Here is a 254,757-nt window from a genome sequence, read left to right on the forward strand (position 1 = left end):
TTCTCGTTCTTAATGATTCTTTCGGAGTAGCATAGTCGACACACAATGGCTTTTTCTTTGGTGAGTATTCGAACAAAACGAGAAATGTCAATTCTACATGGCTCCCGACTGTCTTCATTACGTTATTTTGGGAGCTTTGGTGTCACCAAAACCTTTGTCTTCTATCCGCCTGGTAAAAAGTGTGTCATTCTAGAAAATGTTCGAAGGCGCCTAGTTTGACTGCCTAGCCTAGCGTGTGATTTGAAAGGTTTGGTTTGTGTTCGGCACAGAGAAACGATCCCGCCAGCCCCGAGTCGGACTCGCCGGCCTTGTCGACGTGTAGCAACGCGGACATCTTCCGCAGGATGAACACCATGCTGGGCAACGCTCTGGATCTGACTGGCGTGTGCACCACTCCGAACAGCACCAAGGGCAAGGCCGACTTGCTGTGCGGTAAAGTCAGACACAACGGCACATACAGTGCGGCCATTTAGCTCTGGTGGTTGATAAACGTTTCCTTAATAAATCTTTTACACTTGTCAATTGGTCCCATTCGGGTGGGTTTCTTTAAATATATATTTTTGCTAGCTCAGTTTAGTAAATACTGTCCCAGGCAGTTAAAAGTACATGGCAACACATTTTGGATTTTTTTGTCAACTGTTTAGGACGTTCTGAAATTTTAATTCTCATTTGTAGCACTCTAGCTGAGATGGGTAGACTACCTAAAACTTGGTAAGAATACTGTGACTTTAGAATGGCTCAAGCAAAAAATAAAACTCTTTGCTCAAAAGTACTTGAGCATGAATAAACAAATTAGTGGAAAAGTAACTAGATAGTTGCTTGTAATATTTTCCTCAAAGCAAAAAAGTGTACTGATTCAGCTATCAAATGACTGAAACAAAAAATAAAACAGTGGACCGTTTTTCTTTTTTCATAGGAGGTTCCTCGTCTGAGAACTGCATTCTGTTCAGTTTAACAGAAAAAGTACCAATCAGGCTACAAGCACACAGATATAGTGGAATATTCCGTGACCTTCAAACTAATGTCAACACTGTCTAACAGAAGTAGTTTTTATTCACCAAAATGACTGAAGTCTCCTATGTACATTTTTGATACAGTATAGGCTACTAGTAGCTTTAAAAAAAAAAAAAAAAAAAAAAAATCCGCATTCTGTGTTCAGGTTTTTGACAGAAAAAGTATCAGAGGCTACAGGCACACTAATAGTGGCATAATCTGTGACCTTCAAACTGTCAATGCTGTCTAACAGAAGAAAGTTATTTTATTCGTCAAATTCACTGAAGTCTCCTATCCAGTTTTGTGATGCAGTATAGGCATTTAGTTGCTATTTATAAATTTTGCCTCGTGTGCCCCCAAAGTATTGTCGTACAAGGACTCCCCTGTGGTTCATACACAATGATCTTCTAAATGGAGAAAGTAACACCACTGTTAATTTTAGTTAATTTTTTTAATAAATACTTGAGCTGAACCATGACAGTACTATTCTGCTGCACAAGTTTGGTGGAAACAGCATTTAGGACAGCACCCAAGTAGGAAGACTCAAACCCCTATTCCCCTCTTAAAAAAACTTGAAAGTAAATGTAGATATTTTTTTTGGGCTAAATCTCGATTTGCTTTGACTACATTAATCTAACGGTTGAGGCTAACATTACAACCATTTTAAGCAAAGTCTCAAACGTTCGATTATAAAACAATTCAAGGTAAATAAGATGTGATGTATTCTCTACCCATTTTATGTGACAATTTAATTTGGTGTTCTGAGAGTCTTTGTAAAATGCGTATGTACCTTGGAACAAATGCTGGGGAACTTTAAGCTTTTGGTCATCACGGCAATAGTGATCATGACTGAATAGCTGATTCATGCTGCATCACACTGGTTTACAGCATTGCAGCACTTTTTGGGTGTACCGATTATAAGATTTGCCAAGTTTTACATCAGCACAATTTCTTGCTAGTCTGGAGTGTCGTTTCAATGAACAGTTTACTTTTGAGGCTAAGTAAAAACTTTGCGTTGTGTAACTTGTTCAAACTATTAAACATCCATATACAAAAGTATAGCAACTCTCGAGCCAAAGCCCAGTTAGGCAGTTGCTGAATCAGGGCTGTAGCTGGTGTTTGGATTCTCTCCAGGGAGAGAAAAGGGAGGAGCTGGTGGACATTGCTCTGCTTTTTTTTTTTTTTTAAACGTCTGATCTGTCAGATGCTCCTTTCGAGCGAGGCACTGTCACCCGCTAATTTTTTCTTTTTCTAATGTGAAAGCTAGATTGTACCAATGGTTATCAACTTGAAACTTGTCAGCATTTTTTTGAGCACCCTTCAAGTCTAAATACTTTTAAGTCTGCTGAGTCATGATGCCTGTGTGCTCGAGCTCCCTCCCCCTCCCTTGCTGCCTTGGTCAGCTGGCTCAGAAAACAGGCTAGTAAGTGGTAGCTGCAGTGTCGGTGGTCCTCTGCCGCCTGATACCTCCTGTACCGCCAGTGAAGGGGGTACCCACTCGCCGGTACTGCCAGCAATTTTTTTTCCCCCCTTAAGAAGCAGGGAGGGAAGGCTGATGTCATTAAGAGACCGTGAGTGCATGAGCAGTCATGTCACATGCTGCTAGGTGGGTCAGCTATGCAGATGGAGATGCATGGCACACGCACGGGGCGCAGAGGCAGCAGGTTAGCTCCCCCGTCATCCAGGGTAGGGCAGAAAACAGACGGTCTCTGCTGTGGCTGTGAGGGCATTTTTGTGGCTGTCTAACACTCTCCTTTTTCTTCCTCTCACCTGGACCTTCACCTGTAAAGAGACTGGCTTGGCTTCAGCAGGCACCAGGAGGATGCTCTTTGAAGGCGTGCCTGAGATGCAGTCGTCCCGGGTAACGCAGAGTGTGTCAGACTTGGGCTTGGGCCTCCAGTCTCTCCGTTTGTCTGGCTGGGACAGACCTTGGAGCAGTCAGGAGACTGAGTCACTCTCCTCTCCCTCCCAGGTTCAGACCAGTTCACCTTCAAGTAAGTACTTTCCAAGCAATGTTTCCCAGCCATGATAGACTCTCAGACACTCGGTCAAATTGGTCTTTGCTGAAATGTGATAGGAAGAGGAGTGTCGCTACAAACTGTCGCATCACGGGATGATTTGGCACTTCAGCTTTGCCTCGGCAGTCCACAAACAATTGTCTCCTTATTCCCTAAAAAGCGTAGCAGTGTAAAGTTGTGAAAACAATGGCTAGTGCATTTCAGTCCGTGTACAAGTGAATTACAGTAGTTTGAACCATTAAATGTCTTCCAGTGAATTGCTGTTACAATTGACAGATCTGTTTCGACCCGCTTGTAGTGCTGAAATGGCATCACGGCTTGTTCCGGCATGACTAGGTTTAGAGGTTAACTGGGGCCACAGAAAAGTGAGGCAGAGCTTTGAATGTCTATAGCTGAATATTTGCCCCCTCCCCTTACTTTCACTATCTTATTGCGCTACATGGTGGTGGTATGTTTTATAAGTACCTAAATTTGGATAAAGTACTTTAAACAAACCTTCATAGCAGTAATAGTATAATTTTTTTAGTAAAAATGTTTTATTTGATTGACAATGCATTAGTATGAGAGTGGAATGGCCTGTTTCTCATTGATGGAACCCTGTGAATCTGTCAATGGGTGATGATAACTTTGACATCATTCATTTTTGCCGGAGTCTGTTTTAATTGATTTCTATTCACTTGATGGCTCATTTCTTAAAGACGATTGGTAAAATGATGAATCCTGTGCCCAAACTCTGCACAGATGACATTCCTGTGTCTGCTGTAAATGGTTCTGCTTCTCTGTCTACTTCTCCAGTGCTGGGCATCCTGAACAGTCCCTATAGCAGCATACTTGGAAAGCCTCCATCTTACCCGCCCTCTGAGTCTGTAAACATGACCGCTGACTTCCTGGAGAAGTTTCCTGGCATGGCTCGCATGGTGACCCGTTTGGACTCCAGCTGCTTTTTGGATTCGCGCTCTAGCAGCCCTGAAGACTCAGAGACGAGTGGCTTCAGCTCTGGTTCTGACCACCTCTGTGATGTGCTGGTATGTGGAAGCTACTCTTTCTCAGTTCTTTAAGTTAGACCAGGACCAACCCAACCAGGATATTTAATTAGGGAAGGGACGACACAAGATGTCTCAAGAGTGAGTCCTCAAGAACGAGATGAGATTTTCTTGAAATATCTAACATAAAATAACGTCTAGTTTTTTCAGGTTTTTGTTTTGCAGACCACAAGAAAATGATCTAGCTCTAAAGTACATGTGTGATAGTCACGAGAGTTACAGCCTAATTTTTCAAATCTATCTAGCTTACTGAATAATTTAACATTCTTTTTAAAGTGCTAATTTTCAAATGCTGCTTCAATAACTGTTTTAATCAACATTTTCCATGTTAGTGAATGGAATAGAAAAGACATTCTTTAGAGTTACAAACATTAAACAAATGGTCAGCAAACAGTTCCTCGCAAATTTTGAGCGTTTGCCGCATGCACACAAGTGGACGTTCATCACTCAGTGATGTTAGCCTAACGTTACTCTTAACTCGATCGCCTACTGATAACTTCCCTCTTTGACAACTTGCTGACTCAATTGAGTCCCCAAATAGAAGACAAAAAACAGACAACACAGTGAAAAAGATTGACAGCAACTGCCTGAAAAGTATTACTGTTTGACCAGAGTGAAAGAGAAGAGGCAGAGCTCAAGCAAAGCTTGCTGGGGAAAAACAAAAGCGGCGGTTGTTTTATTGGTGTTCAGCAACATTTCTGTCACTGCCATGTATAACCTTTGATCCAGCCTTCCTGTTCTGATACCCCACCCCAAAAATATCAACAGCCTGATTTTTCTTTGGATAAACTTGTAGACAACTTTGGACATTTTAGACTGAGCGTCTTGCTGACTTGGCCCTTTTGGCTTTTAAAATTAGTAGGTTCAAACCGATTGAAATTAAATTAAGCAAAAGATAATTTCATTTGAATGGTACATCTCTGATCTCTTTTCCTTCAGTCCTCTCTGCGGATTTCGCCTCCCCTGCCTTACGTATCAAACATTCAAAAGGATCTGCTGCGACTGGGCTCCCGTTTGGACCCCCAGGACACCAGCTCTCCTCTTACGCCGCCATCCATCGCCAGCCCGGCCGCCTCTGCTCTATCTCGCCGCTGGCGCACTGGATCTCCGTGGCCCGGTGTGGACATACTGGACCAGCCGGATGAAACATTTAGCATTGAGAGGGAGGCGCGCCTGCATAGACAGGCTGCAGGTAATTGCACGAAAAACGGGTTGTGTAAACTATGAGTGGCATCAACTTAAAACATGCCTTTGCGCCAAGCTGTGAATGAAGCAACCTTCACCTGGAGCGGTCAGCTGCCTCCCAGAAACAACAAGGATCCTCTCTACTCCTGCAAGGTCTTTCTTGGTGGTGTACCTTGGGACATCACAGAAGGTAATTGTTCATTTGCATGCATGTATACATTACTCTTCCAAACAGGCAGGAGTGGAGGGCAGAAGAAATCTGAGATAACTGCAAATATCTGCCTCAGAACTAATCATTTAAAAAAAATATATACTTGCGATTTCTGGAACCATGTTTGACTAGTTTTGTTTACCACTGAACTGTTAGACAGACACATTCAGTCAATGGGGACTTTCACTTTTGCCTTAAACCATAAGGACAAAAGTTTTCTGTAATTATTGCAGAGCTTGGAGATGGGAACATTACTCCGTAGCTAAATTAGGATCAAGTTTAGAGGTCCTACAGAGAGGATGAGTCAAAGCACAGGAAGAAAAGATTGTAATAGTAAGATATGTGAACTTGAAGAGTTGCGTATGTTGACAGCGTGCATCCCACAATGCCCTAGGCCAAATGTTAGTTTCTTTGGCAGTATAGAAAATATATTGTTCCTTTTGAGTATATACAAAAGCCACACTTGGTAGTAGACATTCAGGGTGGGCCGAAAGTGATGAGCACATAACAGACTACCAAAACAAGAACTAACACGTTGAAAATGGATAATGGGCATAAAAATAGGAACAAGACGTCCAGCTGGGATTTTTCTCAAAGTAGGAGTTACCGCCTGTGAAGCGATCACTTGGTATCTGGTGAGTCAATTACTCTGTTAAATCGTGGAGATGTAACCTCATTGTGTAGTTCACTATTAAATGTTGAAAGATGTGATCCCGGTGTTTACCCGCAACCGGAGGATGCGAGCACGTCACTGCTTGCCCCGCCGGCTTTTTTATTTATTTATTTTTTTAAATTGTTACTATTGTTAAAGGGGACTGCTTGCCGCCTGACATTTGTCACAAGTGTACTAAACCCCCCCCCATGTTTCAGCTGGACTCATCAACACATTCAGTGGCTACGGTCCTCTGACTGTGGAGTGGCCTGGTAAGGACGGAAAGCACCCTCGCTGTCCTCCCAAAGGTAATGTGGCAAAAGGTAATCACAAATCGGTAGGCCTGTTTTTTTTTTAGTAAACTGGTTTTAGGGTGGCACCATGGTGGGCACATTGGCATGGCATAAAGTTGCTGAGTAAGTGGAGCAGCCCTAGCACAACATTCTTTCTCCTGACAACCTCATTTAGGACTTATCAGCAAAAGGTTCTGGCATTCTGTACTTGAGTAGAAATACAACTACATTTGTAAAAAGGAAAAAGTACACATACCAATGTTATTCCAGTCAAATACCGTTGCATTTTAAATGCTAGGAGGTACCCTAAGTGCTCAATGCAAATTATATTTAGGCTTTACTGAGTAGTGAGAGAACAGTCCAGTATACATTTTTGTGTAGTGTCTTGTCCCAGAGTTGAAAAGGTAAGCTACAATATACTTTGTTTCCGTGTGAAGATGATAGGCCAGCACGCCATAACAGGTCACATGGCCAGCAAAGGCAATGCATGGCCATAGAGATGAAGTCCTAGCTTTGGTCTTTTCTCAATCAATTTTAATGGTTTTTTCATTTGTTGAAGGCAAAAGCGTGTGTTTAAACAGAACCCTGAGACTATCAAAGAGCAGGTACATTTATACGGAGACTTGATTACACACACTCTATTTATCAGCAGTCATTTAGGACAACATTGGATCATTCAAAGATCCTCACCGAACTTCTGGAGTGAGTTTGCTGCACTGAAAGTAAAGGGGCCGAATAATATTGCACGCCCCACTTTTCAGTTTTTTTATTTATTAAAAAGGTTTAAATTATCCAATCAATTTCGTTCCACTTCACGATTGTGTCCCACTTGTTGATTCTTGACAAAAAATTAAAATTGTATATCTTTGTTTGAAGCCTGAAATGTTGAAAGGTTCAAGGGGGCCGAATACTTTCGCAAGGCACTGTAACTTGGAACAAAGGCAAACTTTATGTATAAAGTGACTCAATAGCATTGTATGCATCACAGGACACTGGCATCCATGGTCTGTCCCCCCCACCCTCCACACAAATTACTGTACTGGCCACTTAAATGACCTAGCTTAGAATTGCACTAGGCACACCTACTGTTGGGTAGTCCTTCATGCATCTGTTATAGCAAATTGAATGTTATGTGCAGCTTGACATGGATCCAATGACAAGCTTTCTGTGATGTAGACTAAATTGGTAATTGTCATGCATTAGACTCTGAAGTAATGACCCTATTTTGTGTGTGGAAGTGTTGGAAACTACTCAAGTATAGTAATGAAGTATTCGTCACTTATGTTATACAGTACACTGGTGATCTAGCAAATAGACTAAGGTTCATGGTGTCCCTCTCCCACTTTGCACAACAAACCTGTATCTCTCACTTAATGTTAGATAATTAAATAAAAATCCACAAGTAAGTTGTTAAAGTTTGAATCTGTTGCCCTGCTGATGTGTAGCTTCCACATGCTAAATGATTTCAGACTAAAGGTTTGCTGTCCTTGTAGGCTATGTGTACCTGGTTTTTGAGAACGAGAAATCTGTGCGGGCTTTGCTCCATGCCTGCTCACAGGACCCGTTTCACCCAGAGGATAACAGGGAGTACTACTTCAAAATGTCCAGTCGACGAATGCGTTGCAAGGATGTGAGTAGAAAGTTGTCATACTGTATGCATTTTTTCAAATCTCCCATAGCTTGGATGGAGATGAATAATACAAGATCCAGTTACTAGTTTGCATCCAAAAATGTACAAAGTAAAAGGAAATGTTTGTGTTGAATCAAAAAACAGTTGCAAAATGAATTCTTACTTAAAGGACTAAGAAAGAATTAATAGAAATATAGAAATGAACTGTTTGCTGTTGAGGCTGAAATTCCATTAGGTTGATATGGATTAGTTGTGCATTTATTATTGCAGTACTAGATAATACAAAACGGCTGCATTGAAACACTGAAAGCAATTTAGTCAGTAGAAAAGGATAACAAAACTTGAAACAAATGTCAGTTAATTGCAGAGCGAGGAACATTGATAAATGTGACAGTGTTTGAAACATTTGAAAATTTTCATTTGTTTGCCCAGTGTCCCTAATTATGTGGCGAGTGAGTGCTGTACTGAAAACAGCTGGGGAATAGTGTGTCGTGTTGTGTTCCTCCAGGTGCAGGTTATTCCCTGGGTCATTTCTGACAGCAACTACGTGCGCTCCCCTGCTCAGCGTTTGGACCCCAGCAAGACTGTGTTTGTGGGCGCACTGCATGGCATGCTGAATGCAGAAGCGCTGGCTAGCATCATGAACGATCTGTTTGGAGGAGTCATGTATGCAGGAATTGACACAGACAAACACAAATATCCGATAGGTAAGATCATACGCTCGTATCGCACCAAGCTTGTATTGCACCAAGCTTGTATTGCCAACTTAAGTCTCAAGTGGGAGGAAGAAGTGTGGTTTTGGACTGAATATTCTCCATAAATGCTCAAATGAGGTCTTATCATCAAAATCACAGATTGAAATCTTTTTAAGTTCAAAAGGTAAAGAAAAACATTAACAGTAGCTACAGTTAGCAAAAGTGCTACTCAAATGCTCCGCAGCTATTATTGGGGCCTTGTGCCCTTCTGGAGCCTCCTTTTGTGTGATGTCCACATGCTGCTCCTGCTGCCACTGTTGTGTTCTCTCATTGACAGTAAACATTTTCACAACTCTTATTGCTACTATGTGACAATTGACTAATTAATGGTTATCTTGTCTGCAGGGTCTGGACGTGTAACGTTTAACAATCAGCGAAGTTACCTGAAGGCAGTCTGCGCAGCATTTGTGGAAATCAAAAGCTCCAAGTTTACCAAAAAGGTGCCACAAAAACAGTCTGGGTGCAAGTCAAATCCAAACTTTTGTCTATCTTTCTCTTCAGGTCCAGATTGACCCTTACCTGGAAGACTCGATGTGCCAGGTTTGCCTCCGCCAAGCCGGGCCGTTCTTCTGCAGAGACCAGGTTAGCATCCCGGCAAAATAAAAACCATTTGTTTGGTGGTCTTTGAACCCATATTGAAATGTGTGAAAATGTCTTGTGTGCAGGGTTGCTTCAAGTACTACTGCCGCACATGCTGGCATTGGCAGCATTCTATGGACATCCTGAGCAACCACCGGCCTCTTATGCGCAACCAGAAGAATAAGGACTCCAGCTAGGAGGGCCAGGAGTCAGTCCCCCTAGGGGCCAGGCCGTAGAGCACAAGCCGTCCGGACGGCTGTCGGCGTGTCGCGCGGGGAACTCCACCAGGCACGGGGGTTATCACTGTTGGAATGTTCACTTTTTGCACTTGCTCTATTTTTGCTGTTCACAGTTGGCACTATGCACCGTGACCTTGTTGGGAGAGACAAGGGACCGTTCACTTTCCAGCATCAAACGCCAGAGTTCGTTGAAGGGTAGGAAGTGAAGGAAAATGCCCCCCCCTTTTTTTTTTTTTTTTTTTTTTTTTTTTTTTTAGTTTACATGTTGCATAGTGAAGAGCAGTCACGCAAGTCTCATTGCCGTTCATTGGCAAACACCATAGTGCCTTTAAAGTTTTAGTTTCCCCCCCCCCTCCCCTTCCCCCAGTTGGTGTTTTTTCCAGTGCGAGCCAACTGGTGTTTCTTACTTTGGGAGTTGAATGTTGGGCTTCATTTAACCAGTCGCATTTCAGACTTTTACGCAGTTTTTTACTAATTTGTACACACAGCGGTTTTAAGTCATGACATGAGAAATTTGAACAGAATTCTACCCGGTGGCTGTTTTGGAGAAAACCTTTTATTTCCCCCCCCAAATCCCAGTCCATTTTTGTTTTTCTGACTGCATTTTATTTGCCCTGCCAGATTTCAACATGAAGGGCACAGTTTGGAAGTCCCACCTAACTTGCTTTGTTGCGGTTATGTCAAATGTGGGTTCCAGTAGTGTCGGATACTGCTTCAACTGATCATCCTTTGTTTCAATCGAATAGACCTTGAGTGAATGTTTTTTGTTTCAACTTTTTTTAATTTGCACTTGTGGAGAGGTGGCAGTAGTTTTAATCACATTATTACATTGTAAGGAGGATGTGGCTGTGATGGAGCCGCTGGCCTCCTGTTGAATGTAAGAACTTCCACTTTGTTGACCGAATTGTCCACCCAGACCTTGAGTAGACTCCAAATGCACACTTTGTAAGCCTTGTCTGCCTTCCTCTTGCAGATGGATGTGATTGCATAAGCGGTGTGCCAAAGTCTGATTTCTCTTGCTCTCAAGTTCTCTTCACCCAGCTGCTTTTTACAGTTTGCAAAGTCTACCTCATTGTGGTCTGCCAAGTTTGCTGCTTACAGTTGTGGAGTATGTTCAGATTGGGCACATTAAAGGTGTTTAAGCATTAAACTACACTGTCTGGACCATTAATGGAAGGCCATGCAAATGAGCAAACGCTCTCCTTGACTGCCCACTTGCTGGCTTCAAAACAAAATCAAGTGGTTATTTCAAAGTCTGCCTATTTTAAATAAAGGCTTGGGATGAGTTCAGTTTATCACCACCAACATTTAACCATGTCTTCACTGAATGAGTTGTGGATATTACTGTAGAGATGGGAATATGACTGATCTGTTGGGTTGCATTGAGAAAAAAATGAGATGGTGAAAAATGCACTACTTCAATGAGTGACTAAAACTTAAAATCAGAATGAATCCTAGCGCTATTGCACTTTTTCCATGAGTCAATCATCTACTGATATGATTTCTAATCCAATGCAATTCAGAAACCACGTTCGACTTGTCTAATTTTTATTTGAATACAAGTATTCATGATACATTTCTTATAGTTGCAAGTCAATGGTTTAAAGCTAGTATATTTCTTAAGAAATTTAATTCAATACAATCTGTTCAAAACCATCATGGACCTCAATTTCAGATCACACCATTGCTCCAGTGCATGTACAAGTGAATGGATAGGTTTGACTGTATGTGTAGGAGTATATCAGTGTATGTGTGTAGCACGTCTGAGTGTATGTACGAGTTTAAGTATGATTGTGTACATATAAATGTAATATACACAAAGCACAGCCTTCAAATAAACTCTGAATCACCCCCACCTTCTGATTGGCTGGTTGATCTTGGACACTCCATTAGGTACACTGCCATTTTCAAGTGTACCTAATAACAGGCCACTTTATTAGGGAAATATCATGGTCAAAGGTCACAGGTGTCAAGCTCTAGTCCTCAGGGCTGCATTCCAAGATGATTTCCAAGATTCCCTCATTAAGTGCACCTGCGTGAAAAGTTTTAGCTTCTGCGGAACGTGAAAGGAGCTAAAACTTTTCTCGCAGGTGTGTTTAACGAGGGTAACTTGGAAAACATTGGAACGCGGCCCTTCGAGGACTGGAGGTCGACACCCCCACTTTCTGATTGGCTGGTTGATCTGTGACGTCACTCGGACACTCCATTAGGTACGCCGCCATTTTCAAGTGTACCTAATAACAGGCCACTTTATTAGGGAAATATCATGGTCAAAGGTCACAGGTGTCAAGCTCTAGTCCTCAGGGCCGCATTCCAACATGATTTCCAGATTCCCTCATTAAGTGCACCTGCGTGAAAAGTTTTAGCTTCTGCGGAACGTGAAAGGAGCTAAAACTTTTCTCGCAGGTGTGTTTAACGAGGGTAACTTGGAAAACATTGGAACGCGGCCCTTCGAGGACTGGAGGTCGACACCCCCACTTTCTGATTGGCTGGTTGATCTGTGACGTCACTCGGACACTCCATTAGGTACGCCGCCATTTTCAAGTGTACCTAATAACAGGCCACTTTATTAGGGAAATATCATGGTCAAAGGTCACAGGTGTCAAGCTCTAGTCCTCAGGGCCGCATTCCAACATGATTTCCAAGATTCCCTCATTAAGTGCACCTGCGTGAAAAGTTTTAGCTTCTGCGGAACGTGAAAGGAGCTAAAACTTTTCTCGCAGGTGTGTTTAACGAGGGTAACTTGGAAAACATATTGGAACGCGGCCCCTCGAGGACTGGAGGTCGACACCCCCACTTTCTGATTGGCTGGTTGATCTGTGACGTCACACAGACACTCCATTAGGTACGCCGCCATTTTCAAGTGTACCTAATAACAGGCCACTTTATTAGGGAAATATCATGGTCAAAGGTCACAGGTGTCAAGCTCTAGTCCTCAGGGCCGCATTCCAACATGATTTCCAAGATTCCCTCATTAAGTGCACCTGCGTGAAAAGTTTTAGCTTCTGCGGAACGTGAAAGGAGCTAAAACTTTTCTCGCAGGTGTGTTTAACGAGGGTAACTTGGAAAACATATTGGAACGCGGCCCCTCGAGGACTGGAGGTCGACACCCCCACTTTCTGATTGGCTGGTTGATCTGTGACGTCACACAGACACTCCATTAGGTACACCACCATTTTCAGGTGTACCTAATAACTTTATGCATTTTTTGTACGTGTCAAGAATGTGTATTTGACTACTTGCTCTTTATTTTGGGGGACACCAACACATATTACACAACGTATAACACATATACATATTGTCATATAAAGCAGTTAACCAAATGTCAGTTTTTGTTTTCATGCCCCCAAAAAATAAAAAGGAATAAGACACCAGACAAGTTTTAACAGGTTTTTATGTTTATTAAAATAATAAAAGTAAATTTCAAACCAGCAATCTAATGTGAAATTGCATTGGATATATGTTTGCGTGCGTGCGTGCGTGCGTGCGTGCATGCGTGCGTGCGTGCATGCGTGCGTGCATGCGTGCGTGCGTGCGTGCATGCGTGCGTGCATGCGTGCGTTCATGAGGAGGATGTAGGAGAGTGGTTGCCAGCGAGTGGAGACAATGCCGAAACGAAAATGCATCTTTACGGAGGTATTTAAAAAAATAATTGTGTCCTTTCGCCAGGGTAGTGATGCATATGAAGTTGAGTGCCTAAGTTACGTGTCCGTCGCAAATACAGGTTCTGTATTATTCACCAATAAATGCAATTGGTGTCAAATTTGCTGGATAAAATGCCTACAGCAGATGTAAGAAATGCTGCTCACTTGAGAATGAGTCTACTAGAAGTTGTGGTGACATTTTGATTTCACCTCTGCTGAAGAAATTGGTGGTAGGCTTGCAGAGTGTGGTCTTTGTGCTTCAAAAAGAACACCCTTCGAAGTCATTGCATTCTGTCAGTTGTCCACTAGATGGCAGTGAGACATCGAAGATTTCTACGCAACGCCTCTGTTAATGAAATCGCTAACCAAAAGTACATTTGAGGAGTCATTCTTGATATTTACATTTGATTGATGTTCTTATTTATCTTATGTTGGTAAACTATGCAAAAAGAAAGAATTTGAGAAGTGGCGAAGACTTGCATGGCACTATACGCATAGTTAAGAGACAAAAATGTTGCATTTTTAGAATTTCATATACTTACAATTAAGTATATATATTCGTTATTTTCTCTATCAACTTTCTCCCACTTCGGATCACGAGGTCAGCAACCTAAGTAAAGAAGCCTGAGTGCCCCTCTTCCTTTGCATACAGTTTCATTTCAGCAGGCGTTGGTCAAGGTCTTCCCAGAACGTAATACCGCAGTTGAACAGGAGATGGCAACAGTGATCTTCACTACAACATCGGAGCTGTCATTTGCCTTCATGGTTGCTTTTACAGCTGAATTAACATCCTTATCTACTCGGCCAGTAAGTCCGCGTTGAAACGTATAACCAAGTTAGGTTAAAAGCTTTTTAATGTGTTTTTTTGTGTTCAAATTTTGAAATAAGTGCATTTCCTACATACTTTTGAGCATATACTATTAGTTCACAATAGGAAAAAAAGTCTCCTCTAAAGCAATTAGATGTTTGTTTACAGATCACACACATTAAGACATTACTTTAATCTGATATTTTTGCTCTCATAAGATTAAACATGCTGAAGTCAGGCTGGAGAGGGAAAAGAAAAGAGCAAGAAAATAGTCTGCTTTCCAGTCACACATCTTGGCAGTACGTATTGATTTCATGTCAATCCAGATCAGTGTGAAAGTAGAATTAAATGAACCACATCACTTTAGATTTCCACAAAGGGCAGAAGAAAGGGCATTTCTTGGGTAAATATGCTGTCCATAGGAATTGACTGCAGTTTTGTTTTCAACCCTTTTCAATTAAACTAGATCTCACAGCAAGGTCTTTGGTTTAATCCAGGTCCTGTGTGAGTTTTGTTGCAGTAAGCTTCCTTTCCTACCAACATGCTGACTTTGGCTCACCAAAGAACGGATGTTCTTGTCTATCACACCTTTGATTTCCTGGTGATCAGTCCAGTTTGGATGATCTCAAATCAAATAGGACAGCCTGATCTGGATAAGGCTGATCATGATCACTGATGACAAGTATATGTACACCCATCTATAACCTTGAACAGTGCAAATGTTTATAGCTGGGCAGTATAATTAGGCCGCCGCCACACTGAGAACAATCCCTGGAGCCATTATGGTTGGTTGAGCAGAACGTCTTACCAGCTTAGGAGGTCAACCCCACACACGGGGCAGAAAGACACTAATGCATTGGTGCATTAACAAATGAATTCATTATTGATACAAACATCTGCTGACCATACAGTGTAGTAAACTGTATGCATTTGCAATCTTCCAAGTGGCTTGTCAGAAATAAGGGATCACCAAAGAAATGCATTCACTTCTTTTATTCATAAGATGGGTATTTTTGTTTACATCTTATGCACAGCAGATACAGAGACAAACATGTTTCTAAACCACAAACTAAATTCGTCCTCTTCCAATCCTGCTTCGCTTTTTCAAAACAGCCCCCCTCAAAAGTTTGTAGTCCAGTTTCACATTCTGAAAGATCATTTCACAGCAATCTCATTTTAGCAGAAGGGCACATGCCATGTTCAGAATACTTGCATTTATTTTTGGACAAACACCCCCACTTCCCAGTCAACAAATTGCACTTTTCTTCCTCTAAAACTATTCCAACAGGATTACAGGAACAAAAATTACCACCAAAAACAAAAGACAACTAAACATTCAACGTATACGTGTTCATTTAGTTGCACAAAAACGCATATACACACACATTACACAAAAAGTACAAAAATACTTGTACTTTATTCTGGCCAAATAATGACAATGATATGATCACGGGAACGGGATTGTCAGAACGAGAAGACGCCTTCACAAGGTCCATGCGAGACAAGCCACTGAACAAAAAGCCAAGCTTTGACAGAGCTAAGGCCAAGGAGCTACAGGAACACAAGGTTTTGCTGCTCAGACCAAAGGAAAGAGGCAACACTAAGAAAATTAGGATACACAGAACTGTTCTAAATTCATGCCAAAAAGACTTGAACATGCAACGTCTTCACACTTCTGAGGGTAGTTGTAAGCCACATTGTGACTCCTACAACTTTGCGGTGTTTTTTTTTTCCCCCCCCTCAGCAACGATGAGCCATGGAGCTTTGACTAGCTTGCAAAAGGTTCTATCAAGTGCTAAGATGTACCGCAAAAAAAGGGGGCACAAGAGATTGTCAACAGCAAGATGTTTTTTTCTACTCTGACTCCCCCCTCAAAAAGACAATTGGCAAGGATATAAATACTGATTCTAATGCACATTTGTCCATTAAATAAACCTGATTAAATTAATGAGCTAGGCAAACCTCACTTCAACTGGACAAAGGTGTGGTTTCCGGGTGCCTGCAGAAAACAAAAACATGTTAGCCCAAAGTAACACTTTGCATGTTCACTACACACACGTCTACAGTTTAGCACTGATACATTTGCCCTGGGTAGTCTTTAAGACATAATTTGTTTTGTAATAAAAAAACTTAAATGTGGAAAAAAAATCTAGCAACATGAATAAAAAAATATTGAAAACTAAAGGCCCAAACTGGTTTGTATTTCTATTAGACTTTCTATTCTTTTAACACCAGCCTGTTTTAGCTCTTGTTCTAATATGAATTGACATTTTGCGATCAATTTCTTTGTTACCGTCGACAAGCTTGTACGTGATTATTAGTCACAGAGAGGCGGATCGTGAAATCTGAACAGGGTTTAACAAAAGGTCACTCACCAAGTATCTAACAAAACTGGCGGGACTTCCATCCAGGCTGGGAAGTGTCTGAGGGAGTTGGGTACCAGCGCATCTAAAGGAACAGTCATGACAAAAATGAGGTGATTCAAAACTTGGATCTAAGGGTTTATTTTTCTTTGAAAGTCAAGTAATTGGCTTATCAGAAATGTCTTGTTTGGTTACAACATAAGCACAATTCTGAAAAATCAGATTGCAGTTAGACGGCACCCTTCCCCTCTTAACTTTTTCGAATGCACTCATTTTGGCTACATTAAGTCAGGAGTATTTGACCAAGTAAATAGCAAGCATTCCTCGGCCTCAAGTGGCCAGCACAAGGGACCAAGTCATTGTGCTTTGTGATGTAGCATTCCCTCCCTTGTGCTCAAATAATTAAATGGAATCGGCAAACAATGAATTTGAAATGACTCAGATGGCTTAAAAAAAATCTTGTACCATTTGAGTCATTTCAAATTCATTGTTTTTTTAAGCCTTCTTAGACACTGCCAGCAAAGCAGGGAGCTTAGAATTTTTAGGAAAATGTTAGACTTAAATTAAAGCACCTATGACTGAGACAGGTGAAACAAGCTCAGTACTACGTACTTCAACACTAAAGCAGATCCCTTTGATTTAACAGAGCAATGTCAGAAAGGTCCTCATTGATACTGGGAAATACGTAACGAAAGTGAACATTTTACATCAGGAAGTGTGCAAGATAGAAGAGAGACACACACCGGTTGGTCCCTCACCTGGGCGTGGAGGGCTGCGGCAGCGGCGGCCGCCGCGGGATAAGTGAAGGCCGCATGAGGGAGGCCAGGGGTCAGTTCTGCTGTGTACAGTGGGTAAGGGGTCCACGCGTCCGGAGAGGCTGGGATCAGTGCTGCGCCTGTCAGGTCATCTGAGGGTGTAAACGGCACACGTTAAAATGTCAATGCAGCAGGCCTGGAAAATTGACATTGTTTTTACAACCACTCTAAGTGGCCTGTCACCCATCTTACGAGTGAAAAACCCCGTTTCACCAAATGCAAAAGAAACACGTTTGTTCACTACCATGTCTAAAACCATTTAGATGACTGTTGAGAACGTTAATTCATCGGAAAAGCAAAGCGGCTAAAGAATTGAGATGCATGCATGTGCAGGGTGTGTTAGATTTGTTAAACACTCTTTAATATCAGTACTGCCATGACAACACTGGCCAAGTGAGAGGGAACGGGAGCCTAGAGGGTGCAGCCGTACGTACAACTTACATGGGTCCCGTGCAATGAAGTGTGCTCCTAGAGCAGGGTGGATATTTGTGGGGTTCGGTGTGGCCATCAGCTTACTCTTTGCCATCTTCGTGTTGGCTTTAGCAAACTCTAAGCGCAGGGTCTGAGGGCTTTCGGGGTCAAAACGGATACCCTGAAGGAGAAACGGAGGGGGGGACATTGGATCGTAAGGGAGGTGGGCTGAGATTGCGGGGCTTTAGTTGACTCTCGCGCCATCTCCTTTCCTACAACCATGTTTCAATACTTCGGATGCATCCTTCCGATATCCCGTGAGCCCGGCCGGCACTGTTCTGCTCTCACATGGAGAATGCAGCCAATATTCTTCCTGACTGCACCCAGTTAAGCAGAACAGTTGAGGACGTCAGGACATGCTGAAGGATACAACCTAAAAGTATTTGCAAACTCTTTCATCTCTCTTTCCTCAGAATGAAACCATGAACTCGCGTGACTGGACAAAATCCAGCCACAGGAAGTCAGGAGGAGAAGGAGAGATGAGGAAAGGGCCGACGACAAGACCAAGTGGCATCGTAGGGGTGGTTTTACCTTGCTTGTGTTTTTGTGCCCTAAGCGCTGTGCCCACATGCAAGTGAGAAGTCTTTTGAGTGTGTTTGTGTGTGCGCCATCTGCTGTGTCTAGGAGGTGATGCTCATAAGGAAGGCTAGGCTATGACTGTGTATGTGTGTTAGACACTGCCGTCGTGGCCTATGAGTGACAAAAATAAAGTTACTCTACTGAAGATGTGTTCAAATAACACTAAACGTGGCTAAAGAACAAGTATAGTAAAGCAGTGATATGCAAAATTAGGAAAAGCTACACCAGACTAAAAATGGATGTGTATCAAGGTCAAAGTAAACTACCGTAATGCTACAGGATTCTCCCATCTTTCCAAAAAAGTCCCTGCCATTGAATTATGAAAAGACAGAGAGAGTTGACTTGTTGGAAAACGGATGGGAAAGGACCTTCAAAACACTCCCGTCTCGTCTTACATTTGTTTAAACAACAAAAATCAATCATTGAAAAGAGACCGTAATAAATCAGAATACTTGCATTTAGAGCATTTTTTGCAGCTTCGGCTCCAGAGCGACTGTCAAATGTTACAAACCCGACAGGCTGGAAGACAAAAAAATACTGAGGGCGTCAAGCACATTTATTTGACAGAACTAAATCAAATAGGAAAGGGAATTGACACAGACCTGACAAATGACTAATCCTCCACTAACATTACCAAAAGAGTCGGAGCGCTTTTTTTTTTTAACCATCATCAGATGGAGACTCACCTGTTTTGATGTTAACTTAATCAGTGACCCTTCATAACCCTGCAGAGAAGAAAGACAGCCAATTATCCATCGTGGAGTCACATGCAAGGAATTCAGGCATGAAGGAAGAGACCTGCTTCTGTCAGCTGGAGATCAGTTTGCAGCCAGCATGGCTCCCGTTGCATTTCTTATGCAAACATTAAGACTACTTATTTGAAAAATGTAAGCCTTGACTGGCGTTCCTATGGGGGGAATTTTTTTAATTTGTTGCAGAAAATTCTTGACAGAGCATAGTTGTACCGGATATTTTTGGAAAGCAAAAAGTTGTCCGAAACCTCATAAGAAAAGCATACAAGGAGCCTGCAGCCAGTCGACAGGCACACGGCAACAATGTCAGAGGAGCTACTGTAACAAAACTTAAGCCATTTTGCAATTCGGTTGAGGAAACTATTTCCCTTTCCAGTGAGCAAGTTGGGTCACACACAGGGTTGGTCGGTCGGTCAGTGACGAGGATTACTCATTTACACATTCCGCAGGATCATCCATGTGCGAGGGATACCACTTCCAATTTGGTTAGTTAGGACACAAGTGGGAGGGCTGTTTTGGAACCGGCTGAACACAGCCGTGGATGAACAATGATGCGGCCTCATTTCCATATATGCAAATATTTGGACTCATTACTAGGGAGATCGTTTGATTCCAGCCTGAACAAATCGTGTTAGAGTGCACATCTAGATCAGTGTTTCCCAACCTTTGGACCAAGGCATTCATTTTACGTTATTAAAAAACGCAAACAATACAAAAATAATAGGGCAATTGCTACTGAATATTTTTTATTTATACGGTCCTTTATTTGGTATTGCTTAGTGATAAAAATGATGAACAATTAAATAGCACACAAAAAGGATTAACATAGAATATTTGAACCACTCAAAGGTAAAAAGTGAATCTATACAATTACTTTATGTTTAAATCGATTCAATTTAACAGATTGCTGAAATATTTGCAGCAACTTATTGTGTTGGATGAATTAACAAAGATAGCGTCACTTCTGATCTCACCATGCAGGTCAGGAATCATTGATCTAGAATGATGAAACTAAAAGATGTAACTAACTAACCAACTAACTTAATTGGTTAAGACAAATCACCATTTTCTTTATTTAGCTGAATCTTATTTCACAGGTTTACTACTACAAACATTCGACATACCTTGAATGGCCTGAAGAGAAGGTACAGTTCCCGTGGTTTGATATCAACTGGTAGGCCGCTGACAAACAGTGTTCGTACCTGAAATTTGGAGTCAGTTAAAAAGCAAGATGAGACTTCACGTACGGATTAAACCTGAAAAATTCGCACGAGAATACCTTCAGACAACTTGGAACTTTATATTTCCTCTTAAGAACGTTTGTCACTTAATGAGCCAAAATCAAATCTGTTAACCTCTCATAGTAGCATGTCAATACATCTATAGCTGCTAAAAACGGCAATTGTACCGCTCCAGTTTCAAAGAGGCCCTTACTGAAAAAAGGGTTTTTTACAGCATGTTTACACACATCTCTTGACAATATTGGAAGTTACTTTTGGATTACCATTCCTCTAACCGGACAATCAGAAACTTAAATACAAAGTGCTGTTCACTTCAACAAGCAGGTCACCCATGACTCAACCCTTAGAGAAAGAACACTCATTGTGATGTCCCTAAATGAGCAAAAACCAAACAAGGCTCCCATCCTGCTGGGCGTGCACAGCTCATTGAAGGCCGATGCCAAGTGAAGCCCAGAGTGGCTGTGGAAACAAACAGTGCGCGGGGCCCATTAGTTCTCAGCTGGTGGGGAGGTTTCTGCTACAATGGGGCCGCCAGAGGAACAGCGCTGGACAACAGTTCGCAGCGTGACACCATTTCCTTCCTCTGACCCCTACCCTGCCACTGCTCGGCCATTTTTCAGGTGCCGCAGCACCAATTTCCTCCTAGGAAACAACTAAAAACATGCCTGAGCAGCTGGCATTACAACTCAGGATGAATTAAGACAGTGAAACAGCCATTGCTTTAGAATATTTAGGTAAACCAGAATGCATCCTCATCTTACATTTGTTTAACAAATAAAAAAATTCAACACAATATTTGTGAAAGCTACCTCCTTTTTCCCTTGATCTATGGGAGTCACAATTAAGCACACAAACTGGTAGATGAACAAAAAAAAAAAAGGGGGGGGGGGGGTCGCGAACAAAAGGGCCGATGCAGCGCTCCCCTTCTGCTCGTCTTCATTAGTCCAAACTATGAATCAATTGTTGCTGGCAGCAGGAACAAATCTTCCTATAGTCACAGTAGTCGCGACAGTTTTGAATTTTTTTTTTTCTAAATCCTTAATACTGATAAGGATTGAGACGCCGTTTACCCATTAAAAGTCACTATAAGAGCTGCTCTAAAACGCACGCTTATAAATTATGTTTCAATTTTTAAGTTATGTCAAATACGGATTTAAAGTTAATCGTTTCGATTTCATACAATTTTGAAAAGCAGCGCTCAGTTCAAGAAAAGAAAACCTTAAAATTCCGGAGATATCTATCGACTTGGTTTAATGAACAGACAAAGTGAGGGGAAAAGGTGAACCTGACCTCCTCCTCCATGGAGACATTGTTGTTGGGCTCTGGGTCCGTCTTGAGGCTCATGTTGAAGATGCTGCCGCGGCGCCGAGTGCGTTCTGGCCGGGTGAGAGTGGCCCAAAGTGGGTTGCGGCTCCTTTTGACAGTCCGGTGAAGCTCGCACAACTCGAAGTGGCGTGGTGCGGGGGTGAAGGAGTTGACCGTTAGTTTTCTTCTTCAGAACAGCTTCGATTCGAAATGGACGAATGTTTGTTCCCCTCCCTAAAATAAGTTAAGGGAAGGGGGAGAAAAAAAGGGAGTGACGGAAAAGTAAGCAGTCGCGCTAAACTAAAGGTGAGACGGTGGATTTGTGCTCCGTGTGTGAGGGTGAAAGACGGGGAAAAGAAGTGCAAGTAAAACGCTGAAAGCCTCTCCGGTCACATCAATGCCCTCAGTTGTGGGACTACATTTGAACAGGAGGAACAAGTCAACTTTTCTCCTCCTCCCGCTCCTCAATTAGGTCATCAATTATGTGTGTGTGCGGGGACGCAATCAGACTGTAGACGCGCCTCAGCTGTGCCATCAGCCCCCACTGCCTCGCCTCGCCCCGCCCTCGTCGGCGTTCCCTCACCCGCTCAGCCAATAGGCTGGCAGCGTTGACACTGCCACTTTATTAGGGACACAAACAATTTCTTGGGGATTTTTTAAGATCTCTTTTGACAATAACAAAGTCTTACCTCAGAATAATAGAACAAGCGCACCCGTAGATTGAATAAAAAACAGTGTAAAATATTATTTTTATTGCATGACTTCATTTTAGTTAAAGTGCACGCAGTGGTGAATTTAAAGGTAGCATTTTTGTGTGTGTAAAAGTTAACATGGCATTTTAGTGTCCTGTACATGGAGGAAAAATACAACATTGGTCACAACTGGCTTATATATTCATCTGGCTCTTAGTTTGTCCAATTATTAATGTATCCTAATTGTGATTTCAAGACGTATTGTTCTTTTTGTTATTCTATTATTTTGGACTATTTATGATTCATAGCAATGAAAATATAGAGGAATATATTGATATTATACGTTTAGATAATACACAATACAGTATGGTGTGCACTTTTTTTTTTATTATCTGCGCTGTTTCAGAATACAGGACGTGTGCTTCATACGTATGTGAATTCCAAATTGAAACGCCTGATAATACAAATGTTATGCACAGTGCCTTTCCGAGCAGCTATATTAAAAATAATAAAATTACCCTGTATTCCATGAATAGATATTTGTGTCTTACTTAATAAATATAGAGAATGCTCTCTGTACATTCGTCCAAATATTTTCCCAAATGTATTTTATGCGTTCTCGTTCACATGTTCGTTCTCTGACTCATAAAACACAACACGCCGATTGAGCTGTCATTCTTTTAGTTCCTGAAGGATAACAACAATGCTGTTTTACACGAGGAGAAAAGGGCCTGTTTGTGAAGTGACGCGCGCGGCCGTGGACTTGGACCTGGACATGTGCCCGACCGGCATGCAGTGTGTTTCCTCCCAACGATCAGCTCGAAAAGGCCAGACAGCTTCCGGACTTTGTGTAGAAACAATCAGACCTGCAGGACGAGGAGGGGCCGTTGAAGGGACGCATAGTGTTGCTGGCCTTCTGCAAGCATCTCGTCTAAAAATAGGCAAAAGTCCTCATGGATTTAATGTTGTCGATGTGGACGAGTGCGTGCGTGTCTACGTGAGGCAGCTCAAATGAGAAGCCATTCATCACACGTTTTGCAACAAAACCTCGGTGAAAGATATGCTGTATGTCTAAAATAATTTTGGGGCGCTTTTTATGTCGTGTTTAACATTTGTTCATCCGATGCAATATTTGTATAAGATGGTGCAAATCATGCTCCTTCTTTGGTATGCCGTCTGTGCAACTGCATTCTAACATACTGAAGGGTGTTTCTAATGTTTTTTTTCTTTTCTTATTTAACTGGGTTGACGTTCCCAGACATACAACACTTTGAGATTATGTCACTACTTACCATTTTTTACATTGTTAATTATTATGAGAAATCATTATTAACAGGATCTTAATCAACTACCAGCCAAAATAATGCCCCCTCTCAAAAAACAGTCACAACATGGGGGGGGGGGGGGGGGGGGGTGAGTTTGGCCAAATGATTTCTCATTATTATTGCATTAATAATAATTAATATTTAAGGAAATTGAAGAAAGGCAGGTCAGGTCACGAGTTGGAGACAAGACCAAACAAAAACTCCAAAAGGTGATCTTGAGTGTTACAATATTACTTTCTATTGCTATTGAATGAGAGACTGTGTGCAAACCTTTAAATGGCAGTGTAGCTGAGTATCATTCATTGCTTTGAAGAAATGTGTTATTTCAAAAGTGTGTAATCTACATGCATCTAGCTCGACTCTTTCATTTTAACATTACTTACGTTTACATTTACGTTTAAGCCTTTAAAGTCATTGCAATGTAGGGCTTCACTCAGTTTCATTATAATAATTTACATTTTAATTCTGACCTCATATTCTTTGTTTGGTTGTCTAAAAAGAAACTGAATCCAAGGTATGTGTACAGAAGAAAACTCAGAGAAATGGTCTGCAGCTGGCAGCTGTATTGTTTAAAAATGGGAGGGAACGACATCTATTACGCTCTGTTTGTCATTGCAGCAACACTCGCAGCGTATGAAAAATTCAATCTGCTGCAGCACGATCATTAATTTATTCAGCAAGTACAACTTTTACATGGTGGAAGTTTTAACGTGAACCAAGGCCACCAAGGCAAGTAAGACGAATAAAAAGTTGAAGCCGACTGGTGCGTTTTACATAATAAAATGATCTCATTTTATAAATTTGACAGTAAAATCACAACACGACTCTTTTGAACATTGGCAATTCGATATGACTATATTGTATGAATGTGCGTGTGCGCGTGTGTGTCTTTTAGCACCTTTAATGATAAAGACTTCAAATGCTACTCAATCGAGTTGGCTTGTCCGTGGCAGTGGACAAAAAACAGCATGGCGGCTGGCCAGTATGCAGCCATGGCTCCTGGATTTTTTTTTTCTCTCCCAGGGCTAAAGGGGACCTGCGCCGATACATAGAGGAGCTGAGGAAATTAATTACTTAATTAATAACTATATTTGAGAATATCAAATAAAATGCTAGAGGGGTTGAACCGTGTCTAGATAGATTTCTGACCGTGGGTTAGCACCCCCTCGCCCTGGTGTTGCACCGTATCAGCCAGTATGTGGAAACATGTTCTCATTTGCAAAGACAAACTTTTAAATACCTTTTAAACGTTCACTGTTTCTCCAACCATGATATTTTCATATGACGCAACAATGGCAATGGTCCGTAATACATGTGAATACTATTTTTTTTTTTTTAATACATCACATATTACACACATATTCTCTAAATTTTGTGTTGGATGAAATTTTCCACTGTCTTCTTTCTGCTAGTCTATTGAGATAATGTACACTATTAAGAAAAATGAATCAGTGCTATCTTTATCTCATGTACAGAGTGTTTAGGACGAGTGTTTAAAAGGCATCAGTAAAGTGCTGAAACTTTTTTTTTGTCAGCGACCTTGGGTAAATGTTGTTTTATGTTTGTGCACTCGGTGCACTTACTATATGTTTTATTTATGCGCCTTTTCACTCACATTTTGATGAGCCAGTTGACGTCATTGAGGGCAAAAGTCTGTGGTTTGTTGGCTCTAGCGCTTTGCACGCTCAAGACCTCCACAATAGAAACCATAGGAACATTTTAGAGATGGCATTATGTACATAATAATTGCAGTACATTGTTGTTGTTTTTTAAGTACATGACAGCATTAGGTCTATCTCTGAGATAAGATCTATATAAAAATGTTGTATTTACAAAAGTAATAAATCTCATTTTTGTTTGATACTATCGGAGGAGTATTCATTTCACAATATTGTTTATTACTTCCTAGTAAGTTACAATAAAATTGTGGCTGGTAAGCAATACATGTCATACTTTTTAAACAAGATCTGGTGTACATTTTGGATGAATATTTCAATGCTTATTGAGGAAGATGCCCTACTACTTAAAGGGAAATTACTTAAATTACCACCCAGGCTAAGATACGTAAATTTCCATTGGTCAAACGTAAAAGCAAATCATGAAAGCGTCTCAAAACTTACTATAAAAGAGGGAAGATTCAGTGTCAAAAATACATTTAGAGGAATAAATAACTTTTGATTAATAGTTGCCTGTCTAGTGTAGTTAGCACATTGCCTTTTGAAGAAAACCCAACAAAAACAAAGTGAAATCATGTAACATAAATGCCCTCCATTGTATCCGCTGGCTTATCAAATGACTGCAGGAGCATTAAATCACGTTGTTGCCCCCCCCCCCCCCCCTCCACACACACACCCATCCTCCCCACACCACCACTATCACCTCCTCTCGAGCCAAACACGTAAGAGAAGCCAACAGTGAACATTTTGAGAAGCTCGGTATAGGGCTCATGTTTTATTTGTGAGAAGCGGGTCCATTGTCCCATAAGTCACCTCACACAGCACTCTTCCTCTTCACGCCACACTGAGCTTGTCGCACTGAGTTAGAGTCACACGCTGCTAAAGCACTTAGCTTGTGTTCCCCGCGTCCTCTGTGGTAGGGCCAAACATCCATTTGGAGGCCCTGGGAAACTTTGAAGCTTTTCACCCCAACATGGAGCGAGGGAGGCCTGGGACACATTAATGACATTGGGCCAATAGCTGTGCTGATAAGTCTCCTTCCTCGTGAATACATTAAAGCTGAACAGGAGACACATGTAAGGCTCTGAGATGAAACAATCTGATCGCTCAGATTCCTTCCTCTGACTGCTGATTCGAAGAAAGGCTTTTGGGTGCCACGTTTTATCAGGCTGCCATCGAGGCATAACTTGTCACACCTCTAGCAAGCAGCAAGGACAGAAGAAGGGTGACTTTTGCCTGAAATCAATGAACCTCACACTCCATTAATGACTTGTGCACCAAAATTCCGAGGTGGTTATTTCTGTGTGTAAAATGCAAGACAGTGATGTCTGTAAAAATACTTCGTTTGGCTGGTAACCTGTTTAGGGTGATTCAGGGTTCCTCTCGCCATATGTCAGCTGGGTTAGTCCCCAGCTCACCTGTGAAACGAAGAAGGACAGACGCTATAAAAAATGGAGGGAGGTTATCATCACATTCGACAAAGTGAAGTTAATGCAATGCATTACACTTTGCTACATGACACATACGCCTATGACAAACTAGCATCAGATAAGTTCCACTTTAGTGTGACACTTTTGGTAAAGAATGGCGACCAAGTGTGCAATGTTGACTAAGACTTGCCTCCTCTTAATAATACTTAATATGCCGTATCTTATATCAGTCTGGAAACACAACAACAAACTTGAAGTGAAGTCGAGGATGTGAGTTGTAGAGTGCCAGAAAGGAGTTCGAGAAATATTAAACGGCCTTACTACAGGTGAGATTGCACATCACGGATGATGTAAACCAGCAAATATGAGCAAGCTGTGCTTGCGTTCAGCACGTTAGGATGAATCATTCGGGGAGAAAACAAGCAACTCACACATATATTCCATTTATCATTGACTAGCGAGACCTTTCAGACACACACTGACAACAAAAGGGTAAGAATACAATTTTTTTTTTTTTACTGAGGCAAGAAAACAACAAAACGTGGATCACTAACATGATTGTATGTTTCAAACTTTTTGCAAACTTGCCATAAAAGCACTTTCCCAAACACATTTTCTTGGCTTTGGAGAAATTAAAATGAGGAATGCGCTTGTCCTTGATCTTGTAACTTGTGGAACATAATAAACATTCAAGCATTTCCTTTGTTTGGAAACATTCCCACCACTCAGAGCTATTTAAGAGGAAATGCTGCAGATAGGATCCACTGGGACCATCTATTTCTCGAGTGGAAATTTGTAGCTCCGCTGAGATTTACCACAACATGGGAAAAATGTACATATAAATGTCACCTGTTTTAAAAGACCGAAATCAATCCTCACAACAAAAATGTGAGCTGTGCCATCTCTTTATCTCATAAAATGACTGTGAACTTGGTGAAAATAAACCCACTCACTACATCCTTCCGAGGCAAAACAGCCTCCACTTCCTGTTTATTTATGTAATATAGGACACAGGGGGTTGTTCCGTTTCAAGCAAAGGGCAGCAGATTCCCAGCTAGCAGACACTGGAGGGATGTGAGACTGCTGTAGACTTCTCTAGGGGACGTTCGGTGGGTGGGAAAACACAAAATGAGAGAAAACAACATAATGATGCAGAGGAGGAGGGAAGGAGCATAATTACCCCGGGAAATGCTCATGTAACTGTGGGCCAGATTAGATGCCACAGTAATCTGATACATTAGCAATTTGGAGACCAAAGAATATTTTTGCATTTGTATTTGAGTTTAAATTCATTTGTCCGTAGATTGCTTGATAGACACATTTGCATTTCTCTCCTTGTTTTACTAGCCCTCTGTACATTAAAAAAATATATATATATATATATTGTTCTTTGTATAATGACTGTACAGTTTTTGTGAATTTGGTTTGTTTTGACCAAATTGGATCTAAAAATTGAACAAAAATGTTGAAATATGTTTCTCTAATCAATGGATCTAATCAAAATAACTCTACTCTCTTCCCTGAATGAAGCAAATATCTGATCCAGAGACGGATCATCCACAGGGATGGCCAATGTTCTACCAGGAAATCTCAGGTGCAGGAAGTGCGGCACCACTGACAAATTAACGTTGGACTGGGTCTGCAGGCCCTCAAGACTCAAGCAAATCTCACTGATGTTTGGACACTTGGGCTCAGCGGACGGGATGTGCACACGTTCAGTTGTTTGCGCAGAAGCTGTGGAATGTAAACACACCCGCCACCCACTTGTAAACACAACGCTTCATAACAACTGTGTTAAAAAAGGTTTGTTGCCTAATCAACATCAGCCGAATACTTTGAAAGGCTAATGTTAAATTCCACAACTTCACATAGCCAAACTTGACGTAATGACTTGGATGCAAATCAAAAATAGCGTCATCAGCCAGCTGCTCTTTTTACATGACGGATTTAGTAAATGAAGCCTATTTAAGTTTTGTCAACACAAACTGGGCCCTTGTGTGGTGCTCGCCTAACATGAAGATATATGCGTACGCACATCGACAGCACAGAATTCATTCTCAGCAGAGATAAATGATTGATCCTGACAGAGCGTGATTAATTTAACAGTTTGTTTATATTTTCTCATCAGTACAAGTCTCGGCCACGCTGTTACACAATGAACACAATTTACCTGTCTTGTTCAACCAAGAATTGCATTTCCCTTTGTATTTAGTGTCCAATCCTATGTCTTCTGTGTATATATATATATAAAAAAATCCCCAGTGGTAGCACCCCACAATCTTCCTTGCGTTTTACCAGCTCAAGATGAGACTGAAGGGAGATGATCTCATGGGTTTTTAGTCCAAAGCAAAAATAGTAATTGAGCTAACACTATGTATATTTTTGGAAGCAATAGATTGATATAGATAGATAGACAGAGTCCACACTAACATTTACATTGCACCTCAGTAAATCTTTGCAAGGTAAATCTCCTAATGGCACAGAGTATCAATCATAGGACTCCAAACTAAACATGTTAATCGCACATTCTTCTCTTCCATTTGGAGCAGCACAGAGCGAAGGCATGGTTCTCATCCAATGTACAATAACAAGGCACTTAATAGCAGCGAGACGTTAGGTAGGCCATTCAGAGACACTAAATCAGTACGCGCCATGTAAACACCGGGATTTTGCTCCACTCGCTCATCCAAAAAGTTGACTTTGTGGCATTTGTAATTGATTACAGTATAGTGAGGAGCATAGAGAATGATCTACTTGGATTATAAAACCATTTTGCCTGTTTAATAGTAAAGTAAAATAGCCTTTCTCTTACTTTTGCAGTCTTTGGTCCATCTCAAGTAGCATTGTTCTTTCAAATGTCCTGTTTCGAGAATTAATCTTTACGTACAAAATGTTAATGTTTAATCCGTATGGACTTTTCCCACGAGATGATTCTCGTTGAAAACTGCTCCACACGAGTCTTATTAGATATTAAATGACAGAGCAATATGTTCGCCGTGAAAATTGTATGTTCTTTTCAACTAGATTTAAACTGACATTGAATGCAAACAAATTGTTTATGAAAAGGTGGGAAAATATGTGGTTGGATTTGCAAGACAGAAGTAGGAGAGCAGAAGCAGTGAGCAGAACTAATTTCATCAAATATTAACCTTGGTTAGAGACCGGCTTGAAAATCTTAGAGGTCCAGTGGGATTTCCCTGCAGTGAGACTTCTCCAAGAAAGCTTCACAATGATGGATGACATCATTTTCAAATGTAAAGATGTAATTAATTGTATTTTTTTCACCACAAGCCCTAAATGAAAAAAGAAGAACCTGAGAAGAGAAGAATGGCTGAGATTAGTTAGCAGTAGTCACTTGTAATACAAGTTGAATGAACAGGTTTGTGACAATTAAAAAAGGAGACGTTAGAGGATCCCTCATCAAAATTAGGGTGTGCTTGAAGAGTTTTTCACATTTTACTGCTGATTGCTATTGACTTATTTCCGCCTGTACTTGAATGTTGTACTTGAATGACAGCTGTTACTGTTGCCTTAAAATGTTTCTTGCCTGTAAAGTAAAAGGACTGTGCAAGGAATTATTCCACATTGGGAAATGTTTAGAAAAATTCAAAGTTTGAATTTGACCTGCAGCATGGCAGAAATTGCAGTCAACCTTAAAGATACCACTGGACATAAACGATTTCCTTGAAACGTCAAAGGCCCTTTTATATTTTGGGGGAAATCTGGATAAATATAAATACATCAATAAACCTGGAAAAAAAAAAAGCTTGATAACTAACAAGGGACGAACGAGAACATAAATCGTCTTCGCTCCTCGTTATAATTTTCTGTGTTTCAAATGAGTTGGTCACAAGTCCACAGACTTCCGTTCCACAAGCCAAGTCCCGGGAGCCAAGTCCTAAAAGCTTGAGACAATGCTGCCCTCCATATTGGAACTCTCTGCTGGGGAACCCCCACTCACCCATCCTGTGCGACAGCTGGAGATGCAGGCCACGATAAAGCATGTGCACGTGACCATATATGGTTTAAAATATGTTACAGGTCTGGGGGTGAAAATGGACTGTCCATGTTACTAAGGTTAGCCCCAAAAAGTTTCTAAGAGAAACTTTTGGTCACCGCCCACATCCATTGTCTCAACTGGAGCATCCTCTTCTACTCCATTTGGATAAAACTCCCCCCTCAAAGCCAATCTGCTGCAATTTTGATAAAACATGAACTTTGAAAACAGCGGGTGGCATTTAAATTATGCAACCGTTGACATCCTCTTAGGAGCTAAAGTAGAGTTTGGCTGACTTGTCAGAGGGAACGGACCATGACAGGCCTGAGCGAGGGGGAGGGGGTGGAGTGGTGATCATGCATTATGAATGGTGCTAAGTTGGCCTCAGATGCTGCAGCGGAGTGAAAGTGATGGAAAGCGATAGAGTAGTGCCAGCCTATTGGCTGCCTGCAGGTAATGCAATTCACCCTTCTCCGTCAAAAAATAAAAAAAATGTTGTCTCTCCATATACGCTCCACCCATTACCGGCCTCGTTTCGCACCCCGGGACCTGTTGTCAGCCTAAAACATTCACTCTCCCAAATAAAACCTGTGCAGTTGTTTGCAACACCAAAGGAGTATACCGAGGATGACTAAAATATTTTAAAAGACTGCACTTTGGCATTTCAATTTGGGTAGGGTTTGTCCGACACTTTAAAATTTTTATTTCAACATATGTATCGTTTTTTTTACAATCGCCTTGCACAAATATAGAACCACATAGTTGTCTTAAGGAGGGCAGAGTATCAATCCAAATGTAGAGCATGAAGAAGCGTACTGTAGAAAAAAAACTGTGAAAAGGAAGTCTGCTAGTTTTTATGGTTATAGTAGATAAGGAAGCAGCCTGGAAGCAGTGGAGACCAAATTAGTGTGTTGTAACAGATTAGGTATGCTGAAAAAAATCATGCCGTTTCATATTATTGGTCCAAAAAATGTGTTACTGTATCTTATCAAGCACTTTATAATTTTGTCATGACACCATTCTTTAGACATCCTTGCTTCTGTAATGGTTTCACCCTTTCTATAAAGTCAAACCAGTTTGACACTACTTAGAACTCACTTCAGCTTTTTTCTTTCTATTGTTGGTTAGAATTTTTGATTAACCTCAAATGCATGTTTTTGGAATGTGGAAGAAAGCCACACAACATGGAAAGTCCAAACAGGGAGGCCTGAGCCGAGATTTGAACCCAAAACCTCTTGACTGTGAGGCAGAGGTTTATCTCCATGCAAGTTTCTGATGCATCTTTCTTCACCTTGTGAACTCATTCGCCTTGACCGGCTGTCCACATCGACTGCTTTAAGTATTCCTATCAACTTATGTCAATGGGCTTTTGTCTTTGTTATCAGTGAGTTGTGCAAGCACGCTGCAGTCATGCAACTCAAAGTGATTCATATTTTTTCTCTGCTCTGAAAAGTCACACAAGATTTGATGAAATGATGAAACCACCTAGTCTTGCTTCACTTGGCACCTTAGTTTTACTGTATAAGTATATAGACTTTTTGAATGATCTCATGCACTTCATCAAGCGAATATACTGATAAAGGTGCTCCATTTTGTTATAGTACTTGGAATTTCATATAATTATGTACTGTATCTGCGCATCTATTCATTTTCTGTAGCATTTTCATGGGTGGGCTACCTGCCACGACCGGGATTTGAACAATAATTTCTGTGTCCAATGTCAGCAGTGCTACTTATTGAGCCATTAGGGTTTAGGCCATCACCAGCACGTTACATTAAATTTACTTAACTTCGGCTTATGAGCCCAAAATGGCATCTATCTTCAGCCCAATTGTCACCCCAATCTGCTTGGTCAAAATAATTATCCCTTCTTGAGGGTTGATTGACGAAGACAAAAAATGTGGTGCAGAGGTCAGGGTAAATAGATTTTGGGGGGAGAGGAGTGGAAGTCAATTGAGAAGAGTAGGCGTTTGATGACGGAGATGTTCCATGGGTTGCCAGTCACTGTTTTTGAATGTGTGTGGAAAAAAGCTACTTTATGTTCAAACCTAGTCATGGTTGGCCTCCACAATTTGAAGGTAAATCAGGTTGGTGGGTGAGTGAGTGAGGCTAGGTTATGAGAAAGGAAAGCCAGTCCCCAATGGTGACTCCAAGCCAGTGAGGGATGAAAAATCCCTCTACTAATTCAATGTCAGAAACTGAAGATACTGTTTTATATTATCTTGTCGGACATGGTGCCTTATAATTTACAAGACCGTTTGTTTTGAAACAATAAGGGTCATGATATTGCGAGTATAATGTAATATAACCATGATGTAATGAATAGAGGGCTCTATAATTGCAACATTAAAACCACAGAACATTAAGATCCCTGCACGATTGCAGTTTGAATGAATGTCACTATGTCGTGCTATTTTGTATCCAAAGAAATATTAAATCTAGATAAAAAAAACGTTAATTACACCAACACGGAGTAAGTACCACCAAAGCCTGCCAACACAAAGACAAGCCTCATATACTGTCCTTAACAGGCCATATGAGCACGGCTTGGTAAGTACTGTTTACAAAAATTCAGCTCCATTTATGGTGAAGTCAGCCAGTGATGTCTTTCAAGCAATTGCAGGCTGCTCGCAAAACGACTGTCATGGATGAGAAGACTGCATAAGGGCTCGTTCCCCTGTAAGGTCAGTCAGTTCTTTACAATCCACTGAGTGAATAGAATTGTACAACGGTGGGAAGTGTGCAGTAAAGTGCACGCCGAGAGGGAGCAACACGCAAATTCTTTAAGTTTGACTGACCTCAAATAAATACAACTTATATGGAATCTATTTGGACTGTCCACTTTTTGCACATAATGTCTGTATGTATATAGATAGCAGCAGTTCATGGTTTGTAAAAACAATCCAAGTGGTCCAACGACTTTGAGAGTGACTCTCCAATGTTTATAAGTCAAGTTTGCTTGTTGACCTTAAAATGTTCCATGGATGAGATGAGTGAGTCACAGGAAAAGTTAACTCTGTAATTTAAAGACACAGCTTTGTTTTGTTTACTGTTACAGTTATTGATAATAGTTTCTCAGTCACCATTATCTATTGCTATGACAACATTTTTTTTTTTTTTTTTTTTTACTTTCTTTGCAAAGTTTCTTTAGTATTTGTAAAAATGATGATGTCCCAATGAGGCAGTTAGTACAACCGAATTATTTCAGTGTAAAATTGCGGTGCATACTCATTTAATACTTAAAAAAAGACATCACCATTACACCTCATTAAGTGCAACTATTGAGATAAAAACCATGCTTTGACTGGTTTGTCCTTGCTTTCAATTCATACTGTGCGCTAGTGTGTTCGCATTGGCGCCACGCGATCAAATAGAGAACAAAGGTGTATAAGCTCATCCGCAACTTAAACGAAGATGGAAATGGCTGGCTGTTGTGTCGTAAAATTCCTGCTTGCACTGTGCTCTCTCAGGATAAATGTCATCCCTAAACTATTTATATCTACGAATGAATCAAGATAGGAGGGAAAAACAACAATTGTCATTTTTAGCCTTGTTTTCTAAGTGTCTTTCTCCTGCGAGTCTAAATAGGAGATGGCCAGATGATCGTGTTGCATTGAGGGGGCACTCCCACTCGTTCCTGTCTGCCTTGTCCCCATTCCTCCCCCTTCGCTTTCATTTTGCTTCCTCGCAGTTCCAGTGAGACAACATACTGCCTGCCGCTTGTTTGGATAAGTTAATGCTGAGATGTCAGCCTTGATTCTGATGTATACCACCTGTCTTGGCCTCTGTCTGACCTCGCTCTCCAGCTCCCCCCCCCCGCAGACATTCCAACACTTTTTTGGAGGGCTCTGTGTTTACAATACAACAGGCAGCCCCGTGTTTCAAATCTGCATGTACAGTGGCCGGTCTTCCTGAAGAAGAGGAGCCTGTAAAAGAGCAAGCGTTCCCAAAAATGAAAGTCAGCGTGAGTGTTATGTTTTTACACAATCTGTCTGAAATAGCAAAGGACGGGGTGGTCTGTACCGAGGGGGTCACTCACTACATGCCAAGATCCTCCCACTCAAGCTCATGTGAACACCATGACCTCACTGCCTGCGGGCTTTTAATGAATTAGTGATGTTGATTTACAGGCCGTGAAAGACCTCAAAGCAAAGATTGGCGTCAAATAAAGGCAAGTTTTCAACTAAAGTCGTCACCTCAGAGTTATGCCAGGTGTTAATGGCTTTACTACATCAAATTAGAGTTTACACTCACTGAAATGTTCATTTCATCACATGACAGGCCGATGTGAGTGAAACTTGCACATACCATGTGTATAACAACAATGAGAACTTGGTTTGGTTTTAATACATTTGAATATGGAAACTTCATTCTACAGGCAAGAAAGTTGGTCAACTATCCAGTTCATCGTTTTCATCTTTTAAAATTTGCTGAACTTTGAACACTGAAAATAAGCAATATTGTTTTGATTACAAATGACTAATGATTTTACATGAGGCACGTTAATATTCCTAAATGCACTATATAAGCATTAATTATTAAAAAGGGTCTTTCTCCATTGTCTATTTACATGCAGAAAGATATTTCAGAAATGACATGACAACAACGTGGACCTGATCCTTTTCAACATAATGACTAAACACTATCGCCATCATGTGGTAACTAGAGTCCACGACACATTAGAAAGAAATTATTCGACCTGTGTTCTGAAAAGCGTTAACCAGTGACGTTCACTGAAAAGATTTGAACGAATCGTTCACTCACTTGCCAACACTAATATACACCAGTTTAACTACGGAAATTAATTAATATAGCCATAGTTTTTGAACACTTAAACAGCGACATAGAGACAGAGAGCAGTTCAGTCTAACTGCATAGCCTGTCAACATAGGCAGCCGTGTGATTACGTAATCCTCAGAGGAGGCTCGACAGGACGTTGGCTCCTCCGAGCGAATCGTCTTCGGCTTTAAAATAACTATAAAAATTCAGCGGCTTTGGTTCGGAATGATACAAAATTATTGAAATGAAAAGGACTTTATAATAAAAACAATTGAATTTGGTTTTTCCCTTTTCATGATGGCAGCGCAGGCGTAGCCTCCTCTGACCGCACGTCCCTGCTTGTATTTCAAGTCAACTATATTTTATTTTCTTCTTCTATTTTGCTTTGAGCAACATGGAGATTAGGAACATTTTCCACTAAAGCTACATTGTCCTCCTGTATTGAAACAGGTGCTTTTTCGGACATTTATCAAGTAAAGAATACATGACCGCAATTTCCAAACTTTTAATGTAAAAGACAAAACAATACAAGGTTCTCTGACATGATGGAATGTCATATGGTTCATTTATCCTTTTCCTTCTGCTCCTTTTCCTTTTTATCTTTCTCAGCCTTGGCCTCCTCAGCCTCGTGTTTTTTGATCAGCTCCTCTACCTCTTTCTGTTTCAGCACCTTGATCTTTGTTTTGCCGTCCTCCCGTGTTAGGGTGGCGATCTCCACTGAAATAGGAGCGCAATCACACCAAATGTGAAATGTTTGCGGGGAAACCTTAAATGGTGTATATTTTAGGTGTGGGTGGTTTGCGCTCACCTTTCTCTGCAGAAAGCTTGCTGACATCCATAGTTTTGTTTAGAACTTTGACGGCTAGTGCCAAAGCTGAGGAGAGGGTCATTTCTCCTTCTTTGTAGTCTTGCTTCAACATGGAAACTGCAGCCTGAGTGATATAAATGCAGAAAGATGTGTACAAAATCTCAAAAAGGACTCTTCTGTTCTGAGACAGATGGCAGTTGAAAATTTTGCAGTAATTACAGCGCTGTTGTTGCCGATGCATGTTGCCTTCCAGCCGCCATAGTTGCCACTGGGGTCACTTTGGTACAACTGGAAGCCGTAGTGTTTGTCCCAGCCTATGTACAAGAGCGACACTCCAAACGGCCTCTTGCCTGTAAATGGAAACCAAAATAAATCTATTCATAAAGACACTGCTATCTGAGCATACTGTGTACATGCCAGGTACATGTACAAAAATTGTTAGTCATTTTCCCTCCTTATGTGTGGGGTCACTCGCATGTTAAAAATCAGAAACTGTGTACAATAATCTGCAAGTATTGGTGTGAGGTAAGGAAAGAAGGAGTAAGTGACACCCCATACCCTTAAAGATGTTCACAATTCCCTGTTATAATAGCTCAAACTTTGAAAATATCACAAACTATGACCCCCTAAAAATAATTAAATACCATTTCATAATCCAACATTACATTTAAAACTAAATGCAAATCGACTCTCTGACATGAATCCTTATTTATTTATATTTGATGTAATTCAAGGACATTTTATATAGACTGTAAGCAAAGAGTAAATTCCACAGGAAAAAAGGTGAATTTCTGATAATTGCACCACTATTATGTGAGGGATTACAGTTGTCCCACTAAGATTTACATGGGTTCATTTGCAGATGTATTAACAAGTTGTGCGATTACAGACCCTCCAATCAAACCCAATGCAGTCTTCATAAAGATCTGACCATAGTTCCTACCTCCAAACTGGGTGTAAGCCTGCTTGATGTCACACAGTGCTGTCACCAACTGCTCACAAGGGATTGGCTCCTGGTACTGCAATAAATACCTGAAGAGAGAGAAAAAAGGCCTGAAAACAATGTCGAAGACTTAAGAGATGGAACGTTTGCGACCATCAACATAAGCCTAACCTCTGTGCAATTAGACGCAGTTCATTTGTCAGCACATTAGCATCTGATGTGATACCAGCGACACTACAAGCCATGTCTCTGGAAAAAGCACACACACAAATGGGAATAACGATGCCGACACTTTATCCGTGAACTTTCACAGTGGTGAGCAACTCATGCACTCACTCATTGAGCTTGTAGATCTTCTCAGAGAAAAAGACCTCATCCAACAGTTTGTGGATGTTGCGTCTCTCTGCTGCTAGCAGCACCCCATCGTTTGCCAGAATGCCGAGACACGTTCCGGCATGGCCGATTGCTTCCATTGCATATTCCACCTGATACAGGCGGCCTTGAATGCGGAAATTTAATTGAAAAATAAATCATACAGATTCAACACCGCAGCTTTGCAAAAATCCAAGGGATGAACTTACTACCCACCACAATGCACCAAAACTATTATTAACAAACACAAAGAAATGACACTTGCCTTCAGGAGAAAATATGGTTGTACGGGAATCATATCTGCGAGACTAAACATCATGCAGTAACAGAAATTATTAGACAAACATACAAAACAACTAATATAAACCATAATGATGTAACTTACCATTTCTTCGTCAGCTAATAACTACCCTGCGGATAAGAAATTGAAGGTTAGAACAAGTCAGGTTAGAAACGGTCAGAGTCACGAGAAGTGATGAATACAAATAGTAACAAATAAAATGGTAAGAGAACGTGATCAGTAATAACATTATACAAATTGCTGTAGCAATTTATTAACTGTTTTGAATCCCGCCACATTTGTTATTTACCTAAGTAAGGACTTCACTGATCTTTTGACACGCATTTATATAGCGCAATGATGAACTACCGTGTCTCCGTGTGACAACCAGCTAACAGAATGAATCTGCAATATCGAAGCTAAGCTAACTGGCATGCTACTTCATAATAAAAGAGTACGAAGAAGACAGTCAAACATTCAGACTCTAGACACACAGTCGAAAGCAAAGTTATTAACGCTACTGACAACGTATGTTTGTAGTACCTTCGATGGAAAAGCGTAAGTTGTTGTAGTACCCAACGAAGAGAATTCTTGTACTTTCTGTTTGGGGTTCTTCTTCGCGTGGAGCACCGGTGTCGGAGTTGCCGCTACGTTGGAACAGTGGCCTAAACAGCGCCACCTACCTGTGGGGGGACATCCAGAGGTCCTTGGTTAACGATGGAGTTCCAACGAATTCGTACGGACGTCGAAACGCGCCATAGTCGATATATTTAAACGTTATTTTACTCAGTCACCTATGTGCATAACAACATAGGAATGACAAAGAAATGTTGCTGGAATTAATTTATTAAATTACTGCCATTTTTTTTTTTATCATGAACGATCATAACATGAACGAAGGATCTCCGAGTCAATCAAGACAGCGCTATACTGTATAACGACGCACAAATTTCAAGTTAAGAAAAGAAGAAAAAGAAGAACGCGTGTCCTGATTGGTTGTGACGTCACCACTGTTTTGAATGGAAGCCGGAAGTTGAGATCAGATCGGAGGTCGCCAAGCCACCACTTTGTCAAGCTGTGATCTTTTCATCTGGTCAATGACGTTACACTCAGCACATTTTGGTGTGTCGTTTCAAGTCTTTCAGTGCATGGATTCAATGTAAACTCATGTTAAAAGGGGTAAGACGGGATTTCTGACGGCTATGCTAACGTATTGCTAACACAATGAAAATGCTGTGTAGTAGTACGGTTCTGTATTTGGGGTTGTATTTCGATGGTCACCTTGGTTCGAGCATCACAGTACGGTATCTATCTGCTGTGATGCTTAAACTGTGCTTTTGACAACACATGATTAGCGTGAATAAACACCAAAGAATACACAGTAACAACAGTCTTTGTTTACTTTGCCATATTCTTAATTTTTACTTATTTTTAGTGGGCTAGTTGGAATGTAACTTGAACTTTCTCACTGCTCTATTCAAAGCTATTTGGACATCAGCCAATGTTTGAGTAAAGAATCCATACCACAATCCTTGATTATTATATTTATGACATTCATTTTCCTCTCTTCATTAGTGTTGAAGCGGGGTACACCTTGACGCTGCAAACAGGGCTTCCCACCTACTGTGCCTGGGATACCATCAAATGCTCCGAATACGTTGCCACTAGATGTCAGACATGAGTCATTCCAATGAGGATGCTCCTCCAGCCAACACCATGCAGCAAAAGAGGAACATCCAGATCATCGAGTGGGAGGACTTGGACAAAAAGAAATTCTACTCTTTTGGCATGTTCATCACCTTGAGCATTAGGGTCACAGTCTACCCGGCCACCCTGATCCGGACTCGGCTGCAGGTGCAGCGTGGCAAATCGCTTTACGCTGGCACCTTTGATGCCTTTGTTAAGATCTTGCGGGTGGATGGCGTTCGGGGCCTGTACCGTGGCTTCATGGTCAACAGCTTCACCCTCATCTCTGGCCAGGCGTACATAACCACCTATGAGCTGGTGAGGAAGTACGTCTCCAAGTATAGCAATGACAACACGGTCAAGTCGGTGGTGGCGGGCGGCCTGGCTTCCATGGTGGCTCAGAGCATCACTGTCCCCATAGATGTGGTGTCACAGCAGCTGATGATGCAGGGCCAAGGGGCGCACCTCAGCCGCTTTCACCTTAATGCCTGCATGGAGGCCGGCAAGCCCAAAACAGTGTTCGGCCAAACCAGGAGCATAGTGGCCCAAATATTTGCTGCGGATGGTTTTCCGGGTTTCTACAGGGGAGCCCTTGCTTCTTTACTCACCTACATCCCAAACAGTGCTGTATGGTGGCCTTTCTATCATTTTTATGCAGGTAAACATAAATTCACAATCAAGAATACACTGCTCACAGAAAGTTAGGAATATTTGGCATCAGGTTGAGATTTCAGGAGGAATTATAATGAGCTGCAGTATACCCTTCACAATGAACTCAATTTGACCTCCTCAAAAGTTAATGCACCTTATTTTCATCTATTCAGTGGTTCCGTACTTTTTGCCACCCACTCAAGTGGTTGAAATGCAAAAAGGGTGTTTGATCCATAAATCAGAAGTCCACTTTCATAAAATATTTTGGCCCAAAAATTTGAGACCGTGAATTCATTGGTAATATGAATGCGAATGGGAGAAATGAAATATTTCTCCCATCCGCATTCATATTACCAATGAATTTGCTGTGGTTTTTTCCCCAAATTATTTTTTGTTGCTGACAAACCTCTGCTCTACACTTTAGCCTATTTGTCAGTAAAATGGTTAAAATAAGTAGAAATATAAATATCAAGTTTTAGACATTTTTCCCAAAAGCCAAATATCCCCAAAGTTTTGTGAGTAATGTATGTCTAGTTCTGCATTAAATGAATTGGTCTTCTTCCCAACAGAACAACTGTCAAATCTGGCCCCCTCTGGCTGTCCTCATCTGGTCCTACAGGCCATGGCAGGTCCACTTGCCGCGGCCACTGCTTCCACAGTCACCAACCCCATGGATGTCATCAGAGCTAGAGTGCAGGCAAGTCCACAGATAACACATGGCTGCACACATTCCAAATGATACAATTAATGCGTTTGTGGTCTGTCCAGGTTGAAGGTCGCAATTCAATCACAGAGACCTTCAGACAGCTTATCAAGGAGGAGGGCTTCTGGGGAATGACCAAAGGGCTGTCGGCGCGAATCATTTCATCCACCCCCACCGCCATCGTCATGGTGGTGGGCTATGAGAGCCTCAAAAAACTAAGTTTGCGGCCGGAGCTTGTGGACTCCAGACACTGGTAGAAACAAGCCATCGCATGCATCATGTCAGTGCTGAGCCAACGAGGACATGAACTGCTTCAGAAGGACTGTAGTAACCATTGGGACACACTCCTGTGCTGGTGAAGAGTAAAGAAGAATTTTAAGATTGGACCTAAAAATAAGAATACTTAGCTTTTTTTTTTTTTTTTTTTTAAATAATAGAACACTTAGGAAATGATTGCAACTTGATTTTATTTTCTGCTTCTGAGCATGAACTACATTTACGAGGAGAGTTGTTCTTTGCTGTAAACGTACAGCAAATTGTGGGCCTACATTCAAACCTGACGAGATGGCAAATTCCATACAACTGACAAACATAATATGTCATTTAAAATATTTTATGGCTTTAAGCACAAAGTAATGGTGCATTTATTGTTGGTCTTAAAAGAATCTATCATGCATAATTAATTTCTATTGTATTTTGGTGTTGCTGTTTTTTGAAAATGGGTTGTTAACAACTCACAACTTGTCATTTATATTTGTGATTTTTGTGCACAATTGTCTAAAATGTTTTTTGGGGACAGTGGCAATTTTAACACTCTACTGTATATTGATGAGGTGTATGTAATTGTGTCACTTTGTGAATTGAGCAAGTTAATTAATGAAATTTCCTATAATGAATTTATCAAGAAATGTGAAATTATCAAGAAAAAATGAAAAAACATTTTGAGGATTATTTGACATTTTCTTGCATTATGAAAAATGTACATTTGAATTCCGAACACTGCATTAGAAACATTGCAATGTGGTCTCTGATATATTATCTACAGATTCTCTGCACGCTCGCACTTCGACAACAATTCACTTTTGTCCGGACTACTGAATATGGTACAGTCCTCATGTTGAATCGTGCCTCAGAAGCCATTAATCATTAAATCATGAAATCAGTTTTCTTTTGAGTGTCTATGCATCAATTTCTGCGTCAAAGGTACCCTTTGCTAAACTTGAAGTTTTCATTGAGTTACCAAATCTCAAATAAAAACTACTGTAAACTATTTTATTAACCATTTGGGTAAATAAGGTTTTTTGAAGGGTTAGGTAACAAGTGTATGAAACGTAACCAGCTAATTACCCACAGATTTAACAGAAGTCATTTTTTTCATGTTTCTGTCATGTCAATACAACATTATGTAGATTGTGCATTTATAATTATTGCATCGGGAAATGTTCAAATTGAGAAATATACTGAAGCACATTACTTCCTAATGCTTCTTCGAATGTCAAATTGTAAAATGCATTGACTCATTCCTGTTGAATTCTGACTTCTCCTCGCCCCACTGAGACAGTTCAAATTTGTATGTGAAAGGTGATTTTATTTTCAGTTCTCATTCCTCTCCAATACGATCATGAGCTTACTAATGAGTGAGTAATTCATGATGCCGAATGGTCTGTCACAAATTGAAGGTGGTGGTCCAACAAGTTTGTTAAGCACTGTTTATGTCTATGTTTTGGGAACACATATTTCAATAAGTTTGGCTCCTCTAGAGCAAGTACATTTGAATGGTGTCTTGTACTATAAAGGTCTGGGAAACTACAGTCAAAAATGCCCTGTGTTGAAGTGCGAAGCACTAATACAAATTTTGGCTCACAACACAAAGCAGATAATAAATAAATAAAAATGTGAAAGTGCCACTATACTTCATTGTGCATTGTTTGTAACCTCGAAACATCTTATATCATATATATGACCAACCTCCTGTAATTTGTTTTCCTACCTGACCATGACCCAACTAACTCACTGCAGTACTCTACGACAAGACCAAGGAGATTGTTGTGGACTTCCGGAAGGGTCACACCCAACACCTGCCGCTGACCATCGACGGTGCTGTGGTGGAGAGAGTGAGCAGCGCCAAGTTCCTGGGGGTGCACATCAGTGAGGATCTCTCCTGGTCCACCAACACCGCATCACTGGCAAAGAAAGCCCAGCGCCGCCTGTACTTCCTGCGGAAACTCAGGCGAGCGAGCGCTCCTCCGGCCGTCATGACTGCATTTTACCGCGGCACCATTGAGAGCGTCCTCTCCAGCTGTATTGCTGTTTGGGGTGGCGGCTGCACTGACTACAACTTGAAGGCCCTGCAGCGCATAGTGAACACGGCTGGTAAGATTGCTGGTGCTTCGCTCCCCTCCTTGAAGGACATTTACACCTCCCATCTCACCCGCAAGGCGACCACGATTGTGAGTGATGTGAGTCACCCCGCTCACTATTTGTTCGAGCTTCTGCCCTCTGGGAAGAGGTACAGGAGCCTGCGCCCCCGCACCACCAGACTCTCAAACAGCTTCGTACTCCAGGCTGTTAGGATCCTGAACTCGCTCCCCCGTTCTGCGTAGCGTCTTGTACTTTTACTGTCTGTACTGTCTGTATGCACACTGGCTCTTATTTGTTGTGTTATCTGTTTATTTATTATTTATTATTACTCTTATTATTTATTGTTTGTGCCTTTTTGTTTATGTTTTTTACTTTTGCGCTATGCTTGCTGGCTCCGTTTTGCTCCTCTTATTTATTGTGTTATCTGTTTATTTATTATTTATTCATCACTCTTACTATTGATTGTTTGAATTTTTGCCTTCTTGTTTTTATATTGTGTCGCGTACTTGTATGTCTATCGTGTTATGTGTCTCGTCACCGTGGGATAGAGAAAAACGTAATTTCGGTCTCTTTGTGTGTTGTGACGTGGAGAGATTGACAATAAAGCTGACTTTGACTTTGACTAAAACAAAAAGTCCCTCAATGCCCGCCAAACCCCGAGCCTTCCATGCATCTCATGGAGGTGACCTTCATGACACCTAAGCTCACAGCTCATTATGTCAGATAAAAGTCCACACCAAAATCAGGTTCCTGGATGAGTGTCGGCACATCCACTAAAAAAACGTTCAATATCTATTGATGTCCATCTTTACACCACAAATTATTTTGCTCCTTGAAATAAGACCAACACAGAGAGACAAGGGAGGACGTCTTTGAGTTGACACTTCCTGCTGGGAAGACAGAGTGCTCAACGCTCGACTCCACGGGTTATTTATCAAAGCCTGTCTGGAGGAGCGCTTTGTGGAAAAAGATGGATGTTTTTGATGTGTAACGTGGCCGCAGTCTCGAAGAGGAGGAACCATGAGAGCTATTCTCAAGGGGCGGGGGTGATGGGTTCAGGAGGAGGGCCACATTAATGAAGATTGTGAAATGATGGGAGTGTACTGATGGGATAGAAAATCGGACATCTCGTCTGTTTTTATGTCAGTGTTAGTCATCAAATTACCAGCACATTTGGATGAGACATTCAAATCAAAGCCTTGTTTCAAGGGACAAACACATTGATACTTTAATGACACAATTAATAGTGAAGTATGTGGCTGGCTGAATGGGTGTGTGCGTGCGTGATACAAGGGAGGAGGTGCAGGGGGTTTGGCTCTTCGCCTGGGATCATTAAGCACAAAAGAGGAGCGCCAGAGGGAGGAGGACGCTTTGGAAGGAGAAGAAACAGTCGAGACAAATACTGACAAAGTCGGACACACGTACAGAGGAGAAGAAATGCCCAATTTCGCAGGCACCTGGAAGATGAAAAGCAGTGAGAATTTCGACGAGTTACTAAAGGCGCTGGGTGAGAATGTTTTTCTGAGTGACCTCAGGTTGGAGCTTTGTCAGTGGGAAAGCGGGCTCTTGTCTAATGCTGATGAGGATACCTGCAATGTTAGAATTAGACTGAGACTAATTCAACAGTTCACAGTATTATAATAATGTGTAGTGTTTGAATTTGTTGCAGGAAGTTAAAAGTATCAGCTTTTACAATATATTCACTTATTTGCTTTAGATGTCCATTTGTTCAAGTTTTACCGCTCATTTGCAGGATGAAATACATCATTATGGACAGTAGAGTTAAACAGGGAAAAGAGGGCCAATGTTCCTCTTGTTTTTTTTTTTTCTCACGGCATTCAACATTTGCTGAGCGCAAACTCTGCGCTTCTTTACAACATAGTTTGTCTCAAAAATGAATTTGTTTCAAATTTGGCACCCTTCTGATGCTCTATACCTCAAGTATCAAATTTGAGACCATAACAAAAGGGAGTGAGGTGATGAAGTTTTGGGATGAACCCCTGTTGTAGCGAAGTTGGGACAATGTTACTAAAACAGAATACAATGATTTGCAAATACTATTCAACCAATATTTATTAAAAAAAAAACTAAATAGACGAGAGATCTGATTTTCAAACTGTTAAATTTATGGGGATGTTTTTGAAAATATCGACTCCTTTAGAATTTGCGCCTGCAATGCATTTCAATTTTTTTTCCTTAATTTTAACCTAAAATCAATAAGCATTAGTTTGAACATTAAATATTTTGATTTGCAAATCATTGAGGATAAGTGATTCGGATAATGTATTTGGGTGTTCTTATGCAACTTCACTGGAATTGGGGTTGCAAATTCACCTGACTTGGGTGAAGGCAACGTTGGTTCAGTTCCCACTAGGTGACAGAGTGATGCGTAGTATGGAGTTTGCCCAACGCCATCTGGGATAGGCTGCAGTTCACCTGCAACCCTGAACATGGAAAATTGTCAAATGAATTAATGGCTAGATGGAATAGATAATAATAATAATCAATAAGTGTAATACATTACAGTTCCTTAAAAACAAATGACATTTGCAACGAACTAGATAATTACTAACAACTTATACTTTACAGTTTGTAACCGGTAAAGTAACGATACCATGGCATCCATCCATTTTCAATCCTGTTTATCCTGTTATGGGTTGCAAGGGGTTGGAACGTCAGAATACTACTTGTCGCCAGTCAGTCACAGGGAACAAATAGAGCAGTGGTCCCCAACCGTTTTAGCACCACGGACCGGATTATTCTCAGACAATATTTTCACTGGCTCACTTTTACGTGGATAAATACAAAATAAAGTACGACCGGCATAAAAACAATAGTATTGTGGTGCCGAAGAAAAGGACATGCAGGTGGTGTGTTGCAAAATACTTTAGGAATAGAAAGAACGGAAGTGCGCTACCACATGAATACTCAGATAAAACGGAAATAATAAAGATATTTATTCTTTTTTGTGCGGCCCAGTACTAAATGATACACAGACCGGTCGATACTGGTCTGCGGCCCACTGGTAGAATACTCCCACTCACAGCATCACTGAGTGGGAGCTGAACCCACAAATGCACTACTACACCATCAGTGACCTTTGCTTCTTTGGATTGATTAAGGACAAATTCACACGAGGCAACTCGTAAGGTGCTTCTGGACCGTTAGCGCATAAAGCTGGTCTGTATTCTCAGGTGTGAACTCAATGCTGAGGAGAGTGGCCGGGGCGGCCGCTTCCAAGCCTCACGTGGAAATCCGTCAGAATGGCGACCAATTCTACATCAAGACTTCCACCACGGTCCGCACCACAGAGATCAACTTCCTCATTGGCGAGGAGTTCAATGAGGAGACTGTGGATGGAAGAAAGTGTAAGGTAATTTCATAAAGAGTTCAACGAGGAGACTGTGGATGGAAGAAAGTGTAAGGTCATTTCATAAAGACCACGTAAGAGCCATCATGTGAACAAGAAATAAATCGAACTGTCATGGGGAAAAAAAATAGCTAGAGACAATCTGCTGTACTGAGTGTAAATCATAAAATTGTATTTTTTCCCCCTTAATTCCTTACACTGACATTTCGGACACAATGCAAACTGCCCTAGATTCAAATCAGTGAGTTTCATCAGTAGTTCACTTGAGGACAGAGTTGAATGATGGCCAAAAACATAATGTGAGACATGACTCATTCTTACCTTTACAGAGTTTGGTCACTTGGGAGACGGAAAACAAAATGTATTGCAAACAGACTCTATTGAGTGGCAATGGACCAAAAACCTTCTGGACCAGAGAGCTCAGAGGGGATGAACTCATTCTGGTTGGTATTTGATTTTTCTTTTTCGGTCGGTATTATTCTTTTCTTCAGATGCACACGAAAGAAGTGCATCAGTCCAAGATGATAATGCAAAGTTTTGACTATGTCAAAAAAGGTAATAATTTTACAAACACATTACAATGGAGCCAATTCTAGTTGATTTTGAGCCAGATGCAGGGTACACCCTGGGCAAGTCACCAGGCAATCACAAGAAACATACAGTATCGATAAAGCATTCAGGCTTAAATTCACACCTACGGAGAATAGAGTCCCTAAAACATGAACACAGCATGCATACTTTTGGAATGTGGGACAAAGCCAGATTACAGAATAAAAGGAGAGCGCATGGAAATACACTGCAGGAAAGCAGGAACTGAGATTGGGACCGTAAATCGCAGTACTGTGAGGCAACCAATTATCTATTGTGCTGACTCAAAGTTCAACATAATTTCAATTTGGACATCAGTGGTTGTCACTGGACCCAAATGCAAGGAATAAGGTTTGCTCTCAATATATAAATTCATAAGAAAAAGGCAAAAAAAAATCCTACCGGGAGGAATCAAAGACTAAATTAGCAAAGTCCAAAAATGAGATGAAAGTAACAAACCAAAAACTAGGCATAAACTAAAAAAGGCTTATTCGTCTACAGAAGGGGCGAGGCTGATGAGAACAGGAAGAAACAAAACCTAATGAGCAAGACATGCAAACGACAAAAAAAAAAGACAATGTGAAAAACTCAATGTAATATAAAATAATAAAAATATCGTAACAGTGGTCACCTGAAATTATTGACAAAAAGGAAATAAATTCATCAGAAACAGTTCTGTCCACCAATTTGTTGCAGTTTAAGAGAAGGAAAACTCAGCATGTGCTTTCCGAGTAAACATCAGGGCCCAGTGGACATGATGGACCAGATGGGCTACAAAATCCAGATGACAAGCTCCTCTGTACTGACTGTGACTAAGCATCAATCACGTAAATATTTGTGAAGAGATGTAATTTGGATCCATGATGTGTTTTCAGCAGGACAAAATCTGTTTTTATTCAAGATAAGGGTGTGGGTGTCCATGTGGAGTATTGGACTGTAAAACGATAGGCACATGGGGATGGATCATTGGGAAAAAAACAAGATTGTTTTAAATTCTCAGTGTGAGTTCTACTGAGCAGGAGATGGATGATGTGAAGTTAAGTCTAGTATCACAATGTATAATAAAAAGAACACTAACACCATTTCTAATAGTAGTCATAATATTTCGGAGCATAGTATAGCAGTTTACACATCAGCCTCACAAATGGATGGATTGCTAATCACACTAGATCAATAATGGTTTAATAAACGGTAAAGGGAAAATATATTAATACTTCTAAATGCAAATTAATTCATCAATGATTCTAAAATTAGTCAATAGTGACAGCTCAAGTTTTCACTTTTACACCAGTCCCCTAAGATGATGATGATGATGTCCAGTGATGAAACCCAGTTTGACACCCAATGCAACAAAATGGGGATTGCAGTTGTTAGATGAAAGCAAATATAGCCCGGAATCTTCACAATACTGCGCAATATAGTTTAGCATCAGGTCAAGAGTTTCCAGGATAGCAAGCTAAAAACAGAGTTCGTAAGTCATCTTTTTATTGTGCCAGGGTGCTCCCTCTTCTTCCAGTTCTACAGCAGACATGGTGGATTACAACCGCCCTCAGTGTGATTGAGGACGGCCAGACTTAATGACCACTTTGAGCCAACCCTTAAAATGATAAGTGGCGGTGTAGAAAAAAATATCGTTATTCTTCATGACGGGAAACTCCTTCTTGCTTTAGAGAGGAAGAGTGCAGGCCTCTAATGGGCAGTTGGAGTTGAGAAAAGAGTCAGGTGAAAATGTGTGCCTTTGATAATCCTTCGCTCTCCTTCGCCGTCTAATTGGCCTCATTGATCACGCTGTGGAGAAATGCAAATGAACCCTGACATTAGCTTTACTTAATGCGTCCCAGAGCAACTGGCCATGTGCCAGATGGACTCGTCGGGCCAATTTGTCACTAACTCGGGCATCCGCTTGGACGCTCTGCACTGCAGCGTGGCCTGAGATAATGATGTGTGCTGCTGCAGTCGGCCATAAATATTTTCCTCTCTGACTTCCATAAATCTTAAGGAGCTAAACACGGGTGCCTGGACCGCTAATTCTGTATTCCGAACAGTCAGACTGGGAAGTTTTCTTGGAATCAAGACTGGAAATTGGGAAATGCGGTGCAGAGAAAAGGACTTTATCTTGGCTCAGTGATGTTGCATATTTTATCCTCAAACCTGTTGAAGTACCTTTGAGCAAGAAACTTACATTCTTTCCATGATAACGGCCAGTATCATCATCTATCTTAGGCCAAGAGTTCTACATTTTTCTAGGATCCTATGGGACCTCTTAGAGGGGAGACATTCTTTTTCCAAGAATCCTCCCATAAACCTGATGCCAAATTCAACATAAACACCACCTGTACCCATAAATAAACATATTAAAAATAAAATTAAGAAAAACAGTAAGGTCCTATTCTTCCAAATTGTATTCATTAAAAGTAAAATAAACAATTGTGACCGTATAACTGTGTTCACAGCAAACACATTCCATTCCATTCAAACTCAAGTCAGAAGACAGCTGACTTTTAAACTGCCTCTGATTAATCCTCCTCAAAAACTGATCTGTTCTAGTAGACTGTTCCTGATATTTGTGTATTCAAGACTTACAGCACCAAGCATGATCCACACATCATCAGAGATAGCATTTTTTCAAAGGTATCAGTCAGGAGATGAGTAATAAAGAAATTCCAAGGAATCAAACATACCATGGATACAGTTATGTAATTAGTAGTTACACAATAAAGATGGAAAAGATTCAAATTTTTCTTGCTTTTTTTTTTTTAAATCAGAAAAACTCAGAAGTATTGATTTTTCATAACCTACTGTATTTTTGTGAATTATACATAATTGTGAATTATATATAATATATTTATTATATTGTTTGTTTCAGACTTTTGGAGCGGACGATGTGGTGTGCACTAGGATCTACATGCGAGCATAGCAGCAAACTGACAAACATTCAACAACCTGTCAATCAACAATCTGATCATACCGTTTCACAACTTCTTAAAACACTTGATGATCTGGATGTATCGGCAATATCTTTTAGCAGCATTGTGCATTAAATTTCACCGCGTAGTTGTGTTTTCTAATAAATTGGTGAATACTAAAGTAATAAAATGAGGCTTCAATTCAACTTTGCATTGTGTGCACAGGCTGTTTTTTAAGTGAAGGATGCAGTGAATGCATGAAACAAAGGATGAACAGAAAATGTAAGTATTTCTGTCTATAAAGGATTGTTTAATAACAAACACCTGACTACCATGTACACCGAGAGAAGAGAACAAACACAGTAAAAGATACAATGAATTTGTTTACAATCAGCTCATCTGAACTGTGCGGCGTTTTAACCAAAATACGCACAGTAAATACATACAAAACTAAAACCCAACTGCAAGATAGCTAGTTCGGTATTCATCACTTTAAAATGGTGGTATATCTTTTTTCCCCTCTCAATCTTTCCTTCAATGTCAAACTGTGTTGGTGTTGTAATTCATTCTTAATGGAAAATGTATGAAACCAGAAGTTTACATACGCTATATCAAAAGACAAATGCTTTTTTGTCCTCATTGTCTGACATGAAGTCAGACTGAATCTTTCCTGTTTTGGGGCCATTACAAATAACTTATTACATACAGTCAGGGGTGGCAAATCGACATCCGGGGAGAAAAGAGAAAAAAAAGCCCCACACCATTTTGGCTTTGGCCACATTTGTTTCTACAGGTAAGGTAAATGAGCTTATTTACCTGCCGGTTGAGTAGAAGCAGCTGTGGCCAAAATCAAATCGTGCTAGTATATTTCTTTTCCAAATCTCGATTTCTCATCTCTGCATACAATCAAGCTCAAAATTATTCAGATGTACCTGAGGAATACGAAGAATTTCAGGCTTGACTGGACATGTGGCACATTGAAGTTGGAGTGACAGGCTGAAATTCCACTGTTCCACGTCCCCCGAAATTATTAATAAAAACCTACTTCTTTCATTTTATCGTACAATAACTACAATCTGAACATCAATGTTAGCACTTTCGGATGAGTTTTAGGGTGGGCGGGCGGTCAATAAGAATTAACATTCACAGTGGGGTATAAGTATTGCTGACTGGATTACCAAATACTGGACATGGCTGACATTCACGGATAGAACTACTATATACAACTGAGAGGCGGTATCGACACTAAACATGGGGAGAATTCATCCATCCATTCATTCGTAAGCAGGTTTCACCAATCTGTCACACAGATACGGATCGTTTTGACAAACGTAAATACAAAGAGTTGATGAGCCGTTGATGGTTCATTTCAGTCTTGAAAACTGTACTTTCCAAAACAGATGAATGAACACTATGCGCACCAGCACAAAATGCTGCTTGGGAACGGTCAATCGTTTTAAAATCACAATGTAGCCATGCCAGACAGTGTAAAGGTGTAGACAGTTCAGTCTTGAAGGGCATATAAATTAATTGCGTAAATCAAGGCTTGACGTTCACCAGACCACTAACAACAAAAGTCCCTAACCCGACACCCCCCAACTGTAGTGATTTAAAAGAAATTATATTTTGCATTTAGTTGCAACTAGCTAAATAATGCCACTGTGTCATACAGGGCATCAGACATCAAGAATGACATTTAATGGACATCATTTACAAAAAAAACGGTTGGCTTGTCCTATTTGAAAAGTTGATTCCAGAGTTATCAGCAACGGGAACATTCAAAACCTGTTCACTTTTAGAACTGGAAGCAACAGTTTTCTCATTACCCAAAGAGCTTCTGTCGTTCACTCAAAAGATTTTCCCATGGAAAAGAAAACTTTCTCAACAGAATGACCTGAAAATCTGGATTTTCTAAGATTGAAAAGTACTAAATTGACCTAAATTGAGTGATGAAAAAAGCAGACCAAAGTTGGCAAAAGAATAGGCAGGGTGAAGAACAAAGTTCCATCCGTTGTCCTTGGACAGTCCTACTTGTGTGGTCGCTGACAGGATCATTGGCTACTATGTTTTGTACTTGACTCGGTACTTGTTAACAGTGAGATAATGCAGCACCTCTGGGTTGCACGTTGTAGTACAGGGCAACAGGCCTTCTCGTCCGTCTCCCGACAGCCAACTCCGGCAGTCGTTAGCCATGTCGCTTGTCACATGCTCTTTGGCCCAGGTGTCCAAGCGGGCCTGAAAGCGTCTATGCAGGCGTCTGTGGACCCGTTTATGGGACTGCAAGACACATCCATTTAAAAAGAAATGATGGACTTTGAGTTAGAGCTGTCAAAATGAAATCGATTAATCAACAAGTAATCGATGATCAAATGAATCGATGAATATTTTAATAATCAAGTAATCGTTTAGAGCCACGGTTTAACTTAAAATCTTCTTATTCCACCCTCTCAATAGTAAATATTTTCTGATTTCTGTAACTGAACCGGTTTCAAAAAGGTTGGTGAGTAGAGTACATCAGTCACTCTCATGTAATATTGCTTAATTGTGAGTTGTTTTTTAAAACCACTAAATAAATAAGAATTGGTTGTAGTGTTATGATATCAGAATTTCAGTAGTCGGTACCAATACCTGTGATTCACCACGATTCTCGATACTAATTTGGTACCACGGTACAAAAACAACAGAATCCACTTACTTCTAAAATCCCTAATTTATTTAAAACTGCTAACCCGAATAGTAAACTTTACACATTAAAAAAGAGCAGCAGTGGCATGGAGCCTTCAAGTCACACATCTATAAAAACAAGCAAGACTGATAATAAATAACAATATTCAACTATATACATTAAAAAAAGAGCAGCAGCGGCATGCAGCCTCTCAAACCTCTCAAACATAATTTGCATGTTGGCTTCTTCGAATCTATAAATGCTCTGGTTGAATCCGCCTTGAATGCAAAATATTTCCACACACGACTCTTTGAGCGACCTGGCTTCTCAACAAGCCGGCGTGTTGGACTTCCACTCCCACTTGTTGAAGTCATTGTTATGAAAGACCGAAAGTTTTCTTCTTCAGCGCTGCTGACTGCTGCTCCGTGCTGCTCGCATGTGTATACTGCCCCCTTCAGTTTCGGCACGAATCGACACAGCTCGCAGAGTGAAAAGTAAAATATTCGGAGGTCGGTACCACAAAAAGCCGGTATTGACGTATTTTTTGCGTGTTGGTACCTAATTGGTACCGAAAATATCGCTTCGTTTCACTAATTGGTTGATAGCGTAATTAGGGGCAACGGTATTGTAATACATTTTAATGTAAAGTGAAATCATCAAACGAATAATGAATGATAGATCCTTCAGAGGACAAACAGTAAAAAAAAAAAGTGTTATATTTACACGTGTCAAATCAATGTTTAGACTCGTTTTGTGTTCCAAGGCTGCAGCTGACCCAATATCCAAATGAGAACAAGTGGGACAAAAATAAAATGATAAAGAAGAAAAAACTGCGCGTGGCTCTTACCTGATGAGCGCGTGTAAGTGCAGTGTGCCTGTACATGAAGTCCTCCGATTTGCAGACATACACCATCTTGTAGGAGTTGAGCTTGAACATGCACTCCATCTTCAGTTTGCTCTTGTCACCTTGCAACTCGTCCGAGGGGCCTGTGGTCATCCTCTCCTGTTGCAGCTGTTCCCATCCTCTCTGGCACTTCCTGATTCTCCTCAGATTCCTGAAAGCCAAACAACGGTTGACAGGAGTAAGACGCGATGACTCAAAACAGTCAAACAACATTTGAATAGTTCACATATCAAAAGTGCATCCTGTTTACGGGTTAGGTTCAAAGACTATTTTTTATTGAGTTCAGCATGTCACATGCTATTTCACAGCCTTATCTATACACACTGAAAAGTGCTGTCTATTCAAATTTGAGAAGACTGTCCCTTTCAAGAACAATGATTACACCCATGCATTGCAACTCACCAAGGAACAGAATTAGATAGGAGGTCAAATCATTCGGGATATGGGGGATCTATAAGAGCAGCAGAGGCAGCAGTCGTAATATTTCCAATACAGTGACATTGACCGTAGCACAGTGACAGTGAAACTTTGCACGGAATAAAGGAGAACAAGTCATTTTAGTGAGCCCGACACTTTGCAGATACGAAAATAATCACCCCACCGCAATGAAAGTTTGAAATGTGTACTTACCGCAGAGAGTATGGGTGAGCGCAGACTGAGCGCATGAGGCTTATTTTTGCATTCGGGGCTCCACTTAAAAAGACAAGACACAGTCTTTCCCGGCCAATTTCGGGTCAAACTGTTAGAAACAAACACTACAGAATTGCTGCCTTGTTGAATACCAATCCCAAATATGAGCGGAGATCACTTAAGATGTTCACATACTGCCACCAACAATGCAGTGTTATGATTATGAGATGAGAACCAACCGAACAAAGTCTGAGAAGAAATTGGATCTGTGCGGCCACTGAGGTGATATTTTTTTTCTTTTGGTGAAGCGGGGCAGAGTTTTGGCTGTGCTGCTGACATCTCATAGATTTAGTGGGGAGGCAGGGCAGGGGATAAAATGATGTAGGTGAGCCCAATGATGAATCATAAATCAGAGAAAGCAATTTGTGCAATGGGTTGAAATAAGGAAAGACAAAGCAAAGCACAGAAACTGGTCAGGTCGTTTGAAGGCCTTTTGAAATGTATATGGTTATGGACAGCCATCTCAAAAGACAAAACTGAGTGCTCGACTTGACAAGACAGGCTTCACATGTGGAACATGAAGACAAACCAGACATTGGCAAGCCCTCGTGCACAGCTCAAAAGTGTCAAGAAAGAAATAGACCAACATATGAGCATACAATTTAGAGGATCATTTTTATTGACAAAGCCTATTCCTCTTTACAAGTGATGCAGAAAATGTGCTTCACCAGAGTTCAAAAAACAAACTTGAGCACAAATCTCTCAAATGGTGGTAAAACCTCACCCACAACAACAACAGGGTCAGGGAGTGCACGTTCCCAGTCCTTACAAACACTGAATTGAAACAAAGGGACGTGTTAGGTTGTGTTAGGACAATTGATTTTGCAAACAGAGATGAAGTCACGTACAAGACTCTTGCTTTGAATACAGTTTCAAAGATGGCATGATAAGTTCAAGATATTTTTCACAAAGTCCTGATACAATAGCTTTCGTTATTCAATAGTCAAAGTCGTGCCGAAGAAATTGTAAAAAAACAAAACAATGCGACATGGAGTCTGCCCCATTTGTTTTACTCTGCTTGCGATTTTCCAGACTGTCGTGACGCCGCACACTGATAATCGTTTCAACTCAACACAAGCAAACTCGTAGTCAAACCAAAAGTCTGCACAAGTTGGAATCCCAAGCCATGACAAAGCCAAACCTTTCTTAAAAATCTTTTAACTCATAAATAAAAACCCATTTAAAAAAGGAACTCAATAGTTGAATACATAATTCCCTTTTGTTAAAAGAATGACTGTAAAGTGCAATCTTCCAAGAGAGGCAGAGGTCTGAAACTGAACAAGCTTCCGTTGCAACTGTGGCGTCACTTCTTAACTCTGCCTAACCGTGTTGTCAGTCCATTACCACGCACCAAAACCATAAGAGAGACTTTTTGTTTCCCGATGTGCTATTGCTCTTGTTTGTGAGGAGTTGTTTGGCACATCAACAGCTGAGGATCAGGACGGAAGTTGAACGAGAGCAGACAAGAGGGAGACATGGCTGGGGCCTCACCTGGGCAGGAACACTGGTTTCTGGGCCAAATGCTCACGCAGCTCTGCGGAAGTCGAATCTGAGTTCAGGTATCTGCCCACATAGTCCGACCACCTCTGTCGAGTACATGGCAGACGAACATTACGACCTCATCTAACTATTAGTGACTATAAATACTAAATGCTTGAATTCACATACTAAAATGATCGTGCTTGATTATTTGAGTACTTGCCTCTGCAGGCTCATCAGAGTTCTCCTCTTCTGTGTCTAGCAGCTCCATTCCCATACAAACAGAGTCTTGGTTCTTCATAAACATCAGCTGCACCAAACAATAAAAGATGAGAGTTTTGTGTGCATCAGAGAGTATGGACAAGCTTGGGTTTACAGTACCTTGAAGCAGTTCTCTTCAGACATGAGCTGCTCTGATTTGCGCTGGTAGGTGCCCTCTGCTGTGGCCCGGGACGCCTGAGTGAGCAGGGAACCACCCGTGGCTTTATTGGCAACCTCACTCAGGTACAAGTCCATCACCCGCGCACATGCGTCATCAGTGACGAGGTGTTGGAGCTGTAAACGACAATGACTTTGCAGTAAGAAAACGCAATTCACCATATTGCCTCGATCGACTATGGGGGAGATTGAGAATAGAATCAGTTGTGCGGCTGCACAGAGCATGTAGCTCAACTTTCCTTAGCTGACCATATTGTTCCACGTGAGACTATCAGCAGCGCTTTTTCTTGCATCATCACCTCATCTTGTTTTGTTTCAGATGGGTTGTTTTGGTGATAAGTCTTTTGCTCTAAATCTAAACATTTATTTGTGGGTCATTTTTTATGGTTGAGATTGTTTGTTTACTTAACTGACATTATGAATCCATTTTTTTTTTGTATCTATTCTTGAGCTACAAGACAATAAAAAAGGACTATGCCGACCTGCCGGACGATGCTCTGGATGAGTTTGTCCATTGTGAAGGCAATGTAGGCATTGATGGTAAACATTTCCCTCAAGGAATCCTCATACTGAGCTGGTTCCATGTTACCATCCAAAAGGTTCCGCACCATTTCCAGAAAGACAGAATAATAATCCTCTACTTCAACATCCACTGGAAAAGGAACAAAAAGTAAGTGGTGGAGATTTTCTTTCATCACAATATAGTAAAATTGAGTGCGGTTTCCGTACGACAAACTTACTTGGCTCCCTCATCTTAAGTTGGAAGGCTGTATTGTCATTCTTTTCTTTTTGGAGGCCAAACATTTCTTTTTCCCATTCCCTCTCGCGAGCATCTTCATCAATCTGCTTCTCAGCGTACCCGTAGATTCGCAGCAAACGAGAGCAGAGGATGTGATGAAGGCGCAAGAAGATGTACCAGTAGTTGTTCACAAAGAACAAGTTATAGGCCTCATCGGTGGCACGCAACTTCTGAGCTGCCATGTTGCTGAAGAGGAGCTTGGACTTTGACGGGTTGCTGCCGGGCAGGCCATTATGTTTCTTGCTGCCATCTGGATCTGCATCCATATCCTCCACTTCCTCGTCGTCGTCCTCCACATCAGAGAGCTCGCCTCGCCGGGCGAAAAGGAGATCGGGGATGAAGTGGCGTATGATCTGTTTGATCTTGTACTTGTCATCTTTCTGGATGCCAACTTGTCTCTTGACATGGTGAATAATAAGGGCCGCGGCGTCTTCTAGGATTTGACTGTCTTCGTAGGCCAGGTTCATGTGTGGGCCGCTAGGAGGAGGAATGGCAGGATCCTCTGAGGCACGCTCCTGACGCTGCCACACAGCCACAAGTTTATTTCTTCGTCTGTCACGTAAATGTTGGACTCATTTTGTGTTAGTATCAATCTCTTACCTCATCATACAGCATTTCTATTTCACTGACCAAGGTCTTTGAGCGAAACACTTTGGTGTCGTTCTGTTTGAAGTTGATGCCTTGATGGTCGAGTGACTTCAGATAATACTTTTCATTCTGTTCCCGCCAAATTTTGTTGAAGCCTCTCTGGGCTTCTCTCCACTCTTCTTCTTTGACCTTTAACCTGAAGCCATGAATGAAAAAGGCTCAGTTCCAGCACAAAACAAATGTACCAATTTAAATAATTTGAAAAATAATACATGCTATTAACCTTTTTATCACTATGGGGACACACACAGTTGGGTTCTTCTTAAGACCATCAATGATGTCGTTGGCTCGGTCTCCGTATATCCTCTGAATCGCTTTGCGGTGAATGACCTCTGAAGAGCTGCCCAACGTGTTGTCCAGCTTAAAGCGCAGCTGCTCCTCCGCAGACATTCGCGAAAGCCTCTGTTGGACTGACTCGAGAGCTCGAATCGTGGCTAGATTGGTCTCCAGCACAACGTCAAGCTGAGGGGATGCAATTATAAAAAAAAAACTGAATGCAGACCCCAAATGCTGAGAAAATGGGCGGCCATTACAAGTTGCGTCAAAACTGTTGAATCAGGCCATTACAAGTTGCGTCAAAACTGTTGAATCATTAAAATAATGACTGAAATTAATAATAGAAAAATAACATTATTCCTGGCTGTAGCACATTGTTATATTTTGTCTCAGTTCTTTATCTTTATTGCTCGCTATGTTAATAATAATGACCAGGAGGTTGCCTTCTCAGTTTAACTATTTAATGTATGCCAGAAAGGTTGAGAAACAGCTATGGAGCTTCCTCTGTGAGATTCCAGAAGAAGGCCTAACACCCACCTCCAGGATCACTACTCTAATACTCTCACCCTCCTGCAAGGAGGAAACTCTGCCTAGCCTGTGTGATAATGTGTGAACTTGCAGTCTTCAGTGTGATCAACTCATATGTGTGTGCAAAGACGTCAGGGACAGCCAGTGAAAGCAAGCCAAGTTTAACAACACGATAACAGTTCAGCTCAAGCTACCAAGATAATCACATGTGCCAAAGAGGCCAATTCTAACGGCACCAAACTTGTACAGTCTTGCAATACAGCATCACGAAAAGTCTGACAAACATTTGGCACATGGCACATTTGTCTTGTATTTTAGAAGAAATGAAAATATGATCATGTGTACAATGGATGGAAAACTCCCAAGAAGGCAATTGGAAATAAATCCATCTTGCAGAGTGAGAAAACTGGGCCTCTCACCTCAAAACGCTCATCTTCACATCTGTAAATGTGCTCTTCATACTGTGTCTTCTTGGAGCTTACAAAAGTCGAATCTTCAGACCATGATGGAAATGACACCCATGTGTCATTCAGAACCTGAAGTAGGACAATGATTGATTGATTTCTTTAAACCTTCACTCTAAAAAGATCAAAATCCAAAAGGAGCTGATGGTCAGAAACAACAACTTTTGACTAACCTCTCTACATAGTGGCGTCCTTCCGGTACATTTAGGCTGCTGATAGCTCTTAGGGAGAGCTCTGTAGCTGGAGCCCAGCCTCTTGCAGGATGCATAGTCAATCTCCATGGCGATGCCCTCCGTTGCCCGCTCCTTGGGTAAACTCTCCGCATGGCTCGACTCACCTTGACTGGATTCTCGGTAGCCCAGGAAGTTTTTAAACCATGTAAACAGTTCTGGGAATTTTCTGTCAATTGTGACATAATACACGTGGAATACACCGTTAATACAAATAATATACTGTAACTCCATATATTGTTTGAAGAATTAACATCTAATTTAAGTGTGCAGCATCATTGAATTCAATTTAAGTGTTTTCAAAGTTACCAATTAATGAAATCAATCAGAAAGGTAAAATGAACTTACCCAAGAAATGGGATGACTAACTGAACCAATTCAGCACGGGAAATCACCTCCTGGTTGAAGATGTGTAAACAACGCAGGAAGCTTTCATATGCCTCAGAGCTCCTCAGAGCTTTCTTGACCTGTTTGCGATGACAGTCAAAAGTACTTTTCATTTTATGCTCACATGAAAAGAAAATACTTAATGAGGACAACCATACTGTTTGTAACAATTTTACCTTGTCAAAGAACATGCTTTCAGTGCTGTTGCTGTGCTTTCCAACTTCGCCAAAGCCATGATGGTCCTTGCCGACTATTTTGGGTTTCTTCTGCAAAACATCAAATAAATACAACTATTTTAGGTCGATATTATTGTAATGATAGTCTTGTTGATAGCACATAGAACAAAGCTATGTCATCTTAAAAAACTGGGATTATATGAAGAGTACATTTACCTTGAGAAGGGGTGAGACTCCAGCAGCTCCGGGTCTTTTGACAGTCAGCCCATTGTGGCTTAATTTCTGTTTATTGTTTGGTACTGGTCTCTTTACTGTCCCGCCATGATCATTACGCACAGAGTCTGCCCTGTCAGGTGCAGTTTTCCCAAGCAGCTGGGCAGAGGACAGAGCATAAATATCTCATTATACAAATGCTGTAATCATTTTACAGGACACATCTGGCTTGGAGAACAAAAAGAAATCCCTGCTATTTGTGTATGCTGCACCCCAAAATTAGTCTGAATTGGAGTCAAAAACAGCTACTGTTAAAGCTACAGACGCCAATGTAGTTTGCTCAATTTAGGAGCTGATAAACTACTCACCATTGAGCTGTTAGCATCAGGCAGGAACTGTCCAAATTCTGACAGCAGGTCTTCCTGATTCTTGAAGAGTCGCGCCACTTGAGTATAAACCTCCTGCTCAGTCAGGGCTGGAGTGTAATTGCCTCCTGCCTCTTTGGCATTTCGCTGCTCTTTCTGCAGTCAATGGGCATTTATTAACTAATTTGACAAAATATACAATAGTGTTCATACAAAAGGTTGGAGTGCTTCCTGACCTGGTATGTATGCAGGATTTCCAGGAAGGCTTTGTAGATATCTGGCTGACCCTGGAAGCGATTCTTGATCTTGTTGACGTAGTTTATCGCGTGGTTGAATTCCACTGGCTGATTGTTCTGTGGAGGCGGCCCCCCAGACGGCGTGTTGCTTACTGGTGTGTGAGACTGAACTGAAGGTGAGCGCGGTGAGGTGCAAGATGGGATGGATGGGTTCGGCTGGCTGGTGGGCGTGTGGGCTGGAGACTGCATGGCCTGTTGGAACAAAAGCACATGTTGAACAGACAACTATTAGAAAAACCGAGGACATATTTTGTCCAAGTCATGAATCTAATGGAACTAACCTTGTTGACTTTATTTGCCGCAGGCTGGGTGGGGACAGGTGGGGTGGCAGTAGCAGTGTGTAAGCCAGCCTGTGGCACAGTCTGGTGCTGATGCTGGTTTAGAGGCTGGCTGGGTGGCGCACTTACGGGGATGTTTTGAACAGATATACCGTGAGGCGTGATGTAGTGAATCTGGCCTGGCGTGGTCACGTTGACCAGATCGTTAGTTTGAACCTCAATTTTATATCCAGGTGGCAAGAAAGTATTGAAGCCCATAATGAGGTCGGGATGGCCCTTGAAGAGTTGCGACACGCGACTGATAACACCTGGAGTGTCTATGCTGTGATTGAGAAAAACATTTTTTCTTGATTTAAAAAGAATTACATTGGTGCAATTTTTCAACATATTGTGTAGATTACTAGAGCTTACCTCTGCGATTTGAACTCTTTCATAATATCCAGGAAATCATTATACACTTGAGGCTGATTTCCAAACTGAAGCTTTACTTGGTCAAGATATGACAAAGCATCTTCAACCTAAAACGGAAATTAGTGCACCAACGTTATTGACTTGTATTTATAGGTTGAAATGATCATTTCGCCATCATTGCCAGTAAATCATAATGTCTCATCACTGGTGAGCTACTTTTAGAACAAGCCCAGGGGGGGTTTACTTATGTGGTCCTTGGACGTTACCATAGGCACCAGGTTGCTGACGCCTGGTCTCGTGTATCACGCAACCAAATGCACACACATTTAGCCATTTTCAAATTCGGTCCTCTTTTCTTACCTTCAGACGCTGAAACTGCTGCTGTCCTTGTGCTGAAGTCATGGGCGCAGTTGGATGCACATGACCTTGGACCACTGCAGGGGCCTGGGATTGGACTGCTATGCTGTGTGCATGGGCTCCAACATGTTGTCCAGAACTGTTAAGTCCGTGCCCACTTGTGCTCTGGGGCATTGTCGGCACCTTTCGGGGAAAAACAGTTTAGACCTGTCTCTAAACGGGAAACTCTGTCAGCAAGCAAGAACTTTAGCTTGAAGACATCTGAGACTCAGATTGACTGGGACTGATTGGGTGGTACTGCAAGAAGGTCTCTGGTTTGAATCAGAGTTGGCTTCGTGCTCTCAATGTTGTTTGACAGCTCTCCGTGGACTTGTGTCAATACTGGCTTTGTCACATAGTCTATTTTAAAACATATCTGTTAGGGCCAAACAAGTTGTACAATGTTGCTTTCCTTTGTAATAATCAACAGCAATTTCAAGTTTCTCTTGTTATCTGGTTGATTACTAGGGACTCTAAAACAATATGTAACATTACAATACTGTGTCGTAAATGTAGTCGACCTGGGATAAAGTGTTTGTTTTCAATGCAAACGGACAGGGACATTATTTGTAAATTTTATTTTGAGTGTCCACCTTGACCCAGAATTGTCTCTATCAAACAAAGATACGATTCAAACAAAGGATTGTTAGGATTGCTCCACTGGTGGTAATGTTACAATATGTGAATGAGTGACATATTAACAAAAAATTCCATCTCCATCGCACCTCCCTTCCATGAATCTACTCATTCGAATGAGCTTGTCATTGGTAAAAGTGATCTATGGAAATACTTTAACATAGACAATTGTTCCATGGGATTACAAAGCAACTGCTAGTAGCCCTCAAAATATGAGTGCTTGCCATAACTTTGTCCTTGTACACCATTCAAATACAAAGAAGAGGAGGGGTTGCCCACAGACATAAAGTGTAGGAAATGGTCTTAGCGGAGCCTGCTGTAGCACCATACCTGGTAACCCTGGGGTAGAGAATACTGGATGCCAGATGATGGCTGCATATTGTTTGTAGCTGCCTCTATCACAGTGGTAGTTGGGGCTAGAGCCCTCTGTTGGAAGCTTTCTGCAATGCCCTGCACTGGGGTATGTGGTTGCTGGGGCGCAAATATGGGTTCCTGGTCCTCCACATGCCTCTTCATTGTTGAAACATACTCAAAGGGGCTACAGGAAAACAAATACAAAAAAAAAAAAAAAGATGAAAGGCAGTGTTTAACTTAATATTTGTTACTAAACTTGTGGAGACTAGAGAGTGGTAAAAATAATAATAAAAAAACTAATAAAAAATGATTAGGTGTAAAAAAGATGAGGCAGTGTTTAACTTATATTTATTAAAAACTAATCTTGTTTTGTGGAGACTAGAGCGTACTATAAAAAACAAAAAACAAATGCTGATTAGGTGTATTCGCAAAACAATAGACAAGTTATCCTAATAAAGGATGAGGTTATAACCAGAAGAGAATGGATGAAAAGACAGTTGGATAGTAACCAACCATACTCTCTCATCTGTGCTTTTAGTTTAGTTAAAATGTTCTCTTGAGTATGTGTTCTAACTGAAAATATTATCTGCCGTGTTTGCACACAATACAATTACAATTCTTGATCACATAACATAAAATGTTTTATAATTCAACAATGGAACATTTTTGCGAATCATCAACGACTGCAAGATAGCTTTCAATTTGGACTGTAACTAAACCACTAAATCAATCCGTTGTCACTATTCATTGGTTACACTGGTGTAGAGAGACAGAGCATCCCACAGAGGCATTTTAAATATTTTACATCCCTCTAACAAAAGAATCTAACCAAAATGTTGTCAACACAGCATTGTACAATGTGGTCTACTTCAGTGTTTGCCAAACTTTATTGACCCAAGGAACATACATTAGAAAACTCTCACGGAATACCATTAAAATAAAACATCACAAAAGGTGAATCATCTAAAACTTGTTTACATTACCCTTATGAGCCCTCTTTTTTTTTTTTTACCTTAAAAGCCCCTTCGGCACCAGCTTGTGGCATCTTCTTTCAGAAAGAGCACAAAACAGCAAATTGGTATGTTTTTCAGTGATCAACAGACGTCAGGTCCTAAAAAAAAAAAAAATCCATGTGAAGGTGAACATGAATAACAAACTTTATGGTAAATACTGTCAATTGAAATAATGGCGATTTTGTCTAATTGACTCACAAATGAGAAATATGGGCATGTTTGAACACAACACCATTTGTATGGATGGCAACAAATTCCATGTAACTGAAGAACATTTGATTTCTGTGGCTATCATTATTTGTCGGAGATCGAGTGACAATGAATCATGGCAGATAGGTGGTTGGGAAAAAAGTTCTCTTTATGTATTCTTTTGAATAAACGCAGAGTTAAACGCCGCTCACATGCATTTCATATGATGATTGCAAACACTAGGATTTCGAACAAGTTTCATTTGTTGACGCTCCCTGAGCAGGCAGACGTCACAGCTTTGGGTCGGTTCGGGAGGGAGAGGATGCGAGGCGAGCACAGTGCCGCCTTGTCGACTCGCTGCTCTGCACCAAATTGGGACAACACGCAAGCGGAGCGCGCGGTGTTGAGGAGCAGGGATCGTGTCAGATTCATATCCAGTCGCTAGTATCGTCGCCCAAAAGGCTCAAGGAATTCGCTGATGAGTTAAATACAACGAAGGTGGCCGTGTAACGATTCCAAAAGCTCCGATTTGCTGCCGTGTCGCTCTTGTTGTTTCGCTGCTGCCGTGAGGCCGATCCTTTTCCCCTCCCCCTCCCAGTAAACGCCGACTTTAACTCATCCGTTGTCGTCGAGCCGAACGCTTTCGCTTGTGTGATGGCTGACGTTTGCATTCGCCCGAAATGAAGTTAGGTGGCGAGCAAACGAGTCTTTGCCACTCTTAAGAGTTGGCGATTTAAGCGATGACACTCGACAGAAGGGACAGATGTCGGTGTGTCTTATGGCAAGTTATCGCCTCCATAGATGACAAACTCAAAAAGACGAAGTGAATGTGCTGGGCTAACGTTACCCTTGCGCTAGCTTCCACGTTACGACGAGTACAGCGTTAAGTTTGGTCGGGAATTCACAGTGCTGTCAAGTAAAAGACTTTCACGTTGATATAAACGCTTGGCTCACAAAACTTTGCAGCGCACGCTGTGAACTAGACTGAATCAAAACGTCTTGTCAAGTCCTTTTTGGTGTTAGCCTGACAGCTAAATCAAGCTCAGAAGAACAGTCTTCCCTCGTTAGCCTTACTCAAAGTAACTTAATAGTAAAAGTAACTCCCCTATACAAACTTCACATTTCAAACAACCGGAAGACAACAATACATGAAAACACTGCCATCAAATAATCGTCAAGCGCTCAAACGCTTTCCTATTTGACAAGGTTATGTAGCCGCTAATGTGCTATGTTAGCACAACAAGCACCCTCACCAACGCAAGCTATGGTCAGCTAACTAGCTACTTAGCTTACCTCGCTGGGCTGCCTCCAGCAACAACGCTGCCACATCAGTGACAAAAAATCCCCCCAGCAAACCTCCCAGGCGCATTAAGATGGCAGTGAAAAGATGTGCGCTTTTGACTGCTTGTCCACGAAAATCGACAAAAATGAAATAGTCCGCGCCATTAACAACAGGGTATGTATGAAGCGGCGTTCGTTGAACATAAGGGGCGTGACTGTCATGGAGGAAGTTTCCTCCCAGTCTTTACTCTCATTGGTTACTTGAAAAGATGAAAACAAATACATACACTGAAGCGAGAGCCTGGTCAACTTGGAGGGTGGAGATACAAGTGTTGAACTGTTTTTACTGTACTGTTATATGGTGTAGAATTAATTAAAAAAAAACATTAAAAAAATTAAAATGATTCATTTCAATCCCTCTATTTAGCCAAATATGGTAGAATCTGCTCACAGTATGATCCAGAGCAAGCAATGCTGCACTGCAAAGAACAATAATAAAGGCATGGCTTGTATCACCTAACATTATATAGAGTCAACTCCAATAAGGGATTTATGACATAATGCTACTGATATTTACTAATACGAAGCTATTTACTAATGTGAAATGTGGAGATACATTTTGATATATCAAACCTGAATAAAATGGAAAGAACAATAATAAACACATGGCTTGTATCACTTAATATTATATAGAGTCAACTCCAATAAGGGATTTATGACATAATGCTACTGATATTTACTAATGTAAAATGTGGAGATACATTTTGATATATCAAACTTGGATAAAATGGGTTCACTCAGACTAACACGTCACTACAAATCTCTGCCTTTCTAGAAATAGAATTAACTTCTGTCTCACAATAAATGCTAATATTTTATGGATCCTTAATGATTGATGAGTTATTTTCACTACAGCAATTGCCATATAAAGCTGTTTCTATAATCATATTTGGGTCTACTATGAAGAGTTTAGATATTTAATAACAATAATAATAGTAAAATATATTAAAAATAAGTATTTTAAATTGTTTTATGTTGTAAATAAGCTGGTTAATTAACTAGAAACAGATCAACATACACCAAAAAAGACTTAGAATGAGAATCTTTATTGCCATTGCTTAATTATTTTATTACACCTGTCAGTTAATAATAGTTAAAGTCTAAAACAAAGGGTAAATCAATGAAAAAAAAAAATTTCCCAACAAAAGGTCCAAAGTAGTATCTGACTAGGCAAAATACTTTACTGACTTAGTGGCTTTTGTCATAATCAGCTTCATCATCTATTATTCTTGTACAGACAGAGACTATGCTAAATTTCCCATCAAAATTTAGTGAATCAAGGTGTATTGAAGATATATGCAGAAGATATTCAGGATCAATCCCACTGCCATGAAATAGACTTGCCCTGGAGCTGCAACACAAGAGAGGAAATACTGATGTTGGACACTGGTCACATTCAAGAACATTTTAATTCATACTTTCATTCCAGATGACAGGTAACATGAAGCCTATTGCAGTTGAATTGGGATTAGAGGGAATGTACACAAAGTCGAGGTACACACGCCTGACTTGTGTGCGTTCAGCATGGGGTTGAGTCTCACTCTGGCAGTGTGCATGTGGGTGTGCCTGGTTGTTTGTCTCTATATGTGCCCTGCGACTGGCTGGCGACCAGTTCAGGGTGTAGTCTGCGTTTTGCTGAATGGATGGATGGATGGATGGATGGATGGATGGATGGATGGATGGATGGATGGATGGATGGATGGATGGATGGATGGATGGGAATGTACACCTTGAACGGGTCTACCAATTGTAGGGCACAAATAGACATTTAATGTCATCATTCACAGATGTGCTAGACACAATTTCACCATGCTGCGTAGATTTTCATGCTCTACAAAAGATTACAAACGTTTTGTCTCATAAAACTAATAGGTCCCCAATTCCCTCATCTTATGCTGAAAACAGGTTAAATGAGGTGCGTATTCAAGATGCATCTTACCACTTGAGGTGCTGGTGACTTCAGCTGCAGCACTTGTGCCAGTGGCAACACTTAAAGATGGAGCTGGTGTGGTTACTACAAGGCTCACAGGTCCTGACTTGACGGTGAAGTTCTTGCTCAGAATTTCCACAGATGCTCTATTTAACAACCCCTGGTTGCACTGTCTTGCGCACTTTTGAGAGGGAAGGGAGCTAATGCACAAGTCCAACTCACACTTCACGTACAGCTGTGTGACAAGAGAAAAAAGGAAAGGTTTTTATTTCCCCCCCCCACACACAAAATTACCTTATTGCTTACTTGTAAAGCACACATTTCTAAACAAACATTAATCAAATATGTTTCCAAATAATGATACAGCAGAATTTAAACTCAAATGTATGTTTAGTTTGGAAGTAAGATGACAGTGCTAATAAACAGCTTGATACTGAAAAAAAAATTGTCTGGTATTGAGGGAAATCGGGTCACTCGTATGTCAAGGCATCACTGGAATGCTTAAAGAATAGACAGAAAAGGTGCAACTATAAAACAAAATGACTGACCATATTTTGTACTGCAACCAGGTCGGACAAATCAAGGCGAAAGATTCTTGCATGGCTTGTTGCTCGAATCTCTTTTGTTGTGCTGGAAGCTTTGCACCTATAAAGAGATGTGATGGACTTAAAAAAAAGTTTCTGTATGCGATTCAGGTATTGTTCATTGAAGTCACATGTCACTGACCCATTCTCTAAAATAATGCTACTTTCAGCAAAGTCGTCAGTCCCAGACTGCACACAGCGTTTGATATTAAGCTCAGCTCGCTCCAGAGTCGTGTTGGAGAGCAAATGGAGGTCCAGCTCTTTAATCCTGGACCCAAGTTGCGCTTGGAAAGCACGGATATGACGCACTGGTGCTGAATCCCGCCGCATTTGTCCTGGCAAAAGACCAAGATGTTTGAATTGTGGATGGTTTGTGTATATAGCCAAGGGCCCTTCTCCTGGCAAGTGAAATTCTAGCCGAACATCAGCGTCATCAAAGACTGTTGTGGAAACAGCGATGTTGAAATTTGGGCCTCTGGCTTGGACTGCAGGGATGCGGCAAGCCAGTGGGAGAATGAGGGAGGGCCGACGGCTGATGATGGAGGAAGGACGGACACTTTTCAAGGTGTTGGTGTAGACCAGCTCTGTACCAGCATGCTGGAAAACAGGAGAGGATGTGTACGTTTCTGGATTGGAACTCCAGAGAATAGAGTGGGATAGAATAAGAAAGTAAAATGATCACGTCAGGCTTTTACCACGGTTTTGGTGCCACAGCCATCCAAAGCAATGCGAGCAGTGAGATGAGTGTCGTTGAAGATGACGGGACAAGCGGGGCTGTTGAGCTGAAGCTCGGTCAGGTTGATGTTGCTCAGTGAGGCAACAGGAAGCACCAGTGTCATCTCGGTCTTATTACAAATCAGCTCTGGAGGCAGACAAGATCACGTTTTAAGGCTAACCCATAATCAAGTGACAGCATTGAAACAATTCTATCAGAAAAATAAATAGGTGGAGGTGAGGGGGGGGGATCCTAACCTGTCCCATCAGGAAGTGTCCTCATTTCTCCTGCAGTCAACAAGAGCAACAGCTTGAAATATACATTGCTACACTGAAAACAGTAATAATGATAACAATCATAGCCTTACTTTGGTACAACCACACACAGTGAGGCTCTGACTGTAAACTAGAAAGACAAGAAGTGAAGATGAGACCTTTTAACAATCATCCGATGAACTAACCAACTACTTTGATGTGTCATCTTTCTTTTTTCTGTGTGACTGTGAACATTATTAATATTTGTTTCACCCAACTATATTTGTACTTCGGTGTTGATTTATTTTAGTGTATCTGATTTACAAAACGTGGCATCAGTTCAGTTTACATACCTCATGGAATTGGCAACAAAGCAGATAGGAAGAAGATGAGAGAGACTGTTTTCCCCACGGACCCAGGACATGAAAATTTGTGACATGGCACCAATTGAAGTGAAGCCATACACAATGAGTCCGGGTTGGCCTACGACTGCTATTTCTGAGACACTGCAAAGCACAATGAGTATCGTTAAAATGTAATTGCTGCTCACAAAACACCAACAATGTGGAAATCAAGAAGATTTATCATCAATGACACTAAACAGATTAAGTGCATTGTCATCATGCCAGTTACTTTTGTCTCACTCCACTCTAATGAGGGTGAGGCCCTTTAATATTTGAGAAGTGTAACCTTTGGGTATTCTTTTGAATGAGGAATCCTGCCAATAACTTTGGAAGAGCTCATATGCAAACAACCCAAGATGGCTGACCTTTGAGCTATAATTGGTTCACAAACCATGAGAGTGTCACTACTTTTGGAGTTCAATGCATTCCATCAGTGTTTCATGAAACAAGTGTCAAGACATCACAAATGTACTCTTCACTGTTAAATCTGGGAATTGGAACAAAAGGTGGATTTACAGGTCAATTGGATCTTCTGTGATCTAACTGAAGGGCAGTTAATTAATCTGCCTGCCAACCTAAAAACTGAGTGATGGGCTCAACGATGCAGACCAATTTAGTCTTCAGAAATAATGTTCGGGCCAATGAAGTGAAAATCGATAAGTTTCCTTAGCATACCCAACGCGCATTAATCACTGCATGACACGACACAATATATATTAATAAATAAATATATTAGTAAATTTAAACTGAGAAAAAAGTAAAGTAAGGTTTCTTCCCGGTGTCATCAGCTACCAGGAGGGCAGCTGATTTTTAATAATAATTTATTAAGATATTAAATTAAAAGTCTAAGTAATATATGAATGAAGCAGCATTCAAAAATACTTCTCCATTCAGTTTTTGATGCAAGAATAAAATCCACCCAAGGATTGTGACAGAAACACCTTTCTCGTTGGGACATGAATTCGGCCGCAAACTTCACATCCTCGAATGGCAGGACATTAAATGTTGCATCCTTTCTTGGGGTCTTTCCTGTTGCCACATGGTCATGTGTACAGCTGGAGGAAGACGGTTCCACTGTAGATAAATAAAAGTACATCAGTCACAGTAAATAATATGGAACAAGTCTAAAGACAACATAGTTTTAGTCTTACTACATGTTCCAATGTAATAAAATAGGACACTATTAAAGTCTAATCCAATAGTGACAACCAGCTGCGTGTTCAAACACACCGGTGAGGGACAGGTGCACCGGAACAGAGCTTAGTGGATGCCTCTCACTGGTTTGGCTGACTTTGGGGGTCGGAATGAAGTCCTCTGCCATCATGTAGATGGAATACTGGCCAACTGGTGCGTTTTCAGCGAACGTCAAAGCACATGCATCCTAGACAAATTCAATGTCAAATGTGCGATGAATTTCCGTTGACCAAGACTGAAATGATTCATTTCATTTTTGCCTTTTGAATGCCCATTAAAAATGACAGACAGCGAATAATATAAAATAATAATTATGATGATGAACTGGCGTGGCTTGTTTGTATGTTATTTTCTCAGTAATTAAAAAATGCCATAGTGATTCAAATTGTGAATACTAACTGCACGCACACCAAAATGTACTACCCTCTTGATCCATTTACTAATCCTATACAAAGTTTTGTTTGTAAATTTTGGTGAAAAATAATCTGTGTGGCTATTTTGATCAACAAATATCCACTAAAATAAGGTCGTAACGTGTACGTACATTCCTTTTTTCATGTAGAAAAATCATGCACGGAGTTTAATTTTCAAGTCGCACTGACCTCGTTTAGCTCGATAAAAGCGTGTGGAGTACAGTTGAGACACTCTCCTTGTTCTTCCACAGCAAACCGGCATCGTACCCTGTCACCATCCGGATCTTTCACTGACAGTTGGATGTGGTGAGGGCAGTTCTCACGGGTCCTGCTCCCAGAAATTAAAAGGCATAATCTTTAGAAATCTTACGTAAAGTAGAAAAGATTCCTTTTTATTAATTAAACTGGTACTTGTAGCGTTTTTCCTGATGAATATTTGTGTGATTGTGTACATTACCTTATTGGAGGAGGCAATGCAACAAAAGCAGGTTGATTGAGTTTCCCAGAGTTTGCACGTATATGTGGTTCTGCCTTCACTGATACATAAAAGGTGGTGCTGGAACTAAAAACGAAAAGGCCAGATTCTAAGAGCTGAATATGTAAATAACAATAATTAAAAAATAGGAACATAGAAGCTGGCAGTGGTGTTGAGTCTATTATTTTTACACTACAAAAAAAAGACAGTGGTGTATCAATAAGTTGAAAACGAGGTCTCATACCTCAAACTGATTGTGCTGTTGTAGTTACTGGGGACCACTTGCTCCCATTGGCGAACGCACCATCCTGAATTGGGTTTGGCGCCACTGAAGGGGGAGGAGGCTTTGTGAAGGATGCAGTTGTCCCCTTCAGTACACAGTCCAGTTAACGGAGGGCATGGATTGGATGCAATCACGGTAAAATGAGCTCTCACCTGCAAAAATCCAAGAGAAACAATGTCAGCTTTTTACAAATGCTGCGTGTCAATGTAGCTTGATGCCAGTACTAAAACCAATACAAATGGCAAATTGAGAAAATGTCACCTACCGATTGCCCTCCATCACTTTGCAAGGGCACAACGTGGACAGTGAGGCCAAGGGAGGAGGCTTCACAGGGCGGCGCTAGCCAGAGGAGAGCCAGCCTCTGCACCACGATTGTCAATGTCAGGCTGTCAAGCATCTCAGCTCTTCATTCATACAGCATTGTTACAGCTTTAAAAAACAGACAGATGTTTTATCAGTTTGAGTCCATCACAGCAAGATATAAGTGGTACTTTGCAATGTGCAGAAAACATGCTGACAATCTAAAATTCACATTAAAAAAAGAAGCCAACTGCAAAGCGGTGTTACAAATGCTACAGAATGTGACAATTCTTCTCGTGAAGAAAATGACTGTGTTGATGAATGACAAGAATGTAGGGGACAGGTGCAAGTATTTCTTTCTTTTCATGGGAATGCAAATTGATATGCCACCAATGTCCACCGTAACGAGAGTTTTTTTTAAATATTAGATATCAACTCATTAAAAATATACATACATTTATATATATTTTCACAAAGAGTAACTTTTGTTGAATGAAAGCAAGTAGCATCAAAATATAGCAAACAGAGTTCGGGGCTCCTCGACAGGTTGCAAGTGCTTGCTGACAGTATTGGAACTACAAAATCAGACTGATATTTAAATTGATCAGAAAGCCAGTGAGATTAGACCGTGTATAGTGTGACCAGTCTGGCCTGAATGACTCCTGATGCCGAAAATGCCAAAAGAAATACCAATAAAAAGGACATTGTTTTCTATACAAGTTATCTTTATTATGCCCATCTGTTAAATGTAGCATATTCCAGCATATGTAACTAATGAAATGAATGATTACCTGTCATCAGCTCCAACGTTGCACCTAATAAAGTCTCACCTGGGTTAAGCGAAGAAGTAAAAACTCACACATCTTCACGAAAGGTGGAGTTAAGGGAAAATTGAGGCCGATAGAGAATGAAGTTAAACTGGCTGGACCATAGGCAAAAAAAGATTCACAAACACTGCATGACAGGAGGAGGCCTTACGTAATTGTTTTTCTTTGTTTCCTCACAGTTGTTTGTCTGACGTTAAGTTGTAACCCGACATGTACAAAGTTGAGAGCGCCTTGAAGAAAAACTATGCTCGGTGAAAGAATTCAAACTGGAACCCTTGACTAAATATTAACTAGAAAAAACAACCATATCGCTTTAATTATGTGATCCAAAACAATTTTATGAGTCATGATTTGTTGCGGCTGAGATCAGAATTTCAGGCACTGGTTAGCACATTTCTCTTCAGAATAGACTCTTGAGATTTCATTGTACCCTGTGTAGATAAAATGACTCACTGTGCCAATTTTTGGCAAAGAAGCCCCAAGACACACACAACCTGTAACAAGGACATTATCCCAGCATTGTGCCTAGTAAAAGATGTGCAACGTGGAGGGCATTTTGTTCTGGGACAATGAGAATGATTGGTACAATGTAATATTGAGTAACTCTGGGGAAAGTGCACTGCCAAATGTTATGCAGGGTTGTTTCAAAGCCAAAGAAGCTGATTGCTCATGGCCCATGAGCTAGAAAGCCTGTTTAGAGGTAGACAAGTCTTACTTAGCTTTGTTGAGGAACAAAATGTTCATTTTGCTACAGGCCAATTTTATCCCCCCCCACATAGTACAGTAACTCATTTGGACCACACAAATAAAGCAAAACAGGATTTTCATAAAAGTTTTATTGCGGTACGTTTGACAGTTGAAAGTTGTTTGAATTACTTTTTTTTATTTTTATAAAAGGATGACTACCAACAATTATAATAAGGTATATTCGACAGTTGCAAGTTGTTTGAATGATCCTTCTTTTTTTTTTTTTTTTTTAAAAGGATGGCTACCAACAATATAGCCACATACGTACAGTATTTAATTGGAACACAAGAGAGCACCAATTAAACTGCTTAGAATTCATATTTATTATATTTCTTGGCAAGAAAAACTGAAATTTAAGGATGGGCGGTACACAATTGCTTCATTCATTGATCGTTAATTCAAACACTGGTTCTTCCGGTTAAATGTGTTTGTGATCTAGAACTACTCGTCTCATGATGTAACTCTGGAACGATTTATCCCCATCTTGTTATGATTCCATAACAGAAGCATTTTTCTAATTGTCTGGTCGCATAAAACTTGGCTCCATCCAAAGATTGGATTCTTTCATGAGGGAGTTTCCTGATTTTGGTCAGATGGATTGGGAATGTTTTTTTAGTGCTTTCAAATGAAAGCTAGCAAACATGGCAGAGTCCTGACTCTTAAAAACTTGCATCAATGCAGCAGGATATTGCCCATGTGTTTTACTGACCATTCTTAACATGGAGCATTTTCTCCTGAAATGACAAATTAAGACTTGTGAGCAAACGGTGCAATAAGCAAAGTATTTTAAGTAAAGACTTACTTTGATCATTGTTTCCAGTTTAACGGCGTCCGCAGCGAACTTGCGGATGCCGTCAGACAGTTTTTCAACTGCCATGCGATCCTCATTGTGCTGCCAGCGGAAGTCCTTCTCATCAAAGTGGACCTTTGGTAGATTGCAATTCTTTGCTGTTGATGCAAAAGTAAGTCAATGTGGAAATTGTGAAATGCACAACAGGCCAGGCTATTGCTAATACTAACTCAAAATCCAAAAATCAACTGAAGGGCTTTGTTCTTTTGTTTCACTTTTTGATGCACAGTGTATAATAGCCTAAGTAAATTGTTTTTCTTTTTTCCAAAGGGAATGGTCTGGACTTTTCCACAAGCACAATGAAAGATACTTGCTCTATAATATAGCTTTAGCAACTTTTACACCCGCCCCAAAAAACTAAATACGTCACACACAGGTCTGCCACCACCAAAGTGGAACATTGGTGGAATTTGAAGCTGCATTTTTTGTTTGATGTAGGCGAGCACTGCAACGAAAAACACAGCAGTACCTGCGTCCATGGAAAGCGTCTCTGCGACAACGCTGTGGTCCTGGCTGAGCTCTCCTAGCAGCCCAGGAGAGATAGTGAGCAGGTCGCATCCAGCCAGGGCTTTCACTTGTCCCGTGTTTCGGAAAGAAGCACCCATGACCACAGTGCTGTAACCAAATTTCTTGTAGTAGTTGTATATCTTTGTCACACTCTGAACACCTGGGCGGGGGAAACAAAATATCAGGAGAATGAGGAAGTTAGAGAAAAGAAAAATTGACATTGTTTGGCTATCATGTCATCATCAGAAAAGCAGCCAGACCAGATTGGCCATTAACTGCCGCTGTAATTTCAACAAATCTATATCCAAAGCCGTTTCCTAATGTGTTGATGGCAGAAAACGAGTTCCGGTTGTAATCAAAACTTACTCTCCTAGCTACAGAGAAAAACATATTTTGTGTTTAAAATGTCTTATTTTAACTAGAATCCTCCATCACATTTTGCACAAAGGTAAAATTATTTTCGTGTGATAAAACAAAAAAAAAAATCCAAAAAAAAAAATCAAAAAAAGATGCTGCATGCCAAACTAGCAATGTGACAGGAATTTTTAGATTCAAATCATATAATCAATGAATATTGTTGCACAAATTCCATTTCAGAAGTTGGCGGTAATGCGCTAGTCATGCCAACTAATGTCATCTCTCATTTTTGTGGAATAGCTGATGCAGCCCAGACACAGCTAGATCCCATCTCCAGCAGGCGCCATATAAATTAAGTTTGAGAGCCTGTCCGCAGCAACCAACATGGGTTCCGAACATCACAAGTATGGTTTTGAAATATTAATTTTACTGTCGATAGGAAAAACATCAGTACCTGGATCTTCATGGGGCTCGTAGGTTTTGCGGTCTGTGTTTTCCTTGTACCAGTCGAAGATGCGCCCAACAAAAGGCGAGATGAGCGTTACCTTTGCTTCTGCACAGGCTACTGCTTGTGCAAAAGAGAACAGCAGCGTCATGTTGCAGTGGATGCCATGCTTGGCTTCAAGCTCCCTGAAACAGAGCATATTTGCAAAACACTTGTGACTATCAACATTAGTACTCTTCCACTAAACCAAAATACAGTCTTATTCAATTTTGGCTCATCCTGTAGCGAGTGTGACAGAAATTAAGATGATGCAAACATCTCACACTCACTTGCCAGCTTGGATTCCCTCCCATGTGGATGACAGCTTGATGAGCACCCGCTCCTTGCTGATCCCAGCTTCCTCGTAGAGTGCGATAAGCCTCAAAGCCTTGGCCACCATTTCATCTTTGTCAAAAGACAGTCTGTGAAATACAATTGTACTTACTATAATAATTATTACTCCTGGTATATGGGGGTAATTATACGTCGATTGATAATGACTTCAATGTCAAAGCAAAACCAGTTTGCAAAAGTTGCTATGTAGTGTACAGAAGGGAAGCTTGACCTCTCACTCAGACATCTTGACCTTACATGTTCAACACAATTACATTCAAACAGTTATGTCTAATGTACTGCATGTTCGCTATAATTCCTTAAGAGGAAGTGGCAAAAAAAAAAAGCAAGCTACAGAAAGCAAGGGAATGTGATTTTCAAGTATTAGCTTCTAGGTTATCATTTCATAGAAAAATCAGTGCATTTCTTTTTTCAAGGTTTCAAAAGACACCACTTTTGATTGTATGTGCATATACCTGGCGTCCACCTCAGTTGAGACCCTGCCTGGGACCTTCTTGAGGATCTCAAGACCAAAACTCACAAACAGCTTGTCCATGGTGTTGGCAATCTGCTCGTTCTCAGTTCTGGCCAGCAAGGAAATAGGCAGGAATTATTTTTTTTTTTTTTATTAACCGGTTTACAACTACAATCCTAAACATGCGCTATAAGATGTGCAGATTACACAATTACCCACCCGCCCTTTGCAATCCCGTATTTGATAGCCTGATCCAACAGGTTCTGATAGGCTGGCATTTTGGCAGCGGCGAGTATCAGAGAAGGGTTGGTGGTTGCATCCTGAGGCTTGTACTCATCAATGGCTGCAAGATAATGAATTGGAAGAACATTAGAATGGGGAAAAGTTCTTTTTTTCCCAGTTCAAATGAGTTGACAAAGAAAACAGCACCATCTTAAGTATAAATTTGTCACAGCACTCTTTAAGACCTGTTCGGTTGGTTGAAGGAGACTGACAAACTGTTTTCATGAGAGTACAACTGTACAATACTTATCTGATTTTTTTTTTTTATGTATGGTTCAGTATCTAAATGTTTAATTCATGTTTATGTGAATCAAAGGAACAAATGTAGTCTATTATGGTGTTTTCATAGTTATGTTATATATATATATATAGTTTTCCAACAATGAAATGTACAAAACAGCAGTTTTGAATGCTGTGTGCCTTTCTCAAAATTCATACAAGTGATGAGCCTTTTCATTCAGCTTGTTGTTTGTCAGCTTTACATTTTGGCAGCCTAGTCAGAGGTGCCAACTCTCCAGAGAACAAACACATCCCTGTTCTGGCAAGTGTACTAACATGTTTATTCTTCCAATAATAAGGAAGTATCCACAACATTTTTCAACTGTGACATCATAAGACATTGGCACAGATAACACATCTATCTGATTGCGGGATGCTGTGTACCAACCACCTTGTGAAAGCATACACACTTGCAAATTTTCACTTAGTTAGCTTCCGGGTAACAAGCTCAAGTGCATAAATGCTCTTATGGCGGATCTATGCATAAAAATGTTTTCCAGTCATTCCATATATTATAAACTAAATAGGCCAAGCCAAAGAACATGCTAAACACACACAAATATATACATAGGCGGAAACACTAATGACATTTCAAACACTAACTTGTCTGTACAATGTCATAAAATAATCATTTTAGTGGACTGGAACTGTACACCACCTAACAGCTATGAGCACTAATAATTTGGGATAATTGTACAATACATGAGTCTATTTTTTTTTTTAAAGTGAGATGATGTCAAATTAATAAAAAAAAAAAGATGTTGCGCAGTTTGAAGACTGCAACATTTCCTACAAGCCTGCCTTACACCATAAACACAAGTTAAGAAAGCCCCTGGGGTTTCCACATAAGTAGCCATATACTGACATTTGTCCTACAAAAGAAAACTGACATATGATCAGTCTTGAAGAGCCCACTGCTATTCATAATTGTGTATCGTTTTATTGTGTCATTGTTCAGTGAAATTTCAGGTTAAAAAAAGTTCACAAGGAGAAAAGTGTTGGTAATTCAGGTTTTGCATAATTGTTATAGAATATTTTATATGTCACTTGGTGATCAATTCTTTATTTAAATAAAAATGAGGAAGAAGCTGATTGATTCCTAACTACTGTGTCCACCTAAGAGTTACCAACTTGACATTGTGATTCCCAACCACTTTACACGTTAGTGAGCCCTGAGAGCTCACGTGCACCACAGACACTGCTCTGGAATATCACATGAAAACTAATTTATTTTATTCAAATTACATATCTTTGTTCAGCAATTTATGCCAGGGGAAACAATCAACCTACTTGCTGCCATTCATATGACAATACAGTTAAACATGTCTGGCTTCCAATCTGAATGAAAACATTTATGGGTAAAAAAAAAAAAAAACATCATCGTTGATTCAGTATAAATACTTGTGAAATTTTAGTGCAACGGTTTGCATGAGCCATTTCCAATGCAAACAATGGGTTTGAGCTCAGTGAAGGATGTATGATCGGTGTATTTTAAAGAAAAGTAGTTTGAAACAACTCTTGTGCACTGTAGTCTGGCGCTGACATTTTGCGTAATAAACTTAATTCAACTACGGTTCTCTTATGACACAAAAACACTGGTTTTGTTTCCCAAATGCAGTTTTAGTTGGCAAACTGTTATGTCATCCTGACTGTGCAAGCCTTTCTGCGTTTGCATCACAAGCCAATTGAATTACTTGTTTCCTCATCAAGAGCTTTCACGCCTAGGGCAAGGCAAATCAGGAAGTATAAACTATATAAATCTTTTTTCGCAAATTATATGGCATTCATTATCCACATATACTGTTAAGTTACATTATAATGTCAGAATTATTGAAATACATTTTCTTTAACCAAGCGAAAACAGTTTCTTTTTTAAAGTCGCACGGAACTAGTTCACTTTCAATTCGGTAACCTGACAAGTTTAGCAGGGTACTCGGATTAGTCAAATTTGAACAACAAGTAGATACAAACTTCCAACAAATATTAGAGTTGGCTGGTGTAACTGCACGGGCCTTGTTCGCGCGATACTAGCATGCCTAGCAGTCCCGCTCGGGTTGATTATTGACACGGCGGTCATTCGCATTATCGATGCAGCCCTCCTGCCTACTTAATCCAGCACGCTAAGCGGCTAGCATTAGCCGCTGGTGGAAGCGTGCATTTTACCGTTAAAGTCTCCTGTGTCGGCCACCACTACGGTGTACTTCTTCAACTGGTTGAGTGCCGACTCCATCTTTCGCCGCTTGTCCGGAGACACACTGAGCATGCTGAGCAGCGACTGTGAGCTTTTTATACACAGAAAACACGTGAGCGCAAACGGAATGCAAGCGTTACGGGAGCGCGCAGAACAGCCAGGAAGAAGGAAGCAGCCATCGGGTGCGCGCACGCTGCGCAGTCATTAACAAACGGACAAAGAAAACAACAGCAGCAACAAAGAGGCTTGTTGCACAATACAAAACAATTTCTGGGTCAGTCCAATTTTTAACCCAAATTGGGGTCTTTTTAACCCAGAAAATACATGACAGGAATGAGCCACCTGTATCACTTGGCTTGATTTGCTGAAAAATAAAAAAGGTGACTTACCTGTTGCTCTACTGTAAAGGAGGCCCCGCACTGGGTAGACAACCCACATGAAAGACACCTCTGGAAAAGCTCAGTGAGGGGGCACCCAGATTTGAACTGGGGACCTCTTGATCTGCAGTCAAATGCTCTACCACTGAGCTATACCCCCTGCATTTTGACCTCTGATTTTTTGAAAAATAAATTGATGACTAGGACCCAGAGCCAGTTGAAATGGGTACCTGTTGCTCTACTGTAAAAGAGGCCCCTGGGTAGACCACACTGGGTAGACAACCCACATAAAAGACACATCTGGAATAGCTCAGCCAGGGGGCACCCAGATTTGAACTGAGGACCTCTTGATCTGCAGTCAAATGCTCTACCACTGAGCTATACCCCCTGACTTAATACATTTGATTTCCTGAAAAATAAAAAAATACTTAGAATCAGAACCGCTTTGAATGGGGCAAAATGGGGGGGGGGGGGGGGGGGGCAAAAGGCTTGTGTCTAGAATGAGCCAGTAAGTGAGGGGGCACCCAGCGTTGAACTGGGGAGCCCTCGATCTGTAGTCAAATGCTCTACTACTGAGCTACACCACTTGGCCGAGCAGCTTTGATATACTAAAAAATAAACAAGTAAGGACAACAGAATTGTTACCTCAGGATCTGCTGTAAGAGACACCCGATAATGTACATAGAGCCTGCAAGGGGGCACCCAGAATTGAACCAGGGACCTCTTGATCTGCAGTCAAATGCTCTACCACTGAGCTATACCCCCTGTATTTTGACCTCTGATTATCTAAAAATAAATTGATGACTAGGACCCAGAGCCAGTTGAAATGGGTACCTGTTGCTCTACTGTAAAAGAGGCCCCGCACTGGGTAGACTACCCACATAAATGAAACGTCTGGAATAGCTCAGCGAGGGGGCACCCAGATTTGAACTGAGGACCTCTTGATCTGCAGTCAAATGCTCTACCACTGAGCTATACCCCCTGATTTAATAGACTTTATTTCCTGAAAAGTAAAAAAAATACTTAGAATCAGAGCCGCTTCGAATGGGGCAAAATGGGGGGCAAAAGACAGCCCACATGAAAGACACGTCTGGAATAGCTCAGCGAGGGGGCACCCAGAGTTGAACTGGGGACCTCTTGATCTGCAGTCAAATGCTCTACCACTGAGCTATACCCCCTGACTTAAAACATATGATTTCCTAAAAAACAAAAAAAATACTTAGAATCAGAGCCGCTTCGAATGGGGCAAAATGGGGGGGGGGGGCAAAAGGCTTGTCTCTAGAATGAGCCAGTAAGTGAGGGGGCACCCAGCGTTGAACTGGGGAGCCCTCGATCTGTAGTCAAATGCTCTACTACTGAGCTACACCACTTGGCCGAGTAGCTCTGATATACTACAAAATAAACAACTAAGAACAACCGAGTTGGTACCTCAGGGTCTGCTGTAAGAGACACCCGATAATATACAAAGAGCCTGCAAGGGGGCACCCAGAATTGAACTGGGGACCTCTTGATCTGCAGTCAAATGCTCTACCACTGAGCTATACCCCCTGCATTTTGACTTCTGATTATTTGAAAAATAAATTTATGACTAGGACCCAGAGCCAGTTGAAATGGGTACCTGTTGCTCTACTGTAAAAGAGGCCCCACACTGGGTAGACAACCCACATAAAAGACACGTCTGGAATAGCTCAGCGAGGGGGTACCCAGATTTGAACTGAGGACCTCTTGATCTGCAGTCAAATGCTCTACCACTGAGCTATACCCCCTGACTTAACGCATTTGATTTCCTGAAAAGTAAAAAAAATACTTAGAATCAGAGCCGCTTCGAATGGGGCAAAATGGGGGGCAAAAGACGGCCCACATGAAAGACACGCCTGGAGTAGCTCAGCGAGGGGGCACCCAGATTTGAACTGGGGACCTCTTGAGCTGCAGTCAAATGCTCTACCAATGAGCTATAACCCCTGACTTAATACATTTGATTTCCTGAAAGATAAAAAAATACTTAGAATCAGAGCCGCTTTGAATGGGGCAAAATGGGGGGGGGGCAAAAGGCTTGTGTCTAGAATGAGCCAGTAAGTGAGGGGGCACCCAGCGTTGAACTGGGGAGCCCTCGATCTGTAGTCAAATGCTCTACTACTGAGCTACACCACTTGGCCGAGCAGCTTTGATATACTAAAAAATAAACAAGTAAGAACAACAGAATTGGTACCTCAGGATCTGCTGTAAGAGACACCCGATAATGTACAAGGAGCCTGCAAGGGGGCACCCAGAATTGAACCAGGGACCTCTTGATCTGCAGTCAAATGCTCTACCACTGAGCTATAACCCCTGCATTTTGAACTCTGATTATTTGAAAAATAAATTTATGACTAGGACCCAGAGCCAGTTGAAATGGGTACCTGTTGCTCTACTGTAAAAGAGGCCCCGCACTGGGTAGACAACCCACATAAAAGACACATCTGGAATAGCTCAGCGAGGGGGCACCCAGATTTGAACTGAGGACCTCTTGATCTGCAGTCAAATGTTCTACCACTGAGCTATACCCCCTGACTTACTAGATTTTATTTCCTGAAAAGTAAAAAAAAATACTTATAATCAGAGCCGCTTCGAATGGGGCAAAATGGGGGGCAAAAGACAACCCACATGAAAGACACGTCTGGAATAGCTCAGCGAGGGGGCACCCAGAGTTGAACTGCGGACCTCTTGATCTGCAGTCAAATGCTCTACCACTGAGCTATACCCCCTGACTTAAAACGTATGATTTCCTAAAAAATAAAAAAAATACTTAGAATCAGAGCCGCTTCGAATGGAGCAAAATGGGGGGCAAAAGGCCTGTGTCGAGAATGAGCCAGTAAGTGAGGGGGTACCCAGCGTTGAACTGGGGAGCCCTCGATATGTAGTCAAATGCTCTGCTACTGAGCTACACCACTTGGTACCTCAGGATCTGCTGTAAGAGACACCCAATAATGTACAAAGAGCCTGCAAGGGGGCACCCAGATTTGAACTGGGGACCTCTTGATCTGCAGTCAAATGCTCTACCACTGAGCTATACCCCCTGACTTTACACATTTGATTTCCTGAAAAATAAAGGAATACTTAGAATCAGAGCCGCTTCGAATGGGGCAAAATGGGGGGCAAAACACAACCCACATGAAAGACACGTCTGGAATAGCTCAGCGAGGGGGCACCCAGAGTTGAACTGGGGACCTCTTGATCTGCAGTCAAATGCTCTACCACTGAGCTATACCCCCTGCATTCTGACCTCTGATTGTTTGAAAAATAAATTTATGACTAGGACCCAGAGCCAGTTGAAATGGGTACCTGTTGCTCTACTGTAAAAGAGGCCCCGCACTGGGTAGACAACCCACATAAAAGACCATCTGGAATAGCTCAGCGAGGGGGCACCCAGATTTGTACTGAGGACCTCTTGATCTGCAGTCAAATGCTCTACCACTGAGCTATACCCCCTGACTTAATACATTTGATTTCCTGAAAAATAAAAAAAATACTTAGAATCAGAGCCGCTTCGAATGGGGCAAAATGGGGGGCAAAAGACGACCCACATGAAAGACACGTCTGGAATAGCTCAGCAAGGGGGCACCCAGAGTTGAACTGGGGACCTCTTGATCTGCAGTCAAATGCTCTACCACTGAGCTATACCCCCTGACTTAAATCATTTGATTTCTTGAAAAATAAAAAGAATACTTAGAATCAGAGCCGCTTCGAATGGGGCAAAATGGGGGGGGACAAAACCTGTGTCTAGAATGAGCCAGTAAGTGAGGGGGCACCCAGCGTTGAACTGGGGAGCCCTCGATATGTAGTCAAATGCTCTACTACTGAGCTACACCACTTGGTACCTCAGGGTCTGCTGTAAGAGACACCCAAAAAGGTACAAAGAGCCTGCAAGGGGGCACCCAGATTTGAACTGGGGACCTCTTGATCTGCAGTCAAATGCTCTACCACTGAGCTATACCCCCTGACTTAAATCATTTGATTTCCTGAAAAATAAAAAAATACTTAGAATCAGAGCCGCTTCGAATGGGGCAAAATGGGGGGGCAAAAGGCCTGTGTCTAGAATGAGCCAGTAAGTGAGGGGGCACCCATGCTCTACTACTGAGCTACACCACTTGGCCGAGCAGCTTTGATATACTAAAAAATAAACAACTAAGAACAACAGAGTTGGTACCTCAGGATCTGCTGTAAGAGACACCCGATAATGTACATACAGCCTGCAAGGGGGCACCCAGAATTGAACCGGGGACCTCTTGATCTGCAGTCAAATGCTCTACCACTGAGCTATACCCCCTGCATTTTGACCTCTGATTATTTGAAAAATAAATTGATGACTAGGAGCCAGAGCCAGTTGAAATGGGTACCTGTTGCTCTACTGTAAAAGAGGCCCCACACTGGGTAGACAACCCACATAAAAGACACGTCTGGAATAGCTCAGCGAGGGGGCACCCAGATTTGAACTGAGGACCTCTTGATCTGCAGTCAAATGCTCTACCACTGAGCTATACCCCCTGACTTAACACTTTTGATTTCCTGAAAAGTAAAAAAAATACTTAGAATCAGAGCCGCTTCGAATGGGGCAAAATGGGGGGCAAAAGACGGCCCACATGAAACACACGCCTGGAGTAGCTCAGCGAGGGGGCACCCAGATTTGAACTGGGGACCTCTTGATCTGCAGTCAAATGCTCTACCACTGAGCTATACCCCCTGACTTAATACATTTGATTTCCTGAAAGATAAAAAAATACTTAGAATCAGAGCCGCTTTGAATGGGGCAAAATGGGGGGGGGGGGGCAAAAGGCTTGTGTCTAGAATGAGCCAGTAAGTGAGGGGGCACCCAGCGTTGAACTGGGGAGCCCTCGATCTGTAGTCAAATGCTCTACTACTGAGCTACACCACTTGGCCGAGCAGCTTTGATATACTAAAAAATAAACAAGTAAGAACAACAGAATTGGTACCTCAGGATCTGCTGTAAGAGACACCCGATAATGTACAAGGAGCCTGCAAGGGGGCACCCAGAATTGAACCAGGGACCTCTTGATCTGCAGTCAAATGCTCTACCACTGAGCTATAACCCCTGCATTTTGAACTCTGATTATTTGAAAAATAAATTTATGACTAGGACCCAGAGCCAGTTGAAATGGGTACCTGTTGCTCTACTGTAAAAGAGGCCCCGCACTGGGTAGACAACCCACATAAAAGACACATCTGGAATAGCTCAGCGAGGGGGCACCCAGATTTGAACTGAGGACCTCTTGATCTGCAGTCAAATGCTCTACCACTGAGCTATACCCCCTGACTTACTAGATTTTATTTCCTGAAAAGTAAAAAAAAATACTTATAATCAGAGCCGCTTCGAATGGGGCAAAATGGGGGGCAAAAGACAACCCACATGAAAGACACGTCTGGAATAGCTCAGCGAGGGGGCACCCAGAGTTGAACTGGGGACCTCTTGATCTGCAGTCAAATGCTCTACCACTGAGCTATACCCCCTGACTTAAAACGTATGATTTCCTAAAAAATAAAAAAAATACTTAGAATCAGAGCCGCTTCGAATGGAGCAAAATGGGGGGCAAAAGGCCTGTGTCGAGAATGAGCCAGTAAGTGAGGGGGTACCCAGCGTTGAACTGGGGAGCCCTCGATATGTAGTCAAATGCTCTGCTACTGAGCTACACCACTTGGTACCTCAGGATCTGCTGTAAGAGACACCCAATAATGTACAAAGAGCCTGCAAGGGGGCACCCAGATTTGAACTGGGGACCTCTTGATCTGCAGTCAAATGCTCTACCACTGAGCTATACCCCCTGACTTTATACATTTGATTTCCTGAAAAATAAAGGAATACTTAGAATCAGAGCCGCTTCGAATGGGGCAAAATGGGGGGCAAAACACAACCCACATGAAAGACACGTCTGGAATAGCTCAGCGAGGGGGCACCCAGAGTTGAACTGGGGACCTCTTGATCTGCAGTCAAATGCTCTACCACTGAGCTATACCCCCTGCATTCTGACCTCTGATTGTTTGAAAAATAAATTTATGACTAGGACCCAGAGCCAGTTGAAATGGGTACCTGTTGCTCTACTGTAAAAGAGGCCCCGCACTGGGTAGACAACCCACATAAAAGACCATCTGGAATAGCTCAGCGAGGGGGCACCCAGATTTGTACTGAGGACCTCTTGATCTGCAGTCAAATGCTCTACCACTGAGCTATACCCCCTGACTTAATACATTTGATTTCCTGAAAAATAAAAAAAATACTTAGAATCAGAGCCGCTTCGAATGGGGCAAAATGGGGGGCAAAAGACGACCCACATGAAAGACACGTCTGGAATAGCTCAGCAAGGGGGCACCCAGAGTTGAACTGGGGACCTCTTGATCTGCAGTCAAATGCTCTACCACTGAGCTATACCCCCTGACTTAATACATTTGATTTCCTGAATAATAAAAAAAATACTTAGAATCAGAGCCGCTTCGAATGGGGCAAAATGGGGGGCAAAACCTGTGTCTAGAATGAGCCAGTAAGTGAGGGGGCACTCAGCGTTGAACTGGGGAGCCCTCGATATGTAGTCAAATGCTCCACTACTGAGCTACACCACTTGGTACCTCAGGATCTGCTATAAGAGACACCCAAAAAGGTACAAAGAGCCTGCAAGGGGGCACCCAGATTTGAACTGGGGACCTCTTGATCTGCAGTCAAATGCTCTAGCACTGAGCTATACCCCCTGACTTAATACAGTTGATTTCCTGAAAAATAAAAAAATACTTAGAATCAGAGCCGCTTCGAATGGGGCAAAATTGGGGGGCAAAAGGCCTGTGTCTAGAATGAGCCAGTAAGTGAGGGGGCACCCATGCTCTACTACTGAGCTACACCACTTGGCCGAGCAGCTTTGATATACTAAAAAATAAACAACTAAGAACAACAGAGTTGGTACCTCAGGATCTGCTGTAAGAGAGACCCGATAATTTACAAAGAGCCTGCAAGGGGGCACCCAGAATTGAACCAGGGACCGCTTGATCTGCAGTCAAATGCTCTACCACTGAGCTTTACCCCCTGACTTTTGAATTCTGATTATTTGAAAAATAAATTTATGACTAGGACCCAGAGCCAGTTTAAATGGGTACCTGTTGCTCTACTGTAAAAGAGGCCCCGCACTGGGTAGACAACCCACATAAAAGACCATCTGGAATAGCTCAGCGAGGGGGAACCTAGATTTGAACTGAGGTCCTCTTGATCTGCAGTCAAATGCTCTACCACTGAGCTATACCCCCTGACTTAATACATTTGGTTTCCTGAAAAATAAAAAAAATACTTAGAATCAGAGCCGCTTCGAATGGGGCAAAATGGGGGGCAAAACACGACCCACATGAAAGACACGTCTGGAATAGCTCAGCGAGGGGGCACCCAGATTTGAACTGGGGACCTCTTGATCTGCAGTCAAATGCTCTACCACTGAGCTATACCCCCTGACTTAAATCATTTTATTTTAATTGACTTCATAGAATTGATTTCCTGAAAAATAAGAATACTTAGAATCAGAGCCGCTTCGAATGGGGCAAAATAGGGGGCAAAAGGCTTGTCTCTGGAATGAGCCAGTAAGTGAGGGGGCACCCAGCGTTGAACTGGGGAGCCCTCGATCTGTAGTCAAATGCTCTACTACTGAGCTACACCACTTTGCCGAGCAGCTTTGATATACTAAAGAATAAACAACTAAGAACAACAGACCTGGTACCTCAGGATCTGCTGTAAGAGAGACCCGACAATGTACAATGAGTCTGCTAGGGGGCACCCATAATTGAACTGGGGACCTGTTGATCTGCAGTCAAATGCTCTATCACTGAGTCATTCCCCCTGCATTTTACTTCTGATTATTTGACAAATAAATTGATGACTAGGAACCAGAGCCAGTTGAAATGGGTACCTGTTGCTCTACTGTAAAAGAGTAGTCAAATGCTCTACCACTGAGCTACACCCCCTGGTGTAATAGCTTGTATTTCCTGCAAAATGAAAAGTTACTTAGAACCAGAGACCCGGAACTATGGCTCTGCTGTAAAATAGCCCTGTGGGGGGCAAAAGACCTGGCTTTACAAAGAGCTAGAAAGGGGGTACACTGATTTGAAATGGGCGACTTCTTGCTCTGCAGTCAAATGCTCTACCACTGTACCAGGACCCTCATATCACAGAAGCTACAAGCAGTGGACTTCACCTATCTAGGCAGTGCCTTCACGAGCGGTGGACATCGACGTTGAGGTCAACAACAGGATTGCTCAGGCCAGCGCTGCTTTCGGGAGACTCTGTGAGAACGTATGGGAGTGAAAGGAACTCAGTCTGTCAACCAAGCTGAGGGTCTACCACGCGGTAAGTGGTTATAAGTGGTTCTTTACGCTAGCGAGACCTGGATGGCAGACATATCCGACAGCTCAAGCATCTCCACTTGAGTTGTCTCCGCAGACTTCTGCATTAGGTGGCAGGACAAACCAAAGAGCGTGCAAATTTAGCTCATTAAAAGTTTGTCTTTGAATCTTGGTTCAGATCCTTTCTGTTTTCCATGTGTTTGATATTTGCCTTCCCTTTAGTTCACAGTCCAAAAACATTTCAACTGAGGATTGGAAAGGAACCTTTCATGCATGGTCTCTGTGTCAGCCCTGTGAGTGATGGCAAATAAGTGTCATAATATTTCACCATGAACAAAATAAGTAGAACATGGATGAGGGCAAATAATGGGAATTTTTGGCACCATATTATGGTGTCACAGTCAAGCTGTCCATTGACCTTTCTGAAATGAGGAATGTTTTTTATATATATTCTGCAGAGGGGAAATGCAGCTAGTAAAACTATTGTTTAAATGATTGTGATGAGTAATCGATTTCTGGTAGTCGTATCCTAAGAGAAACAAATAAGTAGGAACAAGACAAATCTAGTGCAAAAACACTCACACAGAATCGGGTTTATTACAAAATGGTAATGTTATTCATTTCAACACTCAGGAAGCATTTAATTCCAAATGGTAAACAAAAATAATTGTAAGATATAAGTCAGACTTTTCTTATGGCAATTCAAACTCTGAGACAATTATGTTCCTTGTTCATTCAGACATTAATGGTTCACCATTGTATTCCAGGTCTTGTCAATTACAACTAAAGATATAATGCAATGCCATCACATTATGGCAGTCGCGATAGTAATGTGAAATCTTTCTAATTTTCAGTGTATGGCCAAAAACATATTTTGTTACGCTGAAGGTAACCTGTAATTCTGACCACCAAAACGTTATCTGTGAATCTGCAGTCCAAGTGGCTGTTTGGGCCAGATATAACGATTCCCTCCAAGCATTCCCGGTGCCAATATATTGTGTTTGTGAGATTGAGGCGACCTCAAAATAACCCCGAGATGGATGAGCAATTGAAAATTATGATGCCTCTGTCCACTGTGTAACTGGTTTGGGGGCTTGAAAAACAACAAAATCCCTGAACAATGCACGAAAATACCACCCACGCAAGACTGTCAATCACTGCTAGGTAAAAAAAAAAATTGTTGTTAATAAGTATATAACATACTGTAATAATGTACATTGAACCTGATGACCCCAACTGAATGTAAAACCCAAATGTATTGTATGCTAAATTGCTGGTGTGCCTGCTTAGGTTGAGAGGTTCTGGGTCCAAATGCACTTTTTGTTTTGCTATTGTTGGGGATGATTGTATGAAAGTGACTGATTTAATAAAACTGTAATATACCCAATATACCCTTGGTATTGATGCATATTATATTCAAAGGCGGTAACGTTTAAAATTATACCATCCACCATAAACAAATCCTCAATACAAGCTAATTGTACCATCTATGATTGCAAATTTCATATTTCAACCTCATTAATATATTAAAAGTAATTTGAATATAAATAAATTATCACTGTACATAGATGGTATTATAATATTACTAATATTGGGGGAAAATGCAAGTAACTCATAATATAATATGAAATATACAGAATTACAATTTGGAAGAAAAAACCTTGCCCAATATTACGCCCCCCCGTCCTTCCTTACTTTTATATTTCTCACTTTCAGTGAATTTCATTTTCCAAACCATCATCGCAAAGGACGATTTTTATAGCGCATTAAAATGCTACTGATTTCTTTTGCCACTAGATGTCAGCATTTGTTTTTACAGGTCGAATGTCAGTCACATGTGCCCCCGTGTGGCAGGAGGGAGAGAGAGGCTCTTTGGAAAGGAAAAAGCTTGGGAAGTTTTGTCACACTGCAGGAAAGAGAGAGCAGCCGGTATAGAGAAAAAGAGCCATAAATAAGGGTAAGTTGTTTTTTTTTGGTTACTATTCAAAATTATTACTATTTATTGGAAACGCGCATTTATTCTATAATTTAGATTGCACCGGTTTTTGATTTTCTCTTTTGGTCAAGTTTTACCATGTGGTTGCTTTGGTGTCAGACAACTTGTCTAACTGTTTGGTGAAGGGAATTGCTGGTGTGCTAAAGTATTTTAGTGAGGATGCGTATCTGCACCATTTCACTATTCATCTTGAATGAATGTTGCTGCTTTACATAATGGATCACACTGAAGTTTAATGTTCACAGTCGCAATGTTTTTTTTAGAAGCAACGATGCTTTCACTAGCCACGTTTTCCCGTCTCTTTTTGTAAACATGTTATGATGGTGGACATTGTGAGCTCTTGATTGTCTAGACCACGATGTAAGGCAGAAATAAACTTCTGGATAAGTCCATCATTTCAAAATACCAACCATTCCGGGGAGTATTCCCTCCCTTCTCTTTCTCTTTTCAGAATGGCTCAAAGAAACTTTGCTTGTCCCAGGACTTCTAAAATATGTATTTCAGTAAAATTCACCACCTCACAATGCGTCTTTATGTTGGTGCAGTGAAGGCAATAAGTCACGTTTAAAAGTAAGTTCTAAGATCTGGCACTTATTAAGGCAAATACATTTACACTTACATTTTAACTTCCATTGATTTCTTTGTTTATACAATATGTATTTCTAATGATTATTATGAAGATCACATTAACTGAATTTCATTCATTTCATTGCATCCTAGTCACGTTAACTTTAGGTAAACACTTCAGTCCATCAGGTGCGCACGCACGCACGCACGCACGCACGCACGCACGCACGCACGCACGCACGCACGCACGCACACGCCCCCCCCCCCACGCGCGCGCACACAGCAAAAAAAATCTGTCGTTGTCAAAGGCCAACAATTTTGTCACCGTTCTATATTAAATATAATTTACCTTGGATATGCAAAGAAAGGAAAACTGCACCATCAGCTGAATCCGGTGGGGCACGGCCTTGCTGGCATGAGCCCAAAAAGAGCCTAATATATTTGTACCAGTCACTTACACTTTAAGGCTTCTGGTAGTTTGAAAATTTAATCAATGCTTTTAGTTTGTCACACTGGTTTATTCCTTCAATAGTAATTTTTTTTTGGGGGGCTTGAAACAGCTTTGACTCTGGTCGTCATGGCAATATAAAGAATAACGGTGAGCTGTAGCTCATTTGCATAAGCTGATACAATGGTTTGATTTTAAAAGAGCGGTTCATAGTAACGCATGTTGCAATTCTAGATTCTTGCAGTATTTTGGCCAAAGCAGGGTTGGAACTGCTTTAAAATGAGGGGCAAAAAAAAACCCCAAGACATCTCTGAAGCATGCACATTTACAAGTGAAGTCATCACACTTAAAATGACAAAAAACCTTTGTTGGTTATTTTGGTAGGTACCATTAGGAGAAGATTTAGCACCTAATAATTAAATTCCATCAATGGAATGGCAGCGAATATGGTAGTTACCTTAAATAAGTGGGTGAGGCTGTTATAGAGATAACTCTAAGCATTTACATAATTCTTCATACTATGTACAGTATTTTTTTTCTTTTGTGTTCTTGTTTTGTATGGGGCTATCAATAAAGGATTACTACATTGAAGCATATACAAAAGTATATGCACGTTACTGTATCACAAGGCCCATTATTTCTGTCCCGAACTTTGTACGCTACTTCATATGAGAACTTGCTTTCTATATCATTGACTTTATTTTCTTTTTTATGAGGCATAATACGTGTAAAGTGTTATTGGCATTATTTTTTTATGTTTTGGACACACTGCAGAACGTTTAGCTTTCAGCTCGAACCAAATGATTGCTTCATTTCCTATGAGAGCTACTTAACTTGTGCTCTTTATGGAACCAAACGACCACTCATAAAATCACTAGCTCACTTATAGCTCGGCTTGACACTTTCCAGGATGTGCAGCGAGACAGTTACGAAAAAGGAGGCAGCTTCCTTTTCCCGTGTCCTCCCATAGTTATCAACTTCAGTGTGGCTGAAGTGATGGCTCATGGCAGTTGGCCATCTTAACCCGCTGTTGTTTACAATCAGTCTGTACACTGTAGTCAAGAATAATACTATTACAACATTCTTTACATGTGTTGTCTGTGGGTAACATTCCGTAAGGCCTCATGGTATTCACAAGGACACGGTGGAAAATATAGTTCAGTAGAGAGGTGTGGGGTGTTTTCTTGAAGAGTCACAGCTAGTTGGTGGTGTTTGTCCAAGTGCACTTCTGTGGTTCACTTGTGGGCTTCTCTGGGTGTGGTACCACTCCACGTATGTGCCCTAAACACTAGCTCTACTGTGAATGGTTTCAACAGGGGTGAAGTATACTGCTCCCTAACGGTGTATTTGTGTTGTGCATGCACTAGTGGGTTGATTGAATTTAACTGTGTACTTTTGTGTTAAGTTTCCAGTTTCTTTTTGATTCCAAAATTGAATTAATTTTTGAAATACATTATGCCCACCAATCAACAGTCATGGAAAGGAAAGAGATAGTGTTGTTTTGGATTTAAGTAAAAATGCAAATGGTATTATTGTTTCCTGGTTTTTTTTTTTTTATCATTGCAGTAGTATTAGCACGAGAATAGGGTCGAGTTCTGGAACGGCAATAGACCAAGAGAATTAAATATCATTATGGATTTGTAATTTCTTTTAAATTGTATTAGTTTCCACACATATACAAATACACAATTTACAAATACATCATAAGTTGTATTTGCTAAACCTACTACCTTAAAATATATTTTTTTGATTACATTAATAGGAACGTATAGTAGGCATTCCATCCACAGTGACTTTTGCAAGAACCACATTTTTATTGAAACTCGTATAATGTTTTCAAGTACAAACCGCAAAATATTTTTCCAATTTATGTTATTCTGAACCACAGCAAATATAGCAGTACAGTCATTAGCCATTATCCAGGCAGAGCAGATGGTTTCAATTGGCAAAAACAAAATCTTACGTGTTTTATGATGTTGCAAAAAAAATTGAAAGTTGCACAAAGGATTTATTTTTGAGCTACCCTGACAAACAAGGACAAATAATATTATTGTTTCATGTTTTATTGTTCGACTAGACCTTTTAAGATGTAAAGCACTAGCTTGGCCTTGTATATTTTGAAAGGTCTATTTTGTCTCCTCGATGAGAACTGCTTAGAATGAAAACCACGGTATGTAACCACAGTCTTTCAAAGCCACTGACTCCCACTATCACACCCAGTTTAAAAATGACACAAAAGAAGCATGTTTTTCCCCTTCTTTGCTTGATGTTCACTACCCTCCTCACATTCTCATATATTTTCAGATCATCACAGCTATCAAAAAGCTTTCCTAAATGAAGCCCTCAATTATATGGTCTATTGAAATATTTGTCAGAATGTTTTCTCTGTATGTAGTGAAAGTAGCAACAGTGATTTTACACAGCTTGTTATTTTTAGTTCTCTTGGGTGATGCAGGAGCTGTCTAATCTACACATAACCTTCAATTTCCATTTAAGATAAAAGGAGCATACTGTTCTCTCTAATTTGTTTGCAAAGCTCCAGAAATCCAAGCATCTTGTGTACATTTGTGTTTTACTATGTATTTGTGATATTTGATAATTAGGGTTGTTCCCTGAATATGTATATATATATATATATATATATATATATATATACGTATACATATATATATATACATATATATATATATATATATATATATATATATATATACTTGGAGATTTACAGCAGATTTATAACTGCATTCGAATGTGTATATTTACATACACACACGTTCAAGTGCAGCTATGAATACTGCAAACCTCTATGTTGTGTTTTATGCTGAGGAATTTGTGGATGAAATAACATCTTGCTTGCAGATGCGTGTGTGGTTGTTGATCTAATTTTGATTCAATTGTTTAATCTTCACTGTTTCTCTGATCTGATTAAATTGGATTAATTCAGGATTGATTTTTTTGGCCTGTGCCTCACTTATTTATACATTCGGTGCAGCTCTGTTTTGTACTATGATGGATTCTGATATTGTCTGCAAGCTGAAAAGGTCTGTGGCACTTTTAGTTTAATTTTGTACGTAATCTCACTGTTTAGACATATGAAATATAAATTATGCTCTACTGAGTAACATAACATAGATTAACATAGATTGCTGGAATTAAGAGCCTACATTCACAACCAAACACACTGGAATGTTTTGAAAGGCAATCTTAGAAAATCACACTAACAAGAATGAAAACATTTGCATTTAAAAAATATTGTCAATTTCTGTACTAGTTTTATTCTTGTGGCACTCTAAGGGCAAATAAGAAAATGGAAATGTGCCCTGCAGTGCACCGGCAACCAGGCCAGGTTGTACTTTGCTGAACGCCGTGGAGACTGTTGAACTTAAGCTCTTACCGCTACCATATTTTCTGGAGTTCTGGCGGTGCGAGATCGGCCGGTTGATTTTCGTTTCAATGCTGATCCACTGGCTCTGAAGTTAGTAACCCATAACAAGATTGTGTTTCAAGCAGGTACGGGATCATGTCTCCCAAGTCTGAAGTGCAAACGGAACGCTCGTTGTGTTGCAGTTACAGATTCGTCCTTGATAAACGTTAATTTATTTGCATTTTATTAAACCTGTGTCAGATCATTTTGCCGGACCCTGTGTGTGTGTGTGTATATATATATCTATATATATATATATATCTATATCTATACAATTGTCATATCAATCGTGAAGTTAACAAGGCACCTTTTTTCCATCATAGCCTTCAGATTAGTTGCCATGGAGACAAAAATGTTGGAAGTCACGAGCAATTTCTCTACAGATGCCTATTTTCTCCTTGTGTGGTGTAGATTTAGCAAAGAAACTTTAAGTGTATTGCTGATAGCACCACTTTTGCTTTCTGACAGAAGAGCGTCTGTAAAAACTCAATATTTTTTTTCCCCCTTTAACTGCTTCCCCATATGTTTGTTGACTTTCTGACTTCCACCAAAAATGTGTAATGTCAAAACAAGATAATCCATTTAGAATAATGGTTATTCTGTGATACATAACCAGCTAACTTCATAATGAAATATTCATCAAGATGAGCTGCAGTGCTTATTATTGCAGGCTACAGTGATTGCTGCCCCACTGCCTCCTCCAAAATATTCTACTCCATCAGCTCATCAATCAGTATATTGTTCTCAGCGCCGTCTCCACATTTTGACCCAATATCCCAACTGCTCTAGGCAGAATCTGGACTCATCAGTGAACATAATATTTCTCCGCATTTTCAGACACCAGAAGCGCAACAATCGTCAATGGCAACAACAAAGTAAGCTGTCTACCATTGACAGAGATCATTTTGCTTCTTTTATTTTCATGGGCCAACTCACATATTCGGCTCTGCTGGTCATCCCTCAAATGCAGATTATTTACAAAGGTAGCACCATTTACAAGAAACACAAACAGGTGTTCCAACAGTGTAACATTTATTAGCAGGAGGCATTATTACAAAAAGAGAATAATCAACCAAACATTAATTTTGTCTAGGTTCCGTTTATGAGGAGTATCCAACAACAGATATAAGAGACGAACAGCAGATTGCGATGTAGTTATATTATTTTGGAACGTGGGTATTGTGGTTGTTGGAGTGAAATTCTCCTTGTTTGAGAGGGTTGTAGGAAAATGAATGCAGCCTCCAGGTGTCCAAGAGATGAGGAGAACAGGGCAGGGTAGCGGGCCGTGCATTTCACATCAAGGGCTTCATTAGTGCTCCGGCTGAATCAATCCAACCCTCACTAACTATCGCAATGAAAGGAAGCAGGACAGACCATTTGGAATTATTTCATACATATTAAATACATTTTAAATAAATTTTGTCCATGAATATGTATTAAATTTATTCATGGACAAAATATAATTAACATCAGTCTGTGATTCAGATATTTTTAGGACAGCAGAGAAGGCCTTGCAGGCCCTGACGGCCCACCACTGGTAAATACAAACTAGAACTTTCTTAATGCCTGGATGCAACTAGTAACTTAACAAAGAGTGCTGACGATCTGGTAGTGCGGTTCAAGATAGGTTAAACAGGCATGTTTTAGTAATTCTTTTTGAATGAGATACAGATGCCAGTTGGCTCCAAAACACCTGTTGAATCTGTAATTACACACACATTTAGGGTGTCCCGCGCCTACTGCTCACAGTCAGCAGGGATAGGCTCCAGGATAAGGATAAGCTGTTCAGATAATGGATGGATGGATGCAATGCACACGCAGGCACGCACGCAGGCACGCAGGCACGCAGGCACGCAGGCACGCAGGCACGCAGGCACGCAGGCACGCAGGCACGCAGGCACGCAGGCACGCAGGCACGCAGGCACGCAGGCACGCAGGCACGCACTTTTTTAAAACCTTTTGTCATTTATTAGATTCTAAACTGCTCCAGATGCTCAACATAGCACAGTTGTGTGGTTTTATAATTGATGGTTTCTATAATCATGGCCTAATAGTGGTGTTACTTAAAGGTGGATTATGTCGATAAGTCCCTTCGAAGGTAAGGTTAAAAAAAAAAGCCCACGAGTTAACCTTGACAAACCTCATGATAAACACATGCTGCAGATGTTCAGTGACATGCTTGTCGAATACTCCAATATTCTCAAAATGAGGTGCAAAGCAGGTCGTGCCGAATTATTTTGATCATCTATGGTATCTGATGAAAACAATAATTAGTTTTTGAGTGTAAATAAATATAATCATTCAATGATCACCATCATCATCTCCGTTCACAGTCACTAAGATATACCCATCTTTTCGTCAAAACCGAGCAGCCTTCTACAGATGTCACAGTCACAAAAAATATATATTTTTTTTATCAACAAATAACAAATGTTCAACCGACAGTGTTGTGAATAATTGGACCGAGACACATGCTGTGCATTTCAAAGAACAACATCCATTTTTCTACTTTCTATAACATGGTGATGGCTGTTGACTGCCTCTAGTTACTTGTGACAGCACAATACAATAGGCTGGAGATAGGAATTCCAAATATTTATGTTCAATTGCTGAACGTGATGTAATACGTTTGGGAAAAACATCCCGGTGAGCACATTATGCATGTGTGGTGTAAAATATTCTGATATTACAGAGAAAACCAAATTAAACTTAGTCAGTTTTCATTTTCCAATTAATTTACCTCATAAAATATCTTATTTGTATCTTAATTGCATTTGCACAAAGTACCAGAGTGGGCTTTTGGCAGGGCGTACTCAATTTTAACTTTGCAAGAAAGTGTAGCGGCCCTCACACTTTCAGCATCACAAAGCGCAATATTTTCTGTGCAATTGACACAAAGCGTACGTAAATGTACATCCTTGCTGCTGCTTCAGCTAATGCTCCAGGGATTGTTTCCTCCTTCTCATGTGCTTTATTTGATAATGCTTCTTTTTCATTATATTGTTTGCCTTTTGAATCTCCTTCACTATCTTTTGCTGCTCCAACCAGTAAAAAAATTCCACTTACAGTTTGCTATGGTACAAATCAAATTGGAAGGAGAAGGCTTTCATACCAGCACAATAGCTTCTAATTTTGGAATTGATCAAACAATTATGAGAAACTTGGTACAGTAGTCCATTGATTTATCCATCAATAAGATGCGCAAATGGCGTAAAGTTTTGACATTTAATTTAAAGATAGATGTGACTGTTCTCAATCAACCAGAGCATTGTAATTAGCGGAGTCGAAACAAAACACACCATAATATCGGAGTAACGTACCGTATGGAACTGAAATGGAGAGATGGAACGAAACATAAATGCCCGCAATACAGTAATGGCGTATGGGATGTCATGGTAGTGGTCTAGTCATGTGACTTTATTGTACCATATTTCAAGCAGGTTTGTAGCTTTGATTTGGAGTTATTTGGTGGATCTCACCATGTTTCCATAGCTTCTTGTTATAGGCAGGTTCATCATGTAAGAGCCGACCGTATTCATGTTGTGGGTCAGTGCCTTGTTACAAACGTATTTGGCATGACTCCACAATGGAGGCAGATTTGTTCTCTGTTGATTGTCACCAAATCTGATACTGATCTCTAAACATTCAGGGATTACACGCTTTGGTGAAGCAACAATTTACAGAATTCAAATGATATACACTTTATCTTGATAATAGTTTTCAAACCTATTATTTTCTTTCAGAACAAAAACCCTTTTGATATTCGAAAAAATATTCTGGTGCTTATAATTCACATTTTTACATTTCACAACAGCTTTTTTTCCCCCATCATTGAACCTCAAACCACCTGACACAAAGTCACAAAGTTTGGGAGCTTAAGATCAGGGGATGCTTTGAGAATAATTGTCAATTTCTGTCTATGTGAAGCCCTTTGAGACTGCTTGTGATTTAGGGCTATACAAATAAACTTGACTTGACTTGACTTGACACCCACGTTTTCATTTGAATCTTTTCAAGTTTAAGAGAGGTCACACACGTATGTGCTAAAATGGGGCGTAAGGGGCCAACGTTCCATCTGTCTTGAAATGATGATGACAATGTCAGCTCCAGTTTAATATGATGCCAGAACACTGTCATGAATTCAGGTGGATCTCATTTATCATATTTTCTTTGTGTGGTCTTAGGTATTACTGAAACATTTGAACACTATATGATCTTAAACTATGAAAACAGTTAACACAGTTAAATTAATTTGATCAAATGTTACATTTTTTTGGGAAAGCAATTAAACTAGTACTTTCTAGTTTTGCTGCTATTTTGTTACTGTTACATTTACAAAGTAATCTTCCAACACTGTTGGTATCATAAATTGAATCATCTGACTTGGCGTAAAGTAAGTCATTTCATGTGCTCCTCAGAGATGTGCTGTTTGTTATACCCAGTGCTCTGTCTTCTACTGTAGATAAATCCCACACACAGGACCTTACAGTATGAGAACACTCCACTGAATATATTAGTTCCTCTGGGATTCCACTAATAGCTTTACATTGTGTTGATGGGACTGGTCAAAGCTGACAGCAATAACTATTTACTATCTCTTAATTTGAAGAAAAACACTGGGAATCTTATATGATAGAACTTATCTCATGCACTGTGATTTCCCACCCTTTAAAGTCAGAGATGAAAGTTTAGTTGAATTTAATTGTGTTCCAAAACACTAAGCATATGCTGTTTTATTTTATTTTCCTCAACTGTGAATTTGATTTATAGTGAATAAACAGTTATATTGGCTTAAAGATTTTACTTAACAAAATGATCAGGATGACAACAATATTTCTTTTGCATAATTTGTGAATTTCACCGGGAAAGAAAACCAGAAAACGTTCATTTTTTTCCCCTTAAGACCTATATGCGTTAAATTTCAAACAAAATACAGACTAAATTTTACATAACAGTGTGACTTAATTGGCAGTCAGAGTTTACTTAAGTTCTGTTGCAAACATTTCATACTTTGCAGTCTGGAACCACATGGAAATTGATTTTCACAAATCACATTTAAGACATTCATTTGATATGTGTCTGACTTTGGCTGCGTAAATCAAATTTCCAACTGTTCTGCGTGGCAGGGAATGAATTTCAATGTGGCAATCCAATTTGTTTTTCACTCAACTCTCCTAGATATATCATCTCCACAAACACTTGTATTCTCTCACAACACACCAGTCGGTGTCATCGAGGAAACTGTATTGGTTGGATCATTTCAGTAAATGTGGATTGAGTTAAAATCATCTGCAATGAGAGTTCTGTGTCTGACCTGTCAAATAGTCATCTCCTTTATAAACCAGTCGGAGTTGTCCATCATGCATATGAGTCCCTATCACTGTCTTTACGTGCACGCAATGCACGTTTGTTCTGTTATTGCATATACTGTACTGCATCACCCTGCTTTTTAGCTATAGGGGAGTATTATTCCTTTCATATCTATAAATACATACATAGACGGAGAAGATATTTGTGTTTTCTTGCGCAGAGTTTGACTGGCACCCACCTGCCCCTTCTAGCAGGGATAATACAGAATGATAATAGATGGCCCACAAATGCATCTGCATTGTCAGGTGCTCATACAACAGATATGGAGCACAGATCATCAGTCTGTCATCGAGCTACTCGCACCTCATCGAGAGGAGCCATGTGAGTGGAAAGATAAACTGATGAAAGATATTCATAGCTGTAGATCACTGGAACAGACTTCCCCTGACACAGTTGCAATCTTCTTATCAGTTTATAAGGAGGGTAAAAATACCACATGATAAGGTTGGATTGTTAGATTCCTGGCATCTGCGCGATCGTCTATGTTTCATAATTAGCTCTCACGAAGACGACTAATGAGGAAGCCACTCCAGAGTGAAAGTAATGGTTTTATCGTTTGAACAGCTTGGATGTCTTGACGCTACCATAATTCACATAGATGGGCCCAATTCAAATGATCTATAGGTTGAAAGCACGACAGCCATGCGCCCTAGTGAACAAAGCGTCGTCAATAGCAGCACGGTTGGATCAGTTTGGCGTGGGAAAATTCGAGAGCCCATTAAAAACACTGTTGCGGAACTGGTCCTTTTCATCTAACATCTTCTGGAAAGTCTTCTTTAATAGGGGATTCGTATTTCAACCCTCTGTTAGGTGTAAAGGCCATTGCATTTATTGTTGTACATTGACAATCGAGAAACTAGGCAGAAAATCAGGTGCATGTCACCAAATAAATGTAGCACAATGAACAGAAGCTTGTCTTGAAAGACACACCAAAATTCTCCCCCCAAATAGTGTTGCATTGAATGTGAAAACTGAATAATTGATTGACAAATAAATTATGAATATCCAGAATGTTCAAATATCTTAATGGTACCATCATCAGCACTTCTACTGGATGTCAGCAATCTGTAGAAATGCCCCCAACATCATAAAAATGATGGATAGCTAAATGGGGAGGTTTTTGTAAAAACTGTCCCAGTTGAGTAGACTATTTACTGTACGTAGTATATGTTTTTTAAAGATCGGCCCAGGAAAGGGTTTAAATGAAGAATCATTTTCACTTGTCACAAGATATTAATTAGCCAGTTTAACAGATGTCACAAGCGCTCCCTTACATTGATGGACTAGAAAGATGTCTGACATGTTTAATAATTGAATGCATCCTTCTGTACGCCATGGTTAATGCCATCAAAGGTGTTTTTTTTTTCTTGACAGACAGTTTTGGAGATGGTTTTAAAAGAAATCTTTTCTCACTTTGGTCAAAAGAATGCACAAAGAATAATATTCACGTGTCTGATGTCTCTAATTATGGTGCTATTTTTTTTACCTAATGGGTTTCTGAAATATCTGAAAGCAAAAGTCAAACCAAACAAATGATCATGCTGTCATATTTTGATTAGTGCATTTTAGCTTTGGAAAACAACTGAAGTGCGAACTTGCTGAGAGCTCAGAAATTATCTCAGAAAATTAAAATATACGTATTTTTATCTCAAGTGCTGGAACAAGCTGCATCTGAATGAAACACCAAAAGAACCAATTTATGTTTGTGTGATTCAAATCAGTGATGAACTCTTGAGGTTACCAAGTAATATTGTGAGTTCTTATGTAAATATACCCAGTTTGATTATCTCAGTTTCCACATTTCAACAAAATCTAATCAGCTGCTATGGTGGAGAGTGAAATTTACTTTTTTAAGAGAAGCCTGCAGTGAAACAACACAATTAACTAGAAAGGTCAGTTACAGAAATCAGCCATCCATCCATTTTCTGTACCACTTATGCTGTGCAGGGTTGTTAGGAGTTGGAGTCCATCTCCGGTGACTTTGTGCAAAAGATAATTTGCACCCTGGACTGCATGCCAGTCACTCACAGTCATACAATATTGCTCACATTCACACTGTTGCTGTGTGGGAAGTGATCCCCGCTGCCAGAACAGAAATTGGGGGAGTGAATAACTACATTCTCTGTGACTTAAAGAAACATGTGTATGCATTTCAATATATTCTTGGACAATCTTTGAGTACAGTGAAAAATGAGGCTGAATAATAAAAAAATAATAATTACTATGAGCCGACTTGTTATAAGAGAATCAAACCCTTTCTCGTCAAATGAAGCTCATGCACAAAACTGAAAACGTGGCATAACAACAACCAACGTATATCTAGAGATCTTGCTTAAATAGCATCATCTTGCAATTATTTTGTAGTAGCATGTGATGAAAAGTATCAGGCAAATATCTGTGAATGATTCAAAGTAGCACTCTTACATCTGCAATTTTTATTTATAGAGATAAAAAAAAGCACATCTTCAAGCTCATTCTGTATGCTTAACGTTAGTGTGGTGTAATGCATATACAGTTTTCTGCCTGGCCTGTTTTGTCATTTAAATGAGATATTCTCAAGAGCCCCGTCTTCTATCTTTAAACAAGGAAAAGCGAGGTAGCCTCATAGCCCTTTACAACTGCACAGAGGCCACAGAGCAACACGGTGCACTTTGTTTAGCTTTCTGAGCGTTGGCCATTTGCCTCTTGTTCCGACACAGGCATTCACTAGTACGTTAATAGGTTCTTTTATTTGGGAAAGATCAGAGTGATGAATTTCATTATGCAATGTGTTGACACACACACACGCACACACACAGCGAAAGAGAGCGAGAGAGAGAGAGAGCGAGAGAGAGAGAGAGAGAGAAAGCGAGCTTATCGAAGGCAGAGAGCTCATCGGAGGTGGCGTGCTCGGCAATTTGGCAATAACATGAATGACAACATAGTCAGAAAAGTATGATCCAGTTTCATTCTTAATGAGTTTAGTATCTTAATCAACATATAAGTCCGTCACATTTCTTTCATAGAGTCTCAACTACAAATACAGATTGGGAATGAATATTTTAAGTATGGCTGCATCTTTGTATTATGTGTAAGATTATTCCAGTTAATGAAAACAAATCTTTTTTGTTTTTTATGTATGTATTTTTGGGAATGCACCATTGCGTTTTTTGAATCCAAATATGACGGGATTTGTGTGCATAGTGAATGTTGTTTTTTTCATCAGGGTCACAAATGGTTGTTTGGCAACAATTTTAATGGTCTCATGCGCTTTTCCTTGTTCTATGGCAACAAGAAAAACTGTTTGTTATCATTAAAACTGTTTGGGAATGTCTTTGCAGTTTACAAGTGTTTACAGCTGTTTGCAACTGAGCTCTGGACATTTTACCATTTTGAAAGGGGGCTCATTAATTCTTTGTATAAAAAGAGGCACTGAGAGCCTGCCCATCCATCAAATGTACAATTAAATAATAGATTCAATATTTTTTCCCTTCCTTATTTCCCAAAAGTGTATCTGTAAATGATCACAGTATCTTGCAATATTTCCTGATTCCATTACTGAGTGAAGTCCATGGTAGAAAAAGAAGAAAAAAAAGCACCAAAATATGGAACACCTAATTTTATCTTTAGATTATGAAACTGAAAACAGACAAAGTCCACACAGACAGTTTTGGAGTAAATATTATGTTAATATAAATCAGATGACTGCCCCAATGCCACAAGCTTTTTTAAAAACATCACCTCGATGCCCCTCAATGCTTGTTAAAAATAACTTTAATAGGAAATGCTACCTAATGGCCATGAAACATAAATGTCAAAAAAAAAAAAAATAGTATCAAGTTCATCTATGTAATAATGTCCTCTGCTTCCATCAATATTCCTCATGCGGTAAAAAGGCCAGTCCATTTAATTGCTAATTACCATTTTATCACTGACGTCTGTCTACGCGGAGCTCAGGAATGTTTCATGAGAAAACAAAACACTATTAGTTCAAATGTCACACGTGCAAGTCGCATTCAATCGACAGATGAGGCATGACAGAAAACCATTACATTTTTAATGAAGTCATGAGTTAATTCTGAAGCTTTGAAACATCCCTTTAGACCCGTAACGCAATGGACACAGATGTGTAGAGCAAATGTTTATTTTAGTGTGAATGCGAGCTGCAGTGGCCACTTTATATTTATGTCGACATAATCGCGCTTTGTGGTGCAAATCTGTGTCGGTTGCAGCTCGCCGGATGCTGCATGAGCTCGGGCCATGGGGAGAAGGGAACATGATTGAAGCCGAGCATGCACAGAATGGTGGGGCTTGTGTGCAACAACAGCGTCTGCATGTGGAATGAGTTTTAGACAGGAAGTAGAGCGCAGAAGAAGATGAAGCATTAGTGCAAGAGCAGCAGCTTTCTCAAGGGTGCTATATCAACAACACACGCACCAGTTTCTGGGTGTGCGTGAATGTATACTTGGAATGCACGTGTATAATTGAGTAGAGATGGCCAGCCAGGTATGATTGGCGTGTGCTCCAGGGAGGTTGGTGCTGCAAGACAGCGATTGGCTGTGCTTGATAGTAAGGAGTGGCTGGAATACGAACGTCTGCTCCTGCCTTTTGCTCGGGCAGGTTTTCGGGACAGCTATCGAGGAGACGTGGTGTTTAAGTGATTGCGCATGCCGAGCGCAGAGCATCTCAGCTTGTGAGAGAGGGGACAAGAGAAAAGGTTGGAGGGAGGGGGGGAGCAAGAGAGAAAGAGAACAGAAGCTCGTGAAAAGAGAGGGCGGGAGCTTAAGGCAGAGAGACCGGACCGGCGTTCAAACACTGCAGTCTTTCTTTTGCTTCTGAGAAGAAACTGTCCCTCTTTCAACTGGCTGTCTGTCTCGCTGCTCAGCCATGACCCCACTGGACGTCTTGTTCTCCATGCCCACCTAGAGAGGACGAGACAAACGCTCTCTGGCGCGGGAGGGAGGCACCAAAGGACGGGACACTTACTAATTTGGGTCTGGAAATTAATTAAGCATCGTCAGGACTGAGGGAGAATATGAGGGAGTTGAAGAAGACGACTTGATACGCCGTTTGCGTGGGCAGAGAAGAGAGGAGGAGTTACCGCGAGAGACTTTTCGGGTAGAATTGGCAAGTTAGGGCAGAGGTAAAAACAGAGGAGAGGAGATTAGGGATTTCAATCTACAACGATTAGTTTGCTCATGTACATCATCCATCCATGTGTGCTTGTTAATGTCCCATTCACACTCCCACCCGCAACCTTCTCTTCGCATTGCATGTCAGCAAAATCACGTCTCACACATGCACGCTGCTGAGCTCTGTGTCACAGCGTGAGCGCATGTTGAAGAAGTTGCAGCGGGAGCCCGATCAGCAACTTCTCATGAGACCCGGCAGGACATTTCTGGACCATTTTGACAGCCCAAAGCAGCTGGGCATGACGGAACGGGAGGTGTCAAAGCTCTCCAATCATCTGGCTGATTAAAGTGATTCGAGATGAACCTGCTAACCATTTTATCTGCCAGGGCACGACACCTGCGTTTGAAGGATTAGAGCGGTGGGAATCAGGGATGGTCAGATGTGTATGCTTGGATTAGGCTCTAAACACACAAGAATTACACAGGTGTTGCGGCAGGATTATGCAAACTCTCCTGCTGCATGCAGTGACATTATAGGATTTAGGAATCAGGTGAATGACAGGGTATTATCTCCAGCAGATTAATTCTTATCAACCGATGACTCTTTGGATATAATTGTATCAGTTGCTCCAGGATTTAAAAGGTAACCCGAGGAGAGGTGAAAGCACTTTCAACATCACCCCTCAATGACTTTGGCTCCCTCATTGTGAACTTTGCACAGTGCTGAGTTAGGCAGTTGCTGCTTAAAACTTGTATCATGAGACGCTCGAGCACGGATGAGACGCCGTACCGGCGAAGTCCGTCTCTGGACAGCAAGCCTGACACACCGCCGTTCACCTCTGGCTTCCATCGATTCAGCGGAGAGTTTGAATACAAGCGGCCGCCGTTTGCGTTCGGCTTCACCACCACAAAGGGCCCACAGACAACCAAAGGCCGCTGTGCTCCAGGAAAGAAGTATGTGGTGTTTTACCTGGACCTCTCCTTCATATTCCTTCTAGAACTACGACGCTGCAGGATGGCTGAAGGTTGTATGATGGCACTGCGTTATGGGATGGTCTTCTTCAACCTCCTGTTCTGGGTAAGACAACATTTTGTTTACTCTGTCTGACTTACCAACTATTTTTCAGCTTGTTTGCTTTCAATTTCTTGCTTCTGTTTACTCTCATACAGCTTTGCTTGTTTGTGATGTGGTAATGATGTGAGAGGAGAGGGCGAAGGTGGTCCAGATTATGGATTTCGATATGCGCTATCCTCACTGTGTGGGTGATTCAAGCGTATTCTTCTTACTATAGCATACTTAAAGTGTAGGTGTACGCTGATTTGTTCGCCGTATTAAGCTTTGGCTTCCTTGCAGCGTGTTTTATATGCACTTAATCATAGTGTTATTATTATTCAGTAAATCTTTCCCTGGCTGTGCTTTGCCTGCCTGCGTGTGCACCTCCACATTTAAACATCTAAGTGAGTGTCAGTCTGCGGTAGCTCGCTGATCATATCAGTTACCCATGAAGTTGTTTTTTCTGCTGGTGTCACTGGCACTCTGATAACACAACAACAGGTCACTTTCACTCACACTGTTAAAAATGTCAGGTTCCTCCCAAGTGGATCCGACTTGACTATTGTGTGTATTGGCCACAAACTCCCTTGGGAAATTCCTTTTAACTCGTCACATAGTTTGCAAAGGATTCTGGTCCCCATGGCTACCTTGCTGGTACTTTCTTTGATTTGCCGTATTGTTCTGTTCTTAGTGGTAAGGGAATGAGCTGAATGTCGAAATACAATCTAGTTGCCCAGATGCAATCTCCCTTAGGCATCGAGCAACCTCTTCACTCCCATATCTTGTGTCTGCTATAAAACTCAGTGGAAGAGTGGTCACAATTTGTTATTTGCACAGATGTGTGTGTGCGTGCGTGTGTGCGTGCGCGCGTGTGTGTGTGTTGGCGCCATGAGAAAAATATTGACCACTTGACCACACTGAGCAATTGGCCCTCTCCTCTGCAGTGAAGCCAATCATGTTACAAACCTCCAGGTAAGAATTGGCAATATGGCAATATGGCACCTGTCTTTTTATCTGAGTCACACAGATTCATCCAAATCAAACCTCATTTAACATTGGGATTATGTTAATTACTGCAATTCAAAAGTGAATACATTTGGACTGCAATTTAATATATGCATAAGTGTAATATACAACCATTTAATTTATAATTCACGCAGGAATTACAGAGTCCACTGATGCCTAATGATGTGTTTTGAATTTTTTCCAATATTTTAACAATGCAATACAAATACTACACTAGATACATACATACGACATCTATACATAGAAAGGCAGAAAGGACAACCAAGCTCTAGATTTCATAAATATAGATGTATGAAAGGCGATATATAATAGGAGGGAGGGAACTGGTGTATTAATCAAAGCTTAATCAAGACCGTTACAAAATGAATAATATTTTGGTTAATAAATTATCATTTCGCAAAGAGAAATCACGTTAACGGTTCATTTATTTTTAAGCAAAATGGTTGATTCGTGCTTTTCTCCACTGTCTAATATGTAAATATTTCCTGCTTTACTCCTTCCTAGTTGAACATTCAATTCAAGCAAGAAAAACATTTCGAAGGTCTATAATTACCGTTTAAAAAAATTAATATTGGCAACCTACCAACACCAATAGTGCAGGCATAAATCATAAATAATTGACCCAACAGAATTTCTAAGATGAGCCACAATATATCATGGTGTCTGGATTCAGGCTCAGTTTTAGGTTAATGTTAACAATGTTTTTATGCACTTTGTATCATCTTCCTAAAATGCTGTTGACTGTCCAGTGAAGCCTAAAATGTGATGAGTAAGCGAATGGTTTTAAGATAAAATAATAACAGGTGTCTTTGCACAAGCTGTCTGTTGACGACAGTTCTTCAGTATATCAACACAAAGAGCAAAGAGTTGACATTTTCAGTTGATAAGCATCACGGACATTGAGAAATGGGAAGCTCAGAGGAGGACAAAGACAATCTTACAAAGTCAGACTATTATTTTCTATATTCATGTGCTAGACCTCTGCTCACTAGTGCATGCTAACTGAGCTCAGCCTATCTGTTGTCATATAACACCGGTGTTAAATTTTTAAAACAAATGCTAGAACTGGTACATTGCGTCAAACTACAATTGAATGTTATGACGACGTGGGGTCGGACTTGCTGCGCTGAGGGCAAGAACGAAAAGAACATGCGCATGGTTATGTTGACTGGAGAAGGCTGACAGCTCATTTGCACCCACACACCAGTTGCCACTTTGCTTAGGTTTTGCTGCAGTAGAAAAAAAAAACGAGTGACAGGACGATGCACTACATCAGAACTTTGAAGCGGCACAGGGGATGAATGGTTAGCATTGCTGTTTCAAATCCCGTTCAAGGTTTATCTCCGTTTGAATCAGCATTGGGGAGCTTTCGCTGGGTACGACACACTGTCCAACAAACATTAATTAAATTGGTAGTCCTGCAATTAAGGCCATGGTGTTTAGTTCAGTCTCTCACATCATAAGTAAACATTAATATACAACATCCACTTAAACTCTCCAAACCCTGATAAATCAAAGTGTTGCTTCAGGAATGTCATTCAGTGTATTGATCAGTCTCGATAAGCAAGGGGCAATTAAAAAGGCACACAGAGTAGTTGAATGTATACTACTTTTATAGAAACTGTCAAAAATAAATAAATAAATAGACAAATAAATAAATAGATAAATAAATAAACTAAAATGATTAAATGCAGCTAGCTGTTGGACACTACAGTGAAATACCCTCCGTCCTGGGATTTAGCAAATTTGGCATTTTTGATGCAAAGTTTTTTCCTTCATTCATTAATTCTGATCTTTATAAATGTATTATATGTTCAAATGTGCTTGTATTGTTTTGAACGTGTGTTTGAATGTTTTTTCCAAGCACCATAAATTATACAATAACACGCCTGCGGTGTATTTTTATGCCACGGATTCCTCAGTGTTGTGAAATATAACCCCTGTGATACTTATCTAAACGGAATTTTGTTCCATTTAAATATATTTACATTGAATTATCTAAAAACGGTCCTATTTGGACTCCTACAATCAGAGTGGAAGGCAGTGTCAGAGTGTCCACTTCCACTTCTGTGATTTCTCTGGCCAACATTGCATCATCGACCCAAGGGGCTCTGCTTGCAGTTGCTTATAACCATACTTAACACACCTCAACCTGCCACAGGACCTAACCTAATTATTGTCTTCTCCCTCAATGCCAAGGAATATCAGTACTTCTCTTGTGCACAGCATATAAAGGGGATGAGAGGAGCAGCTTTTATTGACAGTCTCTTGTGATCACACCCACAATGACGCAAATTACCCTGCACCTTGGTTAATAAGGTGGTCCTGTTTTTGTTTGCTTTTAGTTTAGATCGTTTAGATCGTTTAGATCGTTTACGCCATCATAATTTCTTTAGGAGGTACTACTTTGTCAAAATGATTAAATAGATTGTAAATTTTTACTAAACAATTAATTATTAATATTGATTATAAAAAAATGTCTGTAAAACTAGACTGAAACTTTTATGGGGAGTTTTCGTTGATAGAAAATGGACTAAAATTATTTAATATCAAGATGATAAAATAAATAATAATAAATATTTTCATCCAAAAGGCTGAGACTAACACTAAAAATAATTAGTGTGTATATGAATGACATATTGGTTCGAGCCTAATTGGGTTTGAAGCTAAGTTACATTTTTGCAGTTGTCATTGTCGCTAATAAGAAAAAAACAAAACAAGATTTTCACAGCCCAGTGTGGATCTTATAAAACAAACATTGGAAGAAGACAAAATAATGATGTGGTTAAATGCACCAGTGAATTCTTTTAGTAGACAACTATGAATTTTAGCAGTCTTTCCCAACCTTTAATTGAGCCAAGGCAGAGCACCAAACAAAAATGTCACAGAAAATATGAATGCTGAAATAATGATGAGCTCATCTCATTCTACTCACAAATTGACTCCTATTATTCTGTATGTCGTTAGCTTAGATGCACAAAGGTATACATGTAATTAATAAATCCTCTTTGGACCAGTTAAATGAAACTGGATAATTTCTTACTTACTGGGGTAACCTCTGATTTCGGTGGAAATGTATGACAATAAAATTCCTTGAATTACTGCATGCTTGAATAATATCTCACAGTGCATTAGTGCCACAGCACCCTGGCTGGCAATCACCGTCTCACCTGGATGCACTGAATGTTTATCAACAGAGATTCATGGACCAAAACAGCGCATGGGTGAAACGCATTAAGACATCCTAAAATGTTTTAATCATAAATGAATGGAACAACATGGACACCTACACCAATTGCAACCAATTTGGTTGCAGCCTCGAGCTCTGACTCCATAAAGTAACACAGTAATGACTAAGCATGTGCTAGTATTTTAAAAAACTAAAACCGTGATTTTAGCGTCTTTTATGTTATTTTCAAGTAAACTATCCCTGGTATCACGAATCCTTGCTTAGCACCCAGTTCCAAATATGGTCAGGCTTTCGTGGCGTGCAGTGGAATCAGGGCTTTATTACAAGCAGGATTTCCGAAATAAAAATCCCAACACTATTAACACTAAATTAAGTCAATATAAATATAAGTAAATTTCTCTCCTTTGAAAGTAGAATGGGAAGCGAGGTGAAAATAATCTGGAGATGGTTGAATTTTGTTATTACATTCCGAGTGGTATTGGTGCAAACTTTGGGATGTATTTTATATTTTGGTAATGAAAAGACATTGCCATAGAAACACATTCAATCGGAGCTCTGCTTTGTGTTGCTGTGTGCGGACGTCATACCTTTGAAAAGAAAGCCAAACAAGGACAACATTCACTGAAACAGGAGTACCAATGTGTGAAGTGTTAAATAAGTTTAAACCTTGGCTACGAGTGTTAGAGGGGGAAAATATTGCGTCTTCCCAAGCAAACAAAAAAGCTAATGAGCAAAGACTGTAACCCAACACAAATGTTGATTATCCCCTGAATGTAGTCGTGATGACTTTTGCAGAAAATTGCAACAGTACGATGCTAAAAAATATGCCAGCGCTTATAGTTGCAAATCACTACAGGGGCTGGTAAATGGCTCAGCGCGGAAAAGAAAGACCAAAACAAATTTTAATTAATTTGGCCAGCACAAAAGGGCTTTTCCTCACTTTTAGAAGAGTGTTGAGTAGGTGGGTGATACCCTTTTCAACAGTGGCTGATTCTGGGACAGAGATGCAAGAGATATGATTGCAGGCTGTAGGAAGAGCCTGGAGACATGTTCTCTGAAGTTGTGTTTACTTGTCGTCATAATGTAGGTCAGAACCCAGTGGAAAATCCAGAGATTGCCAGAGTTGTGAATGGATTGCATCCGTCTCCAACAATTTTAACAGATCAATAGAAATTGCCCTTCTACTGATCTGAGTTGTGTCTGACCTGCCCTGCTCAGCCCCTGCCGCCACACAATCCATTGATTCAAAGCAGCATACGGGAACGTGCGTGGCATGAGAAGCTCATTTATTAGGGCTGCACTTTGCATTTGTCGAGTGAGACATGTTTGTGCACATAAAGTCAAAGGCAACAATAGCACGCTGCGTCTGGCTTTTGGTGAAACCTGGAAACGGAGCCGCGGCACAAGGGATCTTTGCATTGTTTATTTTCATGATTACTGCGAGGTGAGAGCAGCTACAGTGTTTGTATTTCTTTTCACGATCAGTAATCAAATCAGGTTGACATCATAGGCCTCAGCGGGACACTCAACTGGACGTTTAAAGCCAAATAAATCTAAATATTCACACTCGCACAATGCACCAATACTACCACTTGAATATTCACCTCAGGTTTTCCCTGGCTTCAGAGAGATCATTAAGGCTGACCACTGGACTATGAAATACAGATATGGCCTGAAGTCTTCAGATGCACCTCTTTTAATCAGTTTATTAATCAATCATGTGTTGGACTAGATGCCCCCTAAATCTTAAATCTTCAGCCGTCCCAAACTTTCAACTTTGTGGAACCTGTTTGGAAAAGGTAATTTACGGTTCCATCTTAATGCATATTGCATGGCTGAGACATGTTTGAAGTGCAAATTACATACAGGATGTCACTGGAACTTCACTGGAGATACACCGAAAAGTCCGAACAAGAGATGTCGGCTTATATCGGCGCACGTTGTATTGAGTAGAGTATTGCTCCTTCGCAACGTACGTCCAAGTGGATGTCACTGAGCTTTCAGTAGCTGACCGCAAATACCTTCAGACAGAATCGACAGTGCCTCTGCTGGTTGCAGCCATGAAGGGCTCTCCTTCTTGCATCAATTGTTTTTGACATTTAAAATCAATACCAACACCTCCTTCTTGCATCAATTGACATTTAAAACCAATACCAGCACAATCGATCAAATTCTTCACAATCAATTACTTTTCAAGTCCTATGAGCACATCTAACCAATCCATTCTCACTGGCACTTTAATTTTAAATATAAACATTTAAATGACATAAAATGGGGATATAAACTGGAAATAAAAGTTTACAACACCGAGCCAAAGCAAAACCAACAATTCATTCGGCGCACACCACTAAAAAATACATTGAGCTGCCAATAAACTAATTGCTCTCCTAAGTTTTTTTTTAGCTTCACTTTCATTGGACTGAGACAACACAAATTAAACTAACCCTCAAATGATTTAATCACAATGAAACCCAGTGTGCCCGTCACCTTTAATCACACTTGCAAAAATACGGAGCCTCCGAGGCTTTGACAGGTTTGTGTGAGGGGACCTGTTACAGGCGCTCTTAAAAACCCACTACCACTAATGTCTGCATACATAACAAACTAACAAGTCACTTAGAAAAAGATGACTGGTCCTTGGTTGTCTATACTAAATATAGATCGATTCAAGATAGATCCAAGGGTTTGAAAGATAAGTGCCATGGAGGTCAAAAAAACATTTGGAAGAAGATGGTAAAGAAAAAGTATGGGCTTTTTTTCACACCACACTTGTTGTCGAAAAACTGAAGTTGCCTGCTTGCCCACTCGAATTGCCGTTACAGTAGCCACTCAGACCAATTCAGCCAGTTACCAGGCATCCACAGTGACAAGGGTCAAAAACACCCCCAAGGTGCCTCAGTCACACACGTCAGTGAGTTCATTTTGAGTAGGTTTTCATTTTAGAAATCATTGTTGTACTCCCCCTCTCCCCCTAATAATTGTCAATCAAAAATGATACTGTAAGTGAAACCCTTATCTTCCTCTAGCTGTTAATACTGAGTGAGTCAGCCTCCACCAAAGACTCCATCAACTTTCCAAATTAGCCTGGGGCATGAGTGCATGGAGTAGAAATAATCAGTGAGCAATGTGCTGACTCTTAGTATGTCAGTGTTGGTGTGAGAACATACAGTACAGTATTTCTTTCACCGCATCAGCCTATCAACACTTCCTTATTATTGTACAGTTCTTCTCAAAATGCATTTAAAAGGATTTGTCATCAAGTCAAGCATCGACACAGTATGTAATATAATATATCCAAACAATGTCTAATTACTGGGAATGTGTTGAACTCTTTGTTTGTCAATGTCTTGTTTTTTATTCAACATTAGGAGTTATGCTGTATTAGGATCAAATAAATAAGTGAGATGTGAGGTGTTTGGCCAATTCCTGTTGTTCACTTCATCCATAATTTTTTTTCACGGGCCGCATTGTAGTCATAGCTTCTTTCTGAGGGCCATTATGACTGTCAACCCAAATAAATGTATGAGCGCCTCATATTATATACAGTAAAAGCTACAAAACAAACTGACAAATAACCCGTTTTCAAATCAGATGAGTAAAAACTGGTCAAATATTTAAAAAAAAAGTTATTAAAAGTGAAGACAATTTGCAATTCTAGTAATGACACACAAATTTGATGCGCAATTTGTCTTCGCGGGCCACATAACAATGATGTGGCGGGCCGTATCTGGCCCCCGGGCCGTGAGTTTGACACCTGTGACTTAATCACTTACTAAAATGCGCTAAGATTTATCGGCTAAATCAATTGCACGGAGGAGAACGCATTTCAACATCATAATGCAAACACGCCTTTATTGATTCCTAATTTGCAAAACATTGTTCAACATTAATATTTAACAAAAAGCAAATGCCTGTTTGTTAATCCAAGAAAATTAACATCTATTTAAATTGGGGTTTTCTTGCCCGCATTATTGATGAAATACTGATTGACAACTGGGTTGCCCGCATTATTGATGAAATACTGATTGACAACTGGGTCTTGCAGGAGCAAGATAAGAAACGAGTTGGTTTCCAGCAGCATATTGCACTGAGTCAGCCAAACAACACAGAATAATGTCGTCTGCGTAAAGACTGGCATGACAGTCTTTTAGAGAGGAGCCTCTTACAGTGCTATAAATTATAAATAAGACAGGTCTTAAAAATGCTCCGTGTTGAATATAATTTTCGAGTGGATAAAATATGTCTCTCCTTGACACACTGCGATATTTCAGAAAGGTCAATCAAAATCACATCATATATCCTCGACACACCAAAAGAAGTTGTCATGGCAGTCATTATGCTGCTTCAATAAAGGTCAGGGATCAAATTCAAACACCAAAGTTTAGTGGGCGTAGAACATTCTGGTTTATGAAACTTTACTTTGTCAATGTGTCTCACAGCATTCGTGTAGGTTGTTGTATTAAGTACACTGGAACCTAAATGGACCTTAAATTTGAATGGGAGTAGGCTGTTCAAATCAGCATTTGCGCTTTTAACTTGGGTTTTGTGGGGCTCAACAAATGTACACTCGGCATATGCACAAAATGTGTTTTTGTGTGAATAATAGAAAATACAGTGGCATACGCCATGTATTGTATAAAAACAAGAGCATGCAGCAAACTGACTTTTATCAAAACGTTACTCATCAGTCAGAGGAGTGGCAATGCATGGATACAACTAGCGAGCTGTACTGTAAGGAGCAATGTTTCTGCTCTGTTGTTGTCTTTAGAACGCTTTTCTAAAGTTTTGCTTGTGAACTTAGATTTGATGTCATTAATATCTGAAAAGAACGACTTGTTGACCCCAATTAAAGCAGTTTGGTGAAAATCTTGGTAATTGTTTGGTCCTATCAAACTTCAGAAATGCTTCCGGGATGTTACCTGTGCATCTGTTCTCAATCACATCGGGGTCAATGTCGAAAAGTTCAACAATCTATTCTGACAACTCATTGATGTCCACATCAAGAATGGGGTTAGCAATAAAGGTCACGCAGGCTTCCGATTTCCTCTAAGTCACAGAATCTGTCTGAAAAATTCCCGACCTCTCATAGACAACAACAGCCAATCAGCCGTATTCTCTCTACTCATATCAATGAAATGCTAAATGCTAATGTATTTGCTTAGCCACCTGAGCTGTGACTGAGGGTACCTCCAGAATCTAACACAACATTCCTCCGGAAAATCTCTGATTGGACTTGATGATTTTAACAACCCGGCTCTTGCACAAGTGCCTGTCATTGGATGATACAGTAATAGTTCACAAATCAAAGTAGTTACTGATCCACTTTACAGTCTGCAATAAATTCTGAGTGTGGTGCTGTCATCGCAGGTGTGAAATCATTCCTTACTAAAATCAGTTTTTTTAGTGGGATACTTCTCCTTCCCTCAACAATTTGTTACAACATTATTGTAAAACTCCCTGGATGGTGGTTCTCCGTGGAAGCGATGTTAAGAACTGCTCTTTTGTACAAGTCAACGAACACTATCCTTGCAAAAACAACAATCCGGGTTCCAGCACTAGAGACCACAGGCTCGTCACACTGTCAAAACAACTGAGCAACTATTCACGTCCATCTCCAGCGGCTTCATTGCATCAGCAGACAGCGCACACCACAGTGTTCACACCTGGCTCGACATTGGCAATAATGAACAAAATCCTGAAATCATAATTCTGCCATTAAGGAGATTATGATTGTGCCTCATTAGTTATCCAATTATCGGTAACGTTTTTTTTCCTGCATATTCAGGATGTTTTGTCTTCTACTGGTGTGACTGCTGCTGTTTTTGATAGCCAAGCTCAAAAGATCTTGGGAGGGGGCAGGGTACCTTTTATTTTGATTGAGTGGGAATTTAGACCAGTCCAGTGATCATTTTTAGTGACCGTTCAAATATTTGCTATTGTTTTTTTGAGTTCTTTGTAAGCGACTGGAAAGGGGCTGGCATGCTACAGTTAGCTGTTGTTGGTGTGTTGGAGATAATTGATTTAGTGAGCTTGGACCCATAGAAATAAACTTATTCACTGTAGGATCATATGGTTCAAAGATCTATGGCCTCACTTTACAAAACACTCTTTTACACCATACCAGAAAGCTGAGAGTAAAATTAATGGTCATTGAGTAATCCATGCTGACAGACCTGAATTGTGAAAATCTTAAAATATTCATAGAGGACACTTGAGGGCTGAATGTGTCAAAGTGATGTGCGATATAGTGGAAAAACAGCAAGTGGGTGTTGAAATCAGCACTTCACTACAGACATCCCCCCTCAATTTTGTCAATGGATCATTGAGTCACATTCCGTACTTCGTGAACCGCAGCTCACTTCAGGACGTTAACGGATTGTTTGAATGAAAATTGATTTACTGAGTCATGCGGTTTTAAAATCAGCACAAACAGGTTCTTCTGACATGAATAAATTCCCAAAGACAGCTGTGATGTGTTCACGATACATGCAAACAAGACTGAACATCCTGGCAGCCTGTCTTATTACAGATGGTGACCAGATGGAACCTATCAGCTCCCTCACCAGACCAACTCTGTTTTAATAGGAAGAGAAAAAAAAAAACGCTTCTTGACACATCTATTTGACAGAGTGGTTTCATGCCAGACACTTCCTTAGGTTTAGGGTGCGGCGCACTCTCCACTGGAATGCATCCAATGTAAGATTCTGTCTGGATTTTGATTATCCCGTGTTCCTTCCACATTCCAAAATGTGTAGCCTACAACATGTTCATCTGACCATTGGTGTGATTTTGTGTGAATTTGTTAATATGTGACTTGTAATTGACAAGTGATCAGACAGACATATTTGGACAAGAAAGTCAAAGCTGCTTAAACTTTTTAAAAAAAGATCACATATATGAGTATTGTGAAAAGATACTTTTAAATTCTTAGTATTCTTTTGTAGTGCCTAGGACATTTCTGAAACATATTGTACCTTGCCACAAAAAACACTGTACAGCAAAATGTAGTTGAATTCAATTGATAGGGGAATTGTATTCTTTGGAAACTGTTTTTCTACATTAACAGAGAGATTCTGTTTGCTGTGTAATTCTCCTATGTAATCCTCTTAGTCAACTGGGATAGGCATCATTTGTTGCCATAACAGTGAAAAGAAAATGCTTCATAAGAAAGGCGTCTTAGGGATTTTCAGAGCGGGATGAAGGAAGCGCGTATAGGTCCTTCGGTGTTTAGAGCCAAGAAATGGGCAACGTTATCGAGAATATAACCACAGTTTTGACACTCAATGGTGCTGTGGGAGTCGGAGATTGTCATTTGTCAGTCGTTTACAATTGGCATCCACACAGTGGGATGCATGGTTGTGAAAGTTTCATTCTCTCATAGCGTCTCTCTTTCTAAGATTTCTTATTTTCATTTTTAAGTTGCTATCACCCTAGGTGAAGCCGAGCATTACCTTTTATCATTCAAAATGTTTTTTGTGCTAGTTTACCTAATTGAGTTCAGGGCACGTCTCAAGACACGCCACGGTGATCTTACGGAAAGCTCTGAACTGAAAAAATAATCAGAACGGCTCTGTCCACGGCGGGAAGTTAAAGATTTCATGTGGTTTATTCATTATAATATCTGTAGACCTTCACCAAAAGCCACTGGAAAAAGAAAAGTCATTTTTACTGTTAGAGTATAGTGATTTGCAATTGTCTTTGGTGTGATTGGTTGTTTTGGATAACGTACTACTGATTATTTTACTTTTTTATTTTAAAAGCAACATATTTCTAATAATGCTGAATAATACAAAATATACAACATGTTTGCAAAAGACAACCAGTCCCACCATAGCAATCTGATAGAGGCACCAGTTAGTAAGCATGAGTGTGTGATTTTGATCTATGGTCCAGCTTTAGCACTTGCTATGAAATCGAGACATCGTAAACAAATCAAATAAAACAAATCTGTGTCAAGAGTCGTTTACATTTATTATTCTCATGTGCATCGTGCAATTTAGATAACTTAATTCAAAATTCCGCCATTCCTGTGCCCGCCTAATATTTGTAAGCAAATATATTATTCCCTCCACACTGATAGCTGTTTCTTTTCTACCATTTCTGAATAAGATCAACAGAGTGAATCCACAGGCACTGTGATTTATATGAAAATGAGCTAAATAGATGTGCGTGAAATACCAGTAAGAATTAGTAGAGGCAGTGACAGTTCACAGTTTTTGCTTTTGATAAAACAAAGCCTTACATATGCTCTGCTTTTTAAGACTGATAAAAAAGCAATTAGGAATATTTCTGCTTTTCAGTCCATGCTCGCTTACACTTGAACACACAAATATTGTAATGCTGCACTGTTCCATTCGTCCCTGGCCAGTAACATGGCCCAAAGCCCAACTAACCTGATGAGATTGGATTATTTTGACACATCTCCGAAACCAAAAACCACACAACTGCACCTGGGACTCGTAAACAGACCTAGCGCGTTTAAACAATCAATTCACAAGGATATTCAAAGCAGACTCTATTTTTGGGGATAAACATTCTATCGTCTCAATATTCCTTCTGAAGGATTTGTGTGAATGTCAGCAATGAGTCAGAGTCGACGTCTTATGCAATCTAAGTGTGGCTCAGACATACGTAGCACACACTCAGCCACACATCAACTGAGAAATATGGAAAAATGCCACATATGCTGCTTGGAACAACATCATCACACATAACGCATTGGGTGTTTGAGAGGACAGGTACCGTATTTTCCGAACTATAAGGCGCACCTAAAAACCTCCAATTTTCCTCCAAGTTTTATTATTATTATTTTTTAAAAGTTTTAAAACCTCCAAGTTTTAAAATGGGCCATTCATTGAAGGTGCACCTTATAATCCGGTGCGCCTTATAGTGTGGAAAATACGGTACTCAATTTCTATTGAGTTGTTACACAGTGGAGAACTTTTCGACTTTGTAACTTTACCCATCTGGAAGTGTGAAGGTGGAGCTACTTAGGTACAAATCTTAGCTGCTCCCTTATGCTTATAGTAATGCTTGTTTTATAGTCCAGCGACTCAGAAAAGGTAAGTCTTTAATTTAGAGACCACATGAATAACTTATAGGATTTTACTATCTCTGGGCCTGGTCAGCCTGCACCACATTTACATAAACAAAACTTTGCATCTCTTCTTTACAGTTGTGAGTTCTGGACACACACCGTTCCCCTCACACACAGACACACGCACACATGCACGCACACGCACAATCAAAAGCAATTGACTGTGACTAGATACTAGGGAAATGCATCTTTCCAATAAAAGATGATTTGATGTACGTATCACTTTGAGGATGTTACATTTTAAAGTGGAACGACTTGATTCGATAAAGCAAAGGTCAGTTTGAGAGGGTATGAACAGGTTGTCATTGTAAATGAGAAAGGGTTCTCAATTTACCTGGTAAAGCATTGAAGAAATAGAAAAAAGTGAAATGTGATTCTTGTTGAAAGTAACAATCATTCATTAACTTGTCACAACAGTATACAAATATTGTCACTTTCATAAAAGAATGGCCTATGTTGTTTTTTCCCCAATTATTAAAAAATTAACCATATGCTGGAATTTTTTGCAGTCAAAATTTGACTTTGGTCATCATTTTACAAGCGTGACAATATGTGGTATCTCTTTAAAAGGAATTCCTCAGACTTCTGAAGAAATGTATTTTTAACTTACGTATATTTATTAATATGAGCCATCGATTGGTTCACATTACATTGAGACTTATTAATAAGTCCATGTTTGTATCTTTTAAAGCTAAATCGATTTTTCCGATTCAAAACAATTATTCAATACATCTCTATGAGATAAAAAGATGATAGCCTGCTATTTTAGTAGACTCCAAAAGTAGTCTTTTTTATTAATTTTTTTTTTTTTTTAACCAACAAACATAAAGAAAATCCATCTGCTTACTAAGAGCAAAAAATAACGGGTGGGAGGATTTTTTTGGAGCACCTCATGGAATACAGCATAGAAAGAAAGAAAGCAAAGAAGCTATGTAGGGGGTATATTTAAATAACCCAGCAAAATGAAACAGCCAGATGGCTTGGGGAAAAAAGACTGGGCATAGAGTGATGGGGAATGGGGAATGGACACTAACTGCCAGAGAGGATTTGGGATGCTGAGAGAACAGACAGATGGGGGGGAATGAAAGAAGATGAGGGGTCGTGGGTACTGTTATCTTCATTACCCTTCTTTGTGTAATTGAGGTCCAATTGCAGTAGTGTGGACTCCATAGTGGTGCAGCTGAGAGTCCAAACAGGGTAGGTTCAGAAAACAGAGGATGCCTGTGTACCTTGGGACCTGTGCTGAATGCACGTAGAGTGGTGCAGAGCCAGAAGAGCTGGCGGTGAAGGGGAAGCGGAGCGGCGATGCGGAGGTTACACGAACAGGTGGGGTAACAGCAGGTGGCAAAAGGAAAAAATATCTCATGGCTCAAGCCCAAGCATTCTTAAGCGTGCTGTGAGAACCTATTTGTAGTCAAATCATCCAGATTTTGAAATTTAACACTTCAGTCATTGTGATGTAGCCGGATGTTGTCCAAAACGCGGGTTTTTTGGATCCACTTGCAATTTGCACTTTATAGACCGTCACTGTTGTGATGAGATTTGGTTGCTCTGATCACTGTCAACAGTGGGAGAATGAGAGAAACAGCTGGGATGACTGTTTACATCATTAATGTAGAAACAATCATGATTTTCAAGAACGTTAACACTGACTTTGGGGGATTCCAGGCTGCAAAACAATGTTACTAAACACATTAAAAAAAGGTGTTGAATTGTTGGTTAGTATTTGGACAGATGATTGATTGGCAATACCCAAACTGGACTTCTTCTGCTCCAATTTCGAATTTTAAACGTGACGATGATTTTGGCGGCTACGAATAAATGAACTTGATCACAGCATTTACGTTTAAAAAGTGGGCTTTGGTACATACGCATATCTAATCGACACTTTAACAACCCGTACTCAGCCAACCACCAAAGGGCGAAAGCATGATTGAGGCGTCATTAAGCTTACTAAATAACAAGCGAGTGCAGGCTGCAAGAGCAGTAAACAGCACAGCGCCATATTTATTTGTGATTTTTTTACATGAGACATTTCTACCAGTCTGCACTTTTTCAGGGCTACAGTTAAATTCTCAAATCTGCCTTGATCTGCCATAATCAAACTCTTTTCCATTGGACTAACATTGTTATTGCTCTTTTATCATGTCGAAACCATAGCAAGGGTACAAATGAGAGCTGAGAGGCCTTTAAGGCAACTTTGTCAATTGTTAACAAGGTAAAACATGCAGGCCAAACACAAATGTTCTCATGAAATTTGCATTTTTGTAAAGAGACGCAGGCTATGTTTAAAAGCCTGCATGTGCAGCAAGAACCGAAACATGGCCCGCTTTGAAAACTCTCTGGAGTGCAAAGGAAGTGTATGGGGCGTTCAAGCCAATCTTCATCTGACGCTGTTACGGAGCCTCTTTTCAGATTTTCTGTACATTTCCTATAGATAATTGACCTCAAAATGGGGACAGCAAGATAAATCAACACATTCCTCAAGGTTAGTGTTATGCAAGTGCCGTACGCCGAGTGACATGACAAAATAAATGTATCAGTCATTATCATTGTGCTCTGCTACTTACTGAGGCATGATAATCAGTCATCAATCTTTTCGCAATTATAGACACTCTTCATCACTAGACCTCCAGGAATGATTTTCTGCTTTGTTTTGGAATGGTCATTGTTGTTGATGAATTGAATGAAAATAACCTTTTGTTTTGGAATACGACAGCGTGAGAATGTGGGCTGACTGACAGAAAGAAATCCAAATTGCAAAAATTGAAGATAAATCTTTTCAGCCTTTTAAGATATGTCTTCATGTGAGTTGAGGTGGTATGAGTCAAGACAAGGTAATTTCCAACCGGCCTACAAAGCCACTAGTGGAAATGCTGGCCAGTGGTGCAGATGTGGTGGATTATGAGTGGGATTTTGATTCGAATCGTCTGTTGTATTTCAAACGTCCCCCCTCATGGATCCCAACCGCTTTCACGTTTCTCAACATATATTGATGTCATCTTGTTCCCCATTGTCTCTCGTATTGAAGCAGTACTCACCAAGTACTAAAGCCTCATGCAGCTTCTTATTGGTGGGTGTGTGCGAAAGCATCAATACTGGATGAACTGTAAGTGTTGGCCTTTGAAGGTATAGCACGAGAATGTGAGGCAAGTCTTACAACCTCTTTACACACCACTTAATGTCAAACTGATGAACTGATTGTTCGTTGAGCTGGATGTTCTAATTACTCAGAGCTCAGACTCCTTTTCTCCTGTCTTTTTCTTGAACCAGTTCTTATTAGAAGGATCTTTTTCCACAGGCATTTGCTTACAAATCTATAATCCATGTCACAGTTTCTTGGATATCTTCTCAGAATAAAATTACATTGTCACAGGCTGTTCTGCCAGGAAGACTGTAGAAATACATTCGTGGTCAAAGTAGACATAAAATAAACATCGGCTGCACCTGAATTCCAGGGAGTAACGGCACATATTGGTTGTAGCCCAAGCACACACGCTCCCCCCCGTCTTGACGGTGGCTTTGTTTGATCTACGCACTCGTTCTTCCCATGTACAATTTTGATTCCAAAGCCATTTCATTTCTCTAAAGCACAGTTCATAGCAACCAGGTTTTGCCCCCCTCGTTTTCTGGCCCACTTCCCTGCATTTTATGCACAGGGATTTTGAAATATTCAGTGCACAACCTTCATTTTGCATTGGTGCTTCAGACCGGGTGGTGGGTGAGCAGAAAATAGTATGGAATCCTCCTTTTTGTTGTCAATACCCACTTCTAACAGCAAAATTGGTTTGGTTAAGCCTGCTTTATGTTTTCGTCCACCCCCTTAACCACACAGCAACTGAGAGGATTGCCCACATTGAGGAAGCTGTTTGACATGGTAGTCATGATGAAGAAGTGGTTGCGGGTCTTGTTGTTGCTCAAGGATTGCAAAAGACTCTGGCAGCCACTCAGTCCCCTACTACTTAGATCTGTACCGACTGCAATTCTCCATCGTCAGGTCAGAAATACATTTAACCATTTCCACAAGACTGCTTTCCATTTCCGATGTCAGCGTAGTAAAGGACAGGTCAAATCACAGTTTGAGTAATTCTATAAAGGTTAATTGGCAACAGAACTACCAGAAAATCAATTATGAAGGGTGTGACTTTTTTTAGGTGGGTTAAGATTAACTATAGTACTTTGATTCCAAGTGTGCTATAAATTATGACATTTCTGGCCTGACGGTGGGGGTTTCAGGTCTGCAGAGACGTGGTGTGGAGGCTTAGAAGGGAGAACTTCCCCACTCATACGTAAGGCGGAGAGCTTAGTGGAAGGAGGATAGATGACATTGAGGATGTGATTGTGAGTCTTGACAAGGGAGTAAGGAGAGGGAGGATGGTAGAGACACAGAGGTGATGTGTTAAAAAAAAGAAAAGCAACACAATCAACAAATTACAATGTCAGAGAAGTCAACTGGGAGAATGAGAGACCAACCTGAAAGACAATTAATGCTCTTATGTAGTTGTGGCATGAAAGAAATAAGCACACAAGGGAGTTTGGGACTATCACATTTGTTTGGAAAAAGTGGAGACATGTTTGGCCATATTGTAGACTACTGATCTTTAGTGTTTAAGCTTAAACAAGCAAGTTTGTGTTTCCCAACAATGACTTTATAAGCAAACTGCACTGACTGTGCCAAGCACAGAAAAAAAAGATTTTCTCACTCGGAGTGGGAAAAATGCTAGCTTCTAATTAGATTGAATTGTAATAGCACAAAATAATCTTAACAAAGCAGCTCAATCAAGGTGCTATTTTCTACAAATGCTCTACACTCACCCCCAGGAGGGTAGGTCAAATGGAATTAAAAAAAGTATTTAGTTAAATTGAAAACAATAATGTCAATATTATGTTGATGCTACAATGTCCTGTGAAAAGGATAGCGTCACTGTCATTAACCATGCATGGTGTCTCGCTTTTTGAATGGACTTATTGCCCCCTCTTTTCACTTAATAGTACCTATTGACATTGGACTACTCTCTACTGCCTCTTTGCTTTTGGGAAAACCAAGTGCTATGAGGCACAAGTGAGTTTCCAACTATCAGATACCGTGCGGGTTATTTGAAGCAGTGCTTTGATGTTGCCTTTTATGGATAAAGTGGAAAAGCAAAAATGAAGAAAAATGCTTCCATTAGCTGACCTTGCTGCCGTGTCTCATGTGTGAACATGACAGTATTTTATTGTTACACTTTCCACTGATTGTGTTGTTTCTTGGAACCCTTAGTCTTCCCTTGAATGAATTTGCCCTCCAATCTGTAGCTTGTTGTTGAAAAGTAAGGAAGGTTTCCATTTTCAATCATCTATTTGTGCGTTTTATTACGAATATGGTGTGATTTTCACACATTCCTGCTCCACTATTTACAAGTGAAATGCCATCTGCTTCAAAATGAGTAGAGCAAGGTAGAACAGAGGCAAGCTGGCGCTGTGCAATGTAAAAGACCCTAATACTAATGGACCCGCCTGTTGGGTTTTTAGTGCATATGTCTGTCCTAACATTTGTGTCATTTACTGCTAATTTATAAGACAAAAACATAGATGAACTGCCAGGTTAAGTCACTTTGTGAAAGCCCCGCACCAATGCCTTCAAGTCTAGGGATGGATACATGTGCATTGCAACCAGAGCTGTCCTGCAGAGACAAATGGCAATAATCAATCAATTGTATCAAAATTGAGTCTCTAGTCTATACACCTGAGACATCCAACAACCATGTATCAACGTAGTTGTTTAAAAGATAATTAATAATGAAACATGGCTGCTCATCCATGGAATGAAATGAAGAAATGGCATCATGGAAGCCCAGTTTGTATCAAATATCGAGCAGCTCATAGCCGGCACATGGAATTACCTGCCCCAGGGCCGACACAGGCAAAAAACTAAGGCCAAGTCCTGTCCGCCCTCAGGGTCAGCACTGCATCTTCGGTAGCCCATCACGACGCCCATGAAGAAACACTGGAATATAAAATCAAAATAAAAAAAACAGCTAAACTTAATAAAAACCAAAACATTGAAGGCTAACAACAGTTGACTCTCTGTGTGCAATGTAATGTGCATAACAGCAGCCTCCTGATGGCCATTAGTCACTATTACGTCCATGTCTTTATGTTTTTGACACTGATTATTTTTGTCATGCTTCTTGCTCTCCCTCTTTCACACTGGCCTTACCGCTCTGTCCCCTTTTTGCTCCTTTAACCCCCATCTTCTCCCCTTGACAATCATAATTTGTCATGCCACAGTGGTTCTTCTTGGTCTCCTTCTCTGTCTCCTCCACTTCTGATTTGTTATGCCAATGACATTCCCTTGTATAAGTCTCATTGGTCACTGTCCGCTGAGTTTTCTATTAGGCTCTCTCACTAAGCCCTCCTGTTCACTTCCCTCCCCATGTGTTTGATCTCATGCAGTCAGAAATTTGTTTTCTCGACAGCATGCTGCTGAGGTGTTCTTTTCCCCCCCTCTGCAACATCTTTATCAGCAGAGAACACAAAGAGTGCACATCATCGAGGAGCTTCATATACGGTTCGCAGCTTTGTCCAGGTTTTAATTCAAGAGAATTTATTTTTTCTGCGTGCACCTTTCATTGCCTGTATGGAGCCTTGAGCTGAAGCCAATATTAGGCTATTCGCAGAAAACATAGCCACTTTTTCCTCTGTGCAATACTCATGTTCGTTGCCAAAGGCAACAGTGTGTAATGTGTCATTCACACAGAGCAGTGAAGAGACAAAACAATAGAACTGGCAGATCAAGACAGACAAATTGCATATCGTAGTCAACAAATGCCTTCAAGTTCTTCATCTCAGCACAAACGGGAGTAAGTGCTGTTGATACATGTCAAGTATATTATCCTGGTGTTGCTGTAGTCGGTAACCTGCAGTGCATATAGTATGTTTTTTCAACTCACTTTATACTGCAGACTTCATCTCGTTAATGTAGTGTCGTCACATCCTGCTATATATTAAGAGCGAAAACCTTTTGATACAAAACTGGTAAGTCACAGGTAGCCATGTAATAGAAATGTTGCATTGCTAAAATAAAATGCTAGTTCGTTAAAAAAAAAAAAAAAAAAAAAAAAAAAAGCATCCGGGCCAGCAAAGCGTTCTCTGCTGGCTTAAACACTTAAAACACTGATCAAATTTTACTACTTAAAAGTTTGGTTTTCTCTTCATTTTGTAATGTTCGATGGATTTTCTTTTGTCCAATCAAATGCCATGCGTTGCCATGTCACTCATGGAATCTGGTTAAAGGACTGCTTTTTTTTTTTTTAAAGCAACTCTGATAGCAAATCTGTGAATCTCTTGTGATCTCCACACATCAATACGTACATTAAATAATCGAAGGGAATTATCTCTGAACAGTATGATAGTATTTATTTTTTGGGTTTTGTCGAGTTGTGGATACAAGTATATAGATAATAGACAAATATTGATTGTGAACCCAAATCCTACTGGGTGGGCATACGTGCATAATGTTGCTTTTTTGTGCTGTATGAATGCTTTCTTTGATTGTGACAGTATTGTGGGAGTGGTGAATGAAGTCACGTTAGTTCCAACTGGAGGACCAAAATGCACCATCCGCCACTGGTAAAAAAGCTGGAGTCTCAGGTTCAATTCCCCTGCAGTGCTGAAAAATGCAGCAGAGCGGGTTTCCTGTTGCTCAGTGATGGCTTTGTAGCGCGTACTTAGGCTCTCTATATCAGAACTCTGTGGGTCATAAACTACGAGCTCTCGTGGCTCTACGTCAAGGTGATGCTTCATGCTCCTCGACTCCACATGTGGCAAACAACAAATCAAAAATATCCCTTAAGGCACGCTTCATACTATATACGTACTTTGTAGAATGACAGACAGCATTGTCGGAAAAATCCAGTTTTTTTATTGTTCTGCAAAACTCACGCATTTCATCAAGCCAGCAATATCACAGTGAGACATCCTAAGGATTTATAAATTGCAGTTTCTAAATTATGCAAACTTATCTGACCCTCTGTGAAAATGTAATGGCCCCCCTGAAGCTAATAGTGAGTTGTGCCGCCTTCTGCAACAAAAACTGAAATCAAACGTTCACGATATTTGGGGAAGAGTCCTTCACACCGTAGTGGAGGGATTTCAGACCACTCTTTGCAGAATTGCTTCAACTCTGCCATATTGGAGAGTTTTTTTGCACATATTGCCATTGTTAAGGTCACACCACAGCATCTCAATTGGATTTGAATCCGGACTTTGACTTGACTACAAATGTCGTTTTATGGTGGACGTGCTGGTGTGTGATGGATTCTTGTCCTGGTGCATGATCCACGAGCGTTCGAGTTTGAGGACACAAACTGATGGCCGGACATTCTCCCTCAGAGTCTTCTTCTCATACTGCCACCACCATGCTTTACTGTTAGAATTCTGTTGATTCAAATGGTTAAAAATAGGGATTGTTGTGCTAGAGTGAATGTCAATTGTCATTTGGTTTGATGATTACTCTCTACAGTCGAATCGAGACATCACTGCGCAAGAGCAGTTTATACCACCAGCTGTATCTCGAAGTGCTTCCCATCGGGGCTCTCATAATCTGTAGAAGATTTGGATTACAATTTAATTATTCCACATTGAAATTCAAGGGCACTTTCTTGAACACTTAAGGGAAGATTTACTCAAAGGCTTGCAGATGAACAGGTGTAAACTTGATTGAGTATGTAAATAGTTGAAGAAGCTGATCTACTAGCCGCGCGTAGTCTGCAAAACATGCAAATTTGACACGCTATTCATTTTGCGTATTTTGATAACCCTGCAAATAGATTAAATTAGCACACGCTTGTTTTGCGAAACCTTAGGCGAAGGGTAACGGCTGCATTTGAAAAAAGTCCAAAAGGCAGGTGCGAAGCAGAAAACAAAGCGGTGTCATCATACGTGAGCTTGCATTTACTAGTGCATCAATTTGTTTTGGAGCGATGAATCAATAACTACTTTCAGATTGATTCATACGTGAATTCTTCATAGTATTAACCTGAACTAAGCAAACAGAAATAATGTGAATGCTGGTCTCTCAGTATTCAGATAATAAAATCAATAATGTGCTTCTGTCGTGAGTTGATGCCAAGGTGTGTGCATATATCTACTACCTTAGGAATGTTTACAGTGTGATTTATGGACATTTCCCCACAGTTGACATAGGGGAAATAAGCTAAAGCATATTATGTGTTTGTAAACTAGTCCCTCCACTCTGACTTTGCGGTGGAAGTGGAGGACTGCTGTCACCATGTCTGACAAACCAGGCGCCGCGGCAACAAATCAGTCTCCACCCAATCCCAGTCGATATAATGAGACCAGACCTGTAGGCAGCTGGAGGCATGCATGTGTGTGCATGCGCGCCTTTCAAGGTTTATATATGTGTGTGTTCCCAGCTGCACAGAGAGCTGAAGTAGGGAATACTCGTGAGATTAGAGATTTATTGATTACCCTTCTTAGCCCCTCCTTCCCTTATTTCCCTCTCTTTTCCCCTTTCCATCTTCCATGGGCCTTCTATTCTTTACTAGTTAATTTATAGTGGAATGTGGAAGGCTATGTTGAGGGCTCTGCAGGTTCTTAGCACAAGTGACTTGTCTCCTTGTTAGACATAGTTTCAGGGACATATTGAGTGGCTAAAATGTGAATATGAAGTCAACAACCACTTTAAGCAAGAAGGGAGGTTTCTCCTTCAGTTTAAATGCTTCATGACACGCTCCTGTTTACACACCATTAAAATGTAAATGCAGATTCTCCACTGGCTGCCGCTGTTCCAGTAATTATGTTCTGATGGGCATAAAAAAAGCAAGACATATAAATGATAAAGCAGATTATGGCAGTGTGGTGAAAGTGAATACCGAGGAAAGCAAGAGGTGACCACGTAGGTATTGGCTTGACAGTTTCTCCTCAAGTCTGCTGCAGGCACCATGTGTTTCTCTGGTGATTTCCCACAGAGTCTTACCTGCATTGTATTTTGGCTTCTAGCTGTTGTGATGAGCAGCAAGTCTTTAGCACTGCCAACTTTTCAACTGACTGGCACCCATATCTATATCTCACACACACACACACCCACACGACTAGAACCTCTGCTACGGTGCAAAAAGTCCAACTTTAGATCAGCACCAAATCATCTCTTCACCGATGCCACTGATTTATTCATTCATTCCAATTTGCACCAATCTGTCGACCTGCATTAAAATACTTAATGGATTCAAAAGTGTACTTTAATGTCACATTTATAATGATTAGCATTCTGGAATAGTCTTGACCACGCATGGCGTGCCATGAAAAACATTACTGTCCAAGATTTACATTAGCAAAGCATTAACATGAGTTTCTCTCTTGCGTAATGGCAATTGTTTAAGTCGTACATAAGGGAATATCTCCAGCTTCTTTGGGAATTGTGTGTTGTGATCTCCATATCCAGTATTTGTCTTTGAGGCCAAACACTGTTCTAGGATGAGCAAACTGCCATGCCATGGATCTACATTCAAATATCTGGTGGAGGCTAGGGTAGCTATATTTATTAATCCACCTGCACCTTTTCGCTAGATTAAAAGATATTCATAACTATAAAGCATATCTGAGCCTGCTTCTGAGCAGAACACCTGCAGTATGTAATTTACATTCATGAATTATCTATGTGCATCAGTCCCATCATAGAATTCAAGGGGAAAAAGTCTATGTACATAATTTAATAGACCATTAATATACATCATATATTCTCCTTTATTGATGTCAAAGCCCCAGCACACATCTGCATGATTATCCAGGCCTGTGTGTATTTAGTAATTGCTGCATTCATGTTTTTCAGGCTGAGATTAAACTTGACAGATAAGAAAATTGTAACATCCATTAAATAGCGACCACCTTGAGAGTCAACTACTCCCTGTGCAGTTTGACTTCCTAGGTTAATACCCAATTCACACGGAGGAGGAAATTTAAGGATTATAAGATCATCTTGATCCTTTTTGTTTTTCTTTTGTTTTTAATGCCGCAAAGCTCAAACCCTAGCGATTTAGTAAAAAAAAATCATAGTCACTTGTAAAGTCCGATGTCATTTGAGATCTTTCGGCATTCATTGCACGGTGTCAAGAAAGTGAATTGGACTGAGATGTAAAAGCTTATTGGAGGTCAGGGGATCATGGCAAAAGTCTGACTGCCGTTTTATATTGAAATATTACTCGTTGGAGCTTTCTGCTGTCATCTCCCAACCCATGAAATCTGTCTGGCGACAAGAAAGGCGACGTAAAGAGACTTTTAATATGTTTCTCTCCAGTTATGGGGGAACAGTAATTTCCAGAATGAACAGACATTGTTAGAATTTTATGACTGAATGTAGGTCAAGTGTGTCATTTTCCCCCAAACAAATGAACAATAAGTGGCAATGCAATTGACTGTCTACTGGCTTTGCAGACTCGAGATGGATGGTCATGAGGAACTTAACGTGTTTCAGTCAGAGTCCAGTATTGCTCCCTGAGATGGGGAACCTCAGGCCTGCTAGCCAAGGTTCAGTGAGCGCAACATATGAGATTAAATGCTACATCATATAGTCAGAGTCAGAGTCACCTAATTGTCAATTCCTTCATGCCAAGACACACAAAGAAATCGAAATTACGTTTCCTCCATCCCACGGTGACGAGACACAGTACACGAGTAACATACAAGTAAACAACGGGTGAGAGAGTTCAGGACCCCAACAGCCTGGAGATCACAAACTTCGCCAGAGCGTGAGTACGAGTGACAGCATGTTCATGCTGCAAAAATGGCCCATTATAATTTTTTTACCTATATATTAGACATATCTTCTTTTCGAACTGCTCATATCAGACCAAGGCTACTTTCCTTTGCTTACTTTTATGGACTTCTACATATTATATGTGTCCTTCCCTATGAGTTCACCTTGTTGGTAGCCATACTGTGAAGGAAAGTTTGCTGTGAGGCTTGCTAGTGAAAGAATTCAGGAAAGAGTATTTCAAACATTCTCGTTATTGGCACATTTAAAAAAAAAATCTATTTGATAGTGCAGGGAATATTAAACGTACATAGAGTGTGTGAATTGTGAGGGCTACAGGTCATGCTCAAGAGACAGTGACCGTGAGGGAATAACTACATCACAATAAAGTTATGACAAGGCACCTGAATGACTTGATCTTCAGAAGTGATCTCAATGGCGTCTTGGCTTTGTTCTCCAGCTGTGAAAATAGCATTTCCAGCCCACAATTACACAGTCAATGACAATACTCTGAATCCTGTTTAAAAATGGAGCTTTAGTTGCCTTTAACTGGCCATATTTTGTGATGTTGATCTCTGACCCTCAGAGATATGTGGAGAATGCCAATATGATGGCCTGTTATACCGAGCTGTTGCAGCTGGTGTTTTAGTGAAATAGCACATTTCATATAACTCAATGTGCAGAGCTCACAACACACAAACAGGTGTGTCCTTTAAGGCCTGCAGTGTGAACAGAGCCCATATGTCATGTTGTCATTTTTACAAATATTTATTTGTCCACTTATGTCAAGGTAAAAGCAGTGTGGTCGGCTTGCCGAGGCGATGGCGGTGATGAAAAAGTCCAATCTCGAGTCTCATTACAGTTTGAAACACTGAAGTGGATGGGCTGTAAGGACAAATACGAAGCAGTTAAAGCAGCACTCTATGTCTAAGTGTGGGTGTCCGACTGTCAGCTTCTATTAGACCACAGAATGACAACGTTGCAAGGGCAAGTTCTGTGGTAAACAAATTGATAGCTTACAAGCCAGAAGTTTGCGGAGGAGCGCCTTGTTATTGCCGTGGAGATGTTCACCCACAACAAGCCTGACTGGGAAATTGTTTTACGAATTAGCTGCAAGTAGAGCGTCATCATTATCTCTGATATCTGATGTCTGGCCAAGAAGAAGCACTTCATCCTTTCACTTACAAGGAACGATAAGCAACGTAGTGATTACAGACTCTTTTTTTTTTAGCTCTGAAATTTAATAATAACAGTTATATTTTCTGGCGTAGTTGGTTGAATGTGTTAATAACGCAAGGAATTGATTGGCAATAGTTAGTGTTACTTGTAATAGGACAAGAACAAACAACGACAACAACAACTAAACCTACATTTAATATAGATACACAAAAGAAATGAAAATGCAGTTGCGCTGTAATATTGATCAAAAACTGAAGAATGTTGCTATGTAATAATAACACAACATAGATGTGCAAATAAAACATGGCAAAGTGTTTATGCTACAGGCCAATTGTAGTAGTAACTTTCTTGATTTTGAACTCTCACTTCAGGTCCTGAGAGATTGTACTTTTCAGGAAGCTCAACAGTTGCCACAGGGCATTTAGGAAAGGGGAAGGTGTTGTGAAAGATTTCCCTTGAAGTCCACAACCTGTACCACAGCATGGGCCTATCCTATCGCCTGTCGATATGCAAACCCGTACCATCGTCAATGAGGCCGAGGAGTGTGTATTCTCGTGCGCAGATTTCAGGAGCTTAACAGCTGGATATCTTGAGGACCAGTTGTTTGTAGAAAGGAGGAAATGGAGTGGACAGAGGAGACATCCTTGGGGAGGACTCAACAATGATTTTATCAAGTTATGCAAGCTTTTGTTAGAATTTATTGTATTCTTTCTACAACAACTTTCACCTTGTACCTGGTGACACAGACCTATTCAGAAAAGAAGTGAGGTAAATATATCAGGACATCAGGAAAAGTACATTGTCCAGTGAATTGGTTAGTTGGGTCCATGTGACATTGTAAGCACTATATAATGCTCCAGATGTACTCATGGACTTTATTCATTGCCATAATGCCTCAAAGGTTTTTCTCGGATCAGTACTCAAAGTGACTTTTATTGACTACCACCATAATCTACATTTCAAGAATAAAATGGGTGATAAAATCACATTTGTGAGAAGACAACCACAGCACCTTGATTTTGCTGCAAGAAAGACACTAGTTATATATTTCTTTTTTTTATCTAAGGGTTTAGATCAGAAAGCCTTTTTGTCAGTCTGGGTTGTTGTTCAGGTGGCAGATAAATAATGAGGATGGCTTTGAAAGCCTGCAAGTGGTAGCTTTGATTTGTCTGGCCCTTTGACATCCCTTAAGTGCTTATTGGTACAAATTATGAATGTGCTTTGATACGCAAAGCAACAAAATATGACACTTTTACATCCCAATCAGGCAGGCAATCACAAATAATTCACATTCTTCTTCTTATTATTTTTATTATTATTATTGTTATTGAGGAACCACTGCGGCATCCTGCTGATGAGGAACAAGGGCAGTGGTTTGTCCCAAAAGTATTGTGTGGGCAACAACTGTGTGATAATGGTTATTTGCTGTATTTTTCAAATCACAACAAACATCTTTATGACACTGTGTCAAAAGATTTTTCACAGTACGATATATGCTGCAAACACATGGAAATATTCAACCAAAAATAACACGGGAGCACGGACGCTTGCAAAATATGCAAAGCTATCTTCACATACAAAACATTACAAGAAAAATTCTCAATTCTTTTAACCTGACTATGATGTCCCGCCTTACACACGGAACGCAAAGGAAAAAAAAAAACGCTGACTCCTTTAAGGGAAAAAAACATGTGCATGGATACCACTAGTTATAACTACATTCAGCATAAAGGTGAGTATTTTTCATCATTTGTTTTTATTTGCTCATCTTGGTCCGGAAAAACAATTCTTATGTGAAACCAGTGCGTGCTCTAAATTGTGCTAAAAAATCTGTAATATTATATCTTTCCAAGGCCCTTTCCAGCTGAATACCTACTTAAGAACCTGGATCATCACCAAAAAAAGTTGTTTTATGAAAATCACAACACAACCTTATGAAAGTTGTGAAGTTGATTTTTAAAGCAGTGAGCTAATGCGGTATATAACTTGTATATATATTCCTTGTGCAAAATTATTTTGTAGGTAATTTTTGGTACCCTTTCATTTATTGACTGTACATATTTTTCTTGTCAAAAACAGTGAAGCATAGTGTCTCTAGTCTTTTTAATGATATAACTGTTACACTAATCCGTTAAATGTTATGTAATTTGGGCTGAAGTATAAATCTTTACACAATTCAACAAGAAGATTGTGAGGGAAACGCTTATTTGTGTGTCATAATAAGCCGCTTAAGTGAACACATTTGGACAATGGGTTGTGGTATGGCATCTTGGGCTGACACCACACAGTGAGTGGTTGCTCTCCCATTTAGCTTCATTGTCTTGTTTGAATGAAGCTTTGCTATAATGAAAGGCATTAAGTTGCCTAATTTCCACGTCCATGTTACAGGCACTATCCTGCCCAACATTTAAACATTTGGATGCAACTCAAAAGGCTGGATCCACATGAACACCGCAAACCCGTGTACATGTAAATACTGTATTCAAAGGAAACGGCTGTTTAGATGCTTATTTGGATTGCTTGAAATGAAGGTGAATGTGCATTGTTAACCATGCACAATGTATCAGCACGTGACTCCTCTATTCTCCGTAATGTCAATGCCAGTTTATGACCTATTTAACGTATCCTCAATTACATATTCCACCCTTCTTTTATTCAAGGAATCATTACAATCGCAAATAAACAAAGAGGAATTTAAACCCCTTGACACTTGAATGCCCAGGATTTATCTGTCTTTTGATGCCAGAACAGTGTCAAAAGACACCGACATTCTTAACAACAAAAGAAAAATTGCCAATGAGCTAGTACACAAGCAAAAGCTATGGGAGCTGAATATCTTTTGCTTTGCCTTTCCCTGCATGTGAGTTGCCCTTAAGAGATACCCAAAAATAGAGAAATTGATGCGAACTCTTTGGGAAATGATAATGCTTTCCTTTCTCATCGTGGTTTGATGGACTGGCAATAGTGTCACATCTTTCTAGAAAAAATCACCCATGAATCAGTGGTCTTTCCATTGTCCCGTCATATCCGTCCGTCCGTCCACCATCCATCCATTTTCTGAACGGCTCATGATGTACATATGTAATAATTACTCTGTAACCTTTATGTACTTTTAGTACAGTCTTTGTGAATTCAAAAAATGGTGGTACATTTGATTTGGAGAATTTTTTTTACTTGAATAAAAATGCTCTGCACGTTTGCAGAATATGAGTACCACCCATGTTATTATACCTTCTCTGATGAGCACATGACCTCGAAATGTTCCCCGTCATCTCGTCCCATCAATCCCTTTCATCCTTTACCCATCACTCGGTAGCCAATCTTCATTAGACAACACACTCTGTGCTGTAATAAGCCTTTGTTGTGAGTCACACTAACCCCAAGACCCTTAATTTGCTGTCTGCTGAAATCTCCAAACTTTGGCGGATTGTGAGTAAAATCAACCACAGCGGCTACTTTAATTTTCACCTTGCTCGACTTCCAGTGAAAGAACTCATTAGAAAACATGTATTAAAGCTATGAATAAAAGAAATAGTGGGAAATAGTAATCATGCCTTCAGTTCTGTAAATCTTACAGCCTTCTAAATCCTATGCACATCAAAAACACACAGCTCCCCCCAAGATCTTCTGTGTCCCTTACAAAATAGTGTGACTAATATAAATATATAGTAGAGGTTAGAAAGATAATCAGCTCCAAGAAGTGAATTACACTCTGAGCAGCTGGAGTGTCCACATACTGCTTTTAAATTATAAAAACAATTTACTCGTTAGTCACATTTTTGGTGGGAAACTCATTCATCTTTAATCTGAAATTAAAACCCCATCAGGAAAGTCGGAAGGGTCCAAAGCATGTTTGAATGTAAACGTGAGAAAAACAAAAGTCAAGTAAACGTGACTATATTATAAAGAATGCTCTTGCTCAGCTGATTCAACTTCTTCTGCTTGTTAGTAGTAGCACAACAAGCTCCCAAGGCATCCAAGACATTTGTCAAAGCAATGAGGGCTAATGATCGCTTAGAAAAAGGGATGTTGAAACCGTTCAAATACACCACTCCGTGAATTGAAATTCATTAAAACCAATGGAGCCATTTTACTGGAAGTCTTACCATAAGTTCCTCCCACATTCGTCCCCACAGGACAGAAATAAAGTGTATATATATATGTATATAATATAAAGTAACGTTATGTTTATCCTTGAGCCTTCAAAATCCTTGTGATGGAACAATCCCTTGTAATGAAGAGAATATTCTCTCTGCCATTGCCATGATTTTTTTACAATCGTGCTTGATTAAATAAAAAAAGAAATACAATAACTTTATTTACTTTTACATTCATACACATTCGTCTTCTAGTGCCAAGCAGTTTGAGAGTTCTGTGCCTTTCTTAAGAGCCCCTCCATAGTGAATGTTGACCCAATGTCCATACTTTGGATTCTCTTGCCGCAACTGGATGGCAATCAATGCAGGGTGTAGCCGACCTGTCACACAAAGTCAGCGAGTATATGCTACAGCTCCCTTATGACCCTAATGAGGATAACGCTACAGAAATTTGAAGGATGGATGGATAGATGGGTCATTTTCTGAGCGACTCATCTTACATGGGTCTGACAGGTGAAGGTAAACGTCATAGATGTTGGGTCTCTTACCTTCGAGTTGCAAACTCAATGACTTGTCAAATCATGGATATCAAGTCACAGTCAAGTCTTTCAGAATCGTTTGCCAAGTAAGTCGAAAGTCGTAAATTCAGCAACTTGAATTGGTATGAGTTCAAGTCATATGATTCGTGTCCCTCAACTCTGCTCTGGTCATTATTGCCTATGGTGTGTGATGCACTTAAGATGTCGGTCTGTGCGAGGCAGCAGCATGCTACCACAAGTAGTACAGAGTGATGAGAATTATAAAAAAAAAATGCAAGAGAGGTACTAGAACACATCAACAAATACAATAAATACAATTGCACCTCAATGTTTTTGGGCTGCTGTTTTTTTTCCATATGATGATCAATATATTTGAATGACAAAGGGATTCTGAGTCTAATATGCTAGCCTGACTGTTAAGTTATTTGGTAACGATAATTGGGTTGCAAACGTCTTTTTTTTGTGGTGAAAGACTGAAGTGAAGTGCAAGTGATGTTTTATTCTAATACATCCAAATGATTGATTGATGATTACTGTCTGGCAACAATGCGAGCATCAGATCGCTTCCGAATTGGTTATAGTCTGGTTTCATATCTCAATCAAGAAGTTTGTATCTCGGCCGAAGTCACGCAAGGATTCACGGTCATAAATTGGAGCAGTTTTAACATTTACGGTTGTAGGTTCTGATTATTGACTGTCCCTATTCACACAAACCCACACCGGGCTAATCGGTTGGATTAATCTTTTGCTGACTTTGATCGTATATGCCATATATATGCCAGGGGTGTCAAACTCATTTTTTTCGTGGGCCGCATTGTAGTCATAGCTTCTTTCCGAGGGCCATTATGACTGTCAACCCAACTAAATGTATGAGCACCTCATTATATACAGCAAAAGCTACAAAACAAACTGACAACCTGTTTTCAAATCAGACGAGTAAAAACTGGTCAAATATTAAAAAAAAAAAGATATTATTAAAAGTGAAGACAATTTGCAATTCTAGTAATGACACAAATTTGATGCACAATTTGTCTTCGCAGCCCACATAAAATGATGTGACGGGCCATATCTGGCCCCTGGGCCTTGAGTTTGACACATGTGGTATATGGGGTGGGGGGAATGCTCAAATTTTGCCCGAAGGTTGATATGTGTGTATTTGATGTGTTGTGACAAATTGTTTCTACAGTCAGCTCATTGAAACGTTGTTTTTGACTTTTCATGAAGGTCATCACAGACAATGCACCTTTTTAACCTGTCGCTGTTATTATTTTTTCTTTTCAAACCACCAGCTGTGAACTTTTCTCTTTGTTGCTCTGCTGACAGTGTCATGTCTCTTGTGGTCCCTGTACAGCTGGGCGGATGTGGCATACTGGGAGTTGGCGTTTGGCTCTCAGTGACCCAGGGCAACTTTGCCACCCTGTCGGCATCTCTTCCCTCCTTGTCGGCAGCCAACCTTCTCATCGCGCTGGGAACCATCATTATGGTGATTGGTTGCCTTGGCTGTGTGGGGGCCGTCAAAGAAAGCCGTCCTCTTCTCCTTGCAGTAAGTTATTTGTCCTCATGGCACCTGCTGCACAGTTGACACATTGGTACGCTTTGCAAAGAGATGGCGATTCAATGGATCATAACACTCATGACGTGTTTCAAAAGGTCTCACATTCCGTCTAAAGTGGCCGTTCTCTGGGTGACAGCATGCTTGTCAGAAAAATGACCTTGTGCTTGGATAAATCTATTTTAAAAGTGTCAGATGGATAATCCAACCTAAATAGAACAAAGCTTTTATCACATAATTCGACACTCAGATGCTGTGTGAAGTTAAAAATGCTGCCATTTTGCTCTGCATATATTCATTCACACAAGTATGAAAAAGACAATACCGGTGATCTTCAGAGTCTCTCTCTCTCTCTCTATATATATATACGTACATATATATGGCAAATATCAGCGCTAAAAAGTCAATAGATAAAGCCACATAACTCTAAACAACATAGTGTAATCCCTCAAGGAACCTGGTCCGTCATAAAATGCAAATTCCCATCCTAGAACTACTAATAGCAGGCCAATATTAAATAAAGTTCCAAATGCCGTTTTAGCACCATTTAATATAAATGTAAAGACTCTTATTCTGTTTATGATCATCTTTAAACTGTAGCGTATTTCAGCCAGGTTTGGGCAAGAGAAAGAGTTCAAACGGGTCCTTGCGGGTTTGTAAAGCTCAAAACCATTTCGTCAAAGTACTTTACCTCACTAACGCTGTCTTGGCAGCCCCCTTGCAGGAGTGGGTTTGCCAAGTCCATGTGGCAATGTGTGACCCGATGGTCCCAACGGGATTTAACAAGATGTGTTTCACAGAGTCCCATACATAAAAAAGATACGCAAGAGAGCAATCTCAACAATACAATGGCCTCATGTCTATTTAATTATCCGTGCCGAAGAGGCAGAATCTAACATTGCCTTTTCTAAGACTGGAGGAACTGAAACACTATCATATACTCTCATCCAGAGCATCCCAAACATGCTCAATGAGTGATGAGTATTCTGTCCATGGGAAGGACTGGGATGTTTTCAACTACCAGGAATTGTGTACAGCTCTTAGCGACATGTTATTATCATGCTTCGACGTGAGGTGATTGTGAATAAAAGGCACACCATTGAGTCTTACCATCTGAGCGTCCAGCATCTTCATCTCCAAAGATCAAATCTCAGGAAAGCTCAATTGCATGCCCGTTTCCCTTATTAAAGTCTTGAAATGTGTGAGAACTTGCTTACATTTGATTTTTTATGACAGTCTGGAGAGATGTTTCTTTAAAGAATCAATTTTTTCACTGTATATAGGTCAGATGGCAGATGGCTGACATTATGTATTGTGTGGTTGAGTGGTTTGCTGATATGACCAACTGCTCCAGGGTGGCGGTTAGGTGATAGTATGGGGCGCCATTTGTAATGGACATTGAGCACAGCACATTTATTGATGGCATTTCAAATGTGCAGAGATACGGTGATGAGATTCAGGGGCCCATCACTGTGGCATTCATCCACAACTATCAGCTTATGAAGCAGCATGCTCATGTCATATGAATCTGGACACAATTCCTGGAAGCTGAAACCATCCCAGTCATTGCATACTGAGCAGACATGTCCCCTGCTGAGCATGTTTGTGATGGGCCAATATGAGTGTTCCAGTTCCTGCCAACATTCTGCAACTTTGCACAGTTATTGATGAGGATTGGACTAACATTCTTCAGGTTGCTATCAACAATCTAATCAATCCTTTTAATGATAGGTGGCCTGATATTTTGAATGCACTTTATGTCCATCCATGTTTTATGTTACGTCGTGTTATGTATGATTACTGGTTTACGGAATAAATTTGACCCGTAAGTCAAGGCAGTCATAAGTGACACTTATCACAATGTTATCACTAATTTGTGCATCGGATAAAATTCAATGCAGCTATGCTTAATTTTTGGGTGTTAGTACCTTTGCATGACAGTGTTTTCAGACACAGTACATGGTGGGAACCTTTGACCTCAAGAACAGACACGTACAAGACAGAAATAGGAGGTTTCGATGCTTTTCAAGGATTTAAATGTAAATCAGCAGTCTGAATGTACAATTTCATTTCAAGTCATTGGCTCGGATGACTTAATCAAGCTGATGTTAAGGGTTCAGATTTGTATTCAAAATACAGTGGGCTTGTTACCCTCCAGGTAACAAACTGATGAAAAAAATCTAATTACCAACCCAGTGAACAGGTCAGTGATAAATGTGTTCTCATGAGACAATAGTGAGAGATGAGACACAAATCAAGGCTCGGGCTACAGAAATCCCCACAGCAACAGAAATGACAAATTGCTCATTTCAAAGCATCCACCAAATATAGGAAGTCTTGCCGCAACATTAACTACATTAAACTGCCATGTTTTTTTGGTCTCATTGATAAAATTGCAAAGCCTTGTTAGTAGGGTGACCAGGTGTAATATTTTTTAACCTAAAAATCCACAAGGATTTTATCACCTCAGTCTGAATGCCTGCAAATATTTTTGTTGATTGGGGTCATTATATTCTCAGAGAATTAAACTGGAGTGTTTGGATTATTTTAGAAGATTTTTCACCATTCAGTAGGCTACATACTGAGCTCTAACTTCCCGGATGTATGGAAGCACACAAGCCAGCCAATAGTGGCTTCGCTTGTTAATATTGGTGAGTGGCCTCTGCCAGCCAACATTGTTTGGTTGGAATTGCCCTTGTTAAAAATCTGGTTCCCACCATGTACTGTGTCTGAAAACACTGTCATGCACCCATGGCAAAAGGGTCCCAGGAGAGGGGCCAGACAATGCATGGCTCACAAAACCCCTTATGATGAGTAATACAAATGGACTTGCTGGAGAGACTAAGTCTCTCGGCTGGCCTGGGAACGCCTTGGGATTCCCCGGGATGAGCTGGACAAAGTGACTGGGGAGATGGAAGTCTGGGCGTCCCTCCTAAGGCTGCTGCCCCCGCGACCCGACCCCTGATGATGAAAACACCTTGTGCAAAAAAGAACAAACCTAGAAAACATTTTCAATATATAGTTGTTCTGTAGGGCTGAGTAGGTGTGGGGAAGGCAGAGAATGATTGATAAAAAATGGGACAGCAGGAATAAACAATTATAAACAGTATGGGATTAAGATTGAGTGTGATTCATGACATTTGCTCTACTAGTGGCCAGAGCATTTTCTCTGTTGTCAATATAATGAGAGCAAATACGAGTTGACTTTAATGAGTGGCAGAGCAGTTCTCAGGAATGACAGTTCCCTTCTCGTTCACCATACATATTAGGGTAATTAGCATGGAGATGGTTGATGAGGGACACCCACTGTCGATGCGACAAATGCTTGTTGGCTTTGTTTGCTTTGTTGGTTGGAAAGTAACTAATTTAAAACTTTCAACATTAGCGTTTTTGCTCTACAGTTTAGTAAATCAGCATTTTAGTTCTGCAGCTCAAAAGCTACAATAATTGATTATTAATAGCAGTAATAAATTCAAACTCACAAATCTGCTTAAGGTCACTGTGTCGACTTAAAGGTAATTGCTCAATGGTGTAAGGTCCCAATCAAGTAGTGATTATGTTTAGACTCATTTCAATGATGAAAAGAAAATGCGTTAATACATATTTTAAGCAGTTCTGCAATATAAATCAAAGTAAAACATTGGAATGATATTATTGCCTTTTAGAATCGCAACGCTTGTCTCTTTTCAACCAGTGGCCTGGTTTTCCCTCTCGGTTTTAAAGAATCAATCATTATTTCTGTCGTAGGCTACAGAGTGGTGCTTATGTCGAACAGCCACTATTTGTGATGGAACGATTTCAGTGTTCGGCATATGTTGATCAATGCCTTTCATGGCATCACAAAAAACAATAACCTGCAGCCAACTGGAGACCAGCCTGTGTGCAGTGGAGCTCAGCACGTTACAGACCAAACCAGTAACTGTCACGGATAGGAATGGAGCAGGGCAACCAAATGCAGCTTGAAGCAGGGTTGATGGAAAAAGGGAGTTGGAATGGAGGATGAAGGGGAACAGACGGACAAACTAACATAACGACCTAACACAACCAACAACTTAACTGGACTGACCGACAGACTGGATAACTGAACAAGAACTGACCGACAGCGACATGAGACATCAATGATTTGACAGGAGTGAGGGGCAGACAGGACTTAAATACAAAACAGGTAACAAGAGGCAGGTGACTTTGGTTACATTGATTGAGGTAACGCAGGAGGGGAGGGGCAACGCGAACAGAAACCATGGTAACATAAAGACACAACCGGGGACGAGTCGTGACAGTTACTGAATCAAGTTTGTGCATTTTCTCCAGTCAATTTGAAACATTGTCCTGTTTTTGTAGACAGTAATGAAGGGATGGAAGTTTGGAAGTTTTTTTTTCAGATTTATCAATTAAAAAAGTAATTCACAGATGACTCGATTAATTCAACGGTAATTCATGAGCAGCTCTAAAATTGAAAAATGTGTGGCGATCAGTATTTCCTGGTTTGGAGTGACATGTTTTGCTAAAAAAATAATCAGATTTGTCCTTGGGTTCAAACTAAAGCAAAACACCCTTTTTTTTTTCAAATCTGTTGACGAGGTATATTTAGCTATGACCTTGTTGCATAAAACGTGACCTAAATGAATCATTTCCCTTGAGGCATACAAAAGCTCATGAGAAAATCGGTGGGTTTGCACGCCGCCTCACAGTTCAGAGGGTGCGGGTCCAATTTCACTATTGAGTTTGCATGTTCTCCCCGTGCCTGCGTGGGTTTTCTCCGGGCACTCCGGTTTCCTCCCACATAGGCCGATTGAGCAATCCAAATTGCCCATAGGTGTAGGTGCGAGTGCGGATAGTTGTTCGTCTCTGTGTGCTCTGCGATTGGCTGGCGACCAGTTCAAGGTGTCCCCCGCCTACTGCCCTATGACAGCTTGGATAGGCTCCAGCACGCCTGCAACCCCCGTGGGGACAAGCGGTACAGTTAATGGATGGATGGATTTTGTTTTGCGTGGGGATACGTTATGAGCCCCTCTACTCTAATCTATGGTATTTATATATATCCATATCCATCCGTCCGCCCGTCCGTCCATCCGCCTGTCCGCCCGTCCATCCATCTATCCAGCCATCCATCCATTTTTTTATCTGCTGTTTAGGGTTGCAGGGACTTGCAGCATTAACACTGACATTCACTCTGTCACTGAGTAGGAACTGATTGCATGTCAAGCAATCAATAATGCATCTAATCTAACGAGATCCAATACCAATTTGAAATATATCAGTTTTCATCATAATAAAAACATTTATTTGGGCGTAGTTTATAGTGTACATTGCTCTGAATCATCATGCCTCACTAATACACATTTGTTAACCACAGCTCTCCCTGTGATGCAACCCAGTTTGGACACCACTACAAACTATTATCATAATAGACATATTGTTCAATGAATACCTTAATGTTAAATGTCACACAAAACTGAGGGCTGTTATTTTTGCAAAGGCGGAACTTTTGATGCAGCCCTTGTATTAATTGTAGATCTCATTCAACTGCAGATTTTCACAATATCATAGGTGGATGGATTTATTTCCCTCGGGGATATAGTAACCAACAGGAATTCAATTTTATATATGTGATATGAAGGAATGTTTTCACACCACTAAATTCAAACCGTCAATATGAAAGCCAGTTAAAAAGGGCATGAAAGAGCTGCGGCGTGTCTGTGATGGAATTTGGTCCTACATCAATCTTAAGGAATGCACACTCTATTGGATGACACTTGAAACGAGGAGGCAAGGAACCTCGACTGTCTGTCAGACTTCATCTGGGACCTTCCATATGGTTTCTGTTCGTTATCAAGCCAGCCAGCTGTCAGCTTGTTGCCAACACTAGCTACTCCTTTGCGCCTTAGAAGGAAGACGAGCGTTTAGGGTGGTATCTTCCGGCAAGAACACAAAAATACATGGATAGGTGTGAATAGGTGATTTTCTTTCCAGCAAATACTTATCATTAGATTCTACAAAAATGTTTGTTAGCAATTAAGTTTGTAATTGATTATTTGTGAATCACTGCACTTAATTAATCTGTATCTGGAATCCTGGAGTATTTTATAGTATACCTCATAGTATAGCCCAGTGCTTCTCAATTATTTTCTGTTACGCCCCCCCCCCTAGCAAGAAGAAAACTATTCGCGCCCCCCCTCCCCACGTGACTATCCTAACTTGTCTTGTAAGTCGTAAAATGTTGCACTGTCGCAAACGTGACAGAAGTAACAATGAGAGCGCCACTGCCCCCTGCTGTAGTAAACGCGCAATTACACTTTATTCTAGTACTGCCAAAAAAAAAGCCTGTTCCCCAGGGTCACACGCGCCCCCCCAGGAATAGCACCGCGCCCCCCAAGGGGGGCGCGCCCCACTATTTGAGAAGCACTGGTATAGCCCAAGAAGAGTTGGCACTATGTTGAAACATAGAAACAATGCTCTCAAACAGCAAGATTCTACTGTATTGTATTTCTTTGAGACTTCACGATCATTGTAAACTGCAGTAGGCAGTACCTCAAATGGGTTTATGTGCATTTTCTTGTAGCCAATTTCAGGAATATCAAACAACTAAAAGCCCATTTGGAGCTCAAAGTGATGTGGTGTGAAACCAAGGCTGTTTTCTTTTCTACTTTGACAACACTGAGCCTTAAAAGCAGTCAATTATTTTTTTTTCATAATCCAAAACACTTTGCAGACAATAACATTAATAACATGTCTGTGCCATCATCAAAATAGTCCATGAATTTATAATTCTGCGCATTTACCACATTATTTTAGGGGTGGATCAGTCTCATGCATTGCGCCAGCCTAGATCCCACCTTAATATTGTTGGGCAAATTATGAGCCCGGCTTCCGTTGGATTGATAATTGAATGGATTTAATATTTTTTAGCTTTTTCCTCTTGTGTTCATGGTGCAACGGGATGCCTGCTTCTGCTCGTCAAAGCAGAGCCCGCAGAGTATTCCAAGGATGCGATTGAAGTCGTGTGTATGTGGCACTTGGACAAGCCGCCCCTGCACTGGCAACACTGACAGCATTAACTGATAGTCCGTGCATACATTTCATCAGCAAGGCCCAGAAATACATTTGTCAGTATTTGTAGTAGTGTGGCACATGACATCGTCAAACACACGTGGCACATGACATTGTCAAACACAAACATATTATGACTTTAATTTCTCAGCGCTAATGTTGGTAACACTGTTAGTTAATGCTAATCTGTACCATCACTGCAGCTCTTCCGGCTTTGGCATGGTTTCACATAGTGATTCATTTGGTCAGCCAAGACGATAAATCATTGTCACAAAAACTTGTTTTGGCATTGGTTATTATATTAATTAGGGTGGAAGTGAAGACTGGCTTACTCACATTTCCAAAAATGGGCAAAATAACAGAAGAGTTTATTTGGTGGTTTATTTCATACTTACTCTGTGAGCAAGCACGCCACAGAAACAACTATTTGTGTACAGAATATTAAATAGTTAAAAAGTACAGCATATTAAAAAGGAACTTTTCCATAATAGGTCCCCTTGATGCCACACTAGTAGAACATAAATTTGTCAACATAGACAACAAGGTTAACTCACTAAAAAAAGCCATAAGCATTTGGTACAAGATGTTAAATGATCGTACCATATTTAATTCTGGGCTGGGGGAAATGCTTTGTAATTGTTGAAAATGCAGAAACAGAAAATGAACTTAGTTACTTTCAGGTCAAATAAATAATGCAGTTTTATCCCACACATTACTGGGTCAAAAGTTGCATTTCCTGTTGACATTTATTAAGATTTCAAAATGGAAACAATTATTCAATTCCCATGCAAATGGCTAAATCGGCAGACTGTTTTTCATTTTATTACACCCTTTCTACCGAGATCCAAAATGGATTTCGGTAATTTTCAGTTAATTTCAGCAATCTAATCCAGTTTGATATGAGTAACCGGCAGTTTACGATACCTTGAGGTACAACCAGTAATTTGATAGCCATCTTGTGATATATACAGCAATAACAGTGGGCTGCTATCAAATCATCCCACTTACTGGGGCAAGGACCCGTGGTCTAAAGATGAGTTACGTTTCTTATAAAGACCAAATTAATGAGTGAAATATCCATAGAAACACAGGGGAGTATGATGTTTGTTTTTCAAAAGGGTAGCTAGAGACAGACATGGTAAAAATATTTCTTTTTGTGTAATTGTTCCTTTTATCTAAGGCAATCATCAGAAGATGCGAGGGTGTAAGCTCTCATGTTCAGTGTTCAGACAGAAAAGTCAAACAATAGTTTGTCCTCGTGTAATTGACTGTTTTTCAGGTAAATCTATTCTGTAGGGATCAATAAAATTTTACTCAAGCAAATATTTTGCAAGATTTCATTTACGCCAGTCTTAATATGCCCACATCACAGGGGAGCATATTTTCATTCCCAAATAAACACCTGGATATTCAGAAATGATTTTTTTTTTTTTTTGCCAACTATATCAATGTAGAAAAATGGTAAATACAGTCTTAGAAAAAACACATCTTTTATTCATAGGGCCTTACATTGTGCACAATGTGGGCTGCAATCAGTGTGTCGACCAGTCAATTTCTCATCCGTCAGTGTTGTTGCCACGGGCATCTTTGGCATTTACACACAGCAACCCCCATTTCCACAAAGCGAGACAATTTTACATTGTACAGTATGGTTTCCATTGTTAGAACATCAATTTTCTGTACTCCCCTGTGATTAGCGTTGCCAAAAATGGCCCAGTTGGATCCATTGTAGCGTGTTGAGATTTAGCATTTTTGTGTGACAACAATAGACTGGGAGGAACACAATAGACATTTGAGACATTTTCCTCATGGGAAGCTTGTCTTCTTCTAATCAGCGTAGGGGTGGGGGGGTGACAGAAAGAAGACTCACTCTACGTTTTCACACAATGATGGTGTACATTGCTAGGTAATCTAATCTAACTGTTCATTTAAACAATGAATGAAGACACGGCACCAGATGTAAATGGCATTCAGTGCCTTGAACAAATTGTTGAACTGTTTGCGCTGTTGAAAGTACCTGGAGGAGATTCACATCACATTTAAATGTCAAACTTCATTAACTGCACAACTGAGTCGATGTATGCATCTATCTATCTATCTATCTATCTATCTATCTATCTATCTATCTATCTATCTATCTATCTATCTATCTATCTATCTATCTATCTATCTATCTATCTATCTATCTATCTATCTATCTATCTATCTATCTATCTATCTATCTATCTATCTATCTATCTATCTATCTATCTATCTATCTATCTATCTATCTATCTATCTATCTATCTATCTATCTATCTATCTATCTATCTATCTATCTATCTATCTATCTATCTATCTATCTATCTATCTATCTATCTATCTATCTATCTATCTATCTATCTATCTATCTATCTATCTGTCTGTCTGTCTGTCTGTCTGTCTGTCTGTCTGTCTGTCTGTCTGTCTGTCTGTCTGTCTGTCTGTCTGTCTGTCTGTCTGTCTGTCTGTCTGTCTGTCTGTCTGTCTGTCTGTCTGTCTGTCTGTCTGTCTGTCTGTCTGTCTGTCTGTCTGTCTGTCTGTCTGTCTGTCTGTCTGTCTGTCTGTCTGTCTATCTATCTGTCTATCTATCTATCTGTCTATCTGTCTATCTGTCTATCTGTCTATCTGTCTATCTGTCTATCTATTTGTCCTGTCCGCCAATCCATCCACCCATCCATACATCCAGCCAACCCCAACCACCCGTACATCATCTACATCTGTCAGCCAGCCTACATCAAATTTGAACCGCTCCAGCTGTCTCAGGTGCCTTTTCCAAACTGCCTGTTTCAGCTCCTTCCTCAGATTTCTTAATGCGATTCAGATCATTATCATATAAAAGGCCACTTCAGAGTAGTTCAATGTTTCGCACTTAGTCATTCTGGGGTGTTTGTAGCTGTGTGTTTTGGGTCATTATCCTGTCGAAGAACCAATGATCCTTGGCTGAGACCAAGCTTTTCGACAGTGGACAGCAGATTTTGCTTCGGAATGCCTCCGTAGTCTTGAGATTTAAGTGTTTTGCACATTTTAAGGCCCCAAAGCTTTTGGAACAAATTGGAACATTTTTTTTATATTATGATAAAACATTATCCATAAACCTATCTGTCTCCCGGCAGTAGACTTAAATAAATAAAGCACTCTGCTCCTACAGATGCCTCATGAGCAAGAGCAACCCATCCTTCACATCTATAATCTGATAATCACATCTTTCTGTGACCGTCAAGAACTTTTTATCGTTTCGGAAATGTTGAACCCCTCCCGGCGTTGCTCAGAACCCCATCTTGAGTAAGTGGTTGATGGATGAGCTCAGAAATGTTTCAAGAAGTCACATGCACCCACAGGAAGAAGATGTATCACCCATCAAGCAACTCATCTTCACTGTAATATGAATTAACGCTGCAGGCGGGGACCGGTGTCGAAAAGTAAAACGTTTGAATTCCCACGCTGGAATATTTGTTTATTCTTCAGTCGCTCATACTTTGCTAACTACTTGACACTATTTATCTTTCTCTTTTTTTTTCCTTTTGCGGTTCAAGACTCCATTATGCTGCTGCTAGGCTTCTTCATAAATGTAAAATTTTGTTCGCTCGTCAAACAGATGCCTGTAATCCCTACTGGTGATGCCTTCCCTTCCATTGTAACGTGACACACTTTTCTTTGTGTGCCCTCAGTTTTTCATCCTTCTTCTGGTCATCTTCTTCCTGGAGATCCTGTCCATCATGCTCTTCTTCATCTACCAAGACAAGGTAATCCTGTTTCCTTTGAGTTTTCTTTGCCCTAAAGTAGCGGGAAGAAATGTTTCTGTGCAGAACTGCATATTAGCCTTGACAAAAGTCCATTTACAGGCAATTTGTTCACTACAAAATACCTTATTTTTATCTATTTGAATCTTTTTCAAAGCATCAGCCTTTAAGTTATGTGACTATATTTCGCCAATGAAGGAATTGTCAATGTCAAATGTGTAATGTGGCAAATATCCAATGTTCTATCTTGACTAATGTGCAGGGAAGTGACAAAGACACAGCACATTATTTATACATAACATCACATACTAAACATTTTAACAACACAGCATTCATGTTTTACGGCACGACTATCAATTAACATAGCCGAATAATTTCAGTGTGCAATAAATGTTGATTTATCTTGGATAGTTTAACTGTGACCAACTTGAAATATAAACATCACTACTGCTTGAGGGAACATGATTAGATTAACTACTCATGAGTTGAAGTGTAATTTATAATTGATACACTGGAGGCTGAAATGTGCTACTCCTGCAGAACTTCTGCGAGACCAAAATCTTTTCAGGCCGCATTGCCTCTGTCACACCTGACAATGAATGTGTCATCTGTTCAGTCTGTCACGCAGAGTCTTGGCAATCCAATTGACTGTGTGAGATTACTAGGTGCTGGGGGGATGCCAATGCACGTAACATGTCTGGGTTGATGGATCCTAGTCACTTCTGTCACTGGTGAATCATGCCTCGAAGTTCAATGCCAAAGCATAATTATGTGATATTGTGATGCTGAATTGATTGAACCCCATTCAGAGGGCACATCAAATCACAAGCACCACAATCTTGATAAACGTGATGCTGACTATGAGAAATAATAAAATTAACTTGGTATCTTGAATCCCAGATAACACACAAAGCAGCAGTTATCATATCCGCTTCTTCTCAGTATTTAGCTATAAAGTACAATATGAGTTGTGTGTGTGAGCACTGATAAGTTTCCTTTCTTGGTAGACTAATTGGTCTTAGACCTCCAGTGACTAATTTTATTCTGTCAGATATTACAATGAAATATTTAAGCATCAGTGCATGTACAGCGTGACTCAGCAAACTGGGAAATTTTGTCCAATATCCTTTAAAAACAAGACAACAATCATCTGTGTAAAGTAGCATATTATTAGGAGAATTGTTTCAGAAAAGTCTGAAAGTCATTAAAACTCTTCTGGTGTTGTAATCACACGAAAGCACCAGTAGTTACACTGGATATGGAATAGCAATGGTCCTCCAGAGGCAAGTAATGACCACAACTTTTGAATTATGGGGGCTGTTCATAAATCACAAGCAATTCTAAACCACCGGTGTTGCATTATTTATGTGTTGAGGCAAAACATGTTGTCTCCAAAGACAGTCGCCAAGGCCATGCCTGTGTGAGATGCCTTAATGTAGTATTTAGGTAAATAACAATGCACTCTTGTACTTTGATCATCTACCACCATAGACTCTAGTTCCCTATAAGGTTGCTCCTGGCTTCTCTGGCTCAAAAGGTCAATATGTTGTTTTCTTCTTGCATTGGTGACTCCCAAATAAGTTGTTGTGAACTGGCAAGTGTATTCCTCGGATTCTAGAATTTCGTTGTTTACAGTTAAAGATTAAAGTCCCAATGATTGTCACACACACATCTGGGTGTGGTGATATTTGTCCTCTGTATTTAACCCATCCCCGTGTGATTTTAATCCATCCCCTGGGGGAGAGGGGAGCAGTGAGCAGCAGCGGTGCCGCGTTCGGGAGTCATTTGGTGATCTAACCCCCCAATTCCAACCCTTAATGCTGAGTGCCAAGCAGGGAGGCGATGGGTCCCATTTTTATAGTTTTTGGTATGACCCGGCCGGGGTTTGAACCCACAACCTTCCAGTGCAACGTCACATGCAAGAGGCACTCTACTGACTTGAACAATTCTGTGTACAGCTTCAGGATGGCGATTGTGGTTTGAGTGTCTGTGCCATCTTATTAGCCACTGGGTTACTATGACACTGTACAGTCCAAAGTCCTTTCATACGAATGCGGCCAAAGACGTCGTTAACCACTGCGTGTGTACAGAGCTTAGCGGCAATTTGCAGCGACATTTATGGAAAATCCAACCCCCCCCCCCCCCCCTCCACTGGCTGAGCATGAATAAATTCAGAGGATTTACTCAATTGACAATGCGCTGATGAATCGATACATTTACCCACCCCTACTGTATATTATTCTGTTGCGGGAAAACAGCTCAACGACTCCCAAGGATAATACAGCTACCACCACACTACCAATGTTTTTGTGTTGAACAAGTACATGCCAAAAATGTCATTAATCTGATATTTTCCCAGGCATACACATTACCTCATGCATAACAATATGTCTTTTTGTCATATAAGCTAGATTTGATCTTCACAGCCCTTACACTAAGGTATTCCCTGCTCCATCCCCACGGTAACTCCTGACAAGCAGCGCAGCCATTTGAAGCCATGTGCGCAGCTTTACAGATGTCATGACCTAAAAAAGGAGTCTTGCAGTAGAGTCCATTCAAAGAATTGGTGATAGACACACTCAACGACCTGCTTTTGTACGCCTGCTTTTGTACGCCTGCTTTAGGTCTAATGAAAGGCACCGTGACACAGCTGGAAGCCACATCAAATGGCTCCTAGATCTTCCTCACAACTCTTTGTTTCATTTCGCTGGCTCCTGGCTGGCTGATGGCAAGTCTTGTGAGGTTAACGCTAGAAGACTCAGTTGTGTCAAAGCAAACAGAAGAAGGCTGACTCAGTGGTTCACGATTGAAAGTTGATGGATGTGTTTTATTCCAATCGGTAGTTTTAGTAGCCTTTGAATTTACTCTGCATGTTTTCACCACCGCCGACTGTAAGAGTTTATCAACAACCTGCCTCTTTAAGTAACTGACACATCCATCAACTGGATCTCCTGGGTTAATATTGACTTCAAATTGACAAAATTGATATAATCAACAAGACGGAAAATAGAATCTTACCACAAGAGTTCAATGATATACACTTTATGCCAATTGTATTGTAAAAGTGAGGCAATTTTCTCTCTTTTTTTTCTTGTTCACTTAAAATAATTGGGTTTGTCATACAATATAACGATAATTATGTTGTATCGCAAGTCATTGGTTCCTTTTAAAAAAGTGCAATCAAGCAACAATTTTTCCCTCAGGACATTGTGGGTGAAACTTGCAGGCGTCTAATGGCTCACTGTAAATTATTGTAAAAATAAATAAATTGGTTCCATTTTTTTATGTGAACTATGAACTGAAGTTCATTTAAAAAATTCTGAACTGAAACTTGTTCATGTAGAAAATTAACTCTCCCAACACTGTGAGACAAGAGATAAACATTTCTGATTTTATTTCCAGATTTTTACATGTACATTAAATACCCAGTTTTGAAGATAGCCGTTTTAGTAAAGAAACCATGCTTTTTAGCTAAGCATATATGATGACAGATTTCTTGAAGGTCAAGGTCACCTAAATAATAATACCTATTGATTTTTTTTGTACTTCCGTGCATACTGAGTTCACGACCTTTTCAATGTTGTAAAATTACATGTAGTCAAAAAGCCAATAATTCCTCCAATGATCCTTATGGGTTATACAGTTATTCTATCTTAGCTGGCACAGGGTGAGGGTTCAGCAGCTAAACGCCAGGGTAACATATAGACACGGGCAACAAATCACATGCTGTTTAGAGTCTCCAATTAACCTTACCTCGATGCTGTTGGTCTGTTGGAGGAAACTGTCACCCACAGAGAAGCCTCACAAGATCAGTGCAAAAAATAGCATCCAAACAACGCAAGCCCATCCACTACTGAAAAACAATTTCCACAAATACCACTAAAAACATTTTGCTAACATCATTCTTGGTGACTAATGTCTTTTTATTGCTGGCAGTGTTAAATATTGTAGTGATGGTCATTTCACATTTGAGGTAGTTCACTCATGAAAATGCCTGCAGGGATTGTAAAGGTTCCTAACAAAGTACAATGACTGAAGATGGAAACCGAATGAAAGCGCTGACGGCGAACAGATCAATACAAGATCACAATTCCGACATGTTCCTGCGTCAGAGAAGTTACCCCGAGGTCCTCTCTCAGGTCATTATATAACAATATTGATGCATTTAAAGGCAGTTAGAGTACAGTAATGGTGTAAAACTAAAGCTCTATGGAAACAAACAATATTTCCACATTTTCTCTCAGAATGCCAGTAAGATACGGGAGAAGGCAAGTCTGAGAAATCAATATTAAAGGGTCTCCTGTGCTTCTGCTGCTGGCACAGTTTGTGTCCTCACCTCCACATGACATTAGCCATGAGGTCAGTGCTGCATGAGCTGTTTCCTCTACCAGGAAGTGTCTGTCATAGTGAGGCTGTAGGGTTTGATTTGCTGTCTGTGTGCTTTGGGACAAGTCAAGGTGAGGTCATGTTCCGGTAAAACACAAGCGGTCAGGAGTTAGACCTGTGTAGGTTACTATGAATGAAATCTTAGTTTCTTGGGCTCCTTTTTGTACATATTCATATAAATTGAATGAAGAAAGCCACTCAGTCCAGCTGAGCAAAAGGAAAAGTTTTGAAATGTGTGTCATTATGTGCATTTCTTAAGATCTTATTGCACTGAGCGGAAAGAAGCGAATGTTCAGTTTTTGTCAGGGTACGCACAAGGTCACACATTTCTAAATGTTTCAAATTTGCTTACGACGAGACAAAAATTGCGGATGTTAAAACGGCTGTTACAAAGCGCTTTACAGAACATAATACAGAATGACAATACAACAAAACACATCACATAAAACATTGGCAATAATACAAACGTAATTATTTCTACATATGCCTTGTTTGATAATTATAGAATTATCAACAGTACTAATGATGATGATTACAAGATACACATGGATTTCAAAAGGGCTGTAGGTATAGATGTGTCATGGTCCAAACACTCACTGACGCCAATACACTAATGTACATACCAGTCTTGATGGTAAATGGAAAATCTCTACAAATACCTTTTAAGAGCAGCAACCATTCTGTAAGTGATGTCACAATTACATGGTATGAAGTCATGTTAAACATGTTTGGTGAAGAGAGGATAAGCGACACACATTTATTAGTGGACTGTGTGCTCATACTAGGCGCTGCATATCTGTAAAGCTGCAAACAGCCCACCCGTGAGACTAGCTAGGTTCCATTTCAAGTGTGATAGCTCCCTCTTTCCACATCGTTACTGTTGCAGCAACAGACGTCCGACCACTGGGGCTTGTAAAGATATCAAGTGGCTGCCACTGTCTGAATATTTTCCAGCTTGAGTAATTTTCATTCCTCATTGAATACCAAATGAAATTAGACAAACAGCGCTGGCTAGTCACATCAGTAAAGTCTAAACATATCAAAGAAATATTCATACGGGAGACAAATTGAGATCATTTGGCAACAAGATATTCATTGGTGGAGACGTGGATAAATGTGACAAGTGAGCAGTGACAGTTTGACACTTGCGCATAACAATGTCGGAAACAGACTTTCAGTAGCAATTTGAATTGAAGGCAAAAATGGATACAGGACCGATCTGTACCTGCCATCAGTTGTTGAAATGAGTATAATAATTACATGACACAAGGTGGATTGAGTGGTGCGCGAAGAGGAATGGCTTGTAATGCACTTAACTGAATATTCAGTCACTCAATTGCCTCTTCTTTTCCAAACTTCTTCTGCTGAGATGAATTTGATTAAAACAAAAATCTGGAATGTCAACTCGGTTGTGCTTCTAACTTGAAAATATTCCGTCTGCTTAAGGACATCAGAAAGAGCTCAATTGGTTGTTCAGAGATTAGTGCGTTCCTTTACAAGCACCTTCAGGGGAACTGTGTAGGGAACGTGATAAAATAACAGATTGGGGTAAACTGGCAAAGATGCTGATTTTTTCTCTCTCTCTCTTTTCCTGATGCATGAATTTAATTAAGCAGTTGTGGGGTGAAAGGCATGTACTTGAAATCCGACATATGTTTTGAGGCAAAGGATGAAATACTATTTCCGACCTCGTGCTGTCAAATGTTTGCCCCGGGTGAACATCTGCGATATTACAAGATCCTTCAAGGATTGTCTGGGCTGCTGCGACAATAACGGCAGGGGACTCATCTCGACTTTGACTTTGCGCGTTTTACTTCATTTCTCCTTCTGTGTCTTAGACCGTATGCAGGATTATATGAAATTTTTACATTTGATATATTTGCTGCTCTTAGTTTTCTACAGATGATGCATATATGATATCACCATGGCGGCACGGTGGCACACTGGTTAGCTCCTCTGCCTCAGTGCATTGGTTCTATTCCGGCACTGGCCCTCCATGAGTGGAGTTTGCATGGGTTTTCTCTGAGTACTCTGGTTTCCTCCCACATTCCAAAAACATGCATGGTAGGCTGATTGAACACTCCAAATTGCCCGTTGGTGTGAGTGCCAGTGCGGATGCTTGTTCGTCTCGTGTCCAAATTCGCAGGATGCATCCTCCAAGGGCAGTTTAAAGGCTCGGTTCTCCGCAGCCCATTTGGACATGCGGAATGGCTCCGTACAAATGTAGAGGCAACGTCCTTCTACGCACAGTACGGTGATCACGTGGTGTCATTTCCAGCGCAACAAGGCCGCACCGCTGGCGTCCAAATTCTCGCAGCCTACGACAACCAGCTATTGAATCTAGTCTCGTTTCTATGGAGACCTGCAATGGGTTAAGGATATAAAAATGTGACCTTCGCAGCCTTCATTTTGCCTCTCTTCTACATTTCCCTACGCTCTTCTCAATGCTTAATATGTAGAGCCACCCAAAGGCCTGATTGTTCAACCAATGACACTTCACTTTTGTAAGGAGCTTCAAAGTTAATGCTCCACCGGAAAACACTGAACATAGGCGTACAAGAGCTTTTTCATCTTCGTTTCCGAGAGATTGGGCTAGTGGACGTGTCAAGCGTTATTAAATAGATTATAGTTGTAGAGAGTGGAGCAATGTGGGCGTCACAAAAGTCTGCTACAAAGCCCCCATCACAAATATCTTTTCTAACAATGGAGAGAACAATCAAGAGAATCAAAAATACTTAAGTGGTACCCATGCAACAAATCTGAAAAAATATATAACCTATTTCTAAGGTATTGCTAAGATAATGGCATGTTTTTTTAAATATCGATACACTAACCAGAAACCTAATTATATGTGTAACTATTGGTCAATCCACATATTCCAAAACACACAAAACCTTGTACCGTATTGGCCCGAATATAAGACGACCCTGATTATAAGACGACCCCCTCTTTTTCAAGACTCAAGTTTGAAAAAAGACTTTTTGAACACCAAATTTAATTTTAATACAGAAACTAATCATCTGAAACAAATGCGGTATTTGAGTGCTTTATTTCTTCAGCTCAATGTTTGACCCCTACTGACAGTTTTGTTTACAAATTTTGAGTTCCGAAATAAATATTTCAAAAAGTAATAATAACAAACAAGCTCGTTGCCATGGAAATGAAGGCCAGTTTCAAGCCTGCATTCGTGTGTCACGTGACGTGCCGTCAAGTCCCTCCTCAAATGACGTCTGTAGACAGAGCTTGGTTCGAACCGCCAACCCTCCGGTTGTCATGTTTTACTTTTATTTTTTTGCTGTATTTATCATACCATACTGGCCTCCACCTTACCTCATAAAGCATTGGACTGTTTCGTGATTTTCTTCATCAAAAATAGGATTTTCCCCCCATAGTGTATGTCAACTGTGACCTGCTTTATAATGTGGAACAACCTCATTTGATTTTGTTTAATTAGGCAAAGATGGAAAACTATCAAAGCTATGTGACAGATTAATGACGTTCAAGCAATTTGATTCTACTCTTTCACTTCCCTCATCTTCCTTCTTTAATTGTCTTCTCTCATGGCCGGCAAGTATCAACCATGACTTGATTAGAAACAGAGAATGTAAATGTGCAGGTATTGTAATTCATTCGGGCCCGCTAATGAATAAAATGACTTGCTTAAAGAGGAATGCAGTCGACTTTATGCATGTTCTTGGTATGCCGTGGGACTGAGTTAGAAGTAAAACTTTTGATTTTGGACTCTGGTCATTATCTGAGGAGCTCTGCAAACTTCAAATCCTGCTTTAAAAAGGTACGTACTTGAATTTAGTGATGCTGTGGAAGTTCACAAGTATTGACTGATCTGTCCTGAGGCAGGAGAAGACTATATGCGGATTGTCTATTGGAGAGGGTTCCCCCTGCTTGAAATGTACATCAACACTTTAAAGCCCACATCCCTAGCCAGGGGGGAAAAAGTGCAGTGCAGTCAAATGAAATGCCCTTGAAAAGTTCGACTCTGACTGCAAATGGGCTTGTAGTCAAGGGAAGTTAATCCGGGTTGTGGTTCCCTTGGGGCGATGATGTAATTAAAGTATTCACAGGATCCAGGTCCTAGCAATAACCATGGACAACCAGCATGTGAGAAAACCAGACAAGTCTGCAACTCCAGACGTAAACAGAACACCACACGTAATCACAGAGTGATTTACTTTGCTTCCAACGACCAGTATTATTTATTAATAACTTCCAAACATCAAGTTAGCAATTCAGGCCATGAATCAGACATGTTTGTTTGATCCTGTTGCGGAAAGGGACCATTGTTTTTTGTTTTTTTTATCGGTCTGGCATATTGTAGCTAAGTAATGTGTAAATGATCACTCGTTTCGGTGCCTCCTCGCGTATGCCTTTATCTGCCACTCTACTGTCTGCGTGCTACATCTATGGCAGGTGATGGGCCTTTGGTCTTTGCAGAGAGCTTATAAATTGAGGCCTTTTTCATGTCATTATGCATGCTCTTTTAATGTGTGGGAGTAGATTCTTTTACCTTGCTGCTGTATCAGCACTGCATTCAAGTAGCGACATTGGCCGGGAATTCAACTGAAAACAAATGCATTGCTGTGATGAAGCTGTAACTTTGTTGTTGTTTTTTTATATCCATCATTTTTACATTTTACAGTTTTAAAATACAACAATGAAAGATTTGTGACCATGTATTCCCAATTTGATAAAAGTGTCACCTTTATCGATTTGAATATTGCTTTATTTTTGTTAACTTGTATTCTATTATGTAGTTTTGTTCGGGGAAAACGTCATTTTTAAACATTAGAATGGCTGTAATTTGTTGTTTCACAACATTCATTCGTATGTACTTCTCGATTTCAAACATTCTAACTCTATTTTAAATGTTAGAATGGCTGGAATTTGTCGTTCCACAACATTCGTTCGTATTTACTTCCTTATTTCATCGTTCTAACCTCTCTATTGCTTTCTTAAAAGTCACATCTTTGTGTCTGTCCTCGCATTGCCATATACATCTCCTCTTACATCTCTGCTTCTAGTCTTAGCATGTGAATAATTGATGCGCTATCTTGGACTCGTCTGGTGCAGTTAAAAAGCGAATGAAGTCCCGAGGACGTCAATACAAAGCTAAAAGTAAAACTGTGGCTGTTGTTTGCCTGGCTGACTTTCACAGTAGTCATGCTTTACTAATGACCCACTTTAGAAGCATCTTTTTATTTTAATTTTTTTTGTCATTTGCACAACTTCAGGCTTCTGCAGTCTATTCCAATCTCATCTAACAGCTGCTCGGGCTAGATTCTTGCATCAAGACAGAGATAGCTCGCATGCAGCCTGCCACATGCTGCTGTTGTGATGTCAAGAAGCAGTATTTTGCTGGGCTCCATTTAGAAACCAGAACAACTGCTCTTTAAGGTGGCAAGAATTAGTAGATTCTACGTCATCCTTTCATTCGGAATTCTCTTTCAACTCCATCTTTCCGTGCCTTTAGGCCAAATGATATTTTATTAATGTTTTGCACAATAGCTAATTTTATGCATTTTGAATAAAATCCCGCGTGTTGCGTTGCGTGCACGGTCACTCCCATTCAGTGACATTGATTGAAAACCTGATAGTTTTGTACTCATTCTTAATTTGAGTTACCACCTGATTGCATTTGAATAATTTTCATCCATGACAGAAAATCAGTTGTGTCATTCAGCGTGGGGGGGGGGGGGGGGATGTTGCAGCACCTGCAGCAACACATGAATGTCTTCAGGCCTTATTGACTAGCCTGACGAAATACTTGAAAATCCATCCTCTCTTTCTGAAGTTATTCCGCCAGGTGAAAAGGATTTAAAAAAAAAAAAAAGCAGAATGACCCAGATACTTGTGTCGGTGGGTGGATGTCATAATTACATTCATCACGTCGGCTTGTATTGATTCACTTCTGTTGGATACAAAGACAGGAAAACACAAACAGCAGAACGTAAGACACATCGGTAATGGTATACGTTTGCAGCAAATGCATTTGAAAATGTGAGATTGTGAAGGAGAGGTCTGATAAGTTGTGAAGAAGTCATTGTATTCCCTCTGCTGCTTCCATTAAGATTTTTATGAGTTTGTTCCATGAGAATGGAATAGAAGCTTGTGCAAATAATCATTTACTATAAATGAGTAGAAACCTTTGCTGTATTTCCTTGCAATAATTAAAAATGACAAGTTCTCATATTTAGATTTTACTTTTAATGTTAATATGCTCTCCAAGTACTTCCAATAAAACATACACATTGAACATTGCACATTGTCTGAAACGCTGAATTGGGTATGAATGGGAATCGTTTGTGGATTTGTGCCCTGTGATTGGCTGAAGACTAAAACACCACTCGCCTAAAGTGAGCTGGGATAGGCGCCACCACACCAGTGAGTGAGACTTAAAAGGATAAGTGGATATCATATTTTATCCAAGTAATGTGGCCATAGATTTAGCAAATAATTGTATTTTTGTGATGAAGTGTAGTATGTTTCAAGACTGATTGGCAAACATCTCCAATGTTTGTAAGCAGGCCTACATATAATAGTTGGGGGGGGGGGGGAACAGTTCATTATTGTCAAAAACAAGTTCTACTGCTTTTTTTCCAGAAGGCACAGCGTTAGCGGAATAAGTTTTTGTTTTGTTTTATACACGAGTTCCAAAGCAACTGAGGTCTAAATCTTTTTTTCGTTTTTGTTTGCCAACACCTGCAAAACTTTCATTGCAAGATCTTTTGTGAGATGGACAGCAGAGAACACCGTGCAAATGTGGTTTTATAACTGGAATGTCAGCAAGATGAGACATCTCTACAGTTACAAGTCTGCTTTTGACCGAAGTCTGGTTGTTTTTTCAACGTGATGAAATGCAATACATCTTTTAGTGCATAAAATGTATTCCACCTTACCTTTGCAAAAATTTGAATGATGAAATTCTTTCCAACAATTTGATGAACATGACAATATGAAAGCCTCGGTTGCCCTGCTCCGGAGCGAGACCTAATGCCTCTGAGAGTGTCACGGATCGGAATGGAGCAGGGTGACCAAATGCAGCTTGGACCTGAGGGAAAAGGTAGTTGGACGGGAGGATGAGGGGAACAAGACCAACAGAACCGGCAAACTAACATAACGGACCGACCGACAGACTGACAGGGATGGCAAACAGAAAACGACAAAGGCAAAAACAGAAACACAGGAACGACAAGAGACAAGAAATAATCCGACAACGTTGTGACACCGACAGGATTTAAATACGCGACAGAGATTTCCATATCAATATACTCGACTGCTTTTCCCACCAACCCCATTCAAATCCAAAACGGAGGAAATATGATTTCAAATATTTTTTTCCCAGTGTAGTTTCTTGTAGAAACTGAGCAGCACCACCTACATGCATTTATTATTTTTTTGTTGATTCTCATGTCCCCAGTGCAGCTCTTAACAATGATTCACCTCACCTCCCCACCATGAACAAGTCACATTGCCATGAAAATCAGCGGCCTCGGGCTCAGCTGGTTACTGTGGTAACAAGAAAATTCATCTGGCAAACTTTTCCTCGGGGTCAAAACTGTCAGATATTTAATATTCATTCATTGTCATACACTATTGTCAAAGGTCAGTTTCAAAACAAACATTACACCCCCAAAACCAGATGACTTGTTTTTAATGCATTAGGCAACTTCACAAAAAAAATAACATTTTAATTGCACTTATCAACACATGTAGAATGTAAGATTGGATTTAAAAAAAACCTATTGAATTCAATATGTTGTTTGAAATTGATTTTAAAATTAATGATTTGAAAACTCCCAATAGAATGTGGTCGAAGCACATTTTAATTGTATCTTTTACATCAAGTGATCTACTGTAATACGTGAGGCAGCTTTTTTCTTTGTTTTCTTTTTTTTAGATGAAACACAAACTATCAATTATGAAGTAACTTTACTTCCAACCATCCGAGGCAACCATGAATGATGATAATTATAATGGTTTATTTTATGTGAGCACGTATCTGTAAATCTTCTTGTTAATGTTGCCTTGCCTGTTCCATGATTGCAGGTAATGTAATGTCATTGCCATTGAAATGTTAGTCAAGTAACTGCCAAATGTTGATTTTGCCTTTTTTTTTTTTTTAGATTGACCACTATGCCCAGCGGGATTTGAAGAAGGGCCTACAGCTTTTTGGCACGGAGGGCAACGTTGGTCTGACCAACGCCTGGATGATAGTTCAAACTGATGTAAGACACAATGACCAGTCGTGGGCTCCTACAGAAATAGATTCATGAAGTTTATAGTCTTCAACTGTCTTGCTTTTGCACAGTCACTTGGAGGTCTCAGACTGCAATCATTTTTGTAGTTAACAGAATGTGCCGCTTTGCGGTCCCAGTCTTAGCCCCCCCCGCCCCCCAAAAAACCATCAGCTGAGAAAAACAGCTCAAATATCTCTGCCACATTCCCAACTTTAAAAGGCTGTAGTGAAAAAAGCTGACAGATAAATGGATCATCCTCTCTGAGAGGTAATCTTTGTTCTCAGCTTTCACTTTGATGTGCTTTACCCGAATATTTGTTTTAAAATTTAAAGGGAAAAGGAAGCAATTTGTGATTTTGAATATAGTGTGGTGAGGTGGGGGAGGATGCGTGGAGCAGATAGCGCGGATGGTAAATGCCTTCAGAAGACATCAAATGACATATCAGAGACTTTCGGGCTCTTTGGGTATATTTTCACATACACCATCGAGCGATGCGGTGAGCAGTTCTGTTCCATTAGTACATAATGACAGGCCAGGCCTGCGTATGTGGCTGGGCTAAGCGACATAGCATTTGTGTGTTTGCGCATGATCAAAGGCATTCATGCTGACAAGAGTAAATAAAATATGCAATATTGTGTGTCAGCCTTTGTGGGTGTTAATGTGCCGTTTTAGCTGCATGCAGGATGATGATGGCATGGGACAAGTCTGTCTTAACAGGAGCAGTTTGACATTATGCATGTTCAGACAGGAATACACTGCCGTGCCATACATGGGCAGGATGTTTGTGTATCTGTGTGAGTAAAGAAGCTGCATAAAAAAGTCTAGCTGAGTTAATGCCCATTAAAAAAAAACACTTCATGTTTAGCTACAGCTCTCTTCACCAAGACTTCTCCATACATGCTGAGTCATTGAATAGATTAGAAGGAAGATGTCCCTGGAGCAGAGCCTGCTCTGAATAGTATTAACTCAACGAATAGCATCTCCATACACAAGAGGAGGAACAATAGGCAAAGAGGTGTCTAAATAATTCGAATAATCGACAATTAATTACAACTATTAGATCATCGAATAATTGTATAGAGCTATTTTTTTTTTTAACCCCAAATTGTCTAAATCCAGAGACACAATTATTCTTTAGTTGGATAACAATCGACAGATACCGTAACACAGAGCGCTTATCTTGTTCTTTCCATGAAATGAACTGATTTGCAAATGTGAAACCTTGTCAAAACATGGAGCAGCACAAAAGGAGAAGATAAAGAGGTGATGAATTAAGGGGGTTAGGAAATGTTCGTTGAAGCAAATGAGACGTGCACTAAAGAAAAGTGACTCTATTGAACTGTGGGTTGGCAAATGTATAGATCCAATTCATGGCAAGTAAATTAACTTTGGTCTCTCTGTGAGAATGATAAATACTCTTTTGTCCGCAGTTCCGCTGCTGTGGAGTGACCAACCACACGGACTGGTTTGAAGTCTACAATGCTTCTCGTGTGCCAGACTCCTGCTGCCTGGAGTACAGTGACAACTGCGGCCTGGACAACCCGGGAACATGGTGGACAGCGGTAAGCACTGGCACGACGATCCAGCTGTTGTTGTTCTTCTCAGTCTTTTAATCCCAGCTTTGATCCCCAAACAATTAAAAAGGCTCTGCCCTCATCATTAATCGTGGCAGAAACCTCATCTATGATGCAGAGAGGCTGCTCATTCCTTGCTCATTTAAGTCAGCCATGGAAAAGCGATTCGTTTTATGAGGTTTCCCGATATTTGAAGTGGGTCCAAGTAGGGAAGGCCACATGCATTTTGAGGCTGGAAAAAAAAACTGATCTTATTAGTGAAAAATGGACCATCATGGCTGGATTTTCCTTTTATAAGTCTTAACTAAATATTCTTTTAGTTCATCATTTTAATGTACAGCAAAGTTTGTACAAGCCTTGTTATCCAAAATGTTGGGAAAGAAAGTAACTACACTCATGTTGTCCCAACTGGTCAACCGTGCATACTATTATTATTATAATTATTAGCACTTAAGTACAAAATCCAAGGTTGTCAAATCAATGGCAGAGGTATTCTCCTGATACAAGCCCATCCTGATAAGATGATTTGATTCATAGCTGCTTTCTATAAAATTCTTGGCTTAGAAGCCAATTATTGCAATACGTATTGCTTGGATTTTTTTTTTTTTCCAATTTGATCTAGCTGTGTTTTGTTGTCGTAAACATGCTGCAAAAGCATTTTTGGGCAAAATCATGAATATCATGAATGAAAATGAATTGATTCTCTCCCTGTTTTTGTGATCGTGACTTGAAATTATGATAAAGCTGCATAGTGAGCTAGTAAAAAAAAAATCTACTTGACCCTTTGCCAGGGTCCGAAGTAGAATACTAAGGTATTGTATACCTTGTAATACAATTGCTATCTACCGTCTATGTTGCACGATACAGCAAGTTTGCACCCGAAGTAATTAATGCTGCAGAAAGATACGTATGAACATCAAATATTCATTTAAAACAAACGCCACATCCCAGTGACCAGTTCTTAACCTCTGCAAATTCTTCTGCACCGCATTTGTAAAATGGCCCGGTTGCTATTAACTTGTCACTTAATAACATTAGCGCTAATCTTTCAGTCATGAACTGAGCGGGAAAGTCAAGATGTTAAATTTCTCCCTCAGACCACCACCTCGGTGAATACTATTGCAGTTTTTGCACTATGAATTTACCAGTTTGAATATTGTTTTTCTCCAAGCTGATTGATTTCCATAAACAATAGTCTATTCTTTTAAAATCCCATTCAGCCTTGTCTTCATTACCTTCAACAATTAAATAGACACTGTGCACTGCCAAAAGGTTCCATTTTCACTACGTCAAGTGGATTGACTAAATATTTTTATTGGTACTGCCATTAGGCTAAGATGCTAAAAATGTGCGTAAACAAGCAAGTGGAGGCTCTGAGTTCACATCATTATACTAATGAATGTAACAATCAAACTAGTGAATGAACTAATGGAAAACTGTGACAAAAATGTCCTCCAAAAAAACTCTCAAGCACTCAAACCCACTCGGTCACAGTGCGACAAACACGTATTTGCACAATTCAATCTGCTATTGCTGAAAATGTGAAGCATCAATAATTCAAACAACACATAAAGCCAAGTCACTCTGCTTTGGGTTAAAAAGTTCCCCAAAAATTCAACTGGGATTATTTTATGATTGTGACACAAGGTCGGAGGTTAGAATTATAATGCACTACAATCATGGCTACTTTAGGTTTTAGAAAGAAAGGGAATAAAGATGTTTAAAGAAATGCTAAACAACACAAAAATAGAGAGAATATAGTGGTGACCATTTGTATATGTTCCTGCTGGAACACATTTTCCGCTTTTCCTCTCAGCTTGCTCCGTTAGGTTCGCCACAGCATGTTATCCTTTTCCATCTAAGTTGATCTTCTGTATCCTCCTCTCTAACATCCGCTGCCCTCGTGCCCTCCCTACATCTACCAAACGTCTCTTAGGGCTTTCATCAGCTGTCGCGGCAGGCAGCTCCATCCCCAAAATCTTTCCACCAAATCATCCAAGTCTGCCGTCCCTCATGACTTTTTGCTGCCCCTCCATTGAGCTCATAGCTATTCCTATTCAACCTGGTCATTCCGACAGAGAACCTCAACATCTTCATTTCCTCCAGCTCTGTTTTATGTTGTCTCTACAGTGCCATTGTTTCTGATGTGCACATCATGGCTGGTCTTATAAACCTCCCCCTTCATCCTAGCAAACTCTTATCACACAACACTAGTGACACTTTCCTCCAGCCTGTTTTGATTTCTTTTTTTTAATTTCCTTTACGACACTCATTGCTCTTGACCGTTGACCTCAAGTATTTAAAATCCTCCACCCTCGCTATCTCTTCTCTGTGTAGCCTCACTCTTCCTCCTCTGCCTCTCTCATTCCCACACATATATTCTATCTTCTAATAATCTTCATTTTTTCCCTTTCCAATGCATGCCTCTACCTTTCTAAATGTTCTTCCACTTTGCTTTCAATTCAGATTACAATGTCATCTGTAAACATCATGGTCCACGGAGATTCCAGTCTAGCCTCATTTGTCAGCCGAGCCATCACTAATACAAAGAGGAAAGGGCTGACAACTGATCTTGATGCAGTCACACCTCTACCCTGAACTCTTTTCACATTTACAGCACACCTCACCACTGTTCTGCTACTGCATTATTCTCTGTGACATCTTCATGTTGTACCACAGTTCCTCTCTGAGTGCCCACATCATAGGTTTTCTCGAGAGCCACGAAGAAACAATGCAGCTCCTGACCGACTCTCTACTTCTCCATGAACACCCTCAAAGCATATAATGCATCAGTGATTCTCATCCGAAGCATGAAACCATACTTGCACAAATAATCACTTCTGTCCTGGTTCTAGCTTCCACTACACTTTCTGATTTCTCTATAGGTCTATACCAGGGGTGGGCAAACTACGGCCCGCGGGCCACATCCGGCCCACGGGACCGTTTAATCCGGCCCGCCAACCCTGAACAAATTGTATTATTAAACTTTTTTTTTTTTGGTCATTTTGCCTGCAATGACTGCGTTTTCCCAGTAGATGGCGCAGCGCTCGCCTGCGCATTTACTACCGGAAGCCGTGTCAGAAAGCTCGGTGCACACTCACAAGTGCGTGTACGTACTCAGTAGTACGGACTTGGCGCACTCTCGCTCTATTCGTATCAGTCCCGAATTTAGAGCGTGGGCTTTGACGACAGCATTCTTATAATTCGCGCGCTGAGCTTTCAGATGCAGTTTTGCGCTAAAGCCACCCACAAACCTTCCCCTGGAATCCTTCCATTAAAATGAGTGGCCCGAAAAAAAGAAGTGAGTGCCGAGTGTTTAAAAAAGAGTGGCCGATTTGGCTCGACGTACGCGACGTGACGTTCAGCCACATCAACATCAACCCGTCACAGATCAAGGTAAACGGACCAACACCTCGGATCTCGCCTAAGAATTGCCACAACAAATTTTACTCCAGACTATGACGCACTAGCAAAAAAGGGAGACCAACAACACTGTTCCCACTGAAAATGAACGGGAAGCTCTCAAGTTTATTGTAAAAAAATGCATTTTGAATATGATTTGTACACATAGCAGGGATTGAAACTAGCGACCATTCTCATTTTCAAACAATGCAGGATGCTCAAGGACATTGATGCACCACCTATTTGCGACTAATCTTAACCTGTAAAGTTCTTAAGTGTTTCCCGTTTCCTCACCTCTGTTACCAGGTGTTTGCGAGTTAAAACTCTGCTCTGATTTTCAGATACCCCTCACCGTTGATTACTTTATTTGAGTGTATGCTTTCACCGATTCTTCAAGATGATATATTTGGTCAGAATGTTTGCCGTTTGATGTGATCCCATAAGATAAACATCTTTCATTAATCTGACCTGCAGGCACTGAAGTGATGGAGATTGTTATTCATAATAACAGTGTCGTATTTTATGAGAATCACTGATAGCAGTTTTTTAGTGAAATTTTTTTTTTTTTAATGCTGTTAATAAATGCATTTGTTTTCAAAAAACTTGTTTGGAATATCCATGCTTTACTACCTACTAAAGGCCAAGATCTTTTATGCAATGACCTTTACAGGTCGCTTATATGACTTCACACAACGCCTATACCATCTGCTCCTGGTCCGGCCCTCCGGTCCAAATTTAGAACCCAGTTCGGCCCGCGAGTCAAAAAGTTTGCCCACCCCTGGTCTATACTGTACTAGTTCTACATGGGCACCGGCACACTTTTCTTCCATTCCTTTCTTCCATTTTCTCACCGATTAAAATCCATAAAAACCCCTGCATGCATCTCTCCATGATGCCTCAATACATCCACAGCTATGTCATCAGCACAAACTGCCTTTCCATTTTTCATCCTCTTTAGTGCCTTTCTAACACTCCCTTTAGAAATCAATGCTACTTCCTGGTTCACTGCAATTGCCTGCCTTGCTTCCCATTTTCTTCATTCATCAAATCCTCCCAGTATTTTTTCCATCTATCTATACTGGCACCAATCAACACATAGCCATCTTTATCCTTAAACAGCATACCATTCCCCATCTCGATCTTTTTCAGCAACCCACGTGATGATAAGCGGCTGAGAAAATGGTTGGATGGATGGTCAACCTAAATCCATCTTTCTCTCCATTGTCAGACCTGGCATACATATGCTTCTTGTTTGGCCTTTGCCATCTCCCTTGGCCTTACGTCACCTCTCCTCATTCCCTTAGTATCTTTGTTAATTCGTCACACTTTTGTGCGTCGTATAATTTGAATGGAAGAAAATGTTACATACCTTGAACTCGCATATCAGCTCTGACTTTCCTAACATTTTTAGATGGACCACTGGGGTCCAACAGAAATCTGTTTGATGAATAACAGTGATGCAGGCTCACTGCATTACTTTCCATTTTGATCCAGCTGAGAATTACTTTACCTTGTGCTGAGAAAAAATATATACCTTTGGTTCCCTGGTGTTTCGGGCAACTGCAAAATAAATTGTGTCTTTGGTTCATGCGCCTCTGACTCACCCAATTGATTATTTAGATTATAGAAATAGCAGTCACCAAATTGTATCTGTAGCAATAAATTATTGAGTGAGAACACTGCCCCTGTATGGTAGCAGCACTTTCAGCCATTCTTCACCATGTCTCAAGATGTTTTTTTTCACTGATCCGAAGCTGACACAACTCAATGTCTGAAAGTTCCCTGGGGCTAACATTTGCCACCCGACCTTTCTTGCAAACCTTTCCCCCATCATTTGTAATTCAGCCTTTATCTTCTTCCTTGACACCTCACCTCCTTTTTGTCACACCCTTCCATTTTTCACCCAAGAGGGCACTACCCCAGTCCTCCTTATTGATATAGTAACTATTCCTCTTCGTCAGGGACACTCGGAGTTTAAAAATATTTTTTTTTCAAGTGTAATTAAAAAAAACGAAAAAAAACAAAACGTCTGAGACAGAGGCAGTGCAAAAAGAAAGTTCATGTAAGGTATGCAGTTTTAAGATGGTGGTTCCTAACATTGTTGAAGGTACTGAACAGGAATACTCTCTCATCAGGACAGGTTAAATTAAGATATATTTGTAGAGCGCTGTAAGAAGGTGCATTTTTAGAGAAGGAAAGGAGGCAAATTGTTGTCTGTATAATTGCCCTAAACATCCAGTGATACTTGTAATATTCTTCAGTGGCCAAGTCTGTGGTCGACTATATAGTTTGCTTTTCACTTACTAATTCTGGTTCAAACAAATGTGAAGAAGAGCAAGTGCAGTGAGTAAAGGTCTGGCAAAGCATCTGCAGGGAGGAAAATCACATTTTAGTCAGGTACACAAACCTACTTGAAGTGTACAGACAGAATAATAAGAGAGACTAAAGCAGGGGTGTCAAACTCATTTTTGTCGCGGGCCGCATCATAGTCATAGTTTCCTTCGGAGGGCCATTACGACAACCTAAAAAATTGTATGAACGTCTCATATAGTATACCGTAATTTTCGGACTATAAGTCGCGTTATTTTCCATAGTTTGGGTGGGGGGGCGACTTATACTCAGGAGCGACTTATATACATATATATGGGTTTTTTTTCGCTTTTTTGGGCATTTTATGGCTGGTGCGATTTATACTCCGGTGCGACTTATAGTCCGAAAATTACGGTATATAGTATAGGTTACACAACAAACTAGTTTTGAAGTCAGAGACTAGTAAGAATTGTTCAAATTTTTAAAAAGATGAATGGTAATAAAAACTGCGAGAAAGATCTCAATTTTTTAAAAGTCAAGACAATTTGCAATTTTAGCATTGACAGTCGATACACAATGTAATTACACTGCGGGACTAAAGCGTCTATATGGCTGACCCGGGAGTAACAATGACAACAAAATGTTGCACCCTTGACTATTCTCTGGGAATACTTTGTGCTATATTTGCGAGTCTCTGTGCGAGTATGTATCCACTCATCTCGAAGAATATTTATGATGTCAGAGATTGCTGGTGTTGGACCTGAGAGATGGTCTGCCTCAAAATCTCCTTTTGAGTTGATCCCAAATGTGCTTGCACAGCCAACCTTTGCAACTTTGCACTTTATGAACCCTGCTTTTTACACTGGGGCACGCCTATGCTGGAACATAGAGTACCCTGCGCCAAAATGCTCCCATTGAGCTATTGAAAAATGTCTTGGTGAGATTAAGCATTAAGATTGGCAGGTATATGCCCACTGAAATCATGACATGACTGATGACAGTCTTAAGACTGCCATTCGCCTGTTTAACGCATCTCCTGTGTGTGTCTCTCTGTGTGCGTGTGTGTCAACAGCCGTGTTACGAGCGGGTGAAGGACTGGCTTAATGAGAATCTGGTGGCCCTTTGGATCTTTGCTCTTTGCACGGCACTTACTCAGGTAATTAGAGAGACTTCCATGATTTGTGAGTCACTTTTTGATATTTCCACTTGCATACGGGCACTCTGACTTCTGGTTAGGTAAACCTAACATTTCCAGTGTCCTTTGAATTAAGTGCTGCTGCAGGATTTCTAGGGACAGCAAAAGTATGTTCGCACTGAAGACCACTTCGGCTGACATTCCATAAAACTCTTTTATCTCCTTCGCGGCCGATTGCTACGTGACATGCCTGCACAACCGATAAAGTGAAATACTCCGTTCTTGAAGGCATCAGTCACGTGGTTCTTCTGCAGCTGCAGGCTCATTTGTAGTCAGCCATTAGACTCTCAGCGGTGCTTTGAATCTTCTAATACAGCAAATGAACCAGAAAGTAGATGTAATCAACTTAACAGTGTTTGAGCGTGTGTGTAATTATGGCTCATGCAAAGTGATGCATTACCTTTTTTCCCCCCAGAGTAACTATTTGGGAAGTATGCAAAGTTGGCCACTGCTCAATGAGCTTAAACGTAAATACAAATCTCCATAATGATTCTCTTGAAGTGCAAAATATGTGCAGAAAAGCACTTTTTTTTTAGGTGTTACATTAATGATGACTAAAGTGAATAAATATCTGTATTTTTTGATAAATCTCTGTGTAATGTAATGCTAAGTCAGCTTTACTCCAAGAGGGGTTTTTTTTCCCCCCCAACAGTCGCGTTCGACTGCAAGAACAATGATTGTATTGGGCAACTCATTATTTGGTCTTCAAAGTAATTCAAAGTACAATCGAAATGAAATTTAGAAAATATATATCAGAGAGGATATTTCTGTGTCATTCTTCAAATTACGATCTCATCCATTTATTGTTTTATTATGTCATGACAACATCAACGTTAGTGCCTAGCTTCACATAATAATGTATATTTCACATCAATAACAATGGTACCTTGGCTTTTACGACTCTCCCTCTAATGAGATTTTTTTTTAATACAAGCCATTGCTAAAATGCTTTTGACGACTCTACGTGGTTCACATAAATTGTCAGTAAGGGTCAAGGAGTCAATATGTGCCCTGCAATTAACCAGTCCAATTTGCCCAGCCTCTTGCCCAAAGAGATCTGCGATAGGCTTCGACTCAACAGGATACGGAAAATGAAGTTTTAGTTTGATGGATGATGGGTGAATACAGATACTACTACTACTACTAATAATAATAATAATAATAATAATAAGAAGAATAAACTAGAATAGAAACCAAAAGGAAAGGGTGAGCACTTCTCACTTAATGGTGGTCTTGAAAGCATGACACTGACCTAAGCAGTGGGAGAATGTCATCCAGTGTCTTGCTCAAGAACACTTTGCCATGTGAACATAGAGAGCGGGAGACTAAATTGCTGAAGCTGCAGTTTAACCGACAACCTGCTATATCTCCAAGTCATAAATCATCTGAAAGGTCATGTATTACGACACGCTTGTGTTCCCTTTACTTCCCCTGGTGTTAAATGATTGTGATGAACTTGTGTACCTTGGGGTCTATTTCATGATGTCACTCTCTTTTATGTGTAAACCATATTAATAAAACCACTGGTGCTTAGCATGCGCTCACGTAAACTTCATTTTTTATGTCAAGAATGACGTACATCACATAATTCTAACACACTTTTCTGTTCCTGGGAGCGTCAAGCATGACTCACTGCTCACGACATCAGATCCACAAATGTTGTCTTTGCAAAGATAACAAAACCTATTACACATTTGACATGAACCTCTTATTACAGTTGCGGTTTATTGAAATGTAGAACTGCACTACAATGTTCAGAAAGCCGTTTGTCACCAAAGTATTGGGAACACCTGCCAATATAAAACAATGCAGCTCTGCATTTTCCGTCCACTGTGCTGCCTCTTAATAAAAATGACAGTAAAGATAATAGTGGTTAGTGATAAACAGCTAGTCGCCTAAAGGGCAGCCAATATTAATTTGCAGTAAAAGGGAAAATATTGGCACATTTTTGACAGCTCATAGATTAGATGATGTAGTAATTGAGGGTGGATTAATTGACAAATCCTAATTCAAAATGAATATGAATAATGAAAGCAGAAAGAATTGATTAGAACTGAACGTTTGATGTTTTCCAGATCCTAGGCCTGGTGTTTTCCATGACAATGTTCTGTCAGGCAGTCAAAGCCGAAACCTTCTACGCTTAACACTGAAGCCTGGCGTCCGTGAGCACATCTGCAACGTTCCTGCACTCAAGGGGGGACGGATGCAGCTTTTCTCCTCCCGACGCATTCTCTTCTTTGTGACCTTCCTTCTCTGGTGACCTTTCGTCAGGGACGTTGTTGCTCTTCACATCTTGCCTGCTCATTTTCCAACAAGCACAGTCTCAGTGTAGTACATTTCCTATCATTTGCTTTGTGTCAATTACTAATTTCTGTGATGCGTTTTACCTAGCAGTATAAAGAATGTTATGCAGTGTAAGCCTTTTTTAAATGTATTTGTTTTAAATTATTTTGTTTTTATGTGTTTACAAAAGGAGAGGCTCAGTTAAGAAAGTGCACTAGTGAAGTGCTGCAAGTGCATGTACCCTGTGATGGTGTGTATTAAATGTTTTGATCTAGTGAGCAGTCAGTGTGTCATTGCTCATCATCAAATGCTTGAGGCTTTTGGTGTGTATTCATGTCAGAAATCCTTTACGTGACTAAGACTAGTGCTGGTGTAAATAGAAACGATGTAGTCCACCTAAAATAACTCCTGGGCTCTACAGAACAAAACATACCATTGTATGGTGGCTTTGCATGAGGCAGAAGAATCATAGCATTGTCGATACAAACATTCTCACAGGTATTTAAATTCCATAGCACACACACACAGCCAAATGGCCCTAGGCTGTTTCTCCTCCAGCTCCGACGAGAGCGCCAATGACAAAGATTATTCTCGAGCCTTGGAAGCCTCCATCAGGTCTTTTCACTTTACCTCAAATTCATACACTTATCTTTGGCTGTCAACTGTAATCCATACTTATAACACACTTGAGACAAAGTGAAGAAATTTTCCCAAATGCTTCTGCAGTTAGTCAATGCAGTTTTGGCTGTTTTGGGAGCTCCTTTGAGCAAAAACCGCAGTCACAATGCCTCTGTGTACCATTACGCCTTTCCTTAATTGAACAATTTAACTTGTGCTGTGAGCTACGTGTATGAAAAAACAATATGACAGCATTCTATCCCAAAAGAGAGAGAGAAAAATAATGTGTTGAATTTACTCAATTTCATTTTCTCAAGGGTTTGCAAGAAATATCATCTAGATCCAGTTACATTTAATAGGTCGACTGCTTCTCTATGCTTTTATTTCATGCAAACCATGGCCATGAAATAAAAGTGAGTAAATACATCCCATTTTGTTTCAGTCTAGCAGACATGCTAAAGTGAAGTATTTTGCTGTATCCACTGGCGCTGCAACCTTGCTAAGGTCATTTGTAAGAGCGCAACAAGAACACATCTTAAAGGGAGTTATCCTTTGAATATTGCACACAAGTCACAGAATTACCAGCTGCCTCCATCTTTTCAACCAGCTGTCTTGCAGAAATGAGAGAAGGCACTCCCATCGCTCGTGAGTTAGGCTTGGGTGTTTTATTCTATTAGCAAGATGAACGTGACATTAATATTGAAATCCATTCAGTACATGGTGCGTGAAGCCCCTCGCTGGGAAAAGACTGTTTTCAGATTTGGTTGTCAGTTGTTTTTTGAAAGAAAACTAAATCGTAATACTTTGTGACAATAATACTCATATTACCAATTCCAAAAGTAACGTATAATGGAGGAGCAAAACGTACATGTCGGAATTAGCCACAAATCAATTGGATCCTGAAACCTGCCTTTTTTTCTTTCTCACTAACCAAGCACTGCTGCACTCTCATATAGTGTGAATGTAAACAACACAACCCTTTGCGGCTTTGAAGCTGTCTGGAGATGCTCTGGATAGGAAATCTACTTTATATGACCAGGTCTTAAAAGAAGTCCCTTCCAAAGTTTCATAGCACCTACTGTACATTATGAAAGAAGAAATGAAAACGATAAATGAAAATGACACTTCACACCCTGCGGCTTGTGAATTTTCACACCAGAAAAAAAAAAAAGGAGGCAGCCCATAGGTCTGTCTGCAGAAGAGATGCATATACAAAATACCTTGGAGGATGAGGTGGAAGTCAATGAGCAAATGAAGCAAATGAGCTTGACATATGCACAGACAGACAGACAGTGAATAATTGCATTTTGGCCCTCATTAAAATATTGTACAGTGATAAAATCAAAATGAAATAAAAAAATTAATTTAGATACTGTACAGTGAATAGACAGATGAAGACAGACAGTGAACAATTGCATTTTGGTCCTCATTAAAATACTGTACAGTGAATAGCAATACTAAGAATCAAAGATATTTTTTTGATTTTATGATCAATGGAGAAGGTCCCAAAAAGCTGGATGCACCGGTTTTTATTGGGAAGGGGTGCAAAGTAGAAGGCGGAAGCAAATGGTCTGTCGGCTGCAGTGACGCGCGCCATCAAGGCGTTACAGATGCTCTCGCCCGACAACCACACAGGCGCACATGCATTCCATGGCCATTGTTGTGGGTGGGAGATGTCAAAGGTTCACAGCAGTTGTGGGTGGTGGAAGCAAGCCAAATTTCTCCAAATAACTCTTCTAAACTCTGCCCTACTTTGTCAGATCGATAAAACGTTTCCAGCTGTTTTGTGATCCATAGCCGGTATAGAATCTGAAAGCACTTAAATCCAAATTTACTAGTTTATTGACTAGGCCACTCAACACCCAGTTTTTTGGGGGGCTTTTAGAAAAAGCAGCACAGTGAAGTCATGACTCATGATCAGGAAGTCTGTCTCAGTCAAGATCTCCTGTGTGAATTATGCATGTTGTCCTCATGCTTGGGTTTCCCCCCGGATGCTGTCTTCATCCTACATTTCAAAAGTATGCATGTTGTTAACTGCAGACTACTTAGTGCCCATACACTACCGTTCAAAAGTTTGGGATCACTTAGAACTGTCCTTAATGCAGATAAACTAATCAGGAATACACGCTATACATTTTTAATGTGGTAAATGACTATTTTGGCTGCAAACGTCTAGTTTTTAATGCGATACCCATTTCCAGCAACCATCCCTCCAGTTTCCTAATGGTCCGTTGCATTTGCTAATTGTGTTAGAAGGCTAATGGATGATTAAAAACCTCTTGAAAACCCTCGTGCAATTATCTTAGTTTTCATGGAAAACACTAAATTATCTGGGTGACCCCAAACTTTTGAATAGTAGTGTAGTTATGAATGAGACTGAGAATGAGATGTGTCGTGGCATTGTAGTAGGGTTGGCTATTGAGTCTGGAGAATCAATTGGAGCTGACGCTCACGTTCCCACTCAATTTTGCATTTGTCAAAGGTGATGTGACGTGACATTTTTTAAATGCAAAATATGTGCCTTGGCTTAATAAAGGTTGGGAAACACTGCGTCGGGTGTCACAGTACACTTCAACTGAAATATTATGACGCCCGACAACCTGAAGTCCCGAAAAAACACAGCCCGAGTTGTCAAACGCTGATGGCCTCATATTTGCGTCAATGATACCTGAAAAGAAATTGAAAAACAAAAAGTGAAGATGGATCATCGAGTGATGGTGCTACTATTTCACAGACTGCAGAGATTTGTCCGCATCTGTGCACCAATTCCAACTGTAGCACAAGAGTTCCTGTTGACTCCATTAGTCGGGACAAGCAGAAAAAAACTCGGCCAAACCCCAGAGTCTCCTCTCATCCCCCTGTTGCCTTTCCAATCCACCTCATCGCTTCAGCAAATCTCTGTATCCTTTCCTCTCATTCAATACATTATTCATTCCCATGTTCGCGGGCTTTCTCCCATCTTGCACTTGATCAATAAAACATACCTATGTGTTTGTTCCCTCACCTTTCCACCCACTTGCCTTCTTCCGAAAGCCAAATAGTGGGCCATGTAGAGCAGATAAAAAAGCACAGATGGGCTTTTCAGAGTGGAAGAAATGGACTGCATTTTAGGCATGAGCTGGGTCTCTCATTTGGGTGTACACTGCCAAAGTAGTTTGACAACAAACCCAGGGAAGCTTTCATCTTCTGCGTGAAGTCATGAGAGAGAAGCAAACACACCCTGAACTTCTTAGTTTCATTCTAGACAGAAGCTATTCAAACTGTATGTCCATCAGATTACTCACGGATATGTAAGGTGGTCTCCAAATGGACACGTCATAGGTATGTGATCTCCCAAGGTAACTATTTCACCCCCACCCACCTCGGCATGTCGGTTCTGCTTGCAGTTCCTTAAAACTATATTCTTGATTCAATTCATCAATTAATTGACAAAATAATGGACAGATTAATTGATGATTAAAATGATTAGTTGCAGCCCTAGTATTTGAGTGAAGCACAAACTGAGGCCCCAAAGAAATTCGATGCATGCTTATACAATAGCGACAACTGTTTTCTGATTATAAAAATCTCACATCTATAGTTTAATTATGAATGTTGTTATGTAGGTTTATATATTTATTCTACAAATCAATCTATTTTCACATTTGGCAAAATGAGTCGGGACAAAAATGACACACACTTGCAGATATGGCTTTAAATCTGCATTATTTCTGACCTTACAAAGTTCTAAAGGGGATTGTTAACTTAAGACCTTATGTTAGCATTTTCCTGCATTACCTTGATGTTATTAACATAGTGCTGAGGCCGCTTAGTTCCTGTGTCCTTACAGCTAAGAATAATAACAAGCATCCCCTTTGTTAGTTTCCCGAAGGACAAATTGAATTTTCTCCTCTCTTATAGAACATGAACATGCTACCCACACCGCATTAAAATTCATCTACAGGAACCATGCAGCAATGATGGACTGTGGACATGCTACCCATGAATGAGCGCTCTGTGCAGTCCTTTGCTCAAGGGCATATCGACATTGCTCAGGATGTAAATTGGCTAGTCTCCAACAAGTAGTCTTAATTCCCCAATCCACCCGTCTATTTTCCGTATCACTAATCCAGTTCAGGGTGGCAAGGAGTTGGAGATCGTCCCAGCTGACTGGGCGGGCGAATAACAAACTTCTTGGACAAGCATCTTGGACTGGCCGCCAGACAGTAAATGCAGAGACAGACAACTAGTCAAGTTCAAGTTCACTGAGTGGGAGCCGTACCTGCCCTGCCCGCACACAAATTAAGCGAGTAAACCACTACACTGCCTGTAACATTTCCCAGTCGACTCCTGATATTATAAAATGTTGGAATTTTTTTTGCATGATTGCTTTTGGATGAGATTAACATCTGGACATAGCTATAAAAGAAAGGCTGCTTTATCAGACACATGCCTCTGGTGTGTATTTCTGTTTTCTAAAGCTTCATCCTCCAATGTAGGGCATATTATTAATCTGAATATTTTATGCCAAACATCAAAAGTATCGCGCGATAATGTGATAAGAAGCATAACGTTATTAACACAATGTAATGGAAAAGATTGTGTGTGTGTGTGTGTGTGTATACAGTAAGTAAACTAGGAAATCCGGGAATTAGTTGCAAAATATTGTTCGGTAGTTTAATACACTAACAATAGAACCATGAACCATGCCACATCCCCCCCCCCCTCCCCAGAAGTGCCGACCTATCACCACAAGACGGGGGGGGGGGGGGGGGGGGGAACATGAATTCATACAATATACAATTTTATTTTGGCAAGTCTGCTTTGGTTAAATAAAATAGAATGTTTTACTTACCAGTGCCATTAAAGGAATTGCAACGTGTGACATCATGGTTAATATTATTGCCTGTATCTATAATTTTGGCCCAGAGTAGATGAGATAAAATACCAAATAAATTAAAACCACTAAAGATGTACAACCATCATTTAACTTTGAAAGGAGAATGCATCAAATAACTAAAATAATCAAATAGGATGACATTTCATGCCAAAAGTGAGGATTTGTAAACTAGTCAACAGCTGCATCTGACTGGGTCACCAACCTGCAGAGATGTAAAGTAACTCAGTCAAAATTCCACTGCTTCAGGAGGTGAATCAACTGACAGGAAGAGTTATATGACAGAAAGTAGCAATTGCGCTGTTGCCTAATGCATTAAGCATGCCGCTTAAACCCATTTTTGTTCCTGGGGGAAAATACATAGTTCATTTGAGGACAGGTTTGAGTGACTCGATGACAGAATAACAAGAACTCTGCTTTTGCTTCAAGGAAATACATAAAAGCTGAGCCAATTCAAGTGATGAAAGTGTACAAATGTACATGTATGTGAAGATATTTTTGACAGTCTAAGGGTGGGAATGGATTTGGCTCAGTGGTCCATCACAGTAAGGTCGGAACCTTTCAGCGGCTAGGTCATAAATAAACTTGACCATGGCTTTAGAATATTTTAGTACGACATGTTGTTTTTCTTACTTTTTCGGCACGGCATTTTTAGCAACAGAAAGTCAAAACCTGAGTGGCCCTTATCAAGCAACTAAATCTTATTGGTATGTCTTCGAAGATAAATTGGTGAATTCACAATAATAAAGGATGTTAGTCATCAATATTGTCAGCAGACCGCTGCTTTTAAGTTTTTGCCGTAATATCGTTTCAGTATCGGTGTCGAGCTATTTTAATTTTGGTGTTGTGAGAACACGCAAGCGATAGATACTTTTGTAGATGTGAACTTGAAAGCGCATTATCATCTCATCTACTGCCTTCAGAACACGAAAAACATAAAAATGGCACAAGGTAGATTTATAATTCATTTGGGTTTGATTTTAGAAGGACTAGTAATTTTGTTCTAAATTTTACAGAGTGCTAGTGCAATAAAGTTAGCATTGGGTATATGATATTAGATAAATTTTACCATCTGGGACTTGAGAGAATGGAGCAATAATACAGCCTTGCGATCACAAAAGTATGCACGGGATTGTGGGGTTAGTTTTTGCAAGTACATATCTCGCGTTTCCTGACTACTCAAATGACATCCAGTCCACATACTGCTGCACAAAACTCATCCAACTGAGTCACAACCACAACAGCCTTGTAAATTTCATCATAATATTGATCTTTCACCATGCAACATTTTTTCAACATCAATGATTGGACGTACCATCAGCACAAAAGGCCGTTATAATAAACAACATTAATCGGAGTTGTTTTCAACTAGTGTTGCCATGAGCAACATAATGAATCATTTGGATTAGACTCAGAGCACAGGACAAAGCTGAAGAAGAATGCCACTTCTTATTTTCTTTTTGCCCAAGTATGCACTGTGGAAACATTTGTACTGTATCTTAATCCAAAAACAATAGAGAACTCGTCCTTATTTCTTTAGTTACGATTTCAAAATTTGTGGGTGTAAATCTGTGCTCGTAACCAGTGAATCCTGCCTCTGGTCTAAAATCACCTGGGATGGTGTCCAGCTCGCCATGACCCTGAACCAGATGTGGTTCAAAACAGATGGATCAATGGTATGTTAAACATTACTATTACATATTACACAAGTTCTCTGTCACCAAAACTAAGCGCGGAAGTTATTTGAAGTTTAGTTTCCACCACCAAGAAAATTCAAGGTAGTCAGTGCAACAAGATGTATATGTTTAATTTCAAACAGACATTGCTGAGGCCAGTGCCCTTGCGAGCCCCAAAGCGGTTCCTTTTTTGTTCTCCTCTTTCTAATCTCAGTTCTCGACATTGCAAATTTGCGATAATGCAATTTGTCCAAGTTATCTGAGGTAAACTTGCTTTATTGGTAGCTATTTTCCTGGGACTGCACATTATCACAGACATTCTCATCAATTCATTTCTTTTTTTGAATTTGCTCATTTCACACTTTGAAGTCAGAAGACACGGTAACTTCAGCATATCCTATCCTTGGAGGAAGCTGAGGAAATCCTTTCATTGCGAGATTAGGTGAAAAGTTGAATAGTTTATAGACGCGAGTCAGAGCGTGAAAATATTTGCAGTGGGTTTTATATATCGGTGACTCATAAATTAACAGCCTCAACTCGGACTGGGTAGCAACTTACAGTAAGTCTTTATCATAAACGATCACAATTATAAAACCAAAAAGTATTAATTGCCTTGCAATACTGTACTGTCCTGATTTAACAAGGTACAAGATTCAGTTGACTAATTTTTCAAAAACATGACGTACATCAACTATCCATATGGCTGTCGACTCAGTTGCATTTTTATTATTTGGCCTATTTTTATCAACACGAGTGAGTGAGGTGTGTGGCTTCACGGAAGTTTATCTCTAAATTCCCAGGAGGGTTTTCACTGAGGAGAGATGAGGATTCAGAGAGAAGGAAGAGGAAATTGGTTGAAGACCCACCAGAGCAAAACAAAGGCATATTCCGAAGACGAAAATAGATCAGAACTGGCATGCAACTTCCACTCTCACTAGCTGCATTCACTCATCATGTTAAACTGCAGCAATGAAAAATAATGATGGAAGATTATTTATAGCTTCTGATAGAAAATATACAGATATTTGGGAGAAATTTGTGAAAATGCAGTATTTCCCATCAATTCTAAATTCCACATTCTAAACGATAATCTTGAGCATTTAAAAGAATGACATTTAGAAAATAGAGTGCATATAGCAGTACAGACAGAATAGAAACTATTGCACCAATGGAAAAACAAACTGTATTAATTAATTATATACTACAGTTGAGAACACTTTGTTGAATCAAATCCACAAAGGCTGTAGTTGCCTCCAAAATATTTCAGCACCTGCATGATACAAATGTTCGGGGGAAAAAAAGGAAATTATTGTTTTGGTTAATTACCCTCAAAAGGTACAAAGGAAACCGGACACACGGGTAACAGTACTAAAGCAATGTTTATTAGAACAAAAAACATCACAAAGACAAAATATCTATAAATCTATCATTTGCCTCTGTTTGTTGTTCAGACTTGAATAACCCCAGACATGAAAAGCGGTTACATTTCAAAGGTGGCATGAAAAGGACTTGATAACTTGCTTGAAACTGTCACAAATGTGCTAAAAAAAACTTCTTGGGTGAGGGGGAATTGTGTTTTCCCTGTTTTAGACACTCAATATTCCACACTGACCCAGCCACACAAGTTCGGACCAATAATTTTGGTCTTTTTTTTCCCCCCCATTGGATGCAACGCTTGGCCAGGATCTTTTTTTAAAGTAGAGTTCAATGCGGATGCACCCTCAAGGACTCAACCCCTGACAGTCATGCACACATTGCTTATTTATAATTATTTACAATTCTGCAAGGGCCAAACATCTTTTCTAATTCATGTCTCCAGCGGACCACCTTGTGTCTGCGGGGCGTAAAATTCTAGTGGATCCTCGTCAGCTCCTCGACAATCTTAATGACCTCATCCACAGTGGCTTCACGCTTCATGCCGCTGCCGTCATCGATCTGCAATTGAATCACAGCAAACAGCGGGCCATCATACGTGAGACAAAGCTCGCCAACGCTGGTTATGGCATAAACAAACAAGTACACAAAAAGCCAAAGCCTGCTTTGTTTTATTGATTTTAGCTACAAATTGTAATCCTTTGCTGCTTCCAAAATGATATGAAATATTTGCCTTTTTTTTAACTTTGGAGAAGGCTGTTTTGCCATTCAAACTTCACCAGTAAGTAGGTGTGGACAAAATAAAAGAGAAAACAACATCGTTTTTTTTATCAGCTCAGAGCAGGGGAAAAAAACACACACAGCCAGCACACACAAGGCCAAAAGGGCAGCGGCACACGGAATCTGCTTAGTGACATTTGTATTTCATATGTGAACAGGACAATAATTAGAATCTCAAATGTGTGTAAATGTTTTGATGCCAAGATTGAGCAGAAAATGCCAAGGGAAGAAGCCTGTTTTATGGGTTGAGTACAAAGGGGAAAAGTAGAGACTGATCCGCATTGAGAAACATGGACTAAGGTCAAAGCCCACAGTAGTCAGAAATAACCTGAATCTGACCAAGCTAAGAATACCAATTTATGGAAATTAACCAATAAAAAATAGACAATGCTTTTGAATTGTTGTTGAAGGGAATCATTTTAAAAAACAAACTCAAAAAGCAGTCCGGGACAAAAAATGGGAAAAAACCCAATGGCTTACTGAGCACACCTAAACCCGATTTTACGCGAACTTTGGGGGCCAGAATTTGGGAATCTTGTTAACCCCGAAATGCAAAAAGTATTTTTTTATATAATATAGTAAATATAATATAGAAGTATAGATGTTTCTGAACAGTCGAAGGGGTCCTTCTTTACGTTAATTTAGGCCAGGCATGTTGTCGGGCAGCTGAAGGGGTCTGTTTGCGCCACACACATTGACGTCTGTTGACATTTTATTAAGAGAATCAATACGTAGATGACAAGATCAGTCGGATTGAGTCCCCTCCAAAAGATGTTTCAAATGATAATGTTGATCGGTTAGGGTCGGGATGAATGCTTCCCAAAGACGAAGATGATAATGATTTTGCCTACCTGTAGCGTACTGACGACCTCCTGCATCTTGGCTCTGCCTAGATCCAGAAAACTCTCAATCAGATCGCCGTCAATAAATCCTGTGGCATGATCTGTCTTTCTCTCCGTGTGGAAGGACCTCCAGGTGCGTCAACGTCAAGGCTAATCAATACAAGGTAGCTGCTTTGCCCGAAGATTTTTAGCCAATTTAGGTTATTTGGTAGGCACGTCAGTAACTTATGGATTTGTGGCACGGCTCAGTTCTTATTCCCTGCGAGTAGTGGGAGTTCACTGTAGTTCATTTACCGATCAATATTTGGAATCGATGATTTATCGAGCCTTCAAGTAACTGACGAAAAATGGAATACAGTATTATTGCAACCAGCAGAGGTGCAAATCATTAGGTCTCAAGTTGTTTGCTTTTCAGAAGGAGCAGTAAGATTAGCTACGCTCTTACCTAGCAAGTTGTAAGATATATATATATACTGAAAAAAATACAATACAAATATCACCAATCTTTCACAGTGCACATACCAACTCCAGTCTTCTTGAGGAAAGTGTGTGGACTGTCTACTTGCCTTCATTGTAACAGATGGCATGTATGCACATCAACATAGAAAAAAGGATATAAGCTGTGTTCAATTTTGCCAACACTCTTGATGACTTTGTTGAGGCGGTTCTGAAGGTCCAGGAGAAGGCTGTACCATCCTTCGGATAGGGAGGTCACCAGTCCTAACACGTCAATTCAAAATAAAGGAAAGAACAAACAGTATTTAGAGGACTAACCTTACTAAGTGCCAAGTGTCAGTGAATGTATCACCGAGACAAAGTATCAAACAACAAAAATATTTTTCATCCTGGGAGAGAAAACCCTTGTCTCGGCTGGTCGTGTAATGGAACTCAAAATACTTTATATGATAAATAAATAAAAGGATCATTAGACAGACAGCGTTCGTCATAATGCAAGTTTCATGCTTGTACGCCAGAAATACTTTGTGTGGAGCGAAAAGCAACATTATTTCCTAACATTTAATAATTCATTGTGACTTCTCTGTTAAATTTTACAGTTGCAAGGCTTTGAGAGTAGGTAGTACACGCTAGAAGTTAACTAACTACTGTGTTATTCTGACACACCAGTGGAGATAATCTGCACTAAAATATACGGATGGCTGAATATGACGAGACTGTGCTGAGTTGGAAGATAATCCTCCTGACAGTCTGTGACGCCTCGAATACCACTTTTAGTACTGACTCGTCTTATGTTGTTGCTCTTTTGAAGAGCAAATACCAAGTTAAGTGCCTTAAATTGGAGAAAGGCTGCATTCTTGAAGAAGTTTCTTTACTTGCAACCTGCTTGAAGAATATACTGATTATAAAAACACTGCACCAGGCTTAGATTTTTTATCCCTATTCTCAATTTGTACGCTCAGTCTAATAGTGATTTTCTCCAATGGATACGAACAAATACAAATAATTGATGTTCATGTGCATTTAATGTTCTCATTAGGCGCATAGTTTACTCAGCTAGTTTTAGAATATGCTGCACTATTTAAGGCTAGAATGGTACCTTAGAAACTTTTGCCTGACACATTGTAGAATGTTTTGTTTTGCTTTCAAGAGAGTAGTTCATCATTATCTGTCACAAGAATCACAGAGGTTGAGCAAAACTAAAACAAAACAAAATGTAGTAAAGAAACGACAGACACTGAAAATTGTTCAATCTTCTCGAGATCATACGATGATATCTTGCTCTAAGCAAGTAAACAAGGCAAGTTTACTTCAGTCTGTGTACTTGCTGGCCTTTGTCCCTTTCTCTAAACCCTCAGATACATCACAGTCTCAACAGTTTCCAGGGACGATAAAGCTAAGAGGGTGATTTTTCTTTAGAACACATAATGGCAGCGATTTAACTCAAGTCTACAGGGATGGTTCTCATTTAAACCATTTTCAGAGACATAAGGTGTGAAGAAATAAAACGAGCTGGTGAAAAGTGTAAAGGTTCATTTGACGTCTCAGAGGCCAACACTAAACTGCATCTACATTTCCAAAGACTTAATTATCATTGTTACGAGGTTCTTTGAGATGATGACGACTGAGACCAAACAGAAAGAGCAATATATTCCAAGACAAACTTTGCAACCGCCATTATTCCATTGGATGCAAAAATAAGTCAGCACGGATAAAAAAAATGACGAATTGAGTTGAGATGGTATTTGTGTGGCTGTGCCTACCAATCATGCCATTGACCGTGCCAAACAGAACAGACCCTTGGGTGGGTGTGGAACTTTCCCCCAAGTTCTGCAGCACCAGCGAGCCGTGGCAGAAGACGTTAACAAATTCTCCAAGGTGGAAAAGTCCTACTTCCTGGAGGTGCTGACGCTCCTCGTCTGTGGTAGCCGCACTGCCAGAAAGAATCTATTGTCATAATCTCACTCGCGACCGAGCAGACACGTTAAAAACGAGGGGAAAGGGAAAATTGGGAATTTCAATGAAGGGGATCGCAAAAGACATCAGAAGCAATAACGGATGTTGTCTTGAGGTGTGTCGAGGTGATTGATTAATCTGTAGAAAATCATGAGGACCAAAGATATGAGAGGCTTTTGTAAAGGTCAGTAAATAGCAGTGAAAAGAGATAACCAGGTGAGAAGTGGTGGAGAGCTATTGAGTAAGAGGCATATCATACAAAAATAAAGGTCACTAAGATTGAGTGCCCAACCTGATGTATTAAGTAGATAACAAGTGTCGGCACAAGTCAGATCATTTTTCATACAACAATCACCCGTGTAATGTTAACCACGTGACAAGCAATCTTCTCGCTTGGATGTATTGCAGTAATACTGAACAAAAATAACACTGCCATGGAAATACAGACACATCTGATTGATGAAGAACTCCTTCATTCAGCTTCTCACCTGTCCTTCTGGCAAACAAACAGATTAAAGGCGTTCTCAGCCCCAAGGAAGTTGTCATCGTCCAGAATTTCCACTGCACTCATCCAGTTGGGATTGAAGTCCCGAGCAATCTATGAAACATGCGAGACATGAGCTAGGGAGTTACCATTTAGCCGTGTGCTTATGCAAAAGCCAGTTTACAATGTAAGGATGTTTTAAACACAAAAGCACAAAGTTGTCAAAAGTAGCAAAACAGCTGAACTCTCAGTAGCGGTAAATGTGAAATGTGAAAATAATGACTATTTTAATTGTATTTTTTTTCTTCTTCAAAAGAAAACACCTACAAAAATAGATCTATAATTTCGCATACTAATAATACAAGAAGAAATCTAACTAGTGTAAGAACTGTCCTACTTCAACATACGAGATTAGATCCTAAAGTCTCAAAAACATAATCACAAATCCATTAGGGAGGAAACTGGGGGTACATGTTTAATGTATCATTTCTAAAACCCGTAGTTCCTATTTGCATCTTACATACTACTCTAAGCTCAGCCCTTCAGTATGAGCTCTACATGTGGCTCATTCAAAATTTTTCTTATCTTTTCCATCTCAAATTGATTTTATATTTGAATTGCTTGCCCAAAAGCATGTTTCTGGTGGGGAAAAAAAGAATCACAAATCGCACTGTCCAAATTGACAAGCATAAAGTTCACAGTGCTGTCGTACTCTACCTCCTCAAAGTTGCCTTCCATGGCTTTGTATGCTAGCAACAAGACAGACCTCATCAGGTCTCCCACCAAGATAAAGTCTCCTTTGGTTTTCAGGTACAGGGCCATGATGTTGTTGTAGTGGTTGCACTCGGTCCGAAGCTCTTTCTCAGCCGTCCACTCATATAGGCGGACCTGAAACACATACTCCAAGTAAGAAAGTATGTACGTTGATGAGGGAGGTTAAATGATTTAATTATGTAGTGGTTGTGAGAAGAGCAGGCTATTGTTCTGGATATGTTGCACCTCAGTGAGAATGGAAGTAAAGTGCTGATGTGTCTGGCAGAAGAATGCCTACGAAATAGCCCGGTAATTACTAAACAATACTTGAAAGATATAATCGTAATTAATTACTGTGGGTATGACATACTGTAGGTTCTGCTAACCGACTCAATTGCACGTTTTAGTTTACTACCTTAAGAGTAGTACCCTCAGATGAGGCTGCGTTTATGGCTTGAATCCTTTTAGTCTATCTATAGCACAGCATGGATGAGTGTGTAATAAGATTTCGTTGCATAGAATTTTGAGGCAATCACTGCAATCAAATGGATTTTGTAACTTTCAGTGAAAATTCGGACCCTCTTCTGGCCTAAATTTTATAAGCAAACTGTTTCAGTTGTCTCGGGTTTGAAGGGCGGACATGTTTCAACTCCTTCCACAATCAAATTTAGACCAGGGTTTTCAAAATTAAGCAAATTAATACCAGACTCAAGTTATTTCTGTGAACATTTTTACTTTGTTTGTTCTTCTACAGTGGGGTAAGAACAATGTTGTCTACCTGTATCTTAAAAATTAAGATATGTTATGAGGTATTTTAGAAAGCCAGCAAACAACAACTTCTTTAGGTATGCAGCGTTGAGAAAATGGGGATCATGGTAGAAACAGTTGTTTCTGATACTGTTCTGTCTTGACTTCTACAACAAACAAAAGTATTATGTCGGAAACACTGAAGCAGTATTTACCGTGCTATTGATACTGGCCAAGAGTTTGCCATTGAACTCAAGCATTGAGTAGACAGCTCCTCTCACTTCCTTTTCTGCTACTGTTTGTAGTTTTCCTAAAGGGGAAATAAAGGCCAAGATTCAAAGAGTTGTTCATCTTCAACCTAGACAAGTGCTTATTGAGGCACAACTCAATTGCGCAAACAGTGATGCAGGTGTGGGTTGAAAAAAAAAAGAAATCGATGAATTGCGCAGCATTACTAGAAGTGTGCAAAGCAGGCAATACACCTTTGAGAGGATGCGGCATGAAAGGAAATGAGAGGAAGCTGTAGAGGTTAGGGACACGTCTGATAAGAAGTGATAAGCAATGATTAAGTGAAAAGCGTAACAAGAGCAATGTAGGACAAAGTGTCCCTGAATGGAGAACGTGGAAAAAAGAAAATGAAACTGGCTGTAGTAGGAAAAAAAGCAAAGAAAAATGAGATGGATGAGAAGACAAACAGTATATGATTCAGAAAAAAAAAAAGAGAAAAACATTTAGGTTAGTTTGCCTGTGTTTGGAAAGCAAAAACTTCAGAAAAAGCCTATACTGACCATCAGTGTAGTGGAAAACAATTATACGTCCCTGCTTGGGCTCAGCTTCCTCTGGGTAAACCATGGCCGTGCCAACAACAAAGTAGACTGACGGGTCTTTCCCCAGTCGGCAGGACACCATGCTAAGAGCATATTCACTTGGGAGGAACTGATGGGCATGCAGCACTGAGAGAAATGCACCACAAAAATATGTTAGAGCAGCACAACGATGACGTCTTTCAAATATGTTTTTGCAGCAAATCCAAATTTATGGACAAAAGTGGAAATCCAAATTCTGCACTGTGAATGTGAAAGACTTGATTCACGCCTTTAAAACGCAACATTTTTTTTCTCCACAGTGTGACAGGCTTTGGCTCCATTACACTATTACAGAGTTTATTGGCTGAAATATGTCGTAGGATTATGAGTATTATCCATTGACAGTCAGGAATGTGTCCCATTTCGACTCATAAAGTTCTCAATGCCACTGGCTGGTTAGAAATTTTATGTAAATGTATTTAACAGTCCTATATGTGACAACTCAACCAGTACCATGCCGCTGACATAAAACCACCAAGTAACATCCAGTTGGTGTGGAAGACTATAGAAAAGTAAAACAACTTTGGTCATGCCTTGGTCCTTATGTAAGATTTGGAAGTTTATTATATAGGTGTACAACATGCTTACTTTAACGTTGGTTTATTTCAACCTTGGTAGGTGAACAAACAGTTATAAAATGTTATTGTGGAAGCAAGTTTATATTGTCGAAGGGAAAGTTTTATTTTCAATGTGCATTTTGTCCAGGGTGAAAGTACCCTAGGGTGCTAGAAACAAAAGAATGATGTATTCAATAAAACATATTTGACATGACCAATAAAGTAATTCAGCAGCTGGGTAATTTAGCCATTCGAAAAAGTGCATGTTTAAGTGAGTGGCTCAATCTGATTAAAGAATCATAATTGTAAATTATGATGAAATGCATTTTTCCCCCACATCTGTCAGTTTTAATTTTTATTTATTTTTTTAAACCAACGGTAGAAATAAGCAGTGCAATGTGATTATCGGATGACTGAAGAAAATTGATTAAAAATAAGGCTGAATAAATAATTGAATTCAAACTGATATCACAATCTAGTAGAATGCAATTTCTAAATTGCAAAGGCTCCAATTAAGGGGGGAAAAATCCTCTGGTTTAAACCGGTCACTCGCGATGAATATTTAATATATTTATATCAGTTCTAACATGTTCAGTGCTTTAGGTAGTGCAGTCCAACTGTTTGCTGTTTGTTTCATGAAAAGTTCTAGTGGTAAACCCCGACATTTGTTTGCAGTATTGTTATAATCTGATTAATGACGTACTGACTTGTGTTCATGCTACACTTGTTCAGTAGAATTGTATAAAGTTGTTGTAGTGAATGCTTAAAATAGACTGCTAAACAAGATGTTTATTTAGTAAGTTAACAATTAAAAGCGATAAACTGCCTTTCGGATTAATGCATGGTCCATTTGCCTTTACTTTAGCAGAAGCCTGACCTATAAGACTAAAACAAAGTATATATCTAACCTTATTGTAATACAGATTAATGTATTTCATCTGTATTATAAAAAATCACATGGGAAGAGGACCTTGAAAAAGAAAAATCATATTGTATTGCAATCTTGGGGGCACGGGATCACAACTAGATCACTTTTCAAAAATTGTTCATGCCTAACAAAACGATCATTAAGTGAATGAACGTTGCTGAATTTGATTTGCATTTGGACACACCTGATGACTCAATCCCTTATTTACAATTATTTACATAATGTGTCCTAATATATGCAGATTTGTGAAGGCCCAGGTCTTTTAAAGCTAGATGGGGTGCATCAAAATCTGCATTAAAAAACAAAAGAGAGCAACCACTATATATAACCTTTCACTGGGTTCTCAATTGGAAATTGTAAAGTTCAAGAAGATGAAGCAAAATTCTGTTATCCAATCAATGTTGGCCCACGCTCGCATTGAGCTATAACGAAATATTGAATGCCTGTTTATCATACACCAGAAATTGTACGCAGGTTCAGGTTAAAGTAAATCTTGACACAAGTAAATGCAAATTTGTTGATGCGCCTGTTTAAATATGTATGAGCAAAAAATAGATGATGAATGAGTGTCAAGTCAAGGCGGAGGAAAATACATTGTGGATTGACCTGATAAACCTCCGTTATTCTCAAGGCAGAGTGCATTATTTTACCATCAGAGCAGAGGCAAAATATGAACGTGCCAATGGCTGAGATAGAAAAAAGGAAATGTACATCTGGCTGTCTCACCTTCAAAGGTGTGCTGATCCACAACTAGCAGACTGTGAACTTCTACTTCATCGCCAAAAGATGTCTCGTGGGGAGAAGTGCTGCTGGGGAAGAGCTTACTAGAGCTCACGCTGCTGGAGAGGGCCTGGAATTATGCAGATTGATGACATGGGAGAGGTACTGAAATTAATACAAATTGAATTATAATACGGTGTATAGAATAATTCTCATCTCTGTCAGCAAAAACTCTATAGGAGACTTGACACCATCTGTAGAACCATATGCACTGCATTCAAACAGGGAAACCTCTTTGTGGTCACCATGCAGAAACATTCGACAACATTTGTCTCTACAAGTCGTGCACCCTGGTAGGAAATGTCGATTCCTTGACAGAGTAAACACTGGAGCTGTGCAGGAATGGGTGGTCATTTTTTCCCCCCATTTGTTTGAGTAGGTGTGACGAATTTATAATTGACTTACAATTGGCACATTTGGAGCCAATTCATCCAATATTGTATGAACAGCAATTACAGAATTGGGCTACAAGTCTTGGCATTAGTAAGCACAACAACCTGTGACAGTATATAGTACCGAAAAGACTATAAAATAGTTAAAAATTAGCGCATTTCTTTCAAAAATGATTATTTTCAATTGCATTTTTTAAACTTGGGATTAGAAGTATACGTATTCATTGTTAATGATATATTGTCAGAATTCAAATTTTTCATCATAAAGTCACACAAGACTGTAGAATGTCTAATGTGACAAGACCAAGCTATTTATCCAGTGTACAAATGTTAACATTTTTTTTTTTTTTAATTGTTTGACAGCACACATTAAATAAACTGACATTCATAAAAAGGGTAAAGTCCAAGGAAGCCAATGAAGCTCTAAGGAGAATGTTCAATGTACACAGGTTGGAGCCCTTTGTGACTGCAAAAGTCAACATCCGTCCAAACAATTTAATGTAAGCGCAAGTTGGCATTTGGATGTGCAGCCGCTTTGTGACAATGTGAAAGATGTCAATTTCAGTTGAAGGGAGAAAATTGGTGATGCTCAGGATAAAGCTAGGACCACCAAAACAATGCCCTGCTATGAACTGGAAATTGTTAAGAAAATGTTGCAGTACAGAGTAAGTTTTACAGCACTATGAACAGTGAGCGCATTCTGGCCAAGCATTGAGGTCAACCATCATAGTACCTTAAAATTCACTTCACATCAACAGGTAACCCAGTTGAAACTTGGATAGAAAATTGCATTTATTCCCACAGGGCAAGGGTGCCGTTTCGTCAGGACAATAATTCCCCCCAAAAAAACATTAAATCTGATTTTGAAACTGATATATTAAAAAGTGCTACACCCAGCTCTTATCTACAGTGCTAGAAAAGATTGCAGAAAGAGACAACAAGCCTAAAAACGATTGGATGGTCATAATTACATGTGTCAAAACCCACAGCATTTCAGTGAAAACTCAATGCTATTTAGATTAAGCTGCAGATTAATGCATCCATCTATCTATCCATCCATCTATCCATCTATCTATCCATCTATCTATCCATCTATCTATCCATCTATCTATCCATCCATCCATCCATCTATCCATCTATCCATCTATCGTACCTGGGTACTTGCACTGGGTCGTACAGCAGAGGTGGTACCGCTCACATCTTGGATCTCCACCCGGCTGGAAAGAACCCCAAAACACTGTGAAACCTCCTGGTAACAGATGCGCCTGGAGTGTGAAGAAAAATAGAAAGAAGTGAGAGGACACACAAAGAGTTGTGGCAGGAAGCCAGTAAATCAGGTGGGAGAGGGTGTCAGAATTGCAAAATCCTGCAATCACAACAAAAGAACTGGAGCTCTTGAATTAAATGATTGTCATGAAATAACATCTCAATTCTTTTTTTTGATGGCGCCATTGTGAGCGTGGCAGCCAAACACATAAATTTGAGACAAAGACTGACCTGGGGGATTCGTACAGAGGAACAGTACGGATGTGAAGTTTCTGAATCTCGTCAATGGTACCAATGGTCAGAGTGCTGTTGTTAGCCAGAGCCAGACTGCAACCAGCGGCAGAGTTGGTCAAAGACATTTTTCTTTTTTTGTCAAAGTGCATATGACTTGTTTCAAAGTTGGAAATTTCCCAATACTACTTTAGACTGTTTCTGTATCTAGAGTTTGATTGAGTGCTGACCTGTCAGGATAGCCTTCTGAGTTGAGTGGGCACATATAATTGACCTCTTTGAGGTTGACGTTGGAAAAGACCAGCTTGTGGTTGGAGGAATAAATGACAGTAGGCCGGTCAGAGCAGGCGAAGACATTGGAGGTGGACAGGGATCGGAAGGTCCTCAGCACCGTGGGCTGTGTGCCCAGGGTAACCTTCTTGCGCTCACTCAGGGCGCCTACAGCAAAGGAAAGCATGTGGAATAACCAAGTTATCTTTACTTTGAAAAGTGGAGTTGAAAAGAACTTAAATTCAAACCCTTGCCATAAATGTTTTATAACCCTCATGTGAAATTCACGTTTCCTGTCAGGTGATAAACATTCCAGCGACAGGGTAGATCAAGTACAGTACAGTTCACAGGTCTCGAGATAGTGACGCTTTTTTCCAGCATAGGAGTAAGAATTTCATCTTGTCGCCAGCATACATTTTAATGCTCCCTCCAACACGGGGACTAAATTAGATTGTGTGGTTGAAAGTGTGTGTAGTGTGCACATTGTGTGTATTCAGACAGCTTTGGACTTGCACATGGACCACGTCGGAGAATGTGTTTGGAATATGCATGCTGCATTTTAGGATTCACGTCAGTCAGTAAGCAATCCACAGAGGCGCAGTAATTCGGGCATTCAAATTGATGAACACATTGGCATGTTCATTTATTATCCAATTGGTGCATCTGTGAAAGTACTAAAAGAAACAGTTTTCCGGTGTCTGTTGTTTTTGGAACTGCGAAACACTCTATGAATAACACCGCGTGCACATCTGCAGTCCAAAGCTGACGCGCAATTCAGCAAGTAGAAAAAGACTTTGTGTGGATTTCTGTCCGTTGATAAACTTGAAAATTAAGCAATGAAAATCACAGTGCTATTGAATGGGGTTCACCAGAGGTATCTCTACAAACAAACAAACAAATGAGTGAAAAAGAGTGATGGTACCCTGGATATTTTGTTGCACCATGGTTTGAGGCAAACTGCAATCAAACGATTTTTGTAACGTTCAACGAGACTCTTGCACCTCTAGTTAAGCAGGTATTTTAGTCCAATCATCATTTGTCTCAGTTGTCTGAAGGTTTGAAGGGTGCTTTTTCCTCTGTTGTTTCAGCTCCTTCCACAAATGTTCAATAAGATTTAGATCAGCGCCACTTTGGAAAAGTCCAATTGTTTGCCCTTAGGCATACTAGTGTATTCTAACAGTGTTCTGGGTCATTATCCAGTTGCAAGACCCCTAACATGACAGGTAGTGGATTTATTATTCTGAAAACATGGAGTTGCATAAGTCGGTGTTAAACAACTCATTTGGTTTGCCGCCTATGGACTGACATCATGAAAAGGACATACCTGTCTGCAGATCCAGACCAAAGTAGAAGAGCGCGCCATCCCCGAGGGCACACAGCAGGTAGTAGCTGCCTTCAAAAGTGGTCATTAGGATAGAGCGAGGGATGATCTCTAAAAATGGTCACAATAAAATGACATATTTTTGTTAGAAGACGTAATGTGTTCATACTAGAGTAAAATTATGGCAAAAATGGCTAGTCATGAAAATGTACGACAGTTATTGACCAGGAAGCAAATACACGCCTAAAGAAACTAAATGTTTAACCAACAAAATTAACATGGTAACACTGGGGAGATCTAACATTACCTTGCTTCTGAGAAGCCTACACATAGTAATTAGAACACATAAGAACAATCTTTCATCTGTTTGAAAGAATGATTTTAATTGCACTGCTATCAACCCACACATTGATAATATTTTGCGCTGCTGTGTATTTATGAGAGATTCATCACGGATGAAACATTAACTGGAAAGAAGAGTTCTCTTCACAATAAGGGAATTTGGTCTCCACAGACTCTTGAATTCTTAAGTTCAACCAAATAAGCAGTCTCCTTTATGACATGACGATAATTATCTCACGAATCCTTAAATGATGCACTAAATGTAGAAATACTGGTATAGCCTTTGGGCATCTCTGGGAAAAGAAATGTGGATTGCAGCATATTATTCTTTGACTTAGACTTGATTTTTTATGTCCAAAGAAGGTTTGTCACATAAAATGCCAAATGAGGTGCCAAACTGCTCTTGGCCTATATTCAGTGTGCTGTTTGTCACAAAGCAATTTCCCTCACCTCTCGAGTTTTACTTATGTGAAGGTATTAGGGACGTTTTTGTCTTGCCTTCGAGAGTGCCTGAGCTGTAAAAGGATATTTCACTTTAGTGGATTTGGAAAGTCCTTTAAGGCATTATATTACTTTGACTGGGCTATGGAAATGAACTTCACTTGGCACCCAAGAAGTTTACAGTACTCTGAGAAGCCAGAAACAGCATTTGTTTTTGTTTTTTTGCAATTTGCCCTCACCTCCACCCAGCATTTCCTTGTGAAGGGCAGTGAAGCAGGGTAGTTTCAGCACACGGGCTGATATGTCAGTCCACAGTCCCACGGCGCAGAGTGGCGATTCACCACCCCCTTCACCAAGTGGCGTGATGTCAAGGCAAGCCACCTCGTGTTCCATATCGGTGTTGCTGAAGAAGACGCAAAGAGGTTGACACCCTTACTATGAACGGTGTCAATGGGGACACAACACAGCAACCTTTGGATACGGGAATCATCTTCATGTGAAAAGTCCAAATTGTGAGATATATGTGAGACATCGAAGACTGGCAAATAAAACTGATGAAGCACTCCCAGGAGCACTCATATAAAGTCCCCAACTCTGACTACAGTTTCATGAATAGTTAACATACAAAATAATCGTCTTTTAATTCAATATTTTAACAAGATTCAGATGTATTGTCAACTATAAAATGGTTACACAATGTCAAGGAAATCAGAAATGTGTTAAATGCTGCTGTAATGTCACTCAACCTTTTAATTATTCTCAATTATCTCTCGACAACCTGGCGTCACTCTTGCAAACATCGACTAGGTGACATTGATATATGTATTCAATGTAATTTCTAATTATGTGCCCGAGTGTCAAATTGTCCTACCTAATCTGTTTGAGCTCTCCGGCCAGGATCTGAAGATAGTAAAGGGCACGGCCTACAGCAAGTACAACCTGAGTGTGGTTGCAAGCAGCCACACTGATGTTCCTGCCCTGTGGCTCCTTCCATTCGCTTACTAATGCCTTGTTATCTTGAAGCACCAAGCGGACGGAGCCGGACGTGATCTGAAAATACACAATGTTTGGTAGTTAGAATATTATTCTGCACAGCACCTCTGGCAAGTGACAGAACGGTTACAGTGATGGGTTAGGGTGAAACAAGAGGAAGTCACTTCAAAGAAAAACTCATTGATTACATTTGGTTGTATGTCAGAATTGCTGCTGCTGCCTGGAAAAGAAATCCTAATTGCTTTTTCTACAATCTCACAATTGTTGCTATCGATAACAAAGGTAAAATGGGATTTGGTATCCCTTCTTCCAACTTTTCTTAAAACGCTCACATATTTCATTTTCTACAAGAAAAGTACCAAAGTCTTGTTGGAAATCAAATTCAAGACTTTACTCTAAAGTGCTGTGTGCATTCAATCATCTGCTGAATTTTATCTGGTCGGCCCAGAAAACCGAGTCGTACTTCAGAATATTGGTTTTCGTTTTTTTGGTTGCCAAAAAACCCGGACATTTCATTCAGTTCATTGATTTTCGTTTATAACTAACAAAAATACAAATCTATGATATTCACATTTATTGAGCTGCACTATATTTCTAGAAGTTTGATGTTCTATTTAGTACTGTAAAACGTATTGCCAGGCTGGCTGAAGACATTTCAGGCAAATGACATGGACAATACATGGAAAAAAATCCTGGTAATTCTGTTAATGCAAGAGATATGATAATAATAATAAAAGAAAATATAAATGTCCATAATCGTATTAATCAGCGTTAAAAGCGTAATGAGTTGTTCGTAAAAGCTTTCCACAACAAATTTCGCTTTTAAGTTGGTAGCTGTGCTCTTGAATAAATCAACTTCTCCATCTTTAAATGTACAGAACGACACATTTCATCAGAAAAGTATAGAAAAGAAGAAATCAATATGAAACAAGTGCCAATTTCACCCAATTCCGGTGTGATGTGCGAGTCTGTGTGGATGCTAACCTGAATGAGCTGCTGGTGAGCAACATTGCCGCAGTAGAATGTCTGCTGATTGTCTACAAAGCCTGGAAGTTCTGTCTCTTCAACTTCCTCACCGCTCAGCATCAGCACGCTAAAACACACAATTACGTCGGAAATTCATTTCTGATACCATGTGCATCTGATATGCTCTGTTACAACGGCTCACCGTGTTTGGCCTACGAAGGACAGCACCAACATGTCGTCTGTCTCTCTCCCTGCCTCCGAGCGGAGCGGCCACAAACCTGGAACGCAATTAAAAACAAAATTACTTGCTCAATCAATTTTCTAATTAGAGAAGTACAAAATCCAGCAAGTGTCCCAAGTCTTTTGTGTTCTTTTGTCTCCAAGGTTCACATTTGAAGACAAACATTGCAAATCCCTCTCAGAGTGTCATTGATTAGTTTTTGGTGAATAACTGTCTCATTTCGAGGCAGCAACAAAGACTTTTAGGGCAAAATGGATCAATAAACATCTGGAAGTGCCAGCAGACCTTAACTGGTCTATGTGGCTCATTTAAATAACAGCAATGACCTCACAAAGAACTTCATTTCCCGAGACTAACATATCATTAACACACGACAGGCAAATTGACACTTGGCAGCAATTACTATACTGCATACTGTGCTGTACTAGAAAAGACAACAGCAAAAGCACAAAAGAAGGTCAACTGATTACATTATAGAGCTCTGAAAGAACCCTATACATCAAATGGGAAGCGCCATCAGCGAACAGAAGAGGTTGTGCAGCTTTCCGATCTCCACCAACAATGTGAACACTTCCGACATAGCCGGTTCAACGAAAGCTTATACAGTCTCCTCCAAAGGTATTGGAATGGCGATATTACGCATTCAGAAATGCTTCACTTTGATTTTATGTTGCAATTTGCAATAGTTACCGTGGATGGTCTTTTCTGGACTCCAGTCATGTCCTTAACAAAATAATCCCCGCTCTACCTTTCATGGACGACGCCATGTTGGAACGGGTGACTTTACATTATTGCTTCCTTTCCCCAGCAAGACCTCAACGTGCACTTTAAAGCTGTGGTAAAGCTTGCAATTTTTCTGGCATTTATGATACAAAGCCAAGATAGATGACAAGAGCCAACTGTTAACATTGAGAGCGCTCAGATAGGCCCCAGCTGGTGTTTTGGCAAGGGGAGTCAAACAGCTGGGCAGGTTCAAGTCAGCTCTGCTGTCAAGTCAGGGCAAGATTAGGGCCTCATTAAACTCAAGGCTTGAGAGTGAGGTGATGAAACACACAAACCTTTAATACCCGGCAGGTCAATGCTGGCATGCTCATGAATCCCAATGCCGTTGCGGATGATCCGAAGAGAGCCTTCCTTGAATGCACCTGAACATGTAACTAGCTGAAGGTAGCAAATGAAAACACAAAATCAAACATGAGCTGCTACAAGTAACAGGAAAACTTTCTACATAAATTGCAATTGTGTTTTGATCCAAGAGCCTGATGTAAAGAACTCCATTTCTCTTTCCATTCTGATTGACTGCATCAGAACATTGAACATCAATCAGACATAGACAAGACCGTAGATAGAAAACCAAACCCTGCAATTTCGCCCCCAGTGGAAATATGTGATTTCACTCGAGCAACCACGACACACATAATGTTGTGGCATTGTTTGTACCGTCAAGAAACATTCCATTATTGTTCTTTAACGTCAAAGCCAAGGTACAGCAGGGTGCTTTCAGCTATAAGTGAGATGCAATGAGAATTTAATGGAATGTGTAGTCATAAATTACAATAACCTCCAAAAGTATTAAAACTGCAAGGTCAATTCCTTTGTTTTTGCTGTATCCTGAGGACATGTGGGCTTCACATCACCAAAGGAATGAGATGAAGTTCAGAAACCCAGCTTTTATTCCGTGGTATTTACATCTGTTAAACACCTCAGGATAGGATGTGCAAAATGAGCATGGAAGATTCATACAACTGATAGTCATATTTTTTATATTGACTGGCATATCGCCCAACCCTAATCTATAATCAGATGTCAAAAGCTGTAAAAGCTGTGGCAGCTGGTTTGACTATGCTGGCTCCCTGCTAAGGCTACATTCGCTGTGAGACAGCAGCCAAACGTGTGTGAAATAGAGCTGCTGGAAATTTGCCTTTGTGTCATTAGTGCACATCAGTTATTTTTTGCTATTGAATAAATAAAAAAATCTAGTCACAGCATTATTATCACTATTGCATCATCAATCATCACAATTCTCATGACTGCACATGATTGAAAATATGAATGATGAATAATAAATGTCAATATAATATAGGAATTCACCTGGCCTTGTCCTTGCCTCTCCAGGTCGACCACACACATATCCACAATAGGCCCCAGATTAGTGAACGTCTCCATGACAGCCACATATGAGCCCTGGTCATTGCTGTCCACATTGAGCTGTTGATGAAAATAAGAGCATTTATAAGAATAATTAAATGGGAAAAAAACGTACACAGGAGGACTGGAAAACAATTTACAGATGTGACAGTACTATTTGTTCATTAGTGTGGCTAACCAATCGCGTACCTTTACCAGTTGGGAGTCACCCAGTCTGGATCCCACAAAGACCACACCGTTGTCCAAGTAGGTCAAACACTCAGCAATGGATGTCTGTCATTGGAGAGAAACATAACACGTCAATGTCTTTAATTTTCTTTTCTACATACTCTTTGTATAGCATGTGCCAGTATTACTTGAAAGACTATAAATTGCTAATGTTTGAACAGAACATCAGAACAGTCAGAAATATAGCTGATGGATTTACTATCAATTAGGCCCTAACTGTTAGGGGATTGAGAAAAGAAGGAATCTAAACTTTGTTTGGAAAGTTGCGGGGCATCGAATGGTTTAAAGTGCTGTCAAAAAGAACGCACTTGAAATGGAGCTGTTAAAGTGCAAAAACAAGCTATGCACTGTGTTTAATTATTGTGCAATCGAGAGTCATATTTTTCTTACATGACAACGCAGAGATACTGCCACCCGTTGGCTGAGCAGAATGGGTCCCAACAATACAGCCAACAATTTAAAAAGCAATCTGTCTCTAGCTCAGCTGTAGCACTCCCCTTGATGGTTTCTGGCATGAGCACCACTCAGAGGACTTGCAAAACAGCCTTTACTAGACTCTTTGGCAGACGGTAAGAGAAAGGTGTTGCAGACCTGTCTGCCTTTCACGCGTGATTTGGCTTTAAGACTTGGTATTGACGTGTAGCCATTGTTTAAATCACTCCAAAATTGATAAGTGACACCCGGCAAGCAGCAAAGAGAGAATGATTTGCTACGTCCTCTGTATAAGTGTGGAAAGATCCATTAGGTCCTGTCAAGGCTATAAAACACTAAAAACGCTATAGTAGCCCTGAGAGGACGGGAAAGCTGGAGGAAAAACCAACAAGCCAGAGAAATAGTGGCCATGCAACCTAAAAGGGATAGGTAAAATTCCAAGGAAGCAGCTCTGCCAGCATAGTGAAGACAGCCATAGACGACATAAAAGAAAGACTATGAAGGTCTACTAGAAGGGATTCACCGTAATAGAACAGCAAAAGAAAGAGCGGGTCCCCAGCTAAATGCCAGTTTTCCCCAGAGCAGAGAATACCTGTCTGTGAGTACTGTCGTATCCCATATGAATATGTTGCTGCTTAGTGTGTTGAAGTAGCAATTGTTGGCGGGTTTAGAATTACAGCTAACTTCCGTTCGTCCCTCTAAAGCATTTTGTATTATAAGTTAAAATTAAGCGAGCTAGATAACTGTTTGGCTGAACATTTTGGTATTTAAATGCGCTATGTTTTAATTGTCTTTTTTTTTATGCAACAGTTTTAAGGTGAACTTTAACTGGGGGTGACAAACAGCTTGAAGCAAACACGCTTAACCCATTATGCAAACTACGCGAGCGAGAGACTTTATTTTTGTTTGCTCAAAGTGATATTATACTGTGGTGTACAATTTCTTGACAGTAAAGCATTAGAATGGTTTCTTAGGAATATATTAAAAAGTGTGTTTTAATAAAATAAAATGTGCGGGATTGGGAATGTATCCCGTAAAAAAACATGGACATCACTATAAATATAATATAGAGCACCTCTCCTAACAACTCCACATGCAAGTCTTTGAGGGCAACCGTTCCATCCATTAGCTCCTCTTTCTCCAGGAGCAACATGAAAAGACGCCCTTCCATGTCTCCCAGCAGGTAGCGTGATCCATTCGGGTCCACTCGGTTGTGACAGACAATAGTGCTTTGCTGCAGTCAAGCACAAAGATGCAAGGTCATTAAAACGACAGGCAAGGTGGATCAGGCATATAAAAGAAACATAATAATAGAAAGGTCAATGTATCATTGAATAAAGTGCTGAAATATTGGGGACCTTGGTGCATTGGTAAAGGCAAGAACAAAATCCAGAGGAAAACAAGGGGTCAAACCAAACCTTTGGTTGATTTATGAATAAACCCGTAATACTGGAGAGTACATCTTCTGTGAGCAACTTTTCTAGTAGCTCCCTACAACATATTTTCTAAACTGCAATAAAATTCAACCTTATGAACTGAAGTGAAGTTTTATAGGTAATACTGTAGAGAAGAACTAAAAATAATGTGTGGTTCTGGCCATATGAAGAAAGGGTTGTAAAATGTCTTTTTTTAACACAATTGCCTGTCTCTGCTACGGTGAGGGCAAACAAGACTCAAGAAAATATGACAACATAATGTCATTCAGCACAAAATTGTTTTTATTAGTTTAACGCTAAGCAAATGTTATTTACTCTGCACGTTGATTTCTAACTAATAATTCTTTATCTCCTTCGATGGATTACAGCTCGTTAAAGCAACAACCATTTTTCAGGGCTTTGCTTTCTATAATTTCTCTCGAACTACAATTCAAGAGTCTGATTTTTATTGGTTATTTCTCATTAAATATTTATTTATTCCTTTTTCCAGGTTCGTTATTTATGCGACCACTGAATGCTTGTCTTACATAATAGAGTACCAATATTCTTTTTCTGTCTGTTTGCTGACAGGTACCATATTAATTCTGGCGTTTCCCAATCTGCACCAAAAACCCCTTTGATATAAAACACAATCATAGCAGCTTGTTTTACTGCTTATACAATTACCTTGATAGTGGGTGGTGCAATGGCCAAATATTTGTCTCCATTGTGATAAGAAATTGACTCCTGTCCTATGATTATAGCACCACCAAAAGGCTCAGGAACTAAAATGCAAGCACAGCAAAGTCAAGCAGAGAGACAAGAGACTCCCGGAACCATTTTTAAAAGATTGATTTGTAAAAGTGTCAAATAAGATATCTAAGTGAGAGGCCAACAGCACACGAATTGAATATAACTATTAAAGACCCTTTAACACTGCACATGGTGCTGTTGACCAACCCATACATTGTTTTGCGCTATAACAGCGTGCACACATTACATTGAAGTTGAATGATTATTTGAATTTAGTGGCAGCATGATGTTACAGCATCTCGGCTCATCCAGTACGCAAGAAAATACAACAAAAAAAAACTTACCTGGTATGACCATAGATGCTTCAGCCTCAACATTCTCCTGTTTCCAGGGGCCCTTGTTGAACTCCTTTTCCCTCAGAGAAACCTCATAGGTCTTGACATGGCGCCCCTGGGGGTCCTATCATAAGCCAACAGAAGGCTGACATTAAGACACATCTTTAGACTAGATGAGCATCAATCAAATGTTATGCTTTAACTTTGATTAAGACCTTAGCAGCACCACAATCGAAAAACAATGTCATTTGATTAGTTTCCTATTTGATCCAGAATCTGTAACCTTTGAACCAAAATGGCTGCAAAAAAATATACACTGCAAAACATTGATGGGTTGTAACTTTGTTTCTGCCAGTTTCAATCAAACTGATGTACAGTACAGTGCTGTATACCAATGGCCCTCAGCAAAACATACCTGATAAATGAGGCACACGGTTGGGGCCTGGCAGCCATACAGGAAATGAACATCAATAACTTGCAGCTCCTCCAGTCTGATGTTAAAGGCCTTAAGTTCACGATTGTCGCGATCCAAAGGGATCACCTTAAACAAGCCATCATATAGCCGCAGGCCAATCATACGACATTCCGGGTCAACAATTCCAATAATACCGGTCTCTGAGGGTCGTCCAATCCGATCCTGGAATCAAAACAGTAAATTTGCAGGCGTTTATGTGAGCAGTATAAAAACATGAAAAACACAATTTTATATTTTGTTTTACAACATGAGACAACAAGTACCACTATGCAGTAGGCCATATGTCACAATATGCAGTCCTCAAGGGCCCCGATCCACAATGTTTTAGTTTATGTTTAGTGTGAAGCCTACAATGCAGCTGAATATCACCAAAACAGTCTAGAATTGAAATTAAACGGAACTTTTTTCTTAACGTGATGACCCACCTGGACATTCCCATGGGCACGAGTGATGATGTCAATGCTTTCGCCGTTCTGTTTGTATTCAAGGATGCAGGCGTTGTACTTTGATGTGAGAATAAATAGCAGATCCTTGTTCTCACCCTACAGAGGATAGGAAGGTGATGAACCAGAAACTAAACTGGAACTTTGCTGTTAAAACGGTTTCAACATTGAACAACATGTTTTTCTTGGCATTTTGATTTCCGCCATTCCTTTGCTTTGTTAAACATATGCACCTGATATCTAAATATGGCATCTTAACACAAAAGACGTGTCCACTGTGAATGAATATTTGACTGCTAAGTCAATGCCACACATTAATGTATACAGTAAAAAAGAGCTGAAATAAACCGGCACCTTGGGTCTAAAGAGCTCCATCACTGCAATCTTTCCATACATGCCCACTTCCTTGACAGGTCTGAGTCCTTCAGCTGTGACAACATAGATCTCCAACCTTGTGTTCTTTGCTATTAGCAAATTGAGGTCTTCTGCAGAGGTGAAATGGCCTGCAAAATCATCAAGCCAAAATATGCTGTTTACGATATTGTTTATGTTTGTATTGACAGGCAAATTGAAACGATTTTGACAATGGATGGTTTTGCATCCCAGGATTACTGTGCGTCATTTAAAAAATTAATAAATTTGACTTCATTTATAACACCACCAACCAGAGTTAAAACAAAGCTAAATATGAAACAACTGATTGGCAAAAATGGGAGAAATATTTTGCTTTTCCTTTCGGGTCGTTAATAACAATGTTTCAAATATGGGCCCCACAACATTGCTGCTAGTCTTACTGCAACTAGTAACTCCTTCATGTTATCAACGATGAAGTCATAGAGGAAATACCTTGATGAACAAAGTCTGGTGAGTATTATATTCATATATTCTACTATATACAAGTAGGTAATGTTGGCGTGAAATCTAAGCGCATCGATCATCAGCTTTCCTCGATCACATGTGAGCTAACCAACAAGGCAAATGCATTGCAAATTGACTGTGAAATGTATAGCCAAGACAAAGTTGACAGCTGAAAAGATCTTAGCCAAATAAAGAACGATCGGTTAGAGGCCCGTGCAGCGCGGGAGTTCAGATAGCATGCAACTTGCAAGCTTAGTGCTGCGACATACATCAACACGAGGCATTTACCTGTGATGCAGGCGTTGACCGCTGTGGGTTTTTGAGCCGTAACCACGTAGTTGTATGACATCTTGACAAGAGTAGCAGATAAACACCAAAATAGTGTTATATCGCTCACTAAAGTGACAAAATCATTGAACTACAACTCCCGGAAGTAGTTTGTTGCTAAAGCCCTGTGTCCACGAAGCATAGCGAGCAGCAACTGCAGCCTAGAGCGCCTTCTTTGTCACGGAGGCTACATGGAGTAAATGGGGGACTCTCCTCCAAAAGTATTCAAACGACACGGCCAGTTCATTTGTCTTCGTTGTACAGTCTTAAAACATTTATTTATTTATTTATTTATTTATTTATTTATTTATTTATTTATTTATTTATTTATTTATTTATTTATTTATTTATTTATTTATTTATTTATTTATTTATTTATTTATTTATTATTTTAAGCGTTTTTGTAGCACTTTGAGATTTTCTTAAAGTGTAAAGTGCAATATAAATATAATTTATTATTATTATTATTATTATTATTATTATTATTATTATTATTATTATTATTATTATTATTATTATTATTATTATTATTATTGAAAACATTCGGCTATCTAATCAAAGGCTGAATTTGAGACAAACGCACATAAGAAAACAGAACAATTTTGAGTTGACTTCCACTTTAACTCCCCATGCTCACTAAAAGTCAAAATTTCACGTGAAGCTAATGGTAGGGAAATATTTGTATATGCATCTATTGATGACAAAAGAAATGCAGAGTTTTTGTGCCAATTACGTGATCAAAATGAGTATTGTATATAACAGCTCATTTATACATTTGCTTGTATCCAGTTCAGAATACGTACTTTTTATTTTTAAGAGAGGACATCGATCACTATTTATTTTACCGGTTATTATGTTCGTGGTTATTTTTTCACATTATGTAAAAAGTGTGAGTACTTTTATGCCACCTCTGCCACTCGTGCACATATAAAAGTTGTTTTTTAATTGGATTTGTTGGTTCACGTGATTGGCCTTCGTGGGTAAATAACATTAATATAGAAGGAGGATAGAAATAAAGGTCACACGGCGGAAAGCTGTCTGGATAATAATTTCCCACTTTCAGTTTATATTTTTGTGACGTCAGTTAATCTTGGGAGTGGCGTCACCAGGAGATGGGTACAAACTTGTGCAGAAGGAACAAGGTGGAAGAGAAGGTCTAGCGCGCAGCCCTTGGAGAAAAGAGACAAACGGGATTTAAAATAAAATCGGAGAACTCGGTAGTTAACAAGAAGTGAAGTTCTATTTGACGGTATGAAATGTGAAATGTGGTGAGTAATGATAATCTTGGCTATTGTTTAATGCCAAGCGGGGAAAACTGGACAAGATGCAAAAGAGGTTTTTTTTTTTTTTTTATAATAAACGACTCGTAGGAGTTCTTTATTTTAACGTCAGTAAGCCGCAATTTAGCTTTGATCGCGAAACAAGCTATCACGTTGAACTGTACTGAAAACATGGGTTGCTATAGGCAACGGTTCAGGGAACGTATACAAGACACCTTCAATTTTGCGTGGGGTCGGGGGCCACGCACATCCGAAAATACTGTCCCTAGTGATTACTGGTAAAAAGGGAATTAGACTCTGTAGATGTCAATTAGCTATTATCAACCGGTGGTCAGCGGCCCTCTAGTGGTCCGTGGTGGTATCGCAGGTGGTCCGCGAGATTGGAAATTGAAAATAATTGTTATATTTCAAAAAATTAAATTGATTCATTATTTAGACTTGATTTGCTTTCCAGCTAGTTTTGTGTACCATTTACCCATAATAAATATGTCAAATGTAGCTGAGATTCCTAAAATAGACATACAGATGCAAATAAATAGCCTGTATAGGTCTATCCTCCTTCAGTGCCAAATAAAATAATATTCCGCCAAAGCATTGGTTCCTAAATTGCTTCTTGGTTATAATGGTGGTCTCTTGGACAAAACAAGTTGAAAACCCCTGATGTAGATGAATGGGTGCACTTAAAATTAAATTTTAGGAAAGAAGCAGTTCCGAATTACCGTAATTTTCGGGCTATAAGTCGCGTTTTTTTTCATAGTTTGGGTGGGGGGGGGGCGACTTATACTCAGGAGCAACTTATATACATATATATGTTTTTTCTTTTCACTTTTTTGGGCATTTTATGGCTGGTGCGACGTATACTCCGGTGTGACTTATAGTCCGAAAATTACGGTATTAGACATCCATCCATTTTCTGAACTGCTTGCCCCCATCGCAGGCATTATCAGTATGTGCGTTGTGGTATTGTTTAAGAAGAACAAACAATTAAAACTGCCAAGTTTATCTCGCACTTAATTTGTCCATTTCTTATCTCTAGCGTAAGCATGTCTTGGACAGCAAAAAGGTGAAATTACATTTAAATTAATGTCCGTTATTTTTATCTATTTCATTATACACAATATACAATAGTTTACAATGAACACTGAAAGGTACAGTTGACGCTCATTTCTATCACTTTCATTCTCAGGTTATTTCACAGTTCACCTTAAACGATGGAGCTTTCTGACGAAAAGCAAGAAAATATTTTGGACATTAAAATAACTGTCACTCGTGCGACTAACATGGTGAGTTCCTGCTTCCTTTAAAAACTTAGCTTAGAGGCCATTCCAATTAGTATTATTATCATTTTAGATTTTTGTTGATCTGTGTTTTATGAGCAGACTATAATGATTTGGCACTTCCACCCCTAATTCAAAGTGTACTTTTTTGTGTAAGCATGGAAAGAAGGGAGGAAATATCCAAAGTTATCTTCGGATGGAGGTCAACGGTACGCTGTTGGGAGAGTCCGAAAAGCGAACAGTTGATCCTGCAGCCCAGTACATTGAGTATGACTTCACCCAAACCTTTCCCTGCGGCAATGAAGTCCTGGCTCTTAGTGACATACCTCATAAACCAGTCGTAGGTACTGTAAATTCAGTGTGTTTTTTTGTTGTTGTTGTTTTTTTTAACTGAACCAGTACTTGAGACATTTGTTATTTCTGTTGTGTCGAACTGAAAACATTTTTTTAGTAGTGAAGCCAATTTAATGCAGATTGAAAACATGGATTTGACGTCATGAGATGACAGAAGAGATCACCAGTTTAGTTGGGTTTTTTTTTTCAAGTATTTACATCTGGAGCTCAAAGGCAACTTAGAAGATAACATTATTTGGCAATGGGAGACTAAATTTTTTAGGTAAAAAACATAAATCGACTAGCCATTGGTCCACTGACATCAAAAAACGCTTCCAATTTTCCTCTGTGATGCTTTTCCCGGTTTTTCACTTTCAGTTCTTTTAAGAAATTGCTCTCTTCATCCTGCTCATTATTAGGTAAAGCCAAAAGACTACTTTGCTCGAAATGTTTTAATTTCCTAGGTTAATTTGTCAAGTCCAAAACCTTTCATTTCTTACCCATGATGTACCCATCGGTTCTGTTGGCAGCGTGTTTTGTGTTTAATTATCTTGCACCGAGAAATATCAATGACCCTATCCTAGGAAAAGACATGCAAGCGCAAGCCATCAAATTACCTTCACTACTCCACAAATGTGCTTGTCCATTTCTTTATTTAAAGTTATCTTCGTTTTACGGGGTGGGTGGGTTCAAACAATAGCCGTTTTCTTCAAAGGTGTTAAGTATCGTGAAATAAAAGCTGGTATGTTCATCTCTTCATCAAATCTACTGCAAAAAATAAATTCAATGAATTCTCTCTTTTGGAATGGATGGAAAACATACCTCTTGCCATTAAGGTTGCATTTGCAAGAACACTTCTGGTTGGATTGTAAACAAAATAGTTTGTATCACATTAATGCGAATGATTTTGCTTCGTCAGTGATGGTGATAGAGCTTGTTCCCGAGAAGAAAAAAGTGGAGGCAAAGTCAATAGTCCTGGCCCAGGCAGTGATTGACCTGCTGCCTTTGCTGCAAGGTAAATGTATACTTTTTAATTTACCTATTACAATTCTTGATTGATTTATGAACTTGATAACAGTTAAGATTCTATTTATGCCTTTAATCCTATACTGTGTACATTTTCTAAAACTTTCTGGCGACAGGTGAATGCAGCTTTTCATCCACAGTCTCACTGAATGCACCAAACGCTGCAGCAGAAAAGGGAAATGGCACACCACCCGTTACCAAGGTCAGTTAGCTTTGCTAAGAACTGCAATGAATCATGCTGAACTATTTTCTTTTTAACACTCTCGTGTAGTTACATCATGGGACATATGAGTATCGTTGATTGCATTTCGTTCATCTATCCGCCTGACCCACCCATCCATTATCTTGTTTGTTACAATTCATCTCCATCAGACTTATCACCTTTTATTTTAAATAGAGATTAAATATAGTGACCTCAATTAAGGTTTTAAAAGGAAATCACCTTTTTGTTTTTACATTCTAGTGTTGTTTTCCAATAATAATCCAGAACATTTAACCTATGCAGGACCCGATTTTGGATGTGTGTGTCAGTGCGTCAGCTCCATTGCTGACTGAAGAACAACTTGCAACTTCCAACCTAATGAAGGTGTCTTTGGAGACGGCCTATTCTCTCCCTGACACATTTAATCAGGGTTTTGGGTCAACAGCACCTCCATATATATGCACCGCTATAATGGAGATACCATGTACCGCAGAGGTGAGTTTTAACGCTTTGCTTTTTACTCTATGTGACTTTTTGACTTGGCAGAGGTAACAATGTCAATTGTGGGTTTGCATCATAGAGTTATTATTGTCATGAAAATCCAACATACATTTTTCATATTACTTCCAAAAGTGACTGCCTTATTGTTCCTCTGCTCCTCTGACTGCCAGAAAGACCAGCTATTGTTGTTTAGTGAAGGACAGCCAAAGACAGGGGGGCACAGAGAAGACAACGGCCGACTGAGGAAGAGGCCGTATCATGCCCTCCTGGCTCCAGGGAACCAATTTTTGCCAGGAGCTTTTTTCTACTCTCAGCCCATTGATCAAGAAGATGGCGAGCTTACTGGTCCAGAGGTACTGCACCTGTAAATTCAACCAATACCTAGATGCATAATAAATTGTACTAGTCACTAGTTATGCATTCAGTATCATGTTCGACATTTCACAAAACTGCAACAAATCTTGTGAGACTTCAGGTCAGTCAGAATGCAGATGAATAAATCCACAAAGCATTTTTGCCTATTTGGGAGGGGGGTTTGGATTCACCACAGAAGCGTGCTGATGACCTTTGAACTAGGTATGTAACTTATGGACAGGTGCGGCTGACTAGGACATTCTAAAAAAAATCCATCCAGCCATCCATTATCCGAACCGCTTTACCCTCACAAGGGTCGCTTATCCCAGCGATCTTTGGGCAGGATGGATGGACCTAGAACACATACTGTAGAAGAGAAGATAATGAATTAAGGTCAGTCACAAGGCTGAAGGTTGAATGTCCACTACAGGATCTTGAGTTCCGTAATGAAGCCGAGACCTTGCTGAACAGAGTGAGCTGGGACATAGAAATGCCCTGTTTTTTGGATGCGGAAGGAGTTACCAGGTCAGCTTCACTCACACTCTTTATTTTCCCACCTGATGGATGCAAGCTATTGCATAGACTTGCTATTGTTTTCATTTCTCAACAAAAATGTCTCCCATGAAACTCTTGAAATTGTTTAATTTATTCCACACTGAAGAGAAATTCACTACACTTATTTTACACCTCAAAGAAGACATTTAAGATGATATAATCCTCCAATGCAAGGAAGAGTGCTAGTCCTCTTATCTTAAGGGCTCATCCAAATGCAATACTAGTTTGATGTGATGGTCGCATAATTTTGTCTGCTTATGCTATTAAAATGATATGACATGATTTGCTGGCTGGAAGATGTCAGATGATGTGTTGCAATGTTGACTGGGATTTCAGGTTACGTCAGAAGATCACAGAGAGCAGATTCTTTCCGCTTGAGATCATGAAGTCTACGATTGCTCATGAAAAGTCAGGAGCATCTTCCAAGGTAGCAAGAATCACTGCTAGGATGGAAACTGGAATGGAAATTTTATGCGTTGGGATACCCAGCTAATGCAGCACACAGCTGAAAATGTGTACCAGCATTACCAATGGTGTGGCTCTTCTTTGATTGTGAATAATGAAATGGTTTTTTTTTTTGGTAGCAAACAGAGGACGACCCGCATATCCCCTGCCACGGTGTGGCCTTTATTGATATGGGCCGCTTACTTTACCCAGGAGTTACCCATATCCGAGGAGCATACACTATTCAACCTTACTCAAGCACTTTATTACTTAGCAAGGTACTGAAAACAATTTTTTGTTGTTGTTTGATTTCCCATTTTGAATTCCTATATTCAGGATTCAAGATATCTTGATTAATATTTCCAATTGGGCACACTTTTATTGACATAATTGTTCATTCAATATCTGGTTCTGATGCTCAGTTATTTTTGTTTTTAGTCAGTCAAGTTAATAAAGTTCCAAACAAAGAATTAAGTCAATCTCTTTCAGTGGAGCATTCAAACAGACTTACTAATAAGAGTTATGATCAGTTAAGTCATTTCTCAACATGAATGTTATGATCCTTGCCCCTTCCTGTGTAAATATTACATCAGAATATTCTCTAATATCCAAATCACAAAGTATGCAGTATACTTATTAAATCTCATACTTTGATGGTGTATTATAATATCTTCTTTGTGTTCCGTAGAGCAGGCGAAATGTCAGTTTGTTGAAAGAGCAGTTAAAGCCTGGAGGCGGCAAAGAACGTTCTCCTGCAGCTCCGACTCCTGCTCCTGCTCCAACCCCAGCTCCAGCTCCACCTCCAGCTCCAGCCGCAACTCCGGCACCAGCTCCAGCTTCAGCTCCAGCAAAGGCTAATACGGGAAAGTCCAAGGACGCCAAGGTCAAGGTGAGTATGTTCACGAGCTCAATTTATTTACATAGTGGGAAGTGATACTATCTTTCCTGTTTGTTTCTGCATGGAAACAGGTACAAAATTTGATATATTATATTTGTGAAAACATAAGCCCTGATGATTTGAAAATGTATTATCTTTTTATATTCATGAGACATTTGTTTCTTGACGTTGTTTGACATATATCTATCGCAATTAGAAACAATGGGTACATGTTGTGTGGTTTACCACCAATGTTTTTTATTTGGGTGATATTATTTCAGGGTTCTAGCTCAGTTCAAGTTGGAACAAGTGTCGTGACTGATTCGAATGAACCTGATCACATCCCTCCAGACAGGAAAGTAAGCTTGCACACCTTTTCGTAACGGTGTCTCTTAAAATGATACAACAATCTCTTCTTTATTCATGACAGGCATATCTGGATTTCAGGACATATGTTATAATTGAAATTACGCTAACAAATTCACTAATACGCAAAACGTCCTCAGAGGAGTTGGCAAGAAGGTACTGTAATTTACACCAGATTACAAATGATGAATGCTTACCTTAAAAATGTGAGTTTTTACAAAATCTGAGTTTTAAAATAAGTTTTGACAGAATATGCTGTATGTTAAATATTTTCTATTTGGATACATCTTAGTAGGAGATATAATCAGATTTGTTTTATTCTGCTGTAGGGTGAAAGCACTGATCCCTCCAAGACCTCCATCTTCTGTAGGACCTAACAGAGCCGAAAGGGTAAAATATTGACAGTATGTACGGGGGCTTATGTACAGTATCTGCATACACAGCATGGGCTAAAAATATTGGGGAACACGTTTTAAATGGAATTCACACTGAATGTACAATTGCTCCATACTGATTAAGTGCAGTACCCTACCTGATGTTTTGTTGATGACTCAAACAACCCACACGTACAAGCTTAAAACACAGGCAAACATGCAGCTGCAGATGACAATCCATATACAACATATTGTATTTATACTTTACAAGATAAAAGCCAGACTCTCTGAAGCATACAGCATGTCAAGTTTTCGCTCGTTGGAACACTGGATGAGCTGTTGAACTATACGTACATAAAACAGAGAGACCTGTCGTACCATTCACATTTTTACCAACCTAAATTCAGTAAAGGCAACATTCTGTGCTAAAAGGCCACGTAATACATTTGATTGTTTAAAATTGACATGTCATTTGTAGCTGTGATAAAAAAATATATGTGAAATAGTTTAGTTTAATTTAGTTTAGTTTAAACGTGAATCCATTTCAATTTCAAATTTATGTTATTTATTATGCATTTAATCATGACCAATTATTTAATTAAAAATAAACAGACTTTACTAATATTTGTTGTCTTTTATATTTTACAGTCAAGCAATCTACTATTTTTATGAATAATAAAAATACGAATACATTTTAAAGAACCCATTTAATTGGCATAAAAAAGCAACTAAATGAATGCAATGGATATTACAGCACTCTTGATAATGTCCCAACCGTGTACTAAAATGTTACCCCTTTTCTTTCATACAGGCAGTACTTAACTTTCACAAGCAGGTGGGCAATGTGGTAAAGCATATTTTGGAGCAGTATGAGGAGTTGTTTGGAACAAGAGTCAAGTTGCCTAATGACTGCAATCGAGAGCAAATGATGGCCCAGCTAATGGGAGCTCTTAATGTGTCGGGGAGATATTTTGCCTTCAAAGAGCAAATAAAGGTCTGGATAAACTGCATGTGTCACAGTTTTACTTTCAAAACATAGATGTGTTGGCCAGGTGTGCTGCAGTTTGCACATTTTCTTTATAGAAACTGATTTTGTGTATGTCTGTGTGTGTGTGTTTGTTGTGTGTAGCCCGCTGTGGTAAGGTTTGTGCGTGACAAGATACAGCAGACAGACACATTTACTGAGCAACAAGATCTACACGAATTTGTCAGCAAGCTCTATGTGGACCTGGTGGATGAGATGCACGTTGCTCTCAACAAAGTACATGCAAAAACACTCTCTCAACCACATGCATACACAATTTAATAGTTTGGGATTTTTCATTACACCTATCCATCCATTATGTGAATCGCTTGTGAATTAATTTTATTTTGAGTTTTTTTAATTTCTTTTTTTAATATTTATTATTTTTTATTATTATGTCTTTGTTGTTATTATTTTTTTCTCAATTTTTAGTTTGACTTTTTATTTTTGTAAAATATATCTTGTTAAAAATACCTTGACACACAGTTGCAGGCATCCAGATGATTTTATGACCATTTTGATCTATTCCTCACCAGATTTATTCAAAAGGAAATGAGGATGACTCTCCTGATGAGATCCATTTGAGTACCTCTCATCTTCGTCATTTTGCCCGAGAGGCTCAGCTCATTGGGGATTATCAACTGGCTGTTCGCTACTACCAAGAGGTACAACGGCAGTAAACTTGTAATCAAACTCAACTCTCATTCAAATCACCTCACTCAAGTTGTCACTTTAGAAGCCCTTTTATTTTGCCCTTTTGCATAAACAGTAGTGTCATTGACTGAAGCAGCCTAAAAATTGAAAATATTGTCGAATTTCCTGCAGCTGGTTGTCAGGCATCCTCGTGATCCCTCTTACAAGTTTGAGTGGGGAAACCTCTATATGCAGACGGGAGATTACATGAAGGCTAAAATGTGTTTCCATGACGCTGTTGCAGTCCAGCAGTCCCACCAGCCCAGGTCAGAGCCATTCTGTCATTTTTGACTGGACAAACTACAGTACTGCTTATAATCATCTTTTTACTTTTTAGTCTGATGATGTGTGGTGTCCTGGCAGCCATTTTTAATGATTTTGAGCAGGCTGAAACTTTCGTGGAACAAGCAGCTAGCATAGAGCCTCCTAGTTTCGTGGCCTGGACTCTGCTGGGTAAGCCCTAAAACTGGGGAGATGTATGCAGAAATATGTAAGAAGAAGAAGAAGAAGCTGTTTTTGCTTTCCAGGTTTGGTCCAGGACAGCCAGAACAAATCCATTTTAGCTGAGAGGGCTTTCCTGGAGGCCAAAAGCCTCCTGAAAGCAAAGGAAGCAAGCAATCAGACACCAAAAGTGGAAGAGTTAGAGGTGGATGAAGAAAGTGAGAAGCAGAAGGACCAGGAGGAAGATAAAAGCACTCTACCTAGAAACAACTCTCCAAGTAGGAATCCAGCCTTTTTTGTTTTAATCTCACGGCACGATGTAATAATCCAGATAAATTGGGGATGAGTTTCTATTTGAATCATTTTCTGATATTGTTGTCTTTGCAAATAACTTTTGATGCACTTTTGTACATGGGATTTGGTTTGCAATGCTTACTGCATTTTATAAGTTCCTTTACAAGCGGCCAAAATAGGAAGGCAATAGAAAATATCACAATGATTGTGCCCAGAGACGACGTGCGACATAACCAAGGTAGTAAGAATAGTGTAGTGGAATACCTGCACTAAACAGAGGTTCCAGAATCAAGATGGCAGACACCTCAAAGCGGTTGAGACCAACCAGGACAAAATCCTGTGGGACTTCCAGATGTAGCTCAAAGGACGCTAAAATATAATAGGGCTACTTTGTATAAATATTTTTCTGCTCATTTTGAGGGGATTTGAAAGTGGTTGTGATCCACAATTATAACTAATTTATGGTCTTTCTCCCAGACACTGAGAATGTTGATTCTGCACAGAGTGAGCCTAAAGAAAAAGTCATCTCCAAATCCATTTACATCGGGACCCTTGAGTTTCTATTACACAACCATGCCCTGGAGGTAAACTAGCACAGAGCAGCTTGTTAAGACATACACTGATCAAATATAAATGAAAACAAAATGAAAAATTCAATTTTATTCTAATCTTGTAACCCTGTGGGCAAAATGTAATGTTTCAAAACAAGAGGAAAGCCACAGATCCATTAGTAATATCTTATGTTAGTTTGGAATCTTCTTTCTGTTGTCAGATGGCAGAGCGTGCTCTTTCCAAAGAATTGTCTTCAAAGGGTGATCACAGATTTCATCTGGCCTGTGTGCAGTTTCTCAGAACTGAGTATCACAACGCCATTACAACTCTCAGGGAGGCGCTACTTCGCGTTGAGCCGGTAGGGAATTTACTGGTGGCAAAATATTCATTCCAACAAATATTTTGGAATAAGAATCTGCCTTGGTTTTATTTGAAGCGATCACATTTTGACACATGCTTTTGGCACCGCGTTAACAAAAAGAAATTACACACTGTGAACAGGTTGCAGATATGTGGGCTCTGGATGGTCACTGCCACTACTTGTGTGGCTTATATGCTGACGCCCAGGGGAGTTACGAACGGAGCCTGGACTTCCCAGAACAGCCATCAGACACTCACCTTGTGCTTCTCCGACTGGGATCTATTTACCTCCTGGAGGAGAAGGTTAGGCATAACATACACTGTTACGTATTACAATGCCCATTACTGAATGAGTCGATTTGTTGTCAAATATTATAACGAAGGTCTTTTTCTGTTGTTTTCTTTAGTTTGAGCAAGCTAAAATCACATACCTACAAGCTTGTGAAAACTCTCCCTCCTGTCTCACCTGGTTGGGCCTGGGTATCTCCTGTTACAGGGTAAAGACATCTACAGCATTTTTATGAATAAAAAAACAATTTCAGTAATGTGCAAAATATAGGGCAAATCAGCTTTCATCTTTTTAGATAATCACAGCTCTAGTTGTGGCTCACTGTAAAGGATGTTGACATATCTCGCCGCCATCTTTCTGATATGGCTATCCGAAGGAGACAACCTGATGACAAAATTGCTAGATCAATGACTACAGCATTGGTGACAAATATAAATGCACTTATTTCACGACTTGAGGAAATACTAGAAATCGTTGGTGAAGGCATTTTGCGCGCACCTCTGTTGAAGAAATTAGTGGCGGTAGTCTCTGTGGTACTGATATACGCGTGTTTCAAACTTTTATTTGTAGGTCGTTGCATTCTATTAGTTCACCTCTAGATCGCACTAAATTCTACACATTGCCCCTTTAAGTGTCTCTGACCCGAGCCAGAATAAATACAAATATCGAAAATGGATGGATAGATAAAAATGAAGTCACCCTGAGTAAGAGGTTAAAGGATCAGCAATGCATTTATTTTATTGGATAACACGTCATAACATAACTTCTGCGCTCTTGTGAATCAAGATGCCTGACAAATGTGGAAAAATAACATATTCTTTAGTATACAGTATATATAACTTTTATTTTCAAAAAGATAGATCAGATTTTTATGGCAAAGCTGTACTGAAATTATTTTCTTTCCTTTGAAGTGAAAAAAAAGACCAAGTTAAACATGTTCTCATATGTCTGCATGTATAGTTGGACAAATTTGAGATCGCTGAAGAAGCTTTGACAGAGGCCAACCATTTGAACAACCAGAACGCTGAGGTGTGGGCCTACTTGGCATTGATTTGCCTCAGAGTGAGTAAAAATGATGCTACAACTGCCTTTGTTTTCCTTATAAAATTGTTTGGTTCAAGTTAAAAGATCTCTCAAGTTAAAAGATCTCTTTGCCTCCAGGTTAGAGAGTCCTCGTGCACTTCCATTAATCCCCCGAATTGGGGAACTCTTGTGATCTTGTCTTTTCAGTTTGACAGGCAAGAGGAAGCAACATTGTTCTACAAATACGCTATCCGGGTGAGTTAGACATGTCTGTTTCTCTTCTGGAAAGATGTGTTTGTGCTTTTTTTTTTTTTACAGCCCAAACCTGACTTTTTGTCTTGGTGAGCTTTATTTTTTCTCGGTGTACAGTTCAACCTGAAGAACACATTGCTTCACGAGGAGGTGAAAAAACTGCAGGATCAGGCCCAAACTCGTCCTCTGGCATCATGCTTTGAACCACACTCTGTGGTTTCAGGCTCGGGAGCAAACACAAAACAAACTACCATATCTACAATATAAAATTGAAAATTCTACTGGAGTCAACTGTTTTCCTTAAAACACGTCCTGTTTTTTTAATGGAATAACCTACAATGGTCTTTGGTATATTTAACTGTAATTGAATAACATTCTCTGTATTGTTTAGAAAATATCATATAAAATGGACCCATTTACTGGCCACACTCTTCTCATGGAACTCACATAAAGAAAAGACATTTTGAACACAACACTCCTTGATGTGTTTCTGTATGAATGTGTTGTTAAGAAAATGTAATAATGCAGTACAATACAATAACATACAACTTTTCATAGTGCATTTCAATCATTAATATAGTGCATTTCAAGCATGATAAGTTGAGAGCTGGCATATATGTTTTCAATTATATAAATTATCTATAAATAATGCTGGAATATTGTTTCAGGACTAGTTATATTATATTGGAGTGCATCACTGAGGGAGTTCACACACAGATCATAAAAGCTGAAACCTATTTGTGATCAAATAGTTGAAACGCAGATGAGTGTTCAATAAGTGGCAACCTCCAAGGTAAAACTATTTAATTTCATATCACAAACACGGCAACATACATAGTTTGATTTGAATACAAAACAATGGAAATACCTGCTTGTAGTCTTACAATAATGTGACTAAGCTTTAAAATAAATCTCGGTTCATGAGTCCCAACACAACAGTCAAATTTTAAAATAACTTCGGACTTAAAATACGCAAATTTTGGCACATTTCAACAACATTTTTCACTACCGTAGTTCCCATGTGATTGATTTGGCAAATTCAATTTGTGGATAAGTACGGTGACAAATAAACCCACAGTTGTATTTATTCCTCTTGAAATATCGAGAATGTATGCAAACATGCACAAAACTATGTCAAATGTGACAAAGCAAATCATTGTTTCACTGTGTATTGTAGATTTTATAGCAACTCTCATCTGTAGTAGTGGTGGGGTGTCACTGCCTGACCTGCGCAAAGACCTCTCGCAGCCACGGTGAATCCTCATAGAGCCGTGGGTCACCCAAATACTCTGAGGTCCTCTTGTAGAAGTAGTAGTACAACACAGACGCTGTTGACAGACGCATTTGAAAACATGAAAATAAGGTAAGTAATATTCAGTATCTCTGGGACAAAATGCTGCTTATCACTTTTCAATGCTTTGCCACAAATCAGACACTGGAGACATTTTACACATTTTCGCTAAATTGTTTTGTACTTCTTTACTTGTTTGTACTTTTAAAATGAAATCAATGTCACCACTCTTTTCCCATGGTTTGATCTGAAATGCAAAATAACTCGTTTTATAACATGGCAACATTAAATGATGTTATTAGACAAAATAACTTGACAAATTGAATTTGTAATCCAGGGCCCACATAGCATTTTGCAGTACAGATTTAATTCTGAAAGTTTTCAAAACATCAGTCGTAGGATTTTACTCAATGATCATTATATGTATACTTGAGTTCAGAGCACAGTCAAAACCGAGATACAAGGTTGCAATTTTCATAGGATCAACTGGAGAGACCAATAACAAGATAATAGATTGTTTGCTGATCTACGTATTAGATTACATGCACATGAAAATCCAAACTACATGACGAGAGGCTACTGCCTCATCCTGCTCAGAAAGATAAACATCATGTACACAAGATTGGTGAGGCCCGTTTTCTATCTCTGTCCTTCAAATAAAAAGAAAACAAGACGAGTCATGCAGAGAAATACTTGACGTCTGAATTGATGAGTCAAACGTCTGAAAATGAAATAGGTTCGGTAACCTTGTAATTTAAGCTGTACTCGTTTCACTTTTTTATGCTTAAAATCAGCTATGGTTTTAAAACAACTATGCAAGGTTTCGTTACGTGATTAAGTGGCTCACCAGCTTTGAAATAAGACATTATCTTTCTTACCAGCTCTCTGGAACACAAACATCAACTGAAGGCCATCTGTCCAAATAAATCGTTTGGTATTTAGCCATCGAAGATTCTGCAAGTATAGAGAAAGCATCGCTCTTGACTTTGCTTTTCATCACTGCTTTTAATCACACAATACAAAGAACAGATGTGGAATGAAAAGATCTTCTGAGTCAGTGAAACATAGTGAATGCTAATGTTGTTTTGCATTCAAACACAAGGCTGATTGCAAGGCTTGATGAATATGACAAAGTTGGCATGAACCAGCATGCGGATCCAACTGAATACCCATGCAAGGTTTGGAGCAATTCGGTAATCGCTGTTGAGATCAACAACTACTTGGGTTTTTTTGTTTGTGAGGTTTACACACAACTTTAATGGGTGACTAAGTGTCAAGACGATTCACCTTGTGAAGTACCGTAGTTTCCGGACTATAAGGCGCACCTTCAATGAATGGCCCATTTTAAAACGTTGTCCTTATATAAGGCGCACCGGACTATAAGGCGCACCATTAATGCATCATGTCAGATTTTTAATCCAAATCAAATCATTCTCCATTTTATCTTTTTTATTTCAACTTCAGATGCAACAAATGACTTTATAATCACAAAATAATGATCCATAGTCTTTTTGATTCATAGTCTTCAGCAGGCCACTTATGACTTACGCTTACACTTATGACGATTTTATGACACAATGCTTCGGGCCAGTTTAAATTTAGGAATTTGGTCCATATATAAGGCGCACCGGACTATAAGGCGCATTGTCGGCTTTTGAGAAAATTTTAGGTTTTTAGGTGCGCCTTATAGTCCGGAAAATACGGTACTGACGGTCTGGTCTCTGATTATAACTGATGCAATACATTCAAAGGGGTGAACTCATTTGAACCCGGAACGTCTCACAAAAACTAAATTGCCTTCCCTTAGGTCAAATCTTTTCTGTGCACATTTACAAAAGCAAATGGATGTATTTTTAATTAGTAGAGCTCCTGGTTTGAAAGTTCATTGGCAGAATCATATTTTGGAGAAATATCTGTTCTCACTCACCATGAGCCAGGAATGGAGTATTACACTGAAGGTCAAATAGAGTGCAGAGAGCATTAGCAAAGCTCTAAATCTCTCCAACAATATGGCTACCAGACCGACCTGGAACACGTAGGTGTTAAACAGCATCAAGAGAATGATAATGAGGTTGAACAAGATGGCAATGTCTTGAATGCTATTGATGAAAGACAAGAAAAGACAGGAATGGATATTAAATACATGAAAGAACTTCACCTTAAGTTACTTATTGTTGGACTTACACAAAAAGTACCAGTTGGACTGCTTGCTCATCTCTAAGCAGCTCACTGAACGAGTTAACAAATAGGTCGAAGGAGAGCAGGCTGAGCTGAATAAGCAGCACCAGTGAGTAGTTGCTGGGTTGGAGTTTCTCCGTCCCATAGGCTGGGTGCCCAGGCGGATTCTGGTTCCACAATGGATCCAAGGCTGCACTGATCACTAATCTGCAATCGGAACCTGCAGTGGTTTGAGAGGCGCATCGGGACCTTCGTTATGGGGTCGCTGTTGCATGAACCGTCTGAAATCGACTGCTGTCAACATACCAAGACTGACGTGGGTAACACTGCATCAGCGCTGTGGTGGCAAAGCCTCTAATAGTGGCAAACTTCTTGTTTTCATTTATTGATTCTTCATTTGGAAACTGGAGACACGTCTACATCCAAATCCAGATACTGTAGGAAAGGACACGGGAGATTCATTTGTATTCTTGTTGAGAGCAACATCCTGCAAATCATATTTACTGCATCGTGCAAACGTCATTCTCTTACAGATTTGCATACATTTATTCACGCAGTGTCCTGAATCTGATTGGAAAATTCACACATGCACACACGTAGATTGAGGCTTTGTCCTTCCAAACGGTCACACAGCAAAGCAGGAGACATGAGTGTTTTTAGCAACACCAGGCTACGTAATCACGACTGCAATAAAGACTGAGTGAAAAGTATGTGTGTGTTGAATTTGATGACATTTTATGTCACCTGTCAATACAATCTGAATGCATTGACTGATGACAGCTATATACACCTGAGGACTAAATGAAAAGACATTCTAATATTTTTGGAACGAGTTCTACCGTCTACATGTTCTATTGGCTGCTTAGCAACATAGAAATTGCAACACACTATGAGTAAACTAGTACTGGGAATTAGGCTACAAGGTGCTTCCTATACTAAATCTCTCAACTACATAGTTATGTTTCATAAGAAGCCCCACTGGTCACTAAACTGGAAACGTGCGCATGAATTAATCTATGTTTACCTGTATTTGTCCAGTGCTTCCTTGAGCATCAATTTTAAATATTTCAAAAAGATAAAGCATGAGAATCAGTTCAATTTACTTACATCCGTTACAAGAATAAGTCCAATTCATCATCACCATCTGCCATCAGGGATAAATGCATGAAAGTCTCTCAAGTGACACCCGCTGGATCCTCTTTTCAAACCATAAGGCCCATCCAGGAGATGTATTAAAAGCTTGGCATAGCCTCGACAGGTGTGCGGGAGATTAACTCGCTTCTTCAGCGGACCAATAACCTCAAAACCAAATGGTGGAGATTAGCAGAGGTTATCCGTAAACAATCTGATGAAAAGGGTGACTATGGGTAGTGAGGAATGTCCTTGCTCAAAGTGTGAAAAATACTCAATTTTAAATGTAAAAATACTCAAATTGTCATTCAAAGTGTTCTGTTTATTATTCTCATTTTAGAAAGAAGTGTGTCTGCATGTGTGTGTGTTTGTTTGTTTGTTCTCGTGATTACCAGTACTGATTTAAGCAGCAATGTTTTAAAAAAGTGGGAAACATTCAACACTTTATTTCTATAGATTTCCGCAAGTTTGTTTTCATCTTCACATGATCACTTTTACAAAATTTCTAGGAAATCACTATGTCCCACAAAGTCGAACAATATTTGGAAACAGGCCCACGGGCTCCTCCTGCGGTTCGTTTAGGGGCCACTTGTTAGCACCGATGGGTGACCAAATTCAAAATGACTCAAATGGGAGAGTACAGATTGAAGAAAACCATTGCCACCCAGTGGTCAATAAGGTTCGTTACACACAATTCTGCATGGGTCGTGTAAGTTTGAAAAGCACCCTGTAAGCCATAGACGTCTATTAGACGTCTGGTCTCGTATAGACCTAATTTAGACGTCATGCATGATGCAGAGCATTCCCACACAACTATGACCACAAAAATAAATAGTAAGAAAAAAAAAGGTTGTAGTTGGAGCAAAATAACAACATGGTACAGCATCAATGCGTCCATACAACTTCAGAACACCTTCTGCCTGGGTTCAATTAAAGCAACATTAAAAGTATGGTTAGTTGATGAAAGTGTGAAATGAATATGAATAAACCGCTGCTTGTCGTGTATTAATAAATTGCTTCTTTTCGTGCATTTTGGGTGGGTTCACCTGTACTCACAAAATGAATGTTTTTAATGTTACAAAAAGTAACAATATAATTATTCAAGTTGTTTGAGATCGCTGGTTTGGTATGAAGCCAACAATATTCTGTATGTGGCCTCCGGACAGGAAAAAGACGCACGTTCTCCCGGAAGGTGTCCTGGGGTGGAGCTTGTGTGGGTCGCAATCGTGGGATAGTTTTCGCTCACTCGCCTTGGAAACCAAAAGGGCTAAGTGAAAAAGAAAAAAGAAAAACAAGCAACGTTTAGAATTCCTGTGTCCATTTCAATCTTTTGTCAAGACTATAATCGCAAATAACAGGTAAGTGAACGCGGGGATGACTCGGTTTTACCTCACACGGGCTACTTCCAACCTCTGCAGGAATACCGTCTTTTCGATCGCTGATGACTAACGTAACGTCGAAAACAATTAATAAGCATTTATGTTTGCTTCCCCGGTGAAGTTGATCTTACTAATATGAAAAATAAAAACACAGTTTTAGCCCTAAATATCCCAACATGACTGGTTAGCTTCGTGATGCACCCTCATTTGCGTTTTCAGCTAAGATTCTTTGATTTTTATTGTTATAAACCAAACTACAGCCAATATTTAGTCATTAGTCAACTTCATTCATTGCACGTTCAAACGATTATAAACTAGGGATAAGGCCCCATAGTGACGTCATGACTACCGCTGAACGCTCTTGGGGACGTTCAGGTGAGGCTCAGATTATATTGGATATGATAAAAACAAGAAAGAAAAAAAAAACACCCAAGTAATCCATAGGAAATAACCCAGATGTTCTCAGAGGAGTATATCGCATTTATATAAGAGCACTTTTAAAAAGATACGCACATCTAGACTTCAAATCTGATGTCAATACAGGTACAATAACTGCATCAAAATATTCTACATTTATGAAGATGCTCAATACAATGCTGTGTAGATGAATATTTACAGTATATGACGGGTCTTTTTTTTTTTTTCAAAACTGAATTTAACTTTGCCCAGCTTGATGTTTCTTCTAGCATCTTATCGTGCACATCATGCTGCATGCTAAATTTATATTCAAAAACATGCAATTGATGGAGAATTTTATTTATTAATTTTATTCATTTTAACTTAATTTTATGTTGTCATCCGAGTCCAACTTTTTGTTTTTCTTCTAACTTCGAGTATGTGGAGTTTATAGACAGGATTTATTGAGATTGAGACAAGGATGCGGGATGGACACAATACAACTGTCTAATAAGAAATATAACTTTGATATACTGGCTGCTTATGCAATTCAAAGCAGTGTCAAGACTCTTCAACTCGTTCCACGTGTTTGATTAACTTATATTTAATGTTGTTTTTCAAGGAGACTAGTAACCAATATATTTTGACAATAATCGTTTGTAGCAAAAAGGAAAATATGTACAAAAAATAATAATAATAATATTAATAGTGTTGAAATCCCTATAGGATGTTTATTAAATTAAACCAATAAACCTTTCAGCTTTACATTTTTTTTTTTTTTTTTTTTTAATCTTAGAAGTGTAGCTCCCAGGCTCTATTTAAGGAAGTTAAATAGTTAAATAGTATTTTCTTTAGCACAAAATAACTACAAAAACAACACAACAATCAATAGCTTTTGTTTGCATTTAATTCCCAGGCACATGCTAAAAGTGTCAGGTCTGTGACCAGCAGATGGTCAACAGATTCACTAAAGTGTTCTCTCTAAATTGAAATTAAGGGATCACCATTTGTCGAATGAGGGAAGGGAAGAGAGTCAATAGGAGTCATCTGGAGAGCGGCAAGTCCGAGCGTGACTAGCAAATCGGCAAGGTGGAGTGAGGTTCAAAAGGATGTTAGCAAATGGGTGATTTGGCTTCATAATTCAGACTGTGCCATTCCAAAGGTCTCCTGTATGTCATATAATAATGAAATTCTCAAGACATGAATTGTCAGACATTATTCACAAGCTATCCAAACAGCGGTTGCAAAATTTAAGGAAAAAGCCCCATGACTCTCAGCTTGTACCTTACGCTTGCTTACTCATGGATCTCTCTCTGTACACATGGAATAAAGCAATCTGTGACTGAGTCACTACATATCTAATATTCCTCGCCCATAAATTGCTGTAGCCGTGCAACATTTCATTATGCTTAATGTATTAAGCTTGAATTTAAATGTTGCTTTCTGTTTTGTTCGTTTTTCAAAACGATATTAAAATGAAAAAGTTGCAGTCTATTAAAAGACATTAAACATGATACATTTACAATATACTAACTATATGGTCATTAAATTCAGGTACAGTTGTTATACTTAGTCATTCTTTTTCACAGCTAATGAAAGAGGTCTAAGGTTAAGCAAACTTAAGGTGCATAACGTCTTCATTTATCGTGTGTTTTGTTCATTGTTCAGAATGGGTGCAAATGAAGAGAAGAAAGAAACATGCGGAACCATCTGCCTGAAATACCTACTGATCACATTCAATGTCCTATTTTGGGTAAGTCTCCATACAATAAGTATCAATGCAATATGTTCATCCAGAGCTGCATAAATACATTCGCCAATATTGATTGGTCAATCGTTTTATTTTGACCAGTGATTTGTAGCCAATTTTTTACATGTTGTCCAACCAAGTACTACATATTGTGCTAATAATTTCCTGGCAACTTTCACATATTATTATGATTAACTGTAATGTATTAAAAACACAGGTGAATTTAAGGTGCTACATCATTTGACTTTGTTTTTTAAAAAAAAGTTATATTATCTCGGCAAAGATTTGAGACCAACCAATGTCTGTACCTCTTGTTACCACTTGGGGGTGCTGTACACTTTATTTCAAGGTTCTCAATTAGATATTTGTGGATGTTAATAATAATAATGTTTTATAATACATTATTCACTTATTTTTTGCAAGATATTTGAGGAGTATGTTGCAAAAAATTTGTTATTATTTTAAAGGCGTTTGCCCATACAATTGGCCCTCTTGTGAATGCCCTCTTTTTTACATTACGTTCCCTATATACAGAGTTAAACATGACATGATTTAGTTTTATATTGTTTTAAATAGTATCTTACAGCTATTAAAAACCACAAATTCAAAATCAAAGCAGTTTGAATATTACAAAATAACTAATTGAAAGAGTTATTTTGACTAGAAATTAGGTAAAAAAGTATTTTCCTTAAATTAATCTGTGTAATGATCTTAACCTTTTATAAAATATTCACCCATGATCTGAATGAACGTTTGTCTGATATTCAAATACACAATTTCAAATCTATCGAGATGTATAATGCACAAATAGTAATACTAGTTGGACAAATAGTTTTTGGAACCCTGTAATTGTACCCATGGGTTATCTCAAACCATTTGATCAAAACCAATTTGATCTATTTGTTAAAGATGAGAATCAATGCAGGTGAAAGCTCCCACGAGCTATCTCTCACAGTAACTGTGACTGTCCATCACTTCAATAACTGTAATTCGTCAGCATAAGATGTGTGTTGACATGAATCCTCTCGTATGTCAGTTCACGCTCATTCATTTGCGACGCCTCCTCCTCTCGAGAGCTGACTCATGTTGTGTTCTTCTCTTAGCTCGCTGGGGGCGTTGTGATGGGTGTGGGTGTTTGGACTTTGTTTGAAAAGAGCGACTACATCAGCCTTCTCCCCTCCATGACATATGCCGCCTCTGCCTACATACTGGTCCTCGCTGGAGCCATCGTCATGGTAACAGGCGTTCTGGGATGCTGTGCCACCTTCAAGGAGCAGAGGATGCTGCTGCGAGTGGTAAGAGACTGGCAGAGACACTGCAACCAAAACGATCGCACAACCACTACATGGAAAATAGTGGAGGCACCTTATAAAGGTTTTTGTTTTGTGTGGCATTAGAAGATTATACATAGCAACATGACAAGTGTCTGCAATCTTTGTGGAATCTTCTATAAAAACATGGCATAAGCACTTCAAATATCCCCCAATATGTGCATCTAAAAATGTGTACAACTTACACGATCTCTTATGCTTTTTTAAGCAGCCTAAACAAATTGAGTTAAAAGGCTACCCCAAAATGGATTTTCAATTTGGAGAAAACTTAACTGTAGCGGTGTGAAATAAGTACTCTAAGATGTTGTGATTATGTGATTGAAAACAAGTGTCCGGCTGTGTGAGTGTGTATCTTGTGTATTTTCAAATGCCTCGTGCTTCCTGAAAAGCTAAGATTAGGCCGATGAATCACAGTGACGGAATGAACGTGTCGCCAAGGAGAGATGCTATCGAGATCGTTAAAGAGGGCAAACATAAGGGAGGAAAGAGGCTGATTCATGGGACTCCTGTGTTTGCGGGCACTATGCGCTGCCTTAGCAGCAGTGGAGATAGATGCCTCAGCTATGTAAACATCACAGGTTGTCACTTTACTGGGTAGCAGTCGAAAAAGGCAAACAAACCAAACTCAATGTACAGCTGTATCTGCTTAAGCCTCACCAAGATGAGGAGGAAAAGTCAGACACAAATGGTAACAAAGTTGAAGTTCAGCCCTGTGAATCAGCCTGCTGAGTCATGTTGGCAGTAATTACAGTGTAACCTTAAGATGCCTGCTGGATGATCACGAGCACTTCTCGGGAGTAGGACACTGCTGCAGCCAACAATCATTTTTCCCTCACACTTGGTGTGGGTCTGTCACGCTAGAGCGATATGTTTTAATTTTTGTCCTCGTCTCATGGGTCGATTGCAGAATGTTCTTTTCAGATAGCTAGACTGTTGCGGTATGGTACATTTCTTTTTCGATTAATGTCAAAGTCGTGGCACGTTTTTGTTCTCATGGTCTGTGTTGTAGTCAGTCTACAAATTGCATCCCAAATTGCTCAGCATTGAGAGATCTAAATAGCACAACTATTAAATAGTCCACTACTCTCGGTCAAGGTCCTTTAATTCTGATCAATCCTCCTCTCAATTGCCATGGGCCTGTTCACCAATCCCATGGGTGTCAAACTCCTTTTTGTTAAAGAATAATGCATAAAACGCCATAATTTGACCATTGCACAGCACTGCCCTATATGTTCTAAACCGAGTCATATCATAGTTCTATTTGTAGCCTTACTATTTTCTTTGAATATCCATTGCTGTGTTTACAAATATATCATTTGTATCTGTCTCCAGTATTTTGTCCTGCTGCTGTGTATTTTCCTTTTGGAGATCCTTGCTGGTGTCCTGGCTTATATCTACTATCGGCAGGTAAGCTACGCTAAAATCTTTTTCATTATTTTAAAAAGCACCTTTCAGGATTAACGTACTGCGAGGCAAAGTGAGCATGACCTTAGTATTACATGTGTTGTTGTTTTTTCTTCTCATCCTTTGGGGTTTGCCGTAGGGCTGTCACTAACAAATCTTTTTATTATTGACTGATTATCCTCTTGATTATTTCATCAATTATTCAGGAAATTTCCCAGAATAATATTTATTGTATTCACTTTTTTGCAAAAAAAATAATAATCCAGTATTACCTTTGCCACTGGATGTTGAACCGACTACTGTTCGTATTTGCTGTTTGAAATTTGAAACATAACTAAAGAGGACAATTTTTCCGTTTTCCCATTTTGCATTCACATTGCATTAAATTACACAATAGTTTTTCCACCAGCATCCCAGCCTGACAAGTCTAAAGGCCCCACTGTTTAAAACCATACTGCTCATTATAAATTTCTTGCTTATAATACACAAATTGTCTGCCAAGTTCTTTGTCTGTCAAGTGCTTTGTCTTCTTTATTCACTTTTTACGACTCTTACCTGAGCTAAATCAATCCTCATCCATGAAAACTAGTGAGGCTGTTAAAAGCTCCCATGGAAAATCTTTTCTAAATCACTCAGTCTGTAAGGCTCATTTGGCAAACGACACAGCATTGTCCAGTCGTTTTGCCTTCCACTTCTCATTTTATTTATATGATTATTTGTAGAAAATAACAAAGGAGTGTTTTATTGAGTAAAAAAGGTGATATAATTTTTTATCACAGCAACAAAAGTAGTGTAGCAAGAATGAAATCCACTATTTTATGTTTCAAAGACTCAGCTTTACTTGCATTGTACTCTGAAGTTGAGTAACTTTTAGTTTCTACTGAAATGATTGTTCATAGTTTTGAATCTTTTTCAATTAAATTTCAAATGAGCCCCGTTCTTTGATGCTGCTTGGAGAAGAAGCTTTGTGATACATTCATTATTGTGCCATCTACAGACACGTAATGTCTTTTAGCGCTTCGTCGCATTGGAAGTATTGCCGCTTTGCATAACACACACATGCTTGCACACAGGCGTCGGTTTACTCACCACCATCCATCATTGTCATAGTGCTTCTATACAGAAGAATGAAACAACGTAGGTGCATGTGGGCGATGGCTCGAGCTTTATTTCTGGTCTCTTTTCCAATTCATAGCTGCACTTGATCTTATCCCGGTGAAGATGCTTCATGTTATTGGCCTTTCACTTTCAGTCTGGAAAAAAACAAATACATGGTAAAAAACGTGCCTATACTCTTAATCGAAAATTGCGTAATTCACATTAAGTAATGCACATTTTGTGACATCACATAAGATAAAAAAAAAAACGTATATCACAAAGACGTATTGCGATGCTTTTTTTTTTCCCCTCGGAAGCTATTTGTTGCTTTGCGTTGCATTGCACAGCATGCAACACCAGAGGTCAGCACCTACTGTTGGAACAAGCAATAGGAGAAAGCTAGCACCTGGTGTGCGTGCGCTGGAGATTACGTTATTTACAAGTATTCTGGTATTACCATCTACCAAGAACAATGTTGATTTCTTAAGGGGGCACAATGCACTCAGCTCAGAGTGCATCGTCTCCTCTTACATTTGGATTGAATGGTGGGCCACAGTGAGGCATTGTTAGACTCATCAATTCTCATCTAGGTCCTCATTTCACACGTAGGCCTTTTAATCACTGTCTGGTAAGTTGAGAGACCGAGTTGGACATTGTACAAGACACACTTTCTGTCTTACCTTGTGTGTTTTCAATAAGACCCAAATAAACTAATTAATATTGTGTCTGGCTCCAATAAATGAGTCCATATGACAATGACCTGCTTGCTGCAGCTGAGGGAGTAACTGGCCCAAATAAAAGTCAGTTTGCCACTTTTCTCTCCTCCTTGTTTCAGTTTTGTTATTAATTATTTGACACGTCAAATAAACTTGAATTACACTTGGGTAAAATGCCAACACGACAGAGATAAACAATCAAGGCAAGTCAAATGAGGTGTGTCGACTCGTAAATTGTTCTTTTCACTTCACTTCCTCAAGTGCATATAGGTGTTGAACTGCCAGTCGCTTCCTTTTCCTCCTCCCTCTCTAATCTCACTCTGTCCTCTACATTTCCTCCCATCATTCATTCCCTTGATATTTCTGTCATGCTTTGATTTACAGTGGTTTCCCCACTGGCTTGTTGCCATAGAAACTGAGTCCCTCCAGACCTCCCTGCGCCGCCATTGAGCATTCTTGAGAATAAAACACATAAGACCGCCCCCCCAACCACACTCACACACACACACACACACACACACACACTTCCTCTCAACGTATTAGTCGACAACGTGTATCACGAAGACAGCATATTAATCTAATCCGTGCCAAAATTAAGAGTTGCAACTCATTTATTACCAGCCGTGGTCTGTGCTGGACTGTGATGAATTGTGTGGCCACGTTGTGAGTTGCGTGTGCATTTATCTGTGTCTGTGGCCAGTTAAATGAGGAGCTGAAACAGAACCTGAAGGAGACCATGGTCCAGAAGTATCAACAGAAGACTCATGAGCACGTTACCACTGCTGTGGATAAACTGCAACAGGAGGTAACTAGTTCCATACATGTCGCCCATGTGTGAGCACAAACTATAAGACCATTTTACACGACACTTATAAGAAAGTGGATGTCAGCCTTTTGGAATTATTGGTATTGGACCAACATTTCTACATAAATTGGTTAGAAATGGTGAACTGAACTGTATGTGATCAATGGGAAACAATACGGTTAGGACGTTTTGGCATTAAACGTTTGTAAAATAGTCCTTTCAATTTTTTTCGTACAACCAATTATTATAATTCAGAGGGCCGCATCTTTACAGTTATTGGTCAAATTCTAGAAAATGCCAAGCTAGATAGATTCGTTTATTGGCTCATTGGTCATGAAGTTTAGTGTAGGTATTGAGGCCAAGCAGTTTTCCATCATTTGAAGGTTTGGATGGTAGCAGTTCACTCTTTTAGGTGGTTTATGGAGCATCATTTGTGACCTATGGCTATCAAAAGTCAAAGCTATCTATATTTTTTCATTTTCTCTCCTAATGTACGATTATGTATTCTGCGTCTGTCTCCCCCATCAGTTCAAGTGCTGCGGGAGCGACAATTCATCCGACTGGGAGAGGAGTGTCTGGATCCGCTCCCAGGACGGAGACGGCAGGGTGGTGCCTGACAGCTGCTGTAAGTCTCCATCCTTGCTGTGTGGACGTGGGGGGCACCCGTCCAACATCTACAAGGTTGAGGTGAGTCTCTGCCAGACGCTGGTGATCCCGAAGCCATTAATGATTCGAATGACTAACATAGTATGTGATTGCGCTCACACAACACATCTTTTTGTTTTTTTCTTTAGGGTGGCTGTATCTCAAAACTGGAGAAATTTATTCAAGACCACCTCAAGATCATTGGAGCAGTGGGTGTTGGGATTGCCTGTGTACAGGTAAGCAAAAATGTCCCTTTTTCAAACACCAAAATCATGAAGACATTACTTTTATATTATTTTTTTTTGCATCTCCATTCAACATTCAGATTATCGGGATGGTGTTTACGTGCTGCCTATACCACCGTCTCAAGTCGGAGCCATACTGAAGACAAAAAGGAGATGCATGAAGTCACCTCGTCGACATGCTCAAATATCTCATCACTTTTCTTGTGGAGGGAGGTGATGGATTAATTGATCTATCTGAGTTTGTTTAAGTGGTCGGGGAAGAAAAACAATTATGGTTATACAATAAATAATTAGGCATTCAAATTAGAGTCTTAAGATCACAGCACTGAGGAAAAACTGTTGGGATTTTTGCCTCTGAATATTTTATTTAGCCCTCTGTGGAAATTCAAGGTACAATATGATGTTATGTCATGCTAGTGTGGTGGCCTGATTTGTGGGCTAAACCCCGGTAACAGAATTTCTTATTTTCCCAGCATCACCAGCTACACATTTTAACAAGCCCACTCGTTTGCATGTTAACTAACCACTCATACATTTGTCTTCCATGCCTTATAAATTACCAACCCTAAGTCGTATCACCATTTTTTTTTTTTAGTTTTTTTTTTTTAGTTTTTTTTTTTTTTTATACTTTGTGAATGTGAGCTATAACTGCAGTTGAGCTTTTATTGCCTAATGTGTCTTCACATAGCAACGTGCCACTGTTAGATCCGACTCTTATCCCCCCAGCGTGTTGGCAAGGACACTTTATCTGCCAGACTGATGGTACAATGACTGCACCTTTCTCACCAGCATAAGTGCACCATCTTTGTAATCACACAATAGTGCCAGGATTTTAACTATTTATATCTCGTCTGACGTGCAAAGCTGACTTGATATTGTAATGTGTGTTGCCTATCAACATTGCCATTTTATATTTGACTGTATTTTTTTTTCTACCACTGATGCAAAAAATAGACACTGAATGACCTCTGTGCGCATCTACTTTACCAAATAATCAGATTAATCAATGCTGTATATAGATGATCTTTTTAAGTTAAGATTTTGTTTACTTTTCATATGATCAATGTTAGAGTTTGACAGTGTGCAGAATCAGGTACTGACATTCTTTTGCATCAGTAATCTTGTTCCTCAAAAACATCTTGACAAACTCATCAGGCACGAATTTGCGTTTAATAAATAACCATCAAAATCAAAAACTGTTTTTCTACTGTGTTTTTTTTCACTAGGTCAGAAATGAGCAGCAATTTTTGGGACAGGGCGGTCAATATTATCCAGCTAAGAAAAACATGTTGTGCAGTCCAACAATGACCTTCACATGTCAGTGGTCAGGTCAGGCCACCCCCTTAACAAAACTAAACAAAAATCTCAAAAATGCCATAGACCTGCTTACCAGTAAGCAGTGGCCTCTCCGTGATTGCCACAGGCTTACAGGTGCATTAGTGTATTGATCAATTCCCTAATGTCGCTGTGCTGCGGGGCTGTCAGCTCCGATGGTGAAACATTTCTCCGACAACTGACCCTAACCCTCGTTTAAACCCTACTTTGAAACCCTAAACCTTGGTTTGAATCCTAAGTTGAAACCCTAACCCTCGTTTTAAACCTTACTATGAAACCCTAACTCTAGTTTAAATCCTATGTTGAAACCCTAACCCTAGTTTTAAACCCTACTTTGAAATCCAACCCCTAGTTTTAAAACTACTTTGAAACCCTAACCCCTAGCCCTAACCTTAACCCTACTTTGAAACCCTTATCTTAACCCTAACCCTACTTTGAATCCCTAAACCTAGCTTGAAAACCGACTTTAAAACCCTAACTCTAGTTTTAAACCCTACCCTAACCCTAGTTTTATGACCTGTTGTAATGCTGATTGTGTGTCAGCAATGTTACTGCGGCGGCAGCAGTGCTTGAGTGCAAACACAGGGAGGCGGCACCCACCGCATTTCCATCAACTCAACAGCTGGTGAATATGTGCAAAAACACCCAGGGGCTATTCAAGATTACCTCCCTTCAATAGCTCCAGTTCCTAATATAAGCAGGAAAGAAACAGACCTTTGCACATTGAAAATGATGTTAAAATGGGTGCATACCATCGTGATAAATTGATTGGAATAGTTTTGATATGAATGAGTTTTTGTTTGTCTGAAATTCAGCTTGTGCTTTATTGCCACCCTGTTGGAAATCATATTACACCATGTGCTACAGTGCAATAATTGGTTTCTGCTGTGATGTTTGAAAAATACAAATTAAGTCAAATATTAGTTCCCGTGCAAATTTCTCCCCGCAACAATGGGGCGATTAAACACATGAAAATCCCAATTCTCTGTGCAGTTTACATTCAGCACACCCTGTGAAACGGCACTCGTCTTTTTACAAAATCATCAGGTGTTTTTCTATTCGTGGTGGGGTGGAAGCAGTTAATGTGCTCATTGCAGTGAAAGTACTTCAACACATGGCAATTTTATCCGAGCACTTCCAACAAGACCTCTGTGGAACACAGGTTTTCTGCCGTCCCTTTATCTTCACTTGTTGTCTAATTCCGGCTTCAAATAAAGGCCTGTGAACAACAAGTGTTCCCCAAGTAATGCTCCCTGCTGATGAAAGCCATAACTCTCCCTCGTCTATCTCACGAGGCAGGGGTGCAGGACACTGCCTGTTCTTGTTTGCCGTGACAGCCAACACACGAGCTAACACAAACGTTAATAATGCCGGCCTATGACATTTCTAAAGTATCTTTCCACTCGTGCCAATGCGGTTGTCTGTTCGCAGCACATCATCTTCCGTAGAAGAGAGCTGTATGCTATTTTCAGATGGAGAACCCTTTTACAGCCTCCTCATTCACCTCCTCTCTGCACTTGATTTTCCTGGAAGCTGATTGGATTTCTGCTTGCCTGCATGCTGAATCAAGCAGGAATTGTGTTTCTTTGTGACAGGCAAACAAGTGAAGGAATTTGTGTCTCTTCTGACCCATGGGCAAAGAAAACCCAAAGTACATAGCTTAGCCTTGATGCTATTACTGGCATGATATTGAACTTTAACCCTGGCAGCGTGGGATCACGAACATTGTTTTTTTTAATCTGCTTCGTAGCATTTACCTTCTGTCAAAACAACGCCCAAGGAAATTTGGACCATGCTCATTGTTTAGATGTTCCTAGACACAATAAATGGTTGATTATGTCCCCCGGCCGTTTTAATTTTGAGCACTAACTGAAATCTCAATCCTGGTCATTTAGTATAATCATGCAAATGTAATTAAGCCAAACATTTTGGGTGCTTCAGGCTTGTTTACGTTCAGGCATGACTGCACACAGCAAGGTCGATCCCCTTATCCACGTTAATGCAACATTGGTGACCTCTGAACTTACATTGAGAAATATTCCCACAAAGCCGTGTTGTTGGATCTGCAATAGACGACTGTAAATTTGCAATCTTGACTGGGAACACCTCGGATCCCGATGTTGTTCACATTTCACGAGTTTGACGATTTGTGTATCCATCTTGAGAGTGAGAAAGTGCTTATAACATAAAAGAGAAAGAATTGTTTGGTGTCGATTATTTTATGGTCTCTGGTTGCTGTGATTTTCACTCCATCAACTCTGGCGATGTTACACTTGAAAGCAAGCGAGTGAGAACTCATTTTGTGCATGCGGCGCTTCATTCGCTCTTTCATCGCTGCTCTTAGTGCAGATGTCTCATTCTGATTCACTGTGTGACTTCATGTATAACTGAGCAGAGGGACAACAAATGTAATCATGTGTCTGTAGATGGCAGCAAGACTCTTGGTCTATCCGTCTCAATAACATGAGGGGGAAAAGCCGGTTCTGTCTTGGCTGTCAAGGGCCACCGATAAAATTGAAATTAATATAATAGTGCATGAAGAAAAAGAAAAATCCACGAAATGAATTCCTTGGCTGTCTAAGATCTTCTCGCCATTTGCAAAACATGAATGCACACCTGTGCACAAATTCGAGCTTAATTCATGTCTCAATGCACGGTTTGTCCTCTAAATATTTGCATTGGTTTGCTAAAAGCCATAACATGCAGATATGAATTACTAGAGCATGATTAATGGAGCTTCCATCACACATCTTCCATGACTCATTTAGCAGCAGAAGCTCCACAGAATATTTTCTTCTCTCTTGTTTAACCTGTAAAGTGGATTACTGGCTGATTGTATTGTATTTTGCTTTTTGAGCAGTGACATAACATTTAAATCTGCATTCCCCTAACGTGTGAGCCCCCAAAAAACATTCAGGCTTTGTATTAAAACCTGTCCCTGAGCTGCCTCTTGGCTTGAAGGCCTGCAAGTCGTTGGATATGCACGCGCTGAAGAAGAGCAACTTTATCGGCTCCAGTGTGCTGACAGGAGCCTCTTATCCTTCTGGATGCACACCGTGCAGTTTGTCACTCACTTGTTCTGTCAGGCTCACTTCAGCACTCGCCAGCTCCCTGAAGCGTAGCGCCCAACATCTGGCCCTCCGTCCCTTTTCGGGTCATATCCAATTCAGGAGGATGCATGCGATTCTGAGTCTTGTCGGACTTTCTAAAGACGGCCTGAGCAGATGGTCCAAGTTTAATGAGGTAACTTTTTTGTCTGTAGGAAAGACAATTTGTCTTCATGTTGGAACCGATGGATTTTTTTGCTGCTTTATTTTCATGATTTTAAATGACAGCACATGTCGTCGATACCAATCAATCCGATGAAGCGAAGCACTCGAAAAGTTTCTGCCAAACCTACAGGTATTCAATTATTGCGGGTCTCATCATAGTGATAGTTACTACACAAAGGTGTATATTTTTGCACATTGTATACATCATGTATATTTTTTGCAGGAAATGGAATTTGAAATGTAAATGTACATGCTGGACCGGTCCCCAGCAAAGTAATAACTGTACAACTATAAATAAACTATATGCAATTAGTATTCTGGAAAAAAACAAGACATTTCTTACAGAAGACAGCAACAAATTTGCATGCTCGACCAGCCGGTCTAATTACATCTGCGGGTTGTTTAAAACGTACGATAATAGTGGCAGGGCTTGAATTAAACGGCTTCTTTGTGCCGACTCCATGCCTTTAAAGCTTTCATTACTGCAAGTGCAAGTGATTTAGGTGTTCAAAAAAAACCTGCGAAGGTCAATATTTCTGATTTGATTAGAGATCCCTATCGTCATTAACTCTTCATTAAAAAATCGTATTATGTGAACAAGTTTTTGGCTGGCATTTGATTTGACAAATGTGTAATATCTCAAACCTGACAATTAGCTGCAATGACTGTGACATATGTATTATGGGGACTTTGAGCAGCGGGTGAATTTTTACATCATCTGGAGAAAACCGATTGACGTATTGAACATTTGTCATATCCACAACACACTATTTCTGTTTAATATAGTTATCCAGAGACAGCCTGCTGTTTTGCGTGTGTATTGTATACGTACAGATAGAGCACAGATGTTTACTTTCCTAACTGACTTGAAACTGAGCAGCACTAACACAAAAAACACTGAATGTACCACAATATTGCAATAATAATAATGATAATAATAATAATGTTTTCTATTTTCAAGGCAATAATTGTGTTGGGATTATGACATTTTTAGTATTACATTGGACGAGAGACCCCAAGGCATAAGTACGTCTGATTCCCACTCATTCACACTGTCTGATTCATTTGCACTAATTACCAGTCATTCAAATCTACAAATTAAGTAAATGTCATATTCGGATCGGAAACTATTTTAGAATATTTGAAAATGCTGTTAATGCTCCACTTCCCTTTGGCTTGCCTTTTCCCTCGATTAAGCAATGTTTTATGAGACAATGTGACATTGTTTTATCATTTATAAATGAAATTAAGTAAACTATAGTTGTTGATCACCCAGAGTTGCCCTCCAGCTTGGCCGTGCGTGCGTGCGTATGTGGGAATGGGGTAATCTAAGGAGGATATTTGGATCTAAAGGGGTTGTGTGCATTCGAGACATCATTGGTATAAGTTGGTAGCGTGCAAGCCAACTGCTGTTTGTCATGTGGGCTTCAAGTTGCTGTCAGTGGCACCCGCAACTGCATGTTGAAGCAATGGCCTCTGGAAGCCTCGCTGTCCTATAGCGTGCATCTTGTGAGTCTGTTTTCTCACGCATTTGACACTGGGAGGGTCAACAAGCTTGATGGCCAAACACTTGGGTCAGTAAAATGCATCCAAATGCAGTATACCATGTGCACGCACGCACGGCTTCGCATTATAAGGAAGATGTAGGCCTAATTAGATGAGGGGATCTTCTATTTGGATGAACACATTTGAGCAAAGTAGCGACTTTCCACATGACTGTTTAACGCTACACAACAATGACCCATGACACTATCAAGATATTCCCTACTTTGTTTTAATCCACCAAAAAGTGCAGAGCTAATGATCAGGTGTGTAATTGTCATGTCAATTGACAGAGGCAGAGATCATTCAGTCAAAATATCCACCAGTCACCTTCCAGACCTGCAGGAGGCAGAGAAAAAACTGCCACATCACAATTCACCAAACTTCCTGTCAGGTGCCAGGGATGGTCTTATTGCCTACAGACCAGCATGTGAGCTGGACGAACAAATAAGTGTTAATGAAAATAGAAAAGCTTAAACGGGAAAAGCAAAGAAGAAAACCCAAAGATACTCCTCAGTTCCTGGTAGGAAAATGACTTGGATGTTTGGTTAATGCTTTGTTTGATGAAATGTTTGGTGTGAGCTACATGCTGTGTTTATCTGAAATTTGAGTGGCTCAATCAATTTGAAGTATTCACAAAGGCAAAGTGGATGTTTATTTTTGGCATATGCTTATGTTTAAACACGCAGTTATGTTCCTTATTTTCTTTCACTTAATTACCTATGCTTCCTATTTTCCTGGTATATGTATGAAATTACTTAGTTCAATGTAAAATAATGCAATGTTTTCTTTGTTTAAAGTTATCAACCTAATCACCCTTTAATTAGCCTTTGCAATAAACTGCAAAAATACAAATAAAAAGAGGAAGATCTGAGTTGTTTTAAGGATTAAGGCCCTTTTTCAAATTGGGGCAAAGAACTGGGAAAAATCAGGACAACTTGACAGTGATGATGATACGAAACTCTTTGCAGATCGCAATTACTGTATTACATAAATTAACACCGATGTTAGATAGCAGTTGGGTGGAAGTGCAAAATGACATGTTTTCAGAAAAAGACAGTTCAGCAAATATTTACTTTGTTGTATAATTTCACACTTGATAGAAGTTCATGTATTTTCGCACAAAAAAAAGTTCAGGGCCGAGTGCCGAAGCCTATCCCAGACGTCAACGGGTGAAAGGCAGACAACACCCAAAACTGGTCGTCAAAATATCGCAAAAATATTTGTCGTCCTTGGCACCTCTAGCACACATGCAAACTGTAGGTCTTTCCTTCTACCAGTGCTTTCTTTATGATTCATTTCTCTTGACACACAGTTTGTCAGATCAACATGCTAATGGTTGAATGAAATCACCAGCACACGGAAGTAAGCAAGGATCAGAAGATGTGCCAAGGCTGCCTTACTCAAGCTGCCTTTTGCATTTAGTTTGTATAACTGACGGCGTGTTCTGAATTCCTTTAACTGCATTTTGAGTTAGTTCTTTTGACGACGATGGAGCTGGCGGTGACACATAGTATTAAGCGTATCGTTTACAAAGGTCAATATGAATTTGTCTTGCTTGTCCTGTGGGAGAAAATAAACTGGTGGGCCTCAACGGTCTCATTGCATTACGTAACTGATGCATTGTGTTATGTAGCAACTCTGTTCTGGGACTGGTCTGCAACACATGGTTGTTGATTGTTGTAAATATTCTCTTATTTTAAATTTGAAAAGTTGTCACAATGGTGACAAGAGACTGGGAAAATTGAAGAAGGTAAAAAAAAAAAAGCAACAAAAAGAAATTTGAATATTCCACAGGTTAAATGAAAGGTGGTGAGCGTTATGAATGGGCATCCTCAAAAAGTTTGTTTGTTCACAAGTAAAGATGGGCTGAGGTTCACCACTTTGTGAAAAAAAGTCAGACAGTTAAAAACAACACTCAAGATACAATTGAAAGGAATTAAGGGATTTCATCATCTACCCATAATATTCAGAGAATCTGGATAAATCTCTGCACACAAGTGCTATGGCTAAAAATGACCATTGAATCAGTACTCTATTAAAAAACTCGGGAACTCATCAGGAAACCATTGTCAGTTAACACAGTTTGTCGCTCTCTATACAAATGCAAGTTTAACCAGACCATGCAAAGCGATGATAGGCATATATCAGCAACATGCACAGACACCCCAGGCTTATCTGTGCCGGGGTTTATCGCGGATGCTTCACTGCAAGGTCCACATTTCAATTTGTTTTTGAAAATTATGAACGGCGTGTCCTCTGGGCCTAAGAGGAAAAGGACAATCTGGATTGTTATCAGCCAAAGTTCAAAAGTCAGCATCTGTGATGGAATGGGGGTGTGTTTGTGCCCAACTTGCGCATCTGTAAAGGCATCATTAATGCTGAAAGGTACGTACGGATTTGGGAGCAACATATGATTGATTGGTTTTCACCAAAGTCACTGCTTATTTCAGATAAACAATTCCATATTCTACACGTGTGACAAATGTGTGGCTTTGTAGTGAACAGATACCAGCAGTTCAGACTTTGATGTCTCCTCTTGTCTTGAAATATTACATATTCTATATATTATTTATATTAAATAGTTATATATTATTTATATATATTAAATATGACATATATTTGAAATATTTACATACTGTAAATATTTTTTTTTATCTTCATTCTTAGACTAATAGCTATACTGTAAATAAGATCTTTCACTTTTATTCTCAGACTTCCTTTTATACTTTTTAAAATTTTGTAATCTTTGCACTAGGAAGGGAGCAGCTCTGAGAATTCTGTTGTACAACTAAGTTGTAAAATGACAATAAAGGGTATTCTATTCTAAAATGTGCAAAGTATGACCATGGCGGAGATCGCGAACTGCATCTCAAGGATTGCCCCTACCAAGCTTTAACGATTAGCGTCCTTATCGTAGTTCCCAGTGTCCCAACTTCATTGGAATTTGGCTTTGTATTTCATGCAGTACACTACTGTTGAGTTCAGTCTTCTCCCCTACGTTGAACCACAAAATGACTTTCTAGGAGTGCACATTATGGAAAGCCATTCAGTCAACGATAACTTGGACTCACACAAAGACGTGCAGTGTGTGCCCGGGGGTGGTTTGCTACAGCATGTTTGACATACATACACATCAACAACCACAGTCGGCTCATTATGATAATTCATTGGTCCTGAAATGAGAACGTGCTGCTCAGATCCTGCGGGTGAAGCTTAGCGTGCCTTCCTCAATGGTCTAAGCTGGAAAACAATATGAACTGACAACCAACAAATCAAGTGATGTTTTTTGTTTTCTTGCGATGCTTTCAAATCTGCAGAACAGTGATTATATCTTCTATGTTACACTTGACTTATTTGATAGTTGGGTTCAATTTGTTGTTACAGACCAACATTATGAATTCAAATATCCCACTTAGCCTGGAATTGGCTGGCAACTTGTTCGGGGCACGCAACGCTAGCTGGAATAGGCTCTAGAGAGGATAAGCACAATAAGAAAAGGTTGGATGCATTCTAGTTTGCTTCAAATATCAAACTAAACTTAAATATATATAGGAGATGGTAGATTTTTAGGAAATTTGACATTTTATAATGTTACTTGTTTCGTTTCTTGATTGTTAATTGTAACTTTTGGGCTGATTAGATGAGGGAAGACAAATGTGTTTTTTCCCTAGAAGAATCGAAGGACGGATGTATGAGCAGATTGACGGACGGACGAATGACTAGATAAACCTCAAGGGTTCCGATCTGCCACCAAACAATAAATTCTACAAGGAGATAGCACAGTAATAAAAGATATCCATCTGATTCACTCAGCCAGGTCACTTCCATGTAGGTCACCGGGTGATTCATCGCACCGTCATCATTGTAAAAAGAAACGACATGAAGTAAAGCAGCGTGATACTTCCATCTATCTCCGTCCCGCTGAGCATCTCTCTGGGTCATTTTCATTCTGTTTGTGGGTTAGCATCCTGACTATTTGTACCCTGGACTGCATGGCCATCCTATCTGCCTTGACAGGGAGGATCTTGCCAGACGCTCATTTGGAAATGGGTTAGGGGCGTGTCATCAATTGAGATGCATCTGAGGATGCAGCAGTCATCGCTAATGTGGATATAGCTTCAATCAGGCTGTAGACGGTTATCTATTTGCCCGAGCGGGCTCATTAATGCCAACCCAGTGACATTGAGGACCATTTGAAGTGCCAATTTGTTTCTCCGTTGTGCTGCATTGTCAGAGTTCTGCTAGGATCAAAAGTAAATGTAGAAGCGGACATTTTACAGAACAGTAATATTTGTCAAGTGGTTTGATCATACAGATTTAGAGCAAGTGCATGGTATAAAGCGAGAATAGTCACATGGACGTGACAAAATATACTGTGTAAAATCTCGCTTTGGGCGTCGTCACATGATACCGAATGTACGCACATTCCCAGTCAACTGGACCAATTTCCTCTCAGGGCAGATTTATCAGGTTGAGTGCCATGCAGTGATGTAACTGGGTGCTGACCTCATTAACTCCTAGTGGCAAGCGCCGCCAGCCTTCACACAAAGTCACAATGCTGCATAGACTTTGTTGAATGAAGCAGTCAAAACAAAAAAAATATGCAATATGTAATTGAGTTCATCAAATCATAATTACTGAATACCAAGGTGAGACACGGAATATTTTTTGAAATGAGATTTTGTGTTGTTCTGTTGAGAAGGTCTGTTTAGCATGTTCCTGCTCTCGATTTTCTGCCGTTTAAAATCGTTATTACGCTCAATCACGCTTTACTCCTCATGGATTCACCTATCTGCAGAATTTTTGAGGGAACGTATTGTCTGTTATGTTCTGAAAACCTCGCATAAAAGTCATGCTTTGGCGACATCTTGGTTTTACGGCTATCATCAGGACTCAAAGTTGGTAAAACTGAGTATTCTTAACTGATGCTGATCTTGTATCGCATACCAGATGGACATTTTTACTGCCTATGCTGCGTAAAGGCAGATAAGCATCCACTAGCTACCACATATCTCAAACTCTGGGCGTTTTGGACCCGTAATCTTCATAAAATGATGACCAAATGGTACGTTATGTGGGCTATTGTGTGCACTCGTATCTTGAGAAAGCCCTCCATTTAAAATCCATGGAGGTTTTGGGCCATCCTCCCAAGTAAAATGATTATATTTTATTTTAATTCAAAGGTTCTTCTCAAGAACATTTTTAACATGCTGGAGAAAATGCGAACATTTGCAAAAAGCTATGTGATGATGATGATGGTCGCCTGCCTCCTGTCTCACTATCTATTTTTGTGGCTCTCGAATCATCATTCCCGTCCATCGCTATATTACATCCTGACCATTTGACCGTTTTTGTTTTTTTTGTGTCGCCTCTACATTGATCATATTAATCTATGTCTCTCTGAAACAATGATGGATGACATAGCAGGCCATTTGACATTACAGGAAACAATTGGTATGACAGCTGCAGAGAATCCAACAGATAAACAGATTGAGGCAGTGGCGTTTCCTCAAGCTATTTTCTCTTTTCTATTTTGATTATAAATCACTGAGTGTTGTTTTGCTTATAACAAAATTCCCAACACAATAAAATTTGAGCTTGCCACTCCTCAGTGCCTTTATATAAAACAATATTTATATTTGATTATGCAATAGAATGTATCAAAAATGCATGAATAAGATTTGTATAATGCAAAAAATACATTTGCACACAGTCTCTGTTTGTGTAGAGCGGGGACCGGGTTTGCTCTGTCCTGCCTGTCGTTCAAAATAATCTCTTTAGTTTTTGCCATGTTCAGTGGTGATTTCTTCTCTTTCAATCCATAATACAGTACAATATCACTTTTGTGAGAATGACATCTAAAAATCTGTATTGTTGCAAAAAATGCGTTGATCTGGTTCTTTAAACAGGACCTTATTCTGGAATATTTCCACACTTCCTTTGTTGTGAGCATTGTTTCAGCCTTTGCAATCCACAGACTGCTGTCATAACGAAGTCACAGAAGGAAAACGAAATGCAAATTAGTGCTGCCTACTGGATTTAACTGGAACAATTCCAACACAAACGTTAGGCATGAATAGTCAGCCAACAGTTGTGGTTTTCAGTCTATCTTGAGAGTTTGGCAACGGAAATGGTGAGCTCTGATTTTTCTGTCATAAGTGATCTAAGTTGAAAGCAACATTATACCCGAATTTAAGATTTATTAATTTAATTTCAAGTGGTTATTCTGAAATGAAGAGTGACAAATTTGCTTTATTACAAACAACCCTTTTAAATTTAAATCCTTAGTCCACTTTAACCATAACACATCCTATTGGATATAAAAGTGCGGTGAAAAAAGACAACCAATAAATGTTTGCATTTTCCCCTCACAGATTAAAACACTGTGTAAAATCATATAGAGTGATTTCATCCGTATGAAAACAAATACAGCCATTTCTAGGTTGTCTTTTTCAAATGTGACAAATATATTCATGACATTTTGTTTGGGGTTGTCATAAAGCCAATTTAAATATTTCAGTTTGGGACCCATTGAAATACTTTTTACTTTTTTACTTGCCGTTCAAAATTTCATCTTGTACTCAATAAATGATTCACCTCACTTAAAGCTAAAATATTAGACGTAATGATGGATTGCTTTTTTTATCCATTGTTTATTTTCCGGTACACAGACACATCAAGTTTGGTTCGGGGTGTACCTTACCCATAATCAGCTAGGATAAGGCCACCCAAAACTGAAGTGAGGATAAGTGGAATAGAATATGGATGGATGGATGGACAGAAGGACGGATGGATGGACAGATGATGGAATATCTATAAATGCAATTTTAACCTAGGACACAACCAAAAACTATTTTTCCTTCTTGGACATCGCATATTTTTCTGAACTCGGTACACACATTCATCAGGATTTCAGAGTGGACTAAGCTAATCTAGATGTCATTAAACATTGAGCTGCACTTTGGGCTCTCACATAAGTTTTTCCCTCATTCATTGCAGTTAATGGAGCATGTGGAGATTAGCTGTCAGCTCCCTGATGGTTATTTCATTTTTCACTACTTGTTTTAAATGTTTAAACAAAAGGATAGCTTTTTAAAACCGTACTCCAGTGCCAAATGGAGCTCTGAGATTGTGTCCAATGACATGAATACATAGCGAATTAGCAATCAATTGTAAATGCTTTTCTTGTGTTCTCTGGAATAACTCAATTATATATCATATAAATGATCATTTAAAAAAACACATTGAACCTTGCTATATTATCATTGTCTAAACTACAAATTATAATTGGGTCATTTGTGAGCAAATTAGACATGCAGCAAAAGAAGAGAATACATTAAAAGTGCTGTTTTCATTTGTAAGGCAAATCCTCATGTGACAAAGAGTCTGTCAACACACATCTTTGGGATGTTTACGAGCAGGGTCTGTGGCAATTGTTATTTTAGGCACATCGGCTTGCTGTGTCGCACACATTATCCTCCAGCCAAAACAAAACAAATATTATACATAAGAACACCGGTCCAATGTGTTACTCAAAGTATACACGAGTGCGCACTCTCTTCTTTCATAGTTCACATGCTGTGGCCTTAGCAAGCAACAATTCATACTGCTTTTTTTTTTTTTTTTAAGGATGAAAAAGAATTACTATTGTTTCCTGTCCTTCAGCATCCTAAGACACACAAAATCTGCTGCAACAAATACCAAAGAATAGATTCTCCCTGTTGTGGTTTCCTTGGTGGATACTTGTGCTTTAATGATTGCTATTCCAGTTGTTTATCTATTTATGTATTTAAATTGTTATTTTAAGCAATCCATAAGCTAGGTTTTTCTTTGTCAATTTGGACTGTATATTAGTGCATTGTCTCTGATTGTATTTAGGAAAGGAGTCCAGCCAGCATCCTGCTGAGCGAGATGGCCTGCTCCATTCATCAGTGGCTGTTCACACATTGGCAGCTGACACTTGTGGGCCACTTTCATGGGCCACAATGATAATCGCTGAGTACAATATTGCAGGAAGGTGTTTTGTGTGTGTGCGGGGGGGGGGGGATTTGAAATATGAAGCTGTGACCCATCCTATTGACTAAAAAACCCCATCTGTCAGCTCTCTATTGTTTAGTCTGATCTTGACTTTCTATCGGATAGGCACGCTTCTCTCTGGAGGAAAAAACAGGAGCAAGCATGAAAGCAGCAAAGAAAATGTGAATCTATCAGTAAATCAGGTTGATTCGACTTGAGATTTGTGATGACTATCTTCAGGCTGTGTTCTCTTTGAAGCAAACCAGTAAGTGCATTTGCAAATGTTTTTAGGTCACCAAATGCATTTGTGTAGTTGAATTGAACAAGGCTAGCTCAACAGTTTAAAACCTTCATAAGTATTCTTGTCAGGGAAAGCCAAAGGGGTTTTTATCGTTGTTTTGTTTGAAGAGGGTTTATCTGTGTGTGATGTTTTCATGGTAAGATGTGCACCATGCCCACACTATCCCCCCCCCCCCCCAACACCACTTCCCAAAAAGCCAATTGCGCTTCAGATCTTATAATGATGATGCCTCAAGCCATGGAGGACGAATACATTCATTGAATTACTCCTCATATTGTAATAGATGAAACTATATTGGAGAGAGGAGTGGAGAGAAAGCAAAACATTAACTTCCAACACAAACTCTATGCCCATTAGTGATGTTATCTTTTCCCCATTGTCAAATTTGGTCTCTGCTAATTGTTGCTAATGTATGTTTTGCGATCCCTCCCAAATATCCAAAGTACATGAAATTCACACCCCACATTTCAATTTGATTACAACTCCATGTTATGAGATGATGAGCTGTCCTGCACTGCACATCTCACTATAACATTGTTATTATTGTGGATACACTTTAAATAATTCCATAACAGCAGTCATAATATGCATTAAATTCCACACAGCTCACTCTAAAAGTCATTAGACGCTTCAATGCACGCAACAGCGGAGACAGACGTTCCTGTCAGTGGACCCGAGGAAGCATCCCACCAATCTGTGTCTTCTAATAATCAATAGTTGTAAACAGAAGACAGCTGGAAACTGTCATCTTAAGACTACTGCAGTCTGACTGCTTTTTTGGTGGGATTTGTGTTACTCTCCTGCACTTCTGTGCTTCTGGCCTTTGCTAAATCTTATTCATCACTACCCAAATAAACTGTCAGCTCACACCTCTGAGCCAGCAAACCCAAAATTGAAGACATTTTGGATGCAGACACTCCATGGTGAGAAAACTGGAACAGTATATCCATGTTGTACTGTGGACTCCGGGCTGTAAGAAAGTCATTGTTTTATGTCTCATCTAAAACAAGTTTAATTTCCACAGACCTCTCGTGATTTAGCCCCTTCATTTACGTTTTATTTTTAAGACCGCAAGCAAACAATCCTATTTAAAATCATCAAATTAAACTCACCTCTTGTCCATAGCCTCAAAGTGCTGCAACAAAGCCAGTCAAAATGTTTTGGAGAAGAATTCCTTTGAGGCTTGGAGTTGAAAGACAACCCGAGTAAGCAGTTTTATTGCAACCGAACCATGACGCCACCTACTTGCGGGACTGCTCCACAATGGTTGTGACCTGGATATGCAGAATTGACAGAAATCTTTTATTTGAATGCTCGTGCGTCTGGAGTTTGGGCTTGAGCTGCAGTTGAAAAGCATTCACTCGTGGACTAAATCTGATTGTGTCGTTGGGAAACACTATGTAGCATGTTAAACGTTTAGAGTACAACCGCTGTGCACAGCGATATTGATGCAATAATAGTGGAAGTCAAAAGGCAAAAATGTATCCCTTTCGAGAGTCAACACAGAACTCCGGAGATGACACTGCACAGTAAACGCCCTTTAAGTTACTCATTGTCTTGCTCTTGTGCACAGATTCATAAAAGATAATATGAAATTTTATTGATCCCTGTGGGGAGGTTCTCTCACAGCAGTAGCAAAGAAATTGGTTTTGGTGGAAAAAATGAAAACAACAAATAAAAACAGAATACTAAGGGTGCAAATATAGTAATATGAGAAATGTCAAACATGTAGGCCAAACTTAAAAGAGGGTTTCATTCCACATGATAAAATGGAGCCGCACACACATGTTTAATTACATTTTCAGCTTTTAATATCATGGATATTAAAATATACCTTATTGGTGCAAAACGCATCTCGACTTATTCAGTGACACTTTCTCAAGTTTGATTTCGTCCACATTTCCAAATTAGTTCAATTATAATATTTTGTCAGCCCAAACTGTCATCACAAACCTCTACTGTGCAGACAATAAGGTATCGTAACATTTTAACAACTCTACATTTAATTAATTATTATATCTGTATAGACTAAGGTTAACCAGTCAGATATTAATCCAAGAAAACAACCTTTTAAACTTTAATACTCCAGCACGCTTGAGTGAGATTGAGTGGTTCAGAGAATTGATGGATGGATGAATAAGAATATTTTATAAATATTACCATGTTGGTGCACCACACTAAGTTTCATATATTTATAAAACAAACTCTTCTCTAATGTATTTGGAAAAAAAAAATACACAACCTTATAACACTCTTGGCTCTTAACTTTGTTTTTTAAAATATTTAAAAAATACAGACCAGAATGTAGCTGAGAGGGGAAAAAAAAGTTTCACTGCAACAAGAAGTCATTTTTGTCATTTGAGCTCACAGTCACAAAGTCAGCACCCACTCTCCATTATTGCAAACGTTCGCCCGAGATCAACAATGCACCATAATGGCAAATGTCCTTTTTAATCAGTGCACTATCATACAGGGAGTGCAAAAAGCAGAAGGTCACTTTTTTGTTTGGAAACACAGCATCTGGGGAAGCCAGAGGTCACAAGTCTTATGTAGCCAAGCATGTGGTGAAAAATAGCCACGGGCTTAGTTTCTAACATCACATATCATTAGAGCTTGATTAGTAAAGTGGGCTTCAGGGACTTTCCATCTGCCTCAGTTTGACATACCTCGTCCTTCGCATTTCATCCAGAGGAAAATCCAGGTGTTGCACCACCACTTGAAGATATTTTATGCAACAAATATGCAGAAGCAGGTCTTTTATTTTTATTTTTGGAAGACAAGCAGAGCACCATCATTTGTTTAATGTTCTTGGTTTCCAGACAGGAAAAAAGATAAAGCATAATATAAGAATGAATCATCACCGAACTGTGCATCTTCATGTTCACTTCTGACACTTTCAAAATGATAAAAAAGCAGCATTAACCCACACCCAAATTGAATGTGTTTTATCGTTTCTTGCAACATCAAAGTCCACTTTCAACAAACTTCAGTGGAATTGTGCTGTGGCGCCGGTAACGCAATCAACAAAGTGACTGTTCTTTCTTGTCCCGGTTTGCTCCTCCGCTCTTTTGTTGGCCGACCTGGCTTCTTCTGACCTGCTGATGCGCCTGCAGTTGATAACAAACCATCACTAATCCCTGATTAACACATACCTGCCTTCTGTCACTCCTCATGCCTTAAGCATATCCACTGACGATCGCAACAACAGATTCTTGTCTTGTGCCTTTATCACACTAAAATTGTAGGATTTAGTTCCATGCTCGTACTAAGTTTATCTTGTTTTTAATTTTCGCTCCAGGGTTACTGCTCACCCGCCTGCCTCTATGTGTTCACTTGAGCATTTTATTTGAACTCACTGACTTCAGGCCACGTAAAATGATGTGGCAGGCCAGCTCTGGCCCCCGGGCCATTAGTTGCACACTATAGCACATTTTCGGCTTACATTCATGTTATATTGCACACCCCCCCCCCCCCTCCCCGACACACACACATGCACACAGTGCAAATGACATATACACAATGGATCGTTTTTATATTTATGTATAATTTATTTTGGTTTTAATCAAGTGTTGTAGGTGTTTTCTCCATTTTTAAGCACCTGCTACCTACTTTTGCAACCCCATGTAAATGACATTTTTGACCTTATATTGCCTAATGTGTAGGATTAGCACTAGTGTCACCCAGAATTCCTTTTCCGAGTTTTCTTCACCACCGCTCTGACCTCATCCACATTTGGTATGCCTTGATGGACATTTTGCTAGAAAAGAAAGGGATGTGATTGTGTGTAGATCCCACCCTTACCCCTCTCTAGAAATTTGTGCACAGAGAAAACAACATATGAGGTTATTGTTTCCTGTTCTTAAGATGAATAGAGACTTATGATAGGTTTTCCTTGTGTCCATCAAGAGTGAATCGAATGCATCACTTCTGTCTTGTAATAACAACAGTGGCTTTGAAGTATGTGTAGCGTATGAGAAGTTGGTGTTTATTTTTTGTCTTGCAAACACGCTTTTTGACAGGAATGAAACATTCAGTGAGCGTATCTTTTCTCCAGATCCAGAAAAAATTCTTTAGGTAGCTTTGACAGTTTATGTACGTAAATAAAATTATCATTTCAAAACCGCATTTGGTTTAATTGCGTTGTCTTTCTCTGAAATTGTATATTTGTTTCTCTATTTTGAACACTAAAGTGGGGAAAGTATGCAAAAAGACAAGAATTTGAGAGCGCAAATCGTTTTTCACAGCAATATAAATAAGTCCCCCTTTCTATATTTGCGGTTTAAGGAGCGAAGAGGGCTCAAAATTGGTAGTGAGTGTGCATGTACATGCTATACATTTGTCAGCCACCCGGTGCCCGCCCACCACTCTTGTCAAAGGCTGCGGCCCCCGCTGTTCATGTTTGCCGCTTTACTGCAAAAAAAAAAAAATCATTAGAGGGGGGAGGCTGAAGGGAAATAAATGTCTTTTTCTGCCTCATCAGTAAGATTCAAACTGAGCATGAGTTATGTAAGGGCTGCTAAATTTATCAATGCTCATTTTATGCAAAGCCGGAGCTCCTGGGCGCAGACTGTGTAATGTTCAGAGCGAGAGCAAGGCTGTTGTTTCCCTACAAGCTTTTTCTTTCTTAGTATTAATATACAGAAGGTGAGCCCATTTTTTTTCACAGCCTGTTCCTGTAGAAAAGGCAGATGTTTTCACTCAAGCAGGCACAATCAAAGTGAAGATCAGTCAATTTAGAAATGCATTTACACAGGGGATTACAGTCAAGTGGGAGTGGCAAGCCATATGATGCATTTCTTCAGTTATTTTTCTTGTGAATGAAGCCCAGGACACTCAAGGGGTGATTTATTGAAATAAATAACACAATCTCTGTGTCTTTGTACCCTACAAATTGGTCTCAGTGCACTTTGGACAACCTCCACTCACCAAATCCATTCCTGAAAACATCACCTACTGCTCATGTTTATTCCTAACTCCTCACTTAAATCCTGAACGAAAATTAATCCTCGTTCTGTGATTTGTTATTTCGCCTCAGCTCTAAACCTTAAGATTTCATATTTATCACTTGTGAACAGTTACATTTTTTACTCTACTGTTTGTTTCTGTTATACCGGTCCAGGGTCATCAGTCTAGCCTGCTTCCAAATTTCTGTCCACTTCAAACTTGTATCATTTATGGTGTTATTGGCCATCTGGAAACATTACATTGTTCATCTTACTTTACAGAAGTTTCGTAGGTCATTTGGGAACAGATCATACACTACATGATACATGGTGCACTCAAGCACCCATGTATTCTTGATACAAATTAGATCCAGTAAAATAGCTGATCAAAAATAAAATTAACAAATCATTTAATGCTCAGGTTTTAATTCACATTACATCACTAAAAGAGTCCAAACTGCCACTACAAAGAAATTTGCTACCGACATTGCATTTGCAAACAGTGCATCGATTGAAAATGAAGTCATGATGCAAACTTGGTCAACTACCGCTACATTAATGCGATGATTACAATTTAGTTGTATCTTTAAATGTTTTTTTATTTGACAATAAATGTGTTATAGCATCTTTACAAGCAAGGATGTTGCGGGGTTTACCACTTTCTGAGCAAGGACATAAGCATATAGTTCACCATCTTAAGAATCTCAACATAGATTTGCTAGTGATTCAAGGATTTCATCATCTGTGGTCTATAAAATTATGAAACGAGTCAGATAATCTGGAGAAGCCTCAGTATGTAAGGGGGAAGACCAAAACCAACACTGAATGCCCCTAACATTAGATCCCTTATTGTCAAGTGGGCTCAAGAAACTTTCGAAAACCGTCTACAAGTGCAGGTTAAAACTAAACAATCCAAAGCAAAATCCACATAGCAACGACTCAACCGTACTTAGGATCGATGTTCTCTGCTATGTAAAATGTCCTTTTTTTTTTTTGTTAGGTTTCTGTTTGCTTTGGATCACCATGAAAGGCTTTTTTGTAACTTTATGATCTAATTGTCAACCATTTGCCCAGGTGGCATTCATGTGTTTGTAGACCATCGTACCTGTAAACAAGTTTTAAGAAGAAAATAAAAAAGCTCCAATCTTCATGAAACCAATTTTAGAAGGTCTTATGGCAATGCTGTTGACATTTGTTTTTTCTCTCTGAGCTTTACACTGAAATCTCACAAGACAAAACAAAATCATCTTCCACACAATCATCCCAATTCAGCAGTGCTTCACACACCGCACGTCTTTCTTCAGCTCCCTCGGCTCATCATGTAGATGTGATCGGAACGCATCATTACACATTTGCACCACAACCGGTGTTCCCATGTTCAAAAGGGAGAAGGAGAGCAGCGGCGTGCCGAGCTTCTGGATCCCGATCAAGCCTCTTTGCAAGGGATGTGTTCTTGCCACAGCCCACACTGCCTGTTACCATGACAACAAACAGCCCTTCTATACGATTTACCCATGTGCTGTTCAACACCAAATCCATTCTCTTCCCTCCTCACTGTGTCAAGAAACTACACGTCTCTGCGTTCTCAGCATCCTGGAGAGTCGGCGGAATACGCTCCAATTCTTTTGCTGCAGACGAGTCGAGCAAGATGAATCACATGACTAATTTAGATGTCACTCCTATCACCGCCTTCTCTCAACTCGCCTTCAAGTGCTTTCCATTTATGAAGGAGCTGAAGAATGCACTGATGTGCTTTTCATACACTTGTCACCACCAATGAATACATTCCGCCCGGTGGCATATATCACCATTTGGGGCTCGAACACACAGCCTGGCCTACAGAATGTGGAAAGGACACAGTCACCTGTCTGTGTCCAGCACATGATCACAAAAATGCTTTTTTTGAACCACAAACCAAAATAGGTTGTTCTTCTCCACTTTACTGTGGATAAAATGGTGCTGATGGACAGCAAGGATACCCTTACACACGATGAGAGGTCATAAAAAACCTGCTCAGTACACACACCAACGCAGACCTAGACCTGTTTTTAGACATCGCCACCTTTGACCTTCTTTATTCATGCTTTAAAATGTCAGAGATGGATGAGAATCTGTCACAGGGTCTATTGTGGTTTGACTGAAACACACACACACACACACACATACATACATACACACAGTATATGTCTTTCTGGAATGAGCAGCAGAGCTAAGTAAAACATTTGAGAAATCTTCTTTGGCATTACCAAACAGCTTCTTTTTATGTTGCCATTGACTCGTGTGTTGAGCTTCTGGTACTAAAGTTCTGAAGTTCTATATAATAAGGGACGGCAGAGCCAGGCCGCAAAATGGTTGTTTTAAAAAGACAAGACATCAAAGTATGCTTTGTGTGTAAGTAAGAAAGTACCATGGGCTGATTTAATTGCCATTTGTAGATAAGGTTTGCAGGATGATATGGCAATCTGTCCAGACTCAGAGATCCTTTTGTACTGGTTTTGGAAATGTGTGAGCTGAAACCTGAAAATGTGGAGGAATATTGTGCACAGTGACGAGTCCAAATTTTCCTTACGACAGTTAAATTGTAGAGGCAAAATGTAGCGAGGACACGAGGAATGCTCTGCTGATTGCCACGTCGGTAGAGTCAAATCTTTTTGTGGATGTGTGCAGTGGTTTTGAGTGGCATTTCCATCATTGGAAAAAATGAGGCTTGTCTTCATTGGAAGCAATTTTATTGCACGAGAGATATTGAGATGAGATTCTGCAACCAGAAGCCATCTGTATCTCCAGTTTGGGACCAAACTCTGTCCTCCAAAATCACAATGTTGTTTACTATTGGCAGAGAGGATTTTCCTGTTTGCTCTGCTGCTCATCTTACAAATGTCTATTCCACATAATGACGCCCCATTTGTGAGAAATGTGCCTTTGTGGGAAGAGTAGCATAATACAATACAATACATCTTTATTCATACAGCATTTGATTGGCTCAATCAGTGTGAAATACTTTTACCCTGAAGCACGGTATCTGATCACAGACATCCTCCAAATATCTTTTGCAGACTTTTTTCTTTGTGTGCAGAAAGATTTGAAAGCTAACAAGAATGTTAAGCCTAAAAACTTGTTCGAAGCACTAGTGGGCTTTGAGATACTAAATCCACTGGAAATCGGTGGTTGTTTGATGGAAAGTTGCTTTGATTGCTGATCCCTCTACTCTTTCTTGTGTCTGTCTCCCTTGCAGCTCAAAATTGATTGAACACTGTCATGTGTGTCAAGATGCTTTTATTGAGTGCCCGTAGCTGTAACCGTCAGTAATTTATGGGCTAGAAGAAAGCCAGGCTAAAATGCATCTTGACACTTTAATCTGACCTTGTTTGAGTATTTAACATCCAGACTGTAGTATTTGATTGGAAGCCAAATTCCTCCGGCGTGTTTACTTGAATCGACTGAACATCAAAAATGTTACTTAAATGATGACTGAGTAGAGCTGCACACTTGTAAGAAATATAAACATTTTAACTCAAAATGGGCAAAAGGGGAGATTTGGGGCTAAAATGTAATTGATAATTCTACCGTAGAAAGCGGGCTTTAGGTAGACTCTGATAAAGGTAAACTTAACTGTGGTTGAGAGGGTCTGATGAAGTGGAAAAAAAGAACAGTAATGGGAGAAGTGTCATGTAACTGGGGGGGATTGTAAGTCAAGGTACAAGAAAGCTAAAAAGAGCTCCATCTAGTGGAGCTGATGGGGCACTGTCACACCCTGCCCCAATGTAGTATCCGTCTCTCTCATGGAGTGGATATATTGAATTGTTTGCTATTTACTCTGTATGGAGCTATCAATCTCAAACAACCAATTCTAGATCCATTATAGGAGGTGATAACTGTTATTGAGAAGTCATCATCTAGGCAGGGTCACTGATTGTCCAGTCAGTTAACTGAGTGTGAACAGTCGACCAATCCAAGACCATCCAAGCTCAATGTTTCCCTGGAGGAGGTCACGGGGTGTATTCATAAATCAGATGGCCAACTGCCATTTTTCTAGATGTGAAAGAAAAGTTTACTGTCTGTGGAACATTGAACACAATTGTTCTGCTTCAGGCATCAGAAGCATTGTCTGAGTAGGTGAGCAGGTTTACCTTTTGGCTGATTGGGTTTCAGCGGCTGGCATTGTGCTGTACTGCAGCATTGAGTTTCCATGAAGGAAAATGGTGGAGACCAAGTTCACTGGCATGGCTCCATCCATGTGACTAGATATTGTTCCATGTCAGGTGTCAGTTTACACCTGTGAATGATGTACTCCTTTTCTGGAAGGCCGAAGCATGCGCTGACTGGA

At 39.9% G+C, this 254,757-nt stretch overlaps 12 protein-coding genes and 30 non-coding genes across 56 annotated transcripts; 6 read left to right on the top strand and 36 right to left on the bottom strand.

The window, feature by feature from the left end:
- The first annotated feature begins 2,242 nt into the window (after nucleotides 1–2,242).
- LOC133153273 (cytoplasmic polyadenylation element-binding protein 1-like) lies at nucleotides 2,243–10,748 on the top strand. Of its 2 annotated transcripts, none has more exons than XM_061277454.1 (11): nucleotides 2,243–2,679; nucleotides 2,784–2,987; nucleotides 3,807–4,036; nucleotides 4,994–5,246; nucleotides 5,316–5,429; nucleotides 6,321–6,425; nucleotides 7,889–8,025; nucleotides 8,534–8,732; nucleotides 9,126–9,220; nucleotides 9,282–9,362; nucleotides 9,446–10,748. In XM_061277454.1, the coding sequence occupies exons 1-11, from the start codon at nucleotides 2,583–2,585 to the stop codon at nucleotides 9,554–9,556; spliced, it is 1,626 nt and encodes a 541-aa protein (XP_061133438.1). In that variant the 5' UTR covers nucleotides 2,243–2,582; the 3' UTR covers nucleotides 9,557–10,748. The 2 variants fall into 2 exon arrangements, with proteins under 2 accessions (XP_061133438.1, XP_061133439.1); XM_061277455.1 differs by having other exon boundaries at nucleotides 6,321–6,410.
- A 4,280-nt stretch (nucleotides 10,749–15,028) lies between these two features.
- Nucleotides 15,029–22,100, bottom strand: LOC133152620 (RNA-binding protein, mRNA-processing factor 2a). 2 transcript variants are annotated; one of them, XM_061276366.1, is made up of 8 exons: nucleotides 21,562–22,100; nucleotides 20,155–20,232; nucleotides 18,965–19,003; nucleotides 18,735–18,797; nucleotides 17,670–17,820; nucleotides 17,172–17,320; nucleotides 16,426–16,498; nucleotides 15,029–16,049 (listed from the first exon to the last, which is right to left on the bottom strand). In XM_061276366.1, the coding sequence occupies exons 1-7, from the start codon at nucleotides 21,613–21,615 to the stop codon at nucleotides 16,433–16,435; spliced, it is 600 nt and encodes a 199-aa protein (XP_061132350.1). In that variant the 5' UTR covers nucleotides 21,616–22,100; the 3' UTR covers nucleotides 15,029–16,049; nucleotides 16,426–16,432. The 2 variants fall into 2 exon arrangements, with proteins under 2 accessions (XP_061132350.1, XP_061132349.1); XM_061276365.1 differs by having other exon boundaries at nucleotides 17,157–17,320.
- A 13,864-nt stretch (nucleotides 22,101–35,964) lies between these two features.
- psma4 (proteasome 20S subunit alpha 4) lies at nucleotides 35,965–38,557 on the bottom strand. Its single transcript, XM_061276996.1, has 9 exons — nucleotides 38,422–38,557; nucleotides 37,984–38,009; nucleotides 37,864–37,906; nucleotides 37,563–37,725; nucleotides 37,398–37,475; nucleotides 37,227–37,315; nucleotides 36,503–36,633; nucleotides 36,284–36,407; nucleotides 35,965–36,192 (listed from the first exon to the last, which is right to left on the bottom strand). Exons 2-9 carry the CDS (start codon nucleotides 37,984–37,986, stop codon nucleotides 36,038–36,040), a joined length of 786 nt encoding a protein of 261 aa, XP_061132980.1. The 5' UTR covers nucleotides 37,987–38,009; nucleotides 38,422–38,557; the 3' UTR covers nucleotides 35,965–36,037.
- A 324-nt stretch (nucleotides 38,558–38,881) lies between these two features.
- LOC133153147 (solute carrier family 25 member 44-like) lies at nucleotides 38,882–41,550 on the top strand. 3 transcript variants are annotated; one of them, XM_061277228.1, is made up of 4 exons: nucleotides 38,882–39,000; nucleotides 39,454–40,222; nucleotides 40,785–40,912; nucleotides 40,984–41,550. In XM_061277228.1, exons 2-4 carry the CDS (start codon nucleotides 39,547–39,549, stop codon nucleotides 41,173–41,175), a joined length of 996 nt encoding a protein of 331 aa, XP_061133212.1. In that variant the 5' UTR covers nucleotides 38,882–39,000; nucleotides 39,454–39,546; the 3' UTR covers nucleotides 41,176–41,550. The 3 variants fall into 3 exon arrangements, with proteins under 3 accessions (XP_061133212.1, XP_061133210.1, XP_061133211.1); XM_061277226.1 differs by having other exon boundaries at nucleotides 38,887–39,057; XM_061277227.1 differs by having other exon boundaries at nucleotides 38,887–39,037.
- Nucleotides 41,551–44,593: 3,043 nt separating this feature from the next.
- On the top strand, nucleotides 44,594–50,354 carry LOC133152990 (cellular retinoic acid-binding protein 1). 2 transcript variants are annotated; one of them, XR_009714232.1, is made up of 5 exons: nucleotides 44,594–44,786; nucleotides 46,474–46,652; nucleotides 46,979–47,092; nucleotides 47,934–48,064; nucleotides 50,104–50,354. XR_009714232.1 is itself a non-coding variant. In XM_061276997.1 (4 exons), the coding sequence occupies exons 1-4, from the start codon at nucleotides 44,717–44,719 to the stop codon at nucleotides 50,152–50,154; spliced, it is 414 nt and encodes a 137-aa protein (XP_061132981.1). In that variant the 5' UTR covers nucleotides 44,598–44,716; the 3' UTR covers nucleotides 50,155–50,354. The 2 variants fall into 2 exon arrangements, 1 of the variants encoding a protein (XP_061132981.1); XM_061276997.1 differs by lacking the exon at nucleotides 47,934–48,064 and having other exon boundaries at nucleotides 44,598–44,786.
- A 78-nt stretch (nucleotides 50,355–50,432) lies between these two features.
- Nucleotides 50,433–65,487, bottom strand: LOC133152985 (paired amphipathic helix protein Sin3a-like). Its single transcript, XM_061276990.1, has 22 exons — nucleotides 65,272–65,487; nucleotides 63,789–63,887; nucleotides 62,753–62,960; nucleotides 61,751–61,930; nucleotides 61,391–61,497; nucleotides 60,983–61,301; nucleotides 60,642–60,893; nucleotides 60,409–60,561; nucleotides 60,044–60,199; nucleotides 59,828–59,917; nucleotides 59,613–59,731; nucleotides 59,208–59,433; nucleotides 58,990–59,106; nucleotides 57,990–58,228; nucleotides 57,719–57,902; nucleotides 57,060–57,639; nucleotides 56,802–56,971; nucleotides 56,263–56,436; nucleotides 56,105–56,191; nucleotides 55,894–55,988; nucleotides 53,656–53,863; nucleotides 50,433–52,420 (listed from the first exon to the last, which is right to left on the bottom strand). Exons 3-22 carry the CDS (start codon nucleotides 62,936–62,938, stop codon nucleotides 52,205–52,207), a joined length of 3,858 nt encoding a protein of 1,285 aa, XP_061132974.1. The 5' UTR covers nucleotides 62,939–62,960; nucleotides 63,789–63,887; nucleotides 65,272–65,487; the 3' UTR covers nucleotides 50,433–52,204.
- An 862-nt stretch (nucleotides 65,488–66,349) lies between these two features.
- taldo1 (transaldolase 1) lies at nucleotides 66,350–79,353 on the bottom strand. 4 transcript variants are annotated; one of them, XM_061276992.1, is made up of 15 exons: nucleotides 74,248–74,389; nucleotides 71,837–72,000; nucleotides 71,533–71,723; nucleotides 71,271–71,375; nucleotides 71,003–71,141; nucleotides 70,437–70,587; nucleotides 70,148–70,280; nucleotides 69,156–69,308; nucleotides 68,916–68,953; nucleotides 68,806–68,835; nucleotides 68,529–68,695; nucleotides 67,976–68,430; nucleotides 67,798–67,894; nucleotides 67,259–67,484; nucleotides 66,350–66,670 (listed from the first exon to the last, which is right to left on the bottom strand). In XM_061276992.1, exons 2-15 carry the CDS (start codon nucleotides 71,966–71,968, stop codon nucleotides 66,588–66,590), a joined length of 2,100 nt encoding a protein of 699 aa, XP_061132976.1. In that variant the 5' UTR covers nucleotides 71,969–72,000; nucleotides 74,248–74,389; the 3' UTR covers nucleotides 66,350–66,587. The 4 variants fall into 4 exon arrangements, with proteins under 4 accessions (XP_061132976.1, XP_061132975.1, XP_061132978.1 ...); XM_061276991.1 differs by lacking the exon at nucleotides 74,248–74,389 and adding an exon at nucleotides 72,663–72,933; XM_061276994.1 differs by lacking the exons at nucleotides 66,350–66,670; nucleotides 67,259–67,484; nucleotides 67,798–67,894; ... (8 more) ...; nucleotides 71,271–71,375; nucleotides 71,533–71,723 and adding exons at nucleotides 74,765–74,962; nucleotides 75,614–75,789; nucleotides 75,934–76,065; ... (1 more) ...; nucleotides 76,671–76,794; nucleotides 79,176–79,353 and having other exon boundaries at nucleotides 71,879–72,000; nucleotides 74,248–74,393.
- A 315-nt stretch (nucleotides 79,354–79,668) lies between these two features.
- trnac-gca (transfer RNA cysteine (anticodon GCA)) lies at nucleotides 79,669–79,740 on the bottom strand. Its single transcript has one exon. It is a non-coding gene; the product is annotated as a tRNA-Cys (tRNA).
- A 156-nt stretch (nucleotides 79,741–79,896) lies between these two features.
- trnac-gca (transfer RNA cysteine (anticodon GCA)) lies at nucleotides 79,897–79,968 on the bottom strand. The gene has a single exon. It is a non-coding gene; the product is annotated as a tRNA-Cys (tRNA).
- A 305-nt stretch (nucleotides 79,969–80,273) lies between these two features.
- On the bottom strand, nucleotides 80,274–80,345 carry trnac-gca (transfer RNA cysteine (anticodon GCA)). Its single transcript has one exon. It is a non-coding gene; the product is annotated as a tRNA-Cys (tRNA).
- A 145-nt stretch (nucleotides 80,346–80,490) lies between these two features.
- On the bottom strand, nucleotides 80,491–80,562 carry trnac-gca (transfer RNA cysteine (anticodon GCA)). The gene has a single exon. It is a non-coding gene; the product is annotated as a tRNA-Cys (tRNA).
- Nucleotides 80,563–80,686: 124 nt separating this feature from the next.
- On the bottom strand, nucleotides 80,687–80,758 carry trnac-gca (transfer RNA cysteine (anticodon GCA)). The gene has a single exon. It is a non-coding gene; the product is annotated as a tRNA-Cys (tRNA).
- A 298-nt stretch (nucleotides 80,759–81,056) lies between these two features.
- trnac-gca (transfer RNA cysteine (anticodon GCA)) lies at nucleotides 81,057–81,128 on the bottom strand. Its single transcript has one exon. It is a non-coding gene; the product is annotated as a tRNA-Cys (tRNA).
- A 146-nt stretch (nucleotides 81,129–81,274) lies between these two features.
- trnac-gca (transfer RNA cysteine (anticodon GCA)) lies at nucleotides 81,275–81,346 on the bottom strand. The gene has a single exon. It is a non-coding gene; the product is annotated as a tRNA-Cys (tRNA).
- A 124-nt stretch (nucleotides 81,347–81,470) lies between these two features.
- On the bottom strand, nucleotides 81,471–81,542 carry trnac-gca (transfer RNA cysteine (anticodon GCA)). The gene has a single exon. It is a non-coding gene; the product is annotated as a tRNA-Cys (tRNA).
- Nucleotides 81,543–81,837: 295 nt separating this feature from the next.
- Nucleotides 81,838–81,909, bottom strand: trnac-gca (transfer RNA cysteine (anticodon GCA)). The gene has a single exon. It is a non-coding gene; the product is annotated as a tRNA-Cys (tRNA).
- Nucleotides 81,910–82,055: 146 nt separating this feature from the next.
- On the bottom strand, nucleotides 82,056–82,127 carry trnac-gca (transfer RNA cysteine (anticodon GCA)). The gene has a single exon. It is a non-coding gene; the product is annotated as a tRNA-Cys (tRNA).
- A 125-nt stretch (nucleotides 82,128–82,252) lies between these two features.
- Nucleotides 82,253–82,324, bottom strand: trnac-gca (transfer RNA cysteine (anticodon GCA)). The gene has a single exon. It is a non-coding gene; the product is annotated as a tRNA-Cys (tRNA).
- A 240-nt stretch (nucleotides 82,325–82,564) lies between these two features.
- trnac-gca (transfer RNA cysteine (anticodon GCA)) lies at nucleotides 82,565–82,636 on the bottom strand. The gene has a single exon. It is a non-coding gene; the product is annotated as a tRNA-Cys (tRNA).
- A 123-nt stretch (nucleotides 82,637–82,759) lies between these two features.
- On the bottom strand, nucleotides 82,760–82,831 carry trnac-gca (transfer RNA cysteine (anticodon GCA)). The gene has a single exon. It is a non-coding gene; the product is annotated as a tRNA-Cys (tRNA).
- Nucleotides 82,832–82,976: 145 nt separating this feature from the next.
- Nucleotides 82,977–83,048, bottom strand: trnac-gca (transfer RNA cysteine (anticodon GCA)). The gene has a single exon. It is a non-coding gene; the product is annotated as a tRNA-Cys (tRNA).
- A 124-nt stretch (nucleotides 83,049–83,172) lies between these two features.
- Nucleotides 83,173–83,244, bottom strand: trnac-gca (transfer RNA cysteine (anticodon GCA)). The gene has a single exon. It is a non-coding gene; the product is annotated as a tRNA-Cys (tRNA).
- Nucleotides 83,245–83,485: 241 nt separating this feature from the next.
- trnac-gca (transfer RNA cysteine (anticodon GCA)) lies at nucleotides 83,486–83,557 on the bottom strand. The gene has a single exon. It is a non-coding gene; the product is annotated as a tRNA-Cys (tRNA).
- A 257-nt stretch (nucleotides 83,558–83,814) lies between these two features.
- Nucleotides 83,815–83,886, bottom strand: trnac-gca (transfer RNA cysteine (anticodon GCA)). The gene has a single exon. It is a non-coding gene; the product is annotated as a tRNA-Cys (tRNA).
- Nucleotides 83,887–84,032: 146 nt separating this feature from the next.
- Nucleotides 84,033–84,104, bottom strand: trnac-gca (transfer RNA cysteine (anticodon GCA)). Its single transcript has one exon. It is a non-coding gene; the product is annotated as a tRNA-Cys (tRNA).
- A 124-nt stretch (nucleotides 84,105–84,228) lies between these two features.
- trnac-gca (transfer RNA cysteine (anticodon GCA)) lies at nucleotides 84,229–84,300 on the bottom strand. Its single transcript has one exon. It is a non-coding gene; the product is annotated as a tRNA-Cys (tRNA).
- Nucleotides 84,301–84,598: 298 nt separating this feature from the next.
- On the bottom strand, nucleotides 84,599–84,670 carry trnac-gca (transfer RNA cysteine (anticodon GCA)). Its single transcript has one exon. It is a non-coding gene; the product is annotated as a tRNA-Cys (tRNA).
- Nucleotides 84,671–84,816: 146 nt separating this feature from the next.
- Nucleotides 84,817–84,888, bottom strand: trnac-gca (transfer RNA cysteine (anticodon GCA)). The gene has a single exon. It is a non-coding gene; the product is annotated as a tRNA-Cys (tRNA).
- Nucleotides 84,889–85,013: 125 nt separating this feature from the next.
- On the bottom strand, nucleotides 85,014–85,085 carry trnac-gca (transfer RNA cysteine (anticodon GCA)). Its single transcript has one exon. It is a non-coding gene; the product is annotated as a tRNA-Cys (tRNA).
- Nucleotides 85,086–85,325: 240 nt separating this feature from the next.
- Nucleotides 85,326–85,397, bottom strand: trnac-gca (transfer RNA cysteine (anticodon GCA)). Its single transcript has one exon. It is a non-coding gene; the product is annotated as a tRNA-Cys (tRNA).
- Nucleotides 85,398–85,520: 123 nt separating this feature from the next.
- On the bottom strand, nucleotides 85,521–85,592 carry trnac-gca (transfer RNA cysteine (anticodon GCA)). The gene has a single exon. It is a non-coding gene; the product is annotated as a tRNA-Cys (tRNA).
- Nucleotides 85,593–85,737: 145 nt separating this feature from the next.
- On the bottom strand, nucleotides 85,738–85,809 carry trnac-gca (transfer RNA cysteine (anticodon GCA)). The gene has a single exon. It is a non-coding gene; the product is annotated as a tRNA-Cys (tRNA).
- A 124-nt stretch (nucleotides 85,810–85,933) lies between these two features.
- trnac-gca (transfer RNA cysteine (anticodon GCA)) lies at nucleotides 85,934–86,005 on the bottom strand. Its single transcript has one exon. It is a non-coding gene; the product is annotated as a tRNA-Cys (tRNA).
- A 238-nt stretch (nucleotides 86,006–86,243) lies between these two features.
- Nucleotides 86,244–86,315, bottom strand: trnac-gca (transfer RNA cysteine (anticodon GCA)). The gene has a single exon. It is a non-coding gene; the product is annotated as a tRNA-Cys (tRNA).
- A 257-nt stretch (nucleotides 86,316–86,572) lies between these two features.
- On the bottom strand, nucleotides 86,573–86,644 carry trnac-gca (transfer RNA cysteine (anticodon GCA)). Its single transcript has one exon. It is a non-coding gene; the product is annotated as a tRNA-Cys (tRNA).
- Nucleotides 86,645–86,789: 145 nt separating this feature from the next.
- trnac-gca (transfer RNA cysteine (anticodon GCA)) lies at nucleotides 86,790–86,861 on the bottom strand. Its single transcript has one exon. It is a non-coding gene; the product is annotated as a tRNA-Cys (tRNA).
- Nucleotides 86,862–86,985: 124 nt separating this feature from the next.
- trnac-gca (transfer RNA cysteine (anticodon GCA)) lies at nucleotides 86,986–87,057 on the bottom strand. Its single transcript has one exon. It is a non-coding gene; the product is annotated as a tRNA-Cys (tRNA).
- Nucleotides 87,058–89,784: 2,727 nt separating this feature from the next.
- Nucleotides 89,785–172,836, top strand: tspan4a (tetraspanin 4a). Of its 2 annotated transcripts, XM_061277404.1 has the most exons (8): nucleotides 89,785–89,901; nucleotides 105,859–105,938; nucleotides 138,146–138,337; nucleotides 149,086–149,160; nucleotides 161,685–161,786; nucleotides 163,229–163,360; nucleotides 170,157–170,240; nucleotides 172,355–172,836. In XM_061277404.1, exons 2-8 carry the CDS (start codon nucleotides 105,876–105,878, stop codon nucleotides 172,421–172,423), a joined length of 717 nt encoding a protein of 238 aa, XP_061133388.1. In that variant the 5' UTR covers nucleotides 89,785–89,901; nucleotides 105,859–105,875; the 3' UTR covers nucleotides 172,424–172,836. The 2 variants fall into 2 exon arrangements, with proteins under 2 accessions (XP_061133388.1, XP_061133387.1); XM_061277403.1 differs by lacking the exon at nucleotides 89,785–89,901 and having other exon boundaries at nucleotides 104,479–105,938.
- Nucleotides 172,837–181,092: 8,256 nt separating this feature from the next.
- Nucleotides 181,093–204,273, bottom strand: ddb1 (damage-specific DNA binding protein 1). The gene is made up of 27 exons (XM_061276420.1): nucleotides 204,094–204,273; nucleotides 203,302–203,450; nucleotides 202,930–203,046; nucleotides 202,445–202,666; nucleotides 202,039–202,153; nucleotides 201,629–201,726; nucleotides 200,602–200,760; nucleotides 199,056–199,139; nucleotides 198,810–198,926; nucleotides 197,777–197,879; nucleotides 196,680–196,755; nucleotides 196,496–196,604; nucleotides 195,390–195,568; nucleotides 194,758–194,921; nucleotides 193,739–193,846; nucleotides 192,375–192,582; nucleotides 192,145–192,240; nucleotides 191,801–191,912; nucleotides 190,202–190,325; nucleotides 187,913–188,077; nucleotides 187,340–187,434; nucleotides 186,342–186,512; nucleotides 185,629–185,738; nucleotides 184,948–185,117; nucleotides 183,346–183,448; nucleotides 182,738–182,861; nucleotides 181,093–181,667 (listed from the first exon to the last, which is right to left on the bottom strand). The coding sequence occupies exons 1-27, from the start codon at nucleotides 204,152–204,154 to the stop codon at nucleotides 181,584–181,586; spliced, it is 3,423 nt and encodes a 1,140-aa protein (XP_061132404.1). The 5' UTR covers nucleotides 204,155–204,273; the 3' UTR covers nucleotides 181,093–181,583.
- On the top strand, nucleotides 203,533–217,202 carry cfap70 (cilia and flagella associated protein 70). Of its 6 annotated transcripts, none has more exons than XM_061276423.1 (28): nucleotides 205,243–205,400; nucleotides 206,449–206,475; nucleotides 206,599–206,695; nucleotides 206,847–207,033; nucleotides 207,942–208,037; nucleotides 208,165–208,250; nucleotides 208,554–208,745; nucleotides 208,922–209,104; nucleotides 209,536–209,630; nucleotides 209,997–210,087; nucleotides 210,245–210,382; nucleotides 210,793–210,993; nucleotides 211,263–211,340; nucleotides 211,412–211,503; nucleotides 211,677–211,737; nucleotides 212,533–212,715; nucleotides 212,851–212,982; nucleotides 213,282–213,410; nucleotides 213,571–213,704; nucleotides 213,776–213,891; nucleotides 213,966–214,157; nucleotides 214,651–214,757; nucleotides 214,946–215,083; nucleotides 215,227–215,388; nucleotides 215,493–215,582; nucleotides 216,335–216,436; nucleotides 216,605–216,652; nucleotides 216,767–217,202. In XM_061276423.1, exons 3-28 carry the CDS (start codon nucleotides 206,624–206,626, stop codon nucleotides 216,914–216,916), a joined length of 3,255 nt encoding a protein of 1,084 aa, XP_061132407.1. In that variant the 5' UTR covers nucleotides 205,243–205,400; nucleotides 206,449–206,475; nucleotides 206,599–206,623; the 3' UTR covers nucleotides 216,917–217,202. The 6 variants fall into 6 exon arrangements, with proteins under 6 accessions (XP_061132409.1, XP_061132407.1, XP_061132408.1 ...); XM_061276424.1 differs by having other exon boundaries at nucleotides 205,243–205,381; XM_061276425.1 differs by lacking the exons at nucleotides 205,243–205,400; nucleotides 206,449–206,475 and adding an exon at nucleotides 203,533–203,811.
- Nucleotides 217,203–217,480: 278 nt separating this feature from the next.
- On the bottom strand, nucleotides 217,481–220,641 carry LOC133152779 (transmembrane protein 138-like). Its single transcript, XM_061276676.1, has 5 exons — nucleotides 220,539–220,641; nucleotides 220,125–220,338; nucleotides 219,868–220,039; nucleotides 218,819–218,894; nucleotides 217,481–217,977 (listed from the first exon to the last, which is right to left on the bottom strand). Exons 1-5 carry the CDS (start codon nucleotides 220,639–220,641, stop codon nucleotides 217,865–217,867), a joined length of 678 nt encoding a protein of 225 aa, XP_061132660.1. The 3' UTR covers nucleotides 217,481–217,864.
- A 1,782-nt stretch (nucleotides 220,642–222,423) lies between these two features.
- On the top strand, nucleotides 222,424–232,214 carry cd151l (CD151 antigen, like). The gene is made up of 8 exons (XM_061277151.1): nucleotides 222,424–222,607; nucleotides 224,693–224,777; nucleotides 225,878–226,069; nucleotides 227,438–227,512; nucleotides 230,024–230,128; nucleotides 230,657–230,815; nucleotides 230,923–231,009; nucleotides 231,099–232,214. Exons 2-8 carry the CDS (start codon nucleotides 224,694–224,696, stop codon nucleotides 231,156–231,158), a joined length of 762 nt encoding a protein of 253 aa, XP_061133135.1. The 5' UTR covers nucleotides 222,424–222,607; nucleotide 224,693; the 3' UTR covers nucleotides 231,159–232,214.
- The last annotated feature ends 22,543 nt before the right edge of the window (nucleotides 232,215–254,757 follow it).

Source organism: Syngnathus typhle, linkage group LG4 (assembly GCF_033458585.1).
Source record: "Syngnathus typhle isolate RoL2023-S1 ecotype Sweden linkage group LG4, RoL_Styp_1.0, whole genome shotgun sequence".
In the NCBI taxonomy this organism is placed as follows: domain Eukaryota; kingdom Metazoa; phylum Chordata; class Actinopteri; order Syngnathiformes; family Syngnathidae; genus Syngnathus; species Syngnathus typhle.

What these genes read in the sequence shown, in the direction of transcription:
- tspan4a (XM_061277403.1), top strand. Translation starts at nt 105,618, where the DNA reads ATGAGACGCTCGAGCACGGATGAGACGCCGTACCGGCGAAGTCCGTCT. An exon ending in TCTTCATCTACCAAGACAAG is followed by an intron (nt 149,161 to 161,684) that starts GTAATCCTGTTT and finishes TTTTTTTTTTAG; the next exon opens with ATTGACCACTATGCCCAGCG. An exon ending in CGGGAACATGGTGGACAGCG is followed by an intron (nt 163,361 to 170,156) that starts GTAAGCACTGGC and finishes GTGTGTCAACAG; the next exon opens with CCGTGTTACGAGCGGGTGAA.
- LOC133152620 (XM_061276365.1), bottom strand. Translation starts at nt 21,615, where the DNA reads ATGAGCCTCAAGACGGACCCAGAGCCCAACAACAATGTCTCCATGGAG. An exon ending in ATGTCTCCATGGAGGAGGAG is followed by an intron (nt 20,233 to 21,561) that starts GTCAGGTTCACC and finishes TCCAAATTTCAG; the next exon opens with GTACGAACACTGTTTGTCAG. An exon ending in CTGCAAAAAATGCTCTAAAT is followed by an intron (nt 17,821 to 18,734) that starts GCAAGTATTCTG and finishes TTTCTCCTTCAG; the next exon opens with GGTATCCGTTTTGACCCCGA.
- LOC133152985 (XM_061276990.1), bottom strand. Translation starts at nt 62,938, where the DNA reads ATGAAGAGGCATGTGGAGGACCAGGAACCCATATTTGCGCCCCAGCAA. An exon ending in CGGCAAATAAAGTCAACAAG is followed by an intron (nt 60,894 to 60,982) that starts GTTAGTTCCATT and finishes TTGTTCCAACAG; the next exon opens with GCCATGCAGTCTCCAGCCCA. An exon ending in GTGAAGATGAGCGTTTTGAG is followed by an intron (nt 58,229 to 58,989) that starts GTGAGAGGCCCA and finishes GCATCCCCTCAG; the next exon opens with CTTGACGTTGTGCTGGAGAC.
- ddb1 (XM_061276420.1), bottom strand. Translation starts at nt 204,154, where the DNA reads ATGTCATACAACTACGTGGTTACGGCTCAAAAACCCACAGCGGTCAAC. An exon ending in GTGACTCCCAACTGGTAAAG is followed by an intron (nt 198,927 to 199,055) that starts GTACGCGATTGG and finishes TTTCATCAACAG; the next exon opens with CTCAATGTGGACAGCAATGA. An exon ending in CTCACCAGCAGCTCATTCAG is followed by an intron (nt 195,569 to 196,495) that starts GTTAGCATCCAC and finishes GTGTATTTTCAG; the next exon opens with ATCACGTCCGGCTCCGTCCG.
- LOC133153147 (XM_061277228.1), top strand. Translation starts at nt 39,547, where the DNA reads ATGTCAGACATGAGTCATTCCAATGAGGATGCTCCTCCAGCCAACACC. An exon ending in TTTCTATCATTTTTATGCAG is followed by an intron (nt 40,223 to 40,784) that starts GTAAACATAAAT and finishes TCTTCCCAACAG; the next exon opens with AACAACTGTCAAATCTGGCC. An exon ending in TCATCAGAGCTAGAGTGCAG is followed by an intron (nt 40,913 to 40,983) that starts GCAAGTCCACAG and finishes TGGTCTGTCCAG; the next exon opens with GTTGAAGGTCGCAATTCAAT.
- LOC133152990 (XM_061276997.1), top strand. Translation starts at nt 44,717, where the DNA reads ATGCCCAATTTCGCAGGCACCTGGAAGATGAAAAGCAGTGAGAATTTC. An exon ending in TGGATGGAAGAAAGTGTAAG is followed by an intron (nt 46,653 to 46,978) that starts GTAATTTCATAA and finishes TTACCTTTACAG; the next exon opens with AGTTTGGTCACTTGGGAGAC. An exon ending in GAGGGGATGAACTCATTCTG is followed by an intron (nt 47,093 to 50,103) that starts GTTGGTATTTGA and finishes TGTTTGTTTCAG; the next exon opens with ACTTTTGGAGCGGACGATGT.
- cfap70 (XM_061276425.1), top strand. Translation starts at nt 206,624, where the DNA reads ATGGAGCTTTCTGACGAAAAGCAAGAAAATATTTTGGACATTAAAATA. An exon ending in TCACTCGTGCGACTAACATG is followed by an intron (nt 206,696 to 206,846) that starts GTGAGTTCCTGC and finishes TTTTTGTGTAAG; the next exon opens with CATGGAAAGAAGGGAGGAAA. An exon ending in TTTACCTCCTGGAGGAGAAG is followed by an intron (nt 215,389 to 215,492) that starts GTTAGGCATAAC and finishes TGTTTTCTTTAG; the next exon opens with TTTGAGCAAGCTAAAATCAC.
- LOC133152779 (XM_061276676.1), bottom strand. Translation starts at nt 220,641, where the DNA reads ATGACGTTTGCACGATGCAGTAAATATGATTTGCAGGATGTTGCTCTC. An exon ending in TACAGTATCTGGATTTGGAT is followed by an intron (nt 220,339 to 220,538) that starts GTAGACGTGTCT and finishes AAACCACTGCAG; the next exon opens with GTTCCGATTGCAGATTAGTG. An exon ending in GTTTGTGTTCCAGAGAGCTG is followed by an intron (nt 217,978 to 218,818) that starts GTAAGAAAGATA and finishes GTCTGTCAACAG; the next exon opens with CGTCTGTGTTGTACTACTAC.
- taldo1 (XM_061276992.1), bottom strand. Translation starts at nt 71,968, where the DNA reads ATGCTTGACAGCCTGACATTGACAATCGTGGTGCAGAGGCTGGCTCTC. An exon ending in GGTGCACCTGTCCCTCACCG is followed by an intron (nt 70,281 to 70,436) that starts GTGTGTTTGAAC and finishes ATTTATCTACAG; the next exon opens with TGGAACCGTCTTCCTCCAGC. An exon ending in AGCATTATTTTAGAGAATGG is followed by an intron (nt 67,895 to 67,975) that starts GTCAGTGACATG and finishes ATCTCTTTATAG; the next exon opens with GTGCAAAGCTTCCAGCACAA.
- cd151l (XM_061277151.1), top strand. Translation starts at nt 224,694, where the DNA reads ATGGGTGCAAATGAAGAGAAGAAAGAAACATGCGGAACCATCTGCCTG. An exon ending in CATTCAATGTCCTATTTTGG is followed by an intron (nt 224,778 to 225,877) that starts GTAAGTCTCCAT and finishes TTCTTCTCTTAG; the next exon opens with CTCGCTGGGGGCGTTGTGAT. An exon ending in TTGGGATTGCCTGTGTACAG is followed by an intron (nt 231,010 to 231,098) that starts GTAAGCAAAAAT and finishes TTCAACATTCAG; the next exon opens with ATTATCGGGATGGTGTTTAC.
- psma4 (XM_061276996.1), bottom strand. An exon ending in AACCATATTTTCTCCTGAAG is followed by an intron (nt 37,726 to 37,863) that starts GCAAGTGTCATT and finishes TCCGCATTCAAG; the next exon opens with GCCGCCTGTATCAGGTGGAA. An exon ending in AAGATCTACAAGCTCAATGA is followed by an intron (nt 37,476 to 37,562) that starts GTGAGTGCATGA and finishes TGCTTTTTCCAG; the next exon opens with AGACATGGCTTGTAGTGTCG.
- LOC133153273 (XM_061277454.1), top strand. Translation starts at nt 2,583, where the DNA reads ATGTCACATGCTGCTAGGTGGGTCAGCTATGCAGATGGAGATGCATGG. An exon ending in ACCTTGGGACATCACAGAAG is followed by an intron (nt 5,430 to 6,320) that starts GTAATTGTTCAT and finishes CCCATGTTTCAG; the next exon opens with CTGGACTCATCAACACATTC. An exon ending in GCTCCAAGTTTACCAAAAAG is followed by an intron (nt 9,221 to 9,281) that starts GTGCCACAAAAA and finishes CTTTCTCTTCAG; the next exon opens with GTCCAGATTGACCCTTACCT.